The 288358-nt window shown below is 42.9% G+C and overlaps 1 protein-coding gene across 1 annotated transcript; it reads right to left on the reverse strand.

Annotated features, from left to right (window-relative positions):
* Positions 1 to 681: 681 nt before the first annotated feature.
* On the reverse strand, positions 682 to 174419 carry LOC126269276 (uronyl 2-sulfotransferase-like). The gene is made up of 5 exons (XM_049973985.1): positions 173958 to 174419; positions 27438 to 27595; positions 22734 to 22928; positions 16025 to 16191; positions 682 to 1618 (listed from the first exon to the last, which is right to left on the reverse strand). Exons 1-5 carry the CDS (start codon positions 174351 to 174353, stop codon positions 1482 to 1484), a joined length of 1053 nt encoding a protein of 350 aa, XP_049829942.1. The 5' UTR covers positions 174354 to 174419; the 3' UTR covers positions 682 to 1481.
* Positions 174420 to 288358: the final 113939 nt, after the last annotated feature.

A 288358-nucleotide genomic window follows, 5' to 3' on the forward strand; every position in this document is an offset into this window, starting at 1 on the left:
CTTTGATATACCCAGTTTCAGCCCCTGTATCCTCCATGAGAGTCTGCATACCCACTTTGATACCACTAACAGTCTTTATGCATGACCAGAATTTCTTCAGGATTTGAGAGAGATCCTTAAGTAATATTCTGCTATGGTAGTTATTGAAGGATTCATGAGTTGTCCTTTTTGACAGCCAAATATGCCCAATGCACTCTCTCTCTATGTATAGCCATATGCTTTGTTATACACTTATTATGCAGTAGTCTCTTTATAGTCACTGTATATTATGGATGGTTCTTCCAGTCGTTACTGTTCTGCTTGTTACCTGTCCATCCAGTGTACGGTCAACTGTTTTTTTAACCTTGAACCACAGTTCTTCTTCATGCTCCATTCCACCAGTACTATTATGATTTTACTCAGTGCCAACTACTCTGATGAGTGCTGGTGGGAACTGTTTATGTCTGTCCCCTGCTGTCACAGTCTCCATGGGCTAAATCTTCATTAGGATTCATCCTCCTCCAACTGCCTCTCACGTACTGATCTACAGACTACAGTATCCAAATGAAACATTGAGTTTCACTTTATGCATGCTGGTTCTAGGATATTAAACGTTTACATCTGATAGTTTATGCTTTGGCATGAAAATTACATTCCCACTATATTCCTAAGAATTCATAGTTAAATGACATACAAGTGAAGTCTTTTGTTCTATGGTAATGAATCTATATTTTGCATATAGTGATACATCCATTAACCACCATATGAGGTGTGTTATTGGTCTAATCCCTTTAAAAATGCTCTTCAAATAAATATCATTTCAAATATGATGAATGGTTTGGTAACTTTTCGAAGACATTGCACACTCATTTATTACTGGGCATGCATGGCTGACAAAACTATAAATGATTTGCTATTCATACTGGGAAGTTACAATTGTAATGCAAGTACAATATCATTGCCCTGACATACAACAATTATGTTACATATTTACAACTATTCTTCTCATTGAATAACGTGTAACCAAATAATATGTAAACATTTGACAATCTGTGGGTAGAAATTAGCATTTCTATTTTTAATATATATGGTATCAGAGGGACTTAAAACATGGTAACTCAGACATCTTTAATATTAAAACTAACTATTTGCAAATTATGAAAAATTTTCTTCATAGATAATTTACACATAATATGTTCTATGAAGGACACCTGATAACAGTAACACACAGGAAACAACCAGTCCATCTAATATCTGGCAAGAGGTGTACACTAGCTACAAGCATAATGCATCACACTGCATTAAAAAATACACTACAAAGAGATGAAAATATACATAAATAAATTTGTACTTATTATTCAGAAAGTAGAATCATAAATAAAATAGCTGATTCAGCAATAAAATACAGAGATTGCACACCACATTTGGTATAAAATTTCAGTTCAGGTCACATTTATATGAAATTGATGCTGCAATCTGCAATTTGACAGTTTATCATTATATCACTGTATTTGAGTCAGTAATCTTGCTCGTAGCCAATAATAAAATTCATATTCAAGCTCCAGTTGTGAATGTAGCCACTTTCGAGTTTTGTGAGCAACCTCTGGTGGTTTCTTTCGATTCCTATTTTTGTGTGGTTCTGTAAAAAAAAAAAAAAAAAAAAAAATGTATCATGAGTAGTAGAGCTATATAATGAGTTTTACATAATTTTTGATAGCTGAGATCCAGATGTAAAAAAGCTAATACACAAAATACATACAATACTTTTTTAAATTATGGAATGATTGTGAGATGATGGATCATTCTTTTTAGATTGAATGCAAAAAATGTATAATTATTATGAAACATCTATAAATTTGTACATGATAGGTGATTTTCTGTGAACTGGGCCACCCCAAGAAACAATTAGGTAATATTTTTTTATGTTTTATATATTTAGTCTGTGGAAGATTAGAAGATATTAAAAATCTCATGACACACCCATCTGTCATGACATAGTGGTTGAGAAACATTGGTGTACAAGGAACCTCTTGAGTGCGAAGTCACAAGTTGGTCTTTATTAAGGCTCATTTGAAAGTGTTGTGTTAACAATTATGACTGGAAAAATATTAGCTGCTAGTGACTCACCATATGCATCAGGAAGGCGACAGAAAATGAGTGTTTGGGAGATGCAGAGACCAACCTTTTACAGGATGTGTGTATTACACTTCATAAAATGAATGCATTGAGCTGGCCAGAGTGGCTGAGCGGTTCTAGGTGCTTCAGTCTGGAACTGCGCGACCGCTATGGTCGCAGGTTCGAATCCTGCCTCAGGCATGGATGTATGTGATGTTCTTAGATTGGTTAGGTTTAAGTAGTTCTAAGTTCTAGCAGACTGATGACCTCCGATGTTAAGTCCCACAGTGCTCAGAGCCATTTGAACCATTTTGGATGCATTGACATTCAAGTAATGTTCAAAACAAACTGTTTAACTTTGACCACAAACATTGTATGAAAAATGGTGTGCCAAGTGACCACAAGGGTTTGCACAATTAAGATCGGAGTTGAACTTTTTGGGAGTTAGAAACAGTGCAGGGCATTCAGTTAAGTATCCACCCTTATAGAAATGTATACAGAATCATATTGGTGGAATGGGGTGATGAGAACTGATGAAAAGTGATGGCGTGTAACCGAATGCAAAACAGTCTATCATGGAGCTTATCATGGAAGTGGCTATCCTTTAAGGCAGGGGCAGGCAAATGTTGCACACAGCTCATGAGCACACAGCGCTGCACGTGTGCTGCTCGCGTGCAATTGTCAACGGGGCAGTGGTGACAGCCGGCATGTTGCGGTAGTGTAGTACCAGTCTAAGCTGCGAACGTTGATGTGAAGCGACCACTACGTAGTGAACGTTGTATTTCAAGAACCGGAAAATGCAAAGTGAATCAAGGAAATGGAGAAGTGGAGATTTGCTGTCTTTTAAAAAGGAATGGGAGGATCATTTTTTTTTGAAATGTTTAAGATGTGGCAGTATTCTCACTGGTCAGCGGAAGTTTAGTGCTGAATGACATTATAAAAAATTTCCCAAGGATGAGAACAATTTATTCTCGGATTCTGAGTGGATGGGGAAATTGACTGAGCTTAAGAAGAGTGATGTGACAATACTAGATGACTCTGACGTAAGTTGCTATTGTCACTAGAGATCTGTGACTTTCTTTTGTCACGTCTCTCATCTAACTGATTTAACATTTTATGGAGCACTGTTTTCAATTTTTCAGGACGACAACAATGATAGCCCAGTGGTACGTGCAAGTTATAAGATTGTGCTTAATGTAGCGATAGCTGGAAAACCATTTGCTAAAGGTGACTTTATAAACGAGTGCATCAATGATGCTGCTGATTTACTTTGCCCACTGAATTCAAATCAGTTTTGAACTGTCAGTCTTTCTTGGCAGACTGTAAGTTGTCGAATAAATGCCATGGCAGGTGACATTTGCCATTAATTAAGGAGTGCAGTGCAGGAGTTTATTGCATTTTCCATCACACTTGATGGGTCCACAGATATTTCAGACACCACGCAATTGGTGATTTATGTCCGTGGTGTGGACACTGCTCTGCACATAACAGAGGATTTTTTTTAGATATGATATCTTTAAAAAGCACAACCATCGCTGCAGACATCCTAATAGCCTTTGAAGAAGCTGTTGATTCAGGTGGCTTAGACTGGGAATGTTTGGTGTCAGTGACAACAGACGGAGCACCTGCAATGAAAGGGGAACAAATGGGATTTGTTGGATTACTAAGAAAAAAGCTACAGCATACAGAAGAATCATTGCACAGCATCCACTGCATTTTGCACCAAGGAGTACTCTGTGCAAAAGCAGCAAAACTGGGGAACGTCATGCAAGTGGTTATTCAGGCAGTTAATTATTTGAATCCCATGGATCACACATAGACATTTTCAAATATATTTAACTGAAGTTGGGGAAGAGTACGGTGGCATATCATACCACAGTTAAGGCCACTGGCTTAGCTATGGTAATGTACTTAAAAGATTTTTTGAGCTGAGAATACCAATAAATCAGTTTTTAAAGGACAAAGGAAGGTATGATCCAAACTTAGAAGATCCAGAGTGGGTTATCGACCTTGCATTTTTAGTGGACAGTACCGGACACATGACTGCATTGAACACAAGTTTTCAAGAAGAAAATAGCTAATTTGTGAAATGGCTGAAAAAGTGCAAGCTTTCACTAGCAAGTTTGAGCTGTGGGAACGACATCTCTCATCAGGGAATGCAGTGCATTTCCCTACTCTGTCTATTGTGCAAGAACAGAATTGAAAAGAATATGTTTCTGTACTTAGTGCAATAAAAGAGAAATTTCTCATGTGATCTGGGGATATATCATATCTATCCCAAGCTTCTGAAAGGTTCTCGAGACCATTTGCTGTTTCTGTAGATGATACTCATCCCAATTTGCAAATGGAATCAATAGATCTACGGTGTAATTCTCATCTGAGAGACAAGTTCCTTTTGGCAAGAAGACTAATACACTTTTATCATGACTTTCCACTGCAATAGTTTCCTCCTCTCCATCATGAAGCCGTGAAGATAATGTCAATGTTTGGCTTGACGTACCTTTGTGAGAGATTTTTTTCTGTTATGAAAATTAACAAGTCTCAGTTAAAAGCAAACACCAGGGATGAAAATTTGCATAACTAGTTGCATTTGTCTGTATGTAGAAATTTTGTTCCAGACATTAAACGTATTGTAAGCCCCCCCCCCCCCCCTTGTGATAATTAAATAAAACATATCGTAGGTAATAAGTACTCTTTCAAACCATGATTTCTTTCAAGCACTCCTACTAATCTTATTCCTCCATCCAATAAAGCAAGCTAGGAAACAAAATGCATTACAGAGAAAGGAGCAGAGGGATGGTGTGGTGGGGAGGGGAGAGAAGTGGGTGGTCAGCTTGCCCCTGTGTGCACGAAGAATATCTGTTAACTGTGCACAAGCAAGTGCACTGCACACATGCAGGATTCCTGCTCGCCCCTGCTTTAAGGCATAACAGCAGTTAGTGCAATAATGTTTTATAAATATGGATCAAAGAAAGATTCACAGACTGAATTGGTCCATTGTTTCCAGGTGGTATGAACTGCAATGTCATACATTTTCCAGGAGGGATAGTTTGCTCTAAAGGAGGATGGTTTTTATAAACAGACCATGAATCAGGCAAATTATTTTGACCAGCTATTGTCCAAAAGCAGTGCTCATACCATAGTTGTACTTCTGTTATGCCCATTTTCCCACTCTTGCTTGCTGTGACAAATATTCCCTACTGCCCTTGCAAGATCATACATATGAGAATTACTTGTAGGCGGCACAGCACCTCCAACTTCGGGTGGCACATAAATAACTTTCCAGCCAATTTACCATCCATAAATGATAGCATAAGTTAGTTTATCTTGTCTAGAAATTTTCAGGCCAATTCTTCAGTTTGCTGTGCATCATCAAGTTAATGTATTGTTTGAAGTTTTGTTACCTTACATTTTCCAATTCTGTAGCACTGTTTGAAGTCTTGCAACCACCCCATGCTTCCCTTGAGATCATTGTAATCTATGTCATGTACAATTTGATGTGCATAACATAGCAGGTCAATATCAAGCACATCTTGTAAATTTTATTGAGCGTACTTGAAGTGCACAAACACCAGTTTCTGTAACAAGTGTGCCTTGTGCTCCCTTAAATATCTGTAATTTTTATTATGCACTACAAGAGCATATTGTTGTGGATTTATTCGAAACCTGTTCTTTTTTACCTTTTTTTTTTTTAACAATGCTGCAGGTGATCTTCCATGTACGTAATGATGTTTAATACCCACTCCTTGGACAATGATTGTCCTTTATTACATTTGACTGGAGATAGGATTTGTGGCTCCCTATGTGGCAAGGATGATGAACTGTATGGATCAACATCTGTTTCAATATCAGTATTATGTGTTAAGCATGGATCACAATCATTATATGCCTCATGTACATTGTCCGCACAGTTGAGCTTATACGACACCACACATTTCACTTATTCATCTTACAGCTTATACGACATCACACATTTCACTGATTCATCTTACAGAAATGCTAATTTTTCATCTGCCACTTCTTTCTCACTCTGTGAAATTCCTTGGCTCCCTTACTGATGAAATGTCAACTTTGGCAGCTGTTGTTGTAGATAAAATGCAATGTTTGCTTCGTTTATCGTTGTCATTGCTCTACTTTGTATCAACACCTCTAGCACAATTGTGAGTTACTCATTGACTAAGCACCTCAACTATGCTCCAAGCCTCAGGCTGTGCTTACCATTGGACGGCCAAGTACAGCTCCCTGTTGCCATTAGCAGCCAATATTGTGGTTGCATGATAGACAATGTGTGGGTTATCAAATGCCGTAAACATCATTGGCCTTTTACGACCTCACACTCAAGGAGTTCCTTGTTAGATTTTTTCTTCCATCATCATCCATCACTTGGTATCAGTTGAATTCTATGATTCACATCATATTGAACTTCTTATGAGGCTTATTGTGGTATCAATCGTCTTTTAATGCTGAATACAAATGACAGTATATTATTTTTTATTTTGTTATGGGTTAATGTATTAACTGTCAAATGAGTGATCAGGAAAGGCTTAACTAGTACATTGGCTTTCACAATGAGAAGAATTTGGCATAGAATGTGCAGTGTGGACCTTTATTTGCTGTAATACTTGCTGTATTTTAGTTAATATAAATATTTTCTCCTTGCAGTCTTGCAAACTTTGTGAGAAGGATCAGAGAAATAAGCACTGTATCATTTGAGAGATACAGAGTTGAGTGAGTGTGCGAGGACTGACCCCAGTTTATTGCTACTAGCGTCATGTCATCATAATGCACCTGTGCATAGCATGCAAAGTATTGTGCCATAATCTAAGAGTGAACTTAAAAATTGAAGTAGCTTTTGCAAACTTTGTCACTGTATGCTTCAGTATATTAATGTTAAAATTATTAAATCTCAGAAGGATAACTTGAATATGTTTTGCTAAATATATTGTTTCAGGAAAAAATAAATGGCACTAAACAATAAAGCCAGAAAGTCAAAAATTGGTCAGAATGTGCAAATGCGTGTCACAATAAAAAATTACAAGTCTCAACTTGATGAGAGCAATATTCTGGCCAAAGTGGGTGTTTTTAGGAAAATTTGAAGGCACTAATTACTATATTTGGAACTTCATATGTAGACTCAGTTTGATATAAAAACAATAACGATGTGACGGCACTAAGCTACCTCTAACAGTTTTTAAAATTATTTACTAAAAACCAAATTTGGAACAAAAAGTCCCTATTTATATTAGATTAAGTGTCATTTGCAGTTGTTATACAAGGTTTCAAAATTTTAAACATGGCTGAAGCAGCGACTGCTGAAAATCTTTGTGGTAAATGATAACAGCCAAACAGTTGCAGGATAAAGATTTATTGCAATCCTTGACCATGGTTTTGGTACATCTAAATATACCTTCAGCAGAAGCAAAAATACACTAAAATTACATCCTGCAGTGGAGATTGATAAAACAGGAATAAGAACAGACTGAATTAACATGGCGGCTCAGACAAACGACCTGAGTCCCAAAGATTATTGTTGTTATGGTCGATACGACCTATCAATGTTACATTATGATTATGAACTTTATTCTTTTTGTTGTGTCTAAACAGTTTTTGCTGGTTTGTACCTGGTGTGATTTGCATTCATGGGTTGGTCCTCACATCATAAGCCCAGGCCCTGATACAAGAGATGAGCTTTTAGTGATGGCCCACCTACAAATTTAATGTTTGTTCCTGTGCACAAACTGATGAGCTAAGGACATCAGCTGTGCAAATCATGCATCAGATAGGCGTACTGATCATTTTTTATAAATTTTTTAAAATAATGTTTAGTAGTTGGCCTGATTGTGTTACAAAAATTCATACCCAAAATTTTTCATTGCTTCACTGGAACATGCATACCATATATTGCTTGCTACCTTTTCCTTTTATTTCCCTCACTCTATAGCAGTGATGAGTGTTGTGCACTGAAACACTTATGGTACTGCACTATATTTACACAGCCTCACAGAGTACGATTTACTACTAGCCAAGTGCTACCATCACTTCTGAAATATTTAGGTGGTGTGCCACCTACCAGCAGGGTTAGAAACTGCCAGGTCCCACATGATAAAAACTCATGGAAGACAAAATATAAATTTGAAGATGCTTGTTTTCAACTTGGTCATCCTACTTTCCTTTGTGCTGAATGGAATTTTCTTTATTTACCTAATAATATATTTGGGACATATTATCTTTAGTTTGGTGGTTATCTGTTGGAAATGTGTGAGAGAATTGCACAGTGAAAGTAAAATCTGTAACTTGAACACAACTATGGTCCATGTTCCAGTGAGGACAATTGTTGTGTTCCATGTTATTGCCTGATGAGAAGTTCTCTCACCACGTAATTAAAAGTATAAAAATGAATTAGAGATACAACAGTATTTTTAAGACATCAAAACAAAAGAGACTATCCTCCCACAAGGCTGCAGTAGTCCACGGAACTGCACATTACATATCTTAAAATGAAAGCTGTATGGGGAAATAATTTGGCACAACCTGGACAAAGCTGTGCATTTACTTTGCACAGCATGCTGTCAAAATGAGTGAGTTCAGATTCTTCATTTCCACCCTTGACCTTTGCTGCATTGTAAAATTGTACCCAGGTTCGTGTGGCCATGAATAATTTAAATTCACCAACAAGTTTCCTGAAAAATGTTGGGCTGAGTCAATTGTTCAGCAACACCATGACCAATAATCACAATGACTTTCAAATAACATTAAGAGGAATAGAGCTGCTGTGAACATAGATATCATAAATGTTTACTTTGAGAACATTGTGAAGCAACTGGAAGTCATTGCTCCTGAAAATATTCATGGTGGCTATAAGACAAACCTGGTTATTGACCTGGGCAAGAAAAGGGTCTTAACTAAACAGGGATATAAAAATCACAATGAATTCCAGTAAAACTTTGGTCTCTGCCATGATGTGTGGGTATGTGGCTGACATCTTACACCATGTATCAGTTATACGTAAGAGGAAATGCGGCATACTTGGATGGAAGACAGCCCTCTATCAGCCAGATATAGCCCATGAAAAGTGGCTGATTTGACTGAACCAGTTTTGAAGACTGGTTCATGGCTTTACTCTTACCTGAGCTGAAGAAGAAAGATGTAAGGTTATTACAGAGGACAATATAAGCAGGCATATTAGTCCAAGGATTATTAAGTTGTGTGAATCCAATGATATTTCATTCAATGCCTTTGCTTCATATGCAACACACCTGACCGAACCTCCGCACCTGTCTTATTTTCATCCTATGAAAATCTGGTGGTATCTCAAAAGATTTTTTTCCATCACTGTTACAGAAGTTGATGGACAGATTGGCTGACAATGGACCTTCTAATTTAAAAGTAGGTTTCAGAAAATCAAGGCTCTACACTAAACAGAAATGAAATGATAAGCAGGTTACCAAATAATGAACTAGGTTCCTCACACCATCATAGAGTGCTTCCTTCATAGATAATCTCAAATCAATGAGGCACGAGAACTCTTACGAACTCTGGTAGTAGTATCAAGAGGGGGAATAAGTCCATGTTGAGCCAGAGAACAGTGTACATGCCACAATATAGCTGATCATTCAATCAGCAGTCCAAGGAAGATGAACCTGGACCTTGAAGAACTTCAGGAAAGAAACAGAGATGTACAGTATTGTATATAATTGATTGATTGAATTGATTGGGAGGGGTTATGGGACCTAATGGTGAGGTCATCAGTCCTGAAATTCCGAAATGAGTCACAGCAGAAAAAGGGTCTGCTAAAAATGGATGGATCCGGTCAAGGGAGTCAAATTATAAAATAATGAATATGAAACACACACAATAAATGCATAAAAGGTGAGACCAAATCTAAAAACTGGAAGAAGAAGGGGGGTCAGTCATGGGGTCACAGATTGAGAAGACTGTAAAAGAAGTCCCAACCATGACCAACCTGTCCCTGCTCCAAGACTAAAGTAGAACCTTATATCTGGAAATGAAAACCACTTTCATGGAAGAAACTGAAGACCAGTTCAACCATTTGTGGATCATTTGCTAACATTAAATTTAAGGAATCAGTAAGACTATACTTAACTCAAAAGGCTGTAAGAAGGGGCAGTCCACCAATACGTGAAATATTGTCAGTCTGACTCCACAACCACACTCTGGGGTGGGTTGTTATGTAGGAAAAGCAATGGGTGAGCTGGGTATGACCAATGCATAAACAGCATAAAACAGTGGACTCCTACCGAGAGGAGCAGAAGGAAGAGTGCCAAACTGCTGTAGACTCCTTGATTGTGTGGAGTTATTGCAATGAGCAGTAGCACTCCAGATGACATTCCACTTTTGGCCAAAGAGAAATTTGATGTTGATCCGAATATCAGCAGCTGGAATCATGAAAGGAAATGGGGGGGGGGGGGGGTACATATCTGCTTCTCTAGCCAAATGATCAGCCAGTTCATTCCCTGGGGTGCCCACATGACTTGCTTGGGACCCAGAGGAAGATGATTGAACAGGTGGCTTATACAAGGGCAAAGAGAAGGTCATGGATAGCAGAGCCCAAAGGGTGCCAAGAGTAGCCTCAGTCGATAGCCTGCAGGCTGCTCATAGAGTCTGAACAAACTAAAGCACTATGGAGGGAGGCCTGAGAAACAAAAAGGAGGACCCTGTGAATGGCTAGAAGCTCTGCTGTGAACACACTATATGATCCCAGCAATAAATGGTGTTCGAAGCCAGTAGAAGACGTGAAAGCATAACCCACCTTATCAGTTGTCTTAGAACCATCAGGGTGAAAGATGGTGGCACAATGGAACTCTGCAGGGATGAAAAATACAAGATGCTGGAAAATCATAGGAGCAATAGAGACCTTAGGACCCTGGGATAGATTGGTCCTAATCTGTGGTCTAGGCACCATCCAAGGTGGGTGGGGGGAGTGGGGAGGATGAAAGACAGGGGGTGCAGTCCAGTGAGTGGAGATGTAGATCCAACAGAGGGAAGTGAGATGCATGCCAACCGACAATCCCTCTTGTGGACAGGAGTTAAGAGGGGGTGGAACACAGGGTACACAGAACAGTCAGGATGGCGAATGGTGATTGCATTAGAAACAAGGAGTTGGTTGGTTGTTTGGGGAAGGAGACCAGACAGCATGGTCATTGGTCCCATCGGATTAGGGAAGGATGGGGAAGGAAGTTGGCCGTGCCCTTTCAAAGGAACCATCCCGGCATTTGCCTGGAGTGATTTAGGGAAATCACGGAAAACCTAAATCAGGATGGCCGGACGCGGGATTGAATTGTGGTCCTCCTGAATGCGAGTCCAATGTCTAACCACTGCGCCACCTCGCTCGGTAAACAAGGAGTTGGCTCCATTGGAGGCATAGAGGGGGAATCCCCACTTCTGTGGGGAGACTATCAACAGGACTAGTGTGAAAGGCACCAATAGCCAAAAGCACCCCACAATGACGGACAGGATCATGGAGTTTCAAAGTGGAAGGAGCTGCTGAGCCATAAACCTGACTACCATAATCTAGTCTGGACAAGGCCAGAGCATGGTAAATATGGAGAAGAATGGAATGGTCTGCACCCCAAGACATGTGGGCCATGAGATGTAGAGCATTACACTTCCGCATACATGTAGTCTTTAGGTGGTGAATGTGAGGCAGCCATGTCAGCTTGTTATTAAACAGAAAGCCCAAGAAATGGGACTGTGCTAAAACATTGAGAAGCTGGTTGCCTAAATAAAGTTCTAGATTAAGGTGTAGTGTGGGTTCATGACAAAAATGCATAACCCACATTTTGGAGGAGAAAACAGGAAGCCATGGGTGGTGGCACATGCAGAGGCCCATCGAATGGCACCTTGAAGCTGATGCTCAGCAGATGATACCAAGTGGGAGCTGCACCAGAAGAAAATATCATCAACGTACTATGCCGGGGTAACCAGAGTCCCAACAGAGGTCACAAGCCTGTTTATGGCAATGAGGATGAGTGTGACACTTAGCACAGAACCCTGTGGGATACCATTCTCCTGAATCTGAGGGGTGCTGAGTGAAATGCCATCTCGAAACCAGAAAAGCCGGTGAGATAAAAACTCGTGGATAGAAATTGGAATGGGCCCATGAAAGTCCCAGTCATGGGGATCTGGTTGTGTGTGGAATCTTGGCCTGAGGCAGTGTCTCATGAAGAGCTAAGAGCCTGCACTAATTCCCTTTTAGTGCATTGTAGGGCTCACCGTGGTGTGGGATGAAACAGAGGGGGGGGGGGGGGGTCTGCTCAACTCTTCATTTCTGCTGGAGAAAGGTAGTAGGGTAGGAAGAGGATGATGATGTTGTCACAAAGTGTGTTGCGAGGTGTTCTGCAAGGACCAATGGATCAGCACGCAGATCACCTTGGAGGTTCAGACCCTGGACAGTTGACTGTCACTGGCAGCCCAGAGGGCTATGAAGCTTGGACCAAACCTGTGATGAAGAAGCATATGTCCCCAAGGAAAAAACATAGTGCTCCTAGCATTCCTTTTTACTCTGCCTAATATGGTAATGAGTCTTGGCATGGAGTTGCTTAAAAGTGAGAGGGTTGGTCTGTGAAGGGTGTCACTTAAATCACTGCAGTGCTTGTTGGCGGTCCTGGACAGCGACTGTGATTTCCTTGGGCCACCACAGTACCAGTTGACTATGAGGAGACCTGTGGGTAGGGGGACAGCAGTACCTTCAGCATGGAGAATAGTGGCAGAGATGTCTTGCACGACTACATCAGTGGGCTTTGAGATGGAGGTGTCAAAGTTCACAGCAGACATAAAGGCCAATTGGCCCTGTGGAATGCACAGTTTTGGGGCCTGACTGCCTGGCAGCAGCAGGGGAATGATAGAATCGCCAAAAATGGTCACTGTCACAAAGATCATCATGGGATGACCAGTGGAGGGAAGCCACAAGGGCAGGGGAGGAGTTCATCAGATTTATAGCAGAGAAGGTGCCATGAGCAGCACTGAAGTTGGTAGGGGAACCATCATTGAGGAGACACATATTGAGGTCCGTGATAAGTTGGTCAATTAGGATACCCATACCTATTGAAGTGACACTCCCCCACAGTGGATGGAGGGCATTGAAATCCCTCAGGAGAGAAGGGGGGTGGGAGTTGTTGGATTAAGATAAACAGTGCAATGTAAGGATGTTGCCTACCTGGAGGGATGTAGACATTGCAAATGGTGACTGCTGGAGTCGTGTGCACTCTAATTGCTATCACTTCCAAGTTGGTATGTAGGGGGATCAAATTACTAATGACAACAGAGCAAACTGAAGTGCAGACCCCACCAGATGCTGTCCTGTGGCCAGCACAGCTCTGACAGAGCTCCTGATAACTGCAAAATTTAGGAGAGTGCTCATCATGGAAATGTGTTTCTTAAAGAACAAGACAGAATGCAGAATAGGAGGAGATGTTGCATTTCTGGTAGGTGATAATAGTATCCATTGCAATTCCACTGGATGATCATGTGGTGAAAGTCCAAGATCAACATGAAGAAGCCGAGGAGGATGGGGTGACATCTATAAATAAGATGACTCAGGTTGCAAAGAGGGAGATGGCACATCCAGGGGCACCAGGGGTGCGTTATCTTGGGATATATGTTTCTTCTTCTCTTTCTGAGGTAGAGGAGGGCAGGGCACAGAGGGAGTACAGGCTTCTGCAAGATCTGGAACTGAAAGGAGCGGACGACCTTGGGGCGTACAGATGGTGTGCCTTGTGGCTGAGTGGTGGTAAGAATCTTCTGGCCTGAGAGATGCCACAGAAAGAAGTCATGGGAGGGAGCCTGATCACTGGCAGATGCTAAAGGAAGGAGGCACTTCCTTGGCCAAGGAGGGGGAGTAGCCCCATGATGGGGGTCATGGGAACTTCAGGGGAGGGGTAGGGGAGAGAGGGATGTGGCTGGGGCAAGGACAAGGTGGGAGGAGGAGGAAATGAAGTAACAGAGGGAAAGGTTGAAGATAGTGTCACTGGATGGAATCTCTCATACTTTTGGTGAGTCTCAGCATAAGACAGGCAATCTAGGGACTTGTATTCTTGGATCTTCTTTTCTCTCTTGTCAGGTGGGCAATCTGGCAAGCGAGGAGAGAGGCAGTCAGCACAATTGACACACACAGTCACCACACAAAAAGTCTGCTATACAGTGGGAAGACATATGCCCAAAGCACCACATAGGTAGAAGGATGTACAGGTTGATGCCATATTTGTAGCACATATTGACCTTCTGTGGCAGGGTATCCCCCTCAAAAGCCAGAATGAAGGCGCCAGTATTGGTGCAGTTGTCTTTGTGACCCATCTGCACATGTTGAACAAAATGAATGCTATGCTGCACCAGATTAACCTGGATTACCTAATCAGTTTGCAGGGTGAGGTCCCTATGAAAAATATCTCCTTGGACCATATTCAGAGACTGGTGAGGAGTTATAGACACTCGGACATTGCCATGACAATCACTGACATGAAGAGCTATGGATTGGGTGGCAGAGTCAGCTTTGATCAGTAGGGAGCCTGACCACATCTCACAAAGAGACTCAACTTCACCAAACTTTTCCTTGATATTTTCCATGAAAAACAATGGCTTGGTGGTGGTGAATGTGTTCCCATCCATCCTAGTACAGATGAAGTAATGGGGAAAGGATTTCATCCCAAAACAGTGAGCTTGCCCTCCACCCCATGGTGTAGCCAGGGAAGGGAAGGTTGCCAGGTCATAGAAAGCAGTATTCAATGATCCTTCACCATTCGAAGAGACAGCAGTTTGAGAACAGCCAGATTTTTGGAGCTTGATATGCTTCATGTGCCAAGCATCCACCCTGATATCACTCGCTCCTACCAGGGGCTCTCCCCATGGGCGCCACCCAGCTACAGCAAGGGATGACTGGCACGGTGGCTGTTGCTGGGAGTTCTGATGCTCCAAGAAGATAAACTACCACTCTTTGGCATACATGGGGAGGGAACAGCTGAGGTGTCAGTAGTGTGATTCCTGTGTTGGCTGGTGACCTAGTAGGATGGAAGGGTGCTATGGTGGGGAAGGGAGAAGGAAAGGAAGAGAGGAAAGGAGTCCACACTGAAAATGCTAGGGAGAGAGTTCTTCCCAATATGGCTCACACTAAAAGCTAATGTTTTGACTGTATGCAGTACACAATTGATGATAAATGCCTATTGCTGAGACATTTTGCACTGAAAGAAATATTACTACTGCTCACAGTTCATGAAATTTTTTATTACAGCTCTAATATAGTCCCGTTATAATAAACGAACCCACAAAAGAATGAGATTCATACTTTCAGAGTCAGCCTGAATCAGAGAAGATGCCAAAATGACAGTGGCAGCACTCCACACACAAATACTAGCACCATGCTCAAATGGTGGTTACTTTCTGTACCATTCTTGTACTAAAGAACCGAGAAGTATGTCTGACTTCTCATGCTACAGCCCTTACTTTGCTTATAGCACACAACTCACTACAGTTCAGTTACTAATATCAGTATCTTGCTATCTTTCTGGCACTGTATGGCAACAGTAGCTTGACACTAGTTGTCATTTATGTTGCCTTATCCTTTACATTTCATTCTCATTTCTTTCTCAAAATGAATTACTAATTCTATTATGATGTTATCTAATTTCACTCACATTGTGATACTACATAATGTAACATTCCTCAGTTAACAGTAATGTTTAGTTGGTATTTTTGTTGACTTTTTTAATTTTCATACATCTGAAAAACTTGTTTTACACTGAGGTTTAAATATCTCTGTGATATGTCATATCATTGAATGAATAGAATTCCTGAGAACTTCATAAGTTTTAACTATTTAAATGACACTTCCTTACTATAGAAATCAGCATTGCCTATATACTCTTCCACTCTAATGAATGTAGTTACGTGAAACTGCAGCTGCTCTCATATTACTTACGTAGCAGTTCTTCAAAATACATTTTTTGAACGCCCTTAAAGAAATATGGAAGATTGCTCTCCAAGGAAGCTAAAGTAGCATTCAGTTCTTCCAGGACACCAACAACAGGAAAGAAGTGTTCCACATTTTCTTTGGCTTTCTCTAGTGCCATTCGATTGTTCAGCTGCCTGCAATAAATGATACATAAAAATGATTTACTATAGTGTTATCTTTCCCTAATTAATTTCACATCAATTGCAGTACAGATGTATGTGAAGAAGTCTCAATATGAATCTAATGGTAAAATATGATACAGAGAAGTCCTGTGTGGAAAAAAACATAATAGAAAGATTACATAGTGCTAGATGAAGCATTGATCAGTTAGAGAGAGAGAGAGAGAGAGAGAGAGAGAGAGAGAGAGAGAGGTTGTTAGGGATAGAGATAGACATAGACATTGTCAGAGATAACTACATTGTCCTGGTGATGCAGGAGCAACTGTAACTAATTAGTTCACTCTGCAAAGATAAAATTGCACAATACCACTACCATATTTCTACAGCCAACATTGTTGTTAATTTCGTCATTCATGTTGCGAAATAAGAGAGGTACAAATTGCCTCCTACCTTCTGTCCCTCTTCTACCTTTCAGAATGTAAGCATCTCTTATATTTGCTTGTAGTTTATTTGAAATAACAACTGGAATTTCTGATATAGTTTATATCTGATTTACCAGAATGATGTGACTACCTTTCCTTTTGATTTGTGCATTGTCTGCACACTGTTATATGCAGATTTGCAGGATACAGATGTAATGAAACCTTGCAGTCTAAATTTGTTTAATGAAGTCTCATTTATGTTTTCTAGTGTTTGCTGCATTATATTCCACACAAACATGGTCCACTGTCACCAAACTCAGATGCTTGCCATTGAAGATTCCGAGCCTTACAGTTATCAACACATGTAACCAAAAAATTAGCTTAAGTTGCCCATCCACAGTAGAGGTAATTCAACATTGATATTATTACTTTTAATTATGCTTACCATATTCTGTTCCTGCACTGGCCATTGTGACGTGTCCAACTTTGGAACAATTAGACTTTGGAAGCAAATAGAAGAAGAAGAAAAAAAAAAAAACATCCTATCTGATTGGGACACATTACACAACATAGCTTATAGCTTTGTGTGTGTGTGTGTGTGTGTGTGTGTGTGTGTGTGTGTGTGTGTGTGTGTGTGTGTCTCAAGTCTGTTTGTAACAGCAGGTGATGTGGGGCAGGCTTGGCCATTCTGTGCCTAACCTGAGGGAAAAGGGTGCACTCAAAACAAACCTGTACTGGTTTAAAAAAGGAAAACCATTACTCTTTGTAAACTGGATATGTTGGTTTCTGTAACCTTCTCTAGTATTGTTAATATCAGAGACTTGTGTGTTGGCTAAGGTTGATTGCCATGTTTGTGGCCTATAGGTGTCTAGCTGGAATTCTATAACAATTGACAAGGTTTATTTTGTCATGAATTGTGAATTGTTATTGGCTATTTTGAGAATCTCCTATTAAGTTCTAGTTAACAAGGTTCTATGGGCAACCAGTGTTGGTTAAGCTATCTTTGTTCAGAATTAACTTGTTTGTAACATCCTTTTATGATGACAGTTGTTCCCTTAAAATTCATCCCAGTGCCAGATTTTATTGAAAGTTTTTTAAATTATTAAAATGAATGCCTTTATATATTTTTCCTTAAAGTGAGTTTTTTAAAAAATAATTCAAAGTGACTCTTTCTTAATTATTGGAGTGGTGAATACTTTTACAATGATTGAAGCTGTTGTAAAATTCCAGTAGAAATTAGATGCCTCTGTTTCTGGTGAGTAAGAACCAAGGAAAAAAACCTGTCATGAAGGGCATTTGTAATAAATTTTACTTTTGAAAAAATTGATCCAGCACATTTCCTCAATGTAACCATGTTTCCTGGCCTTTATAAACAGAGTAGCCATTTCAAGACTGTAATTGCAAGATCATAGGTTAATGTAAGTGAGATCTAAGCCATTGCAAGTGTGAAATGCTGGTACATCAGTAACTGGTGTAACTGCCAAGATGTTGAATGCAAGTGTTGGATGTTACTTTGTGGGATGGACTTCCATGCCCCATTGCACTTGGCTGGTCATTACGAGGACAGTTAATTCTGTTTATGGATGACACTGGAGTTGTCTGATGATGTCTCATATGTGCTTGATTGCAGACAGATCAGGTGATCAAGCAGGCCAAGGCAACATTCAGCTCCCTGTAGAGCAAGTTTTGTTACAATAGCAGTATGTGGGCAGTAGCTGTCCTCTTGGAAACCACCCCCTGGGATACTGTTCATGAATGTCAGTACAACAGGTTGAATCACCAGACTGACATACAGATTTACAAGACCTCTTTCAAACTCAGTGAGGTGTTGATAATGGCATCTTTGTTGTCTTAAAGGCATTTGTGATCACACCTAGTCTCACAACTGTCACAACACGTACTTAAAGCAAACTTTATCTGCATCCTTATAGTGAGGCTGCTAGTGCCATTTTTATGTGACTGGTGTGAAATTTGAATAGACAACATTTTCAGATGCAGAAACATGCCTGCCAACTTTTATGTTGCACGACTCCGTTTTGGTGTTGCAATTCTTTTCTGTCAGTGTTTACTGAAGTACCATCTTAAAAAAAACTGCTTAAATAACCAGTCAGATTTCAAAGTGGTCCCAAGATTGGCAACTTGCTTTAAATGTACACAGGAACAGAAAGATGGCTAAAGCCAGACATAAATTCTGGTGAAATTTTTTCAGAGGCACAAACTTTGTTCAGAAAGGATTGATTAAATAAAGTAGAAGGTGGTGTGTTTATGTCCATTGGTAGTAGTTTATCTTGTAGGGAAGTCAAAATAGATAGTTCCTGGAAATTACTATGGGTAGAGGTTATACTCAACAGCCATACAAAAATAATAATTAGCTTCTTCTACCGAACCCCTGACTCAGATGATATAATAGCTGAACAGTTCAAAGAAAACTTGAATTTCATAACAAATAAGTACCCCACTCATACAGTTAAAATTGGTGGAGACTTCAATCTACCCTCAATTTGTTGGTGAAAATACCAGTTCAAAGTTGGTGGTAGACAGAAAACATCTTCTGAAATTGTACTAAATGATTTCTCTGAGAATTACTTTGAACAATTAGTTCATGAGCCCACACAAATTGTAAATGGTTGTGAAAACACACTTGACCTCTTAGTCACAAATAATCCTGATCTAATAGAGAGTGTCATTATGGATACAGGGATTAGTGAGCCCAAGGTTATTGTAGTGAATCTCAAAACCATATCAACCAAAACCACTAAAACTAAATGCAAAATATATCAATTTAAAACAGCACATAAAATTCGTTTGATGCCTTCCTAAGAGAATTTCTCCATTCCTTCAAAGCTAATTATGTAAGGGTAGACCAGATATGGCTCAAATTCAAAGATACAGTATCGACAGCAATAGATATATTCATATTGCATAAGTTAAAAAGAGATGGGACTGATCCACCATGGTACACAAAACACATCAGAACACTGTTGCAGAAGCAATGAAAAAAACATGCCAAATTCAGAAGAACGCAAAATCCCCAAGACTGGCTAAGTTTCATGGATGCTCGAAATTTAGTGCAGATGTCAATGTGAGATGCTTTTAATAGTTTCCACAATGAAACATTGTCTCAAAATATGGTAGAAAACCCAAAGAGATTCTGGTCATATGCAAAGTACACCAGTGGCAAAAAACAGTCAGTACTGTCACTGTGCGATAGCAATGGAAATGTTACTGATGATGGTGCCACTAAAGCGGAGTTATTAAATACAGTTTTCCATAATTCCTTCATGAAAGAAGATGAAGTAAATATTCCAGAATTCAAAACAAGAACAGCTGTTAGCATGAGTGACATAAAAGTAGATGTCTTAGGTGTTGTGAACCAACTCAAATCACTTAAGAAAGGCAAGTCTTTCGGTCCAGATGGTATACTAATCAGGTTCCTTTCGGAGTATGCAGACACAATAGCACCTTTCTTAGCAATCATATACAATCGCTCACTTGACAAAAGGTCTGTTTCTAAGGACTGGAAAGTAGCACAGGGCACAACAAAATTCAAGAAAGGGAATAGGATTAACCCATTGAATTACAGACCCATATCACTGACCTCAATTTGCAGTAGGATTTTGGAGCATTTACTGTATTCGAACATTATGAATCACCTTAAAGAAAATGACTTATTGATACATAACTAACATGGATTCAGAAAATATCCTTCTTGTGCAACACAGCTAGCTTTTTATTTCCATGAAGTAATGAGTGCTGTTGACAAGGGATCTCAGATCGATTCTATATTCCTAGCTTTCCAGAAGACTTTTGATACCATTCCTCACAAGTAACTTTTAATCAAATTGCCTGCATATGGAGTATTGTCTCAGTTGTGTGATTGGATTTGTGATTTCCTCTCAAAGAGGTCACAGTTTGTAGTGATAGACGGTAAATCATCGAGTAGAACAGAAGTTATATCTGGCCTTCTGCAAGGTAGTGTCATAGGCCCTCTGCTGTTCCTGATTTACATAAATGATATAGGTGACAATCTGAGCAGCCCTCTTAGATTGTTTTGCAGATAACGCTGTAATTTACCGTCTAGTAAAATCATCAGACAATCAATTCCAATTACAAAATGATCTAGAGATAATTTCTGTATGGTGCGAAAAATGGCAATTGACACTAAACAAAGAAAAAACATGAGGTCATACACATGGGTACTAAAAGAAATCCCATAAACTTTGGGTATACGATAAATCACAAAAATCTAAGGGCTGTCAATTCGACTGAATACCTAGGAATTACAATTACGAGCAATTTAAATTGGAAAGACCACATAGATAATATTGTGGGGAAGGTGAAACAAAGACTGCACTTTACTGGCAGACCACTTAGAAGATGTGACAGACCCACTAAAGAGACAGCCTACACTACACTTGTCCATCCTCTGCTCGAATATTGCTGTGTGGTGTGGGATCCTTACCAGGCAGGATTGATGGAAGAGGACATTGAAAGACTGCGAAGGGGTGAGAGTGTCACTGATATCATATGTGAGCTGGGGTGGCAGTCACTGAAACAAAGGCAGTTTTCTTTGCAGCGAGATCTATTTTACGAAATTTCCATCACCAACTTTCTCTTCTGAGTGCAAAAATATTTTGTTGACACCCACCTACGTAGAGAGAAATGATCATCATAATAAAATAAAAGAAATCAGAGCTTGAACAGATAGATTTAGGTGTTCCTTTTTCCCTCACGCCATTCAAGAGTGGAATGATAGAGAAGTAGTATGAAAATGGTTTGATGAACACTCTGCCAGACACTTAAGTGTGAACTGCAGAGTAGCACTGTACATGTGGATGTAGATGTAAAATTACGCATCTCACAAAACACAGAAAAGCAGAATCCTTTGAATTCACCATCGAAGATTCCCAAAATGAATCATCCAATTCATACAAACACTTGGGTGTAAAAATTTATGTGAATATGAAATGGAATTATCACATGGGTTCAATGATATTTAAACCAGCTGACAGACTTTTGCTCATGGCAGGATACTGGGAAAATGCTGCCAGCCTACAAAGAAGGCTGTTTACAAAACACTAATATGTCCCCTCTTAAAATATTGCTGACACACATGGGACTCATTACAAATAGGACTAACAAGGGCTGTTGAATGTATTTGAAGGATAGCATGAATGGTGACGTGTTTGTTTGATTCTTGAATGAGAATCACAGAAATGCTGAAAAACTTGGGCGAGCAAGACACTTGGAGATAGATGCAAATCATCCCACTGAAGTCTGCTAACAAAATTTGATGATCGAGCATTAAATGAAGAATCTAGAAATATACCTCAAGCCACTTATCACTCCTGTAGGAACTGTGAAGATAAGAGTAGACTGATTACAGCATGCACAGAGGCATTTAGATAGTCATTGTTTCCATGCTCCATACACAATTTGAACAGGAAGACACCCCAACATGTGGTACAATGACAAATACTCTTTACCACTTCACAGGGGTTTGTAGAGTCCAAATGTAGATGTAGAAAGTGATATTACAAAGCGTGCTGCACCAAAATGGTCATTATGACATGTTGATTTAATTGAGAAATAATCTTATTTATATAGTACTAAGTTAGTTATGTACAGTGGAGCAGAATTTCCAGTTTCAGTACGAGTATTCACTCTATGCTGTGTCAGAAAGTTTATAATCTGCATGGAGAGTTCATAAATTAACTCATTATCTATGTTTCATTCAGCATATGAAAGTACACAAAAATGGTTTATTTAAAATATTAAAAAGAACTGTGCAATGTGCATCCATAAGTGATGTCATGTGAATATTTTGTGTGTGTGTGTGTGTATGTGTGTGTGTGTGTGTGTGTGTGTGTGTGTGTGTGTGTGTGTGTGTCAACAGAGTGATGAGAATGTCATGAATATTGTCATACAAAAGCTCTACAACATTTACTAAACAAATATTAATTTTTACATTTCTACTTAATGCAGGTGTAGGATTTCAATACCCATAAAATCATATTTATTACTACAGCAAAACAAAATTATTACTGCTCTGAAATTAGCTATGTTTCATGAAATATTATTATATTGATAGTGAATTAGTAGCATTACAAGCATAACAAAGGTATGAACACTTACATACACCATTCCTCATGTCCACAGAAGTAAGGTATAGTTAGATCATATGGCTGCCCTGTTTCAAACGTACATTCTGGATCTTGAAGTGCAACACATTCATCAAAATTAGAGCTGATGAAATTCTTGTTGAGCCTTGGAGGAGCATAATGCAAATCAGGATTTCTTGGATCTGGTGTTACTCTAGCATAATAAAACCTGAAAATATATGTTAAACATTTGTAAAGACATGATCTGAATAAAAGTAAACAAATGAGACTGAAACTAATTCATCGTGACTGATAATTCACACTCTCATACTTGACTATTTCCCATAATAATATGTACTACCAACAAATATGGTATAATTCATGAAATTATCCACATATACAGCAGCTGTTTCATATGATCAGATCTTTGTTTTTGGTGTTTTTATTACTTTAGAAAAGCAGTTATGTATATGTGAGGGATGTTAAAAATTGATAATCCTTGAATTGCAGACTTAGTACTAGTCCACTCATTGGCTGAGATGAGTTGTGACATTGGCAAAGGAGTAACATTGGCATTCCTCAGACTAAATCTAAAGAAACAATGGAAATCCTAAATTGCAATTGTGTAATATACACTGAAGTGCTTAAAAAACTGGTGTAGGCATGAGTATTCAAATACAGAAATATATAAACAGACAGAATATGGCACTGCAGTCAGCAATGCCTGTATAAGACAATGAGTGTATGGCACAGTTGTTAGTTCAGTTACTGCTGCTACAATGGCAGGTTATCGAGATTTAAGCGAATGTAAACATGGTGTTTTAGTTGGCACATGAGTGATGGATCACAGTGTCACTAAGGTAGCGACAAAGTGTGGATTTTCCTGTATGACCATTTCGTGAGCATAACATGAATATCAGGAGTCCAGTAAAACATCAAATCCCTGACATCACTGTGGCCAGAAAAAGATCCTGCAAGTACGGGACCAACAATGACAGAAAAGAATCATTCAACATGACAGAAGTGCAATCCTTCTGCAGATTGCTGCAGATTTCAATGCTGGGCCATCAACCAGTGTCAGCATGTGAACCATTCAATGAAACATCATCAGTATGGGCTTTCAGAGCCGAAGACCCACTCTTCTACCCTTGATGATTCCATGACAGAAAGCTTTATGCCTTGCCTGGGCCCGTCAACACAGAAATTGGACTGTTGATGACTGGAAACATGTTGTGTGGTCAGACAAGTCTGGTTTCAAATTTTATTGAGCAGATGTACATGTAAAGATATGGAGACAGCCTTATGTATACATGGACCCTGCATGTCAACATGGGACTGTTCAAGTTCAGGGAGGCTCTGCAATGGTGTGGGGCACATGCAGTTGGAGTGATATGGGATTCCTGATTTGTCTAGAAAAGATTGACAGGTGACATGCATGTAATCATTCTGTGCATGCATTTGTTAATGTAGATGGTGCATTCTGATAGACTAGGGAAATTCCAGCAGGACAATGTGACACCCCACACGTCCAGAATTGCTACAGAGTGGCTCCAGGAATACTCTTCTGAGCTTAAACACTTCTGTTTTCCACCAAACTCGCCAGACGTTAACATTATTTAGCATATCTGGAATGCCTTACAGTGCGCTGTTCAGAAGAGATCGCCACCACCTTGTACTCTTAGAATTTATGTACAGCCCTGCAGGATTTATGGCATCAATTCCCTCCAGCACTAATTCAGAGATTTTTCGAGTCTATGCCACATAATGTTGCAGCACTTCTGCATGCTTGTGTAGGCCCTACACGATGTTGGGAATGTGTACCAGTTTCTTTGGCTCTTCATTCACCATATCCTGTGGATTCTGGCATGAAGGATAAACTTTGGAGATGTGTAAAAAGTCAAAGTAAATATTAATAAAGTGGATCATCTGACAGACACTGTACTGACTATCACTGAGCTGCTACAAATTATTTGTGTTTACTCAAACTAAATTTGACACTGGAAAATTGATATGAAGTCTGCTATCTGCTGCTTCCTCAGTTCTATCTGCTTAGTGTATATATGACTGCACTGATATTTGATTTTTTTCATAGGTCCAGTTTTATAATACTGCACAAACTGTACAACTGATATTGGAGAGGTCAAACAAGAGTTGCAGTAATACATAGTAAGCAAATTAAAATTAGGGACATATTCTTACAATTTCATTTTTAAATAAGTTTCTGTTACAGGTTCAGAAATTTTTACAGAACAGAAACAATGCTTTATTAGAAATGGGTTTAGTTATTTGTAAGACAATAGCAGTTATCCGTGTCCCATAATGAACATTGCTTCTTGTCATTCCACTTACAGAAATCTTCAGTCCTGGAGTCTACATAATTAGATAATTTGTGGAAGAAGTATAGCCAGTAATTTTTTAAATGTTTTCTGTATTTGTAGAGTTTACCAATTTCTTGCTTCATCAAGTGGATGAAGATCTACACAATGGAGGAGAGAAACCCATTCTGAAAACTAGGTATAGAGAGGAAATCTGCTTGGAAATTATAAATTGTGTTCCTGTCTGGTATTGTAGTTATTTAAATCCTACACACTTTGACCTGTCAGTGGACATTAATATTGGGAGTGCCTGCCCTATCACTTTGTGATGGCTTGAACTCTGCTGGGGACTCTTTCAATGGGTTTACTGAATGCCTGGAAGAATGGCAGGCCATTCTTCCTCAGGAGCTGAAACCAGACAAGGTGGTGATGTTGGACACTGGGGTTTGGAGGGAAGTTGACTTTTTAAATCACCCCAAAGATGTTCCACTGGGTTCAGGTCTCAACTTTTGACCAGCTGCTGCATTTCAGGAATGTTACTGTTGACAAACAATTGCCTCACATATGCTGCTTTATGAAAGGGTGAATTGTCATGGCGATACAAACAGTTATGGTTGCCAAACTGTTCCTCTCCTGTATGCACTGCACAATGCTGTAAAATATTTTCATATCCTTCCAAATTTAGTGTTTTATTAAGCTAATGAGGTGACCACATCCTAACTTAAAAAAATAATTAAAAAACCCATACTTTAACATCACCTTCTCTATACTTCACTGTTAGCAATGCACATAATGGCAGGTAATGTTCTCTTGACAGTCACCAATAACGTCAAGTTTGATTCATGTAGTGCATCAGTCTGCAGTCCACCACCAGGAGCACCAGCATAGTGCACAGTTAAAATGACTACTTTGACTGGTGCACAGTGGGCTTGCCACGTGTTTTGGATTCATGAAATGAACTCTGCAACAACTGTTTGGTGAAAATTTTGCACCAAATAAGGTAAAGGACTTCCAAGCAGCCCTACAATTTGCTCTTTGCACAAGAATTTTTTGAGACAGATTGTTCACTGTGCCATGATAAATCACCAGGTTGCCCACATTTTGATGATGCTGTCGAACAGGTTAGGAAGAGCTTTGCCTGCAGTACACAAAAACCAATGTGACATGCATCTTGCAAGACTTGCATTCCTCAGTAGACTGTTTGGTGAGTACTGTGTAGACATTTACACTTGAAATGATAAAGATTCACAATGGCACAGCACATTAGTGACGCAGATAAGGTTGCTGGTTGAAGAATTCTGTGTGGAAATGTTGCATTAAGTACAGGATAATGAGACATCCCTAAACACAATAATCTTCAGCAGTGAGTCATCATTTCATATCAGTGGCATGGTGAACACTCACAAATGCAGAAAATGAGACAGCAAAAATCCACACACAGCCATGGAATGTATTCATGACTGCCCCAAAGTTGATGAGTTGTGTGCACTCAACAAACTGAAAATAGAAGGCCCTTTCTTGTGCATGGAGAAAACTCACTGGAATTTTGTATCTGGATATTCTTGAAAACTTTTTAACTCCTCAAATCAATGAAGATGACAGAGATGCAATAGTTTACTACCAGGAAGATTGTGCACCACCTCATTTCCTCACAGAAGTTTGAGGTATGCTCAGTAATTGCTTCCCAGGTCAGTGGATTGGCCTTGAAGAGCCAATCACATGGCCACCTCAGTCCCTAGACTTGACACCACTGAATTTCTTCTTCTGGGATTTCATTAAAAACTGTATGTATGTTCCTCTCCCAGCAAACAATTTAACCAACCTGAAAAATCAAATCAACACTGCCATTTCAGAATTTACTGCAATGAGTGTGGGAAGAAACTTATGGTGGGTGCTATACTTATATCACAGAAAACACCATTTACTTTCACTATGTAATATTTTTATTGGCACAAGATAAATCAAAACACAAAGAAATAGTTTTCGGCAGTCACGATAACAGTCATGACGAATGTCTCACACCAACTAGTCAACAACCAAAGTAAGTAAAACGAAGTACAAAAAAACAAATATATTAATATTTTCTGGCAGTTCTGCCACAAACTTATTACTGATGGGGTGTTTGCCGCATCACAAATGGTAGTCACATTAAGTCAAAATGACGCTTGACACTTCTATGTGAAACTTGAAGTTGTTTGTTGCAAAATGGCATACCTACATATTCTGTAAGTTATCCCAATAAATTTCTACATCACTCCAAAGTTGTAAAGTCATTTTTGACTCGCCCTGTACAATCATAGGAGCATCTACCATTCCTATGTACTAACTGAAATTCTGTGAGTGCCCTGTGTTGCTGGGGGTAATTTCCCGTGTCGGTTCATATAGGACAGAGAAGACAAAATATATGAAAGAATTCTTCATACCTTGATGCTGCTTTGTCCACAGGATCTCTAACTAGGTTTATGTATGTTGGAGACTGCTTATCAAACAGTGTGAAATTTATAAAATACACATGACGATCGAAAGCGACTGGGACAGCTTCATCACGTATGGTCTTCATTATTGTTTCCACAAGACTTTCCTGCAAAGAAAATGATAATATAGAACAAAGTCCTTGAAGTTGCTTTGTTGTTTTGAGAACTTGTCAGTTTCAGAAGGGCATAACAAATACATATTATAAAATATTCTGTTATCAGTTCCCCAGTATCAGCCATTTCATCAAAGTTTTTTGTCAGTGAAAAGCACTACTTTAGGACAAACTTTTATTTGTAAAAGTTTTATGTCTTTCTTGAAATAAACATTGTTTTAATTTGACCACTTCTGAAAAGAATAATAAAATATGTTTTTCAATGTTGAAGAAGCTATACTTGATTTGGTACATCCCTGTTAAGAATTGTAGCAAATATTCATGAAAGTTTCTCACTTCATTGTACCTTATTTGTTAATAATTATTTTTAGGAAAAATCTACTGTTAAAAGAGTAAATTTCTTGATCAGTAAGTCACCTGATGAGAATAACAGTATAAAGTTCTTATTTTTTAAACAACACACAAAATAATTTAGCGGAAGTGTAACCATGTGTATATAAGCTTAATGCTGAATACAGAATTGACTAATCATGCACAGCTCACATTAAATGCCATACAATTTACAACATTTGGAATACTGTTTTAATTGCTTGTATACAAACATCACATAATTTTGAGTGGATTTAAAACTGAACATTGCAGATGAATCCTTTTTCTGTTCAAAAGTTAATTTTATGTCATCTATGAGGCTCAGCTAAGCTCTTTTAAAATGTTATCTATGGTATTGTTTACAGTTAATTATTATTCTTTTAAGTTAGGAGGAGAAACCTCGCCAAGTTAGTCGAGGGCACTAATGCGCTGCTTCCCGGACTCAGATAGGTGCACCGGCCCCAGATTGAATCTGCGCAGTGGATTAACAATGAGGGCCGATGTGTCTGCCAGCCTGGATGTGGTTTTTGGGCAGTTGTCCACATCCCTCTAGGTGAATACTGGGCTGTTCCCTACATTCTGCATCAGTTACATGACTAGCAGACATTTGAAAAACATTCACACTATTTCATGGCTTACGCTAGGTGCAGACAGCTGGGGTACACTGATTTCATACAGGGGGTACAGGGTAGTGGCAGGAAGGGTATCTGACCACCCTTTGCCACTAACATTGCCAAATCCGTGGTCACAAGGCTGAACCTGCACTGCAGTGGGACAGTGGCCCAAAGGAAATGAGGATGAAGTTAGGAGGAGAAAATTCTCATTTTTGTAATGAACAAAGCTGCCTCCCCCCCCTCCCCTTCCTCCAAAATGGTCTTCATGAACTCAACTTGTGACCTGCCCTACAAGATAGACTGTTAGTTCAGTGTCTGAATATAAGCGAAGCATATAATAGACACCAAAGAAGTTGATTGTATTGTTGCAAAAGGTTATCCTAAAAGAACAGTTGTACATGAATATGTTGAAAAAAGAAACACAAACAAAAGTCTCAGAAAGTGACAAAAGATATGGTGGTGTAAATCCACAATCATGACATTTCCATGGAAAGCAAGCTACAACAGTAAGACAGGGGAAGGTAAACTAAGTCAAGGTAAGGACTTGAGACTCTGAGAACCTCCACTGACAGGTCACTTTAGAGCAGCAATTGCACACAGTAATGAGGACATGCTAGGCCTGACATGGGAGGACCTGGAATATCACTTAGCTGTACTGCAGGCTACAGATGGCACACAAATTGAACTCTGTTAAATGGCCACTAAATCTTTATGTGTGTGTAAACATTATGTCATAAATGTCACATTTCTACCTGTCCCAGTTTCTGAAATCTATGTGATTAAAATTTTAAAGATAATTTTGGAACATAATGTATGTCTGTTAGATTTTGCAGTTAACAATAACACCACATCGCAGTTAATTCACTCTTGCCACATGAGAATTATTCTACAATAAAATGAAATGAAGACCTAACACATAATAGTGACAGTATTTTTATCACAAAGATCCATCTACTTTTTCGTCAGCATTTTAACAGAGTTCAGTTTGTGTGCCATCTGTAGCCTGCAGTACAGCTAATGGTGGCAAGATCTGCTAATAATGGGCTACCACCCTTCCAAAATTTGGAACCTTTTTTATTTTTGATTCTGTTGCTAGATATCATCTCCTTCACTGAGAAAATGTTACCATTGTGAAGCATTATGAAGAAACCGCTACAGTCGCAGGTTTGAATCCTGCCTCGGGCATGAATGTGTGTGATGTCCTTAGGTTAGTCAGGTTTAAGTAGTTCTAAGTATAGGGGAATGATGACTTGAGATGTTGAGTCCCATAGTGCTTAGAACCATTTGTTACTCTGACATATGGAGCCAATCTGTCTTCCTTTCTAAACATTTTATGAACATTTACATTTATTGAAAATAAGTTGAAACAGAAATTCTTTAGGCAATCAATGATATGTCAGAACTGTACACACATTGCAAAATAGGACTTCAATGAAAAGAAAATGTTCAAAATCCGTATCAGGAGGATTAGAAACATTGCTGAACAGTGTTTTGGTGTTTTGAGTGTGTCGTCACGGTTCCACGTGTGATACGCAGTGTAGCCAGCCAGGTATCTGAATCCTTCAGTGGAGCTGTCAGTGAAAAAAACCATTGATCTAGGTTGAATGAGAGCAAAAATAATATGCCGAGTCAACATTCACTGAAATATATTTGCAATTCATTTTGGAATCATTTTACTCACTGACATGTTTGACCCATAAACAGTGTTGGCTGCTACCTAAAGTTGATACTGACTGGAAAGGAGTCAATACTGAGTGTCAAAATTCAGTCTCAGCCAATGCTGCTACTCCTGTCAGTCATCTCGCTGAGAGTCTTCTTAGAATACAAGTATGTTCTTGTTGTACTCAAATGACATACTATGAAATAAAACATAGCTTCTTTTGTTTAAACCCCACTTATGGGCCTTCAAAACAGTTCAAGCCAGTTACGAACCCGGAGTTGGGTTAGAGGGCACAGTGATACCTAACCCAGTGCCACACAACACATATAAAGGCAGTAGAGCAAATTTTTGAGAAAGCATAAAACATCTAGAAAATTGGAATAAAAAAATTTACAGCAAGTTTTAAGTGACATCTTCTTTCTGAAAATGTATGAAAATTAAAGTAATGTCACACATGCTATGGGCTATGAGATAGATAAGAAAAGTGTCTATTAATCTTTCAGAAAATACGTCTTACTTTTCTGACGATTTTGCACAAAGGCCTTTTGATGACTGAAGCAAATGTACTTAATGTATAACAAGATGGCGTCTTTGGGGGCCAACCCAGTGATCTGTCACCTATAACTGAACAATCTGCATGTGCATTGTCTGTGTCCAAGAACAATGGCTAAAGAGAATTGACAGAAAAATGAATGGAAACTCTGTTTCAGCAAAGTTGTGCAGAGGTTCGTATCAGCTTAAGAGAAGATCAGCGCAAAAATGCAGCTGTGTTCAAAGATACAACATAATTCCCCATGAACAGTGTGACAAAAAAAGAAATTTAAGCTATGTGGCTGCCAAATCCATAGGACTTGTCACTGTGGTTGTTCACCTTATGCTAAAACTACGTAATCCTGTGTTTTAATGGAATTAGACAATCATTTCTAGAAGAATATGAGAATTTTGCAATGAGTAAAATTCTGTACTTTGCATTAGATAGGAGAAGAGTGCTCCCTCCTTTGCAGATGCCCATGATACGTTTAGTAGTTACTACAATCAAATTCTGATATGTTATAAGTACACTTAAAAATTAATAACATTATACAAGGTGAGCGAAATTTGGTAGAAAATCCGAAGAAATTCTGGCCATATGTAAAGTACACAAGCGGCAAGACGCAGTCAATACCTTCGCTGCGCAGTGCCGATGGTACTGTGCCGCTAAAGCAGAGTTATTGAACGCAGTTTTCCGAAATTCCTTCACCAGGGAAGACGAATGGAATATTCCAGAATTTGAAACACGAACAGCTGCTAGAATGAGTTTCTTAGAAGTAGATACCTTAGGGGTTGCGAAGCAACTCAAATCACTTGATACGGGCAAGTCTTCAGGTCCAGATTGTATACCGATTAGGTTCCTTTCAGATTACGCTGATACAATAGCTCCCTACTTGGCACTCATATACAACCGCTCACTCACCGATAGATCTGTTCCTACAGATTGGAAAATTGCGCAGGTCGCACCAGTGTTTAAGAAGGGTAGTAGGAGTAATCCATCTAACTACAGACCTATATCATTGACGCCGGTTTGCAGTAGGGTTTTGGAGCATATACCGTATTCAAACATTATGAATCACCTCGAAGGGAACGATCTATTGATATGTAATCAGCATGGTTTCAGAAAACATCGCCCTTGTGCAACGCAGCTAGCTCTTTATTAATGGCCTCTATCGACAGGGTATCTCAAGTTGATTCCGTATTTCTAGATTTCCAGAAAGCTTTTGACACCGTTCCTCACAAGGGACTTCTAATCAAGCTCTGGTCCTATGGGGTATCGTCTCAGCTGTACGACTGGATTCGTGATTTCCTGTCAGGAAGGTCGCAGTTCGTAGTAATAGACGGCAAATCATCGAGTAAAACTGAAGTGATATCAGGTGTTCCCCAGGGAAGCGTCCTGGGACCTCTGCTGTTCCTGATCTATATAAATGACCTGGGTGACAATCTGAGCAGTTCTCTTAGACTGTTCGCAGATGATGCTGTAATTTACCGTGTAGTAAGGTCATCCGAAGACCAGTATCAGTTGCAAAGCGATTTAGAAAAGATTGCTGTATGTTGTTGCAGGTGGCAGTTGACGCTAAATAACGAAAAGTGTGAGGTGATCCACATGAGTTCCAAAAGAAATCTCTTGGAATTCGATTACTGGATAAATAGTACAACTCTCAAGGCTGTCAATTCAACTAAGTACCTGGGTGTTAAAATTACCAACAGCTTCACTTGGAATGACCACATAGATAATATTGTGGGGAAGGCGAGCCAAAGAAGATGCAACAAGTCCACTAAAGAGACAGCTTACACTACACTCGTTCGTCCTCTGTTAGAATATTGCTGCGCGGTGTGGGATCCTTACCAGGTGGGATTAACGGAGAACATCGAAAGGGTGCAAAAAAGGGCAGCTCGTTTTGTATTATCACGTAGTAGGGGTGAGAGTGTGGCAGATATGATACGCGAATTGGGATGGAAGTCATTACAGCAAAGACGTTTTTCGTCGCGGCGTGATATTTTTACGAAATTGCAGTCACCAACTTTTTCTTCCGAATGCGAAAGTAATTTGTTGAGCCCAACCTACATAGGTAGGAATTATCATCAAAATAAAATAAGAGAAATTAGAGCTCGAACAGAAAGGTTTAGGTGTTCGTTTTTCCCGCGCGCTGTTAGGGAGTGGAATGGTAGAGATATAGTATGATTGTGGTTCGATGAACCCTCTGCCAAGCACTTAAATGTGAATTGCAGAGTAGTCATGTAGATGTAGATTGCTTCTAAGGATTCCTGTAAGATACAGGGGCTGAAAAAGATATGGAAATGCCAAAAACACAACATACTTCCATGCTTAATGCAGTATAGGAACCGCGTTGGCATTGAAAACAGCTTCCATTTGTTTTGCAATGAACAAATATGAGTCCTGTATGGTTTTCAAGGGAATGTTATACCATTATTCCTGCAAAATAGTGGCAAGTTCAGTGATGATAATGGAGACAGATAATGATGACACCATCCTTCTCTCTAAAGTAGATCACAAAGCCTCAGCTATACTAGCCAGAACCACCTCCTTGTCATTGGATACAGACGTGACCGCGCCAAAGCCAGGACCATAAATATGACCACGTGGGGCACCTGGGCAACTGGACACAAAGTGGGCTCCCTTTCCCCTCCTGCATGACTGCCCCCATGTCAGCCCAAAACTCTTCATCCACACATCGTCTTTCATAGGCTCTTTCCTGTCCTCCTCCAACATGCGCATATGCACCCCAGCCCCCCCCCCCCCCCCCCCTTTACACACACACACACACACACACACTCACACACACACACACACACACACACACACACACACACACACACACACTAAAAGAGAAGAGAAATGTCATGGCGACATATCATTGAAAAACTCATGTGCTTCGTTTTGACGATCTTTGTCACAGACAGTCATTAAAACCAGATATTTAGTTGCGATTAATATTGCTGGTTATCAGAAACAGTGTTACTTCAAGTCTAGTTACAGGCTCCGCCAGCCTCTCGTCCTTGCAAAGCTTACTAACGTGCTGCTCTACAGCTTTAACTCGCTTATTAAATATATTACGCTCAACTGCCAATCATTCAGAGGTGTTAAATGTTTCGTCAAGTAGCTTGTTGTATGATACTTCGTTGAAAACTCTTTCTGATAGAAAACGAGCGACATGTCATGGTAGTAAGACACTGGACTTGCGTTCAGAACGACGGCAACTCAGATTTCTGTCCATCCATGCAAACTGAGGTTCTTCATGATTTCTGCCAAAATCGACCAAGCTGGCGAGGAGGATGCAGCGAGAAAGTGGTGGTGGTGGTGGTGGAGGTTAGTGTTTAACGTCCCGTCGACAACGAGGTTATTAGAGACGGAGCGCAAGCTCAGGTTAGGGAAGGATTGGGAGGGAAATCGGCCGTGCCCTTTCAAAGGAACCATCCCGGCATTTACCTGAAACGATTTAGGGAAATCACGGAAAACCTAAATCAGGATGGCTGGAGACGGGATTGAACCGTCGTCCTCCCGAATGCAGCGAGAAAGGAGGCTGAGAGGGGTATGCGAGGGGGGGGGGGGGGGGGGGGACACAAGTGTGTGACGTCTGAAGGCAGTGCAAACATGCGAACGTATGCTTAGTCAGCAAACTCTAAGATGAATCGATAATTTTTTAGGAGACATAACTGGAGGTGTCATCATCATTGTGTATGGGGGAATGTGCTAATTGTGTTCTTGGGGGTTGGGAGAGGCTAGTTGTTTCGGAGTAGCAACCTGCAGCATGTCACATGCGTGGCGATATATGGGTCAGTTTGTTACAATTTCATTAGAGTTAGTTCTTATAGGGTAACAACCTGCCCCATGTCATGTGTGTGGTACGTCCAGAGATCATGATGCCACACCAAAGTCGGCAGTGCTCATCGATACCACAGACATTCGCGATGTCTTGCTGCAATCCGCAACAACGAATCGGAGAGGCTGAGGAAGCACAGCAGTGCCCTCACACGGAGGTCAATATGGAACATAGCATGGAATACTCAGCGCCAGTTCATGACCTCAGTTGAAGCAGTCATCATCACGTAAGATTACAGAATTATTCAAGTGTCACACGGAAGTGTGCTTTTGTAAACGTTGAACGTGATACTTCAAGAGAAGAGTTTGTTAATACATTAAGTGATGCTTTCACAGTCAATGATAGTTGTAAATTATCAAGCACCCCTGTGGCAAAGGGCCGGCCGCTGTGGCCGAGCGGTTCTAGGCGCTTCAGTCTGAAACCGCGCTGCTGCTACGGTCGCAGGTTGGAATCCTGCCTCGGGCATGGATGTGTGTGGTGTCCTTAGGTTAGTTAGGTGTAAGTAGTTCTAAGTCTAGGCGACTGATGAACTTAGATGTTAGGGGCTAAGTCCCATTGTGCTTAGAGCCATTTGAAATATTTTTTGTGGCAAAGGATTGTATCAACTTAAGTAAATTCTTTTATCATTCATGTAATAAAGTGAACTAATATTTCATATGTTGTTGTCCAGATGAGCCATCTCCCAAAGAGGTCAAAGTAGCCACTGTTATGGCCAGATGATTGTAGTTTTGTCTGTCATAAAATGCATTTCGATATATGGGGACAATTTCTTACAATTTTGTTGGGGCCCCGTGTCACTGAATGTGTTTTCTATTTAGATATCAAAACTACTGTTCAGTATGTTATTTTATACGAGACCCATGTAGTCTCCACCGTGTGACAGCACAAAGCAGTCCTCACACTGTATTTAACCCCCTAAGTTAGATCAGCAGTGGAACATGTGTTTGTACTCTTATAGAACAAATGTGTACGGATTTGGATGAATAATACTGATAATTTTGTTTAAGTCCAAAGATTGAATTTTCGTTTGCGATCTGAGATCTGTGTGAAACCTTGACCATCATTGTTTTTTGACATACACAAACTAAGCAGTGTTTATGATGCTAATACATCGTATTTGATGCAAGTTATACTCGCTTATTATCAAAATATGCAGTTTGGGTGATACAATTCAGAAAAGATCTCGCCAGAACGAACGATAAAGTACGCTTTGCTGTGCTTAAGCGTTGAACAATGTGACACTGGTGGATAAACATGCTACGGATGTTGCTATTATCTGGTAGCTGATTGTGTAGATGTGCTTTGTAGACTCTTTTAGAGAGCCTTTCCATAGGTGCCACAAGCAAATGCCGCATCCTTAATTGAATGTCCGTTTTTTTACACATGTGGAAAATAACCACAGGTAAGTCCAATTTTTATATGGTACATGTTGCATTATCTTCTCCCCTGTAAAATGGTGCTGTATCAAGCAATAAAAGTTCGTTTTTGTACCACCAGTAACATTACTTCATTTAGGCCGAAGAAGAACTTAATTATTACTGCACTGACTGATTAGGATGTAATTTTAGCTAGCGTGAACTTTCTACAATTAAAGAACAATAATACAAACAATTTACAGGTGGAAATATCTAATTTTGAACTTCACTGTGCCTTGCAACAAATGTGGTACAAAAATCGAAGTTTGCCTATTGCCGAGTGCTGCTTGACCTATAAGTTAGATCAGTAGTTTCATTTATCTTTGTAGGAATAAAACAGACGTTTTAGATGTAGAAATACTTTAAGTTACACGAGAATTGTTAGTATCGTTGTATAGTTTTGATAAATGATACGGATGTTTTAGACCTGGAAATAACATTATGAGACTTAACATCAGCATCAAGAGAGTTTGTGTGTAGCAGATGAGGCTTACTTGATTCTGATAAATAATTTTGGTTATTCAGACACTTTGACAGTGATGCTAATATACGCAATATTCATATCTTTCTGATCTTGAGAGCATAGCCAGGATGGCGGCTCTGGGCTACATAGTGATTGACTGCTTCATTTACACAACTCAAATGGCTCAAATGGCTCTGAGCACTATGGGACTTAACATCTGAGGTCATCAGTCCCCTAGAACTTAGAACTTCTTAAACCTAACTAACTTAAGGACATCACACACATCCATGCCCGAGGCAGGATTCGAACCTGCGATCGTAGCGGTCGCACGGTTCCAGACTGAAGCGCCTAGAACCGCTCAGCCATTACACAAGTCAGGTTGTTCAGATATTTCTGAATTGGCCTAGTTCTTATGTATTGTATTGTGATATCAGAAGGGTTGCAAAACGAAACTGGGCTTGTTCCACCATCTAATTTCCTGCTAGTACAAATGGACTATTTCCGCCATCTTGGATAGGTCCACGAGAAAGACAGGCCACGGCGCGTACGTCACGAAGTGAGACCAGAGCTAGCTCGCTTGCTCGCTCGCTTAACTCAGCGGACAAAATGCGTTTCTAAACCTGTTAACTGGCAACTGAGTGTGCACGTATTAACGAGGATTGCATCTTCTACTGGAATCTGCTATTATAAAGTCTTACTAATTACTACTTGCGCAACAAAATTTAAAACCAATTCTCGACATAAATCGTATAACGGCTTGTTTGTAGCATTTAGCCTCTTATGCATTACAGTCCTCATTTCACACAAGATCTGGTGCCTTATGCAGTTGATAAATATTTTGACATCGTTTTAATTTTATTGTACAGGAGTACAGCCGTGACAATTCATTACTAGGCCCATGCACTTTCTATCATTGTAGGACTGATAGCAGTAAAATTCCATAATGGTGGATTCAAGTAGAAGATGCAATTCTCCTTTGTACTTACAAACCCAGTTACCAGTTAATAGCTGTAGCAACGCAGTTTTTGTGCTGAGTTGGGCGAGCGAGCTCGGCCTACCTTCGTGACGTACGCACCGCGGCCTGGCTCTCTCGTGGGCCTCGGTCAAAAGCCCTGTAGCTATACTGTTTGTATGGAATCTGAAAAAGGTAAAATAATGTTTTAAGACCTATAGCAGGGCGTAATAGCACTCTCGCCTGCTCACTCTCTTCCTCGCGTGGTGGGGCGTGAGGGAAGTGCGCGCGCACCGTTTAGTCGCCGACAGTTCGAGTGAAGCGCATACTACCAGAAAAGGGAGGGTCAGCCTTGACAGCGGTGCCGTGTGATAGCAGTAACGACGAGTCGGTCGATTTCCTCGTGTCCACAAACAGGCTGTTACAATAACGACAATATTCGGTTACATGTACGTTTGTGAACGAAGTACTAAGACGTGCCCGAGGAACTGGCTGTTTATCAGTCATAGAAAACAATACGCAGAGTCTGCAATGCACTAGAACAATTACTCCGAAATAGAAGCAATTGTTAAGTGGGAAAAGAGAAAGAGAACCGAGAATCTCACACTTTAATGACTTCATTTTTTGTATAACAGTTGGCTAAGTAAATTAAGAAAAATGTAGTACTACGCGTTAATAACATCTGTGGTAAGTGTACTTTTTCTTTATTTGTTCCATTTGTAGCAGTAATGTATCACATAACGATTTTAATGCACCTGGTGGCGGATTTAATTTACTGAGTGGTGAACAAGCAAAGTTCCCGCCCGCGACTCGACAGTCCTTTCGATTCTCCTCTCTCCGCCCTGTGCCGGTAGCGCCGGTCCCGTGCTCGCCATGCTCCGTGCCTGCTCACAGCCTGTTGCGCGACGTCGTATCTCCTCAACTATGCGCTTTACAGTGATACACGTATTTCTAGGTATCTTCAGCTGCATTTGTGGACAGTGTCTTTTCAGTCTATCCCCGGCACGTTCGATAGGGTTCATGCCTGGAAAACATGCTGGCCATTCTAGTCGAGCGATGTCGTTATCCTGAAGGAAGTCGTTCACAAGATGTGCACGATCGGGACGCGAATTGTCATCCATGAAGACGAATGCCTCTTCAATATGCTGCCGATATGGTTGCACTACCGGTCGGAGGATGGCATTCACGTATCGTACAGCAATTACGGCGCCTTCCATGACCACCAGCGGCGTATGTCGGCCTCACGTAATGCCATCCCAAAACAACAAGGAACCTCCATCTAGCTGCACTTGCTAGACAGTGTGACTAAGGTGTTCAGCCAAACCGGATTGCCTCCAAAGAAGTCTCTGACGATTGTCTGGATGAAGGCATATGCGACACTCAAGGGTGAAGAGAACGTGATGCCAATCCTGAGCGGTCCATTCGGTATGTTGTTGGGCCCATCTGTACTACGTCGCATGGTGTCGTGGTTGCAAAGATGGAACTCGCCATGGACTTCGGGAGGAAAGTTCCGCATCATGCAGCCTATTGCGCACAGTTTAAGTCGTAACACGACGTCCTGTGGCTGCACGAAACGCATTATTCAACACGGTGGCGTTGCTGTCAGGGTTCCTCCGAGCCATAAACCGCAGGCAGCGGTCATACACTGCAGTAGTAAGCCCTTGCGGGACCTGAGCGAGGAATGTCATCGACAGTTCCCGTCTCTCTGTATCTCCTCCATGTCCGAACAACTTCGCTTTGGTTCACTCCGAGACATCTGGACACTTCCCTTGACGAGACCCTTTCTGCCACAAACTAACAATGCTGACGCGATCAAACCGCGGTATTGACCGTCTAAATTTTTCCTCTTTTCCTTACAATTTCAATCTTCTCACATTTTCCCCTGATTTTTTCTTTTTGCCAGTAGCACATTATACTCGGAGGAACTGCCCCAGACGTCCCAGCGTAGTTTGCCGCTGCTGTTATCCTTGGCTGGTTTCCTCAATCGACTCTGAGCACTATGTGACTTAACTTCAGAGGTCATCAGCCCCCTAGAACTTAGAACTTCTTAAACCTAACTAACCTGAGGACATCACACACATCAATGCACGAGGCAGGATTTGAACCTGCGACCGTAGCCGTCGCGCGGTTCCAGACTGTAGCGCCTAGAACCGCTCGGCCACTCTGGCCGCTGGTTTCCTTAATTGAGCAGTGATTATTTTCCATATATCCTCTTAGAGCAAACAACATAGGATGACGTGACGCAGTCATCAACAATAGCCCATTTATGCAGCGGCGTAGTCCGTTGCTTAGCATTAGTTTTGACATGATGATGTCCGTCTGCCGTCACCAAAATCTCAAGAATAGCTTAAGCGATGCGCTTGAAGAGCATGGACCAATGATAGCAGTCAGAAGGTAAGCTTTCAAAAAGCATATGAGCTCTGCTAATCCGTGGAACCCAAACCACAGGCGTGAAACTGATTGCACTTATTTACGATCGCAAAATAAACTCTCTCAAGAATGTACATATTTAATGACCGGTCGGTATGGCCGAGCGGTTCTAGGCGCTTCAGTCTGGAACCGCACGACCGCTACGGTCGCAGGTTCGAATCCTGCCTCGGGCATGGCTGTGTGTGATGTCGTTAGATTAGTTAGGTTTAAGTAGTTCTAAGTTCTAGGGGACTGATGACCTCAGATGTTAAGTCCCATAGTGCTCAGAGCCATTTGAACCATTGTATTTAACGTATGTGAAGATTTTCGATACTTTACTTATATTCAGGGTAATCTGATTTTGCAGAACAATCATTAAGACGGTTCATCAAGCTTTGTGTGAGGCAGATTGGTTTGGAGAAGCGTGAATTTTACAAACATTGTAATTATAGGCAAATCAGAATACAACAAATTAGGTTTTCCTAAGAAACTTCAGTGCCTAGTGATCTTTGTATTCACTCCTATAGACATTTTCAATAATTCGAGCATGACACTGTGGTACCTTGAAACACACATTATCCATTCATACATCACAGGAAATAATACATATTTATAAGAATTTCTAACGGTTATAGACAGATTTCAAAATTAAACTGATTTTTTGTTGGAAAACTAATTTGCATTTTACAAGAAACGCAGTTTGAAGCTGTTGTTTCTGCTTACTTACAATTACATAATGTGAGTCAGTAAAAATTCGGAGCTTTTAGTGGGACATCAGTCCCTGAGAAGCTCCTCTGCAGAAACCAGCACTGAATAGGAAACAGCGGTCATACGGGACACAGCTGGCCCTCTTTGTGCATGACATACAACAGGCTCTAGATACCGGCTCCCAGGTTGATGCCATATTTCTCGACTTCCGAATGGCGTTCGACTCAGTTCCGCACTGTCGCTTGCTGCAAGAAGTGCGCGCTTACGGTCTATCCAATGACATACGCGGTTGGATAGAAAGTTATCTAACAGACAGGGAGCAGTATGTCGTCCTGAACGGGGTAACTTCAACAGAAACAAGAGTAACTTCAGGTGTGGCCCAGGGCAGCGCAATAGGTCCTCTGCTTTTTACGATTTACATAAACGATCTGGTTGGTGGTATTTACAGCGGCCTTAGACTGTTTGCCGGTGATGCTGTAGTCTATAGGAAAGTAGTATCACACGAAAGTTGTGAACAAATCAATGAGGATTTGCAGAAAATAAATGCGTGGTGTAATGACTGACAGTTATCTCTCAATATTAGTAAGTGTAACCTATTGCGTATAACAAGGCGAAAATCCCCATTAATGTATGAGTACAAAATAAATGATCAGTCTTTGGAAGCGGTAACATCCGTCAAGTATCTGGGTGTGACTATTCGAAATGGTCTCAAATGGAATGATCAGATTACACAAGTAACGGGTAAGGCGAACTCTAGATTGCGGTTTATTGGTAGAATCCTGAAGCGATGCAGTCCTTCAACAAAGGAAATAGGTTACAATACGTTAGTTCGTCCAGTCTTGGAGTATTGTTCGTCTATATCGGTCACTTACCAGTTGGGTCTGATTCAAGAGATTGAGAAGGTCCGAAGAAGAGCGGCAAGATTCGTGACTGCTATATTTAGCCATCGAGAGAGCGTTACAGATCTCATAGAAAGTTTGAAGTGGGACACACTTGCAGATAGACGACGCGCTAAGCAGAAGGGGCTGCTCGATAAATTCCGAAATCCAATCTTCACCGAGGATGTAGAGCAAATATTATTACCACCAACTTTCAAATCGCGTAATGATCATCATTCAAAGATAAGGGAAATAACAGCTCGTACTGAGGCGTTCAGACAGTCGTTTTTCCCTCGCGCGATCTGCGAGTGGAACAGAGGGGGGAAATATGACTAAGGCACGAATTGTGCCCTCCGCCACACACCGCTTGGTGGCTAGCGGAGTATATATATATAGATGTAGATATAATTTCATGAAGTTTCGACAGGTTGCAGCACTGTAAGTGACCTTCAAAATGGCATCTGTAACGGGGCTGCGTTCCAAGCAGAGAGCTGTCATTGAGTTTCTTTTGGCGGGAATCCAGAGCATTGTAGATGTTCATGGGCACTTGCAGAGTGTCTACGGACACCTTTCATTGAACAAAAGCAAGCTGAATCGACGAACGAGGCTCCTGTCATAATCACAACAAGGTCGGGCAAACCTGTTCCATGTTCTGCGCGCCTCCCGGCTGCACACAGCTGTGACTCGTGCAGTGTCAGAACCTCATACGAGGTGATCGACGGATCACAATCAAACACCTCGCTGATCAACTGGATATCTGTGTTAGTAGTGCTGACGCACTCGCCCACCAGTTGGGACACAAAAGTGTCTGCCCGCTGGTTGCCTCGCCGCCTAACAGAAGACCATTTAGATCATTGAAGGACCATCTGTGTGGAATTACTTGCGCGTTGCGAGGCTGACTTAATTTTTTGTCGAACATCGTCACAGGCGATAAAACATGGGTTCATCATATCGAACCGGAAACACAATGGCAATTCATGGAGTGGCATCACACCACTTATTCGCAGGAAACTGAAGAAAAGACTTCAGCGTGTCCGTCACCACAAAAATGCAAAGGAAGTTGTCCTTCTCCATGACAATACAAGGACTCACAAAAGTCTGCGCACCCGTCAGGAGCCCACAAACGTTCGTTGGACTGTTCTTCCTCATCCTACAGAACCGGATCTCACGCCTTCCGACTTTAGAAGGACGCACTCCGGTGGAAGCAGTACGTGGATGATGGGGAGGTTATTGATGCAGCAAAACATTGGCTCCGACGTCGACCAGTAGAGTGGCATTTTGCTGGCATAGAGGCCTTCCCAGTAATCTGGCGCTTGTCTGTCGACTAAACAGAGAGTATGTTGAAAAATAGGTTGCTCTAGTCAAAAGACTAGGGAATAATATGGTGTATTGGAATACTGAATAAAACCAACCTTGTCTCAGGAAAGAAGTGTTGCCTTACTTACTGAATTCCTCACGTATTTATATCCTAGTGCAGTGCCACTTCCCCAGTCTCTATGTACTCGCTCAGTCTCTGTGTAATCAGCGACCACTTGTAATCATCACTAACGACAACATTGTAGTCTTAACACAGCCCCGGCTGCGTGCAAATAGAACAGTTATTCATAACTTTACAAAGACAATTGTAATCTGATGTGAACTCTAATTTTGCAGTGACGAAATGTTAACTGTTAATAGTGTCAGAGGCAGTACCAAACATATGTCATCTGTGTGGACACTAGTTGTTACCAAAGTTTTTACTACATCTATATGGATACTCTGCAAGTCACATTCAAGTGCCTGGCAGAGGGTTCATCGAACCACCTTCACAATTCTCTATTATTCCAATCTCGTATAGCGCGCAGAAAGAATGAACACCTATATCTGATTTCCCTTATTTTATCGTGGTGATCGTTTCTCCCTATGTAGGTCGGTGTCAACAAAATACACTCCTGGAAATTGAAATAAGAACACCGTGAATTCATTGTCCCAGGAAGGGGAAACTTTATTGACACATTCCTGGGGTCAGATACATCACATGATCACACTGACAGAACCACAGGCACATAGACACAGGCAACAGAGCATGCACAATGTCGGCACTAGTACAGTGTATATCCACCTTTCGCAGCAATGCAGGCTGCTATTCTCCCATGGAGACGATCGTAGATATGCTGGATGTAGTCCTGTGGAACGGCTTGCCATGCCATTTCCACCTGGCGTCTCAGTTGGACCAGCGTTCGTGCTGGACGTGCAGACCGCGTGAGGCGACGCTTCATCCAGTCCCAAACATGCTCAATGGGGGACAGATCCGGAGATCTTGCTGGCCAGGGTAGTTGACTTACATCTTCTAGAGCACATTGGGTGGCATGGGATACATGCGGACGTGCATTGTCCTGTTGGGACAGCAAGTTCCCTTGCCGGTCTAGGAATGGTAAAACGATGGGTTCGATGACGGTTTGGATGTACCGTGCACTATTCAGTGTCCCCTCGACGATCACCAGAGGTGTACGGCCAGTGTAGGAGATCGCTCCCCACACCATGATGCCGGGTGTTGGCCCTGTGTGCCTCGGTCGTATGCAGTCCTGATTGTGGCGCTGGCCTGCACGGCGCCAAACACGCATACGACCATCATTGGCACCAAGGCAGAAGCGACTCTCATCGCTGAAGACGACATGTCTCCATTCGTCCCTCCATTCACGCCTGTCGCGACACCACTGGAGGCGGGCTGCACGATGTTGGGGTGTGAGCGGAAGACGGCCTAACGGTGTGCGGGACCGTAGCCCAGCTTCATGGAGACGGTTGCGAATGGTCCTCGCCGATACCCCAGGAGCAACAGTGTCCCTAATTTGCTGGGAAGTGGCGGTGCGGTCCCCTACGGCACTGCGTACGATCCTACGGTCTTGGCGTGCATCCGTGCGTCGTTGCTATCCGGTCCCAGGTCGACGGGCACGTGCACCTTCCGCCGACCACTGGCGACAACATCGATGTACTGTGGAGACCTCAAGCCCCACGTGTTGAGCAATTCGGCGGTACGTCCACCCGGCCTCCCGCATGCCCACTATACGCCCTCGCTCAAAGTCCGTCAACTGCACATACGGTTCACGTCCACGCTGTCGCGGCATGTTACCAGTGTTAAAGACTGCGATGGAGCTCCGTATGCCACAGCAAACTGGCTGACACTGACGGCGGCGGTGCACAAATGCTGCGCAGCTAGCGCCATTCGACGGCCAACACCGCGGTTCCTGGTGTGTCCGCTGTGCCGTGCGTGTGATCATTGCTTGTACAGCCCTCTCGCAGTGTCCAGTGCAAGTATGGTGGGTCTGACACACCGGTGTCAATGTGTTCTTTTTTCCCTTTCCAGGAGTGTATTTTCGCATTCGGAGGAGAAAGTTGGCGATAGGAATTTCGTGAGAAGATTCCGTCGCAACGAAAAACGACTTTCTTTTATGATTTCCAGTCCAAATCCTGTAACATTTCTGTGACACTCTCTCCCATATTTCGCGATAATACAAAACGTGCTGCCTTTCTTTGAACTTTTTCGATGTACTTCGTCAGCCCTATATGGTAAGGATCCCACACCGCGGAGCACTATTCTAAAAGAGGACGGACAAGCGTGGTGTAGGCAGTCTCCTTAGTAGATCTGTTACGTTTTCTAAGTGTCCTGCCAATAAAACGCAGTCTTTGGTTAGCCTTCCGCACAACATTTTCTATGTGTTCCTTCCAATTTAAGTTGTTCGTAATTGTAACACACAGGTATTTATTTCAATTTACGGCCTTTAGTTTAGACTGATTTATCATGTAACCGAATTTCAACGAGTTCCTTATAGCACTCATATGGATGACCTCACACTTTTCGTTATTTAGGGTCAACTGCCACTTTTCGCACAATTCAGAGATCTTTCCTAAAACTTTTTGCAGTTTGTTTTGATCTTCTGATGACTTTATTAGTCGATAAACGACAGAGTCATCTGCAAACAACCTAAGACGGCTGCTCACATTTTCTCCAAAATCGTTTATATAGATAAGGAACAGCAAAGGGCCTATAACTCTACCTTGGGGAACGCCAGACATCACTTCTGTTTTACTCCATGACTTTCCGTCAATTACTACGAACTGTGACCTCTCTGACAGGAAATCACAAATCTAGTGACATGACTGAGACGATATTTCATAAGTACGCAATTTCACTGCGAGCCGCTTGTGTGGTACAGTGTCAAAAGCCTTCCGGAAATACAGAAATCTGAAATCCCTTGTCAATAGCGCCCAACACTACACGTGAATAAAGATCTAGTTGTGTTTCACGGGAACAATGTTTTCTAAACCCATTTTGAGTGCCGGCACCTGTGGCCGAGCGGTTGTAGGGGCTTCAGTCCGTAACCGCACTGCTGCTACGGTCGCAGGTTCGAATCCTGCCTCGGGCATGGATGTGTGTGATGTCCTTAGGTTAGTTAGGTTTAAGTAGTTCTAAGTTCTAGGGGACTGATGGCCTCAGATGTTAAGTCCCATAGTGCTCAGAGCCATTTTTTGAACCATGTTGAATGTTGTCAATAGACCGTTTTCTTGGAGGTAATTCATAATGTTCGAACACAATATATGTTCTAAAATCCTGCTGCATATCGACGTTAACGATATGGGCCTGTAATTTAGTGGATTACTCGTACTATCTTCTTGAATATTTGTGTGACCTGTGCAACTTTACTGTCTTTGGGTACGGATCTTACATCAAGCGAACGGTTATATGTGATTGTTAGGTATGGAGCTAATGGATCAGCATACTCCGAAAGGAACTAATTGGTATACAGTCTTGACCAGAAGACTTGCTTTTATTAAGTGATTTAAGTTGCTTTACTACTCTGAGGATACTTACTTCTACGTTACTCATGTTGGCAGCTGTTATCGATTCGAGTTCTGGAATACTTACTTCGTCTTCTTTTGTGAAGGCATTCCGGAAGGCTGTGTTGATTAACTCTGCTTTGGCAGCACTGTCTTCGATAGTATCTCCATTGTTAACGCGCGTAGAAGGCACTGATTGTTTCTTGCAGCTAAACATACTTCACATACGACCAGAATCTCTTTGGATTTACTACCAGGTTTCGAGACAAAGTTTCGTCGTGGAAACCGTTATAGCATCTCACATTTAAGTCCGCGCTAAATTTCGAGCTTCTGTAAAAGATCGTATGAGTCGGCTACGTGTCTTAAATCAAACTCAAGTTTTAATAAATTACTAATAATTTGTGTGAGTGTTGTACAGAGATCAAAAAAGTTTTGCATCACCCCGGTTCCCAGAACTCCTGAGGATAGACGTTGACTTTAGGTATTGTATACAGGCACAGTACTTTTGACTGTTCAGAGATGTCACTAAAACCGCCCAAATATGTAAACAACCATGCGTGAGCAGCGCCTATTAGACGGAGGGGGTCCATAAGCCCATCAGTTCCAGTCATTCCACCAGGAAGGACGTACACGGCTCGTGTTGTCTGTAGTTCAACCATGCCTAGACGGTCAATACCGCTGTTCGATCGCTTCCGCATTGTTACTTTCTGCCAGGAAGGGTCTCACCAAGGAAGTGTTCAGGCGTCTTGTAGTGAACAGAAGCGATGGTGTTCGGACATTGAGAATATACAGAGAGACAGGAACTGTGGATGACATGCCTCACTCAGGCCGCCCAATGGCTACTACTGCAGTGGATGACCGCTACCAACGGATTATGGGTCGAATGAACCCTGACAGAAACGCCACCATGTTGAATAACGCTTTTAATATGTTACGACTCAAACTATGCGCAATAGGCTGCGTGATGCACGACTTCACTCCCGACGATCATGGCGAAGTCCATCTCTGCAACGAAGACACCATGAAGCGCGGTACAGATGGGTCCAACAACATGCCGAATGGACCGCTCAGGATTGGCATCACGTCCTCTTCACCGATGGCTGTCGCATATGCCTTCAACCAAACAATCGTTGGAGACGTGTCTGGAGGCACCGCAGTCATTTTGAACGCCTTAGACACACTGTCCAGAGAGAGCAGCAAGGTCGAGGTTCCCTGATGTTTTGGGGTGGCATTATGTGGGGCCGACGTACGCCGCTGGTGGTCATGGAAGGCGCCGTAACGTCTGTATGACACGTGTATGCCATCCTCCGACCGATAGTGCAACCATATTAGCAGCACAATGGTGAGGCATTTGTCTTCATGGAAGACAAGTCGCGTCCCCCTCGTGCATATATTGTGAATGACTTCCTTCAGGATAACGACATCGCTCGACTAGAGTGGCTAGCATGTTCTCCAGACATAAATCGTATCGAACACGCCTGAGATAGATTGAAAAGACGCTGTCCACAAATGCGGCTGAATATACCTAGAAATACGTCTATCATTGTGCAACACATAGTTCAGATTCGACATTATAAACATTACACTGGATGGAAATGAAGGTGCAGAGCGAAATCCGGTAGAGATAGAAGTGAAATACCTATGTATGTACGAATAAATATGACATAAGTTAGATATACGTGAAATACATTTTACATGTGCGCACGAGGGCAAAGCCTTGGGTAAAAACATCATCCTATAACCCTTGAACGATGCCAATCAGATATGGAACACATATGAATTATGATATGGAAAGAAATTCGTCTTGGGTTGGGAGGGGAGGGAGGGTAAAAACACCAGTGTCCTTTTATGATGAACGTGATGAGGTGGAGAGAGAAGGGGCCAGGAGAAGACAGACAGATAGCTAGGGGAAGGAGAAGACGTACACAGACAGGGCGGGGGGGGGGAGGGGGAGATATAGGAGGTATATATTCCAGTCTAATAGAAGATTGGAATAAATGCATACCTTGGCAACGCCGGGATCTCAGTTGGTATATTATAAAGTCCTTCGTCGCGTATTTCTGTCGGTAGGTGAAATCTTATCTCAGTAGCTAATGCATACATTTTGATATGGTTTTCTCTAATTAGACTACTTCACGAGGAAGGTTTCTGTGTACCTAGTTTATTACTCCTACGGCAGGCAAATCGTCCAGCCATTCAAATGGTTCAAATGGCTCTGAGCGCTATGGGACTTAACTTCTGAGATCATAATCGCTCGGCCACTCCGGCCGGCCCGTCCAGTGCTTTCTTAGCGCTGCTCTTATGAATACAGGGTGGGTCGCTAGTCTCGTCCATTTTCTTCTTCTTCTTCTTTTATGTGAGAGTAATGCGTTCTGAAAGTTTAGCTGTGTATCCTTTTGCTCCGCCCCGTGTGCAAAAAATGTAACAAGAGCTGAACACTTCTTACTGTCAATTTTCCCATTTCCAAGGAAAGCCTATACGGAACTATGTAAGAGTTCTCGGTGGCAGCTGACAGGCCGCAGCTCATCTCGCCAGTGCACGCCAGATATGCTGCACGAGGTTCAGTTCCACATAGGTCCCTAACCAGTTTATGCGGTGGATGTTTTCACCCGTGAATAATTCGTCCGCCAGAGTAGCACGATGCAGAGGGACGTTATGGCCATTTAAAAGAGAGTCTGGATGAGGTGCTTATGTGAAAAGTCACAGTTCAGAGCAGCGTCACACTGGCTCCAAATAATGCAGGTGGCGGCTTCAAGCCCTATACCACTGTCGTGGGATTTAGGTTTAAAGGTGCTGTATGATACCACGAATTGTTGGTGGTTAGCCAAATAGCCAGTTAGGACATTGCAGCTTTTGTCGCTATTGATAGATGTACAACAATGTGCTCTTTACCACTCAGACGTCAAAAATAGAAACGTAACAAAATTTTACCTTAAATGTCGGCAATTGCTTTCGGTTGGTTGTTTGATTACTCATCTCTTTGTAATTCTTTATTTTTACTACTAGCAGATACTTTCAAAGTTGCGACTTGACTTTTCCAAAAGAAAACATTTTCTGATAAAACTTCTAGTTAACACAAACTAATATTCTTACCAGCAATTTCAACTGAGTTGCTTCTAGCGAAATTAATTTCTAGAATATGATAACAAGAAACCAACTTCATATTATAACAAGAACAAAGCTTTAAATAATCAAATCATAGATGCTACCTCACAAAGAGCGAAAGCCAAGCTGTATATTAGAGGGTTGTTCTGAATAAAACTACTAAAATTTACTTCCTATTGTTAACAAAAATAAAAAAAGCACAACCATGAAAAGACTGTAGTAACTGGTGCAGCGCCGTATGGCCAGCCTCGATGCGTTTCAAAGTACATTCAGAAGTTAAAGTAAAGTATTTGGACATACGGCTGCAGTACGTGATTTCTGTACTTCTGAGCGTTAACAGTACTCTTTCAGTCACCAATGAAGATGTGATGCTCCACCCGGCTACCTTGATACCTCCACACATATGAATCTTATGGCAACCAAGTTGGTCTCTTTCCACGATGTTCCTGTGAAGTTACCACTTACCGCTTTCCCCCCCAAGACGAATGCCGACGAGAATAATTCTGCAAACTAAAGAGCAATTTATATGTGAAAAGTATTTTCTTCATTCATTCAAAGTCGAGCATGGTGGAAAAGGGCGTATCCGGAATCCGAAAGTTCGTGGAATCTAATGCCAGTCGGACCACGGAATTTTCAGGCTGCCTTTAATCTAGCCTTCACCTATCGGTGATATGAAGTTTTGCCAGAAATGGAACATGACTCGTCTTCCACGTTAAGCTGTGGGTCCCCTTTACCCTGTAGAATTACCGGGTTAGGTTAGAGACACGCACATCACTTAAGTGGTGTCCTACTGAAAGATTTGTACCAGGATGTTGAGGCATACGGAATTACTATTATTATAATATTATTATTATTAGCGAATGTTCCCACTGAAGGACGATAAGCAGGTGGTTTTCAATCTTTCTTAGGGTTCTTCTTATTTTGCCAAAATTTATTCATTTTCTCCTCGAAGGCCTTCTTTCTTTCTCGGGCCCACTTTGGTCGGTATGGTTTTGGTTCCGTTTCTGGAGTAAACTTACCAATTTTGCATCTGGATGTATACCTGTATGATATGTTTGTTACGTTATTTTTGCTTTTATCAAATCCTTCTTAACTTCAGTTATCCAGAGTACTGATGCTTTAGTGATGTCACATAGTCTACGTCTACACCTACATCTACGTGGATACTCTGCAAATCAAATTTAAGTGCCTGGAAGAGGGTTCATCGAACGATCTTCACAATAATTCTCTATTATACCTATCTCGTACAGCGCGGAAAAAGCGAACACCTATACCTTTCGGCGAGAGCTCTGATTTTCCTTATTTTATCATGGTGATCGTTTCCTTTATGTGGGTCGCCGTCAAACAAATATTTTCGCCTTCGGAGGAGAAAGTTGGTGATTAAAATTTCGTGAGAAGATTCCGCTGCAACGAAAAACGCCTTTGTTCTAATGATCTACATCAACATCTACATCATATTCCGCAAGCCACCTAATGGCGCGTGGCGGAGGGTACTTTCGGTATCACTATCTGATCCCTCCCATCCTGTTCCACTCGCGAATAGTGCGTGAGAAGAATGATGATCGGTAAGCCTCTGTATTGGCTCTTTTTTCTCGAATACATGAGATGTATATGGAGGGAAGTAACATGTTTTCCGACTCCCCCTGAAAAGTTCTGTCCCCAAATTTCAATAGTAAATCCCTCCGTGACATACAACGTCTGTATTGCAACGTCAGTCAGTGGAGTTTGTTTAGAATCTCCGTAGCGCTCTCTCGCCAGCTAAACATTCCTGTGACGAAACGCGCAGCTCTTCGTTGGATCTTCTCTATCTCCTCTATCAGTCTGCTTGATAGGGTTCCCAAATAGATGAGCAATACTCAAGAATCGGGCGAACAAGCGCCTTATAAGCCACTTCTTTCGTGGATGAGTTACATTTCCTTAAGATTTTTTCGTTGAATCTGAGTCTGGCAACTGCCTTTCCCACTATCTGTTTCATGTGACCATTCCACTTAACGTCGCTCTGGATAGTAACGCCTAGATATTTTACTGCAGAAGCTGTCTCCAGCTGTTTGTCATCAACAGTGCAGCTGTACAGTAGTGGATTTCTTTTCCTATGTATGCGCTATATGTTACATTTATATACGTTCAGGGTCAACTGCCAGAGCATGCACCATTCATCAGTTCTCTGCAAGTCGTTCTGCAAATTCTTACTATCTTCTGGCGTTGCTACTTTGGTATAGACAACTGCATCATCTGCGAATAGCCTTAAAGGGCATCCAACGCTTTCTACTAGATCATTTATATACTGTCCTATCACACTTCCCTGTGGTACTCCGGATATTACCTTTACATATGTCGATTTAGATCAGTTAAGAGCGACGTGTTGAGTTCTATCTGAAAGAAAGTCTTGAATACAATCGCAAGTCTGCTCCGATACTCCGGAAGCTCGTATTTGTTTGATTAAACGGCAATGCGGAACGATGTCAAATGTCTTACTGAAATAAAGGAACGCGACATCAGTCTGATGGCCGTTGTCCACTGCGCTGTGGATCTCAAAAAATGGTTCAAATGGCTCTGAGCACTATGAGACTTAACTTCTAAGGTCATCAGTCCCCTAGAATTTAGAACTACTTCAATCTAACTAACCTAAGGACATCACACACATCCATGCCCCAGGCAGGATTCCAACCTGCGACCGTAGCGGTCGCGCGTTTCCAGACTGTAGCGCCTAGAACCGCTCGGCCACCCCAGCCGGCCTGTGGATCTCATGGAGAAACAGAGCGAACTGAGTTTCGCAAGATCTCTGTTTGCGGTATCCATGTTGGTTTTTATAGAGAATATGTTCATTTTCCAAAATGTCATAATTCTTGAGCATAAAACATATTCCATAATGCTACAACAGATTGACGTCAACGATATAGGTCTATAATTGTGTGGATCTGTCTTAAGGCCTTTCTTAAAAAAGGGAATGACCTGCTTTTTTTCTAGTGGTTAAGTACCTTTCGTTGCTCAAGCGATCTACGTTAAATTACTGCTAGAAGGGAGGCAAGTTCTTACACATAATCTCTGCACGAGAATATTATATGTAGCTCATCTGGTCCTGACATCTTTCCACTACTAAGCGATTGCAACTGCTTTTCAATTCCGCGGTCGGTTATCTCAACAACTGCCATTTCGACGTTCGTACTACGATTGAAAGGAGGGAAAGTATTAGGCTCTTCCACAGTGAAACAAATTCGCTATACCGAATTCAGTATTTCGGCCTTCGGTTATCTTCTGTTTCGGTGCCGGTGTGGTCACTGAGAGAATGAATAGGTGATTTTGACCCACTTATTGATTTTACATACGACCAAAATCTCTTAGGGTTTTGCTCATGTCGGTTGACAACGTCTTACTTTCAAAATGACTGAACTCTTCTCTCATTGCTCTCCTACGCTCATTTTCGATCCGTTTTAGTTTTTTTTTGTCATCGAGGTGTTTTATTTTCTTGAGTCTGAGATGAAGTACTCTTTGTATACGAAGCGCTTTCCTAACACGGCTATTAAACCATGGTGGACCTATCCCACCCGTTCAAAACCTTACTCGGAACGTATTTGCTTAGGGAAGATTAATTCACATTCGGAATCCGTGATAACGTCACTAGATTTTATCGATTTTTTTACTGCAATAAACACGCCGCCACCATTGGCGACTAACTTTCCTTATGATAAATATTCCAATCTAAACTTGGGACTTCGTTGTCACTGATGTCTGGTTTCAACCAGCTTTCTGGTCCCAATACTATCTCTGCATTATAGCCTTCAGTAAGCGATACTAATTGGGGGACCTTTCCTTGGATGCTCCTGCAGTTTACTAAAATCGTATTAATCTTTTCTATCTCTGATCCGCGAGGCCCAAGATTCTCTGAGGTCACCCTGGCTGCTTTAACAGGCAAATCGTCTTTGAGCCCAAGGGAGGGTTTATCTTACCTAAAAAAGCCCCATGTGCACGTCACACGTACTCCGCTGCCCTAGCAGCCGCTTACTGCGTGTAGTGCTCGTGTGATCTATTAAGGGGAACCCTACAATTTTGCACTCGCAATCCTGTATCATTTCAGTGACACTCCCTCCTCTATTTCTCGATAATACAAAACGTGCTGCCCTTCTTTGAACTTTCTCGATGTGCTTCGTCAATCCTATTTGGCAAGGATCCCACACTGCTCAGCAGTATTCTAAGAGGGGGCAGACAAGGGTAGTGCAGGCACTGCCTTTAGTAGATCTGTCACATTTTCTAAGTGTTCTGCTAATAAAACGCAGTTTTTTGTTAGCCTTCCCCACAACATTTCCAAGGTATTCCTTCTAATTTAAGTTGTTCCTAATTGTAATTCCTAAGTATATAGTTGAAATTATTGCTCTTAGATTTGACTTGACTTATTTATCGTCTAAACGAAGTTAAATGGATGTCTTACAGCTCTCACGTGGATGACGTTACAATTTTCGTTATTCAGCTCAATTGCCAATTTTCGAACAATACATATATCTTTTCTAAATCGTTTTGCAATTCGTTTTGATCTTCTGATGACTTTACTAGTCGATAAACGACAGCGTCATCTGCAAACAACCTCAGATGGCTGCTCAGATCGTATCCTAACTCGTTTATACAAATGAGGAATAGCAAAGGGCCTATCACACTATCTTTGGGGAACGCCAGAAATCACTTCTGTTTTACTCGATGACTTACCATCAGTTACTATGAACTGTGACCTCTCTGACAGGAAATAACGAATCCAGTCACGTAGCTCAGACGATAGTCCATAAGCACGCAAATTCTCTACAGGTCGCTCTTGCGGTACAGTGTCGAAAGCCTTCCGGAAATCCAGAAATACGGAATCGATCTGATATCCCTTGTCAATAGCACTCAACACTTCGTGTGTGTAAAGAGCTAATTGTATTTCACAAGAACGATGTTTTGTAAATCCGTGTTGACTGTGTGTCAATAGACCGTTTTCGGAGAGGTAATTCATAATGTTCGAACACAATATACACTCCTGAAATTGAAATAAGAACACCGTGAATTCATTGTCCCAGGAAGGGGAAACTTTATTGACACATTCCTGGGGTCAGATACATCACATGATCACACTGATAGAACTACAGGCACATAGACACAGGCAACAGAGCATGCACAATGTCGGCTCTAATACAGTGTATATCCACCTTTCGCAGCAATGCAGGCTGCTATTCTCCCATGGAGACGATCGTAGAGATGCTGGATGTAGTCCTGTGGAACGGCTTGCCATGCCATTTCCACCTGGCGCCTCAGTTGGACCAGCGTTCGTGCTGGACGTGCAGACCGCGTGAGACGACGCTTCATCCAGTCCCAAACATGCTCAATGGGGGACAGATCCGGAGATCTTGCTGGCCAGGGTAGTTGACTTACACCTTCTAGAGCACGTTGGGTGGCACGGGATACATGCGGACGTGCATTGTCCTGTTGGAACAGCAAGTTCCCTTGCCGGTCTAGGAATGGTAGAACGATGGGTTCGATGACGGTTTGGATGTACCGTGCACTATTCAGTGTCCCCTCGACGATCACCAGCTTCATGGAGACGGTTGCGAATGGTCCTCGCCGATTCCCCAGGAGCAACAGTGTCTTATATTTTCTGGGAAGTGGCGGTGCGGTCCCCTACGGCACTGCGTAGGATCCTACGCTATTGGCGTGCATCCGTGCGTCGCTGCGGTCCGGTCCCAGGTCGACGGGCACGTGCACCTTCCGCCGACCACTGGCGACAACATCGATGTACAGTGGAGACCTCACGCCCCACGTGTTGAGCAATTCGGCGGTACGTCCACCCGGCCTCCCGCATGCCCACTATACGCCCTCGCTCAAAGTCCGTCAACTGCACATACGGTTCACGTCCACGCTGTCGCGGCATGCTACCAGTGTTAAAGACTGCGATGAAGCTCCGTATGCCACGGCAAACTGGCTGACAATGAAGGCGGCGGTGCACAAATGCTGCGCAGCTAGCGCCATTCGACGGCCAACACCGCGGTTCCTGGTGTGTCCGCTGTGCCGTGCGTGTGATCATTGCTTGTACAGCCCTCTCGCAGTGTCCGGAGCAAGTATGGTGGGTCTGACACACCGGTGGCAATGTGTTCTTTTGTCCATTTCCAGGAGTGTATGTTCCAAAATCCTGCTGCATATCGACGTTGCGATAAGGGCCTGTAATTAAGTCGATTACTCCTACTATCTTTCTTGGATATTGGTGTGACCTTGCGACTTTCTAGTCTTTGGGTACGGATCTTTCTTCGAGTGAACGGTTGTTTATAATTGTCAAGTATGGAGCTAATGCATCATCATTCTCTGAAAGGAACCTAATTGACATACAGTCTGGACCAGAATACTTGCTTTTATTAAGTGATTTAAGTTGCTTCACTACTCCGAGGATATTTACTTCTACGTTATTCATGTTGACAGCTGTTCTTGATTCGAATTCTGGAATATTTACTTCGTCTTTTTTGTGAAGGCATTTTGGAAGGCTGCTTTGGCAGCAATGTCTTCGATAGTATCTCCATTGCTATCGGGCAGAGAAGCCATTGAGTATTTCTTGCTGCTAACATACTTCACATACGACCAGAATCTCTTTGGATTTTCTGTCAGGTTTCGAGAGAAAGTTTCCTTATGGAAACTGTTATAAGCATCTCGTATTGAAGTTCGCCCTAAATTTCGAGCTTCCGTAAAGTATCGGCAATCTTGGAGATATTGCTTCCGTTTAAATTTGGCGTGTTTTTTCGTTATTTCTGCAACAGTCTTCTGACCCGTTTTGCGTACCAAGGAGGATCAGCTCCGTTGTTTGTTGATTTATTTGATATAAATCTCTCAGGTGCTGCCGAAATACGTTTAGTTAGTCTGTTTCCAGGTAATATGTCAAGGTGTCCATAGAACTTCATTCGTATCCTTCTGATGTCAATTTCAATATTTGATCCTTTTTCTGTTTCTGGATGGTTTGTAATACTTATCCATCTTGTGTGTGTCGTTGTCCCAGAATTTTTCTAATAATCTTTCTCCCTACTTTCATAATTTCTTGTAAATCTAGTTTTCGATTTGGTGAGAGTGTTTCACTTGGATGTGTGACTGTCGGTTTGATTACTGTGTTGTGGTGTCTGATTTTAGTGCCTTTTGACAGGCATTTTTGTTATACAAATCTGAAACAAGTCCGGAATCTTTCTTGATTTTCTGCAATCTGCGTTTTTGTGCTATTTTTTCAAGTCCTTCTGGTTCGGTGATTTCACCGAGGTACTACCTACTATGTAGGTCGGTGACAACAAAATGTTTTCGCATTCGGAGGAGAAAGTTGGCGAATCGAATTTCGTGATAAGATTCCGTCGCAACGAAAAACGCCTTTCTTTTAATGGTATCCAGCCCAAATCCTGTATCATTTCTGTGACACTCTCTCCCATATTTCGCGATAATACAAAACGTGCTGCTCTTCTTTGAACTTTTTCGATATACTCCGTCAGTCCTATCTCTTAAGGATCCCACACTGCGCAGCAGTGTTCTTAAAGAGAACGGAAAAGCGTAGTGCAGGCAGTCTCCTTAGTAGATCTGTTACATTTTGAAAGTGTCCTGCCAATAAAACGCAGTTCTTTGGTTATCCTTCCGCACAACATTTTCTATGTGTTCCTTCCAATTTAAGTTGTTCGTAATTGTAATACCCAGGTATTTATTTCAATTTACGACCTTTAGTTTAGTCTGATTTATCGTGTACCCGAAGTTTAACTAATTCCTTTTAGCACTCAAGTGGATGACCTCACAGTTTTTGTTATTTAGGGTCAACTGCCAATTTTCGCACCATTTAGAAATCTTTTCCAAATCGTTTTGGAAATTGTTTTGACCTTCTGATGATTTTATTAGTCTATAAACGACAGCGTCATTTGAAACAACCTAAGACGGTTGCTTAGATTGTCTCCAAAATCGTTTATATAGATAAGGAACAGCAAAGGGCCTATAACACTTCCTTGACAATTGCTAAGCAATAACTGACACTTGCTACCGAACAAGTGCTAACTGTTGTGGAACAACCGACAACTACTACGGAACACGCGATCAGTGGTGGCAGAAGGAAATGTAGAGGGTGAGACGTATTATCTGCAGTGACGTCTTTGCACGTACACTCTGTATGCATTAGATAGTTCATGCAGTACGGTGTTTGACGAAGGTTGTGGAACCGATTAGTGCGACATTCCGTGACGTACGGCGAAATGACAGCAACATATCATTTCTGTGGTTACGATCGTGGACGAGCAGTTAGACGGCTTGAAGCTGGCCCAAGTGTCACGACTGTGGCCACAGTAGTGGGTCACAGTGTCATCTAGCTATTTAAATAAGCCCACCGAAGGTGGAAATGCTGTGCGAAAGTACACCGGTGGTCCTAGACAAACCATCACACCGCAAGAGGATCGATTCGTAGCCCTAGTGGTGAAAAGGAACAGATATCTCCCTCGTAGGCGGATCGCTGTAGACCTTGCAACTGCTCTGCCAGAACCATTTAGCGATGATTAAACCAGGCTGGTTTATATGCTTGGAGGCCTGTTAAATCTATCACCCTTCATTCACGACATCTTCGAGAAAGTGTTCGTTGGTGTGCGGCTCAAATGGCCCTGAGCACCATGGGACTTAACTTCTGAGGTCATCAGTCCCCTAGAACTTAGAACTGCTTAAACCTACCTAACCTAAGGACATCACACACATCCATGCCCGAGGCAGGATTCGAACCTGCCACCGTAGCGGTCACGCGGTTCCAGATTGTAGCGCCTAGATCCGCTCGGCCACTGCGGCCGGCTCGTTGGTGTAGATAGCATGTTGTTAGGACCAACGATGGTCCAGAGTGACTTTATCCGACGAATCCCACACCAGTTCGTGTGGAGAGAGAGAGGAGAACACGTTAAACATTAGAGAATATTCACCAATATCATCGGTATGGCCTGGCGTTGTAGTGAGGGCAGGCGCCATGTACAATGGCCGAATACCGCTGCATATCTTTGTGCGAGGTACCGGTACAGCACAGCAGAATTGCATGGAGAGTATTCTGGATGATATACGTTAATCTGTACAGCTGTTAAGGGCTGCGGTAGGTCCCGACTTTCTGTTTATGGACAACAGTGTCTGCTCTCATAAGACTGCTGAGGTATCGGACACATTAGAAGGTGAAGATATTTAACGTATGGAATGGCCTGTATACTCCCCACACCTAAATCCTATAGAGCGTGCATGGGATGCTCTTGGTAGATTTAGGGAAATCACGGAAAACCTAAATCAGGATGGCCGGACGCGGGATTGAACCGTCGTCCTCCCGAATGCGAGTCCAGTGTCTAACCACTGCGCTACCTCGCTCGGTTTATTTTTGGGACATCGTCCTTCGTTGAGGGCGTTGTGTCAATTATCCTGCTTTCTAATGAGGTGAAAACTAACGTATTTCGTTATAAATATACCACCGGCTACAGTTCGTCAGCAAGGATTTGTAGTCACTGGTTTCTGGCATCCTTGTTGCAATACCGCTTGTCCGAAATACCCCACAAACCTTTGAATTCCTTGCAGAGGTCTAAGAACTCCGTAACGACGCCTCGTTTAACAGCAACAGTGACCTTTATGATGTACGTATGCAAGACCTCTCCGTGAAGACTAAGGTTCAACTGACGAGCGTTATGATACGGCAGTGCTACAGACGATCTTCCACAAACGCTGCGGCTTTTCCAAGTTCGTGGCATCTTCTGTTGCTTTATTGTCGATAACAATGCACGCTGCTCTGCTTGCATGGTGTTTCTTTCCCATAATTCCTCCTGAATGAGCGCTGCACTGCTGTAACGATAAACATATCGCATATTACAACCCACAATCTCTTTTCTTGCTTTGTCACAGTTTTCTCAAGGCGTTGCACTCGTAACACCAACTGGTGTGCACAATGGAAACTCCGTGAATACGCAGTTTTATCCAGGCGTCAATAACATATGTGAATGTAATACTTTGTAAAATATAAAACACTGAAAACAAAAGGATCATTTATCGTAGCCCTGTATACTGAAACGAGTAAATACGTCGAGGTGAGGTTTCCGCTAAGTTAATAGGGTACTTTGTGATGAATTTTCATATGTACGCAAGTATACAATCAAGTCACATTAATGTGACGTTCTGAGGATTTCCCACATCCGAATAGGTGATTATCGGGCTGGTACCCACGTGCCACACTAGTTACGAAATTTGCATACATTTCGAATAGGTTCTAACACTTTCACATGGCTAACGCTAGACGTAAATAGATGGCGTACACAGTTTCTGCCCGGGGGGGAATGGGGAGGGGGTCTGGAAGCCATCCGGCCATTCTGTACCTCTGCCAAATCCAGATTAACTTGCTGACCCGTAACATACGAGACAAGGCCAGGAAAAAGAAGAGTGTCAATTAAACTTTCGAGGATCTCCACACGAACATTTTTAGTCTGATAGACGAAGATGGCAAGGATCAGAAACAATCAGTATCCGTCAATGCCGGTGCGTCTTCTTTAATTCTACAACTCCAATCATACACGTCGCCGAAAGGCTTTTCGCATCATATGCCAAAGTTTCGAAGACTTTGCTAAGCAGTTCATTGGGTGGAATTTTTCACCTAGCCTATGGGTAATTCATTCGCTACCTGTAAGGAATTAAAATCCATGGAGAAGAAATAAAAAATTTGAGGTTTGCCGATGACACTGTAATTCTGTCAGAGACAGCAAAGGACCTGGAAGAGCAGTTGAACGGAATGGACAGTGTCTTGAAAGGCGGATATAAGATGAACATCAACAAAACCAAAACGAGGATAATGGCATGTAGTCGAATTAAATCAGGCGATGCTAAGGGAATTAGATTAGGAAATGAGACAATTAAAGTAGAAGATGAGTTCTGCTATTTGGGGAGCAAAAGAACTGATGATTGTCGAAGTAGAGAGGATATAAAATATAGACTGGCAATGGCAAGGAAAGCGTTTCTGAAGAAGAGAAATGTGATAACATCGAGTATAGATTTAAGTGTCAGGAACTCTTTTCTAAAAGTATTTGTATGGAGTGCAGCCATGTATGGATGTGAAACATGGACGATTAATAGTTTAGACAAGAAGAGAATAGAAGCTTTCGAAATGTGGTGCTACAGAAGAATGCTGAAGGTTAGATGGATAGACCACGTAACTAATGAGGAGGTACTGAATAAAATCGGGGAGAAGAGGAATTTGTGGCACAACTTAACTAGAAGAAGGAATCGGTTAGTAGGACACGTTCTGCCGCATCAAGGGATCACTAATTTAGTGAAGGAGGGAAGCATGGAGGGTAAAAGTGGTAGAGGGAGAACAAGAGATGAATAAACCAGATTCAAAGGATGTAGGTTGCAGTAGTTACTCGGAAATGAAGAAGCTTGCACGGGATAGAGTAGCATGGAGAGCTGCATCAAAGCAGTCTCTGGACTGAAGACCACAACAGCAACAACAACAAATGGTTCAAATGGCTCTGAGCACTATGGGACTTAACTTCCGAGGCCATCAGTCCCCTATAAATATACCACCGGCTACAGTTTATCAGCAAGGATTTGTAGTCACTGGTTTCTAGCATCCTTGTTGCAATACCGCTTGTCATAAATACCCCACAAACCTTTGAATTCCTTGCAGAGTTCTAAGAACTCCGTAACGACGCCTCGTTTAACAGCAACAGTGACCCTTATGATGTACGTATGCAAGACCTCTCCGTGAAGACTAAGGTTCAACTGAGAGCGTTATGATAGTACTTAAACCTAACTAACCTAAGGACATCACACACATCCATGCCTGAGGCAGGATTCGAACCTGCGATCGTAGCGGTCGCGCGGTTCCAAACTGTGGCGCCTTGAACCTCTCGGCTACTCCGGCCGGCACAACAACAACAACAACAACAACCTGTACCCCGCAGTAGAGTAGAGAGCAGGTTTGTTATGTCAGCTGCACGTATTGTTATAGTACAAGTACTGCTGCCTTAAATTTCGAATATTACTTTGTTCTTTCTGTATTGATGTTAGTATTATTCAGGAGAGACCGTAAGTAAGTAGTTTTCGCTTCAACGGCGCAGTTGACAAGTTTGTTGAGTCAGCGACGACCTTATTTAATGCCACGGCCGCGATTTAGTGTCAAGGTGCTGGCTGAAACCCGTTTGGAGACGCAGGCGGCTACTAATGCACAGTGGTACGGCCGCAGGCTGAACTTTCACCAAATACCTTCCAGACGAAACCGCTACCACTTTCCTAATTACCTGATTTGATGGCTATCGCTGCACACACACACACACACACACACACACACACACACACACTCACTCCCACACACACACACACACACACACACACACACAGTATAGTCTCAGTTTGCGACGAAAGTAGCAAAAGACTATTACAAAATAGGCAACTTGAACCAGTCCAATTCTTAAAACAGGATCACATTTTGGAAAATAATAAACTTTCTTAAAAGAAGTCATTTCGTCAGTAAGCTATTCTTTTATTTCGAAATTTCATTACTATTAGTAGTTATCTAATTTCGCTCCCTCGAGCATTATCACATTACATCCCACCAAAAATGGCTGTGCTTCCAGCAAGCCTGCCTCCGTAGTTGCTATATGGAGGACCCGGGTTGGATTCCTGGTACTGGCAGGAATTTTTCCTTGGTGGGAGGCCTGGTACGAGATCCACTCAGACTTTTGAGGCCAACTGAGGAGCCACTTACTCGATTAGTAGTGGTTCCAAGGGCAAGAAACCGAACAAAGACCGGGAGAGCGGTATGCTGATCACACGCCCCTCCGTACCGGATCCAGTGACGCCTTTGCCAGATGATGACACGGCGGTCGGTCGGACCCGATTGGCACGTCTAAGGCCAAACGCAGAACTACAGGGTGAGTCAGAAAGAACACTTCTTTTCAGTTGGTCATTGTGACTGCGGGTGTGTGCAGAAGTAGTCGGTTACATGCTAGCAGCATTGCGAGGGAGTGGGAAGTTCAGTTGCGATGGTGAATTGGAATGCGCAAGGCCATGTCCAGCTGGTAGAGCTTCACACTGAAACGAAGCCAATAGTAACGACCCAACGAGTTGTTTTCTGCAGATTAAACCAACGATGTAACCTCCCAGATGGCCATACCACACGGCTTTGGATAGCTCAGTGGTGAAGGTGTGGCTAAGTGCGTGATGCCAAATCTCTTGAACAATTGCGAAATGTGAGGACACGGGGAAAACATTGATCTTGTGCGGGCATCAGTTCAGCAGGACCTCGACGATAGCTCCACCGCAGATCGCAGACACTAAACATGAGTTACGGTAGCGTACGACGCACTATACACCTAGATTTGCATCCACGGTCCTACAAGACACAGGTAGTGCAACGCTTAAGGCCCACCAACAAGGTCACATATGCCCGGTTTTGTGATACGTTTCTGGAAATGTGAATTGCTAATGCAGTTATTGTTGACTATCTGACATTGACTGACGAGGGACACTTCAGTTAACAAGCAAAACTGGAGTTTTTGGGGTACTGTGAATCCACAGCAAGTCCATGAAGAGGCGCTACGCAGTCCGAGATTAACGGTTTGATGTGGATTCACTACAGCTGGGATCGCCAGTCCATATTTCTTCCGGGACAACAATGGTGCAACACGTACTGTGCGTTCCGAGTGATATGTGTCCGTGATTCCAAATTTTATTTTCCCTGCGCTACAATAGCAACCCCATCCAATCAGATGATATCAATAGGACGGTGAAACTGCGTACATCACTCGTCTATCAATGGACGGACTTCGTGAACGGTTTCCTTGACGTCTTATCTCCCGATCTCGTGATGTGGCGTGGCCGGCACTTTCATCCTTTCTGGCGGCTCCCATTTTTTTTCGGTCCAGAGCGTTCGAAAATCGTCGTGCAGACCTCCAGGCGCTGGAAACCAACATCCGTAGAGAAGAAGCCGGTATTCTTGTTGCTGTCCTGGAGAACGCTTTGGGTGCAAGGTTCATAGTTCGTGTTCATGAGTGCTCCGATAAAGGCGGAGCTCATCTTAGTGATGTGGTCTTTTCAGATGCAAGTGCTACACATCGCAAGAAACTTCAAGCACTGAATAACACGTCTGTGTTTGTACATCATTAAGACCTGCATTAATAAAGTTTTGCCGGCCGCTGTGACCGAGCGATTCTAGGCCCTTCAGTCCGGAACCGCGCGACTGCTGCGGTCGCAGGTTCGATTCCTGCCTCGGGCATTGATTTGTGCGTTGTCCATAGGTTAGTTAGGTTAAGTGGTTCTAAGTTCTAGGGGACTGATGACCTCAGAAGTTAAGTCCCACAGTGCTCAGCCTTAATAAAGTTATTGTAAAAAGTTGAAAAACGGCGTACCTTCTCAATCACCGTGTGATACTACTACTACTTCTTAACAGATTGTTTCGATACATATAACAGCGTGAGAAAAATCAACGTATGATGGCGCTCCTAACGCGAGTTAAGTGCAACCGCAGTAGGTACTGTCACAACTGTCACAATTTTGAAGGTACAACCGATATGCAGGATTTCTCACCGTAGCAATATACTTGACATATTAAAATACGTAGGTATGACTGCTGAATTGGAAACAGATGGAGTGGTCAAATAATTACATTGTAAAACGATATCGAAAGTTACATCAATGTTACTCTAAAAGGCTCCTACACCTTACTGTAGATGTTTCCTGTGTTAGACCACTGTTAAAATCAACAATACCTTTATATGTTTATCGAATGAGTTAATCTTTCTGAGAATGATGCAATTCTTCACTGACCGTTCATGATAGAAGTATCTGTTAGTCTTTGTAAAACGTAGCGCAGAAGCACATTTTTCATGAATAATTTATACTAGCAACCCCTTCCCCTCTCGCCAGATTCGCATGGGTGGAGGACTTGATTATAATAGGTGGCAATATACATAAACCTTCCTCTAGAATGAGTCTCTTAGTGAAAACCGTATTATAGTCCCTATTGTAGTTCCTGAAATTAGTCTTCGCCTAGAGACAGAGAAACGTGATGGGGAACTCAAATACACTACTGGCCATTAAAATTGCTACACCAAGAAGAATTGCAGATGATAAACGGGTATTCATTGGACAAATATATTATACTAGAACTGACATGTGATTACATTTTCACACAGTTTGGGTGCATATATCCTGAGAAATCAGTACCCAGAACAACCACCTGTGGCCGTACTAACGGTCTTGATACGCCTGGGCATTCAGTCAAGCACAGCTTGGATGCCGTGTACAGGTACAGCTACCCATGCAGCTTCAAACGATACTACAGTCCATCAAGAGTAGGGACTGGCGTATTGTGACGAGCCAGTTGCTCGGCCACCACTGACAAGACATTTCAATTGGTGAGAGATCTGGAGAATGTGCTGGCCAGGGCAGCAGTCGAACATTTTCTGTATCCAGAAAAACGTCCCCATCTGTTGACTCAGGGATCAACCCGTGGCTGCAAGATCCGTTACACCACGCGGATAAGATACCTGTCATCTCGGCTGCTAGTGATACCGTTGGGATCCAGCACGGCGTTCCGTATTACTCTCCTGAACCCAGCGATTCCATATTCTGCTAACAGTCATTGGCTCTCGACCAACGAGAGCAGCAATGTCGCGATACGATAAACCGCAATCGCGATAGGCTACAATCCGACCTTTATCAAAGTCGGAAACGTGACGGTACGCATTTCTCCTCCTTACACGAGGCATGACAACAACGTTCACCAGGCAACGCCGGTTAACTGCTGTTTGTGTATGAGAAATAGGCTGGAAACTTTCCTCATGTCAGCACGTTGTAGGTGTCTCCACCGGCGCCATAGTGTGAATTCTCTGAAAAGCTAATCATTTGCATATCACAGCATTTTCTTCCTGTCGGTTAAATTTCGCGTCTGTAGCACGTCATCAGCGTGGTGTAGCAATTTTAATGGCCAGCAGTATACGTATTCATTACAGATATGTACAGATGCACTCATTCTGATGAAGCTCCGCTGCGCTGTGCAGTTGTGGCGGCTTCTTACTGCTTTTCCTGCCAGACCGCCTCCTCTGTGCTTGATTAGATCGTAGTTCCCATCATTTCCATGAGATCTCAGTCAAAATTTCAATTACATATGGAACAGGTAACAATACAATTAGACTGTCTCATCAAAAAGTATCGGGACACCTGTTCGGGGACATTAATATCGGTCTCAACTCTGATGGGGACACTTTCAGTAGCGTGTCTGAATGTTCGCAGAGGAATGATAGACCATTTTTCTCCAGGAGACCAGATAAGAGACGGTAGTGATCTTGGACGCTGAATTCTGGAGCGAAGTCAACGTTCTAACTCGTCCCGAAACTGCTCCATTGGGTTTAGATCGAGAATGGGGAGGGTGTTCAGAGATGTTGTCTTCCACAACCCACTGCTTCAAAAATGCTGCTTGCTGACAGGGTGCGCTGTCATGTAGATACAAACAGTCATCGCCTCAGAACTGTTCTTCTACTGTACACAGCACACAGTGCGAGCACATATGGGATATCATCGGACGACAACTCTAGCGTCATCCAGAACCAGCATTAACAGTCCCTGTATTGACCGACCACGTGCAACAGGTAGGGAACTCCATTCCACAAACTGACATACGGCACATGTACGACACAATGCATGCACGTTTGCATGGTTTCATACAACGTTCTAGCAGCTACTCCGGTTGTTAAAGTACTAGCATTTCACATTTGCAACAGCTTTTCTCCCGTTTACATAAGCTGTAAATTTGTATCACTTAAATATGTTACCTAGACAAATATAATGCCGAAATTTCATTACTCTACATTAATTATTCCTTGATGTTGGGATTTTATTTTCCGTCTATGTATTGTAGATTCGAATATTTTGATTTCTAATTGTCATAGAACTGTGTGATAACCAACTGCTATCCAGCATTCCTAGACTATGTAATGAACCTTGTGTTCTCCAAATGCTGCCCATGACTAACAGCGTCTGAAGATTTCCAATATTTCCAATGTAGGGAGAAACCTGTTTCGATTGTGTTACAAAATATGATTATGCAAGGAATAATAATAAGTCTTACTATTAATTTTACATTCTACCACTTATGAAACAGTCGTAAAAAGTTTGTTTGGAGCTTTTTTTAGACACTGTAGCTTTCGGAACACAAAAATCGTTCAGTATACACACACATATTATTTTCATGTACGATACACATTACTAGTATTAATATGTAAATAAGCGGGCTGGAGTGGCCGAGCGCTTCTAGGCGCTACAGTCTGGAACCGCGCGATCGCTACGGTCGTAGGTTCGAATCCTGCCTCGGGCATGGGTGTGTGTGATTTCCTTAGGTTAGTTAGGTTTAAGTACTTCTAAGTTCTAGGGGACTGATGACCTCAGCAGTTAAGTCCCATAGTACTCAGAACCATTCTTTTTTGTAAATAACCCTGATCGTATTTATTAAAAATGTTTACGTCGTCTTGTTGCAATCGAAGCTAACGCATGGTTTTATATCCCGTAAGTAATACGACGACCGTCCGGTCTAGGGCGCCTTGCCACGGTTCGCCTGCTGCCTCCGTCGGAGGTTCGAGTCCTCCCTTGGGCATGGGTGTTTGTGTTGTCCTTAGCGTTAGTTTAAGTTAGATTAAGTAGTGTGTAACCCTACGGACCGATGACGTCAGCGGTTTGGTCCCATAGAATTTACCACAAATTTCCAAATACGAAGACATCAGGAAGAGCTAAAACTTCAAAACAACTAGTGAGACCGTGTGACACTGACCCAAGGGTGGAGTTACACTTGGCATTAACAAAGCAGTGTATGTGCTTGTTTAATAAAAGATTGCTGATCTGATTACAACATGGATTATCCCCAGCTTGACTTCAGATTATCAGGTATATTTCGTACTCATTAAAACTTCTCATCTCATTCACTGGCAAATTTTTACAAATCCCAATCACACCTCCTTTGTTCGACGTCAACGTGCAATAACCACTCACAGACGGCAGGTGGCAGCACTATCAGTGGAGGGTATATTAAGCGTGTCGGAGGGGGGCGCGGAAAACAGCGCAGTAGTTGTCGTAATGAGGAAATCAAACGATTCATATGACGTCAAGGAGGTCGCGGTTATTGGTTTTCGTGCCAAGAGTGGAAGCATTTCCGAAACGGCTAAGATTGTAAACTGTACGCGTGCCGTAGTGGTTAAAGTATACCGTGCAAGGCAGAAGGAAACCATCAAACATCGGCGCCGAGGGAACTCTGGTGCACAACGGGCCATGGAGGCAGAGGACAGGGGTGCGGCGTGAGGTAGCCGCGTGGGGTAGCCGCGCGGTCCAGGTCGCCTTGTCACGGTCCGTGCGGCTCCCCCAGTCGGAGGTTCGAGTCCTCCCTCTGGCATGGGTGTGTCTGTTGTCCTTAGCGAAAGTTAGTTTAAGTTAGATTAAGTAGTGCGTAAGCTTAAGGACCAATGACCTCATCAGTTTGGTCCCATAGGACCTTGCCACAAATTTCCGAAAGGACAGGGGTGAACGACTGTTGCGTCGATGTGTACGGTGAATAAGCATGCAATTGCTCACCAACTGACCACCCAGATGAACAAAGGGGCTACCTACTGTGTCTCTCTCAACACGTCCACTGAGTGGCTACAGATGGCCGTTTCAGATGAGTCGCGTTTTATGCTCCTTCTGATAGATGGCCGTTGGCGTTTACAGTGTGGAACATCTGAAAGCAAAAACCTGTAACAGGCACCGGAAGGGTCCAGGCTGAAGGAGTGAGCGTGATGGTTTGGGGAACGTTTTCGTGGCATTCTCTGGGTGATCTCGTCATTATGGAAGGCTCAACGGATCAACGCAAGTATGTATCTATCCTTGCGGGCCATGTCAACCCCTACACCCAGCTTGTTTTTTCCTCGCGTTATAGCGTTTACAAGCAGGACAATGCAACGTGTCACACATCGCGCAGTGTACGTGCTTGGTTGGAGGAGTACCAGGATGCGTTCAGTGTGCTCCCACGCCCAACAAACTCCTCAGACTTAAACCCTATTGAGACTCTGTGGGACCACTTTGATAGGGCTGTTCGCACATGGCCGGCCGGGGTGGCCGAGCGGTTCTGGGCGCTACAGTCTGGAACTGCGCGACCGCTATGGTTGCAGGTTCGAATCCTGCTTCGGGCATGGATGTGTGTGATATCCTTAGGTTAGTTAGGTTTAAGTACTTCTGAGTTCTAGGGGACTGATGACCTCAGAAGTTAAGTCCCATAGTGCTCAGAGCCATTTGAACAATTTTGTGTGCGCATGGATCCTCAACTGAGAAACCTGGCGCAGCTGGGCACGGTACTGGAGTCAACACCACTCCACATCTCTATCGGTACCTTCCAGAACCCCAGAACCTCACTGACTACTTTCCTGCACGTCTTCCCGAATAACAATTTCAGCATATTCCGAGGACTGCAGCGATACAAAAAAAAAAAACCTATTAATTAGCCTCCCACTTGCTACCCGCTTCTTCTTCTACACTAACGTTTAAGAAAATTGCTACATTCGAAATATTTTCTCTCTTAACAAAGGTCTTTTTAAGCGCATTTTCAACTAAACTTATTGATACTTGCCCCATAAATGAAGATTTAAAAACAATGACAATAATCAAGTACTTGAATCCGTTCCGGTAAGTACATACGACTGCTGTGATAATGTCACAGGGCTACTACCTACAGCGTTCTCTCTTTTGGAACGTGGAAGGTCATATTAAGCTAACTTCATTCAGAGAAGAGCGATCAAGTGGTAGTACGCCTCATCTAAGAGCATACTATCGGCATGTGGCTGAGTTCGAATGGGACAGAATATGACGACGTAGGTCTGCGGGAATTTGATATATTATAATCCGACATGAGAGAGAGACAGTGTGTGTGTGTGTGTGTGTGTGTGTGTGTGTGAGAGAGAGAGAGAGAGAGTGAGAGAGAGAGAGAGAGGGAGCGAGACTGAAATGAATGAGACAACAACGGTGGCTAAACGTCATCGAATATGAAATGAATGATAAAAGAGTAGAAAAATTAGTGTTTTTTCTGTATTCGGACGACTCCTGCTTCAGCCGATCCTACATATGGAATGGTTCCAAGGGGACGACAACCCGGCAGCCGGATTGGTGAACGGCAAGGTAGACAAATGAGACGTACGATAGTTTGGCGTGCCATTGGATGTAACTACAAAATTTAAAGCCTACAGGGACAGTAAATGAATTTTGGAATGCGAGATACGCTATATTTCTGCAGAACAATGTTCAGCCACAACCGGCGTGGAATGTTTTTCTTCAAAGAATGGTGTGTACCACTGCTTTTCCGTCTAGCATGTTTGGCGGAAATGTCTAGGATATTATTTATCTGCAATTTGTTTGTAATTATTCTCTAGCGCTCATTGTTGATGCATTGCGACATCTCATATAAACTACGTGGACGGAGATTCTTAAGAACATAGTCGGGTCCCCTTTCTTCCGTGCCACGCTTTGTACTGTGCCCCTACGCTACACATTAACCTTGGGAACAGACTTGCGAAGCAAGTCTCACATAGACTACACGTGCTTTCCACCGCGAAATGTGTTGTGTGCCGCTGTTTTGCCGTGTGGCCTGTCTCGTTTCGGTATTGTAAACGTCGTAACGTATTACGTGAGGCACTGAACCAGCAGAAAAAACATCCGACTCATCAAACTGTACAAATCGTACACGTGTTTGTGAGATCCCAATGAGGAAGCACAGGAGGGAGGCTGTCCGGAAGGAAATGAACATAATCCTTCAGCAGCCAGTCTCAACTTTGAAATACAAAATGATGATTCTGTTGGGGTCATACAGAAGTGAAAGATTTAGAGACAACAAAAGCAGGCTCACTAGATTGGTTAAGTAAATTTTGTTTATTTATGTACACTCATTATTTTATAATGCTCCATAGCATACTTTCATTACAAAACTGTTATAGTAAAAACGCCTTGTTTATAGATAATGACGGCGCATGATTAGCCGATCGGTCTGGGCGCTGCAGTCTGGAACTGTGCGGCTGGTCGCGGCGGAGGTTCGAGTCCTCCCTCGGGCATGGGTGGGTGTGTTTTTCCTTAGGATAATTTAGGTTAAGTAGTGTGTAAGCTTTCGGTCAAGAATTCCATCATAACGACCGGGAGAGCGGTGTGCTGACCCCACGCCCCTCCTATCCACATCCTCTTCTGAGGATGACACGGCGGTCGGATGGTCCCGGTAGGCCACTCGTGGCCTGAAGACGGAATGTCCAGTGTCAGTGTGAAAGCATAGGGACTGATGACCTTAGCAGTCCAATAAGATTTCACACACATTTGAACACATTTATAGATAATGAAAATGCATATCTTTGTGAGGGTGAACGCAGATGCACCAGCCGAGGGTACGACAGAGCATGGTTGTCCCAACCGACGCCCCACAATTTAGCATCCCTCTTCGTAGCAGTTGCAGGAGCAGGGTGGACTTCTGGGAAGGAATCACAGTTTCTTATCTTCTTCCTTCTCCCGCCCTTCCCAACCAAATACGGTTTGCTGTTATCCACACTTTTAATGTAGCACAAATTACTAGGATTTTAATAATAACGATAACATACATAAAATGTTTGAGTATAATGAAAAATGAAATGAAATGTCGTGTGACGAGGGCCTCCCGTGGGGTAGACCGTTCACCTGGTGCAAGTCTTTCGATTTGACGCTACTTCGGCGACTTGCGCGTCGATGGGGCTGAAATGATGATAATTAGGACAACACAACACCCAGTCCCTGAGTGGAGAAAATCTTCGACCCAGCCGGGAATCGAACCCGGGCCCTTTGGATTGACAGTCTGTCGCGCTGACCACTCAGCTATCGGGGCGGACTTTAAGTATAATAACAAACTCTTCAGCTAAAAAAACAAGCAGAAAAAATAGATCACAAAATCTATTTCAAAAAGATAAAAAAATGATAAACATGACAAACCAACCGAAAGATTTAAAAGTGGGAGAAAAAACATAAAAATCGCCAAAGAACTGAAATACCTTGGAGACTGTACCAGATGGAATGTTCTCGAGAAAAAGGTAATGGAATATATAAGAAATAAAGTTGAATTGGTCTTCCAATTCAACAAAAACACACAATATGAAATCCCTCTCATGAAATACAACAAAAGGACAATATGATATCGTAGTCAAACGAGGAGCGCTGTACACTAACCTTGGCCCAATTTAAGGGTTGGAGATCAAAGAAAGAAAAATGCTAGACCCAAAATTCCATAAAAACAAACGGACTCACATCAGAAATGCATCTTTGCCAAATAACCGAAAACTCTCAGATGCAATGATGAAAATAAACAGTTGATTTTTATTGCACATCTTCAGAGTGAATCTTAATGGACTAACAAGAAAAGAAAAAACACGGCTATGAGTACAACAGAAAAATCAAATCTAATTCTACAAGGAAACGCAGAAGGACTTTAAAAAATCCAAATTATAGAACACATGCTCACACCTAAAACTGCAAAACGATATCCAAAGACAAGAAAGAAAGGTTCCATGACAAAATCAGACCACGCACGAAACGAAAGAAAAAGAATAATTTTCATTATTTATAAATGCTTTAGCATAACTTGCAAAAAAATGCAGTTAGGAAAATTCATGAATTTAGAAGCATACGTTCGAAAATTTGCAAATCAAAATTTGTAAAATCATGCAAATGATTTCGGAACTAATACCATCAGGCTCCCACTGCTTTAACAGCGCCAAAATTTACACGATGTAAAACTGAACTGTGCACTCAAAATTATTGGTGTTTCACTTAGTACTTCATACAAATACTTTCAGAAAGGACTTCCTGACACTTAAATCTATACTCGATGTTTATCAAATTTCTCTTATTTAGAAACGCTTTCCTTGCTGCAGCCAGTGAACATTTGATATTCTCTCTACTTCGACCATCATCAGTCATTTTGCTTCCCAAATAGCAAAACACCTACTACTTTAAGTGTCCAATTTCCTTCAGCCTCACCTGATTTAATTCGACTGCATTCCATTACCCTCGTTTTGCTTTTGTTGATTTCCACCTTATATCCTCCTTTCAAGAACTATCCATTCCGTTCAACTGTTCGTCCAAGTCCTTCGCTGTCTCAGACAGAATTACAGTGTCGTCGGAAAGCCTCAAAGTTTTTATTTCTTCTCCATAGACTTTAATTTCTACTCCAAATTTTTCTTTTGTTTCTTTTACTACTTGCTCAATATACAGATTGAATAACATTGGGGATAGGCTACAACCCTGTCTCACTCACTTTTGAATCATTGTTTCCCTTTCGTGCCCCTCGACTCGTAACTGCCATCTGATTTCTGTATAAATTGTAAAGAGCCTTTCGCTCCCTGTATTTTACCCCTGCCACTTTCAGAACTTGAAAGAGAGTATTCCAGTCAACATGGTCAAAAGCTTTCTCTAAGTCTACAATTGCTAGAAACATAGGTTTGCCTTTCCTTAACCTATCTTGTAAGATAAAGCGGTAGGGTCAGCATTGCCTCGCGTGTTCCATTTGTAAGGAATCCAAACTGATCTTCCCCGAGGTCGGCTTCTACCAGTTTTGCATTCGTTTATAACTATAGAGACTGTACACATCTAAACTGCAACATAATCATCGCTGTTTATTACGAGGTACACTGATTATTCCTGCTGCACTCGCTCGCTACTCGTGCTTTAATCATGAAGGCTACAAGAAGACGACGCACCAACAAAAATAAAATGTCCATTACTTCCAGTGTTCGGATGCGGTAGCAATCCGACGCCGCATTTTCAGCGCTTTTCTATGAAGTGCGGTGTCTGAGTTGAAGACTGTTGCCTGCGCGTGCAACCTTACATTCCTCAAAGAACATTAATCCTCTCGCTGTATTTATTCCTTCTCCATCAGTCGTCAGCATCGCTTGAAGTTGGCGAGTGTGCGCTTCGTCTGAATGTCGCAGATTTTTAACTAATACCTTTTACTTGCAGTTTAGCCACACCATTCGTGACGCTGCAGTCTGCTTTAATGTGCTCTGCGCAAAATATCATCCTCACCAGCAATTATTGCGTAACTCAGTTACGTCCTTCGATAATAAAGATTAGAGTTTAGAACATCCAACTACCGGAGAGAAATACTAACTAACGTTGGAGATATTTTTACAGCTTTCTTAGTCGTTAACGATTAGTGGTACAATTGAACAAGACTTTATTCACACACCTTTCTAAAATAAAGAGAGCTAACAACTATAGTTGTTTCACATTTACTGCGAGCCGCCGATAATGCCCACTCATTAACTGGAACGTACAGTCATTTAGTCGCAAGCCGTGGTCACATTCCTCTATAACGTATACATCTCCTTCGCTAGTACATTGCGGTGTCGTGAAGGAAGGAGGGAAGATTATATTTTATCATCCTTTCTACGATGAGGTTATAAGAGATGCAGCATAAGCTCGAGGCAGACAAAAAACATAGATATCCAGAAGCAACTAAGCCACCTAAAGTAGCTCGTGCACCGTCCCGTGCTTTCTGGGGTCCCGCGCCACAATGTGAACTTTTTCGGGAGAAAATTGACCATAAACAGTTTCGAACGAAATGATTGTTCAGTATTTTTGATGCCCTGGAATAATATATCGTTGACATAAAATTGTGTGAATTTTTGAATGCATAAATGATGATGATGATGATGATGATGATGATGATGATGATGACGACGACGACGACGATGATGATTTAGTTGAGGAGGCACTCGACATCATGGTCATCAGCGCCCTGACGAAAAGTCAACATGAAGTCTCATGGGTGGGGAAGTAGTCTGTCCCCACATGCGGAGCAGTTTATAACGTACTAAATTCTGCCGCCCTTCCCTACCAGTTTAAGAATGAGCTCTGACCGTTCACAAAATTTCACCACTCTGTTAATACTGGTATCTGCGAGGAAGGTGGACAAATCTCCAGGGAGACCGAGGGCTGCCCTAATGCATAAATGATGCATTCTGCATAACAATACAGGTTGCTCAGAAAAAGTGTCGAGTACTTTGAGAGGTCAAAGTACTTATCGAAACAAGAAAAGCAAATCCAATAGACAATGACTCAAAGGGCTCTGAGCACTATGGGACTTAACACCTGAGGCCATCAGTCCCCTAGAACTTAGAACTACTTAAACCTAACTAACCTAAGGACATCACACACATCATTGCCCGAGGCAGGATTCGAACCTGCGACCGTAGTGGTCGTGCGGTTCCAGACAGAAGCGCCTAGAACAGCTCGGCCGCACCGGCCGACCCAAATCCAATAGATATGGGTCTGGAAACGCATACATTCCAAGATAAACACATGTTTACAGAAATGGCTACGCGACGCTTGGTTGCGGATATTAGCACAATCGTTGCATTGACGCTCCGTCAAATGTGTCGGCAGGGTATTATGATGTTTTACAGTACTCAATCTACGATTAGGTGGTCTGCAGTCAGTTGCGTGGTTCGAGTCGTGTCGTAGGCTACTTCAGTCTCCGTCGTGTTTGTGAGCCTAATTGTACAGCACTGTCAACCATGGGTAAGCATCAGGGTGTTTTACCTTCTTCCAAACGCGGATTCAGTAATGTGTTTATTGTTATTGCGCTGTCTGTACATACAAATGGTGTAGTACATTTACATTTTCTCTCTTCCACAACTTGTTAGCAATGGAAGCGTACTACACGACAACTGAAATGGCAGATATATTTATTGTTTACCAAATGAACGTAGTCTGGGAGCCCATGCCCACTATGCTGAAAAATATCCTCAGCGCAGAGGTATCCCTGTGCCCACTATGCTGAAAAATATCCACAGAGCAGAGTGCACCCTGATAAGCTGTTCGGCAAACTTTTACAGCATTTGAGGTACACAGGCATCCCCGTGACCACTATACTGAAAAATATCCACAATGCAGAGTGCCCTCTGATAAGATGTTTGACAAGCTTTTACAGCATCTCAGGGACACAGGTATTCCCATGCCCACTATGCTGAAAAATATCGACAGCGCAGAGTGCCCTCTGATAAGCTGTTGGGCAATTTTTTTTACAGTATATGAGGTACACAGGTATCCCCGCGACCGCTATACTGAAAAGTATCCACAGAGCAGAGTGCCCTCTGATAAGCTGTTCAGCAAACTTTTACAGCATCTGAGGGACACAGGTATCCCCATGACCACTATACTGAAAAATATCCACAGTGCAGAGTGCCATCTGATAAGATGTTTGGCATACTTCTACAGCGTCTGGGGGACACAGGTATCCCCATGCCCACTATGCTGAAAAATATCCACAGCGCTGAGTGCTCTCTGATAAGCAGTTCGGCAATTTTTTTTTACAGCTTCTGAGGGACACAGGTATCCTAGCACTGTGGAAGACTGACAGTGGAAGTGGAAGTCTCATGACATGCAGGAGTGTGATCTACTTTCAGTGGAAGAAACCCTTGGTACCAGTGCGCGACGATTAGCAGCAGCATAAGGCATGTCTGACTCGGTTATCTGGGAAGTACTTCATGAACAACTGCTGTAGCAATATCATCTACAGCGCGTCCAGGCCCTAAGGCCACAGGATCGTCATGGCAGACGGCGGTTCTGTCAGTCGCTGTTGCAGAAGTGTGCTGCAGATCCACTGTTCACATCCAAGATTTTATTTAGCGATGAGGCAGGGTTCACAAGAGATGCTGTTGTGAATTTCCACAACCAGTAGGTATGGGCAGATGTAGATCCCGAAGCAATTCAGGAAAGACGGCATCAACACCGATTCTTAATTAACGTATGGGCAAGCACACTTGCTGACAGATTGATAGGGCCATATGCACTACCGCAAAGGTCAACTGGGGCACATTACGTGGACTTTCTCATTAATGCAGTGCCCTCCTCGCTGGTGACTGTACCATTGCAGCAACAAATACGAATGTGGTTCATTCATGAGTTTCTTCACAATGTGTGCGAACATCTGATACAGACATTTCAAGGCTACTGGGTTAGTCAGGGCAGCCCATCACCTCGGCCTTCTCGTTCCGCAAAACTAGATCCCCTAGACTTTCGGTTATGGAGACACTTGAAGGAATTGGGCTACGCCATGCCAATCAACGTTGTGCGTACACTACAGGGACGCGCCCTCAATGTGTGCCAGCAGGTACAACAACAACCGCGTGTACTTCGAAGGGTGCGTTTTCCTTACGCTGGAAAGCAGAGGGGTGCATTGTCATGAATGGACGCCACGTTGACCACCACCTGTAAACACGTGTTTATCACAGAAAGTATGCATGTCTGGACCCCTGTTTATTGGCCTTATTTTTCTTGTTTCGATGAGTACTACCACGCCGGCCACTGTGGCCAAGCGGTTCTAGGCGCTTCAGTACGGAACCGCACGACTGCTATGGACGCAGGTTCGAATCCTGCCTCGGGTATGGATGTGTAATGTCCTTAGGTTAGTTAGGTTTAAGTAGTTCTAAGTTCTAGGTGGCTGATGACCCCAGAAGTTAAGTCCCATAGTGCTCAGAACCACATTTTTATGTATTATTGTGAGCTTACGCCACAGTATCGACTTAGGTTATTTGCACTAGATTGTTAACAAAGATCGCTTATAAGTCGTTTGTTGAAATACTCTCTCATCAAACGTCGTAGGTAAGCGAAATAGGACAACCGAAATACTCGAAAATTCTAATTCAGTTAAATTAAAGTCAAGTCATAGTCTAGTTCCATAAGTGGTGTTCCTGGCATCCTGTTTTAAGTTTCTTTTGCTAAATTTAAATTCTGCCATTATATGCACTCGCAGTAATTTCTTTGTTGTGCCTTGAACTGTGCGTTTTTATTTTAATGTTAGCGCACAACTGGTGACGGCTATTCTGACATGGCTGTATTCATTATGGACATTAAGCAAACAAAGACGTATTATGTTAACAATCCACAGTGTTAGCGTTCCAATGAAACATGGGACTTGCTGGAAAGGAAATGTGTGTAGCTTGAATGGGCGTGACCTGCAGTTCCAGAAAATCGGTGATCGTTGTCAGTTAGTGCTTCTTATTAGTTTGCAGTCAATCAGACTGCAGAAGGCGTTTTGTGTGTTGCACTTTACAAACATTGAGTAATTGTGCTGTATCTGCGGTACCAGAGACAAAACGCAAACGATATTCTTCTGTTTTTATTGGAAAATACACATAGAAAAGAACAATACTGATGCCGACAATGTCATCGAAACAAAACACAATCTAAGCAAGAAACCAAGTGTGGACCCCACTTCGCTTCTTATAACAGAAGAATAACAAAATAAAATGTTTTCCTCACAAGTCTCTAGCTCGATAGAATCCACATAAGATAGTACGGAAACAAAACTACGAGAGAGTTCAAATGGCTCTAAGCACTATGAGACTTAACATATGAAGTCATCAGTCCCCTAGACTTAGAACTACTTAAACCTAACTAACCTAAGCCATCACACACATCTATGCCCGAGGCATAATTCGAACCTGCGATCGTAGCAGCCGCGCGGTTGCTGACCGAAGCGCCTAGAATACGAGAGAGTAGTGCAGAATGACCACAAAACAGTCCAGGGAGGCCAGACCACCGTTACACGGCACTCTTGAGACAGTCCGAAGCAACCACTTCTGACGATCCGTTACTACCAGCAGTCGAGGCGCGTGGATGTTGCGTCCGGGATGGCAGACCCTGCAATTCCGAGAGGCGTGTCAAACTGCCTTCTGGCCGGCGGTGCGTGTGCTTATAAAGCTGGTTGGTGGATGGATCTTCCGGGACTATTTTCGATCACGTGAGTAGCGTAGGAAAATAATTCGCTTGTTGATCGCGACGTCTGGCGCTGCTGTCTATCGGCGGCGCTCGGGTAGCGCGCTCTGGCGGCCTCTGGCTGAGACACGAGGCTGTGTTTTCGTCTCAGGCAGCGGCCCCGTTCGTACCCTACACATCTGCTTCGGATTCATTCGCTGAGATGAAGTCATCCCGCATCTCTCTTCTGTCATGCAGGATGCCGATGTCACAGGCGGACGGAATGGACGCTGCAAATACAGAGGGACCAAAAAAATGTATCCGCTGTTTAAAAGTCCATAACTGGAAAACTAATTGACGGAGTTGTCTCGTCTTCGGTAGTGTAATAGTTTGTAATTCCGGCAATCGCCACACAAGCGTTGTATTGCATTGTTTTGTTTTGTCAGATGACAGTCGCAAGATTGTGTGTTTTGTTCTTAGTTGCACCTCGTTACTCGAGCCAACATGGCTGGCGCAAGGCTTAGATTCGATGAAAGGAAGTCAGTTTTGAAGTTGTATTTTCAGTACGAAAACACTCATGAGTTTCAACGGCAATGGCGAAATGAGTATCAAACAGAGCCACCGACACGTTTAACGATTCGTCGCATTCGAGACAAATTTGAAGCCGAAGGCTGTGTTAAAGATGTACACAACGATCTGGACGACCTGTAACAGTAGCAAGTCCAACTAACTCCCGTCGTGTGTTACAACAATTCACTCGCTCACCACAGAAGTCTGTGAGACAGCGTGCCCGTGAAACTGGAGTGAGTCGCTCAAGTGTTCGGCGAATTTTGAAGACAGCAAAGTGGAAGTGCTACATCGCACGATTGCCACACGCAATGAACGAGGACGACCCAGATTGTAGACTGGAGTACTGCGAGTTGTTTACTAACATGGTGCGCAACCATGAAGAGTTTGCAGAGATGATTGTGTAGTCTGATGAGGCACAGTTCCAACTTAATGGTACAGTAAATCGCCACAGTTTCATCTACTGGGCCGCCGAAAATCCTAACGTCAGTAGTTCGTGCTGCAGTTCGGCGGCATCGTTTGTGTGTGGATGTTAATGGTGACCATTTCGAACACCTACAGTGATGTCTTTAAGCTGGACGTTAAGCTACACTTTCACCAAAAATGAGACAACTCCATCAATTAGTTTGCAAGTTATAGACTTTTAAACAGTGGATACATTTTTTGGACCCTTCTGTAGAGTGCTTTAAGTCAGGATTTCGACGTTGATCCACCTGCACGCAAAAACATTTGTCGTTGGTATCGCCAGTTTGAAGAGAGACGATGGTTGTGCGAAAGTAAAAGTCCAGATCGATCTCGCCCTTCTGATGAGGAATCTCCGTACGAACAGGCTTTGCAAGGCCCAACGGCAACGACCGGCCGCCGTGTCATCCTCAGCCCACAGGCATCACTGGATGCGGATATGGAGGGGCACTTGGTCAGCATACCGCCCGGCCGCATGTCAGTTTACGAGACCGGAGGCGCTGCTTCTTAAACAAGTAGCTCCTCAGTTTGCCTCACAAGGACTGAGTGCACTCCGCTTGGCAACAGCGGTCGGCAGTCTGGATGGTCACCCATCCAAGTGCTAGCCCAGCCCGTCAGCTCTTTGCTTCGGTGATGTGACGGAACAGGTGCTACCACTGTGGCAAGGCCGTTGGCTGATGAGGAAAAAGCAGTGACTGAAATGAGATATTTTCAAATGCTGCAGAACTGGCTTTTTCCACATCATGAGGACTCCGATGACTTCATTTTCCAACAGGATGGAGCCGCACCACACTGGCACAACAATGTAAATTACTTTCTCAATGACACTCTGCCTCAATGCCGTATAGGGCGTATGGAATCCCGAGACACTGCCCTACATTCTTGGCCTCCGAGATCGCCAGACATGCCCTGCGCGAGTTTTTCTTGTGGGGGTCTGTGAACGAACGTGTGTTCACTCCCCTTTACCTCATGACACAAAATAAGGGAAGAACAGAATAACAGCCACCATAACTACTGTAAAAGTAGATACACTGCCTAAAGCTTATGACGATTTAGCTATCGTCTAGACCAGTAGCTCCCAGCCTTTCTCAGACAAGCACCCCTGAGTGCATTTAGTCATTAGCTGTATTCCCGCCCAAGGAAGGAATTCATGGCGAATTGCAACTGCTATCCACAACTTGTTCTCAGATAAGAAACCTAGCTATCCATCGTGAGGGTAGACACTTGCTACAAAACTTGCTTCCCCTGCATTCTCCTCTCCATTGAGGCACTCGCTTGGCCAGCACACTGCAACCTCATTTAAAATCAAACAAGTTAAGATGTGTGCACTATACTTACTGTTTATGAATCACTTGATTACTGGACTCCTTACTTACTTCTGAACTGGCACAAATTGGACAACTTCAGGCGGCTAATGCTTTGTGGCTAACGAGTCTAATAATAATAATGATGATAATACGCGTACAGCCTTATGTAGCTACTGTTGTACCGTGCTGTCAATTAATTCATTTATCTGTTTCGAAGCGAGTAATGAAGCAATTTTTGAACGACTGTAGGTACTATCTGCAACTTGGAGAAGACATTTTCTCGAGATATTTAGCATTTTTTACGTGTATGTCTCACTTTTATCATCAGCAGAATACTTGACAAAGCACAAGTTACATGTGTGCAGTGAGTGGGGAATCTGTAACTACCGGTTAAATCCTACTAACTGAGAAAAAGTAATTATTGATAACTTACATAATCAGTATTAGGGACTCACAAAATTGTGATAGTAGTAACGATCTTTTGAAAATAATTTAGTTTCGTGACTGAAACGTAATCGAATGGTTTAGTTTTTACCACTCAGAAAATTTCATTTTACCCCTTAGGGGTTCTCCAGGTTGGGAACTATCGGTCTAGATGTTGTTCGTGCTGCTGCTGGTGAACAGATAGAGAGTTTGTAATAGCGTAGATAAAACATTAAGATTTTGTGAGTATTTTGCAGTTCGTCCCATGTTTGTAGTATGTTTTTATAAATAAATATGGAGTTTTGAAATCAGGTCGTTCTTTTTGAAACACCCTGTATTTCCAATGTGTGCCAGTGTCAACTGCCTAGGGACAGAACAGCTTGGGTTTCTGGTGTAGAGATGGCAAATATACTTATCTTTGTGAAGTAGTTCACTGGCGACTTGTGCTTTTTGGGACCCAATCAAGTTTATTCGTTCACTGCACCTTTTTTTATCTAATTATGCAATACTTTAAATCTTTGTCAAATACTTGTTTATGGCCAGTAATTAAAAATGAAAATACGTTCTTTTTATTGAAAATTGTAATTCAATATTTGTTAATTAACATTTCTATTTTTAATACATACGAGATTTAAATAAAAGTAAAAAGTAGTTCCTCCTAGTACGATTAGGAGGAGCGGCTTTATGATTACAAAACTACTATGTTACACGCATGGCTGCCAATAACGGCACTCCTAAACCTGAGTCGTTTTGTACTTAATAGAGCTCTGAAATATTCCAGTCTTCAAAGCAGATTTATCGAGTTTTTTGATAATTGCGTCGTACTGCTTTGCAAACTGATATTTGGGCATTGATTTTCAAAACCTGAAGTATGAAGAAAATCGAAGAGGGCCCTTTGTTTGATAAGTATGTTACATGCACCCAATTCTAGTGGGATCAGAAATTTTCGAAATTAGAACTAAAAAAGTTGATGAATTAAGAGAATGAATCAGATGAGAATGAGCACCAGGTAGTCTGAATACTCCTTAATTCCTCCAAAAGATAGCCAGCTGTGCCTCAGACGTAAAGAAGTGAAGAAGTACACTCCTGGAAATTGAAATAAGAACACCGTGAATTCATTGTCCCAGGAAGGGGAAACTTTATTGAGACATTCCTGGGGTCAGATACATCACATGATCACAGTGACTGAACCACAGGCACATAGACACAGGCAACAGAGCATGCACAATGTCGGCACTAGTACAGTGTATATCCACCTTTCGCAGCAATGCAGGCTTCTATTCTCCCATGGAGACGATCGTAGAGATGCTGGATGTAGTCCTGTGGAACGGCTTGCCATGCCATTTCCACCTGGCGCCTCAGTTGGACCAGCGTTCGTGCTGGACGTGCAGACCGCGTGAGACGACGCTTCATGCAGTCCCAAACATGCTCAATGGGGGACAGATCCGGAGATCTTGCTGGCCAGGGTAGTTGACTTACACCTTCTAGAGCACGTTGGGTGGCACGGGATACATGCGGACGTGCTTTGTCCTGTTGGAACAGCAAGTTCCCTTGCCGGTCTAGGAATGGTAGAACGATGGGTTCGATGACGGTTTGGATGTACCGTGCACTATTCAGTGTCCCCTCGACGATCACCAGAGGTGTACGGCCAGTGTAGGAGATCGCTCCCCACACCATGAAGCCGGGTGTTGGCCCTGTGTGCCTCGGTCGTATGCAGTCCTGATTGTGGCGCTCACCTGCACGGCGCCAAACACGCATACGACCATCATTGGCACCAAGGCAGAAGCGACTCTCATCGCTGAAGACGACACGTCTCCATTCGTCCCTCCATTCACGCCTGTCGCGACACCACTGGAGGCGGGCTGCACGATGTTGGGGCGTGAGCGGAAGACGGCCTAACGGTATGCGGGACCGTACCCCAGCTTCATGGAGACGGTTGCGAATGGTCCTCGCCGATACCCCAGGAGCAACAGTGTCCCTAATTTGCTGGGAAGTGGCGGTGCGGTCCCCTACGGCACTGCGTAGGATCCTACGGTCTTGGCGTGCATCCGTGCGTCGCTGCGGTCCGGTCCCAGGTCGACGGACACGTGCACCTTCCGCCGACCACTGGCGACAACATCGATGTACTGTGGAGACCTCACGCCCCACGTGTTGAGCAATTCGGCGGTACGTCCACCCGGCCTCCCGCATGCCCACTATACGCCCTCGCTCAAAGTCCGTCAACTGCACATACGGTTCACGTCCACGCTGTCGCGGCATGCTACCAGTGTTAAAGACTGCGATGGAGCCCCGTATGCCACGGCAAACTGGCTGACACTGACGGCGGCGGTGCACAAATGCTGCGCAGCTAGCGCCATTCGACGGCCAACACCGCGATTCCTTGTGTGTCCGCTGTGCCGTGCGTGTGATCATTGCTTGTAAAGCCCTCTCGCAGTGTCCGGAGCAAGTATGGTGGGTCTGACACACCGGTGTCAATGTGTTCTTTTTTCCATTTCCAGGAGTGTATTATTCGGTAAAACTAAATTGGGATTATGGGCGTTATATTTTCAAAAACACGGACTAACATTCAAAAGCTAGTTCTAATGGATGGAAATTTCGTATGTTGATTTTAACGTACAAAAATTGTAAAGTTGTGAAGTACCAGTCGTGTACGCTGAACGGTGCAGCGAAAGAATTAGAAATCTAAACTTTGAGAACGGTTTGAAATTGGGCAAGAACAAGCGAACGCAGTGAACAAAAAACACTGAAACTGAACGAAGAACTGTGGAGCTGGAGCGAGAAATGAGCAAATCATCCGAAAACCGACCACACCGACTGAACGAGACTGGGGTGAAAATGAGATCGACCTGAAGGGAACGCATAACGACAATTCCTTAGAAATCGTTCTTTGGCCCTGTTCCTACAGACCAGTTCTTGCGAATGACCCACCTCTAGTCTCGTGTGAAACAGACGAAGAGAACGTTCTGGTGACATCGCAAAGTATTATCTGTCTCTTATTGTGTCTAATATCGCACTCACCTTATAATGTGCACACAACACTAGTCAAAGCAAAACTCTTGTCAACTACACACCATCACAGCTTTAAAGTCAACACCCGAACGAAGGTCTGAGACATTCTTGCGACAGAAATGTATTCTGCAGTCTTGATCGTGATATCGAGCTATTTGCGGACGCTCCAGGCCATATGCGAAACTAAAAATATTCTGTTCTTTAGGAGAAAGGCTATCATTATATAGGGAGGAAAGATGCTCTTTTAGCATGAATTCACGCTCAAAAGCGCCAGAAAATGCCAGGAAATAACCTGACAGTCATGATACTGGTGCCATCTTTTTATGTTTCTGCAGTAAGGATTGCAAAGCTTTTATCAATTACAGCAGGCGTTTACCACAGTCTGATTTGGTGCCAGAGTGCTCCAGAGCGCTTTGTACTATTGCGGTAGATAGAAGTCTAGTTGCATACTAACTGATTTAGACAATATAGTGCTTTACTGAAGCATGCTGCTTTCACAACAGCCTGTTACCTTGGTAACTGATAGTGCTTGAGGCTCAGCAGTTTCTGTAGTTATTTACAATGGTGTCACTGTAGTTTGCTTACGACACAGTCTTAATGTAAGGGCAGGCAAACTGTTCACCATCTTTACCGTTTCAGAAATGTTACTATCTATAATCCAAAAAGCGATGTCATCTGTTTGTATAGCTCAGATGAAAGTCTTCTTAGTTCATGATAGCAAAGATGAAACTTCGTGTTGACCGCTAGCCTTGCATTTCTGTTTCACAAATGGACATCATGCCACGTAGCCCTGCGTTATAAAATACATGCTGTATACAAAACACGTAGGAGCTGTTCGAAACACCACTCACGGCCTGATAGCAGTAGTCAACTGTCACAATATAAAATTGCGTTGTGGTTCAAATGGCTCTGACCACTATGGGACTTAACTTCTGAGGCCATCAGTCCCCTAGAACTTAGAACTACTTAAACCTAACCAACTTAAGGACATCACATACATTCATGCCCGAGGCAGGATTCGAACCTGCGACCTTACCGGTCGCCTAGTGCTTAGTGCCTAGAACCGCTCGGCCACACCGGCCGGCAAATTGCGTTGTGGGTCCATGCTGATCCAGGACCGCTCAACAACCGTCAATCTCATGAAAGTCTTCTAAACTGTGTCCACGGCGTGCACCTCTCCCACGAAGAGGTCCAAAATTTGATTAATAAATATAAGGTTAGGTGACCCAATGAGCCACTCAAGCACTCACATGTCCTTGGGCTGGTTCTTATACAGCTGTGACAGTTCTGGAGCGGAGTAGTGATGCACTCTCTTGCTGAAGTTAGACTGGAGCGTAGGTGCTTGTATAGGTCACCAGTGATGGGCCCCATTTTATCCCACGTAAACATTCGCTAAACTAGAATACTTCCACCACCGAATCGTCTCCAGTGGTCCTTCTTTCGACAGTCCAAAATGACGGAGCTGTGCACCCTTGCTACTCTGTCTTAGGGATGGGCTGCACTGGAAAATCATAGATGCTGACTTGGATTTATCATCGACTACTAAACATTGATGTCTGGTAATCGACCTCTGAACATCGATGTTTTCAACATTTACAACTATTATTGGCGTTATATATCCACAACCTTTCGTCTACAAACTGTAAAAATAACATTTCAGAGAGCAGTTTTCCCTTCAGTCTATCTAGTTGTTGACAGAGTACCGATGAAAGTGATTCCGAACTTCTAGGGGATAAATTTGTTTTTTGGGTAAGTTCCGTCTTGAAAAAACAATATTTTCTTTTTTGGCAAGACACTTTTCGCTGAAGTTACAGCATCATCGGTGTTTGATTTTCCTTTCCGTTGCGTAACGGGACAATTGATCTTTACTTCCTGCACATACAGAATTTCAGTTTTTAAGAAAAGTATTCACAGATATAAAAGCAGATCCAATTTTGTTATTTGTACTTTGTTAAAACACGCTGTTGTTTATGTGGCTTTTTGTGTTTGTCATTGTAGCATTCTGCCTTTCACAGTTTGCATTCAGCAACCATGGAGAGCTTAGCGAAGGAAATTATTTTCTTCGAAAACTACGACTGGGAAAGTGTTCAGGTTTCCCCATTATATTTAGTGAAAAACTGCACTTATAAACATGCTCTATGTGAAATATGAAAACCTGATAAACTTAGTAGAAACATATTGCACGACGAACTCAAACACACACACACACACACACACACACACACACACACACACACACACACACACACAGAGAGAGAGAGAGAGAGAGAGAGAGAGAGAGAGAGAGAGAGAGAGAGAGAGAGAGAGAGAGAGAGAGAGAATAAAAAATTCACGTATATTAAAATAATTTGAACGACAACGTTCCTTGTCGTAAATTTCTATGTGAATAACTTCCCACATTAATGTTTCCATAGTTACAGATGAAGAAAAGTGAAAGAAAATCAACTACAAAGCAAAATGCAGCCAGCCCATGAAACCACGGCATGTGTTAACAAGGCGCACATATCAACAACAAAAAAATTGTGTTTCTTTCAAATTTGTTAGATCCTCTTCTTAAAAACTGAAAATCTATATCTACAGATAGAAAAGAGCAATTTTTCTTTTATTTAATAGAAAGAAAATAAAACCGCCGTGACGATGCTGTAACTTCAGAGAAAATGCGTAGGTAAGAAAAAGATGAAAATTGTGTTCGCTCAAGGCGGCATTTACCCAAACACCCAAAAACATTTGTAGGCAAACTTCACCATAAGTGTGAGCTTCAACCTGATGATACAGAAGGCGACCTCTCAAACTGAACGGTGATGGTAGGTCTGTGTCCGTTAGAGTTCGCAAAATATTATTTTATTGTGCTATTTTATGGTGTTCACTCAATAAACAAATCATCATGTTGCTCATCTTTAGTGACAGTTGTTTCAACAGCTGCTAGCAAATCTTTGTAAGTGTAATCCTGTAAGCGTATTTCATTGAATGCAGATCCGGTTAGGCAGCAAGGTACTGCGCTAGCTCACTGTCTGGCAGTCGGCAGTCGGCTTCTACTGCTCGATCTTGCGAGACTTGGCGCGTGCTGTGCTGCTGTCCACCAGCGAGGCCGTGAGGCTCTGTCCAGTGAGTCATTTGCGTTGCAGATGACTGAGCCAGCTACCGGATCCGTGAGCGCGCTTCAAGGATGCGCGGCAGATTCTACACCTGGCTATCCTTCGCATCGCTGCTCTTTACAGCGCTGTTCAGCTATGCATTTTGCACTCAATTTTACGGATTTTGTTAGAAAATTCATGGCAACAAAACATGGATTTAATGTAGAAACGATTAAATCTGAAATAACCATATTAATGACATCACCAACAAGGCGACCGTGACTTTTTCCAAATTTAGTTCAGACGGAAGGGAAACGACCAAATTTTGTCAACTTGAAAGTCTCGTGTTCCTCTTCCTTGAACTAAACTGAACACATAAAATAAATGACTCCGAGAAGAGTCCCCTCTACCACAAAAATTTTAACCCGAGAATAATTTATTAACACTTCACATAACTGCTTGATTGAGATATTCAGCAGTATGAAGTGGCCGGCCGTTGTGGCCGAGTGGTTCTAAGCGCTTCAGCCTGGAACAGCGCGACCGCTATGGTCGCAGGTTAGAATCCTGCCTCAGGCATGGATGTGTGTGATGTTAGGTTTAAGAAGTTCTAGGCTCTAGGGACTGAAAACCTCAGATGTTAAGTCCCATAGTGCTCAGAGCTATTTGAACCAAGTAGGAAGTGCTTTCATTGCTCAGCGGAAAAAGAGGGAGCTTGACGAATATTTCAATGAACCCAAGATCATACTTGTATTTTGTATCTTCCTGTCATGATTCATAAGTGTAAGAGTGACCTCCCTTGTTAGCAGATTACGTGCAGTGAGAACATACAACCTCATTTTCGAAGGCAAACGTCTATCCACAAAAAGAATATGATTATCAGTCACATCGAAAATGGTTTGTAACAGCATGAAGTCTAGAAGTCTCGCTAAGACTGACTTACCTTGCTGAAAAGAAAAGCATGCAACGAATACAAATTACTTCCGCATGGGAGTGCTTTTTTGACTAATAAGTCTACCGAAGGCAGAATATACGTACGCAATGTCTTGTTCTCAGATCAAATACTGTCTCAATTAAAAATATGAGGCCACTTCGAAACAGTTTAAAAATGGTAAAAACTTGATACGAGACGAAAATAAATCGAAATTGCTTTAGAGAAATTCCTGTTTCTTGATAAGTAACTCAAAAAGCAGTGGCAAATAATAAAATTACAAATGTCCTTTGAGGTATAACGTGGTGCATAATTCAACGATACATGAGAATCAAATCAAATGGAAACTCGATACCCTACAGACTACTCTGAACAATTGTAGAATAGTGAGAAGGTAACGAAGGCTAATCTTACGGATAGACAACAAATACCGACAGTGTTAGGCGAGCAGGAAATAAGACCTTTGTCTCTGAACAATGGAAGTAAAGTCTGAACATGGGTGAAGCTACACTATGTGATCAAAAGTATCCGGACACCTCCAAAAACATACGTTTTTCATATTAAGTGCATTGTGCTGTCACCTATTGCCAGGTAGTCCATATCAACGACCTCAAAACTCATTAGACATCGTGAGACAACAGAATGGGACGCTCCATGGAACTGACAGACTTCGAACGTGAGCAGGTGATTGTGTCACCTGTGTCACACGTCTGTACGCGAGAATTCCACACTCCTAAACATCCCTAGGTCCACTGTTTCCGATGTGATAGCGAAGTGGAAACGTGAAGGTACACGTACAGCATAAAAGCGTCTCTTGACTGACAAGATACCGCCGACAGTTGAAGAGGGTCGTAATGTATAATAGGCAGACATCTATCCAGACCATCACACAGGAATTCCAAACTGCATCAGGATCCACTGCAAGTACGAGTACTACGACAGTTGGACGGGAGGTGAGAAAATTGGATTTCATGGTCGAGCAGCTGCTCATAAGTTACACATCACGCCGGTAAATGTCAAACGACGCCTTGCTTGATGTAAGGAGCGTAAACATTGGACGATTGAATCTTGGAAAAACGTTGTGTGGAGTGACGAACCACGGAACACAACGTGGCGATCCGATTGCAAGGCGTTGGTATGGCGAATGCCTGGTGAACGTCGTCTGGCAGCGTGCTTAGTGCCAACAGCAAAATTCGGAGGCGGTGGTGTTAAGGTGTGGTCGTGTTTTTCATATAGGGGGCTTGCACTCCTTGCTGTTTTGCGTGGCAGTCATAGCGCACAGGTCTAAACTGTTGTTTTAAGCGCCTTCTTGCTTCCCACTGTTGAACAGCAATTCGGGGTTGGCGATTGCATCTTTCAACACGATAGAGCACCTGTTCATAATGCACGACCTGTGGCGGAGTGGTTACACGACAATAACATCCCTGTAATAGACAGGCCTGCACAGAGTCCTAACCTGAATCCTACAGAACACCGTTGGGATGTTTTGGAACGCCGAATTCATGCCAGGCCTCACCGACCGACATCGATAGCTCTTCTCAGTGCATCACTCCATGAAGAATTGGCTGCCATTCCGCAAGAAACCTACCAGCACGTGATTGAACGTATGCCTGCGGGAGTGGAATCTGTCATCAAGGCTAAGGGTGGGCCAACACCATATTGATTTCCAGCATTACCGATGGAGGGCTCCACGAACTTGTAAGTAATTTTCAGCCAGGTGTCCTGATACTTTTGATCACATAGTGTACATCTGTAACACGGAAAGCGTTGCAAAGAAAATATTAGGCCCCAGGTTTGCTAGCATAGCCACGACCGCTGGACATTCACACATTTCGGGACTGGCTTGTGGACACTGTGTACTGAGATGAGGATACGTTCCGACGGCCATACCCATGTTGCTGTAAACTACAAGAATTCCGATCTATTAAGTCACATTTATTCCCACTTCTGAGCAATTCTGTTGCGAATTCATCCTCACTATGACACATCCAAAAATTTACTACCACCTAATGGAGAAAATCCAGAAGCTTTGCGTTTTCGATTCATTTCATGTACCAATCATCATTGTAGAGCAGGGGCGCACTGACCTCGGCCCGCGGGTCGCATACGGTCGGTCATCTGATGGCGGCGTGCCCCTCCCTATCCGTTATTGTAAATTTCCTTACTAATCTTTTATTGCTGCATGAAAGGAGAGAGCGGACCCTTAAAAATGTAGAACGTAGATTTTTCAAGCCACCCTAGTCGATAGCTCGCATTGGGCCAGAGGGATCACAGTTCGGAATAATAGTCTATTACGGCACGTTATTTTTGAACTTCTGCGCTACTTGCGCAACGGTGCAGTCGCGACAAGAAGAGCTACGCGTGGGCCTGCAGGGAACGACGTTGTTTAGTTGCCTGTGGTTCGTCTTTCTACAGAGTGGTCAGAAACAGTCTAACTTCAATGCTAATTCATTCGGAAACGGCACAACTTGCCGAAGTTTTTCCCCTAACTGTAACGTTACACACACGCTCAAGGATACTTCAACTCAATACAGACAAGGCAATAACTACTAATCAAACACTAACTCTGGTTTTATTTAACAATTTCATGACAATAGCAAGCTGCTGTTATCCCAGAACAATATACACAATTGACTAGAATTTGAAACATAACTAAACAGACAAAATGTCTATCGTTAAAGCCCACTCCAAACGGTAAACAATTTCAAAACCCTCTTTACATACATTTTAAGAACCATACAAACAAACGTTTTACTGAGAAAACTCCCACAGAAGCAGGACACCTATTAAGATATGACAGCAGAAGCAACTCACAATTTCTCTTTCTGAATAAGATTTTAAAAACTCAGTACGATGAAAGTAATCTTTCAGGTATTACAAAATTTCAGTCACAAGTAATGGCACATCAGAGGTGCGCGGAAACTACAACTCAGATGGAGCCTGAATGAAAGCTGAAAGGAACGCCGAAGTAGGAAAGACGGACGCCTCGGCGTCACCAGGAACAAATAATAAAATATTCAACTTAGATTCACCAAAGAACTGGAGTCTACTGATAAACACAGCGACCCCGCTGTCGATTACAATTCAAACTGGCCGCCACCAAGGCCTCGTCCCCCACTTAAATGAGCAGCCGCAACGGACGACGGGCACCGCTCATTATACCACTGAAATAACCACATAAAACCACACAGCAACTGGGCAGTATCCAGAGTAACACAATCCTTAAAACATTACAAGAATTTCAAAACAGGAATACAATTACTCTTTGCAGCCAAATTAAATCTCTTGCAATCACTGTCTACAACAACAGTTCACACTCCCTTTGCACAGAAATCACGATACATGAAAATTCACTATGAGAACATTGCAGAATGTGTAGAAACCAGAACACATACTCTGTCTTATAACCCTAAATAATAATTACATACAAGAAGAAAAACCGTGTCATGAGTCTCTTAATTTTACCAAAGAATTCCACTATAGGTAGATTACACATAATAGCAAAAGGCAGAAAGAAGTTCCAGAAAATCGAACCTGTGGTTATCTCGGAGCGCACAGACACGCACGTAGATATACACTGCTTGCCAGTGCGCTCAAAACATGCAACCTGTATCACACAGGTAACTACTGTTCAATAAGTTGTTCACCAGCGGTCAACACGAAACAGATAACATTGGCGTCCAAACACCGGGAGACAGCACGAAATTCAGCATAGATATATACAACAGGACTTTAAGAATCTGAATTATTCCCACAGTTTGGCTCTGTAGCGTGTCCGGTTGCAGGTTGATACATTCCAAAGCGACTTTTCACTTGTTCACATCGTTTAGCAACACAGACGAGACCATCGCCCTCTCACTAGATGCAGCACACATTCTCGACCGCACGCACGTCTCCGTCCGCGGCCCTACAGCCCACGTGACAAAGGGGCAGAGCATGCGCAAAGAGCGACCGCCGACGAACAGACTGCACACCGGAGCGCCAACCAACCGACCAAAACCAGCCCTCTCCCCACAGCAGCGTGCGCTTAAATAGCCGAATAGCGACCAAAGAGGAAAACCGCGGCCGCGCGAAACAGAGTCGATCGCTGTTATCTTAAATGAATATAGAGAAGCGACTGGAGCCAAGGGCGCCACATATCATTAACAATTATTTCTCAGCCCAGACTACCCTACAACGCCCGTACAAGCCTTTCGGACTGTTTCTCGCCACCCTACACATTGCCAAACATCTGCTGCACATCTTATAGTCTTTTAATATGTCTGCTCTTTTGCCCTTGAATACATATTTCTTCGTGTACTTTACCTCAATTTTATTTAAAATTCTTGTACGGAGCACCAGTTTTCGTTAACACTGTATCCCACTCCAAAGGAGGAGCTTGAAAGCCATGTTTAAAAGTTGCCTTTCTCGTTATTAATTCCTAACTGAGTTGTGAATTGCTAAGCTATTGCATAAACTTTCTGTACCAGTGTTCTCGACTTCTAAGCATAATACAGTCTTCGGCTGGCGAAGTGAAAGTATATCTGTAGTCGCACATTGAATTAAAAAAAATTGTCTGGCCAAATCAGATGCCAGTGCGGCAGAGTTAGGTCGAAGCGTGTTCCGTTGAACTCTGGAGAACCGTATTCTGCTTTGTGCGTTCTGTTTGCTGCAGAAGCACTTCATGTTGGCGGTCGTGCTGGACCTTCACGCATTTCGGGACTGGCTTGTGGACACTGTGTACTGAGTTGAGGGTACGTTCCGACGGCCATACCCAGTGGTAGCCGGCATGGTAGCTCATCGTGTACGGTCAAAGGTTAGCTGACCTCTGTAATAAAAACCTAAGCGAATGGATCAACGACGAACTTCAACGTCTCTCATGGGACATTAATTCTTACACTTCTGGAAAAGTTCTTACACTTCTGGAAAAGTTCGTTGTTGTGAAAAATACCGAGTTTTACCTTACTTCGGAATCCACGTTAAACGATAGTTCCATCTGTAACTGACTGTGTACCTCATTTCAAAGGTTGGTGGAAGGTAACGGAATACCACCTCCAACAGGACCATGCCTAGTAAAGCACTTTGCGGTTCAGGGGCGATTCTAGAAGTCTGTCAAGGGGAGGAGAGGGTATGCGGCAAGGAGGGGGGAGGGAGCTAATGGGGGGGGGGGGAATTGGGTATGGGGGAATGGAATATCGCTTAACAAAAGGAGAGGTGGGGTCTTCCACCGACAAATAGGTGAATTTGGTGTTTCTTAAAGTATTTTTTGGTAGCTGTTTTGGCGTTCAGGGTAAAAAATGTGTATTATATAAATAAGACGCCCATTTTAAGTTGATATGTACTGGTTTAGACAGTAAGCTATTTGCCGCTCTTATACTTTTGTTAAAATGTGTTTGAAATACATTGTGACCTGTAGTCCTACATAATTATAAAAAAAAAAGACTGAATCTGTTGGAGTAATACAGTAGCTGGTTTCTGAAGTTATTTTATACAGTGTAGTATGATACTACATTGAGTGGGTGCTATAGTCCCATAGCCCTTCCCCCCCTTCCCTCCGCCCCTGGTGACGTTCGAAAGAATGCTTTATTTAATGTATGCTTTATTTAATGAATGCTTTATTTAATGTATTGAAATACACAAAGTTTCAGCTTGTTAGCGCGATGCAGTTTGCTTTCAGAAGCCTTTCATAAGGGCGCGGTAAGCAGAGCACTGTACGGCAGTATCGTCGGTTCAGAGGAAACTCACAGTGTTAACGAAAAACGCAGAGTGACCGACCTTGTCTGATGGAACGGTGAAGAGCGATTAGTCAATCCACGCTCCCTTGTTACCTTTACCTTCTTCTTCTTTTGCTTCCTTAGGACCCTTCAGGATCACGTGTGGCTTGCTTCGTACGTCTTCTATCTTCACAATACCTCTTGAATCTCTCGCTGCTTCTGTTTCTTTCTTCTTCTGTTGAAGACAATCTTGAATTTGGTGTCCGGCCATCTGTGACCATCCACCAACCCTTTTACATTTCTCCCTGTCCTGTTCCACTAGCTGCCGATTCCCTTCTTTTATTCCTACAGCCTTCCAGTTATCTCTGACTTCCTTCACCCAGTTGTTTCCCATATGACATGTTACCTCATGATGTGTTCACCAAATCGTAACCTCCTCTTCTGTATCGCGCTCGATATGGGTTCAATAATTTCATACAGTTCATGCCGTGTTCTGTGTATCCAGATATCCCCATGTTTTTTGGTGTCTCTCAAAATTTTCCGCTGCTCCTCCTCCGACTGTACACAAGCTCTCTTGCCGGGTGTGATCGTTTTTGATGCATACAGAGCAGCATTTCTTACAGTTGCTGCGTAGTATGGCAATTTGGCATTCCCTGACAGATTTTTCTTGCAATGTGTTGTTTTCAACGCATACCGAAGCTTCTGCAAAAGCCGTGCCCTGTCTGCTGCGTCACTGTTGCTCTGTATGCCACTGGTTATCTTTCTCCCCCAAACAACGAAAACTCTTGACTTTCTCAACTACTTGACCAGCTATCTTCCAGTCAGATTCAGTGTTCAGTGTCATGGTCTTCTTATATGCAATCTCCAGTCCGACCTTTTTTTTGCTGTTTCGGCTAGATTTTTTAGTGCTGTCTTTGCCTTTTCTTCTGTTTCATTTGCGAGTGCCATGTCATCTTCGAGTGCCATGCAGTCCACTGTTTGATCTTGTACCCTATTTTGCACGCCCTTCATCTTCATGTTACTATTTAGTTGTCTCCACTGTCTCACTGGGGCAACGGCCTTGCCACAGTGGATACACAGGTTTCCGTGAGATCACCGAAGATAAGAACTGTCGGGCGTGGTAGGCACTTGGATGGGTGACCATCCAGGCCGCCATGCGCTGTTGCCATTTGTCTGGGGTGCACTCAGCCTCGTAATGCCAACTGAGGAGCTACTCGACCGAACAGTTGCGGCTCCGGTCAAGAATGCCATCATAACGACCGGGAGAGCGGAGTGCTGACCCCACGCCCCTCCTATCCGCCTCCTCCACTGAGGATGACACGGCGGTCGGTTGGTCCCGGTAGGCCACTCGTGGCCTGAAGACGGAGAGAGTACTGTCTCACTACTTCGTCTAAAACCAGGTTAAATAAAACTGGTGACAGTCCATCCCGTTGCCGGACTCCTGTTTTTATTTCGAAGCTGCCTGACAGCGTACTGTGGTGCCTGATCCTGCCAGTAGTGTCGCTTAACGTTTCCACAAATGTCACTATTGTCTTTTTTCCTTCCCCTTGTCTGTGTTCTATTATCCTTTTTTATTCCAAATATCTGTTCTGTACAGTTCCTCCTTTTTTTTAAAGCCACACTGGTGCTCTCCTGTTATAGGCTCCAGTTGTTGTTCAACTCTGTTGAGCAAGATTCTCGACAAACCTTGTACGCTTTGTTTAAGAGAGATGCCCCTGTAGTCATCCGGTACTTTCTTGTCCCCTTTCTAGTGTAGTGGTATTATAATGGCTTCTTTCAAGTCTATGTGTATTTTCTTATTTCTCCAGAGATCTATTGTTATATTGTACTTCTTTGTACTTCAGGACCACCCCACTTGACCTCTTCAGCACAGATACCATCATTACCTGATGCCTTGTTATATTTGAGTTTTTTAATTACCTCTGCTACTTGTGCCCCGGTGGGTGCATTGTCTAGACTATCCTGATTTTAGTTCTTAGAGCGTAAGTGTGCCTACTTTACTGTCGTTGCTTCTGCATTCAGCAAATCCCTAAAATACCTAGCCGTTTCCTCGCACACCTATTTCTCGCCTATTTTTATTGTGTCATCTTGTTCTATTACGAAGGTTTCTTTTGCCTCGAAAACTTCAAGTCTTCTCTTCATTTCTCTGAAAAAGAATCGTGATTTGTGTTTCTTGAAGGCTGTGTTTGCTTCTTCAAGTTTCTCATTCAATCTACGCCTCTTGGCATTTCTTATCGTTTTGCTAGCTTTACCTATCTACATATGTTTTCTCTCTTTGGAAGTTGACGTTAAAATCATGTTTGCTGACATCAACTACCACAGAAACGGATGGAGTTTAGATCACAGAGAGCTGCCACAGTGTCACAAAATCGCTAGGAAAAAGTAGGTACTGATCTCGACTTCATATCGGACTACCGTTATCTGATTAATACCAAACAAGAGGATTATTTCATCAAAGCGTGGTGAATTTTCACTTCTTTTCTTGCATTGCTCATCATTATATGTGTTATGGTTTAAAAAAAAAATAGAAGGTTTTGACACTGACTGAATAAACTGCGTATTTTTAGTCATCAAGAAACAGAATCGTTTGAAATTTATCCATCTTCTGTTTTTCGTACACCTTGCTATTAGCGTAGAATTTTAGTTCTAGCAGCACTGCTTAAGAGAACAGTTACATGGGGAAAGTTAGTGCCCACTCACTTTCGTTCTTCTTGAAGATTGCCTAAAATCCTGGCAGAAGAGTCACGGCCTTAGGAAAGGAGGGCGCTTGGCACAGGAGAGTGCGGCAGTTACAGGGGAGCATCGCCTGCCGACAGGACGGGCCGCGTTCGCGACGCACCTTCACTTCCGCGCCGTTTGTTCGATGCCTTCCTTTCGCTGGATGTCTGAAGACTGCGCAATCAGCGACATCTGACAGCCGTGTAATTGGCACGAAAAATACACAGCAGTCTCGTCTCCTCCTTACTCCCTTTCTCTGCAGTGAGCGCAACTGCGTCCTGACGAAATCAGTGGGTTGAATCTCACAAGTCGTTAACCTACTTCAAATATAATAGTGACATGGTGTTTCAAAACATCCCTCTACTCTCAATTTCATAAAATCCCCATCCTTGTATTTTGTACATCTTAGGAGTTTTCTATTATTATTTATTATCGCCTGGAATGTAGATGGGACGTATTACTTCTTAGGAGTTATATACATATTTTCTTTATGACTCAGTGACGTTTCCGGCCCTACACACTGGAGAGAAAGCAAGAAAATGTTTCTCAGAGAAACCATTTGCTCATGAGTCTACTGTAGCGGGAGTGCAATACAGAAATATAACCTATTCCTAGCATCCACATTGTAATAAGATTCATAATTACTTATTTGCAATTGCTTCACTTTGGAAACAAAATCCATACAGCCACTGAGATGGCTCACAACGGTTCTTAACACAACACTCAATAACAGCATCTGTCAGCACTAAAAACGATCAACTCTCAGAAATACTAACACGGAACAACAGACATCAACACCGGGAAACACCCAACAGTGCTCAGCATAAACACTCAAAACTCACCAACAGCACTAAAAAATACGAAAAAAACACAAAACATTGACGAAGAAGCTTGCCAACAACACTCAGCAAAAACACTCATCATGAACACTAAAAATAATCAACAAAAACGCTCAACAACACTCAACGACACCCAAAAAGAACTTTGAACAATTTAACGCACACACAGTCAAACAACCACTCACGGTTTCGTGTGCTTGTGAAGAAGTGCATATTATATCACACTGTATATTTTTGTTGTTGAAGGTTCATTGAAATTTCATTTCTTATGACATCGTCATCAACGGGGTGTTAAAATATAAACTTTCTCACAAATTCACAAAACCAACTTGTAGAATCTCAGAGGAATTATCAGCTTTAACTGGTCTTGCAGTGTCATAACGTACTACATACATAAAAAAACAACGTTTTGCATCACCTCGGTTCAGAGGTGGTGGTCCAGATTGCTGTACACACCGGTACCTCTAACACCCAGTAGCACGTCCTCTTGCATTGATGCTTGCCGGTATCCGTCGTTGTATTCTATCCACAAGTTCATCAAGGCACTGTTAGCGCAGATTGTCCCACTCCTCAACGGCGATTCGGCGTAGATCCCTCAGAGTAGTTGGTAGGTCACGCCGTCCGTATACAGCCCTTTTCAGACTATCCCAGTTATGTTCGATAACGTTCATGTCTGGAGATTATGCTGGCAACTCTAGTCGAGCGATGTCGTTATCCTGAAGAAAGTCATTCACAAGATGTGCACGACAGGGGCGCGAATTGTCGTCCATGAAGACGAATGCCTCGCCAACACGCTGCCAATAAGGTTTCACTGTCGATCGGAGGATGGCATTCACGTATCGTACACCCGTTACGGCGCCTTTCATGACCACCAGCGGCGTACGTCGCCCCCCCCCCCCCCAAATCAGCAGGGAATCTGTACGTTGCTGCACTCACTGGACAGTGTGTCTAAGGCCTGACCGAGTTGTCTCCAAACACGTCTCCTATGATTGTCTGGTTGAAGTCATATGCGACACTCATCGGTAAAGAGAACATCAAGCCAATCCTGAGCGGTTCATTCGGTAAATTGTTGGGCCCATCTTACCGCTCTCCATGGTGTCGTGGTTGCGCAAAGATGGACCTCGCCATGGACGTCGGGAGTGAAGTTACGTATCGTGCAGCCTATTGGGCACAGTTTGAGTTGTAACAAGACGTCCTGTGGCTGCACGAAAATCATTATTCAACATGGTGCCGTTGCTGTCAGGGTTCCTCCCAGCCATGATCCGTAGGTAGCGGTCATCCACTGCAGTAGTAGCCCTTGGGCGACCTGAGCGAGGCATGTCAGCGACAGTTCCTGTCTCTCCTCCATGTCCGAACAACATCGCTTTGACTCACTCTGAGACGTCTGGACACTGCCCTTTATGAGAGCCCTTCCTGGCACAAAGTAACAATGTGGACGCGATCGAACCGTGGTATTGACCGTCTAGGCATGATTGAACTACAGACAATACGAGCCGTGTACCTCCTTCCTGGTGGAATGACTGGAACTGATCGGCTGTCGGACCCCCTCAGTCTAATAGGCGCTGCTCATGCATAGTGGTTTACATCTTTCGGCGGGTTTAGTTACATCTTTGAACAGTCAAAGGGAGTGTATCCGTAATACAGTATCCACAATAAACGTCTATCTTCCCGAGTTCTGGGAACCGGGGTGAGATTCAGACACTTAATAATTACAGAACATTTTATCAGCAACAAAACAGTGTTATATTCAGCAACTTCCTTCAACCAGAATGCACTTCTCATGTCCGCTGTCACAGTTCTTCAGTTTATGTCCTACGTTTGCACTAAAATTTCCCATGACGATATTTTTGTGAAATTTCTGTAGCTAGCCGTTTGAATTCTGACCACAGGGCGTATCTTTATTTTTCGCAGAAACAGCAGAGAAAAATTAGTTAGTGTCATGCAAAAGTCACAAACTGCTTCCGTTTTTTTCATTTTTCCTTTTCTTTGTGAAGTGTCGACCCCCCCCCCCCCCCCTACCTTGTGCATTTATTTCAGTCTGAACACTTGGCTCTTGAGTCACTAGTTCCTTTAATATTATATACAATTACCCAAAACATAGCGCTTGTGGTACAGGAATGAGCTGTTGCACACACATACGAGCATAAACTTGTTCGTGGCTCTTAGTAATTTACCCAGTACCTTGCCCAGTGTCCGTTTTATTTCCAAAAGAACCATAGCGACATTAGTTTTAAGAGATTTAGGGAAACCGCCATAAACATGAGTCAGGATGGCGAGAAGGGGATTGAGTTCACGTACAGGGCGGCTAAATCTGGTACAGGCAACTTCTCTACTTCTCCCCAGAAGCACTAAAGGGGCCGACAATATCGTCATTCTCACCCGAGAATGTCCGTGTACGCTCACGTTATGCAGGATGCGGCCAAATGCAAGGGGGCGGTCAAAAAGTTTCCGTTTGAGAGCGCTGTTGAAGGGTATATGCAACATAGCGTGACGTTGATGCAGGACTATAAGAAATCACATAAAAATATCCTCATGGGAAGTTTTAGTGCAAAAGTGGGACATAAAATGAAGAACTGGGAGAGCGGAAAAGGTACGTTCATAGTAGTTGAAGGAAATTGCCGAATATAGCACTATGTTTGTTCTTTATAAAATGTTCTATAATTATTGAGTGTTTGAATATTATCTTACAATGTATTTAAATTTTGTGCAAGGTACCAGCTTGTTAGCGCAATAGATCTTGCTTTCAGTAGACTTTAATAAGAGATGTAGGCTAGGGATTGGTGTGGTATTTGTGTCTTTCCGACGTGAGTGCGGAAACTGAATTATGCGACGTTGTTACCAAATGTGTCCAACCAGGACCAACGTGCAGTTATTCTTTTTTTGGTTGCCGGAGAACATGCAGCGGTAGTCATCCATGCGAGAATGAAGAATTTTGCGGGGCGCCATGTCCGTCTAAAATCGTCGTTGTGGAATGGTGCGACAAAGAATGCTGCTGATTCATGGTAACGCACGTCCCCAAATAGCAAATACCGTAATGCATAAATTACGCCAACTTAAGTTGGTGACACTCTAGCATCCACTCCATAGTCCTGATCTCTCCTTATGCGATTCTCAATTCTTCGGTTCTTTAAAAAAAGGACCTAAAGAGTCGACTTCGCCCGTCGGACCAAGATGTGCAGCAGGCAGTTAGGGATTTTTTGGTTGGATTTGGGACAAGAGGCTAAACAGCGAGGTCATTGGTTCCATCGGATTAGGGAAGAGTGTGGAAGAAAGTCGGCCGTACCACTTCAAAGGAACCATCCCGGCATTTGACTGAAGAGATTTATGGAAATAATGGAAAATCTAAATCAGGATGGCCGGACGTGGGTTTGAACTGTCGTCCTCGAGGACACGAGTCTAGTGTGCTAACCACTGCGCCATCTTGCTCGGTCTGATTTCTTCACGCAGCAGGACACGGCGTTTTAGCAAACTGATATCTGCAACCTGGTGCTTTGGTGGTTTTGTTGCCTCAGTGCTCAAAGCGATTTTGCCTGTTTGATATACCGATTCTGAACTGCACGCCCTTCGAACGAAATCTTTTTGATTGCCCCATTTGAGAAAAGATATGGGCAACTGTTCAAACAAAGGGCGATGCTGAAACAAGGTTTCTGTCTTCCTTAAGAACTACGTTGCTAACGAGGCACTAAAAAAAGAGAAATTATTTTGATACGGAGCGATCAGTGACTAACAAGTGTTACGACTCGCTCCAGTTACTCGTTCGGCCACTGTCCGCTTGTCGATCGAGCTGCTGCCGTGCTCCGCGAGAAAGCGCCTCACCGTTTTAATTGGATTTTCTCTTCACCGTCGGCCATCAGCTTTCGTATCCGGTCGACTGCAATCATTGGCGCAGTGACCATGTCAGCACTCCGGCAAAAAACTTGTCGCTCCGAGCAGCAACCACGCTTTTACATTTAACACCGCCTCTGGCCTTGACAATGGCTTACTTCGGCGAGGGAGAGTGTCTAGAAGTGTCTTCAGCTACGCTGTATCGAACTATAACCACTCGATGATTATTAATCAAATGGTTCAAATGGCTCTGAGCGTTATGGGACTAAACTTCTGAGGTTATCAGTCCCCTAGAACTTAGAACTACTTAACCATAACTAACCTAAGGACATCACACACATCCATGCCCGAGGCAGGATTCGAACCTGCGACCGTAGCGCTCGCGCGGTTCCAGACTGTAGCGCCTAGAACCGCTCGGATTATTAATCCCGCCGAGTTACCGAACTGCAAGGATATACACTGCTATGCTTCACCTGCTCCCTGAAATATACCAGACATCTCCTAAGAGATAAAGATTTAATGATTTATGGGGCCGGGTAAGTCGAGGAGCAGTGGGGTGACTGACCGTTCCTCGAACCAGGAGCGCATGCGTGCAGTCCTGCGAACGCAGTTGTTATCTTGCAAGGTGGGAGTGTCCACATCATATACATCATGAAGATATAGAAGAAAGAGCAACAGTTGGTCTCCGATAATGTTGAAATAAACATCCTGGTTGACGTACACGGTAACCTAATTGAGTGGGCCCATTTCAAGGCACGAAAAACACCCCCAAAAGACTACAGAGTCATCTCCCACCCTCCATACAATGAGTGTAACGCGTCATAGAGCCACCGGCGCACTCGACACGTTGCATCATTTGAAAAGAGATAAAATCGCTCCTGGCTGGACCACACTATTCGTGTCTTGTCAGCTAGCGTCCGGTTTATGTGTTTCGTCCATTGAAGTCTACAGCTGTCTGCACCGCTGTGTATAACCACATTTTGTGAGATAGACGACTCCATTTATGCACTGCACGCTCTTCCCTTAAAAATGTTTGCTCGCAAACTTGTCGAGATGATCTGCCTTCACTGAGAGCAGTAATCCATGTAATGTCGTGAAACCGAATGTTATTGATAAGTCGCGGCATTGGTCTTCAGTCCCTGACGGTTCCGATCTTGCCGGCCGGTGTGGCCGAGCGGTTCTAGGCGCTTCGTGGATGTGTGTGATATCCTTAGGTTAGTTAGGTTTAAGTAGTTCTAAGTTCTAGGGGACTGATGACCTCAGCTGTTAAGTCCCATAGTGCTCAGTGCCATTTGAGCCATTTTGGTTACGATCTTGATATGTCCACTGATACGAAGCTGCGAGTGGTTCACTACTCTTTGTAGACATTTTGACAGTTCGCATTGACACATCTACGAATGGGCCAACTTCATTCACTATGTGTTAATGCGGATATGCAAACACGACGGTTCCTCAAGTCTTTACGTCGATCCATCTTAACTGCGCTGATTCCATACAACGGACTGCCACATTTACTCACTTCACTGCCACGACGTACGCTAGCGGAGGGAGATCACTTGACTGCCTGATACCAGTTCTACAACATATTTATCGCTCCAAAGCACACAATATGCTTTCTTAAGGATGTACCATATTTTATGCGGCGAGTTTATCTGTGCGCGCACATTACTGTGTGAAGCAATTTACATTTGCTTCTTTACTGGTCCTGGCAAAGGATCTCTTTTACATCTAACCAGGCATTTCACGATGCATCCATTAAGACATACACGGTATGAGAGGCTTCACATCTAGTATGCAATGTAACCCTTCTTAGGAACAGTTACCAAAGACTTCATAAAAAAACTCTTATGCTGTAGCATCAGCATCATAGCTTTTTCTTGTTTGAGAGGAATAGTGTAATGAAGGTAATTTACAGACAAGTATATTCAGACTGTAAGCCATGGGAGCAATGCGCGTGGCAGCAGAGGCAGGAGACTAACGAAAAGAAAAGCGTTGTAGATAGAAGTAATAAAGAGAGAAACAGAGAGAGAAGAAAGGTAATCAGTTGAGATACGAAAAGAGAAGAAGAGAGAATTTGCTTCAGGGGGAATCGGCCATATACAGAGTGTTTCCATATAGCGTGCAAAAATCTAATACGACATACAGAATACGCCACTGAACAATTTGAGGTAGGGAACCTGGGATAGGTTGATTTGGGGGAAGGGAATCAAACAGCGAGGTTATCAGTTCCATCGGATTATGGAAGGAAATCTGCCGTTTCCTTTCAAAAGAACCATTGCGATTTAGGGAAATCTGGGAAAATCTAAATCAGGATAGCCGGACGCGGATTCGAACCGTCGGCCTCCCGAATGCGAGTCCAGTGTGCCAGCCACTGCGACACCTCGCTCGGTCGATAAACCTGGAGTCGAAGAAGCCAACTTAAGGGGATATCGAAGTAAATTTGTCTGCCGCTTTGTCTAGCATTACTGTTTTCCAGCTTCATTACAACTAACGTGCGTACAAGTTTACACGACCTGTGCTGTTTATTTACATGTACATGATTTATTGCCTGCAAGGAAACAAAGACGAGTCTGATCATTAGGAAGTCATGGTGCAGGCTTTGCTTCATTACTTGTCCATAAGGTGGCTCTGTTGTATCGTATTTACATTGTCCCATTGTCTAATAGGCATCATCCGATCGACGAATACGGGAGACGAGTTCATTGGCAAGAAGAAAGGGGGGCCTCGCAACAAGAAGACCACTTGCACACCCGACTTTGAAGAGAGAGTGCTGGAACGTCTTGCAGCGGACCCGATTACGAGTACTCGTCGTATTGCACGCGAAATGGGCGCTGGGCGTACCAGCGTGCAGCGAGTATTCCACGAACAACAGTTACACCCATTTCACCCACAACGAGTCTATGCAGTGCTTGTGATTTACTTTGCACCAAGGATCACACTGTGTCAGAGGTTGCTCCAACAGTGGACTGATCCACCAGATTTAGTCCAAATCGTGCTGTTTACTGACGAGGCCTCATTTGATCGTGATGGTAGTTCGAACAGCAGAAATAGCCATGTGTGGGACGAGGAAAACCCTCACTCTGTAGTAGAGTCACACCATCAAGTACGTTTTGCTGTGAATATCTGCGCTGATAACGTTGTGCCATTTTTCAGCAGGGCAATGCTCGTCCACATATGGCAAGCTTCTCTGCGGACAGTCTGCGTGGTGATGAGGTGCTCCTGTGCCCAGCAAGTTCCCTAGATCTGTACACCAACGAACATATGTGTAACCATCTCGGACATCCACTCCATTCCAGCGCCATTATCCAGTTGCCGGCTTGCCTCAGAAGAGGATACAATGTCTTTATGACATGCTTTCCAACCGAATCAGTTTTTACGTTCAGGCCAGAGAGGGTGCAATGTCATACTTGTAAGTGGACTCATACTGCCAGATTCATTGTGAATATGAGTCGATTTTATAATAATTGAAATAACATTCATTTCATTTTGATCCCTCTTCCCTTTCCGGGTGCTTTTTATCAGGCAGTGTGTAGCTAACAGATAAAGAATGTAAAAGGTAAGTGCGTGGAAGACATAGATTTGTTGGAATGGTTCTGGAAAAGTACATTGAATCTGCGTTTTGGACTACTGGTCCAGTATTTGGAGTCGTTATCAAATATTATTTTATTCATTTTGGTTGTAGCACACCACATATGTTTCCGTAAATTTCATTGCTGGAAAAACTGCAACCAGCCACAAGATTTTCGTAATTTTATTGTACCATTACTAGTTTTGGGCCTGACCCCATCGTCACATGTTAGCGTTGACTTATTTACAAGTTTTACATTTGTCTTCATGAAAAACGTAACCGCCATCTTGCATTTAGTAAAGTTCATTGATCAACATGAATTGTAAAAGAAAAAAACCTTTGGCTTATAAAACGTAAATGAGGAATTTTCATGAAGACTTAAATATAAAACTTGCAAAGAGCCTTTACCTAGGAACAGCTGTGTCACCATCTGACAGTAGTCTCAGGCCCGAAACTAGTAATGATACTATAAAATCAATAAAAAAAAGCTTATGGCTGGTTGCAGTACTGCCTACAGTTTAATTTATCAAGTAGGTATGACAGCAGAGATTGTACAAATTCAGAGACGCTGTACTATGATTGTAACATATGATATAGCCCACACGAATGTGTGTGGGATGGTCAGGGAACGTAAATAAGAATCTTTGGAAGAAAGGCATTTTTCTCGCAAAATCTTGTTTGGTAAGTTTAGAGAACCGGTATTTGTGGATGACTATGAGACAAGTTTGCTGCCGCCATCGTATATCTCGTGTAGAAATCATGGAAATAAGACAAAAGGCTGTAGGGGTCACACAGAGCAGAAGGGCGGTCATTCTTCATTCGTTAACACGAAGATGAGATAGGATAGAAACCTGCTGATTTTGGTACGAAGTATCCTTCGACACGCACTCTATAGTTGTTTGTAGGGTATTTATGTAGATCTAGGAAATTAGTAGATACAAATTTTTTACCGAGTATAGAGAACGGGGGAAGGAGAGAGAGACAATGACGTATTTGATGACTGTAAACAAAAATAATGTGGTAGCTCGGTGAAGTGCAAAATGTGCATGTCCATCATTTATAACGCAAAGCCATCAACAATGGCCTTTGATAAATTTGCATTACTTGCTGTAGGTGCACCAAAGAAAAATACCCGGTTGGAAGCCAGTTGGAAGACGATGTCGCGTGGTCTACAGGCAAAGTGTTGGCTTTCGAGCCGGCTTGCTGTGTCACGTCGGCGAGACGCTAAAAGGATGGCGTAACAACGCCAGGCTTGCGACAGGATATGCAATGTTCCTCACTTCGCAACAGTGAGCGTCAGCTAGCTTTCAGCTCCATTCTGCTAACCATATACTGGGTAAATGTCAACTTAGGTTTCACTGAAGTTTTTCATATTAAGTTATATGTTTTAGGTATCCACGTTGCAGTTATTAAGCGAAATCCACATACGTCTGCCTTGCATAATTATCTGGATCGATAACTCCAATGGATATCCCGTTTGTTAATTTAATTTTTCCAGTTTCTACTTCTTGAACTTCACATCGCGTGGGAACCGTTTACCACGCCTTTTTCACAGAAGTGATTGTGGTGCCATCGTTAACGTGATATATTACAGGAAGGAGAATAGGCAACTCGTGTACAACACTGTCCTACGCAATGGAGGGATTTTCTGCGGATCTTGTGCGAGTTTCCAGACTGCGTGTATGTTGTTGGACCTACTGAAAGAACCGCTAAAAATCATTAGGTCGGTAAGAAAAAATCCTCTTCGGTGCTTACAGTTTATTTTCTCCGGGTTGCGGCTATATCATGCAATTAAAGATCAAGGCATTCCAGAAGTCTTAGACATACATTTCTCACTGTCAGTGATTTCAAGGTCAGATACAGTGCCATTACAATGCACATCGCAAAGACCAGACGCATCAACGCTACATCATATCACGTTATCTGGCCGCTTAACGGCAGTGCATGATGTGTGCAAGTTGCTGTCTGCCCTAGCATGTGTCTTTGTGGCGGTGAGGCAGGAGCGTGTTAGCTGCGTAGCATTGGTTGCCCTTGATTTCATCTAATAGGTTGTCGTCCAACATCTGTCTCACTTAGTATATTAAGACTCATCAGAATAGTAGAGGCAATGAGGAATCGGCGTAACCTATTCTAACTATGTGAGTGAGATCATCATCAGAAATGGCAATGATTCAATATTCACTCTTAGCTGTGCGGTTTGATTGGTGAACAGGACTTATCTCTTAGGTTTGCCAGTCTATATAACAAAGTCACTGTGGTTTTTTTTCATTGCCAAATCTAATAGAGCTCAAAGCAATTACTGCAAAGTGTAAGATCGCTCACATTTGAAGACAATATGGTAAACTGGAGGCGTAAGTCTATTTGAATGTATTTTAAAGGAGAGCAATTTTCGAACGAAACATATATTCTGTACCTGAGGTGGATGTAAGTTGGGTTGCCTATCTTAAGGCGCGTGAAAATTTTCCGGGCCAGGTTTATTTTGCCCATCCCGTATTTACCAGAAAAACGGCTGAATAAAAGCCAAATAAATTAAATCGTACCTAACCTTTTCTTTCTTTCGTCGCATAGCCATTCAAAAACAATATTTTAACCAGCCGTTTTGCCGATACTCTATTGCGTGACTTTAACAACTTACTGCCTGTCTTTGAAAAGAAACACTCGGAGAGCACTGATTTCTCTAGAATTATCAGGTACCCGTTGGCTAGTTTACATACATCGGGCAATGAAGCTTTCAAGTTTTCCCATTATTATAAAGTTTTAGTCTGCAGTGGTGACACAGCTGTTCCTAGGTAAAGGCTCTTTCCATCCTTTTGATTATTCGATACAACACCTATAAAGTAATGATATAAGTAAAAATATAGGCTGAAAAGTATCGAAAAAAAGTATCGGTATCTAGGTGAAAGTACTCGTTACAAAGGAGAATCGAAATTTTTTCTGTGTCTCTAGTAGCTACGACATGTGATCCGCGTGCTTAAACCCTGTGAATTATTACTGTATGCCGCACAGAAAGTTAATTGAAGCTCTATTGTGACACAACGACAATGGCCGATAATTCGCGCGTAACATAGTGAGCCAGTTAAAAGACGAATTATCAGCTGTAGAGTTATAAATGCATATCAACTTTTATAACGACCGCAACAACGTTGCCACACATGTAAATAGCGCCCGTAATGGCAACGTCTTCAGTGATAAGACCCTCTCTTGTCTTAATGGTGGTCTTCAGACTATCCGTGAACAGTGCATGGTTAGCTCCAAAGTGACCACTTCATGTTCGAAACTTTTGACGACCTGATGTCGTTGTGCGAGGCATAATTTTTTATTTTCCTCGAGAACAGTCGTTCATCATCCAGACTGTAGCGCCTAGAACCGCTCGGCCACTCCGGCCGGCAAACATGATTTGTTTCATCACAGATCCGAGTGTTTTTTTTTTCGGACTACTTCGTGCAAACGGTGTTTCATTTGTAAGAAGTGCTGCTTGGCCGTTCGAAATGGTGGGAACTCATGGTGCACTGTACCTTTAAAGTCGAACAGTACGGTGGGCGTAATCTTCACACCTGACCATAGTTGTCGAACTTTTTTCGGTATTCACGATTCAGAATGCTTCCACTGTGACGACTGAACCTTGGTTTCGATGTCATATCTATAAACCTGTTCTCATCGCATGTTGTGACACATCTCCATCGTTGCTGGCTTCATCTCACGATTCCTCAACAATTTGCATTCGCCTCTGTTTTCGTTCGAAATACAACAATTTTGGAACAGATATTGCTGTCGCACGTTTCACAACCAAAACATGCGAAGAAGAGTGCACCTGTACTTATTGATTTTGCCAGTAAAGGGTTAAAAGTTGGCCGGCCGGTGTGACCGAGCGGTTCTAGGCGCTTCAGTCTGGAATCGCGCGGCCGCTACGGCCGCAGGTCCGAATCCTGCCTCGGATATGGATGTGTGTGTGACGTCCTTAGGTTAGTTAGCTTTCAGTTCAAAGGTTTCAAACGGCTCTGAGCACTTAGACCTAAGGACATCACACACATCCATGCCCCAGGCACGATTCGAACCTACTACCGTAGCGGTCACGCGGTTCCAGACTGAAGCGCTTAGAACCGCACGGCCACACCGGCTGGCTAGCTTTCAGTAGTTCGAAGTTCTAGAGGACTGATGACCTCTGATGTTAAGCCCTATAGTGCTCAGAGCCATTTGAGCCATTTTTTTTTTGTTAAACGTTAACAGAAGAGAATTTAGACACTAGCATCGATAGTCCTTAACTTTGTCTCCCACAGCTAGAGATGGGCGTTAGATAGAAAATTGTGCCCAAGAACAGTACCTAACCCACCAAAATCGCAGGTCACCATGGAAGAATCTTTGTTACCAGTGTGTCTCCGGCTGGTTTTCATAAATAGCGTAAAGTGCGGTAATCTGTGCAAACTGCGCACGTCTTCCACTACAAATTAACTTCTTGTCACATTCAAAATGACGGTAGCGTACCGTAAATTCAACAACAGGCAGTTAGAAGTCAGGAACGATGTAGAAGTTTTTGACGAATTCCTAACTATAGGATCTTGGCTAGATCAAATTACAATTTTGCCTTATTGTAGTATAAAGCTTGGAGACAAGAATAGGGATGTAGGATGAAAATACTCCAAGTTTGGCCGGCCACGGTGGTCTAGCGGTTCTAGGCGCTCAGTCCGGAACCGCGCGACTGCTACGGTCGCAGGTTCGAATCCTGCCTCGGGCATGGATGTGTGTGATGTCCTTAGGTTAGTTAGGTTTAAGTAGTTCTAAGTTCTAGGGGACTGATGACCACGGATGTTAAGTCCCATAGTGCTCAGAGCCATTTGAACCATGCTCCAAGTTTGTTCTCCTCTGGCACATGAGGACTTAGCTTTCTATTTTCGACGCGCAGCGCCAACAGTGGGACGCACTTTGGTGGACCATTAACCTTCTCTGGAGAAACTTGACATCGTGATGCTCATTTGCAAATGTGCTGCGTCAATGTAGGAGAGGCCTCGTGTGTTCAAGGTCCCATTAGAACGCGCTGCCGAAGACGAATCTACCCTTTCGGATGCCACTCACTCAATACCACACGCCACACACATTATTTTTGGAAAATAGCAAGCATTACGAACTTATGTCACTTTTAAAAATTATAAATTATTATTCAGGCGCACTTCTGTAATAAAATAAATTACTCATATAATTCTCTCAGTCCTAATCGATAATGTGGCTCGTAGAAAACAAAGATTGCTGAACACAATATTTTTTCCAGGCGATATGATCGGGTTCTTTTAAGTCTGACAATCTGGACACTGTACGATTACACTTCTACAATAGAACTTTTATTTTCTTCATATCATATTTCAGTAAGATGTTACGAATCTGACGTCCATTCTGATACAAACAACTCATTTTAACAGATGAGTTCGTAACAACTTCTCCATAACGACTTCTCACGCCATATCCGTAACAACAAATCTCGCCTGACTTCCTCCAACAACTATTTACACAGACCAACAAGAACAAAGATAGCGCGAAAAGTTGCAGTATATTGAGTTTACACAATTTAGATTTTACATACAAAATGTTAATACACAATTAGTTCTTTTATAGATATTGTCAAATTTTTACTCAGAATGAATTACAGAATGACATTAATACACTACGTGATCAAAAATATTCGGACACCCCCAAAATCATACGTTTTTTATATTAGGTGCGTTGCGCACCTACTGCCAGGTACTCCATCAGCGACCTCAGAAGTCATTCGACATTGCGAGAGAGCAGAATGGGGTGCTCCGCGGAAGTCACGAGCTTCTAACGTGGTCGTGTAATTGGGTGCCACTTGTGTCATACATCTTGGAAGCGAGACTTCCACTCTCCTAAACATCTCTAGGTCCACTGTTTCCTATGTGAAAGTGAAGTGGAAACGTGATGGGACACGAACAGCACAAAATCGTACAGGCCGACCTTGTCTGTTGACTGACAGAGACCGCCAACAGCTGAAGAGGGTCGTAATGTATAATAGGCAGACATCTATCCAGACCATCACACAGGAATTCCAAACTGCATCAGGATCCACTGCAAGTACTATGACAGTTAGATAGGAGGAGAGAAAACTTGGATTGCATGCTCGAGCGACTACTCATAACCCACACATCACGCCGATAAATGCCAAACGACGCCTCGCTTGGTGTAAGGTGCGTAAACATTGGAGGATTGAACAGTGGAAAAACGCTGTGTGGAGTGGCGAATCACGGTACACAATGTGGCGATCCGATTGCAGAGTGTTGGTATGGCGAATGCTCGGCGAACGTCGACTGCCAGCGTGCTTAGTGCCAACAGTTAATTTCGGAGACGGTGGTGTTAAGGTGTGGTCGTGTTTTTCATATAGGGGGCTTGCACTCCTTGCTGTTTTGCGTGGCAATCACAGCACAGGACTACACTGAAGTTTTAAGCACCTTCTTGCTTCCCACAGTTGAAGAGCAATTCGGGGATAGCGATTGCATCTTTCAACACGATCGGGTACCTGTTCATAATGCACGGCCTTTGGAGGAGTGGTTACACGACAGTAACATGCCTGTAATGGACTGGCTTGAACAAAGTCCTGACCTGAATCCTATAGAACTCCTTTGGGATGTTTTGGAATGCCGACTTCGTGCCAAGCCTCACCGACCGACATCGATACCTATCCCCAGTGCAGCACTCCGTGAAGAATGAGCTGCTATTCCCCAAGAAACGTTTCAGCACGTGATTGTACGTATGCCTGAGAGAGTGGATGCTGCCATCAAGGCTAAGGGTGGGCCAACACCATACTGAATTCCAGCATTACCGATGGAGGGCGCTACAAACTTGTAAATCATTTTCAGCTAGGTGCCCGGATACTTTTGATCACATATTGTGATTACACGTCCGAATTAAATTCGAAATACAGTAACAGTTTCCCGAACACTAATTCTTACGTTAATTTGATTAGTTGTTTCTGTTTATAAAAGCTATAATAATAATTTATCACAATCGCAGCAAATACAGCGTTACGATTTTGACTCCTTTGGATCCTGTTGTGAACTAATATGTATCAGATTCTTCTATATGTGACGAAAAAGAGGTGGGGAATTCCATAAGGGAATTACAACAAAAAATATGGGTGTTATTTCTAATAACCATTATAAACTTTGAGGGGCTTGTGCGTACAATTTTTAACCTTGACGATGTCTAAGGGTGAGCGAAGAAGAAATGTACGCCGAACTCGCATCATATTGTACAGTTAACACCTTTTCTTCCATCATATTGTATGGTTCATACCTTTTCTCCCGTTGACCGACCAGGTATTGCTGTATTAATACAGCAGTTAGAAGTACTGGAGTATGTATTTTGATCCACGTTTCGTTTACAGTCACGTAACGGCGCCTGAAATAGCTTGAACCATCATTCAGCTTTTCCAGAGTGATTTTGTGAACCTTCTTAAACGATTACACCTGCTTACCACATCGGAACCCAAACGCGAGAACATGGCTTCCGTGGCAACTCTGTTACTAATACAGTCCGAGCCATGACGCATGGAAGTTCGCCCAAGTCGAAAACGGGCGGTAATGGTCTTATAGCAGGTTCCAAGCGACAGTTGTTGTACTCGCATACACGTGCTTTGCGCCTGATATAATCGTGTGTCCTGCAAATTATGTCTCTCACTTGCTTGTCTAGAAAGTGTCGCTTAACACCATCATTACCCACGACACAACTCGCAACAAATGGAATAAAAATTCACTGAATAACTCGCTACCATCTCGTTTAATGCTCGCACTGGGTGCAACATTGACAGCAGAGCACTCAGAACAGTACTGAACATTCAATGGCTGTCGAAGAATGAGTGACGTGGGCTTGCAGAACGAGCCTAAAGGCGACCGCCATCGTTTGTGATTCCAGCTGTAGCCAAGGAAAACTAATTGCCAATTTCACAGCTGCCATCTGGTGGTAAGTCTCTTTTACCTTCTGGACAAGAGGAGAGCTTGTGGGAATCTGAAAGATAGGAGAGCTACCAGCTGATGGAACCATACTTTCAGGTTGCGAGTCGTATCTGACTATTCCACTCAGTAAGAGCGTTGTAGCGAATGCAACAGCGCGAAATCAAGGAAGATTAGAGTTTAGCGTACCACTGATAATTATTTCATTGGAGTACAGTATCGAATGACAGAAAGATGCTGAGGGAAATTGCTCACGTCCTTTCGAAAAGTATCATCCTTACTTTTCCTTAATTTGATTTAGGGAAACCACGAAATTCTAATCTGAAAGGCCAGGCGGGTTTTCTACCTCTCTCGGTAAGTGATCATGTGCTGTTACGGTACACTGTTTGATTTTGGTACTATTATGTACCCATTTACTCTGTTTAACGGGAAAGTGAAGCTCCCATGACGGAGGAAGGCAATAAAATGAAACATCAAGATTCGAAAGAGTAAGAGATGTTATTTCATTGATTGAAATACTGAGGCAAATTTACAAAATTTGGCGACATGAATGCACAGCAAGAAGTTTCACCGCCCCCCCCCCACGTTGGAATAAATATCCTGAATTGCTGGAGGAAGTGTCATATAATTGTCGTATCCTATCCTGAAGTAATTTGGCCCACAGCTGTTGTATCCGGCCGTTGTTAATCTGGACGGAGTTGCAGTCCGAGGAGGTCCACATAATTTCTATTAGGGACAGACTGGGGGGGGGGGGGGGGAGGGGTGTCTTGCAGGCTATAAGACTACCTCATTATCACGGGGACAGTTTACGTAGACAGTTGCATTGTGTGGACGGGCATTGTGTTGTAGAGAAATGGCACCACGATACAGTCGCATGAGAGGTAACTCATGGGAGCACACAGCATGTCAGCGACGCACCGTTGCACTGTCAGAGTCGGTCAATCACTACCAGCCATGTCCTTAAGGTACATCACGAAGCCAAGAGCAAACCACTGTGCCTCTCCGAAACATTCGAAGAATGAGACTTATTGTCATACTCGACGAAGATGGTCAACGGGGATACCGCAGAACCGCGATTCATCGCTGTATACCATGCGACATTAGCGAACCACGCTCCCCGTTACGGCACCGCTCCAAATGCAGCCGTTTGCGTCGTTATGTCAACGGCAGCCTACGCATGGGGACGGTAATTCCCTAGTTCAGCTGACACAGAATGTTACAGGGAGTCCATTACCCATTCAAAAAGATTTCAGGCTTGCAGTCGGTCGTCGTTAGCTTCCATCCATGATATTTCGACTGGACAACTGCCAGCCATCCTCAGGTGAGCCATCGAAGACTGACGAAGACGCCCTACATTCCGTAATATATAGCGTGCAGCGAGTATTCCGCGCATGCGTCAAAATCATATGGACAGACGAACCACACCGCCTGCCAGCAGCGCCCTCGCTGGTGGAACTGCAGAACTCAGCTGTCTTCGGCGTTGTCAATTGCCGCGGCCATCGGAGTACTCTGACGTCTTCGTCAGGAGCAGATCTTAAGAGATGACGGGGTTCCACGCATTATCTAGCTGGTAGCCATTGTCATGGTTGATAAGTTTGTCTGTAATGCGAATTTCCATTGATTCTTTAATGACGGAGTCCCAAAATGATGTAGCTGTGGCCAAAATTGTTGTCTTGTCATACTCCATTGAGTGTCCAGTGGAAATGCAATGCTCAGCAATTTGCAGACTTGAAATTTCCTGGCAGATTAAAACTGTGTGCCGGACCGAGACTCGAACTTGAGACCTTTGCCTTTCGCGGGCAAGTGCTTTACCAACTGAGCTACCCAAGCACGACTCACGCCCCGTCCTCACAACCTTACTTCTGCCAGTACATCGCATCCTACCTTCCAAACTTAACAGAAGCTCTTCTGCGAACCTTGCAGAACTAGCACTCCTGAAAGAAAGGACATTGAGGAGACATAGCTTAGCCACAGCCTGCGGGATGTTTCCGGAATGAGATTTTCACTGTGCAGTGGAGAGTGCGCTGATATGAAACTTCCTGGCAGATTAAAACTGTGTGCCGGACCGAGACTCGAAGTCGGGACCTTTGCCTTTCTCGGGCAAGTGCTGTACCAGGTGAGGCGAGGTACTGGCAGAAGTAAGGCTGTGAGGACGGGGCGTGAATCGTGCTTGGGTAGCTCAGTTGGTAGAGCACTTGCCCGTGAAAGGCAAAGGTCTCGAGTTCGAGTCTCGATCCGGCGCACAGTTTTAATCTGCCAGGAAGCTTCATATCAGCGCACACTCCGCTGCAGAGTGAAAATCTCATTATGGAATTGGAGACTTGCTAGGTTGCAAAAGGCGAGTACAGCGCTGATGTTCAGTGCAACGTTCTTCTACTGTTCACATTGTTTGTCCTATATATGACATGCCACACTGACAAGGTATTTTATAAATTCCCGCCATCCGCAATACCAGATCGTCTTTCACTGATCCCAGCAGGTCGGAAATCTTCGATGGTGGACGGAAAATTACGTTCAATTCAAAACCGTGGAGGATTCTTCCAATTTGGAAGGAAATGTTGCCAACAAAGGGAAGAAAAGCTAAAGATTTAGTAGAAGTGTTCTCTTCTTTGCGTGGAGCCCCGTCATCTCTAAGATCTCCTCCAGACGAAAACGTCAGAGTACTCCGACGGCCGCGTCAATTGACAACACCGAAGACAGCTGAGTTCTGTACTTCCACCAGCGAGGGCGCTGCTGGCGGGCGGTGTGGTTCGGCTGTCCATATGATTTTGACGCATGCGTGGAATGCCCGCATCTCGTGGTCGTGCGGTAGCGTTCTCGCTTCCCACGCCCGGGTTCCAGGGTTCGATTCCCGGCGGGGTCAGGGATTTTCTCTGCCTCGTGATGGCTGGGTGTTGTGTGATGTCGTTTAGTTAGTTAGGTTTAAGTAGTTCTAAGTTCTAGGGGACTGATGACCATAGATGTTAAGTCCCATAGTGCTCAGAGCCATTTGAACCATGCGCGGAATACTCTCTGCACGCTATATATTACGGAACGGAGGGCGTCTTCGTCAGTCTTCGATGGCTCACCTGAGGATGGCTGGCAGTTGTCCAGTCGAAATATCGTGGATGGAAGCTAACGACGACTGACTGCAAGCCCGAAATCTTTTTGAATATTCAGTTCACCCGGAAAATTTTAAATTTCACAACAGTCCATTACCGGTTTTCCGATGGCAGGTGCAGACGCGAGGGGTCGATGACGTGCTTCGTGCACAATTCGGCGATCCTCTATTGTGGTGATCGGACGTGACTTGATCGATCAAAACATTGACTGTGTACATTATTTGTCTTACCTATTTCTACTCTATGTGTCATACCGATCTCTGCAGACGACTCCCAACAAACAAATCTTTTCTCCGTCTGCTTGGATGTTTAAAACAATATAGTTACAAGAACCAAGGTTATCAACTGCCGGACCGCATAATAATTGTTTTGGTATTTCGTATAAGTTTACCAGACTTATCAGTACTCTCTAAGTGCTCTGAAACGTAGTCAATTTTTCCTTGTTTTCATCTGAAGGCTTCTCTCCGTTGTCTGACGACATCTGTCGAAGTACCTTTGAAGAGGATGGGTGATAACAAATCCCTTAGCTTATTAATCTTCAGTTCACACAAAGGTTTGATCCAGAAAGCAGCGTATCTGGAGTATGGCAGCTGGGGCGCATGCCTTGGAGTCTGTTTTCGTTAGGTCGAAGCACTGCGACAGACGAAAAAAAACACAAGTGCAAAAGAACTAGGGCTAGGGGGAGGGGGCGGGCGTAGCAGATGGGTAAAAAGAAGAGGATGTGGGGAAAAGTTTAGAGAGGGAATGGGGGTGGATATATATAAAACGAAACCATTATGATATTCGGTCTGGATGGGTTTATTAACAGTTCCATAAAACTTATCTCTGCCTGGTACAGACACGTTTCGTTTTTCCGGTTACTAGATGTAGAGCCAATATGGTTATGGAAAATGTGTTAAGATTACGAAACTGTAAGGAGTATATTTTGCGTCAGTTTTTTTTGTATTGATGGGTAATGAAACAATGAAGAAGGAACCGCGTTATATTTGCAAGCAACGACGCTTTCGACTGTATGATGTTCAAGTTTTGAATTATATCATAAAAATTATTGGAATCTGTACCTTTTTCTTCATTGTAAAATCTTTTGGATATTAATAAGCAAATATTAGGCCAAGCAGCGATGACGATTGAACAGGGGAGAGGGGTGAGGGGTGGGGGCAGCACAAAGTCGATAATTGTTCTGTGCATCCACTTGCTCTAGGCAGTCCATTAAGTCGTGTTACTGAAGGCAGGTACGGATCCATGGATAAGGGGAATGTAATGGTGGTCGTGACTCTATCCTCTCAATTTTTTTAGTAAAAGTGCATGAGAATCTTTTCTGAGGTAACAGAAGTAAACATAGATAAGATAAAGTTTTCAGTATTATTATTCCTTTTCTCACAGATATCTCCCACCTCTCTCTCTTGTTAGCGATACATATCCTACTCGGTGAAAGCATAGCTTAATTGAACGAATATCTGAGAATGATAACCAAAAATCACCAGCTGACTATAGGCCGATCGGCATGTTACCCGCAGTATCTATCGACTCCGCGTACATTGTCCACGAATATCTGATGGATTACGTTAGAACTTATACCAGCCATGAAAAATATCAATCAGGCTTTGAAAAACACCATAGAACAGCATCTGCATTAATCAAAGGAAGTTTGGAAGGCAGAAAGAGAAGTAGCCTCCAATACAGGGGAAGAAACAGAAATAATGACTTTCCGAATATGGTGGAAATGACAAACAAATAGCCTACCCCTCTCCCTCCCCTTCCCCCTCCCTCCTCCCACCATTCACAAGCTCACATATCTCCGTAATATCTGCAGTCTGCAGACCTGTGTTCACAGTCGTGGTGCAAAAAGAAGTACTGATAATGGAGAAAGGACATTTCTATTTCATATTGTGTCAATTTTGATGTTGCGAAAGTGTAGAGACAGTATTGCTATTATAGCTCTTAAATCAACTGCATGATTACTTGCAAATTTTCGGACAAATGGTTTTCAGATTTTTTTTCCATTTCTCTAAATTGCTATTTCTTGAAAGTCGGGCTAAAACAATGTACCAAGCATTGATGTACACAACTTATAATTACTCTTGTAAGGTATCAGGCAAATCCAACAGCTTCCATGAAAACCCTGACATGATAGCAAATCCGGCAGTATGTCACATAGCTCCGAATAAATCCTGACATTAAATTAACCAAAGTAATACGATCAACGAGTGAGCAAATGGAATACCACAGACTAACACAAGAATGCCTGAATGCATGTCATACCTTCCCACCGTGAAACAGATGCAGTTCCGAGGGGAGAAACGAGAACAGAAGCCGAGAGCAGAGGCGTGTAAGCTAGAAGGGCCTACAATTAGGGACGGACACCCACAATTCCCGCCGACCGCCAAGACCACCCCCAGCCCATGTTAAAAGATAGAGCACTCCAGATGAACAGTATAGATCTTACGATAACACTAAAAGGGACACAACAGCTGCAAGTGTTAGCGTGAGGCTATAAGCGTCTCTGTACCGTTGCAAACATTAAAAACATTCCAGAATGAGATTTTCACTCTGCAGCGGGGTGTGTGCTGATATGAAACTTCCTGGCTGATTAAAACTGTGTGCCCGACCGAGACTCGAACTCGGGACCTTTACCTTTCGCGGGCAAGTGCTCTACCATCTGAGTTACCAAAGCACGAGTCACGCCTGGTACCCACAGCTTTACTTCTGCACGACTGGAAGGTAGGAGACGAGATACTGGCAGAAGTAAAGCTGTGAGTACCGGGCGTGAGTCGTGCTTCGGTAGCTCAGATAGTAGAGCACTTGTCCGCGAAAGGCAAAGGTCCGAGTTCGAGTCTCGGTCGGGCACACAGTTTTAATCTGCCAGGAAGTTTCATTAAAAACATTACCCCACCATGAAAAGTATAACGTTTCTCAGTGGATAGATAGAATTTTTGTAGGCGGAGCTTAAGGTTATCATTGAGACCCTGATTCGTCAGTTGAAAACACAGCCAGATATCTTTTTCTTAAACCCACTTCGGCAAATTGTAATAAGGAGAGGTTACAGAGAGTTGCTTCCGAGACGGTGAGGTGTGTGGAACTGTGCCGCCCGCCGCCCCCTGACGCTGACTAACCACCGACAAGGTAATGAACGCATGCGATGCCGCATAAGAGCGCATAAGGCTTCACTCGGAACTGCAGAAGTCTCATCTGTTACATCCCCTTTTTGCGTAATAATAATGTCGATCGTCAATTAAAGCTCATGGTATTCGCACTTGCTAATTGAATTTAAAATCTGAAACGCGATGATTTTTCTGTTATATAATTATTGAGAAGCCACTGTAATTGAGGGTCACTGTAGACCATTTTTGATAGTCTTCTCTTTTATGAAACTTAATTTAAACCTAGTTTATAGATGTGATATGGCATAGGTCATCCTTAGATTCATTATCGAACTTGGAAACCCATTCAGGGATTATTTGTTCACATTTTTGTTGAACGCAGTTGGTTTTTATCATCCTGTATTAAAATATTTCCTTTTTTTAATAGTGCAATTTATAACCCATGTTTTGTGAGTAGAATAAAAATTTCAATGGTAAACTTAACTGCTTTCTCGACGTTATTTTACCAGCTAACTAAAAATAGGAAAGCCTTGAACCCCTTCCACTGAATTTAGTTAGTATTAAGATACTATAACAGGGAGTGCAGTGGAGCTGACGCTGAAATAATTAAGTATTTGATTATATCATAGCTAGTCTCATTGAACTCTTCTGAACTCTACATGTCATGTGTGGTCTGGCTCTCCTTACCAGCAACAGGTCCCAGGTTCAAACTAGTCAATTCCCTAAAAAACACGCTCAGAGCGTTTGCCCGAAAGTGGTAGGGAGACACGACTTAGAACAGACACCACGCAGAATGTTAGACTCTCTAAGAGAAAAAAAAAAAAAAAAAAAAAAAAAAAAAAAAAAAAAAAAAAAAAAAAAAAAAAAAAAAAAAACACGCCATGACGGTTCAAATGGGACGGAGTTCGGTGGATGTGAGAAATAAAAATGTACATGTCGTGTGACTAGGGCCTCCCGTCGCGTAGACAGCTCGCCGGGTGCAACTCTTTCGATGGGCATCGATGGGGATAAAATGATGATGATTAGGACGACACAACACAGAGAAAACCTCCTACCCAGCCGGGAATCGAGCCCGGGCCCTTACGATTGACATTCTTTTTCTCTTTTTTCTTTTCTTCATTTTGTTCGTTGTTGATTGTCGTATTTGGACGTTGCGGACGTCGCATGACATCCGGTCAAGTTCGTTTGTTGATCCTTCCACTCAATTTTTTTATTACAGAGGCCAACCAGCTCTCTGGACAAACACGATGAGCTACCGTGCCGGTCCCACTCAGCTACTGCAGGAGGATGGTGGATATGGTGTACATGTACAAACATACAAATGATTAAAATCTCAGAAAATTTGGCGATTTATTCAAGAGAAAATGTTTTATGAGTTGAACCAGTTAGTAACCTCTGGCCCTTATGCAAGGAATTGTTCGGCTTGGCATTGTTTGACAAGAGTTTTTAGATGTCCTCCTGAAGGATATCGTGTCAAATTCTGTCGAATTACAGCGTTAGATAGCCAAAATCACGGGCTGGTTGGAGGACCCTACTCATAATGCTCCTAACGTTTTCAATTGGATAGAGATTCGGCGACCTTGAAGATCCATCCATGTAGGAAAGCACGAAGAAAAGCTGCAGAAATTTTCACAGTGTATGGACGAGCATTATCTTGTTGAAATGTCAGCCCAGAATTGGAGCATTGTCGGCAGGCCCCTCCGATCAGCTAGCGGTTTTGACGATCAAACGCGCCAATTGGACAGAATTTGACACGACATTCCTCAGCGGGACATCTAACAACCCTGTAAATCAATGCGAAGCCGAGCAACTGCTTGCGTAGCACCAGAGGTGGCTCCGAGCACTATGGGACTTAACATCTGCGGTCATCAGTCGCCTAGAACTTAGAACTACTTAAACCTAACTAACCTAAGGACATCACACACACCCATGCCCGAAGTAGGATTCGAACCTGCGACCGCAGCGGTCGCGCGGTTCCATACTGAAGCGCCTACAACCGCTCGGCCACACCGACAGGCGCACCAGAGGTGGACCAACGCATTATTGACTTGTTGGGTCTATGAAGCTCTTTGTCTTGAATAAATCATGCAATTTTTCTGAAACAGTGATCATTAGTTTGATTGTGCATCTACATCAAATCCACCGATTCTTTCGTGGTGCGTCTTTTTTGTGTCAGAATAACATCAAAACATTTTATATATTTTATTGTTATTATTATGACGATCTTATTCATTGGTGGCCCGTTCAAGATGGGGGGAATGGCACATTAGCGTGGGAAGCTGAAGGGAGATTTGTTTTTCAAACTATGAGCCACCTTTCCTCGTCCCTCCCCCCCCCCCCCCCTCATTCCGCACCACCCCTTCCCAATCTGATTTTCACCAAACAGCCCCTGGATGAGGACAAGCCCTCCGCATGTTCCTGTGAAACCATGGAGGTAGAATAAGGGGGGATGGCGCTACAGAGTTACGCTGTACGTTGTTTTGAAGCCAGTGGGTGGGGCCTACCGCTATCTTGGATCACCCAAAACATTAGCAGACGAGTGTTTACAATTGATTCTTGTTCGTTATTTCTGTCTTGTGTACGCGATATTTATTTTACATAGTAAACGTTACACTGTTTTAGTGAACAACACAGCATAAGGAACGCAACTTCAAACGTTTTTCTGGTCTTAAATGCGTATTTGATACAGTAATATGACACGAAAATATGACACTTCTGGCCTCAGTACTGTAATTCCTTTTTGTTTATACACTTCGAATAACCGAGAAGTATGTGCTATGAAGAGCGTCTTTTCGTAATTCATTTCTATTCACTTTCATTGTGTTTGTGTCGATTATTCATAAAGCCAGAACTCCAAAAGCAATGATTGATAGTTCAGAGGCACCGATTTGTATTCGTTGCTTTTTCAAGTCAAATGCGAATTTTAAATGCGAGAAACTTACGTTATTTCCTATGGTGTCCCATAGATGTATGCAGGGATGATATAAACAAGCCAGCTGACATGTCAACAAAGTGAAAGATTCGTTAAATTACGAAGGAAAAGAACGGAATTTGTCAGGCCCATCGTAGTTTACACATCTGCTTTGTTCTTAATTTATACCTACCAAGTGCCATCCAGTGTGCCAAATAACGGCAAGTTACAGGGTAACACGACAAGACAGTGATTAATGTAATGATCTAAATAGCCTGGACTTAGATAGGGAACTTTGCTTTAACAAATATGTAACTCATTTCGTACTTATAATTTGACCACTGCAACAGGTGATCCACACATTGTACTGAAGATTTAATAAACTACATGTAGTTACATTACTTTTATATTAAATTATCGCATTTTAAAACATTAGTCTCCATCTCCAAGATATTTCTTGCCAGGACTTCTCAGTTACTTGGGAATAACCAAACACTGAAAACCAAGAGTATTGCTCACCTCCAGAGAGCTCTTCGCGTTGGATTGATAGGAAATCTAAAGCCAAATCACAGAAATAAAATCATACTGTAAAACTTTACAGTGCATCAGAATTTCAAGTATATATAAGAAAATAGCGCTTAAATAACTTCACTTACGAATGAAATGTGATTTGTTTAAACTTTAGACTACAATCAGAACGATTAGTACATCCGTAAGCGACACAAGCCAGCATTTTTTTTAATCAAAACACTTAACGACTACACGGAATCAAACCACCAGTAGCGAATGTTTTGCGGTACCTACCATGGTGGATCTTCACTTGGGTCGGCTTCAAGTTTGTGACGTCATGACTACTCCTCTTATTTTTACCTCCATGTGTGGAACGCTGTGGCTGAAGTGACATTTATTTGGCGGCAGTTGGGCCCAGGTGTGCCGCCCGGCGAGCCAGCCGGCCAGGACGGAGAGTGGTCCATAGGTCAGGTTCCCAGCCGGGCCGCGCCCGCTTCCCACGCCCTGCGCCCCCCGCGGCCTTCCGGCGGGCTGTTCCTTCCTGCCAGCCTCCCCTCCACCTCGCTCCTTGCCTCGTGGCCCGCTGACACCGAGTCTTCCTCTGGTGTCGCGGCCTTAACCCCCAGCACGCCGCGCGCTGGATGCCTGCCGACTCCGTGCCATTTACGCGTCTGACCGCACTTCCGTGCCGACTTCTTCCGCGACCCTTCTGTCAGCATGCATCAATTACCATAATTTTTTTTCAGTGCTCAGCCAGTAGAACTGTTTGCGGTAACCATTGCCCACAGTGTTCTGTCGTCAGGTACTCTTTTCAGCTCTCTCTCTCTCCGCTGCAACGTTTGCCCTTTGTAGTGCCTGAAACCACTCCAGAGGAGTGATGTGTGTCCCTAAGTATTCTTATCGACGGTTGGTATCGCGACTGAGGCCATAAAACAAGTTATCGTAGAGTGCAGCACAAATATTTAATTGGGTGTCGAGAATCAAGCCGAGGGACGTCGAATGCCTTCAGGGAGGACCGATGATCGCATTAGCTTCGCGATAGGCAGAACGTGTGCAGAAGCGAAAATAAAAGCTCCTAGCATCGCCGGCCTACTTTGGGGAAGCACCCAGTTCTCAGAGAATATATACTTGTTGCTCCAGGAGAAATGGTCAACTTTCAGGCGATACGACAAGAACGATCATTCGAGGCAAAAGAGTCTCGTCAACATGGGCTCTGAAATGAATACCTTAAGAGCTGTGAGCACCTGTTCAATAGGGGAGATGTGCTTAACACTAGCGACGATGAAATAGTGCTCAAGGCTCTTAAATTATGCACTTTGGAGTCCATATTTTGTACGTAGGCTGTTTAGGTTTTTATATTGCTAATGCCACGTAGCGCTCTGTATGAAAATCACTGACTGTGCTGTGTGCAGTCTGTGGCTGGTTGGACTCACTGTTGGAATATTCTCTTGTGTAGTGTTGGGCAGTTGGATGTGAACAGCACGTAGCGTTGGGCTGTTGGGGGTGAGCCATCAGCAGTGGTGGATGTGGAGAGAGAGATGCCACAGTTTTGAGAGGGTACGAGGGTACTATAAGCGGACGATCTGAACGTGTGTCCGCCAGGAAAAGGAAATTTATATAAAAAAAAGTTCAAATGACTCTGAGCACTATGGGACTTAACATCTATGGTCATCAGTCCCCTAGAACTTAGAACTACTTTAACCTAACTAACCTAAGGACATCACACAACACCCAGTCATTACGAGGCAGAGAAAATCCCTGACCCCGCCGAGAAAACTTGTAAAGATGGATGTGATGAATTGATAGATATATGTATGATGACTTTTGAACTTTATTAAGGTAAATACATTGTTTATTCTCTATCAAAATTTTTCATTTGCTAACTATGGCTATCAGTAGGTTATTGTTAGTCAGGGCCATTCGTTTGTACAGATTATTGAAAGTCAGATTGCGTTGCGCTAAAAAAAATATTGCGTGTCAGTTTAGTGATGATCAGAATAAGTAAAGAGAGAACTGTCTGAGTACGTTTAGTTTTACTCAGTTGTCTTTGTATCCAATAACGTAGAAGTTTACCAGCACAGTAATTTAAAATTTTTCTAAGGGGACGTTTCAATTTACTGGACTTTTTTTCCTGTTTTAGTCCATACCTCCATCTCTCAGAATATGGAAAGCAAAGGGCTTGCAGTAGAGAACATTTGTTTCACAGTATAGAAGATGAAGAAGTGCTCATAGCTCTTAATGTATGCATTTTAGAGCCCATATTTACCACAATTTTTTGCTTTGAATGCCATATCATGTTGTCCATTCCCGCTACCAAACCGTCTATAACTTTGACATTAGTTATCATGCCGATCAGACAAATGAAATTGTCCATTCCCGCTACCAAACCGTCTATAACTTTGACATTAGTTATCATGCCGATCAGACAAATGAAATGTTAGTGAAATATCGTTCAAATTCATTCATTCTGTGGAATAAAATCAATGTAGCTGTTTATTATGATTTGACAGTAGTTTGATGTTAACCAATATATGTTTCTGGACAATAGACGAGTTATCGAAAGCCGTTCGTTTTTTTATTAGAACGATATAGAGTAACAATATTACAGTTCCTTACAACGATAACTATGAAAAGAGGAGACGGAATTTGTCATAACTGTAGACAAGGCCACGGCGAGCAAGAAGAAGGTAAAGAAGAAAACATTAAATCTTCATTAATTGAATCACGCCCAATTAAAAGTGAAACGTTGCACTTCTACACCATCGGAAGTTGAATGTGTGACTCCATAAACATCTTGATCGAGCGCTGTCAACGTAAGTCTAGTATTTCCATGCCTATGGGACATGTTGATTACAATTTACCCGACTGAAAACTGTTAATGAAGGTACGAGCGCACGAAAAAGGCTCCCAGATATGCGAGTGTTCGAAGACTTCTTAAATATAGAGCCCTTTATGATGTTCTCGATTGCGAGTGTTCATCAGAGGCATAGGTATACTCAGGAGTGCCCAAAGGGAGTGTGATAGAACCGCTGTTATTTTGTACACACATAAATGATCTCACGGACGGATTGAATAGCAATCTGCCGCTATTTGCTTCTGATGCTGTATTTTACGGGAAGGTATTGTCGTTTAGCGAATGTAGGTGAATACAAGATGACTTTGACAAAGTTTCTAATTGGTTAGATGTATGTCAGATAGCTCTTAATGTAGAAAGATGTAAGTTAATTCGGATGAGTAGGAAAAACGAACCCATAATGTTCGGATGCAACATTAGTTGTGTCCTGCCTGACGAGGTTACGTCGTTTAAATATCTGGGCGTAAGCGATATGAAATGGAACGAGCGTGTGAGGATTGTGGCAGGAAAGGCGAATGGCCGAATTCGGTTTATTGTAAGAATTTTAGGAAAGTGTGGTTTATTTGTAAAGGAGACCTCATAGAGGACACTATTGCGACCTGTTCTTGAGTACTGCTCGAGCGTTTGGGATCCGCACTAGGTCGGATTCGGGGAACAGCGAAGCATTTGAGAGGCGGGCTGCTAGATTTGTTACCGGTATGTTTGAACAACAAATAGGAAGGAAGGCGGCTAACATTCCGAAGCAACGTTGTTGAGAAAGTTTAGAGAACTGGCCTCTGATGCTGACTGCAGAACGATTCTACTACCAGCAAACGTAGATTTCGCTTAAGGACCACGAAGATAAGAGAAATTAGGACTCATACGGAAGAATAGAGGCATTCGTTTGCTGTTTGCTTGTGGAACAGGAAGGGAAACGACTAGTATTGGTACAGGATACCCATTTCCACGCGCTTACTGCAGCTTGCGGAGTGTGTTTATAAATGTAGATGTAGATGTAGGATCTGATCCGAGCTTACATCAGTACATTCAAAACAGCAAAAGTTATTCCTAGAAATGGCGAATGGCTTGAATACATAATGGCTGTTGTGTGTGTCTAACGTTACCGGCAATTTTCGCTTTGTGATTGCAACACGCCATGGCCAGACTATGAGCGTGTACAGGTTATTGTTACCTTTCGGACTTCGAGGAAGGACGAATGACTGGCATGAGAGACACGGGACCATCATACCAGCAAATCGCACAGACAGTTGGCTGTAGTGCAATGACAGCAGAGCCAATGCTGTTGAGATGTACTCACACAACAGTGTGGCAAGTAGAGTAGGTATGTGTTTTTACAGAAGGACTATGTCATGAGAAGATCACAGGCTTGTCCGACTGTCTGTGACAAATATACATAACGGGAACCGAAACTTGTTATAGTTTAATGTCAAAGTGTCCTTCACGTCAGGCACAGTTCGCTTCGATTATATACGCCACCATTCCTAGTAACAACATTAAGTACTACCAACACTAATACACTCCGGTGACCTGCCCGCATCTCGTGGTCGTGCGGTAGCGTTCTCGCTTCCCACGCCCGGGTTCGATTCCCGGCGGGGTCAGGGATTTTCTCTGCCTCGTGATGGCTGGGTGTTGTGTGATGTCCTTAGGTTAGTTAGGTTTAAGTAGTTCTAAGTTATAGGGGTCTGATGACCATAGATGTTAAGTCCCATAGTGCTCAGAGCCATTTGAACCATTTGAACACTCCGGTGACCGATCTACCTGGAAGATAGAACTGCAGCTCTAATGATTTACGTACGTGCCGGTGGCGTGTGTCTGTGCGAAATTAATTTAACATCCACTATATCTTCTAGGTGTTGTACTTCTTTGCCAGAAAGTGCACTCTGATCAGCCAGAATATTATGATCACCTACCCAACATACGGTATGTCCGCCTTTGGCACGGATCACAGCGACGACGCGTCGTGGCGTGGAATCAATGAGACCTTCGTAGGTTACTGGAGGAAGCTGGAACCACATCTGCATACACGAGTCGCATACACGAGTCACCTAATTCCCGTAAACTCCGTGGAAGGGAGTGAAGAGCGCTAACGCCACGTTCAATCACATCCCAGATGTGTTCGATCGGATTCAGATCTGGCGAGTTAGAGGGCCAGAACATCAATCGGAACTCGCCACTCTGCTCCTCGCACCACTCCGTCACACTTCTGGCCTTGTGACATGGCGCATTATGTTGTTGAAGAACATCACTTCCGCCAGGAAACATGATCTGCAGCCAGTGTACGATACATTTTAGCCATCATGGTGTCTTGCAAGAGCCCCAGTGGCCCCATGGATGCCCACGTGGATGTTCCCATATCATAATGGAGTCGCTGCCAGCTTATCTCTACCCCGCGGTACAGGAGTCAATGAGCAGTTTCCCTGGAAGACGACTGATTGGTGCCCTCAGGCCATGCAACGTTCTGTCACTGTGCCAAGTCCATTGCCGATGGTTACGTGCCCATTTCAGTCGTCGTTGCGGATGTCGTGGAGTTTCGCACATGCATGGTCGTCGGCTCCGGTGACTCATCGTCATGAATGTTTGTTGCACTGTGTGTTCAGAAACACTTGTACTCCACTCAGCATTAAAGTGTGATATTAGTTCCGCCACACTTTGCCGCCTGTCCTGTTTTGCCAGTCTGTCCATCCTACGACGTTCGTGTAGACGTGGTTCACCTTGGTTTCGCCATGTTCTGAAGACACTCACCACAGAACTCCTCGAACGCCCGACAAGTCGTGCAGTTTCCGAAATGCTCGTACTGAGCCTTCGGGCCATCACAATTTCTCCTCGGTCAAACTGAGATAGAGCACAAGCTTTCCCCATTCTATACACAGACAGCGTGCTGATTGATACTACATGCACGATGCATGTGCCTGGCTAGCAGTTATCCCGTGCCACGTGCTCATGGACTAATTTATATCGACAGAAGGTCGGTCGTCATAATTTTGTGGCCGATCCGTGTATATTACGAGCAGATCGCTGTCACACTCCGCTGACGTATGTTGAAAACTACCTTTGCTTCTAATGATACCTTCCCACTAAGAAACCCATGATAAGTTCAGCTTGCTAAGAAGTCTTCAGCCAAATTCCGTTTGTGTTCGAGTATTCTGTACGGCAGTACTTTGCTTACTAGACAAGGGCGTGGTACTGCATCAAAGACAATTTGGAAGTAGAGGAAGTAATGTACCACTATGTGAGGATCTTAGTAAACAAGGTATCGGAAGACAGCGACAGGTGGAAAAAACGATGTCACTTATTTATTTACTGGGCTCGATAAATTTACTCAACAAAATCCAGTGGAAGTGATAAATCAAAATTCTTTATTAATTATAAAGAGTAAAAATCTCAACATTCCCATTCAGAGAGGAACTGAGGAACTACATATCAAATGCGACTACGAAGTCCTCCGCGACAGAAATCTTGGATAAAAAGTTTTCGGTTAACTTGCAGCGCCAAATTCGAATTATTAACAAAGCTTTCAACGATTGCCCTCATCATCATTAGCTTAGGATTTAATGGAATATAACGCGGGAAGTTAATCTCAGATACAATTAGAATAAAATTAGAAGATATAGGCCATATGCGGAAGAATAGAAGGAGTCGCTTTTTCAGCGCATCAGTCTTCTAAAGTAAAGGCATGAAGAAGCTTGATAGAAATAAAATATTCGGACGTTCCTTCACGACATCGATTTCAGCTTGTGAAGTATAAATTAAGGATTAGCTGATTTAATGCGACGAATTTATTTAATTGTGAACGGTTTTTTTTTCAGTTGTCTGTACGTACCAGCAAACTGAGAGTATGGAGGATTCAGTCTGCTCTGCCTACTTATGACAGCTGAGGCCTGTTTGGGTCCGAAGCTGGATTGGCGTCAGGGCCGGTAACGCGCATGCAGGCAGAGCAGCGTCGTCACAGTTGCCACTGCGCGGAATGGGAACGGTGTGGTCCAGCCTTGAACCTCTGGAGGAGAAACTCTCCTTCTGGTTTTCCTCTGCGCAACAAACTGCGTCACTCTGAGATTTTCCCAGAGCCAGTTACAACGGGGATATGAGTCGCGACCTCTGTATCAGGGGTCGCTGATCTCACCGGCTGCGTCGCTCTCTCCTGTATGCAGTTGTGTAAGTAGCTAGCATAGTGGGGAAGAAGAAAAAAAGAGCAATATTTTAGTTTCGCTTCTAAGCTGGTGTAATTCATCACTTGACGTCGGATGGCAGGCTTTTTTTAGCTTTCAGATATAGTTTCCATGAAAATTAGCCACATTATTGACGTTCCGGACATATATAATGGTGTCTGAAACCAGTGTTTTGCTTCACAGTATGATATAGTCGACAGCCACGACGAAACTTATGCAGATATAGTATCTGACGAAAATCGAAGTTCCCATAAGTTGAGGAGGAAACTCAATGAAACTTCTTGTGTTCAGAGGGTATGTGATGTCACTGTAGTGATTAAAATATAGAGTCAAATTTACAAAGGACGTAACAATATGAGCCCACTTATCAGTAAGACGTTGAATCGCCTCTAGTGATTCGGTTGGGAGAACATCTCAAAGTCGTTGTGCCTGGTGATCAAAAAGTCAGTATAAATTTGAAAACTGATTAAATCAAGGAATAATGTAGATAGAGAGGTACAAATTGACACACATGCTTGGAATGACATGAGGTTTTATTAGAACCAAAAAAATACAAACGTTCAAAAGATGTCCGACAGATGGCGCTTCATTTGATCAGAATAGCAATAATTAGCATAACAAAGTAAGACAAAGCAAAGATGATGTTATTTACGGGAAATACTCAATATGTCCACCATCATTCATCAACAATAGCTGTAGTCGAGGAATAATGTTGTGAAGAGCACTGTAAAACTTGTCTGGAGTTATGGTGAGGCATTGGCGTCGGATGTTGTCTTATAGCATCCCTAGAGATGTCGGTCGAACACGATACACTTACGCCTTCAGGTAACCCCAAAGCCAATAATTGCACGGACTGAGGTCTGGTGACCTGGGAGGCTAAGCATGACGAAAGTGGCGGCTGAGCACACAATCATCATCAAACGACGCGCGCAAGAGATCTTTTACGCGTCTAGCAATATGGGGTGTTTTTTTTTTTGCTCTATTAAAACCCCATGTCATTCTAAGCATGTGTGTCAATTTTTACCTCTCTATGTACATTATTCCGTGGTTTATTAAGTTTTCAAATTTATACCGACTTTTTGATCACCCGGTATATTCTCCAGAGGCAAGTTGGCCCACAACTGTTGGTACCACGGACACCGGCACTGGGACGGATCTGATGTCCAAGCTGGTCTCACAAGGGTTCTGTCAAGGACAGATATGCGAGTCTAGCTGGCCATGGGATTACGTCATCTTCAGGCAGCTCGTAGAGACACGCGCCATGCGTTGACTAGCATAACCTTGTGAAAAAGGGCACCACGATGCTGTCGCATGGGAGGTAAACGTGAGGACGCAGGGTGTCCGTGATGTATCGTTGTGCCAGCACATTTCCGTCATACACTACTTCCGTCATTCATCGTAAGTCACACGTGATGGCCGTCCGGAGTGGCCGTACGGTTCTAGGCGCTACAGTCTGGAACCAAGCGGCCGCTACGGTCGCAGGTTCGAATCCTGCCTCGGGCATGAATGTGTGTGATGTCCTTAGGTTAGTTAGGTTTAATTAGTTCTAAGTTCTAGGCGACTGATGACCTCAGAAGTTAAGTCGCATAGTGCTCAGAGTCATTTGAACCATTTCACACGTGATGGCTCGCCACACCACCTCCATACCATTGCAAGACTGAAACCTCGTCAGAGGTTGGTGCCATACCCTCCGACGTTGGTCATCTGACGTAGTGCAGAACCACAATTCGTGGTTAAACTCGATGATTCATCAACAGACCATGATTCCTGATTATGACATCATTCCACATGCAGCCTAATGTGTTGTTTTAGTAACGGAGGCCTACTCATGGGACGGTAATTTCTTAGTCCAGATGACGCTAGTCAGATGGCAGAGAATGTTTCAGGAGTCCATTACTTGTTCTCGAATGGCAGGTGCAGATGTGGAGGGGCTACTATGTGCTTGATGCGGAGTACGGCGATCCTCTAATGTGGAGGTCAAACACCGTCGACCGGAACTTTGACGAAGAGTGTGCTTGCCTTCACGTTGCTACGCTGTCCAACATCGTACCACTGTCACATCCGAATGATCGTCAGATCTGGATACTGCCTGATTCTATCAGCCTGCCAAAAGGAGACCCAAAATGAGGTCCCTTTCAAACTCTGTCAGATGCTGATAACGCTTCTCACACGAGTGTGCGGCATCTCCGATCCTTCATGGTGATGCTCAACATTTGACGCTGTTCACTCCCATTATACCCAGTATCAAGCCTGGAAACAGAAATAAAGCCGTCTGGTGGCTGTGCTATGTACCTCTTGATGTGTGCGTCTGTACGAAGTCACATTAACATCAGATCACGTGTTATGGATACGTACTTTTTTGTCCGACAGTGTAGAAGAGCTTTAAAGACAGCTGTGGAGTACTACGAAATCAAAAACAGCCCTGATCATCCGATAATCTCGTATACCAGGATCTCATACGTCTTAACCTCCCACAATGGCAGGCATACAGAACACTAAACTTAGATGCAAAGGAGTTTTGGAAGGAGATATGGGACAGAAGCAAACCTCGAAACCATGACCTTGTAACATCGCTTGAAAACAATGAATGATGTTGAATCTAGTGAGAGCGGGAATGGACAGATGAAGGAAGATGATGGGAGTGTGAGGTCTACAAGACGATCCCAGTGTGATTGTGCATTGATGCAATCAATGGAATACTTATTGAAATGTGACATACAGGGGGAGGGGGGAGGGGGGATGGCAAAATTTTGGAAACACCAAAAACACAACACATTACCACGAATAATACGGTAGGGAACCCTTGGCATTCAAAACAGCTTGCAGTTGTCTCGAAATTAATAAAAACAGGTCCTGAATTGTTCTCTAGGGCGTTTTATCCCATTCTGACTGCAAAAGAGTGCCATGTTCCGGTAACGGTGATACTGGTAGATAACGGTCACACACCCTTCTCTCCAATTTAGACCACAAAGGCTACTGATATTGAGGTCTACAGATTATGTTCGCCAGGGGAGATACGACAGTTCATGCTGGGCGATGCAAGTGAACAGCGGCTCCATCGACTTGGAACACAGCATCAAAGTAAGGATACAAACGCTTGACTCTGAGATGAACCCTATCAGCCAAAATAATAAGGCGAACTTGGAGAGTAACCACAGCGCCCATGCAATCCGGCGATATGGATGCCCCCGGCATGTTTCACTCTTGCGACGTAAACTCGGCCGGAAGTTAGAAAGAATGTGGGAGAAGACCCATCCGACCAATTTACTTTCTTCCACAGCTTTTATGGCTTTGGCCCCTTGTTTCCTCTTACCAGCACATGCATCAGAGGTAATTCGTTTTGAAATTCCACCTCGACCTGAATTCTGTGTTTATGAAGCTTCCTTCGTGTTGTTTTGATGCTGACAGGGTTCGATATGCGACATTAAATTCTGCAGTGACTTTTGCAGTTGACGAGCTCTTATTTTTCGTCACACTCCTCTTCAATCACCGTCTGACACAGCCATTAAACACCAATTTTTGTCCGCGTTTTGACTTATCAGATGATGTTTCTCCACTTTCCCTGTACGCGGCATAAATCTTCGTTACGGTGCCAATTCGACGTACAAAGTGCTGGAACACTTGGGTCTCCTGCATTATCCATTGTCACGTCCAGAAAGGGCAGGAGATATTTCCTCGAGGATCTGAAGAAATATAAATTTGGAATAAACGAGATGATGATGAGCTCTGATGATCTCTCTTCGTTTGCTCAAGTTCGACTGTAAAACTCTCTGAAACACTCTGTTTCCGTTTTCTCCCAGGTCATCACCAAGCTGTTTCGCGCATTTCTTATCACGAGCTACTTCATGTGAAACGGGTCGCCATGAGTAATCTGCTTAGTCTGGTGGATGCCAAATTCTTCATGGAGCATTTCGGAAGACAGGAACTGGATTTGGCAAACGTACTTCGGAAACACCTTCCTTGTGTGGAGCCATTGTGAGGAACGGCTTTTTGACTTCCTAAGACGTCTGAAAAGTCTCCTTACCTGCATTAAGTTTACTATGAACGGATCAACAGTTACTCTTTCTGGACGTGCTGGTTTCGAGGAATGGTGGGAACCTGGACTGCAGTGTGTATCACTAACGCAACACCTCGGAAGCTAGATGGAGTGCGTTCTGAGGAACAATGGGTACTTCACCACAGGCGTTACAAGTGTCGCGAAACCTAACACACTGTGAAGTGAGACAAACTAAAAAGATATATTTTATATATATGAAGCGGCGAGTGAAAATTTGTACCAAGGCGGGGAATCGAACCCGGGTCTCCATCTTACTAGGCAGGTGCGATAGCCCCTAAGCCGCCTTGACGCGGCGGACCACTCAAATGCACAGATTACAAATTTTCGGTCACCACTTCGCTCCATATAAATAAAATTATATCTGAATGAGACCAGTAAAGTCTCTGAAATTTTGTCGTTTCATTTCTATAAATACCTGCACATGGGTTTCAGGCTGGATCCCCCATTCACGTTCGATGCGGAGGTGCTATTCGAAAACATGGAGAGCCTTCCCTTAGTCGGAATTTAAAGTAGATAGGGGTGACAGGGAGAATCTGGGTTGAGGAGGAAGGCGTGCTAGGTAAAATATGTCCAGTTGTGCGAACCACTGTGCCAAGGTGGCTTAGTAGCTAGCGCAACTGCTTAGCAAGCAAGAGACCCGATTTTGATTCCCGGTGTTGATACAAATTTTCAGTCCACACTTCTGTCTATACACATAAATGTATATCTGTATGAGACCAGTAACCTCTTTGAAATTGTGTCATTTCATTTGTAGAAAGACATACGTCGATCGCGGGCTTTCTGCCGTACATCCCCAGAGTGACAGAGTGGCCGTATATTGCGCTGACACGGCTGGCTTAAAGGCTCTGTGCAAATCGAATGAGAATATTCAGAGTTTCTCAGATCGGCAAAGGAGAGTTGGGACTCAATCGCAGTGTCGTAAGTATGTGGCATACCTTGTACATGTGGAAAAATCTATGATGTAAAGACAGGACAACCCATCAGTAACATGATTGCCAAAAGTAAACGGCTTTGCAGGATGAGAGAGGTGGAGGAATTGGAAGGCCACACACTGTTTGAGACGGATCATATAATGAAATTAGGCTACACGCAGGTTCTCGCGGGGTGGAAGAGCTACTGCACCTCTTTACTCATAAAAGCCATCGGAAACCTCAAGTAGGACAACAGTTGCATGAAAAGCTGCTGTCCTACTTGAGATTTTCGATGGCTTTTATGAGTAAAGAGGTGTGGTAGAAAGAGCGAAATCTTAAACAGACTCAGGATTCCGTCGCTATAGCGAACAACCGTTGACGATAACACAGGGATAACCACAGCGCTGAGGACCAGGTTGGTTGGTTGGTTGATTTGGGGGAGGGGGACCGGACAGCGAGGTCATCGGTCCCATCGGATTAGGGAACAATGGGGAAGGCAGTTGTCCGTGCCCTTTCAGAGGAACCATCCCGGCATTTGCCTGAAAAGGTTTAGGGAAATCACGGAAAACCCAAATATGGATGGCCGGGCGCTGGTTTGAGCAGTCATCCTCCCAAAGACGAGTCCAGTGTGCTAACCACTGCGTCACCTCGCTCTGCAAATGGCCAGGTAGAGGTCCCAGACGGTGGAACGTCAAATACATATAACCTCCGCTCATATTCTCGACTCCAGTCTGCTGCACGTAATGGACGGTGAATTTTTTTGACAGTGTTAGCTACTCGAGCTGGAGAAGCGTCAGAAGTAAACGACCGTCAGCCGAAGATCCCCAGACTAGCACTAACTGGCAACACGGCGCATGGAAGATTCTGCCATTGATATGGAAAGAGCTAAATGGTTTTTCATAGATCGTTATTCAACAGGTGTGTAGCTTATCTCTGGCGTTTCATCTGGAGCTGCGGGGAGCGTCTTCCCAAGCCTAACGCTCCTTCGACAATTGTCACAAATATAGCAAAATGGCTCTGAGCACTATGGGACTTAGCATCTATGGTCAACAGTCCCCTAGAACTTAGAACTACTTAAACCTAACTAACCTAAGGACATCACACAACACCCAGCCATCACGAGGCAGAGAAAATCCCTGACCCCGCCGGGAATCGAACTCGGACAAATACAGCACTGCTAAGTGTGTTTAACAATCCTGTTGTATTCCACTCACGGTCACAACTTATACGCTGTTGTTAACTGCTCCCATCATATCCCCCCGACAGCGTCTCAGTTTAAAAAAGAAAAATTATTTAATGCTGGATATTAGCTTTGTCGTGGTGCTAATCATACAGGTTTCTCTGAATCGTGTGTGCTTCCGACAGCGTGCTCTGCTCTGACAGATTCAGCCAACTGTAGTTTCTGCAGTCACTTAACTATGTGTCGATTCTTTCCTTAGTGGCTTCATTACGCATCTGACCGCATTTGCACGGAATTTTGTTAGTGGGATTTGGAAGGTAACGTAGACTGATGTACAGCAATTAAGTGTGCAATAGCCGACCACGCTCTCTGTAAGAACCACAGTGTTTTATTCGAAGAAACGTCTGTGGTCAGCACCACGAGAGGGATTACCATTAGTACTCTCAAAGCAATTAAGTTTTATAAATGCAAATATAATTTCAGTAATAAAGAAAAGTTGCGAAAAATACTTAACAACTGGATTGCAGCTACACATTTATTGTAGGCAGCGACGTGACGAAGTGACACCCTCCTCCGCCAAGTCACGTCACGTGATGTGATCCCGTGGTCTCTGCAGCGGGATAAAGCTGTCTGCACACACTCAACAAGCCAATGTCGCATTTAGTCCAAACGCCTTCTCAGGACCATTACAATTACAACTCACTTTCACGGAAGAATTGGCAGCAACGAACCACATTAGACTCAACGTGAAAAAACCAGAACGATCATGTTCATTCGCCGAAGTCCCGACCTGCCTGGAGACTTGTTTTCCGCAGCCGATAAGTCGCTTGGACCGATGAAGTTAAGTATCCGGGGGTATCATTGGACGGCATATTTCTTTTCAAACTTCACATCCAGTCTAAAATTCTGCAATTATTACATCTCCTGCAGCAGTTACGTTCCACTACTGGTCAGAGTGCAAATGAACGTAGAGACAAAGCTCAGATTATATAAGTAATGTCCTACTCACATTATTCAAGGTCGGGGATGACTAGCACCATGAATTTGAAGCCACAACATGTCAACCAGAACAGGTGTTTAAGACTCGTCCTTGGTGCGCTGGAATGAGCCCGAGTTAGCGAGCTACACAAGAACTCCACTTCCCACCGTTCTGCGACCAATTCAGAATTAAAAGCAAACCCTACTGGAAAAAATCAACACGTTTCGGCCCACCAGCAGATGTCTGGACTACACAGGCTCAGTCGCCACAGAACACTGGCACCGTGTAAAAGTGCGTCGCACATTGGTGAAGGTGCTCCAATAAAACTACAAACTAACTGCAGAAACCACCAGTACACGAGGGCCCCGAGTCACGAGATTAGCCCCTGCTCACGCCTAAATAAAGCCAAAATTGAATCTCTAACTTCGCTCACCCTAGTCCAATGTCAATTTCAATGGAAAGAAGCACCTTGGATCCACATACAAACACAAAAAGGCTGCCTTGTTGTTAACAAACTAAGCTGCAAGCTTGTACTTTTCATAGCAGTTTGACAGACTTGGGCTTTTTTCAAGGACTTGCAGTGTCTCGCATTGTCCATTCTTTCCTTAACTGCAGCCAGCCAAAAGCTTGTATTGTACACCGAGCTCTCAACCTGCACCGAACTTGTAACTAGTTTTTTACTTTCAAATAAAGGGAAAGGAAGCGGTGTTCCAGTAACACTGACTAATAAAGAAACCATACAATCCAAGACACAACCAGGAATCGAAAGGGAGGTCTTACAAGCTATGAATATTCTGGGATTATAAGAGCTTTATAAGAGAAAGGTTGAACACATTCAACAGTCTCATATAATGAGCGAGTGTGAGGGAACACTAGGATTGTGAATAAACCCGGCGCAGCTCCGGGTGTAAGGTAATCATTGATGAGATGCAGTCCTATGTGACCATAATCCATCAGCCATGTAAGCCTCACCACATAACGCTGTCGCGTTGCTTGGAAACATTGGATACATCAAGAATTGGTGCAAATACGCAGAAACGGGCCAAGACCTGAAGACATCGACGCTAAGGTAATATTCAGTGATTGATTTATGACCGCCGTTCGTTTTGTAATAAGACGATACATCATAATAATGTCGGAAGCCTAGAAAAGAGCTACATTTTTATGAAACAGAAGTTTATGCTTTCATTTATAAACGATGTGCTCTGTAAGCCTAGTTAACTTTCTGGGAGCAGTTAAGATCAGGAGCGCTGACATTTCCCAACGTCAACTTCAGGGAAGCTAATTAGTGCTTGCCAAATGCAGACAACATCTCTGGCGGCAGATGACACACTTCGTGAGAATCATTAACGGCAGTTTTCTACTCGCCTTGGCAATACAGAACCGCGAACAACCGCAAGCGCCAACCACTACTCGTGAAAAGCATATTGCATAGGAGTCACTTTGCTGTTGCTGACGGCATTGACACCTTTATGCAACGCTGTAATTCCCGTAGCAGTCCTTGCAGGTACTCTTCAGAGCTCACTTTCTAGAAACTAAAGTGCATCAGTGAACGCTTTTAGTCCGGTGATGTGACCTGTGTTACTAATCGTCATTTTACTGCGTCGTGTTATGAATACTTATAATTTGGTTTTAAAATGTGCCATACATAAAAACAACTATTATTTATACGAATCGTGCTTAATCTTCTTCATCATTTTCATCATGTAGCATTAAACCTTGAGATAGAACATACCAAATATTGAAAAACATACCAAATATTGAAAAACATACCAAATATTGAAAAACATACCAAATATTGAAAATACTAGTTCACTTAAGTCAACAAAATAAAATAAGTTATGTTACTGCACAGGAAATCAACAAATGTATACCTTATCGAAGAGCAGCATTTTGTTTCCTCTTTGATGATTTGCTGTTTTACTCGGTATTTTACGTACTATTATCGAAGACCTCAAAATAGCAAGCAGATACTGTTAGTAGTGCACTGTTCAAACAAAATTCGGTTGTTGAATTCCTTGCATAATGGCCAAAGATACAGCCTATATGCTCTCAAGAGAAGCTCTTTAACCTCTTTCTTTGTCTTTTAATGTTTTATATGATACCAGTAAACCTCAGATTCCTTAAAAAATCGAATTATATTAGCTTCAAACGTGTAATTACTTTTCAAATGAGTTAATGTGCTAAGTTTTTGACGTTCAGCATGTAAGACAGAAAATAAATTTAAATAAGATTTGAAATTATGCCTGAAGTTACGTGGAAGACACTAAGTACTTTCATTGTAAACATTCGATACATATTATCTGGGTAATTTGCGCTCAGTTTTAGGCCAAAGTGAGATTTTCACGCATCTAAATGTTAATGGTGTGATATCTCCCGAATATCGTACAATGGTATAATTATACGGGTACATTCAGTGATATATGTACGAGAGGCGTTTGAAAAGTCCGCGCAGAAATAAAAACTACTGACTTGCTTGGGGTAAACCTTTTTTTTTATTTTTCAACATAGTCTCCTTTTAGACTTATACACTTCGTCCGACGCTGTTCTAATTTGTTGATCCCTACCGAATAATAAGAATTGTTCAAGTCTGCAAAATAGCTATTAGTTGCAGCAATCACCTCATCGTTTGCATAAAATCTTTGTCCCGCCAGCCATTTCTTCAAATTAGGGAACAAATAGTAGTCCGAGTTAGCCAAGTCTAGAGAATATGAGGGATGTGAAACGAGTTGGAATCCTATTTCTATTAATTTTACGACCACAACTGCTGAGGTGTGTGCTGACACATTGTCATGATGGAAAAGGACTTTTTTGCGGTCCAATCGCTGGCCTTTTTCTTGCAGCTCGGTTTTCAAACGGCCCAATAACGATGAATAATATGCACCTGTAATAGTTTTACCCTGTTCCAGATAGTAGATGAGGATTACCCCTTGCGAATCCCAAAAGACAGTCGCCATAAACTTTCCGGCCGAAGGAATGGTCTTCGCCTTTTTCGGAGCAGATTATCCCTTGGTAACTCATTGTTTAGATTGTTCTTTAGCCTCAGGAGTATAGTAATGTATCCGTGTTTCAACCTCAGTGACGAAACGACGCTTAAAGTCCTGCGGATTCTTCTTCAACAGCTTCAAACCATCCTTGCAACACTTCACACGATTCCGTTTTTGTTCAAGCGTAAACAATCGCGGAACCCATCTTGGGAATAGCTTTCTCATGTCCAAATGTTTATGCAAAATATTATGTACCAGTTCATTCGAGATGCCCACAGCATCAGCAATCTCACGCACCTTAACTCTTCTGTCAGCCATCACCATATCATGGATTTTATCAATGATTTCTGAAGTCTACATCTCCACAGGGCGTCCAGAACGTTCAGAATCATTTGTGCCCATATGACCACTCCGAAAATTTTGAAACCACTTATAAAATGTTCTAATTGGAGGTACAGAGTCAGCGTAATGATTATCAACCTTCTCTTTAGTCTCTAAGGGCGTTCTTCCTTTCATAAAGTAATAATTAATCACCACACGAAATTCTTTTTCGTCCATTTCTTGACAATCACTCGGCTTCCTTGATTCACACGAATGCTAAACACAAAGAAATAGACCAATACGGCTGAAACTTGGTGTGTATTCTTGCCAAAATTCTTGCCAAAGATACTACTAACTCAACATGACCTCGATATGCGCCGGTGGTGCCACCTATCTGACTTTGAACGGACTTCTCAAACTCCGCTCGTAGATATTGTACGTAAAGTGTGTTCTGAATCGAGTTAATAGTAAAGGAGTAATAAATTAAAATGTCATACATGATGCCGAAATTACACTGCTCGCTATTTTGAGCAAAAGCTTTTCACGCATCTAAATGACTATGAGGTTGTGCACACATCAAAAACGTTTTGCATCACCTCGGTTCCGAGAGTTCCGCAACCCGTACGGCGAATTGAAATAGAGATCAACATAAACATCATTTTCGCCCTTTATATTGCTCATGAAAACCACACATTGCATGTTGTACCACCATACGGCGAGACCTTCAGAGGTGGTGGTCCAGACTGTTGTACGCACCTGTACCTCTAATACCCAGTACCACGTCCTCTTAGATTGATGCATGACTGTATTCGTCGTCGCATACTACCCACAAGGTCATGAAGGCACTGTTGGTCCAGATTGTACCACTCCTCAACGGCGATTCGACGTAAAAACCTCAGATTATTTGGTGGGTCACGTCACCCATAAACAGCCCTTTTCAATCTGCCCCAGGCATGTTCGATAGGGTTCATGTATGAAAAACATGTTGGCCACTCTAGTCGAACGATGTTGTTATCCTTAAGGAAGTAATACACAAGTTGTGCACGATGGGAGCGCGAATTTTCTTCCATGAAGACGGACGCCTCGCCAACATACTGCCGATATGGTTGCACTGTCGATCGGAGGATGGCATTCACGTATCGTACAGCCATTACGGCGCCTTCCATGACCACCACCGGCGTACTTCTGTTCCACATAATGCCACCCGAAAACAGCAGGGTACCTCCACCGTGCTGCACTCGCTGGACAGTGTGTCTATGCGTTTAGCCTGACCGTGTTGCCTCGAAATACGTCTCCGACGATTGTCTGGTTGAGGGCATATGTGACACTCATCGGTGAAGAGAACGTGATGCCAATCCTGAACGGTCCATTCGACATGTTGTTGGGCCGTTCTGTACTGCGCCGCAAGATGTCGTGGTTGCAAAGATGGACCTCGCCATGGACGTCGGAAGTTAATTTGCGCATCATGTAGCCTACTACGCACAGTTTGAGTCGTAACACGATGTCCTGTGGCCGCACGACAACATTTTTCAACATTGTTGGGGTGTTGTCAGCGTTTCTCCGAACCTTAATCCGCAGGTATCGGTCATCCACTGCAGTACTGGCCCTTGGGCGGCCTGAGCGAGGCATCTCATCGACAGTTACTGTCTCTCTGTATCTCCTCCATGTTCGAACAACATCGCTTTGGTTCACTCCGAGACGCCTAGTCAGTTCCCTTGTTTAGAGCCCTTCCTGGCACAAAGTAACTATGCGGACGCTATCGAACCGCATTATTGACTGTCGAGGCATGGTTGAACTACGGACAACACGAGCCGTGTACCTCCATCCTGGTGGAATGACTGGAACTGAATAGCTGTCGGACCCCCTGCGTCTAATAGGCGCTGCCCGTGCATGGTTGTTTACATCTTTTGGCGGGTTTAGTGACATCTCTGAACAGTCAAAGGGACTATGTCTATGATACAATATCCACAGTCAACTTTTGTGTGTGTATTTTCTGAACTATGTGTCGTACAATGATATAATTTCACAGGTACATTCAGTGGTATACGAGGAATTCTTATGCTAACTACGTTGCGAATAGAGTCTGTACTAAAGAAGCAATAGACTGAAACGTCAAGTTTGATACTGAAGTCCTACTGCTTAAACAGTGAAAATGTAATAAACGATTAACTTTTTTCCTTTCCCTATTTTGTGGGTTTTGTCAGTGAGGAAAGATTTTGTAAAACGTTTGTTGGAAGTCACTAAGCGCTCTTGTTCTCAAATATCAGATGAATGAAGTCCGGGTATTTGCGCGCGGTGAGTTACTCTAGCTCAATGCAAACACACAGTTTCTAACTGTAATATTTCTCTTATTGTGTTAAACCTTTAACGTAGGATCATACCTCGTAATGAGTAGATTATGACAACATTTTAAATTTTAAAATTCGGTCAAAAATTACGCGAGATCTTGAAAATAAAATTTTTGTTGCTCTGGGAAGCCGTTAGATAGGCAAACCGCAAGAAGCACTGGGTTCCGGTTAGTCGCATAGTGATATAGACAGGTAAACGAGACTGTAAGAACGGAATTGCCAAAATTACAGTTTTGTAGTAGGAACAACGGTGTAACATTGATTTCATTTTCGAAGTGGCGTTTCGCGTGGGATGTTTTGTAGTGGTTACGTATAGAAATCAGCGAGAAAACCAGAGATGTTCAGCTTTATGACTCAGTGGCGACTTTCAGCAGGACCCATGAAGTGGGTGGGCCCAGGGTTGATTCCTCCGGTCTGTGAGTCACGCTCACGTGAGGCAACCTGTCGCATTAGCATGTATCGCCTCGTTGCCAGACAAGCGCGTCGCGGCTCAAGCTGTCAGCTGTTCTTTCACGCAAATGCAGTCTCGCCACAGAAGGAGCACGGTGCGCTACAGATAAGTTCCAATGAGAAGAAACTCGAGTAATTAATACCACTCTGTTAAGCGGTGAGAGTTGAGAGATAACTTTTAGTCTCAATGCAGAAATAATTTTGGCTATATACATGGTAATTTCTTCCAGCACTATTACTAAACATTTTTTAAGACCACTAACTTTCTAGACTTTTGTTTTCTTTCTCAGTTGTTCAACATTGATATATGTTTTCGTTGTCGCTCTTTCACGGCGTCATTAGTCAAGGTGTAAATAAGACGGGACCTGGTTTGCAAAACTACGAAACGAGGGTTCGAGTCGTTTGCAGCAGAAGTGTATTACATTACTCACCGTGGAATGATAACCAGGTTTGTCGAATGTAACTGATTTGGTAGCTTAGATAAAATTTAACTTTCGGAACTGTACAACATTCTGTAAATCATATAATATAAAAAAAAAAGTCGTAACTCCTAAAATTATAGGTCAAATTTAATGAAATGTAGCGAAAGCCCATAACATAAAAAAGCAAAATTAATATACACACATCGAAAGACGTTTTGCATTACCTCTGTGCCGAGAGTTCCGGAACCTGTACAGAAAATTGGAGTAGAGATCAACATAAACATCATTTCCGCCATTTTTATTACTCATGAAAACCACACATTGCATGTTTTACTACCAATATACTGCCGATATGGTTGCACTATCGGTCGGAGGATGGGATTCATGTATCGTACAGCCGTCAGGCGCCTGCATGACCACAAGCGGCGTTCGTTAGTTCCATGTAATGCACCCCAAAACAGCAGGGAACCTCCACCTTGCTGCACTCGCTGGACAGTGTGTCTAAGGCGTTCAGTTTGACCAGGTTGCCTCCCAACACGTCTCCAATGATTGTCTGGTTGAAGGCATATGCGACACTCATCGATGAAGAGAACATGATACTATTCCTGAGAGGTTCATTTGCCATGTTGTTGGGCCCATCTGCATGTTGTCGTGGTTGCGAAGATGGACCTCCCGATGGACGTCGGGAATGAACTTGCGCATCATGCAGCCTATTGCGCGCAGTTTGAGTCGTAACACGACGTTCTGTGACTGCATGAAAAGCATTATTCAACATGGTGGCGTTGCAGTAAGGGTTCCCCTGAGCCATGATCCATAGGTAGCGGTCATCCACTGCAGTAGTAGCCCTTGGGCGACCTGAGCGAGGCATATAATCGACGGTTCCTGTCTCTCTGTATTTCCGTCATGTCCGAACAACATCGCTTTGGTTCACTCCGAGAAGCCTGGATACTTCCCTTGCTGAAAGCCCTTCCTGGCACCAAGTAACAATGCGGACGCCATCGGACCGCGATATTGACCTTCTAGGCACGGTTGAACTACAGACATCAACAGCTGTGTACCTCCTTCCTCGTGGAATGACTGGAACTGATGTGCTGTCGGACCCCTCCGTCTAATAGGCGCTGCTCATGCATGCTTGTTTACATATTTGGGTGGGTTTAGTGACACCTGTGAACAATCAGATCGACTGTGTCTGTGATACTATATCCACATTCAACATCTGTCTTCAGGAGTTCTGCGAACCGGACTGATGCAAAAGTTCATTTTGATGTGTGTATGAAAGCCTAGCTCCGAGTGGGAATGTACGTAGTAAATGATGTACCTGTACAAATGAGAGCTACAGCATTTACTACGATGTGTCATGCTTTTAATTACTTTGTTTGCGAGGTCTTCTTGAAAACTTGTTCTTGTCACAGCAATGGCCGGATCAAGAGAACCAACAACAGTAGCAAAATGTCTTTCAATAGCATCCTAGTCCGTGTTCCTGCATCGGACGAAGGCCAGAGGTTCCAATTGGCCACTCCGTTCTCTTAACTGTCTCTTGTTCACGCTATTGGCGCCCCAGAACATTCCTTTGTTGTCGAATGAAATTGCCTTGTAGAAGTAAATCATCTGTTTTCATCTGAGAAGATAAGGACGTCTTTGCTGCCTGATACAGTTTACAGCGCACAAATTAGCACTGGCCTGTGTCTGTATAAATCTGTTGTCACTTTGTGAACTGCACCGTTGTTTACCTCTGAAGAAACGGTCCGTTCTGACTTGCTTTCCAGCTTACGTGTTCACTCGCGCACTAAGACGCTTCCTCTTATGACGAGTTGTATGCTTCACGTAGCTTGTCGCCTCGAGTGCATTATGACCTTCATGAAGCCTTCTGCACGTTTACTCGATGATATCACTCTTTCGGCAGCTGCAGCAAGGAGAGGCCTCGGTAGTAATCGGTCCTATTCCTTCGAGTGCATGACAGCAGACATCAGTCATCAGCATGCGTCATGGCTCTTGTACTAATTTCCAAATAGCAAACCGGAGGCACGAGATTGCTACAACAGGTGAGTCAGTATTCAGATGTCCGGCTACCTTCGCGTTTCACGTGCCTACAATCTGCCACTGGCCCTGCAATGTAGTTTGTTCAGTTTACGGGTCTCTGAACGTCACTCAAACAGATGGTTTTCTCACCCATATTTTCTCACTCTGAAGCCACAAATGCATTTTCCTGTCGATGATACAATCTTTACTATAGCTGATATATTCGTCCCGAGAGAATCAGCAATTGTATTCTTATGCTCATTTATTGTTCAATCTCAGTTGTATGACCGGCCGGTGTGGCCGTGCGGTTCTAGGCGCCTCAGTCTGGAGCCGCGTGACCGCTACGGTCGCAGGTTCGAATCCTGCCTCGGGTATGGTTGTGTGTGCTGTCCTTAGGTTAGTTAGGTTTAAGTAGTTCTAAGTTCTAGGGGACTGATGACAACAGATGTTAAGTCCCATAGTGCTCAGAGCCATTTTTGAAGTTGTATGCTTTTTGTGCAAAAGAAAAGTGCAACTGAGACTGAGGAATAGAAGTTGACTGCTGTGTTCTGATGACTGTGAGAATGTCTGCATCACTGATACATCTGGTAGTTTTATATTTTTCCCGTTTATATTGGTGACGTTATAATTTTTACTAAAATTACTGCAAACCAATTCGTAGCTGTTACACATACGCATCCACGAGTGCACAGGTGTATAATTTACACGAGAATCATTATAAAATGCAGTCTTTCACGGCTGATATTTAATTTCTTGGAGATTTCTATTGTATGGGGACAAGGCCAAAGTCAAATGTATTTTTTTGTACCTTCCTCTCTTAACGCTGAAGGCATTCTTCAGAAAGCTCAGCAGCCCGTGATAATGTTCATCATACCTGGTAAGTCACCTGAGAAGAGGTCCTACAGTATTATAATTTGTTTATGAAGCTTTACATGACAATATTCGTCTTGGATCCAACGTATACCTCTTTGTTGCCATTATACACATTGCGCAATGAATTACAAATCTATCGAACATCATTAGGTAGACGATTATGAGATTAAACCTTTGTTCATTCTCCATGGTGAACCGTAAATGAGTAGCGTCATTAAGTAATTTTAAAATTAAGTCTGACTGATATTTAATGCTAAACGGACAGTTTCACCGGGTTGCACCAGATGATGAAAGCAAAGGCTTAAAAATAATGTGCATTATAAGTAGACAAAATAAAGTTAGAGCATTTTATGCTAAACTCTAGCACCAGCAACAGATTTTTTATTTTGTCTCGGGACATTTTGTTGCCAGTCCAGCTGTTTTCTTTTCCACATGATCCTGGGGACCCGGCAGTAAGTCAATGGAAGCTGGCAGTACTGAGTAAGGTTCCCAACACGCAAAAGGAACGATAGCGGGAAGGGACGTTGCACACCCTGGTGGTGACGGAGTGCTGGATGTGATGAGGAATCTGACATATATGCTCGTTGTAAGAATCAATACGGATTGGTAAAGGAGTAGTTGAGGGGTTTATCAGGAATCGGAGATACCTTTTTTATAGAAATCAATCCGGAATCACCTGCACTAATTTAGGGAAATCGCCGAAATTCAAAATCAGAACAACAGGGCGGGGAGTTGAAACCTCCCCCCCCCCCTCCTCCCGAAAGCGAGTCCCTCAGGGTCATAACGACTGCGGACGCATACAGTAAATACGGATATCGACCTTAAGTCTTGATCCGAGTGAGTGTATTTAAGCTTGCTGAGCTAAAATTGCGCCGTGCGTGTATAAGATACGATCAAAAAGTTTCTGTTTGCTGATGTTGCTGTAACATGCAATCCTGCGCGTCTCCAATGCTAGGTACAGGTATATAACCACCGACATATAGGCTAGGAATTGGTGTGGTCTTCGAACGGAAACTTCTTGATCGCCGCTTATGAAAGCAACTGTTAGTGTCTGAGAGTGTTACTTCCCACAAAGATGCAAAATTGCCGCTAATATTAATGGATCGTGAGCTTACGAACTGGCCGTTTATTACTGCGTATCGTTACTACAAACATTTACGGGAGGCTTTACATCCCGCGATTTACGTAGGTATATTTTCGGATCACTCGGAAGGCTATCACCACCAACATAAATTAGTGCAATAACCAAGGACCGCACTACAATCATCGTGTTTAAAAAATATATTCAGTCGAGTTATTTCTTAATAATGAAGACCAGTTTAATTTCAGAAATTGTAGTGTTCTTAAGGATACTTTCCGTCTTTGCGTTTAATGATAGAAAGATGAATACATAAAGGTAACGACAAACAGATAGCGTTTTTGTACCTAGATTTAAGCCTCTGACTGTTTATAGTAGTATAAAAAAATCAGGAGATGAGCAGGAGTGAACAAAAGAGGTCTCTACTATAATACGAATAAAAAAGTGAGGGGAATTTTTAGCAGCAATGTTCTTCAACTTTTGTGTAAAATAAGCAACGAACAAAGTGTAAGGAGATTACAAGTGGCATTAAACGTTTGTGATGAATGCGTACTATTGGCTAAGTTCGCAGACAGCACAGCTCATCTGGCCAAAAGCAAGGGAAGTTGGAACTGTTAAAGGGAATGGGTTAGATAGCTAACATTTTTACAGACTTAGTTGACGAGGAATAGTAAGAATTAGAATAACGACTTGCTTAACATCAAAATTTGGAAAAATTACTAAAAAAGCAGAATATTTTCGCAATAAAGGTAGTTTTTTTTAAAAAAGAGAGTCCCGTGTTCTTGCAGGAGACAGAACTGGTCAAAATTAGGAAAGATGTACAAACATACGCCAAGAAACAAATGTTTTTTGAGTTTTAGGCCATTTTGACCTATGCCAGTCATCTGTCTGTTGACAGTGTAGAAGTTGCTCAGTGAGTTCTTATGTATCCTTCAGCCTTTCTTAACATAGCATTACGAACTCGTGTGAACACACCTGGCTGCCTTAGGGTTTGATCACATGCGTGGGACAGACTCCTGTGACCAATATACGTTGTCAGTGAGTAGGGAATACGCTAATACTTTTAAATATGTTCATAACATACCTAAGGGATGCTGCTGCAGAACTGACCACGCAACAGCGTTTTTTACGTCTTTTTCAACTTCAGGACTTCGCGCACTTGTCTGAGAACATCTTCTACCCGTCGCAGAACTCGCTCCTCCCTCCTACATGAACCGGCATGAGAATTGTAAGAGGTCCAACGGGATCCTTTGTTCCTGTTGCGAAAGATCCCGTGTCTGGAAGTAGCTGACCTGTTAACGCCGGTTTTTTACTGGTGGAATGCTGCATCAAGGATGTAATTAGGAATAGAGCGTACTGTTGTATCGTGAGAATTACCTAGAAACATATGGTATTTTCTGGTCTGTGTTTCAAACTAGGGATTGATTTTGGAATCACATGAAAGATGCGCGCTAGAGACCGTAAGATGCAATTTCTGGCATTTTTTGTTTTTGTTGTTGTTGTTATGATACCTGAGGCAATACATTTTGCAGTGCTTGTAAATATTATGAATTCTATATGTGGAAGTCCTGTATAATAAAGGGCTACTATAAATGATTCATTCGTTTTCCAAGCCCTACATTTTCCGTAGTATTACTGGTACAAATACATTGATTCGTAAACAGAGCCAGAAACTCGCCAAGTTTGTGTTCTGTACTTTACAGATGTTCTATGAGCTCTCTTCTGGTTACGTAACACACGTCCGAACAGTAGTCAAGTTCGTCCCACTCCTTATGTAGCAATGTCATCGTAGCAGCACTTGTGCGTTCTCTAAGCTGTTTCGGTGTTCTTGGCAGTTGGGGTACGTACACATAATCCTTAATATACGCGATAAGGAAAATGTCACAGGGCGTTAAGTCGGGCGACTTGAGGAGCAAAGGGGACAAAACCATATCCTCACCACTTCGCCCAATGCCGTGATACGGAGCGACGATCATGGGTAGTCCAATGAAGGGGTTGAAATTCTGGGACCAGCAGTCACTTGGGGAAACAACCATAACTCCAACATATCGAGGTAAGGGGTGCCAGTCACAGTGTTCTCGCAGAAGATAAATGGTCAATACAGCTTAGATTGCGACACTACACAAAAAACATTAATCTTCGGAGAATCTCGTTCATGCGCCACAGTTTCATAAGGATTTTCAGTGGCTTACACTCTCACATTATGGCGATTAGCCTTTCCAGATAAATAGAAGGTTGTTTCGTCGCTGAAAATCATAAATAGAAGGTTGTTTCGTCGCTGAAAATCAGCTTGGAGGAGAAATGGTCGTCCTCAAATGCGTCCTGCATTGTGATGCTAAATCTAAGGCATAGCGCCTACTTGCGGGCACAATGCAAACTTGGTGAGTATATGGTCCTATTGATGCATCAGTCATATTTGTACACGCAATACTTCGTAAAAAAATAGAATTCTGAAAACGACGACGGTCAGCCATACTTCGTTGGTCTGTATCATCTTGAAACGGAAGATCTTATACCGTAGAACACGCAACATGTGCGAGTTTCTTTACAGTCTTTCCAAGTTTACCTACATTGAAAATGGAAATTTGTGTTATTCTCCAATAGCTTATATTTCATGACAAATTCTGCAAATAATTGATAACACTTCCACTTAATTTGGTCTCACATACTGATTAATGTTATGTAAGAGAGTAATAATGCAACAGCTAGACTATTAAATATAGCATTGACAGAATTTTCATGACTAACATTTTTCAAGTTTGATAGAATATTTAATCACAGCCACATGACCATGTTATAGCTTGGAACATTTTTTCGCATTTGGAAAAATCTTTCTTTTCTGAAATAAATTTTTCTATTTCGTAATAAACACAGTAGCGCACAAAAGTCAATGCTTTTATTCAAAAGTGCAGTAAGAAAACGTATTACACTTCTGTTGTATTACAGGGCTGGCAAGAGACGAAATTCTGAGAAGTGTTCCGAGCTACAGCACTTGCCCTAAATGACATGCGCCTCTCCGTTAGGCCCGTAACTAAACCTTACCAAAATAACATACTTGCCATTTCCCGCGTTTATAATTGGATTTAATTTCATTGTATACAATGTTCACACTCCTCGGGATCAGTAGCTTGGCCAGATCCCACCATAATATCAGAATAGGACGTACGAAGTGACTGATGTGGGAGACAGTTTTAAATCCTATATCTGATAACAGTTTGACAGTAGGACACAGAAACAAACACAACGAATAAGAAATGAGCAACGGATGTCAACAACATTTCTTCCTTACATATATTGTATTACTAATTTTGATCAGCGCAGACTAAGAATGCTCTCTGCAACAATACAGCCGGCCGCGGTGGTCTCGCGGTTCTAGGCGCGCAGTCCGGAACCGTGAGACTGCTACGGTCGCAGGTTCGAATGCTGCCTAGGGCATGGATGTGTGTGATGTCCTTTGGTTAGTTAGGTTTAAGTAGTTCTAAGTTCTAGGGGACTGATAACCACAGCAGTTGAGTCCCATAGTGCTCAGAGCCATTTGAACCATTTTTGCAACAATACAGAGACGTCCCTAGTGGAGGTGGCTAACAATTGTCTTCTTCTACAGGTATTTCTAATAGGAGAAGACTTCAAAATGTATGACAAACAATATTTAAAGTGACACAGGTACTTGACACTATATTTCAACGTAACTCACCAAGTCCCAGCAAACAACGGCCGGACCGTTCTACCAATCGCTCAGTTCACTGTCGACATAAAACCGCTCCTCAGTCATTGTGCCATTCGAACGGCTGTGTGGAAATACCTCTCGTTGGAAATCTCTTTCTCTCCAGACGTACATTCAACTCGCGGAAAAGACAGAAACCTTGTGATGCACGATCTGGACTTCTCGATCAGTATCACCTACGTCTGTGCGGCCTTGGTAAACAATGTTGGCACCATTATACTACGGCTCTGTGTGCAGTTTAGATTCCTTACCCACAAGCATGATTCCTGGATCTGCCGCTGTTACACAGTCGCACACTGCAATTGCGCAACGGTCTTAGCGTGAATCGACATTTGTAACTTACTTTATGAAGTTCTTACGTATCTACCCATTCATTGTGTGTGTGTGTGTGTGTGTGTGTGTGTGTGTGTGTGTGTGTGTGTGTGTGTGTGCGTGTGACTGCAGTGACTAGAACGTGGAGGTGACCTAGTAAATTACCAATTAGACAGTTTGAGGTTGTCCTCCGTATAAAGCAAATGAATCACAATCGCTTGTTTTATATCACTGCTACGCGACACACGCCTAGAAGTTCAAAATGTGACCCTTGGCCGGCCGGAGTGGCCGAGCGGTTCTAGGCGCTACAGTCTGAAACCGCGCGACCGCTACGGTCGCAGGTTCTAATCTTGCCTCGGGCATGAGTCTGTGTGATGTCCTTAGATTAGTTAGGTTTAAGTAGTTCTAAGTTCTAGGGGACTGATGACCACAGCAGTTAAGTCCCATAGGGCTCAGAGCCATTTTTTGGTGACCCTTGACACTGATGAACACACTTTCGTTTTGCGACAAACTCCGACGAAATAAATATCTTCGCCCGCAAAGACTGGAACCGACTATATTTTGAAGGAGTGTTTCCATGCTCAAGCGCTTTATCGACTTAGATCACAGACAGCAATAACGAACGCTGTCCACATTGAGGTCAGATATTATACATGGTGTCAAAACCTTTTGCGTCAAAATGAAACAGATGTCAATGCGTCCACAACCAATTATATGCAGATAGGGAACCAGTGGTCTGAAATGCATGTCTATTGTGTTACGAACATACACACCGTACACCACTTAGCAGCGATATAGCTCATACTAATTGTTCAAAATGGGAACCACCAGTCTCAATACATCATGGCAACGGCTCATGAATTTCTGCTGCAGTCTCTCAATGTTCACTGGTGTCTCTTGTACCAGGAGATAAGCAGCTTGGACCCTAGCATGCAGTTCTCCATCCGTTTCTACAGGGGTGTTATGCCTCAACACCTTGACGTAATCATAGAGGGAAAAGTCCAGAGGTGTGAGATCAGACAATCGCGCTGGCCATGGGACAGGACCTCCACTTCTAATCCAGGGATGGGGGTAAGTGTTCCTTAGGTCCTCGCGAGCATTAACACCGAAGTGGGTTGGTGCACCGTCGCGTTAAACCACATCCTTTCGTGGGCAACAATTGGCACTGTCTCCAAGAACTGTGATAGCATATCTGGCAAGAACACCAGTCAACGTGGATGAGTGAAAGTAGGCAGTATGCCGGTACGATGCATGCGGTCGCCATATAAGGTGCATGATATGAGCTCAGTGGTGTACAGTACGTCTGTTTGGTGGCAGTCAGAGGTGTACGCTCCTTATCAGCCTCTGCCTGCTCCAGTGTACAACACACACCCGGGATCTTGGCAACAGCTCGACAGAACGGCATGCGCCCCTGTACGCTGTGTATGTCCAGACGACAGCGAATATGCGTTTCCGACCAGTTGGTTCCCTATTCGAATATAATCGGTTGTGGACCCACTATCACCTGTTTCAAATTGATCCAAAAGGCTTAAGACATCCTATGAATGAGCGCTGTATATATTAAGCTGTTCCCACTTTGCAAATTTACGATCCGTGCTTTTCCATGTACGGCTTTTTTACGAATACCTCTTTGTTCTGCAACGAAAGTTCCTACTCTAGTAGTCAGGTACACTAGGAAACAGCAAGTCACTCTCTCCAGAAATAGCTCTTCAATTGCTCAGACGGCAAGCAGCAAAGAAAAAGAGAACGAAAGAGCCATGTCTCAGCGTGCTGCGATTGTTGATGCGTCCGTTAAGTCACCACCCAGGCCTTCAGAGTACGCCAAGGTCAGGCGTTCACAGCCAAGAAGTGTCCAGCTCTCGGGCGGAAAGAGTACCTTTCGTAAGCTTCATCTACAAATTGCTTACTGAATGTTTAGTAATCAAGAAATGTCACATACTCCAAGCAAAACTAAGATAACTTTCGTAAACAGCAAGTGAGACTCTTTCTATGTTGTTTATCCAACTGCTGTTTTAATCTACTTACCCATGGTATAGCTACCGGCTTCCGTAACTGAAGTCACAATTGAACGTTAGTGTGGTGACACCGACTTATACCTACAAAGTCAAATATCCTAAAGATATCTTCAGCCTGCATGTTTTGTCAATAAAGGGTGGAATACTCCTGATCGACAGACTGCTATAATGATGCTGGTAAAATCCCAAATGTAATCGAATTGCCCTATAAAGCTAATTTCAGTGAATGCTCACAAAAGTGACTGAAATATATCTATATAGAGAGGAAAGTAATGTGCTCACTGATTCAGCCAGTAACGTTGCAAATATGAACGTCTTCGAATTGCCTCACAGACTACGATAACGTCGCGTTATTGTTGGTAATCTGTCCGCTGAATGGGACTTCAGCTCATGTGTTATTTGAGAGCAGTAAGTTACGTGATGTCATCGGATTTCACCTCCTCCTTCTTTTCTGTTGTATATCCCTGTACGTACTTTTGAGCTCTCTGAGCCTATTGCAGATGACGCAATTGTGTACAGAGAGATCATATCTTTCGAAATTTATTATGAAATCCAGGAAGACTTGATAAACGCTTTATGGAAAGACTGGTTACTGACACACAACATAAATAACTGCATGTGGCGAAAAGGCGCAGTACATTATATTATTCGATCGACAACCGATCAGTGAAGTCTGTCCCAACCATGGGGCATACAGGAACATCTGTTCACAGCGACTGAAAGTGAAACGAGATAACTTTAGCCACTGGGAAAGAAAATGCCAGACTACAATTTGACGGAATAATCCTAACGGTGACGTGCCGCTCTACGAGTTTTGTTGCCGTCACTTCATGCTGTTTCATGTTGAGAGCAGTTTTATCAAGTGAATCACAAAATAGGTTCTGCCATATTTCGGCAATGTACCACGTAAAGTAGAACCGGTAAGAAGCAAGAACGCTCTCTACGTCACAAGCCGAGACGCCGTATTGAAATTGTCGTATCCAGCTGAATACCATCTTTGGTGGGTTTTATGTTATGACTTACACCCTACGAATAAATGCTGTTTACAAACACCAGCACGTTGAATTCCTGGAGACGCGTCGTTATTGGTATGATTTGCTGTAATGAAATGACAGGGAAAGTCAAATTGGTGGTTAAAAATACGCCGTTTTAAAGCAAAACAAGGGCATTTACACCCGGTGGGAAGAAGACGCCGCAACTCCCCCTCCAAGCTCTCAAGGAAAAGAAAAAGTTTAGTGTCATCAGATGCTTATCATTCAAGAAAATGAGGCTTTTGAAAGGGGTCGACGTAGAACATTTTATGCGTATTTTAAGCCGCCATTCATCTTCCAAAATATTAAAAATACTCCATACCCTAGGGTTTGGCCCCCTTCCCCGATTATAAACTATATATGCGGTCTTGACGTAAAGGAACATTAAAGATTCATTAAAAACGTGTCTTTGGTCTCTCTTGTTAGGATTTGTAAGTAATAAAAGTCAATAAATAATATATCAGCGACTAGAGCCTTCAAGAAACGGTAACGAAAAATACAATTTCGTTTGTTGCAAAAAGTCAACGTAGCGGTAGGGAACAGTGTGTAGGTAGTTCGTGTCCCTTTCCAGCCAGTTTTTTTTTTCCACCTTCGTGTTTTCTAAAGGGTTGTGAAACATTTTTGTTGAATTAATAGAAATAACTTCTATAATGTTCGATATTATGTAAATATCAGTGCACTCTCTGTCAGGAGAGAATTTGTTCAATTTTGTGAACTTTAATAAGCTGATGTTCTTACTGACTGATATGTAACTTTTTCTTTTGTCTTATTACATTTTCATGGCCACTGGAATTTTTATTTATGTAGACAAAAGATAACAACGTGACTAGCATATAAGGGAGAAAATGAGCGTTTTACTTAATCTAAAGTAGAATGGCGTCCGTTTTCGTAAACAAACTTTTTGGTGTAGGAGCCAGATCCAAATGGCAACTGACGCTGGAGAGTTCCGAGAGAGACCCGTGTGTCGACAGCGCTGTGTCTCGTGACAATGCATTTCCTGTCCACGTCCGCAGTTTAAGGCTGTGTAATTCATCCGCGAAAGGACTCGTTTACAAACCCTCGCTAGTCTAATATTCTTTAATATTGTGCATCAGTCGTGGGAAGGAAGGAAAATTAAAATTCAACATCCCGTCGACAACGATGTCACTAGAGGCGTGTTAGGGAAGGATGGGAAAGGAAATCGGTCATGCGCTGCCTGTATCGATTTGGGGAAATCACAGGTAACCTAAATTTGGATGAGTGTATGCAAGCTGGACCGTCGTCTTTTTAAATATGGGTCCAGTATGACATCCACTGCACCTCCGCGCTCGGTCATATCAAGTTGGATTAACTGATAGAATAGGAATGACTCAAAGAATAACTGTGCGATTCATCATGGGACTGTTTAGGTAGCTAGAGAGTGCCATAAAAATGCTCAAGACATTGCACTAGGAGACGCCACAAAAAAGGCGTTGTGTTACACGGAGACCTTACAAAATTCTACGCGCCCACTTTCCAGAACTAATTATGAAAAATACTACTTGCTCCATCTCGCGTGAATGTGTCAAGAGTAGAAATTCTTACCACTTACAAGTTGACATCTGGACACCTATTAGTGGATGATATTGTGGGGTGAGACCACTCTTCGCCTTTATGACGGGTGGGACTTTGCTGGAGACACTTTCAATGAAGTGTCTGTGCATGGAGAACTGGTTCAAAATGGGTCTGTGCACTATGGGACTTAACTTCTGAGGCCATCAGTCCCCTGGAACTTAGAACTACTTAAACCTAACTTACCTAAGGACATCACACACATCCATGCCTGCGGCAGGATTCGAACCTGCGACCGTAGCGGTCACGCGGTTCCAGACTGTAGCGCCTAGAACCGCATGGCCACTCCGGCCGGCTGGAGGACTGGTAGCCCAGTCTTCTTCAAGAGCCGAAGCCAGAGAAGACAGTGATACTGACGCTGGGATCTGGAGCGAAGTGAATGTTATAACTCACCCGAAAGGTGTTCCGCTGGGTTCACGCTGAACTCTGGGCCGGCAGTCCATTTCAGGTATGTTACTGGCGCCAAAGCATTACCTGACAGGTGGTACCTTACGACGGGGTGCATTTCCACGCTGATACAGCCATCGTCCCCAGACTTTTCCTCTACCGTATGCAGCAGACAATGTTGTAAACTGTGATCATATCCTTCAGCGTTTGGCATTTTCTTAAGCGCAATAATGGGAAGAGCAGAGAACCGCCAAACTGCAGCACCACCTCGTCCGTACTTCACTGATGGAACTACACACGATGGCAGGTAAAGCTGTCCACTGCCAACTCTTCAACCTGACTCCCACAGGGTATGCCGGCCGTGGTGGCCGAGCTGTTCTAGGCGCTTCAGTCCGGAACCGCGCGACTGCTACGGTCGCAGTTTCTAATCCTGCCTGTTGCATGGATGTGCGTGTTGTTCTTAGGTTAGTTGGGTTTAAGTAGTTCTAAGGTCTAGGGGACTGAGGACCTCAGATGTTAAGATCCATAGTGCTCGGAGCAATTTGAACCATTTTGAGCCACACGATATAGCGTGGTTCATCACTCCACATTACTAGTTTCAAGTTCACCAATATCCAGTAGCGTCACTCTTTGCACCATCTCAACCGCCGTTTATCACTGACTACATTAGTCGGCGAGTCATATTCCATACGCACAGTCATTGTGTAATCTGGACTATGGTAGCTTTTTGGAACTAATAAATAATTCCTTCGGGTGATTTCATGTGATTTTTTACAACGACCTTCTTCAATGCTCGATGGTTCCTGCCCGTCAGTACATCGGAACTGGTTGGTCATGTTTTAGCTGTGGTTGTTCCTTCGCGTTTCTGCTTCATAAATCACATCACCAACAGCCTACTTGAGTAGCATTAGAGGGGCTGAAATGTTCGTGAAGGATTTGTCAGCACCTTTAGAGGGGTTGAGATGTTCCCGAAGGATATGTTACTCAGGTGACATCCAGCGACTGGTCCACGTTCGAAGATACTGAATTCTCCTGACCGATCTATTCTGCTATTATTACTTTCCGTCTCTTTTTATACTTATGGGTTCACCACTCACGACATCTAGTGGTCTTTCCGCATTAGACAGGAGTGTCTGGATACTTTTATCAGATAGTGTATATCACTCTGCATGTCCGCATATTTAACAAAGAAGGAAAATAAGTTTTGCAAGCCATGTTTCCCATACTACATACAGTACGTTGATTTGCCGAGTACATTCCTAGATATAGTATCGAAAAACTGTATACTACACTTTAATACAATATGTCTCAGCCATCCTTCTGTTAATAAAACACGATTCACATTGTACTATGGGAAAGGAAAGCATTTCTTCTTCAGTATTTCAGTATTTCCTACCCATGCCTCCCAATCATGGAACGTTATGTTAATGCTATATGGAAATATGTGGTAAGTTCCTATAGGACCAAACTGCTGAAGTCATCGGTCCCTAGGCTTACACACTACTTAATCGAACTTAAACTAACTTACGATAAGGACAACACACACACCCATGCCCGAGGGAGGACTCGATCCTCCGACGGGGGGAGCCCCGCGAACCGTGGCAAGGCGCCCACAGACCGCGCAGCTATGTTAGTGCTAGCATGACACATTAAATGAGAGCAATTTAGTTACTATAATTCATGCCATGTAGACTACCTTGTCACAAAGGAGCATCCACGCCAACCCCAGACTAACCATAAATTTCAGACACTGTTGAAACAATGATTAATAGATAGTACTATTATTGCGTCGGTGGATGTACCAGTTCACAGATCATCGACTGTGATAAGAGAATGATGCGCCGTACTTTTAATGAACCATATTCGTACTCGCAGTCAGTGACGGATGGAAGCTAGTGAAGACCGGGTCGGACAGTATTTGAATCACAATCCTACCACTCAGAAGTCCCAAGTGTGCAGCAATGGTCGGCTTCTTTCGTTAGACCGCAGGTGTTATATAGACATCTGCTTCTATATTCTACAAGCCACATTTAGGTGTGTGGGCGAGAGTATCCCATTTCGTGTCTCATTCTCGAACAGCGCTCTGGAAGAACGTATGTTGGTTAATCTCAGTTTGGACTCGAATTTCACTAACTTTCCACTAAATATCACTTCACGAAATACATGTGTGAGGAAGTAGTACATTGTTAGTCTCTTCTTGGAATAATGAACAGTAAAAATGCTCCTGATGAACATCGTTTCTTTGTAGCCTCTGCCGTTGATGTTCGATGTGTATCTCTTTGACGCTCCCAAGGTTTCTATACGAAAACATGACAAAATTCGCTGTTTTTCTTTGGATCTTCTGCTTCCCGAATGGCAATACGACACTTCAGCCATTATGGGATTTGGTAACAAAACCTTGTAACACAAAAAACCTTATATAACGTGGACTAAACATACCACTAACAGTTTTGACTCAAACATTTTTCTCTATCAATCTGGAGATACAGGTTGTTAGAAAAAGAGTCAGTGCAAAGAGACACTTGCAAATATTTTGAATGTGAGCTGAATGATAAACAAACACGAAAAGGACTGGTTTATTTCTTTCATTTCTTTAGTGGGAGAGTACTTACGTAACAATATGAAGTTATGAAAAGCACCGCTAAATGATTAATTCATACAAAATAATATCAAACGAGCAGTTGTTAAAGATACATGTAGCAGATAAACAAACATACCGCGGAAATAACGATCAGTTTGCCCAGTCAATGCAGGCTGTGAAATGGATGCGTAATTACGATAAACACACATTTAAAAAAGTTTTGCATCACCCCGGTCCACAGAACTCCTAAGGATAGGCGTTGATAGTGGATATTGTATCACAGACATAGTCCCTTTGACTGTTAAGAGATGTCACTAAACCCGCCCAAAGATTTAAACAACCTTGAATGAGCAGCGCCTATTAGACGTAGAGGGTCCGACAGCCGATCAGTTCCAGTCATTCCACCAGGAAGGAGGTACACGGCTCGTGTTGTCTGTAGTTGAACCTTGCCTCGACGGTCAATAACGCGGTTCGATCGCTTCCGCATTGTTACTTTGTGCCAGGAAGGGCTCTCAACAGGGGAAGTGTCCAGGCGTCCCGGAGTGAACCAAACTGATGGAGGAGATACAGAGAGACAGGAACTGTCGATGACATGCCTCGCTAAGGCCGATCAACAGTTATAAGTGCAGTGAATGACCGCTACCTACGGATTGTGGCTCGGAGGAACCCAGACAGCAACGCCACCATGTTGAATAAAACTTTTCGTGCAGCCACAGGACGAAGTGTTACGACTTAAACTGTACGCATAGGTGGTATGATGCGCGACTTCACTCCCGACATCCATGGCGAGGTCCATCTTTGCAACCACGACACCATGCAGCGCGGTACAGGTGGGCCCAACAACATGCCGATAGACCGCTCAGCATCGGCCCCTCGTTCTCTTCACCGATGAGTGTCGCATATGCTTTCAAGCAGACAATCGTCGGAGACGTGTTTGGAGGCAACTTTGTCAGACTGAACGCCTTAGACACACTGTCCAGCGAGTGCAGCAAGGTGGAGGTTCCCTGCTGTTTTGGGGTAGACGTACGCCTCTAGTGGTCATGGAAGCCGCCGTAATGGCTATACGATACGTGAATGTCATCCTTCGTCCGACAGTGCAACCATATCGGCAGCATATTGGCGAAGCATTCATCTTCATGGACGTCAATTCGCGCGCTCATCCCGACTTAATTCAGGATAACGATGTCCTTCGACTGGAGTAGCCAGCATGTTCTCTAGACATGAACCCTATCGAACAGGCCTGGGATAGATTGAAAAGTGCTTTTTACGGATGACGTGACCCAACAACCACTATGAGGTATCTACACCGAATCGCCGTTGAGGAGTAGGATAATCTGGACCGACAGTGCCTTGATGAACTTGTGGATAGCATGCCACGACGAATACAGGCATGCATCAATGCAAGAGGATGTGCTACCGGGTATTAGAGCTACCGGTGTGTACAGCAGTCTGGACCACCACTTCTGTATGATGGTACAACACGCAATGTGAGATTTTCATGACCAATAAAAAGGGCCGAAATGATGTTTGTGTTGATCTCTATCCAATTTTTTTGCACAAGTTCCGGAACTCTTGGAACCAAGGTGATGAAAACTTTTTTTGGTGGTGGTAATGATAATTGTTTTTGTGGTATCGTTTAGAGATAGCGGTACCACACAAAAGTCAGCAACGCGAATCTATACCACAGAAGTTAGCGGGAGCTCACTGCATTCCGCAACAACCAATGGGAGACATTCTATAAGACATCTCCTCCCGCTCGGTGTAGCAGCGCACTCGTACTGAGGTCAATATAGTGTCGAACATGCAAGGGCTCTGTTCAGTTTCTGACCTTAGCTGAAGCCGGGTCAACGAGGTGTCGATGTTCCAGATGAACTTGTACAGCTGTAAATGTCGAAAATTGTACTTCAAGACAATAGTTTGCCACTTAGTGCATCCAGTGATGCTTTCATAGTCAATGGCAGTTGTTGATTATCCAGTGCTCCTGTGACAAAGAAGTGTGTCAAAGGTAAGCAAATCTTCTATTTATTTATGTAATAAAGTGAACTAATATTTCATCTACTCTAGTTTGATGCGCCCTCTCCCAGAACAATCAAAGAGCTCACAGTTCTGGCTGGACGAAAGTAGTTTTGTCTGGTCACAACAGTTTTTGCTATACGAAATTCTGTGGTCATCAGTCCTATAGGCAATTCATTAATGACACGTTTTCGCAATAAGTTCTGAGAAATGTTGGGTGCTGCAAGGATATCTTTCGAAACGTCCTAATAGAGGTTTCTTTCTTTCGAAGTACCAATGACCTTAATTACGAGAGAAACAGTGATTCGCAGGTGCTTAGTATGACCAATTCTACTCTGCAGCGTAGTGTGACTGGGTGATTACAGCTTGATGGCTTAACAAGCTCCTATCCACGATACGTCCTCTGCCACTAGTTAAAATTGCGACAATCGCCAGCATTTGAAGTGAAAATGTCAGTTTTTTTAATGGATGCTTCAGCGAACGAACAGTCAGTCGTTTTTAGGAAGGAAGAAAAATAGAAGTGAGTCGTGTAACAAAATACAGCGTGTCGAAAATGTTTCTCCGATGCTTGAAAGGTAGAAGGAAAGGAATCGGAACGAGTAATTATTAGCTTTGCGATTAATGTCAACTGCATCGTCTTGTGGCGCTTAGCTATGCGGGTTATTTACCTAGTTCTACTCTGAAACTTCAAGGAATGGTGTCAACGTCTCTCAGTTGTTCTAACTGAATGAGCTCTTGAGATACTGGTTTCGAACGTCTGTGATGAGCTGTGGTAACACACATATTGCATTAACCTCTTCTCTGCAAATCTTGTGCACGCGAGGTACCTTAAGCTGCCGTGCATATTTTAATCTTTTGTCTGTTTCTACATTTCCTCCCCTCTAATGCTTCTTTTAATGCCAAATTGATTTTATCTCTATGCCTTAGCGGATATACTTCTAGTTTTATCCTTATCTTGCTTAGCATTGTTGATAGATTTCTGTAATCTCTCGTTCTTAATTCTTAAAGCAGCACTATATATTACATTTTGCCGGTTTCCGTGCAATAAACATACAGTTTTCATGCGTATTACACATTAGCGGAAATTTAAAGGTAAACACCTTCAATAACAGTCTCGTTTTAACTAGCTTTTCACTTATTAGAAACTCAGTGAACTGTGTGTAACCATAATGAGAGACCATACTCCTACCTACAGATTTAAGTAATATAAAAATGGAACGTCACGGTCGTATTTTCAGAGTATTTATTATTCAGACGACTAGTTTCAACGCAATAGTTGCGTCATCTTCAGTTCCTACCGTTAACCAAATGTGTACTTCGAGCCATTGGCTCTTGTATCATAGAATCCATGCAATAACTGGATGCTGTAGACGGCTGTTCACCAGGAGTGTATATTCTGAAGGTGCAGTCACCACGGTCGCTGAGTTGACTGAAGCTGAAATTTCTGAACCAGCCTAAAGAGGCAATTTAGCTGTGACGTCACTAGAAGTACTTACGGAGGATTTGCAACAAATACAGAGGCAGAGGTACGTTGGCTCTCACAACAGTCCGCTCATGTAATTCAGATGAAAACAGCTTGGATTTTTTATATATATAACCCACCTAGTAGTAAGTTGTCTCAGGCACAAAGGAAGGAGCTGCGGGATATCAACGGAGATAAAAACATTTTTGTTCTTACGGCAAACAACGGTGATACCACTGTCTTCAAAGGAAGTGAGGAGTATCATGAAAAGATGAACAATATTTTTGATCACACCAATTATAAAAAAAACTTCAGGAGGATCTGACTACGAAATTCTATGGATTACCGAAGGTGCACAAATCACAGGTTCCTTTGAGGCCTATTGTGAGTGCTATAGGGTCTCCCAGCCACGAGTTTTCTAGACACCTTGCCTCATTGCTGCAACCTTATATTGGTGGGACTGACCGTCGTATTAAAAATTCGAATAATTTCACTGACAAATTAAAAGAAATGTACGTGGGCCCAGATGATAATCTTGTTAGTTTTAATTTTTGTAGTCATTTATCATGATTCCAGTGAACGAAGCTATCTCATGCATAGCTGATATTTTTTCCTGTAGATGTAGTGGAGTTATTCAGACACTGCCTCACCACAACCTATTTTCAATACACTAATAATTTTTATGAAGATATTGACGGGGTGGCTATGGGCATTGGTACTTTGTGGCCAGTTTATTTATGGACACCTTTTAACAACGAACGTTGCAGACTGCCAGTAAAAGACCAGCAAGATGATGCCGCTGTGTCGATGATACTTTCAAGGTATAGACGCACGGTGCAGATGAGTTGCACGCCTTCCTGATACATCTCAGCAGTATCAGTCCGAAAATCCAATTTACTAGGGAGACGGAGAGTAAGGGTCAACTGAATTTTTTGGATGTGTCTGATATCAAGCGAGGGGACGGGACTTTTCGCCATAGGGTATATAGAAAAGCCAAGCATACTCATCGTTACCTTCACAAAGATTTTAACCACCACCTCAGACAAAGAGAGATGTGATTAAAATCTTAGTAGACAGGACGTACAAAATTTGTGAACCGACTTATTTAAAAGATGAGGTTGAACACCTACTGTCAACATTCAAGAAGAATTGTTATTCTAAGAAGAAGGCAGATCGAGCACTTCGCCCTAGGAAGAGAATCAGGATCAACGAAGAAAAACGGTCACCAAGGGAAGAAAGGTTTCTTTCCGTTCTTAAGATTACAGATCATATTGGGAAGTATCGAGCAAGTATGGTGCTGAAACGATCTTCACACCCACCAGCAACGTAAAACAATATTTAAGATCAGCAAAAGATAAGCAACATTCTTTGGCTACACCGTGTGTACACTAATCAGCCAGAACATTATGAGCCGGCCGCGGTGGCCGAGCGGTTCTAGGCGCTTCAGTCCGACACCGCGCTTCTGCTACGGTAGCAGGTTCGAATCGTGCCTCGGGAATGGATGTGTGTGATGTACTTAGGTTAGTTAGGTTTAAGTAGTTCTACGTTCTAGGGGACTGATGACCTCAGATGTTAAGTCCCATAGTACTCAGAGCCATTTTTGAACCAGATCATTATGACCACCTACATAATAGCCGGTGTGTCCACTTTTGGCACGGATAACAGCGTCGACGAGTTGTGGCATGGAAGCAATGGCGCCTTGGTAGGTTGCTGGAGGGAGTTGGCACTACATCTGCCTACACAAGTCATCTAATTCCCGTAAATTCCGGGGAGGATGGTGATGAGCGCTGACGCCACGTTCAAACACGTCCCAGTTGCGATCGATCGGGTCCATATCGGGCGAGTTTTGGGGAGGCAGAACGTCAATTGGAACTCGAACCACTCAATAACACTCCTGGCCTTGTGACATGGCGCATTAACTTGTTGAAAAATGCCACTGCCATGGGGAAGCACGATAGGCATGAAGGGGTGTACGTTGTCTGCAACCAGTGCATGACGCTCCTTGGCCGTCACGGTGAATTGCATGAGCTCCACTGACCCAATGTATGCCCACATGAATGTTCCCCAGATCGTAATGGAGCCGCCAACAGCTTGTCTCAGTCCCGCAGTACAAGTGTCAAGGAGCTGTCTCCCTGGAACACGAAGGGTTCGCGCCTTCCTATCGGCATGATGAGGAAGGTATCGGGATTCATCAGACCATGCGACGCTCTGCCACTGCGACAGCGTCCAGCGCCGGTGTTCGCGTGCCTACTTCAGTTGTAGTTGCCGACGTCGTGTTGTTAACATTGGCAGATGCAAGGGTCGTCGGCTGCGGAGACCCATCGTTAGGTGTTTTCGGTGCTCTGTGTGTTCAGATACACTTGTACTCTGTCCAACATTGAAATCTGATAATGTAATTTGCGCCCCCACCCCCCTCCCCACCCGCTCCCCGACGTTTCGACGTCATTTCACCTTGGTTTCGCTCCGTGTTGAAGACACTCACCACAGCACTCCTCGAACACCCGACACGCCACGCAGATTCCGAAATGATGGTGCCGAGCCTCCGGGCCATCATTATCAGCCCTCGGTCAAACTCAGATAAATCGCGCGCCTTCCCCATTCTACACATGGGCAGCACACTCACTCATACTACATGCACCGTGCGTGTGTCTGACCAGCAGACATTCCTCGCCGAATGACGCTGCTATCGCCTGGAGCGGTCTGTATCGATAGCCGGTCGGTGGTGATAAAGTTCTGGCTGATCAGTGTGTATAAAATTTGTAGTTGTGGACTGGTTTATATTGGTACCACGAAAAGAAAGGTTAAACCCGTGAGGATGAACACAAGAGGAATGGCAGCCTGGGATGTACTGATAAATCGTTAGTAGCGGAACAGGTTTACTAAGAGGGTGATCATGAAATAAAGTTAACGGAGACGAGGGTTATATCGAAAACTGCGCATTCTCATGCGTGCATGGTTCAAATGATTCTGAGCACTATGGGACTTAACATCTGAGGTCATCAGTCTCCTGGAACTTAGAACTACTTAAACCTAACTAACCTAAGGACATGACACACATGCATGCCCGAGGCAGGATTCGAACCTGCAACCGTCGCGGTGGCGGGATTATAGACTGAAGCGTCTAGAACCGCTCGGCCACGGCGGCCGACCATACGCGCATGTATAGTGGGTATAGAGATTTGTAACATCGTATAATTTTAACGGCAAAGAAGAAGGTGTTAAAATAGGATAAAATGTGGAACGTCATATGATAGACTGTTGTGTGCTCAACATTGCATATATATATATATATATATATATATATATATATATATATATATATATATATATTCGGCGCTCCCTCTAGTTTTCGTTGCAGTTAGCCACTCTACCTCTGCAGGTGTTTCCCGCAGTCGGAGATGAAACGTTAGAGGAAAGTGTTATGCATCGAGAACGGCCTGTCACACCGAAAATTTTAAGTGACATAGTGGCGTACAGCGTCTGACTATCAGGCGGTCGAATTACGGCTTGTGAAGCAGTTTATCTTGATTCTTGTGTCGGAAGGGGACTATTTTTCAGCAGCTCGTTGCTGCTAATTGTGAGGAATGGATATTTATGTTTGCCAGCTCTGAGTTTCACTCTTTGATATCCTTTCACTCGTTAGTCCTTGTTAACAGCCCAACAGTACAGTGAGGGATAATACATCGCAGTCGTCCACTCGATACACATTCCTACTTGATACATCATAGTTAGCAAAGAACAGAAGATGGAGCTTACGTTAGTAATTCCGCAAGTCTCCCAGAAGCCTTATGAGGTTCAGATGGTTCAAATTCCTGTCTGACCAAACTAACTTAGATTTTCCGTGAGTTCCCTAAATAATTTGAAGGCAGACCTTAACCTTGCTTACTAAACTAGACCACTATGAACTGATTTGCAAGGTGTTTATTTGCATATACATTAAACACCATTCTGTTTGTTACTTGTGTAGGTATCGTATTCCCTCAGAATTATTAAGCTCCTTGTTAGGACGAACCAAAACCCTGTGAAAAATGGTAAGTGTGTTTAATTATATTTTGCTGCTGTAAAAGCACATCTCCTTGGCCTTGTGGGAACTGTAACATAATAGGCTTGATGAAGTGTCAATTTCCACTGAGAGGCGAAACTTGAGAAAAGGAACTGCCTTGGTAGCAGCTCATCTGTTAGCAGAAGGTTAATGATGGTTCCAGCTGACAGTGGGGCGCAACATTGCTCCGAAACTGTGTTGCCAACTCCATACGTTCTGGAATAGGTGGTCATCGTAAGCGGTGGTCTAGGTGTGAATCTGAAAGCCACTGCTGCCTGAGAGTAGAGTGAAGAGACAGTACATTTGCTGTAGACCCACGATACACGGCTGAGGAATAAATTCAAGATGTTGAGCAGTTCTTCGGGAGAACCATACAGTCTTCAGCAGAACAACAGTAACCTTACTGAATTGTACTTAATTGCACGAATTGAGAGATGACGTCGTTCTGGCTCACGCACAATGTTGCTAACCCTGTATGACGTCCACAACAGACCACCATTTTGGGAAGTCAGATACATTTGTGGCAACAACGTATTATTATCCGTAATGCCATCGACACTGTTCCCCGCGCCATTAGGCTAATAGCGATGTCTGGTTTCCCCAAATTCACGTTCTCGTGGTACGCCCTAACAGGGTATTACGAGGTAAACTCGATCCACGCTCGACGCTGAAAATGGAGTGTTCGATATATCTGGATCCTAGGTTTTGGCTGCGATCACATGCTCTGGAAGTCCTGCACTGAGTTATCATGTGATGACATCCCGATGGCGTGACACTTCTCACGTCGGACTATTCCAATAGTAGTGGCACCTCTAACGCAACAGCTTGTCGATGTATTTTGATAAAGAATAACCGACCTCGGTGGTCAACCTCTGTCGGTATACAATCAAACCTCCGCCGTCATATCAAAAACGACTTAATTGGTATTGTGGTGAAAGCTGCTATTAAAGTATTCATTCAAACTTTTATATCACGCGAATATATATTGAAAGTATAGTGAAGACACAGTGGACTGATGTATTTCGCTTATCTTGTTGCTTCAGTCGTTTATCCGTATCTGTGGAAACAGTGATATATTGCTATCATCTTCCCGTCACCCTCTCGGTATTACAGTGACATATCAATTAGTCATGCTTTCCTGGAGCAGATCTCCAGTCTGGCCGTAAAATTTGCTTTGGAAATCAACAGGGTACATGGTAATGAAATGAATTCTTATCTCACTTATAATAAAAACACGGCGTCATTTTCGTTTCTTCTGGAAATTGAGTCTAAACCCCGAACGCAACTCTGTCTAGAATTTAGTGGCTTACTATTATCATCTCTTTAAGAACATTTCTAGTTTCTTGCAGTATTTTATACAAAAACGATATTATTATTATCATTACTGTAGGTTCAATGGCTGTAGGTGATTAGTATAGGTTTAAAGAATAATACCAAAATTACAATCAGTTGATATAATTAAGAAAACTGTTGAGAAATCAGTAACAAACGGATTTTAGAAATTGTGTGCAGTGTACCTAAAATGACAGACAAAGGCTGCCTTTTGCACTATTTGACTGAAACGATATGACTTCCTAAAAGTCAACACGGTACAGACACTTCATGAGAATCTTCAGTCATCCATTATGGAAACAATCAGAAAAGGATGCAGACGTAGTAAATTCAGCGGGCTTCCAATGAAAAAATCGTAGCTTTGAGGGGACAAAAGAAGGGGTCCAGTCGTGTTAAAACATACAAATGTCGCTAGTGTGGGCACTAAGGTGGCAACACGAATAAAATTGAATATTTTTAATATCGCACGGGTCGCACTTTTTGTATACCATGGATATGTCTTGTTAGGATATTTATGTCCATGCATGCTGAGAATAGTATTATAATATGGAGAGTCTCAATTGCTGAAGTGGGTACATTTTTCTTTTCTAACCACTTGCTATTGCTTTGTCCCACCGTGACAAATGCTAACACTCCTGAGCATGTCCTTGTAAATATTTCCAGTTCTAAAAGAAAATGCGGTATCAAATTAGTGCGACCTTCTGTGTCTTCTACTTAGCCACTCCAAAACGAAAGAATATTCTGTGCATAAAGATAAGAAATCATTTCGTCAGTGATAGATGAATCACACATCACTTCTTACAATACTTTACGCCTGAACTTGCTGAAATGTTATAGCCTTTCCGTTTTAAGAAAATAACTAGTACAGAATTGTTGCTATACCAAAGACTCTGCACATAACAGCTTATCTTCCCCAAACCTAAGGAAATCTTTTTGTGAACAACCGTAGGCTTTATTTTTTGCTAGAAGCGTGGTGAGAATGTGCAAACACGCGATTCCAGTTTTAAGCTAGATACCAGAACGATTTTACAGAGGCGTTTCGCACCAGCTGGTGATCATCGTGCCGCTTTTCAAATACTGACAAGTTCAAGTTTGTGCCGCACAATGCTTTGTTAACAAATGGATAAACGGAATAACTTAACCGCAGCCCGCATCTCGTGGTCGTGCGGTAGCGTTCTCGCTTCCCACGCCCGGGTTCCCGGGTTCGATTCCCGGCGGGGTCAGCGATTTTCTCTGCCTCGTGATGGCTGGGTGTTGTGTGATGTCCTTAGTTTAGTTAGGTTTAAGTAGTTCTAAGTTCTAGGGGACTGATGACCATAGATGTTAAGTCCCATAGTGCTCAGAGCCATTTGAACCATTTCAACTAAACCGTAGTTCTGCCATTTGGCTCTCATATCACTGGCGCTCCCAGCACACATCTACCGGCTGAAGGCTGAAGGCGGTGTCTCGCAGCTGACACACCCAGTGATTACTTACCGCATTAGCGCCTAGTGTGACACGTTGCAAACGCAATAGCCAATATTAAACGTCATCTACACGTGCATTATCAAACACAAATTAGTAATATAGGTTTCAGTCATCTACGTTACACGCTGGAATACTGTAGAAATAGGACAGTGCTGCAGCACGCATGCGTGAACAATTGTGCCGTGGTGTAAGGTGTTGGTACGTTGCCCCACAATTATATGCAACCTTCATTACTGTGAATATGCACGTCGTCAAGGAGGAAATTGTCGGCGTAGCAGTGAAACACACTTTTTAATTTTTTCCTGAGTTCAAGAAACAGCGTATTTTGGGTGTAGCCTACTTTTGCGTCAAAACAATTTGTCGAAAGTTTTCCATCGTTCATGAGCAATTCAAGAAGGTCATCGGAATACTCATTTGGTACAACTGCTTCACTGGACTCAAAAAGACGCGTAGCCGCAAATTGTTGTTGATGTTTCAAAAATTGACATAATTCCCTTCGAGAAAATCTGCCGTAATTTTTTTAATCACAAAAATTTTTGCGACATTTTTGTTATGTCTTTTCACCTTATAGACCTTCACCTACTTTAGACGAATTTCACCTGAGAATGATCCAGCCACCACAAGAACTTCAGAAGGGCAAGTTGTTCCATTTCATTCATTTGGAAGATACGTGCACAATACGACCTCTTCAAAAGCTCTTATGAAGAATTACGAGTATATTGTGTTATGTTATAAACTGAGTATTCTGAGGACGAAGATACGGAGCACAAACGGATAAAATAAAAAAGCATTTTACTATATGCCTTCGACAACTGTGCCGAGGAAGGTTGAAGACAGTTGCACCCCCCCCCCGCCTCCCTCCCACCATCCTCCCAACCCCGCCTCTTTGTTCAGTAGCCGCGAAAGCAGAATTTCGTCTGAGATTTAAGCGAAGTGAAAGCTTAGCCAGTTGGATACACCTATTCAACAAAAGATAGTAGAGAGATGGGTGAAAACTGAATTCGATCTGCCGAAATTGTTTCTCTGCGGAAGACCACATACGATCAGTGGCAGATATTGAGATAAGCGCTGGGGGAATAGAAAATAGCTAAAGCTGCTCAACAGGGGAAAGGCAAGTGGAGTGGATGAGATGTCGGTTGTGTTGTACAGAGATTATGCGAAAGAACTTGCTTTCCATCCAGGAGGAGTTTATTTTAGGACATTCGAGCAACGAAGGATAGCTAGCGATTTATAAAAAGCGCCGGTCATTCTAGGTTTCAAGAAAGGCTGTCGGACATATGCATGTAGTTATAGTCCTGGATAACTGAACTCAATGTGTTGTAAAAATTTGAAACCTGTTTTAGGGACACGCATTACGACGTTCTTCTAGACGTTCCTTTAGAAAAATCAACACGTATTCCGTAAGCAGAAATTTTGCGAAATTCACCTCACTATAATCGAGGGTGAGATCCAGAGCGCCGTTATTGTCGTGGTCCTTTATTTCTGGAAGGCGCTCCACACAATTCCACAGTGTCGTTTAGAGAATAAAATATGTACTCACCGGGTATCGGATCGGGTTCAATACCTTCTTGCAGGCAGAACTCAACATGTTGCTCGAAACGGAACAAATCGACAAATGTAAAGACAATTTTGGGAACACCTCGCAGGAATGTTACGAAACCGCAACTATTTAAGTTTGTTAATGGACTAGCGGATAGCGTTGGAGGCTCTGTGAGGCTACTCGCGGAGGATTGCTGTTGTCTACAGGAAGGCTGCGACACCCGAAGGCTGTAGTGAAATGCAAGAAGACCTGCTCGGAATCGACAATTGGTGTAGGAAATGGCAGTTGGCATTGGACGTAAATACATTTAACATATTGGTCGCAACTAGGCGAAGAGACCCACCACTATTCTATTACACTAAAGCCGACAAGTCACTGGTAACAGTAAGTACTGTAAAGTGCGTAGGAGTAACCACCCGGAGCTATCAGAAATTGAACGACCACATAAAACAAACACTAGAAAATTAGATACCAGACTTAGATTCATTGGGAGAATCTTGAGGAAATGTAATTCATCCACCAAATAAGTGGTTCAGAAAAACACTCTTACGAACAATTCTTGAGTATTTGTCATCAATACGTGCCCCTATCAAGCAAGATTAATAGAAGTAATTCAAAAGGCCGAACGAACAGCGGCGCATTTCGTCATGGAATGGATCACTCTGCACGAGATGCTCAGCAAACTTCAGTAGCAGACGCTGCAAGAGTAACCTTGAGCATCACGGACAGGCTTACTGCAGAAATTTCGAGCGTTAACGTTCCAAGAAAGGTCGGGCAACGCATTGCTTCCTCCCACACAGGTGTCGTGAAACGATCAGAACGAGAAAGAGAAATAAGATGTCATACAGAGCTAGTGGTATAAGAAGTTTGGTTATTATATAGCTGTTGTAAAGTTACGTTGTATAAATTAATATATTTATAACTGCAGTGATAGAGTACAGAATTTTAAAAAATACCATTATACAGAGAATTTTCAATGTTGCGAATGTATTGTACGACCTATGTTGGACACACAATAGAGCACGTTTCTATATTGCAATAAATAAACAAAAAGAAATGTCCAATGCTGTAACTATCCATTTCATTGCCATGGATTTCATTTCATTTCATTTCTTTGCGATGGATGGGAAACCATTTACGAGTTACACAGAACGTTTTACTGAACACAAGAAGGACAATATTGATAGAAATGGACGAGGCTGTGGGAAACAGAGTGTACGAGAGAAGAGGATGCACTTGTTGCCATTTCCCTCTCCCTCGTCTGGAATGTAGAGTACAGGGCTTTTATTCATCACAGAATTATCATATTCATAGATAATCATCATTTCTCCGGACATGACACATTTTTTGTGTCACATGTAAAATTGTTTTCTTATGACATGGTATGTCTGAGAACTGACCATCTCATTTGTTTTTAAAGATATTTGGTAAGGCTTTACCATAACGTGATTTTTATTATTTATGCAATGAATGAAGAAGTTTAATGTTTCCAATCATTTTTTTGTTTATTTCCACAACGCGGTTTGTTCAGGTGGATTACGTGGTTTAATATGGTATGTAAAGTATGTGTTGCGTTGCAACTTTGGTTGTCACAAAGTTGAAGGTGTATGTGATATAGCCGGCCGGAGTGGCCGAGCGGTTCTGGGCGCTACAGTCTGGAACCGTGTGACTGCTACGGTCGCAGGTTCGAATCCTGCCTCGGGCATGGATGTGTGTGATGTCCTTAGGTTACTTAGGTTTAAGTAGTTCTAAGTTCTAGGGGACTGATGACCTCAGAAGTTAAGTCCCATAGTGCTCAGAGCCCTTTTTATGTGATATATCTTGGCAGAGTAACAAACTTTCGAGCACTGGAGACATTGTCACAAATTACTCCAGAGTCGTAACAGAACATATACATGCCACGTTAATCCGCATAATTCTTCTAATGATGGGGATTTAAAGCTTCGACACGCATTGTAGAATCAGATAAACAGTGACTGGTAACAGTCCACTTTTTGTTTCATTGGCTAACTCATTTACCCTAGTAGTCCGAGGATAAATGTTCAGTATTCAGGAATATGTCAGGGACGATCATGGGAAGCAAAAAAAAAGTGTAGCAAACATGGGCTGTAAATGGCACACCTTGAGAGCTGTGTGCATTTGTTCATCTTCGCTAGTGTGGAACACATTTCTGTCACAGCACAAGTGCTAGTAGTTCTTAAGGCACCCATTTTAGGGTTCATGTTTACTTGATATTTTTTCTTGTTTTGGTCCGTACTACCTCCTCCAGAATATGGAAAGCAAAGAACTTGCAGTAGAATGAATTTGTTTTACAGTATTACGATGATGATGGTGGTGGAGGTTCGTGGGGCGCTAACCATTGTGGTCATCAAAACCCGTAAAAGTTTCCAATCTTTCCATTTCCAGTCTTCGTCATTTCCGAAATAATGATGAAATGATGAGGACAACATAAACACTCAGTCCCCGAGTGGAGCAAAACCGCGACCCACTGTATTAGGATGAAGTGCTCACATCTCTTAAGATATGCATTTTGCAGCCCATGTTTACTGCAAGTTTTTGCTTCCGATGGCTCCGAGCACCATGGGACCTGAGGTCATCAGTACCGTAGAACTTAGAACTATTTAAACCTGACTAACTTAAGGACATCACACACATCCATGCCCGAGGCAGGATTCGAACCTGCGACCGTAGTGGTCGCGCGGCTCCAGACTGAAGCGCCTAGAACCGCTCGGCCACAACGGCTGACAGTTTTTGCTTCGAATGATCGTTCCGTCATATCTACGCTCCTCCTAGGACACCATGCATTAACGAGTTGTTCAATAAAACTGTGGAGTCGCCGCGAGACACCACACGCGCTAGGTGGTAGCCTTTAAATCGTCCGCGGTCCGTTAGTATACGTCGGACCCGCGTGTCGCCACAATCAGTGATTGCAGACCGAGCGCCGCCACACGACAGGTCTATTCCAGAGAGACTCCCTAGCACTCGCCCCAGTTGTACAGCCGACTTTGCTAGCGATGGTTCACTGTCTACATACGCTCTCATTTGCAGAGACCACAGTTTAGCGTAGCCCTCAGCTACGTCATTTGCTAGGACCTAGCAAGGCGCCATATTCCGTTACTATGAATGTATTCTGAACAGATAATATTGTGAATCATGTACCGTCAAGTGCGACGGTGATGATTAATGGATTCAAGTTAAGTATCAAACTAATTACTTCCGCTTTCTGAATGTCATGTTCCAGACCTCAGGTCAGTATAGTTCTACCCTCCTCACGCCAGCCTGCGTGAGCTGAAACGCGTGCATTTCGGCCTCCATTCGTAACACGGTGCTGGCTCTTCTGCTGACAGCTGCAGTCTGGAACCGCGAGACCGCTACGGGCGCAGGTTCGAAACCTGCCTCCGGCATGGATGTTTGTGGTGTCCTTAGGTTAGGTAGGTTTAACTAGTTCTAAGTTCTAGGGGACTGATGACCTCAGAAGTTAAGTCCCATAGTGCTCAGAGCCATTTGAATCATTTCTTCTGGTGACACAAAAGAAACACTAAGTTTACTGTTACCAGTCACTGTTTATTTTTTTCCAAAGATGCGTTTGGAAGCTTTAACCTCCGTCGTCAGGTGGGTGTACGGGCATAACAGTAGCATATCCCTTATTTCTGGCCGTTGCAGATGGGACAACTTGTATTACAATACCGGCGTTAGAGTGTAGCCTCCTCTGACCCGGCTTACCTGCTGTGAGCGGGTCATCCTGCGCGGGCCGGGGCCGAGGCGCACGTGTCGGAAGCCGTTGCGGCCCTGCAGCCACTGCAGCAGCAGCACCAGCATCTCGCCGCCGGCCTTGGGCACGCGGTTGAAGAGCAGCACGTGCGCGGAGGGCGGCATCGCCGCCACCTCCGCCAGCGACTTGGTGGCCGAGCGCGCGGCGGGGCTGGACGCCAGGACACGCGGGTCGGCGGCGGGCGCCAGCGGTGAGGTGCTGCCGGCTGCCGGCTCGGCGTCCGCAGGCGGCTGCGGCTGGCGGGGCGCGCGTGCGTCCGGCCCGGCCGGCAGCAGCGCGAGCAGCGCCAGCGACAGCCAGCCGGCGCAGCCCAGCGCGGCGCACAGCTGCCAGCGCCGCGACCGCATCGCTCACACTGGCGTGGCGCCGCGGCTCTCTCCGCGCGCCGCGGCTGCTTCACTTTCACGCCGCCGCCACTCTCACTCGGCACGCCACGCGACTGCGGCCACACCACACGGCCTCCCGCCCCGCCCCTCCCCCCTGCCGTCGGTAGCAGGAAGTCGCTAAGCGCTTCTCCGCGCTATCTGCTGGCTGCGCAGGCGCTTAATCGGACGCAACCGGAGATAATCATCTGTTACGAGCCATTTAGCTACGCTTGACGCGAAGCCACTACCGGCGGTTGCACTCGGCTGCCGGCTTCCGTAAAGGCGCGCATTCACGAGGCCACTGACCGTCAAACTGCGGCCCGTGCTTTTCAGCCGTATTTTGAAATAATATACAGGGCTTTACAAAAAGTTACGGCCAAACTTTCAGGAAACATTGCTCACAAACAAATAAAGAAAAGATGTTATGTGGACATGTGTCCGGAAACGCTTACTTTCCATGTTAGAGCCCATTTTAGTTTCGTCAGTATGTACTGTACTTCCTCGATTCACCGCCAGTTGGCCCAATTGAAGGAAGGTAATGTTGACTTCGGTGCTTATGTTGACATGCGACTCATTGCTCTACTGTACTAGCATCAAGCACATCAGTACGTAGCATCAACAGGTTAGTCTTCATCACGAACGTGGTTTTGCAGTCAGTGTTGTTGTTGTTGTGGTTGTGGTATTCAGTCCTAAGACTGGTTTGATGCAGCTGTCCATGCTACTCTATCCTGTGCAAGCTTCATCATCTCCCAGTACTTACTGCAACCTACATCCCTCTGAATCTGCTTAGTGTATTCATCTCTTGATCTCTCTCTACGATTTTTACCCTCCACGCTGCCCTCCAATAGTAAATTGGTGATCCCCTGGTGCCTGAGAACATGTCGTACCAACCGATCCCTTATTCTAGTCAAGTTGTGCCACAAACTCCTCTTCTCCCCAATCCTATTCAATACTTCCTCATTAGTTATGTGACCTACCCATCTAATCTTCAGCATTCTTATGTAGCACCACATTTCAAAATCCTCTATTCTCTTCTTGTCCAAAGTATTTATCGTCCATGTTTCACTTCCATACATGGCTACACTCCAAACAAATACTTTCAGAAATGGCTTCCTGGCACTTAAATCTATACTCAACGTTAACAAATTTCTTTTCTTCAGTAACGCTTTCCTTGCCATTGCCAGTTTACATTTTATATCCTCTCTACTTCGACCATCATCAGTTATTTTGCTCCCCAAATAGCAAAATTCCTTTACTGCTTTAAGCATATCATTTCCTAATCTAATTCCCGCAGCATCACACGATTTAATTCGACTACATTCCATTATCCTCGTTTGGCTTTTGTTGATGTTCATCTTATACCCTCCTTTCAAGACACTGTCCATTCCATTCAACAGCTCTTCCAAGTCCGTTGCTGCCTGTGACAGAATTACAATGTCATCGGCGAACATCAAAGTTTTTATTTCTTCTCTGTGGATTTTAATATCTACTGCGAATTTTTGCTGCTGTACAAGGTAACGTTGACCACGTCACTGTATGGAGAGTGCTACGGGAGAAACAGTTCTTTCCGTACCATGCACATCGTGTGTAAGCACTATCAGCAGCTGATTGGCCTCCACGGGTACACTTCTGCGAATGGTTCATCCAACAATTTGTCAATCCTCATTTCAGTGCAAATGTTCTCTTTATGGATGAGGCTTCATTCCAACATGATCAAATTGTAAATTTTCACAATCAACATGTGTGTTCTGACGAGAATCCGCACGCAGTAGTGCAATCACGTCATCAACACAGATTTTCTGTGCACGTTTGGGCAGGCATTGTTGGTGATGTCTTGATTGGGCCCCATGTTCTTCCACCTACGCTCAATGGAGCACGTTATCATGATTTCATACGGGATACTCTACCTGTGCTGCTAGAACATGTGCCCTTACAAGTACGACACAACATGTTCATGCACGATGGAGCTTCTGCACATTTCAGTCGAAGTGTTCGTACGCTTCTCAACAACAGATTCGGTGACCGATGGATTGGTAGAGGCGGGCCAATTCCATGGCCTCCACGCTCTCCTGACCGCAACCCTCTTGACTTTCATTTATGGGGGCATTTGAAAGCTCTTGTCTACGCAACCCCGGTACCAAATGTAGAGACTCTTTGTGCCTGTATTGTGGACGGCTGTGATACAATACGCCATTCTCCAGGGCTGCATCAGCGCATCAGGGATTCCATGCGACGGAGGGTGGATGCATGTATCCTCACTAACGGAGGATATTTTGAACGATTCCTGTAACAAAGAATTTGAAGTCACGCTGGTACGTTCTGTTGCTGCGTGTTTCCATTCCATGATTAATGTGATTTGAAGAGAAGTAATAAAATGAGCTCTAACGTGGAAAGTAAGCGTTTCCGGACACATGTCCACATAACATATTTTCTTTCTTTGTGTGTGAGGAATGTTACCTGAAAGGTTGGCCGTACCTTTTTGTAACACCCTGTACACTTTGCAAATAACAGCTGAATCCAAAAACGTCAGCCAGCGGTGAGAGGTTCTTAAGAGCATAGTTTTCCTACTCATTAAAACAAAGCATTCCGTCGTCAGGCTACGAGTGGCCTACCGGTACCATCCGACCGCCGTGCCGACCTCAGTGGAGGATGCGGATAGGAGGGGCGTGGGGTCAGCACACCGCTCTCCCGGTCGTTGTGATGGTATTCTTGACCGAAGCCGCTACTGTTCGGTCGAGTAGCTCAACGGGCATCACGTGGCTGAGTACACCCCGAAAAATAGCAACAGCGCATGGCGGCCTGGGTGGTCACCCATCCAAGTGCCGGCCACGCTCGACAGCGCTTAACTGCGGTGATCTCACGGGAACCGGTGTATCCACTGTGGCAAAGCCGTTGCCTCTGCTCAGTAACAAGAGAAAGAAAAAAAAATGTTGGTCGCCTACCTCAGGAGCACAGGGGAATGTCGCACACCCACTCGGGGGTTAGAGGATGTGGGAGGCAGGGGGGCGGGAGGGTTTTTATTATCTGTCTACCAGTACTGACACTCAGGGCGTGTGCGACTGGTACCGATCAGCTGCTGTGGTACAAATGTCAAACGAAAGTAACATGGGCTCGTAAATATGCGTTTTAGAAATGGCAATCTTAAAATGCAATTCAACACTTGTAGAAAGTGTAATTAGGCTGTTTAGGTTTTTATCTTGGTAGCGCCACGTAGCGCTCTCTATGAGAATCACTGACTGTGCTGTGTGCAGTCTGTGGCTGGTTGGACTCATTGTTGGAATATTCGCTTGTGTGGTGTTGGGCAGTTGGGTGTGAACAGCACGTAGCGTTGGGCTGTTGGAGGTGGGCTGCCAGCAGTGGTGGATGTGGAGGGATGCCAGAGTTTTGAGAGGACGTGTGTCCGCCAGAAAAAGGAAATTTGTAAAGATAGTTGTCATTAATTGATGGATATATATCATGACTTTTGAACATTATTAAGGTAAATACATTGTTTGTTCTCTATAAAGTGGTTCAAATGGCTCTGAGCACTGTGGGACTCAACATCTGAGGTCATCAGTCCCCTAGAACATAGAACTACTTAAACCTAACTAACGTAAGGACATCACACACATCCATGCCCGAGGCAGGATTCGAACCTGAGACCGTACCAGTCACGCGGTTGCGGACTGAAGTGCCTAGAACCGCACGGCTACCGCGGCCGGCTCTTCTCCAAAACCTTTTATTTGCTAACTATTCCTATCAGTAGTTAGTTCCTTCAGTAGTTAGAATCTTTTATTTAGCTGGCAGTATTGGCGCTCACTGTATTGCAGTAGTTCGAGTAACGAAGATTTTTGTGAGGTAAGTGATTCATGAAAGGTATAGGTTATTGTTAGTCACAGCCATTGTTTTGTAGGGATTATTGAAAGTCAGATTGCGTTGCGGCAAAAATATTGTGTGTCAGTTTAGTGATCATCAGAGTACGTAAAGAGAGAACTGTTTGAGTGCGTTGAGTTTTGCTCAGCTGTTTGAAAATCAAATAACGTAGAAGTTTACCAGCACAGGCAGTGATTTTCATACAGAGCGCTACGTGGCTTTACCAACATAATACAGCCTACTTACAAAAGGAATAAGAAAATAATGCTACTGTGAAACAACGCAATAAGTATAAGAAAAATACCATTCAAAACATTTAGTAAACACCGTCTTTCATATTTAACAATGCATTTAAATACAAGCAAAATTACTGTTTTTTATTTATCATCCACTCACAAAGGCGACACGACTGCACTTCGTCAGGTAACTACAGTGTCACAGTTCTGAGGTCGCTGAGAGCGGCAGCTGTTTTTAACAGACTGTCCCGGGCGATGCCGTCTATTTCTTCGATCAGTACTTTGGAACAAGCAGCCAACTTACCGAGCCCATATTGTAAGTAGCCAATTTGGGGACTCATAACGTAGTAATTTATGTAGGTTATCAATCAATGACATGATCGGGGCATATCCGACCACAGGTGCCGCCCCACAAGCATTTGCTGTTGGGCAAAAAGGTGTGACGACTACTGCACTAAGCCAACGAAGGCCAATGTATGACAGAGACCGGTTCCGATTGATCTCTGGTCGCCAATGAATCCAAGTTCGGTTTCTCGTCCATACCAAACGAAGGGCTTCGGACCAAGGGCTTCGCCCATATGCAATCGCAGTTGTCTTTGATAACTCGCGGGACGTTGCTCCCACTCTATTACAGTAATGAAGTAATGTTTTAATTACAATTTACATCGACCGCTATTACGAAGGAAGAAGAGAATTTAGCAGTCGTTGCACGTGCAGCATTTATTTTACGGCAAGAAATTGATCATCAGGAAAAGATGCAACTACATTTTCCTGGAGACGTATGAGTCTCAACCTTATCTCCGATGAGAATGAAAGATGAAGCAATGAATTACAAGTGGTACAAAAATTAATTAATTGCTTCAGTTTCTATCCTTAACGAAGATGAAGTTGAGGTTCATACATCTCCAGGGAAATATAATTCCATCAGGTCAATAGACCACCTACGCTAGGGATGGGCAAGTTTTAAAAAATGTCGATATATGTTGTATCGATATATATAGAAGACATCGACATAGACGAGACAAAAGTATCAACATTTTGAAATACCGGTATGTGTGCGACATATCTACTCGCCAGAAGTCTCTGTAGTCAAACACTTCCGATATGTGTTCTGCCCATGAAATATTGTATTTACCATAAACGTTTCAGACAACTAGAGTCCGTTTTCCATTAAATACCAATACAGTAATGTGTGTGATCTTTGTGCCGAATCTACGTTACTTTTGTAGTGCATCTGTCTTTTCTTGACCTAGGCACTCAAAGAGTAACGAGGGCGTACATACACTCCTGGAAATGGAAAAAAGAACACATTGACACCGGTGTGTCAGACCCACCATACTTGCTCCGGACACTGCGAGAGGGCTGTACAAGCAATGATCACACGCACGGCACAGCGGACACACCAGGATCTGACCCCAGGAATGTGTCAATAAAGTTTCCCCTTCCTGGGACAATGAATTCACGGTGTTCTTATTTCAATTTCCAGGAGTGTAGTTGAGAGCAGGGAGTGGTAATTTCCACCATTCTCGTACACTGCTGTCACCAAACGTGTTCCTTTTGCACCTTGTGTCTATGATTTACAATGGTAGAAATGGCACTCCGAAGTAACAAAATTTCATTAATATGCAGCACAGATACATTTATGTGCAATTCTGGTGCTCATTTGCGGCACTGAATGAAATTAGATTAAGTCCTTTGTAAGACCTTTACTGCTAGATTTCAAACATTGGTAATAGCTGACGATGACAACTATAGTGCCTATGAGTCAAAATAAGACAGACAATAAAAGATATAACTTTCAATACTCGTATTTTAATATCGATTAATCGATATATCGATTACTTAGAGGGTGCCGACAAATGCCGGTTACTTCATGAAAAGATATCGACATTTTGAAATATCGATATATTTTGCCCATCCATAACATACATCTGGGATTCAGGCAGGATTTTCCCGTTGCGTACAAAGCTGCGGTGCTGCTCCAGTGGTGGAGAGCCTCAGCAATACTGACAATTTAAGACGGGGAAAATGGGTTGAAGGTGTGAACTGGAGTTTGTGTTAGGAAGGGCATTGGAGTGGGGTAGTCCGTGCTGCTGTTGTAGTTACACTGATACGGTTGGTGGTGTTGTGGTTGGCGCATCTGTCTACTTAGCAGGAGACGGATAGTATTCATGATGACAGTGTTGGCACTGTCGGTGGAAACGCCTGAAAACAATTTAAAAGACACGCACTGTGTTTCAAACCAGTCCCAGGAAGTCTATCAGACGAGCTGTACAACAGGTGAGAATCAACTGGAAGACACTATGACTAATTGTTGTTGAAGACCTGCATCTCTTCCCACACAAAATTCAAACCCATCAACTATTAAGCCCCAAGGCCATGAACAACGGTTGTGTTTCGCCAACACCATTGTCCATACTATTGACAAACTGTTCTTTGATGTGAATGCGTTTTGGTTTAGAGATGAATCTGACTTTAATTTGGATGGGTTCGTCAGTAAGCAAAATTAGCGCATTTGGCGCAATGAGAATCCACATTTCGCGATCGAGAATTCTTTTCACCCTCAGCGGGTGACTGTGTGGTGTGCAACGTCCAGTCATGGAATAATCGGTGCGATATCCCTTGATGGCACGGTGATTTACCGAACGGTTCGTGATAGTTTTGGAAGATGATTTCATCCCCATTATCCAAGGTGACCATGATTTCGACAAGATGTGGTTCATACAAGACCGATTCCGACTGAGTGTTTGATGTTTTGGAGGAACACTTTGGGCACCGAACTCTGACTCTGGGGTACCCAGAGGGCGCTGGCATAGGCCTCGATTGGCCGCCATATTCTCTGGAACTGAACACATCCGACTCCTCTTTGTTGGACTGCCGGATGATCAAAAAGTCAGTATAAATTTGAAAACTTAATAAACCACGGAATAATGGAGATAGAGAGGTTAAAATTAACACACATGCTTGGAATGACATGGGGTTTTATTAGAACAAAAAAAAACAAAGTTCACAAAATGTCCGACAGATGGCGCTGGACACAAAACGTCAGTGACTGAGCATGACAATCTTGTTTAAAAGGAGCTGTGATGAGAAAGAGAATCAGATGCGCCAGTAGTCGCAGCATGTTGACGTTACCTGAAAAGGCGCTTTTAGTGAAGCTCTATTATCAGAATGGGGAACGTGCTAGTTCATCGTTACGATCCTATCGCCATAGGAAGTGGATTCGAACGGGTAAAAGTCCGTTGACAAATGCAGCTGTGGCGAGAATAATTTCGAAGTTCGAAGCCACGGGTTGTTTAGACGATTGACCCTGTAGTGGCCGACCGAGCACAAGGCGTAATGCTGCTGAGACAGTTCTGGAAGATATGGAGGCTGTAGCGGGTTCGTCTAGGCACGGGGAAGGCAGCGCTCGTGCAGTCGCACGTCGCATCGGCATTCCATACACTACTGTTTAGTTGGCACTGAGGCTTACACTCCGATGCTATCCGTACAAAATCCATCGGCATCATGAACTGTTACCTGGCGATTTAGTGAAGCGGGGGGCATTTGCGGTATGGGCGTTTCAAAAGATGGCGGAAGATGACGATTGGTTGAGTAACGTGTTGTGGACCGACGAAGCTCATTTCACGCTCCGAGGGTCTGTCAACGCCCACAACTGCAGAATTTGGGCTACCGAAAATTCTAGAACTGTCGTTGAAACTCCATTGCATGATGAGAAAGTCACGGTATGGGTTGGATTTACCACATCTACCGTTATCGGACCTTTTTTCTTCGAGGGAATGCGTTATTCTGGTTTTGTAACTGCTACCGTGACTGGTGAGAGGTACGCTGACATGTTACAGAATCGCATCATCCCCAGCCTGGCTGATAAACACCTGCTGGAACGTACGATGTCTATGCAGGATGGCGCTCCACCCCATATTGCTAGACGCGTGAAAGATCTCTTGCGCGCGTGGTTTGGTGATGATCGTGTGCTCAGCCGCCACATTCGTCATGCTTGGCCTCCCAGGTCCCCAGACCTCAGTCCGTGCGATTATTGGCTTTGGGGTTACCTGAAGTTGCAAGTGTATCGGGATCGACCGACATCTCTAGGGATGCTGAAAGAAACCATCTGATGCCAATGTCTCACCATAACACCAGACATGCTTTACAGTGCTGTTCACGACATTGTTCCTCGACTACAGCTATTGTTGAGGACTGATGGTAGACATATTGCTTATTTCCTGTAAAGAACATCATCTTTGCTTTGTCTTACTTTGTTATACTAATTATTGCTTTTCTGATCAGGTGAAGCGTCATCTGTCGGACATTTTTTGAACTTTTGTATTATTTTGGTTCTAATAAAACCCCACGTCATTCCAAGCATGTGTGTCAATTTGTACCTCTCTATCTACATTGCCGGCCGGAGTGGCCGTGCAGTTCTAGGCGCTACAGTCTGGAACCGAGCAACCGCTACGGTCGCAGGTCGAATCCTGCCTCGGGAATGGATATGTGTGATGTCCTTAGGTTAGTTAGGTTTAAGTCTAGGGGACTGATGACCTCAGATGTTAAGTCCCTTAGTGCTTAGAGCCATTTGAACCATTTTTTGTACCTTGGGCATCTAAGTCCCATCTGCAGTCCGCCCGTTCTCCTGTTATGTCCCTCATAGCACATGTTGGTGATGAAAGTGACGGCGCTGAAGACGCAGCATGCCCAGTGCGGAATGAGCTATGTTCGCAGGATAGGAACTTGTAATATTAGGATTAGGAACTTGTAATATGTCACAAAATCGGGTTACTTTCCAACGCAAACGAAAACGCGGGATCTGTGGCTATTAGATATTAAAAAACACGCACAAACACAATAAAATAAACTATTAAAGCACACATATCATATTACAAATTTCGCTCCTGGGTAGGAACTCGTAAAAGTCACAAAATCGGTTACTTCCTTGATGCTGCGTATGTCTCGGCCGGGTGCTGCAGCCTGACTGGCTGGCTGACTAACGCAAAGTAGTCCACTACCTTACACGAAGGCTCAAACAAGTACGCAAGAGCGCCAAACCGAACAATAATGTGGATTGGTTAGAAAACCGAGCGGAACAGGAATTAGGAAAAGGAATCTAACACTCGCACACCCATTTATACGACAACATACCAACACACTGAAATAAGCATCGCTTTAGTACTATCAAAACAATCACAAAATACTATGACTACTCAGCATCGAGTACCTTGCCTAAAGACGTTATAGAGAACGTGGTCGCAAATGATAAGGTACATACAAAGAAAAGCCCCAGTTATAGCTTCGACAAAATTTACAGAAATATATCAAAGCATACAAACGATGTACGAACGCTCAAGGAGTGACCAGTTGGTGTAAAAGTAATAAAATGTGATCAAGTCCCACGAACAGCGAAAGTACAATGAAGTGCTCAATATTTGAATTGCAAAATAACTTGACTAAGCAAATATATATTTCATACTACAGACTGAAATCAATCTACTGATTGTAAAGATGCAATACGCTCCACTCTGCTCACATTTGGTTGAGAAACTCAAATTTCAATAGTGAAAATCTTTGATTTACAACAGAAAAATTCAGTAGAAATCGGAATGCATTTCATGCAATACTCATGCACTGAAAGCGCACACATTTACTGTACGTTAACGAAGAATGGATTTAGACTCTGTCATCGACAACATGGTAGTGTGGCTGCACAAGGCAACTGACCTGGAAGTTTCGAAAACCTCATCAACGATATAAAATTCAATCTCGTGTCTGTCGTATACACTGAGAATTAATCCGCTGCACTACCGGTATGGCAAAACAAAGTATTTTTGTTGTGCCCTATCCATCGAGCCTATCTCACTTATACACAAAGCGTTCTTAATTAAAAACTCAACAATGCTATTAAATCTTCACATGATAGTATTCCCACGATAACTAGCACGATTACTCCTGACTACCAATGTAACTGAAATAAAAATGATTGAAATTTACACGCTAAAAATTGAAATACCTCTGTCCTTGGGCTGCTCACATATTAGTCAGTACTCACCAGGTTCCAGCAGAGTAGCAACCCCTTCAGCCCCCCTCTCCGCCGCTTCCGCTACCCCTGTGGTGGTGGAAGGGACCAAAGATGCAGACGTCTTAGAAGTCTTACCTGCCAACCTAACTCTTTAGCGTGATATTGTACCAGCTCTGATGATCAAGCTACAGATCTCTGCCTTTCTTCTCCTGAAGTTATTGCCAAAACTGGACGAGCAGACAAAGCTACATTAGTAGATAGCTACTGGATACTCTCACGAAAATTCACATCACTCGTTTCAGTCGCTCACCACAGGTTAAATAATAGGATAAGGATTTGGGGAAGATTCAGATGTCCATGTATTTGTAACTTAAAAAAGAAAAGAAAGAACATATCCATTTAAACGACACAGACCCACAATCAACAGATACATTTACATAGACATCTTTCCGAGAGGTGGCATAAGCCCCCTCTCATATTTCTATCTTACTCTGAGTAATTCGATTTTCCTCTCTAATTGCATGCGGTGAAAGTTGCTATTTCTTCACAAGCGGACTTTCCACGCAGCATCTCTCGTCACCCTGGTGGTCCGGTGACAGGCGCGTTCTGCTGAGCTTGAAAGTGTTATGCCGACGGGTGTGAGATAGTCGAGTGGATGCTTTTCAGACGCCGACATTGTCATAAGTGTGGTAGCGACACGCCCAGCCCCAGATTGGCCGGAAGGGGCGGCTGGGCTAGGGATTCCGTTACTCCGCAGAAACTTAGTGAAAACCGTTTCTGGCTGGCTACCAGCGAGGCGTGGGAATGACTTGTGTTCCCAGGCAGTCTTGGCCGACAAATTCCCCCGTTTTCTGCCAAATCATAACTGTGATTGGCTTGTTCGGGGCATAGCTCAGTGACGTAGCAAAATCGGCGCAGAAGTTGGCGCCAAGAATCTCCATTGGTGGAATGGTAGTGCTTCGGCAATAGAGTGGAACTTTCCGCCGGTTTTCGACTTGCTGATTGGAACGTTTAACCACGACCACTGTCGTAGGGGCGGGAATGTTCTGTGTGCGGCCTGTACGGGTGCTCTTGAGAGAGTCAGCTCTCGCCTTTCGGTCAGAGTAGGTTACAAAACTGAGCTCTCGCTGCTCTGGACAGCCTGCCTTCGGTTGGCTGTCTAATATACTTTTATTTGATTGTAAGTGTTTGACGAAGTTGCTGAAGTTTCGACTTCAACGTAACTTTCCGAGTACAGTTGGCAATTAAGCGTTCTGCGTACAAGCGGCCTATGTTGTCTGTCTTGAGCAGTTTTGGCTAAAGTTGACTGTATCGGAGTTACTGTGTGACTTCGCTTGTTAAAATCAGTCACTGTGCCGTCAGTGATTGTATGGCGGGCCTTCTTCGTCTCCCTCAGAGGCGTATTTGTGTTGGTAGGAATTCTTTAGTCTGGAACAACCAGACCAGGAGAATTTGTTTCGGGCTATACTCACGACATTATCATCACCACGACGGGACGTCGAAGCAACCAGCCATCGCCTCCGGTATGCCAGATAGTGTCCTTGCAGTTAAGAAGACAGCTTGGTAATGTACGTCCGCAGCACCGGCAAAGCAAGAAATTTTGCTAGGTGATAATCAGAGCTCAGTAAAGCGCGCCTGTTCGTCTTTTCTAACTTTGTTCTGTCTTGGGTGTTCATTGTCTGAGTTATCACTACTGTAGCAGCAATTAATGTTGGGTTGGCTGGGTGTTTCTCTTAAGATTTGAGTTGCAAAGAATTGGCTCCACATAACACTTGGTCATAAATGTCACAATCTAGTTTATAGACAACTTCACCTTCACAGTCTTTATTTGAGTATCCAATTTGATGTATTGTAAATGTTTCGTGTGTTTTCTTTATTTTGAGTTTAGTCATAATAAATCAAATTGTTATTTTGGACGGAACTTTCATTCTGTTAATTGGTAGAGCAACCCTTTCATTTCTCACTACGTTAATGAAACTTTCCTTAATTTCTATCCAATTAAATTATTGCAAGTGCCAAACTCTTTTCTACTCCACTTGCAGGGTCGATTACAGTCAGTTTGCGTTTCTTCTTAATCCATGTCCAACAGCAAAAGTAGGAGTTAGAAAAGGGAGGGCTTAGAGCATCATTTCCATAAGAATATTCGAGAAGAATTTAGTGTTAAATGCACTGCTAGTCTTGGCACCTCGCAATATGTGTGTGTGTGTGTGTGTGTGTGTGTGTGTGTGTGTGTGTGTGTATGAGAGGAGTAATTCTTTCAGCATCCTCTTCGTTGAGGTCTGGCAATGGTGAACTCTGTCATATTCGCATATATGACCAAAACATTGACAACGGTAGAGTATCAAGATTACTGTTTTCCCTTTTAAATGCTACAGTGACGCATCCTACATGCTTTCGTGCATTCGCGAGAAATTTAAAGTAAGTAGTCTGAAGATGTGTTGTTCTCTGTTGTTTTACGAATTAGTCCTCTTTTTGACAGTGTCCAACCCCAAACGGATGGAATTCTTTCACTACCCAGCCATTCCAGTAGGTAGGCGATATCGTATCGTGTATCTCTGTTCATGTCTCCACCGTAAAGTTTCACAACGAACTTTTCCCCTGATTTAGAAATTTAGCATGCAGTTGCCTCTGACTGTTTGAAATACCAAGGGCTTTTCTCGTAAATGGTATTGTATTTTTTTCATCTATTGTCCAAAGGGGATTGAAGTCACACCTGCTGGTTACATGAATAGAAAGCATATCCTGCGTACTGAATTTATATGATGTTGGCTATTATAGAGTGGCGGAAGAATTATCCCTCCCTCTCTTCTTAGAATGATAAAAGAAATCAGCAGGTGGCTGTAAAATGAAAACTACCTAAGGGGTCATGATGCCACTCCCTATGGAAGAAGGCGTGTTTATTATAAGAGCGCTGAGGCCCCAGATTCTCCGCTGGAGGGACAGGACGCAAAATCATGTGACAGCAGAGCGAGAACGTGTACGCTTCGGGCGTCCACTGCGCGCAGTGGTGTTGGAAACGGAGATATAGATGCTTCAGAAGAAGGCCAAACAGGAGTGCGGAACGGAAATTCATCGAAGAATAGCCCAAGTGTACGGAAAGCACTGAATGTTTTTCGCAAATCCGACGTCCAATCCCATCTCTGCGGTGACGACGGCCACCGTATCTGTCTTCCCTAATGAGGGCAGGCACCTACCGGTCAACGGTACCGGTTATGTGGTGTCGCGTTCCAAATCGCGAGTCACCGGCGAAGGACGTCCGCTCTTCCTTGAAGCGCCTGTGTCGCTTCTTGACCCCTGTTCTGCGTACACTTCTGCCATTCTCCGATGAACTTCTGGTTCCCACGCTGCTTTCACTGTCAGGGAATAGACTACGTCCTTTGCACATCATTTGAAACCTCCATTTCTCTGTTTTCAGCTTTACTTACAAAGAAAACTTCCCAAATGTCAGTAGAAGATCTTGATGAACTTGGCAATACGTGTCTTGTTGCTTGCTCCCAATTTCAGCTTTACTGGGTAAAACACACTCTGAAAGGTAATTTGAACATTCACTAATATTCTAAATATATATTTTGCTTACAATTGTTTTATGTTCAAACATTTTATTTTACGTTTTATATTCATGTTTTCTTTGTTTTCTAGATTATCTTTTTAAGTAGTGTATTTTGTTAATTTAAAATAATAAATAAGTCGTTACTATAATAGAAAATAATCACAATATAATTAATCTGTAAATAAATGCTTGAAACATAACTTTTTTTCACACCATGCATATCAAATGAACGAAATTTCTTCGCGTAATATACGCAACGAAGAAGACATTGTAAAACAAAATATAGCAGAATTACAAACTACCACGGGTAATCCTCCTGTTTTGTATTAGGTATGTTTCAGTACATTGGAAAGCCTTGGAGAAGAAAAGATTAATTATGTACTAGTGACTGTAGCTTGACTGTATTGTTTTTCAAATGGAGACTGACGTCATAAACATTAGACAGAATTTGATCTGAAAATCATGTCACAAAATTCTTCCAGAGTCGAAAGCCGTATACATTCCATGGCTGTATCTGTGCGATCGAGCCCTTTGGGATCACCAGACGTTTCTTGTACACTGATACGACGCTCAAAACGGTTTCTTTCATATTGACCATCCCACTTTTAGTAGGTTTAAAGGAAACCTTTGGTGACTTTGGACCGAGAATTTGAGACTCTTTTTTTTTTTGAAGCCCCAAATGTCCTTATGACAGCATCGACATCAGGTAAATAAACTCAAAAGATATTTGAAAGACGTTTCCTTTCCAAGTGAGGGAAAAATATCTGTGTGACTGTTAAATTACGAGTATTACTGTGATCAGTGTGAAACAACAGTTTAGAGCATCATACCTGAACGCAAGGAAATCGTCCATTGGTCGCAAAGGGTGGTGATCCCAATGGGCTCGAAAAGGCATAAGATTCTGGGACGTATACGCTGACGTGACAAATGTCGTGGCACACCTCCTAATATCGAGTCGTACCTCCTTTTTCCCGGCGTCGTACAGCAACTCGACGTGGTATGGACTACAGAAGTTGCTGGAAGTCCACTGGAGAAAAACTGACCCATGTTTTCACTATAGCTGTCCATATTTGCGAAAGTGTTGCCTGTGCAGGATTTTGTGCGTTAACTGATTTCTCGATTATATGCCATACATGTTCGATGAGATTTATGTCTTGCGACTGGGGGGCCAAATCATTCACTCGCATTGTACAGCATAAATTAATCGTGAGCATTTAAGCTCCGGTGACATGGCGCACTGTCATCCATAAAAAATTCATCGTTGTTTGGGAACATTAAGTCCATGAATGGCTGTAAACGGTCTCCAAGTAGCCGAACATTTCCTGTAAATGATCGGTTCACTTGGACCAGAGGACCCACTCCATTCCATGTAAATACAGCCCACACCGTCATGGAGCCACAACAAGCTTTCACAGTGCCTTGTTGACTACTTGGGTCCATGGCTTCGTGGGGTTTGCGCCACACTCGAGCTCTACTATCAGTTCTCTCTTTTATTTTTATTTTTGTCCACCAGTCTTCTGATTGGTTTTATGCGGCCCACCACGAATTCCTCTCCTGTGCCAAACTCTGCATCTTACAGTAGCACTTGCAACCTACGTCCTCAATTATTTGCTGGATGTATTCCAACCTCTGTCTTCCTCTACAGTTTTTGACCTCTACAGCTCCCTCTAAAACCATAGAAATCATTCCCTGATGTCTTAATAGATGTCCTATCATCCTGTCCATACTCCTTGTCAGTGTTTTCTGCTTATTCCTTTCCTCTCCGATTCTGCGCAGAACCTCCTCATTCCACTTCTTATCAAAAATGGTTCAAATGGCTCTGAGCACTATTGGACTTAACATCTGAGGTCATCAGTCCCCTATAACTTAGAACTACTTAAACCTAACTAACCTAAAGACATTACACACGACCATGCCCGAGGCAGGATTCGAACCTGCGGCCGTAGCGGGCGCGCGGTTCCAGACTGAAGCGCCTAGAACCGCTTGGGCACAGCGACCGGCCCACATCTTATCAGTAAACCTAATTTTCAACATTCGTCTGTAGCACCACATCTCGAATCCTTCGCTTTTCTTCTGTTTCAGTTTTTTTACAGTCCATATTTCACTGGCAAATAATGCTGTGCCCCAAATGTACGTTTTCAGTAATTTCTTCCTCATATTAAGGTCTATTGTTGATTTTAGTAGACTTCTCTTGGCCAGGAATGCTCTTTTTGCCAGAGCTAGTCCTTGCTCCGTCGTTCATTGGTTATTTTGCTGCCTAGGTAGTAGAATTCCTTAACTTCATCAACATCGTGACCATCAATCCTTATGATAAATTCCTCGCTATTCTCAATTCTACTATTTCTCATCACTTTCGTATTTCTTCGATTTACTCTCAGTCCATATTCTGTACTCGTTAGACTGTTCATTCCACTCAACAGATCACTTTATTCTTCTTTACTTCCACTCAGGATAGCAATTTCATGAGCGAATCGTATCACTGATATCCTTTCACCTTGCATTTTAATTCCACTTCTGGACCTTTCTTTTATTTCTCTCATTGGCTCTTCGATTGGTTCTTCGATGTACAGATTGAACAGCAGGGGCGAAAGACAACATCCCTGTTTTACAGACTTTTTAATCTGAGCACTTCGTTCTTCGCAGTCCACTCTTATTATTCTCGCTTGTCTATTGTACATATTGTATATTACCCGTCTCTCCCTACATCTTACCCCTATTTTTCTCAGCATTCCGAGCATCTTGCACCATTTTCCATTGTCGAGTTCTTTTTTACATTTCGACGAACCCTGTGAACGTTACTTGAATTTCCTTTAGTCTTGCGTCCATCATTATCAATCGCAACGTCCGAATTGCCTCTCTGGCCTTTACCTTTCCTAAAGCCAAATTCATCGTTATCTAACACATCCTCAGTTTTCTTTTCTATTCTTCTGTATATTATCTTTGTCAGCAACATGATGCATGAGCTGTCAAGCTGGTTGAGCGATAGTTCTCGCACTTGTCAGCTCTTGCAGACTTCAGAATTGTACGGCTGATATTTTTCCAAAGTCATATGGTATGTCGCCTGACTCACACATTCTACACACCAACGGTAATAGCCGTTTTGTTGCCACTTTTTCCAATGATTACAGAAATCCTGATGGAATCTTATTTATCACTTCTGCCTTGTTTGATCTTAAATCCTGCAAAGGTCTCTTGAATTCGGACTCTAATATTGGACTTCAATCTCTCCTGAAACGACTCCTGTTTCTTCTTCTATCACATCAGACAAATCTTCACCCTCATAGAGGCCTTCATTGAATTCTTTCCACAACCCACCCTCTCTTCTGCATTTAATAGTAGAAACTTCCTGGCATGTTAATAGTAGAATCCCCATTGTACTTTTAACGTTATCACCCTTGCTTTTGATTTCACCGATGGCAGCTTTGACTTTCCTATAAGTTTAGCCAGGGCTTCCGACAATCATATATTTTTCGATTTCTTCACATTTTTCATGCAGCCATCTCGTCTTAGCTTTCCCGCACTTCCTGTTTGTTTAATTCCTCAGCGACGTGTATTTCAGTATTCCTTAATTTCCCTGAACATTTTTGTAGTTCCTTCTTTCACCGATCGACTGAAGTATTTCTTCTGTTACCCACGGTGTCTTCACACGTACCTTCTTTGTATCCGTGTTTTTGTTCCATCTTCTGTGACACCCCTTTTTAGAGTGCATCTCGTCATTCCTTAGTACTTTCGTGTCCCACTTCTTTGAGTATTAATTCTTCCTGACTAATCTCTTAAATTTCAGCCTACTCTTCATCACTAATATGTTGTGATCTGGGTCTATATCTGCTCTTGGGTACGTCTTACAGTCCAGTGTATGATTTTGGAATCTCTGTCTTTCTTTCTTTCTTTCACTGATGCCATGTCCCGCACTGACGCACGGTCGGCATTGTTAGGAACGGATTTGGCAAGGTTAGCGGAAAGGGGCGGCCGGATGCCCTTCCTACCATCACTCCATAACCCCCCCCCCCCCCCCCCCCCAGGACGGAATTAGTGTACCCCAGCTGTCTGTGTCTAGTGTAATTCATGGAAATAGTGTGAACGTGTTTCAGATGTTGGCGAATCGTGTAACTGAGACGGAAGATGGGGACCAGCCCGGTATTCATCTAGCCTAAAAACCACATCCAGACTGGCTGACACACCAGCCCTCGTCGTTAATCCGCCGGGCAGATTCGATCCGGGGCCGGAGCGCCTACCCGAGTCCAGGAAGCAGCGCGTTAGCGCTCTCGGCTATCCTGGCGGGTCTTGGAATCTCTGGCTGACCAGGATGTAATCAAACTGAAATCTTCCCGTATTACCTAGGCTTTTCCCAGTAAACCTCCTCTTCTTGTGATTCTTGAACGGAATATTCGCTATTACTAGCTGAAATTTGTCACAGAACTCAATTATCCTTTCTCCTCTCTCATTCCTTGTCCCAAGCCCATATTCTCCTGCAATCTTTTCTTCTGATCCTTCCCCTCCAACTGCTTTCTAGTCCAACATGAATTTTAGATTTTCGTCTCCCTTTACGTACTGTATTACCCTTTAAATATCGACATACACTTTCTCTGTCTCTTGATCGTCTACTTGTGACGTTGGCGCGTATACCTAAACTATCGTTGTCGTTGTTGGTTTGCTATCGATTTTGATAAGAAGGACCCTATCACTGAACTGTTCACAGTAACACACTCTGTGCCCTACCTTCGAATTCATAATGAATCCCAGCATCCTATGTACTTTGAGCATTTGCTAGCTTCCCAACAGTTTTCAAGCTTCTGACATTCCACGCCCCGCCTCATAGAACGTTATCCTTTCGTTAGCTATGCAATATTTTTCTCATGGTTCCCTCCCCCTTGGTAGTCCTATCTCGGAGGTCCAAATGGCGGACTATTCCGGAATATTTTGCCCATAGAGAGAACATCATGACACATTTTCAATTACAGGCCACATGTGCTGTGGATACACGTTATGTGTCTTAAGCAGTGGTTTTCATTGCCTTCTGCGTCCTCATGCCGTTGATCATTGCTGATTCTTCTGCCTTTAGAGGCAGTTTCTCGTCCCGTGGGCAAGAGAGTACCCTGGACCTCAGTCCGCACCCCTCCCTCTTTGACAAAGCCGTTGGCGGAATGAGGTTGACTTCCTATGCTGGAATTTTCCCTGGCCAATTCTGATTATTGATCAAAATTTAAGCGGTGGCGGATTACGAACTAATCAAAGTTTGCTACCCCTAGACCACGGGTGCAGTTCTTACCAACTGAAGTCGGGACTCATCTGACCGGTCCACGGTTTTCGAGCCATCTAGAGTCCAACCGATATGGTCACGAGTCCAGGAGAGGTACTGCAGGTAATGTCGTGCTTTAGCAAAGGCACTCGCGTCGGTCGTCTGCTGCCGTAGACCATTAACGCTGAATTTCGCCGCACTGTCCTAACGGATACATTCGTCGTATGTCCCACATTGCTTCTGCCGCTATTTCACGTAGTGTTACTTATCTGTGAGCACTGATGACTCTATGCAAACGCAGCCTCTCTCGGTAATTAAGTGAAAGCAGTCGGCCACTGCGTTGTCCGTGGTGAGAGGTAATACCTGAAACCTGGTATTCTCTGCATACTCTTGGCACTGTGCACCTCCCAATATTGAATTCCCTAACGATTTCCGGAATGGAATGTCCCAAGCTTCTAGCTCCATCTACCATTCCAATTCAAAAGTCTGCTAATTCTCGTCGTGTGGTCATAATGACGTCGGAACCTTTTCACCTGGGTACAAATGACAGCTCCTCCAAACCACCGCTCTTTTATAACTCGTACAGCCGATACTATCACCATCTATTTATGTGCATATCGGTCTCCCATGGCTTTTCTTCAGTGTATTCCTATTTCCTTTACTTGAGCCAGCGATATGACGTTTCTCACAGACCTAATCTCCAGACTTGTGGTGAGCTGGTGCATGTCTGCAAAAAGAATGGCATTTATAGACAGCCTGTAACCTCCCAACAGTTAAAATACGTATAACATTCACATTTAGTGTAACCTCCCAACAGTTTATTATTCCGTAACATCGCAATAAGAACGTGACTAACTTCCCAATAAAAAATGTGACTCATATATAACCTTTCAATAATTAAATGACTGTGAATCTTAATTGGTAAACTTGGACGTCAGCATTGTTGCGTCAAGGCCCTGAAACTTCATACTGAATAAATTGAAAACTTTTACCTCAATAAAGTCGCCGGATAACGCGTATATATCTGCTCCTATGAGAAATTTTTCTGGCACAGCCCAGTGCAATGCTGGTCGATAGATTTGTCATGTATAAAAAGAAACAACTAATGTTTTTTTACGATAATCTGGATGACCATGGATTGGAGAAATTAGTAAATTCTTTAAATTCAGACGAATGATTGTCAAAAGTTAATTTTTATAAGAAAGATTATTATTAAGAGATTTTTTTAAAAAACATTTACATGGTACTTGATATAACAATAGCACATATGCGCGAGGCTATTTTTATTTTTACCTTATACCACATCGCTCAGGCACCGCCATCGCTCCCCACGACCGGCCCAGCTAACTCCATACACCAGACTGTTAGCTACTACTTACTGCTACTGACTCAGCTCCTGCTGGAGCCAACACTGCTCTTTCGTCTGCGATTCTATTATAGCTTACATATCGCAGGCAGCGCGTGAGCAGTCCATTGAAATTACATCTGCACGAATGCGCTAGCAATAAATTCCTTAGCAATGGACCTTTTACAAGCCCCATTAACAAAAGGAAGGAAAATTGGGGTTTAACGTCCGGTGGACATCGATGTCATTAGAGACGGAGCACAGACTCGAAATTTTTTAAGGTTGAAATGCTTTTCGCCCGTACCGTTTAGCCATCCCGGTATTTACCTGAAGTGATTTAAGGAAATCACGAAAGCCAAAGTCTGAAAGCCTGTTTACGAATGTGAACCTTTGTCCTTCCGAATGCGAGTATGCTAACCACAGTGCAACCTCGCTCTGTACCGACTATTAAGATGTACAAGAGGCGCGTTGTTCCTCGGGCAACTCACACTCGGTGTTGATTTTACATGTTCTAAAAGAAAATGGCACATCTATGTAACACCTTTCAGACAAAGTCTGCGGACTAACATACGTTTCTGCAGTTTTATCATATCTTATTTGTGCTGTGTTTCATGTTCTACACTCTGGATATAATTCTTCTGTTTGACATATGAATGTTTTATGTCTTTTCCCTCTGTGTCATCAAAACCGATGTAGATTCTCCAGAGAAATTATATTTGTGACTGCACTTTTAAAGTTCCGAGGACGTCATTGCGTTACTTCGTTAGCAGAGTAATCACCAGCTACGGTGTAAAGGGGACTTTCGTATTTGCATTCGTAATAATTATGATAATTTCCGGACTCAATAGTCTCTTATACATTAAAGTCAAGTTCTGAACGGGAGCGTTGCTCACTAGTGGCGCTGCAAAATTCGAGAAAAATTACGAAAAGGTCGCTTGTGACTTGACATTCTATGATCAACGACTACAGAGTGCCTTTGTCCAGGAATGTCTGCCTGCTAGCCTTGCAGAGAGCCACCCATACAGGTTCCGAGCGCACATGAGGACGTGGCTGTCACGCAGGTGTACAGTGTCATATTAAATTCGTAAATAAACGCATACCTACCACGTTCTCTAGCGACATACGTATTTTATGAAACTATTTACACGTTTTATCTCACACTCCCGGTAATTAAGTTTTACTGCAAGATAAAAGATGAAATTAAATCCGACATTTAAAACGAATGACTCACGATATTGAAAGCGCAGGGATTTGAGTCGTTGCTGTGATGCAGGCGACATGTAGCAATCAACTAAACAATGGATGGAGTAACGATAAAAGTTTTATTTTCAAATATAACTAGCACGAAATATATGAGACCCCATAACAAATGGTCTGACAATGGTGGTCAAACGTCAACAATAAAGAACCCTGTCAGGCAGGTTTAGCTAAAACGCGAAATGGACAGTTTCAGAGTATCACCAGTTCTGACTTTAGTCACGTTATTCAGAGAGAACTTACAGGACGAACGCGGGGAATAAGTGACCCAAGAGCACATAGTAGACGAGAAAAATTAATCCCTTCCTAAAATGATCCTCGCAGCACAATGAAAGTACTGTAGTTCTCCTCTACAACGAGACAGGGACAATTACGTTGGAGTCTGGTAATCCATCGAGGACAGTGGGATAGCAGCCGTACATGAATAACAATAGTTAAAACTAACAACTGTATTGTAATCCGACGTCGTTTATTCGAAACATGCTACCAGTTTCGACGCCAAAGAGCTTCATCTTCAGGTTTATTCAAAACATCCTACCAGTTTCTACGCCAGAAAGCGTCATCTTCAGGCCCCAAGCGTAATCTGCAGTCAGTGTACGAAATGCAAGGACAAAAAATAAATAAATAAAAATAAAAAAATAAAAAAAATGGTTCAAATGGCTCCGAGCACTATGGGACTTAACTTCTGAGGTCATCAGTACCCTAGAACTTAGAACTACTTAAACCTAACCAACCTAAGTACATCACGCACATCCATGCCCGAGGCAGGTTTTGAACCTGCTACCGTAGCGGTCGTGCGGTTTCAGACTGTAGCGCCTAGAACCACTCGGCCAATCCGGCCGGCTGCAATGACAAAGATCAACGGAATCTTCACATGCAAACAGTGTAACTTATTAAGCATGTACGCCAGAATGCGCAACCAACAAAAGCTAGTGCAGCGGGGCCAAGATGAACTGGATTCGGTATCTTCCCAGCAGCAGTAAGCCCACCAATGGTCGATCGTCTGGCCACTGGTGGGTTTGTTGATGTCACGAAGGTATGGAATCCAGTTGACTTTGGCTTCACTGCACTCGACTTCGTTGTTTGCACATGCTGGCGTATATGCTTAATAAGTTCTACTATTCCCAATAAGCCCATCAACGGTCAGACTTCTGATTACTGGTGGGTTTATTACTGCCAGGAACAAACTTGACTTTGTTGGTTGCATATGCTCGCGTACTTGCTTAATAAGTTCTACTGCTTCCATTTGAAGACTTCGTTGGTCTTTGTCGTTGCGGTTCGTAGGTTGATGGCAGATTACGCTTGCACCTTTTTGGCGTTGAAACTGGTAGCATTTTCCGACTAAACAACGTTGCATTGCAATGCAGCTGTTGGTTTTAATTACCGTTATTCAGGTAATTACATTGGAGGCCTAGAAGAAAAGGCTAACATCTTTGAGAAAGTTAAGGAATTCTACTGTCTTGAAAGCCAAATAGTCCATGACGGACGAAGCGAGGATGATATAAAAAGTAGAGGAGTACAGGCAAAGAGGGCATTCCTTCTATCCAACATCTGCCTAAATTTGAGGAATAACTTTCTGAGAATGTACGTCTGGAACACAGCATTCTAAGGCAGCGAATCACTGACAGTGGGAGAAGTGGAACAGAAGAGAAACGAAGTGTTTAAGATGTGGTGTTACTGAATAATATTGAAAATTAGGTGGACTGATAACTTAAGGAAAGTGGAGGTTTCCCGCAGAATCGGCGAAGGGAGGAACGTGTGGGAAACAATGACAAGAACAAGAGACAGGATGATTGGACATATCTCAAGACATCAGGGAATAATTGTAGAAAGTAAAACTATAGAGGAAGACAAATAATTGAGGACATATAGCAAATACTACTCTGAGATGAAGAGGTTGGCGCAGGAGAGGAATTCTCGGCGGTCTGCATCCAACCAACCAGACTGATGACTCAAAAAAAAAAAAAAAAGCCATCTTGAATGAAAATATCTTGTGGCGGACGAAAGAGTTTTGTTTTAATGCAGAGAACTAGCAAGATTAAGCCTTAAAAGAGTACTACAAACAATAATGCAAAATTCTTCAATCTGTCATTGAGAAAGTAATTACCATCCACCGTGCGCTTGAAATACAAAATTACGAGAACATAGCAACCCCGATTTATCCATTCTTAGCCAAGAAACGAATAACTCAAAGGATATGAAAGTCACTTTTGTCAGCATCTGTGAGACATTTGAAGCGCTGACAACTAAACTCAATAAATTATGATTGACAGTAGCAGAAAACACAGGTATAACAAACGGTGCATCAAAAGCAGATTCGCCGGCCGCGGTGGTCTCGCGGTTCTAGGCGCGCAGTCCGGAACCGTGCGACTGCTACCGTCGCAGGTTCGAATCCTGCCTCGGGCATGGATGTGTGTGATGTCCTTAGGTTAGGTAGGTTTAAGTAGTTATAAGTTCTAGGGGACTAATGACCACAGCAGTTGAGTCCCATAGTGCTCAGAGCCATTTTTTCAAAAGCAGATTCATTATGTTTGCTTATACAAGACTTCCATACTCCACTAGCAGACATAAATTTTGCTAAATCATCTGTTACAGAGATTGCAAACATATCACAGAAAAACAGTAACTTGGTTTAATTGTGTTTCAACAGAAGTACTGAGATCTTGTATCGATGTGATAGACGCCCCCTTTGAGTTACCTCTATTTCTCAGTTAGTGAGCCAAGACGAGGTATTTGGTTGGAATATTCGTTTATAAAAATGGAGATCAGCAAGTGACAACTAGTAATGGACCAACTTCTGCAGACAGGAGGGCGCGCGCAACCTCAGAGGCAGCCGTGGAGAAGTATCAGGGTTGAGGGAACAGTTTCGAAGGAAAATGGTGCAAGGTGATAGATGTTTGCAGAGAAAATGGTATCAACTATAAGGAGAAACTGGTTATGTAAGATCACGGGGCAAAATACACTCCTGTTCAGAAAAAAAAACCGTACACCTTGAACGACTAGAGTTAGGGCGTTCACATTTAAAGGACATGTACACTACAATGTTCTGTAGAAATGATTAGCATTTGCACCATGTCGGCCCGCGGGTTCAAGGTCATCATCGATATCGCGGCGGGTAATGTATCACGAAGCAAATACCGTCCGTCCTGGCGGAATGTTACGTGATACCACGTACTTATACTTTGTGACTATTACAGCGCCATCTATCAAAAAGCGAAAAAAGTGGTCCAACTAAAACATTCATATTTCTTTACATACTACTCGAATATGTAATAAAATGAGGGTTCCTGTTAAAAAAAAAAAAACGCAGTTGATATCCGTTTCCCCTGCTGTGGGTTTGCTCTGTTGTGGCCCTTTACTTGTATACATGTCAAGAGTCAGCACTGTCTTTCCGTTGGAAGGACAACACCACTTCTTCAAGACTGCATGGAAATCCACTACTTCCATGTGTCACTTCTTTTACTGCTCAGACTTTGTACTACTGTGATGAATGATCAGGACTCTCTTTATGGACTGTGAGGACAATTCTTGCTTTTGACCAACAGTGTATCAATAAGTGTGTGCTTCTGATATATTTGTTATAGTTAATATAAAAAAATAGAAAATAATTATTGGGAACTGCCCAAAACAATTTGTAAAATTTTTTGTGGGGAGCATGGAACTATCTAAGTAGGCTGTTTAGGTTTCTATGTTGGTAGCGCTCTGTATGAAAATCACTGACTGTGCTGTGTGTAGTCAGTGTCTGGTTGACATTTTTGGAATATTCGCTATTGTAGAGTTGGGCAGTTGGATGTGAACAGTTAGTAGCATTGTGCTGTTGGAGGTGAGCCGCCAGCAGTGGTGGATGTGGAGAAAGAGATGCCAGAGTTTTTAGAAGTTACTATAACCGGACGATCTGGACGTGTGTCCGCCAGAGAAAGGAAATTTCTAAAGATGACTTTTGAACACTGTTAAGGTAAATACATTGTTTGTTCTCTATCAAAATCTTTCATTTGCTAACTATGCTTATCAGTAGTTAATGCCTTCAGTGGTTAGAATCTTTTATTTAGCTGGCAGTATTGGCGCTCGCTGTGTTGCAGTAGTTCGAGTAACGAAGATTTTTGTGAGGTAAGTGATTCATGAAAGGTGTAGGTTATTGTTAGTCATGGCCATTCTTATGTATGGATTATTGAGTCAGATTGCGTTGCGCTAAAAATATTGTGTGTCAGTTTACTGATGATTAGAATAAGTAAAGAGAGAAATGTCTGAGTACGTTCAGTCTTGCTCAGCTGTTTGAAAATCAAATAACGTAAGAGGTTTCCCAGCACTGTCATTTTTAATTTTTTCTAAGGGAACATTTCATAGGGTACAACAACAAATCAAAGTTGGTGCATATCCAGGGCACGGTGAGCAGTGTGACCTACATGAAAGACATTTTGCGACCCATGGCCATACCTTTCTTGCACAACACACCACCTGCCACTTTTCAGCAAGACAATGCACGACCAAATCTTGGTGCCTTATTGATATCAGAGAAAGTCAGTTTTTTTGCCCTGGCCCGCCGGATCATCAGACTTGTCGCCAACAAAAAATGTGTGGGATATAGTGAAACGAAAGGTACTGCGCTGCGACTCAGTGGTTACAGGACAGATGAACTTCGTAACTAGGTGAATGCAACATGGATGACTATACCATACGCGTCTTATACACGTCGATGCCATCACGCATGGAAGAAATTATCAGGGCCCGTGGTGGAACCTGTGCCTACTAGGCAACAGGGCACATGCTGAACCAAGGAGACTGATGGACATGTCCTGTGAATATTAACGTCCTCTATATGGTTGTTCAAGGTGTACTGCTTTTTCTGAACATGAGTGTGTTGGTAATTGTCATAAAAGATCAAACTGGTGGCTGTAGGACAGCTATCAGTCGGTCCCACTGAGTTAAGTCATTTCATTGAAGCGAAGTGTATGTGCCCGTCGGTTATCTGGATTCAGCTCATTGTGATAGTTCGACGTGAAGATCTGACACAATGGCAGATTGGATCTAGAATGTTAGTATATAACCATGACCACATCGCGATTGAAGGTAACCGATTCGTTGTGCATCAACCCAGACTATCAAACACGCCTGCAAAAGATGATGAACCACACGCACCAATGTAACACAGCATAAGAACAGTGGTCATAAAATGATACTAAGCGACAGGGGCTGAAGACGAGAGTCTCTCTTTGTCAGTGACCATCGATTTCAAACGCGACAGGAACTGCTGTGGTCAATGAATACAGATCCGCCTCAAACAGTTTCCGAGCTAACATTGGAAAGGTAGTTGCATGCAGTGGACATTTAGGGTTTGGTACTTGTAATAGGGCATTTCTCACAAGCACATGAAGCTGTATGTTTTCAATGGACCAACGACGGCGAAACTGGACAGAGTTCACACAGTTACAGAACTTCAGTAGTAGTAGTTGTTGTTCTTGTCGTCTTCAGTCCGATGACTTGTTTGATGCAGCTCTTCAAGCTAATTGTATTGAAGTCTCCTCATCTCTGCTTAACTACTGCAACCTACAACCATTTCAGACTACTTGTTATAGTCAAGCTTAGGATACTCCTACAATTTTTAGACCGCTCCCCTCCCCCGATTGCCAAACTATTTATTGATGCCTCAGGATGTGTTTTATCAACCAGTCCCTTCTTTTCTTTTAGTAAAATTGTGCCATGCATGTCCTTTATCTCCAGTTCAGTTCAGTACCTCGTCATTACTTATGCGGTCTACTCATCTAATCTTCGTGCATTTACTGTATTTCGTTTACATTTTACTCATGAACAAGGCTTAAAACTAGCCAGACACTTTCAGAAAAGACTCCCGTAGGACATAGATTTTTGTTAGATCTTAAAACCTTTCTCTTTCTTGAGAAATCGTTTTTCCTCGACTCGTCACTCAGCATTTTATATCCTCTCTGCTTAGAGCATCATCAGTTATTTTGGCACCCAAGTAGCAAAACTCATCTGCTGTTGTTAGCGGCTTATTTCCTAATACAATTTCTTCTCCCGATTTAATTTGTGTACATTACATTTTGAATTTTGTTGATATTCATTCTATAACCTCTTTTTCAAGATTCTGTTGATTCCGTTTCATTTCCTTTACGTCCCTGAAAGAATTACAGTGTAATTGGCAGTCTTAAGAAAGTTAGTTCTACTCATTGAACTTTAATTCAGTTTTAAGTTTATTTCTTTGGTTTCTTTTATTGTCTGATCAGTGTACAGACTGGCTAACACTGGGGATGGGCTTTAATAAAGCGTTATTCCCTTCCCAATTTTTGCGTCTCTTTCATCATCTTCTTCGACTCTGCACTCTGGTTACTGCACAAGATGAAGTCAATCTTTCGCTCCTGGTCTTTTAACCCTGCTTCCTTCAGTTATTATATCTTGTATCCTCGTCAACAATATCAAAAATTGTCATTAAATCTACAAATTCTGTTGAGAGTAATAGTAATCACAGTACATCAGTATATCAAAAATTCAATAATTCGCTTTACTTCTAAAATGAAGAAAAAGAAAAGGCAATTTTATGCAGATGACTTGTGCGTTATCGTGTTACAATATCACTGAAGGATTACAGATGTGTAATCATCGAAGGGATGCATCCAGTTTCTTTATGCTGGCATATATGGCTGCAGACACACAATGTTATGAGAGAATTGAACATATTGTCTTCACGTACTGCATTCTATACTTAATGGGCCTTGTCCTCTCAAGGTCCGCGCACATTTCTTCTACTGCATGGATGGCCAATATTTCGGCTCGTGGGCCACGCTCGGGTCCAAGTGCAATAGCGCTCAGCCTCACTTCACATTTCCTCTGCCGCCACGCCGCGCTGTCTGAGCCCGAGGAGGGGGAAGGCGGGAAGATAACCAACACGCCGCATTTTAAAGGCGGTAAAGACGTACTATATGTGACTTGCTCTTATATTTCGCATTTCTCAACAACACAGGTCACAAACGAAACAAGTTGTCAGTATTAATTAATTACTTTCGGGAGTTGAGGACATAATTTTTAACTGGTAAAAACTGTCGGAATACGAACAGACGAAAACAATTTCACAGTGTTTCACATTGAAGTTGCCATGTAATTGTGACTTGTTTAGTTTCACAATTGAAAGAAAGGTGCTTCTCGCAAATATGTCGACCGAAATATTGTGGGCACTTTTGCAGCCTCGTTAAGGAGACTTGGAAAATCTACACGGCAAACGCAATGAAAGACATCCTCGATAGTTTTAACGTAAAAATATTTGTAATTAAAGCTGGAATTACCTTGGACTTCAGTGAGTTACGTCTGCAAATGCACAGCGGCGCTTTCAACTGAAACGGCAAACAGTCTCTAAAACAGCTCGAAAACAGATGTAATATTGACAGTGTCCTAAAAACCTTTATAAAACTGCAGTTGTATTTCTTGCAAGGCCACAATGAATTCTTCAATGTTCGCGCTTTCCCTAACGTTAGTGAGATTAGAGAACTGGATTGTCTTTCTCAGAAGGTGTGGCGTCTGCAACACAATTTTCTTTTTGAATGCAACCAAATCAAATCAGAAAGCAGTTATATTGCAATGTGTTACTGTGGGCAGTGTGCAGCAAATAGGAATTTTGTGATCCATTGCAGATGTTCTAATTTTCGCTTCTGCGCTCGTTTTCCCTTCATAAATTCAACAGAAGAGAATTTTAACAGGAAAATTCCTCCAGGCACTCCCTTTGACTCAACCAACGCACTTAGCAGTGATATATCTGGTCTCCACACTCTTCGTCAATTTCCATTGAAAACTGCTGCAACTACAAACAGAACATTGGGTGCGACTTCAGAAATTTTACTATTCGTACAGAACAATGAATCCCGTCTGTCGATCGCTACAATTTTTTGCTCTTTCATTGTAAATCCTTTCTGCGTGGTACTATAATGCCGTTTCGTATCAAATAAGCTGTACCTGTCACTTATGCGGATTGAAAATTCTCATCCCTCTCTTGTCATTCCCATTCATTTCAAAGGACTGTAACGACAGATCGCCAGACTGCCTCTTTTTGTGCAACGTCCTTCACATCCTGAACAAGTAGCGAAGCGTAAACAGAACTGATACCACGAATCAGCCGAGCTCAGAGTCGTGTGGACCGCAAAATGCCGCACCGCAATGATAGATGAAATGTTATGCTGCTCCGTGTACTTCCTAGAAGGACCGAGCAAAGGCAACGAACAGATCGGGCTTGGACTGTACGCGACCCACACACGCTGCATGCGTGAAGTTTGGCAGGCCGTGGCCGGTCCAGTTATAATACAATAGCGCTTACTATAGGGCATTATTAATGCATTAACTAGATTGTTAGAAACGTGAAAATTTGCCAGAATGACAGTAAATTACTGTTGATGCTAGGAGACCTCGAGGAGTGGTGCACATAAATTTTTGATGGTTACAAGCAAACACTAGGTTTCCAGAGACACGTTCAAATTTAAGATTGCTCCTACCCGGTCCCAATTAGGAATCGCCTGAGTGTCTAATGAGAGGGGCAATTTAGAAATATACTGTATATTCGAGCGCGATTAGATGCTGATAGGGGAAGGGTGAAGTCAGAAGGTGAAGCCAAAACATTGTGACCACTGCCCACCGCGGCGCTGGATGCCGCCTGTTGGCGCTGCGGTACGTGACGAGGTGACAAAAAGTACGTAAGCGGAGCAGACACGGAGGGGTTATCACACTATGGAGGATATAGGTTGCACATTGGGAAATCCGCTTCGACAAAGGGCAGATTATGACTATGCAAAGCCTACCAACGAGTATCGCGAAAACGGCGAAGCTGGTCGAATGTTCACGTGCTACAGACGTGAGCATCTACGCAAAGAGGTACGACAGTGAAACTATCATTTGGCCCAAACTGTCCGGACATCTACAGTTTTCAACAGAACGTGGGGTTTGCAGGCTTGTATGCTCTGCAAAGTAGGATAGTGATCTGCCCTCTCTCTGTCAAGAGCACAATGCTGAAGCACTAAAATTATTTCGGAGCACACCGTTCATCATACGTTGTTGAACATCGAGCTCCACAGCCAACGGCGCCCACATGTTCACAAGCTGACCCAACGACGTCGGCAATTATGATTGCGGGGGCACGGGACCATCGTGATTTGACCTCCGATCAATGGAAAAGTGTCGGCTTGTCGGGTGAACCGAATATTTGCTACACTAAGTCGCTGGTCGTCTCCACAAACGCTATCATCGAAGTGAACAGCGGCTCGAAACGTACAGCGCGCCACGGAGCAGTATTATGCTGTGGGAGACATTCTCCTGCGCTTGCATAAGACCTGTGGTAGTAATCGGAGACACGCTGACAGCTGCGAAGCACCTGCATCCCATCGTGTTTGATATCTTCCCAAACGACGAAATCATTTTTCAGCAGTTTCATTATCCGTGTCTTGGAGCCAGAGCCGTGCTACAATTATTTGAGGAGCATTATAGTGAACTCACGTTGATGTCTCGGCGACCAGATTCGCCTGAGGTAAATCCTTTGTAACCCATCTGGGTCGCCACCAGGCACCATCACCGCGTAAGCAAATCAGCGAATTACATGACCCGTGTGTAGACATGTAATACTACATACCTCCAAAAACCTATTAACATTGTCGGATCTCTGATATTCAGAATCATGATATATTTAGTTCCAAAGACGGATGAACAACTATTAAGCAGGTGATCATAATGTTTTGGCTCATCAGTACACTGAAACCAAAATGATAGTCACATCTTAACAGGAGAATGTTTCTATACAGCGACCAAAAGACTACTCTGATTAATTCCTTTCATGCACCAAACAACTTGTTTTAACACATCCAGAACTGTTTCGAACGTTATCAGCAATCGTTACGTCTACGTCAACATGGATACTCTGCAAATCACATTTAAGTGCCTGGCAGAGGGTTCAATGAAAAACCTTCAGAATTCCCTTCTATTTCAATCTGATACAGCGCGCGGAAAGAACGGACACCTATATCTTTCCGTATGAGCTCTGATTTCCCTTATTTTATCATGGTGATTGTTTCTCCCTATGAAAGTCGGCGTCAACAAAACATTTTTACATTCGGAGGAGAAAGTTGGTGATTGGAATTTCGTGAGAAGAGTCCTCCGCAACGAAAAAAGTCTTTGCTGTAATGGGTTGCATCCCAGAGCCAGTATCATTTCACTGACACTCTCTCCCCTACTTCGGTATAATACAAAACGTGCTTCCCTTCTTTGAACTTTTCCGATGTATTCCGTCAATCCTATCTGGTAAGGATCCCACGCCGCGCAGCAATATTGTAAAGGAGGACGGACAAGCGTAGTGAAGGCAGTCTCCTTAGTAGATCCGTTTCATTTTCTAGGCGTCATGCCAATAAGACGCAGTCTTTGGTTAGCCCTCCCTACAACATCATGTGTTCCTTCCAATTTAAGTTGTTTGTAATAGTAATTACTAGGTATTTAGTTGAATTTACGGCCATCAGATTTGACTGAGTTATCATGTAACCGAAGTTTAACGGATTCCTTGTAGCACTCATGTGTCTCACACAGAAGGAAAAATGTCTTTGCGCTGTAATTTACAACAGTTTATTTTCTGTCAGATGAGTTGTGTTACAAGGCGCCTTCAATAAGTAATCCAACACTTTTTTGTGAAACAGGTTAGTTTTATTCAGGATTACAGTACCGCTCTTTATTCGCTACTAACTTGGCTAAAAATCCTGTTTTTTAAAGTATCTCCATTCAATATGAGGGTCTTACGCCACATTACTAAGAGGGCCCGTACGAGAGCATGGTACCACACTAGTGGTCGACGTCGGAGCCAATGTTTTTCTGCATCAATAACCTCCCCATCATCCACGTACTACGTCCTGCGGAGTACATCCTTCATTCGAACACCCAAATGGACTTCGGAAGGTGCGATGTCTGGGCTGTAAGGCGGATGAGGAAGAGCAGTCCAATAAAGTTTCGTGAGCTCCTCTCGGGTACGCAGACCTGTGTGAGGCTTTAAGTTATCGAGGAGAATGAGAGTTCGTTCACATTTTTGAGGCAAGGAACACGCTGAAGCAGTTTCTTCAATTTCCTGAGAGTAGCACAATACGCTTCAGGGTAGATCGTTACCCCGTGAGGGAGGTTATCAAACAGAATAACCCCTTCAGAGTCCTAGAAGACCGTCGAAATGACCTTACCTGGCTGAGGGTGCGGCTTTGAACTTTTTCTTCGTAGGAGTGGTTGTGTGGCGCCTCTCGATGGACTGCGGTTTTGTTTCCGGTTCGAAGTGATGGACATGAGTTTCATCGCCTGTCACGATGTTCGACAAAAAGCGGACATATTCACCATCAGTCTCGTAAAACATTAGCACTTCCGCTCAGACGGTCCTCCGTTGTTCTTTATAGTCTTCTTTCAGGCGGTGAGGAATCCAGCGGGCACACACCCGACTGGTGGGCGAGGGTGTCAGCACTATCAACAGTGAAGTCCAACTGAGCAGCGAGGTGTTTGAGTGTGATCTTTCGATATCTCGAATGAGAGTGCGGGAGGCGGTGCGTGGGAGATCGAACAGGTTTGCACGACGTTATTGCGATGATGACAGGCTTCTGGTCACTGCCAGATATCGATAGACATTCTCCAAGCGCCTATTGAATATCTGTGATGCTCTGGTCTTCTGCCAAAACATACTGAATGACAGCTCTCACCTTGTAAGGCAAGACTCCATTTTGAAGTCTACTTGGAGCGCTGAACCTATTGGAACTTCATGAAACTATAGGGGCTGAATCGGGACTATTCCACGATGTCCCAAAACAAATTCCGCGCTTTTTCATCCGAGATTGGCCGAAAAAAGAATGCCTTACATTACTTCTGAACGCCTCCAGCAATAGCTGTACTCCTATTCAGGGCCTTGTCGGAGAATCCTTTGACTATGGGGAAATCGTGATTCAACAGCAGGCCACAATGTAGAAATATGTCTCAAATTAGCTTTTATATAGTTATTATGCGACGAAGAAAAGTTATTTTTAAGTCAGTTTTTTAATATCTTTAATACACGTGTAATTTAATTGAAATATGAAGCCAATTTTTAATATTGTCTTTCTCGTGGCAAAAAACTATTATAGTGGACGAAGTGGTGAGCTCCAGTCATTTAGTTAATGACCAGTTTAAATGATCCTAGATGGCAGGTTAGCCCAAGGCGAGGAAAAGAAGGACCAACGTAACGAACATAGCGTTCTGCAGCTTTCTTCTGAAGCATCCAGGAGTAGGGATACAACTGGAAAGGGAAGCATTGCGGAATTTACGTGATAGAATAACCCTAGGTTAGGTGAGCTGCCCTACGTTTAGAAGAATGCTGTCTGTTTCTCATCATTACAGTAAGCTTGTGATGGAGAGCGACATATTTCTTGGGCCGCCAAAGGCTGCTCCCCCCATAAGTCTCACGGTCCTCTCCTGAGGACGTGTGTGGCGAGCATGGAGCCCCGAGCTATTGCAGCCCTTCGTCTTTCCCGGGCTGCATTTCCTTTTCCTTCCCCTCGTTTCCTGTCCTTGCTCTTTCCCCTCCGCCCTCTCCTCTCCCTCTCTCGGTGTCCTTGCTTATGTTGGCCCCGCTATCCTTCTGCTTACATTGGCTTCGCAATTTGGTTTTGTTGGGTAATTACATCATCCTTTTGACCTCCATTACTAAATTTCTATTCTGTAGTGTGAGCCATTCGGGGAAGACCACCTTACCTATTGTCTCCGGCGTATACTCTCCTAGTTCCTTTCATCTTTTCCTTCACGTCGTTGTCTGATGATAGAGTACATAGCCAGCATGGTAGCCAGCCCCGTGTGGTGGGGTCGCTACGTACCCTTTTGGTTGAGACCCCTGAAAACACAGGGATCACACTTCTGATACCTGAGCTGTGACCTCCTCATGTAAGCATTGGAGTGGTTGCTTGTCATCCTGCAGCATCGGAACTCCTGGCAAAGGCCACCCTGCCAGATGGCCCTTGCTGTGGCTGGATGGTGCCCCTGGGGAGAGACCTTGATCGGAGTGGGTGGTATCAGGGCAGACGCTATGCAAATGAAACGCATATGGGTCCAAAACTCTGACCGTTCTACGGCCGCCGCTTTGAATGGAAATGATTCTTTTAGTGCTGCTACTTCTGCCCCTTTAGCCTTCCCTTCCATGGCTACTCCTTTGGAGGAGGGTCAGGCTCATTGGCTAGGGGCGAAACCTTTCCCCCGGTATCTGGTTTTCACCAGGACTGATGGGGATACTTTCATCACTACCAAACCTTTATTTTTTGTGGAACACATTGAAGACAAGCTTGGCAAAGTGGACTCACTGAGCAAGATGCGGTCGGGTTCGTTGTTGATCAAAGCTGCTTCAGCTACCCAATCTGCGACCCTTCGTGCCTGTGACCATCTTGGCACAATTCCTGTGTCCATTACCTCCCCCCCCCCCCCAACACCAATCTTTGCATATTGTTCAAGGTGTACTTTTTCACAGGGACCTCTTTTTAAACTGGAACTTTGGAACAATCTAGGAGGTGGGGTGTTCACTTTGTTCAGCGTGTTCAGAAGGGCATGAAGGACAATCACATTGATACTGGTGCCTTTATCCTGGTCTTTGATGGGGATACTCTCGCTGAGAAGATCAAGATCATGGTTTATCGATGTGACGTGAAGCCATACATCCCACCACCTATTAGATGTTTTAAGTGTTTGTGTTTTGGACATATGTCTTCGCATTGTTCGTAGACCCCTGTCTGTGGTGACTTTGGACGTCCACTCCATAAGGGGAGTTCCTGGGTTCCCCCTCCTATGTGTGTTGATTGTCATGGCAACCATTCTCCAAGTTCACCAGATTGCCCGGCTTATAAGAAGGAAAAGAAGATACAGGAGGATAAGTCTCTTGATCCTCTACCCTACACTGAGGCTCGTAAGAAGCATGCACATCTTCATCTTGTTTCAATGACTTCTAGCTATGGTTTAGTTACATCTTCACCCCTTCCTCCTCCTTCCTTACCCCAGTTCTGAATCCCTCTCCTCCCCTCTTCCGCTGCAGTTCCCACACCCTCCCCTCCGGGCGCCGCTCCACCTCCCCAGTTGGAGAAGTGTCCCACCACTTCTTTGGCGTCTGCCGGTCAAGGGTGCCCCTCTCGAGACACCCCTTCCCAGTACCTTCCAGGCCAAAGGTCTTCTGCCACATGACGACCATGAGAACCACAGTCTGTGCGCCCCCAGGTCACCTGCTCTCTTTCTGATCCAGATCTTGCTGCAGCTGTCTCCCTTTTGCAGTGCAGCCCTCCTCGATCTCAAACAGAAAAGAAGAAGAAACATAAATCCCTGGGCAAGGAGGCTCTGGTGTCGCCAGAGGTCCCGTTCCCACCTTCGCAGCCTGACTCTGACCTGCTGTTCATGGATGTCGTCCCCTCCTTGTCGGTCACGGACGGTGATCTGGCGGCATGACTGGCTTTAGCATATTCACTCCCCATTTGAATCATCGTACTGTGGTGGAATTGTAATGGATATTACCGTCACCTTCCTGAGTTTAAATCCCTTATTTCGTTTTACTCTGCAGCTTGTGTTGTTCTACAGGAATCTCATTTTACTGATAATCACTCACCAACCCTCTGTGTGTTCCTTGCTTTCTGCTGAAATCGGGTCGGCCCCCTGCGGGCCTCTGCTGGTGTTTGTACATTGGTCCGTACGGATGTTGCTAGCATGTGGGTTCCTCTTCAAACTATATTGGAAGCAGCTGCTGTTATGGTCCACCTGGACACTGCGTTCACAGTTTACAATCTTTGTCTCCCTCCTGACAGGACTGTTGCACCTGCTGCCTTAAATGCCCTTCTTCAGTAACTTCCTCCTCCCTTCCTCCTTCTCGGGGCATTGAATGCACATCATCCCTTGTGGGGCAGCGCATTTCCATCTAGTCAGGGTCTTCTCTTAGAACAGTTTCTTGCTGATCACAACCTGAGCCTTCTTAATGATGGCTCCCCTACACATTGAGTGTCAGTCATGGTACCTTTTCTGCCATTGATCTTTCTCTTTCTTCTTCCTCCCTCATCCCTTCATTACACTGGTCGCCACACGACGACCTTTGCAATAGTGACCATTTCCATTTGATTCTCTCGCTACCTTCCCGCTCCCCGATGGACAGGATACCTCGATGGTCTTTCCTACACGCCGATTGGCCTCAGTATACAGCACAGGTCGTTTTTTCTCCCTCTTTGTCGGATTGTATTGACGACGTCCTACGTGACGTGTCTTATGGGATTGTCTGCGCTGTTAGTCTTGCTATCCCACACTTATCTGGACCATTTCGCTGCCGGCAAGTCCTGTGGTGGAATGCGGCCATTGCCATTGCCATCCGTGATCGCCATCGAGCTTTGCAACACCTTAAGAGCATCCATCCGGTGTCAATCTTATTACCTTTAAATGCTTTCGCGCCAAAGCCTGTTAGTTACTCAAACGGAGCAAACGGGTGTGTTGGCAACGCTTTGATTCTTCCCTCGGTTCTACTGTCCCTCTGTCATGGGTATGGGCTACACTTTGCTCTCTTCAAGGTTGCCATTGGCAGTCTACCCTCCCGGGCCTTGCCCTCCTGGATGGCCTTTGCACTGGCCCGTTCATTCTCGCAGAACGTCTTGGTGCCCATTTTGCAACAGCATCAGCATCAAGCTCCTACCTGGCTGATTTCCTTCACCAAAAACAGCGGGCCGAAGCTTCCACCTTATGTTTTGCCCCTTGTCAGTCAGAATCTTACACCAAACCTTTTACTGAATGGGAACTTCTTTCCACGTTTTCTTCTTCTCATGATAGGCCCCTGGCCCAGACTTCATTCATAACCAATTGCTTCAACATCTCAGTGCTCCACAATGACAACATCTTCTCTGGGTGTTTGACCTGTTTGGCTCCAGGGTGACTTCCCTTCCTAATGGAGGGATAGCATCGTGGTTCCTGTCTTTAAGCCTGGGAAGAGCCCCCTGTTCGTCGAAATCTGTTGGCGAATTAGTCTGATAAACGTTGTTTGCAAGTTACTTGAACGGATGGTAGCCCGTCGACTCAATTGTGTCCTCGAATCTCGGGATCTATTGTCCCCTTACCAGTGTGGCTTCCTAGAGGGATGGTCTCCGATCGATCATTTACTTCACTTGGAATCCTCAGTTCAGCAGGCTCTTTCCTAGGGCCGCCATTTATTTGTAGTATTTTTCGACCTTTGCAAGGCCTATGACACGGCTTGGCGCCATCATATCTTACTTACACTTTATGAGTGGGGTCTTCAGGGCCCATTCCCGACTTTTATCCGCCAGTTCCTGCTCTATCGGTCGTTCAGAGTTCAGGTTGATACTTTTTTTAGTTCATCACAGACCTAGGAGAATGGCATCCCACATGGATTGAGTGTACTTCTTTTCCTCATTGCTATGGATCGACTTGTGGCCTCCATTTGTCCTTTGCTCACCCCTTCTCTGTATGTGGATGATTTCTGCATTTGGGATAGTTCTTCTTTGATGCCTCTGCAGAGCGGCAGCTCCAGGGTGCTATACGGCCTGCCTCTGCATGGAACTTCTCACACAGGTTTCAGTTCCCTCCTTTAAAATTGCGGGTGGTCCACTTCTGTCGCCGTACTACGGTCCACCCCGATCCAGAGCTCTAACTCGATGCACAACGATTACCTGTGGTCCCACAGTTTCGTTTCCTGGGTCTTCTTTTCGATAACACGCTCACTTGCCTTCCTCACATCAGACTTCTGAAGATAGGATGTTTCCATAAACTTGATGTCTTTCGCTTCCTTGCCCATACGTCTTGGGGTGCGGATCGTTCCACTCTTCTCCACCTTTATCGGGCTTTAGTGCTGTCTCGCTTGGACTATGGTTGTGAAGTTAATGGTTTGGCTTATTCTACCACACTACACCTCCTGGATCCAGTCCACCATCATGGTATCCGTTTGGCCACTGGTGCCTTTCCTACTAACCCTCCCCCTTTTTGTTCGGCGGTCCCAGCTTCTGGTTTCTTATGCAATCGCTATCCGTTCCTCTCCCACTCATCCTTCCTATTCCATCCTGTTCCCAGACCAAGGAAGTCGCCCACCTGATTCCTGCCCTCGAGCGTGTTTACCGGTTGGGCACCACCTTGCGTCTCTTCGCCTTGATTTTCAGCTTCCTTCTTTGTCCTGTGTCCCACGTTCCCTCCCCAACACCCCCGCTTGGTTAGTACCTCGGCCCCAGATTCGGATGGATCTCCGCCGAGGTCGGAAAGATTCCATTCCCCACTGGTGTTCTGTTGCTTTTTCGCCGAATTTTATGGGAGTTTCGGGATGCTTTTCTTTTTACACCAGTGGCTTTCAATCAGCTGATCGTGTGGGATATGCCTTCACGTCCTGCGTTGGCATGGAAAATCACCTCCTGCCAACTGCATGTGGGTTGTTTACTGTGGAATTGATGGCAATTTTCAAACCCCTTACCTTTATTAAACATTCCCGACTCAACTGCGTTTTATTGTGTACGGACTCAATGAGTGACTTTGAGGCTAGTGACCGGTGTTTTTCCCGCCATCCTTGGTCTCGGCCATCCATAACCGTCTCTCTGATCTTCACCATGTTGCTTGTTCTGTTGACTTCCTTTGCGTCCCTCGCCATGTGGGTATCCCAGGTAATCAGCTTGCTGATCGTTTGGCTGGGGGAGCAGTCACTTACCCGCCAATCCTTGTAACCCCTCCTGCAGCGGGTTAAGGCTTCATGTCAAATCCCACTCCGCACAATCATGGGCCAACTCTTGGGAGGCTACCTCCCTGTCTAATAAATTTCGTGCACTTAAGGTGACACCTGTCCCATGGCGTTCTTCTTTCCGCCTCTCCTGAAAGGATTCGACCACCCTGTATCACCTCCGCATCGCCCATAACCGGGTGACCCATGGTTTTCTTTTGCGTAATGAGCCAGCCCCACTTTGTGGTTGTGGTACCTTCCAGTCAGTAGCCGACATTTTGGTGGAATGCCCCCTTCTTTTGGCTCTGCATAATAGGTACGGACTTCCCCGGACTTTACCTTTAATTTTGGCAGACGATTCCCGGATGGTGAACTGGTGGTTCTTCGTGAAAGTGGTGTTTATTTTCAATTCTAAGGTTCTTAATCTCTCTCTGGAGTAGGGGCAGGGCGGTGAGGGTTGGGGTGTCTCCCACTGTAAGCTGTGTTTGGAGATTCCTGACTCCTCTCTCTGGCCAAGATCCTCTTTTCTCTCCCTTTTACTCTGTTTTTAACGCTTTTTAGATTTGGTTAGTCTCCTTTTACAATAGACACTTTTACATTCTAGCGGTTCAATGCTTTTAAATAGCAGGTGGTCTTGCCTGTACTGCCTCAGGGGTGGGATATTTTTGCCTCTGGCATAGCCTTAGGGTTGCCCACTTGCTGAAATCTCTCCTTTTGTTTTCACCATTGACAACAAGACTGCACTTTTTGGTTTTTTAGCCTTTTACCTTTTATCATTATGACTCTTGTGAGATGTAAATCCGTCCAAATGTCCCACCTTTAAAACAAGGGACTGATGACCTTGCTGTTTGGTCCCTTCAACCCAGTCAATCAACCGAAGGCTGCTCCTACTAGAAGAAGACTTTGGAAATACAAAAAATGTTCAAAATAAACGTGAGAAAGGACCAAGGAGGCTCTGTGAGCTCCGACCTGGTCAGAGCGAGGGAGAACGAACGTTTGGTTCGCTGCGCCACATCTCCGCTACCTGCCGTCTCAGGTCTTCCGCAGTGAGAAAATGCAGCCAGTCAGTACTAAAGGATGAGAAACTGCTTTTGCGCTCTTTTCCGTAACGATACTTCTTGCCGTAATGTTGTCATGAAATTAACAATGTCTGCGTGGCAGGAACTCACTGTAAGGAATTCTTTATTTTCTAACCAATGCGATGTGAGCTTCAGTTTGGTAACCTTTGTAGCAGTACCTGGCAGTGCTCAGTTCTCCGTGATGGTATCTGATAGGGTACCATACTTAAAGAACCAAACGCTAATGCTTGGCTGTCCGAAGACTAAACTGAGAGCAACGGTACAGCTAACATCGCGCTTCTTCCAGCTATTGCTTGATGCAATACCGGTCATACAGGTACTCAGTGATAACCAGAGTTCGGCAAACGAGCGAGTACATCGGAAAACGGTGTGTGTGTGTGTGTGTGTGTGTGTGTGTGTGTGTGTGTGTGTGTGTGTGAGAGAGAGAGAGAGAGAGAGAGAGAGAGAGAGAGAGAGAGAGACAGAGCCGGAGATGGAATAACAGCGCAATATTTATTAGTCACAACAGATGTATCGATGTATCTTACTCTGTAAAATGGAAGTAGGACAGCAAATAATCGTTCAAGAACTGAATGTCGTCAGACCTGTTAAAATAAATAAGAAAAGCTTGGTGCATTCTAATCTAATCTGATATGTTGGTATAATAAAATAAAACAGGACAACTGCTTAGTGAAAAAATGAGCTTTTTTTTGAACTTCATAGAGGTGCTTGGTAATCACACCTCTCAATGTACATCCTGTTATCACATTTGATCTTTATAACTGTTTTACTTTAGCCCCATGACCTCCTCATTTGATGTATCGCGCACACACAGGGCTTACCCCTAAATTTGTTGATAATGTATATCTCTCCATTCGATATAAATACTGCCAATTTAATCAGTGACTCATGTACGGTATGTAAAGCCCATACTAGCAATCAGTTGCTCTGCAGCCGCTATTGTGTCGTATACAATTTTTATTTTGTGGTAAAATAATTACACGTAATTTAAAATAAAAAAGAGTGATGAAATATATTCGTATTAAATCAAACAATGCCAAGGAATTAGATTATGGAATGAGACACTAAAAGGCCGAAGTAGAGAGAATATATAATGGACACGGGCAATAGGAAGAGAAGTGTTCCTGAAAAAGAGAACAAGAACATGAAACATAAATTTAAGTATTAGGAAGCTTTTTCTGAAAAAAAAAAACAAGAGAAAAGAAGTTTTTGAACTGTAGTGCTACAGGAGAATGTAGAAGATTACATGAGTAGGTAGGATCACTGATAAAAGTGTACCGGTTTTTAAAAGAAACTGGTCGTCAGTTGAAAAAGTGTTGCTTCGAACTGTAACAAATCAAATTACAATAATTCAGCTGCCGTGATTCTCCTGACAGTTTGTCAAGTTTCTATAAATAATTAAGTAGAAGGGAATCTGATTAGAAACAAGAAATTGAGAAACAAGCCAGGTACATCAAAAAAGAACTGTACAAATACCTTTGCATTTCCTGTGACCACCTCTGTAGTATGTCCAGCCTCCTTGGAAATGAGCTCTTCTCACGTTTCGCTTACAGGGAGAGCATGAGCGGTGTGTATGCAGCACGAGAGCTGAGCGATGGCTGCCGGGGAGCCTCGCTGGCATGACGGACACGCCGCTAGAAAGCGTTATCTGGCGGCGCCTGAGCGTAATCGCAGATCACGGCGGGTAGCGCTCACTTTCCGCTTCTGGGTATTGCGCAGACGTTGGTGTTTCCGGAAGAAAATTCTTCATCCAAGAAACCCTACACAGAATCTTACTGTTTCTGCACGCTTATGTCCCACAGGTATAATTAAAGAAAAGAAATTAAAATTTACCACATTACAGTGCCGTTAACTGACGCCAGAAATTGCTTCACGAAACCAGTGTTTTCCCCGATACGACGTATGTTAAAGTGCATACTTGCCAACGTTACAACTATGTTAATGTCTAAGACTAACAACATATGTTTTTGGGTGGGGTTCTGATATAGCAAAACACAACTGTTTTTTGTCCCAGGCATGTTTCACTGCATTTGCAGCAGGGTCAGTTGTTTTTTTATTATTGTGGCTGTTAAACGTAAGGAATATCATTTACTGTTTGAATACAATAAATATTAGTTTCTAAATCGTAACTACAGATTTTTGAATTGTGTATTCATACCTTCTTACCACATGGTGTGGTTTTCCTGCTGCATTACGTTTTTACACCGTGTCTGTTTTTCTTTACAGTTTGTCACCTGCAAGTGTGTGTGTGTGTGTGTGTGTGTGTGTGTGTGTGTGAGAGAGAGAGAGAGAGAGGAGGTTTGAGGATTTATCATTATAATTATGTATTTATATATTTTTAGTTTATGTGTGTGTGTGTGGGGGGGAGTTATATGGGTTGGTATTATCTAATAATTATTTAAGGGCAGAGAACAGAGTTTCACTGCAGAGAGCTGTGTATTAACTTATTACTTGCTTTCCTTCAACTATGGCTTTTTGTATTTGATAATTTTCTTCAATTATTAGGTTTTGTGGGGGGCGGTTGTTGCATTTGAGAATTTTTATATCAGTGTTCATGTCTGTTGGTCTATGTTTATTATCCATAAGGTGTTCAGCAAATGTGGAATGACAGCTGTTACTTTTTAATTCTCTTCTGTGTTCTGTGTATCTGTTGTTAATGTTTCTGCTTGTCTGTCCAATATAAACTGATTTGCAGTCCCGACACGTTAGTTGATAAACACCAGATGTGTTGTTTGTCTGTGCTTGAGCTGGTTGTCCTTAGTTTTCTCTGTGTTGAGTTGTCTGCCCTGCAGGATATTGTTAGCCCTTATTTTTTGAGTATGTTGCCTATTCTGTGGGCTGCTTTTTTGTTGTAGGTGAGAGTGTACTACTTGTTTGTTGTTGCGGGTGTTTCTTGTTCATGTTTGCTCGTTTGTGTGTTCTGTTTGTTTGCAAGTTGGTGAGAAGGCTTTTGGGTGTTGAGTCTCTTTTTTAATTTTTATTTTGTGGTTCAGTTTATCTATAGCGTTTGTGTCATACCCATTCTCTACAGCTGTTTCCCTGATTGTCTGTAATTCATTGTTATAGTTCCTTTCAGTGAGTGGAATTTTGATCAGAATGTGTAGCACATACTGGAAATCGGCTAGTTTGTGTGTAATCGTATGATTGGAATATTTGTCAATTGCTGTGCTGATGGTGGTTACTTTTCTGAATATGGAGAACTGGCGCTGGTTGTTGTCTGTATAGTGTGAGGTCAAGGAAATTTAACATTTTGTTGTTTTGTGTTTCTAAGGTGAATTTTATTTTTGGCTGGACTTTGTTCATATCACTACAGAGTTATTGGATGTGACTGGGTGTTTCATCTGCAAGGCATATGATGTCATCTACATAAGGCTACCAATATATTATCTGGTATTGTTTGGGTCCTACTATTGTTTGAAACATTTTATTTTCAATGTGATTAAGAAAAAAGTTGGTTAGAAGTCCACTGACTGGTGACCCGATTGCAACTCCGTGTTCTTGTCAGCAGAACTGGTTGTCAAATGAAAAATACTTTTGCTCTGTGATTAGTTTTAGAATGCACACACAGACATACACACACATAAAACTAAAATCAATAAATATATTATAATAATACTAATAATAATAAAACGTGGAATCTCTCCCCGCCCCCCTCTTTTTACACACACGCACACACACACACACACACACACACCTCTGAGAAATTCAAAACAACCGCCAGTGACATCTTCAGCTGTTCAACTGCCCGTCGTCTTGTTATTACAGGAACTTGACAATGAAGAAGATGACAAAAAAATAAACTGTAAGTGAAACATAACGTAAATTAACACACACACACAACTTTCACAGAAATTATTAACCTTCGACATAGCCGCAAACAGTTTAGAAATCGAAATTTTGGCGTAAATATTTTGCCTTTGTGAAGTTGTATGTAGGTGACAAACTGTAAAGAAAAACAGACACTGTAAAAACGGAATACAGCAGGAAAATCACAACACGTGGTAAGAAGGCATGAATACACAATTTTATGTGCACTTCAGAAATCTGTAATTACGGTTTAAAAACTAATATTTATATGTATTTAAACAGTAAAGGACATTACTTATGTTTAACAGTCATAATAATAATAAATAAACGCACTGCTGATGCTGAAAATGCAGTGAAACATGTCTGGGACAAAAAACAAAATTGTGTTTTGCTAAATGTGGACTCCACCCAAAAACATGTTATTGGGAAAGCAAATACAGACGAAAGAGCTTCATCCTCAGGAAGAATGCCTAAGTTTATCTCGAAACACAAGAAGTGAGATGTAAATTACAAAGTGATAAACTGCCTTGTTTAATTTTATCTTCAATCGGCATATCGATCGTATATCGTCAGTATTATATCTTCTCGTCCTCGCAATTGAACTCGTTGGATTTTTTATTTTGTATGGGTTTATTCAAAAGCTTTGGTGTAGTTTAGTCTCGTAGGTAGTCAATGAATTCAGGGAACGCATTATGGGTGGTTTTTAATGTAATGGGAATACTTCTGGGATTTTGGGACGTTTACGGGCATCAATGAAATGATGTTTTGAAGCCTGTTTTCACAATAACGGTGGTATTGTGGAACATTGTGGTAACATGAATATCTACGATTTGGAGCCTTGTGTACTCCGTTAAAAGACGTTCACGTACTCAGTCGCAATACGTCGTACCGGAAAAACATATACATAGGATGAACGTTAGTAAAACCGACTAACTGCAGGAACATATTACTGACTGAAAATGGAGGGAAAAAGGCCCTGTGAAAATGTGCTCTGAAATGGACGGTGCACGTGCAACGCAACAAATCGTGCCGGAACACAGTACAGAGCAGCATCGCATCCACATCACAGCAGATGTTCAAGTTGGCCTCCATGGGATGTAATGCACGTGTTCACACGTCGCATTACGTATTTCCGCAGTTCCGGCCTCCTTCATAATAGCAACAGTGGCGTCATGAACGCGCCGTTGAAGAGTCTGCACAACAGCAACTGGTTCAACATACACAACGCTATTCAGGTGCTCGCAGAGATAAAATTTCAGGGGGTTTAAGTCCTGTGATCTAGCAGTAGCAGGCCAAGCTATAGGACCTCCGCGTCCTGTCTAACGTCCTGAGATGATGTTGATATGTCGGGAAACGGTAATGCGGAAGAGGGTTAGTGCTCTTTCATGCAGAAGCCACATAACTTGTCGTATTGCCAAAGGCACATTCCCAGGCAGCCTAGGAAGAGTATTTTGCATATGTCCAGATAAGTTCCCGTGTCGCGGCGTTGTGGAATGATAACCTGTCTTAGTATATGGTTGCCAAGAATTTATGCCCACACATTGAGGCTGAATCGATTCTGACGAGACGCCTCAAACATTTCCCGAGGATTGTCTGTAGCCCACAGATGAGAATTATGCAAATTGGTGATGCCAGTTCTGGAGAAGTTCATTTCGTCGGTAAAGAGGACTGCTGACAGAAATCCCATAACAGTGATGGTCTGGTGCAAAAACTATCGACAAAATCCTTCCCGTAGAGGGCAATCCACTGCTGATAATCCATGCACACATTGTGGGAGATAGAAATAGTAGCGGTTGTCATGCAGGATACTCGTAATCACACTTTGGCTTACACCCTGTTGGCGCGTTACTTACGTGGTGCTTTACTAGGATTCGTCTCAATATCCTGTAGAACCCTGTCCAAATCTGATCTACGAACAGTCCGCCGCCTCCCTGCACGTTCGTCTGTTTCAAAGGACACATAATAACACTAACGCCCAAAATGGGCTTGAAACCTTGTGTGATGGTGTCTGTTAGGGTACTTGTTCTGGTATAACCGTGCTACCTCTCGACTGCTTCCATCTGCTTGGCCACAGACAAGCATCACCTAGGTTCAACATTAAGACCGGACCATTCTGCTGCTTACAGTAAACGGTGTCAGTCACACAGCTTGCAACGCACAAGGAACACAGGACGCGTGGTCAGAGGAACTTTCACTTGTCAGCGCCATCTTCCGTGGCAACGATGCATTTGCGGACACATGGTCATCGGATCTTTTTTACCCCATTTCCATGCAGTAATATGTACTGCTCAATAACAAACAAAATAACTCTTGCAGACAGTTATATTTTATGATGTGCATAACGTTTATTGTCGGCGGTGAATTCGGCTGACACTGACTGCACCTGACATCAAATACCAACCACAAAAAGCGTCAACGTTAGAGGCGTACCTAGGAAGACGCGGGCGAGGGAAACGACGAGAATTGGGGCGCACCACCTCTGAGGCCGGCACCCCCTCCTCCCTAATTTGCCGTCTCCCCGGCTTTGTCATATCAGTGAGTATCATGCAGTGCTCCTGAGTAATTATTGTGTTCTAAGTGTATTTGAACTCATTAACGCTTTCAGGCCCGACGTCCAATGTATTGGACACAGACTTTTTACACATTTTGTAACAGAAAATGATTTCGTTCATCCTTGAGACCTAGTGACCTATTTACTGGATATCGTCGCTTGTAGTTTCATTATTGTTGTTGACCTATGTCACTGGAATGTCGTACTACATCGGAAAACAGTGAAAACGGAGGATCCATTGCGAAGTGCATGAGAGAGGTCATATTTACTTATTAATTACTGCAATGTGCACATTTTCTGGTGCTCAATATATGTCGAGAAAAAGTATCTGTAAAGATTGAGCTTATCGCATCTGTCAACTTCTTATTTCGCATCCTCAACTACCTTCCAGACGCACTATCCAATTTAAGAGATTTTTTTTGAACAAATGATGATAAATTTTGGATTTTCCTCAAATATGCGATAAATAGGTGCATATATACATGAAGAAATGCAAGAATATTTTTTCTATTTTTTAAATAATTCAGGACTGAAGGGGTTAACGTTGTGATTATCTTTATTGGAATGGATAATGTCTACTGTACGATCAAAAATAGTTACTACGAGGAAGATTCCTGAACAAAATAGAATATTCCAAGAAAAATTTGGAAGAAGAATTAGAGTTTATAAGTGAACACAAAAATGTTGCTGTTATTTGCTTAGCATGCCGGGAAACATTTGTGGGAATGAAGAAGTATAATTTATTTGGCCACTACATGGGTAAACATAGCTAATTTATAATGACTGTAAGGTGGTCACGTCATTTTTGATTTGTGTGTTATCATCGATGTGCACATCGGAGAGAGTGTGGTAAATGTTGGACGTATTTAGTAGTGTTGTGTAGACTTGTGACTGTATCTGTTAGATGGGGAAAGGACAGCAAGGATGAATATGATGGGAGGAATATAAATTTGAACAGTGTGATTATTTTTGAAGAGAAGTAGTTTGAAGTAAGACTGCAGCACTGCGCAGAAAGAAATAATTACTGTCAGCAAGTTTACTTACTCAGAGCTGAGCGAAAGTTCACCCCAATTCCCAGAGTCATGGCTTAACATATTAATTGATTAATCTGTTTGATTTTTTATAGAAATTCTCTGTTGACTTTGCACACTTTTTAAATCATTGTTAACTATGTTAAGCATAGTATTGTTGAGACCAATGCTATGTGTGATCACGCTAAGTTTTATTCTGTCTTTTGAATTGAATATATAATTCTAAAATCATTGTCTTGGAACATCATTTCATAGGAATAGTTACTCTGCCCACCCCACTGTCATTACGGATTATCACATGCAACAGTTTGTCTGTAAGAGGAATTGAGCTTAGCCGCTGCCTGCTGGCTGTTTGCTGTTGTGCTTACGAGAAATCTACAACAATGTTGTCAAGACGCGAGGTAAGTGGAAATTTTGATTAGGGCCAGATAACTGTTCTACTTCCGCTTTACATTTAATGCAAAGACAAGTTACATTCAGATCAGTTACAGTTCAGTTCAAATTAGGTTCCGTTTAGTCGAAGGTTATCATCCGAGTGTAAGAACGATAACAGTTTGTGATACATGGTTTTTGGTAATACGTGGGTTTTATAGAATGGGAGGTAAAGTTGGGCTGAATTTCATATTCAAACAAAAATATAGTTCTTTTGGTAATACGTAATCAGATAGTGTTGGACTTCTAGAAAGCAAAAATACCGCTGCACTAATTTTACTGACGTTGTACTTCTTTTTCAGGCAATTCATTCAAAATTCTGTGTCCAATTTGAGAAAATTTTGTGTCGCGTGACGATTATCGATTACTTCTTTACGTAAATCGCTGGCATAATAGTACAGGTTTTATGATGATTTCTTTCATTATTTGCGTGCGTGTTTGGATGTTGCAGCACTTTTGTTTTTCCAAGAAAGTGTCATCATGGTTGGTACACCAAAAAACAGGAAGTTCGTCGCAGCATGAGACAACATTGTGTGTTGCAAAATGAGTCGGTACAGGATGATACAAACTACCTTGAGCAATTACCAAATACCAATAGTTTATATGAGAATAGTTTATATGAGATTGCAGGAAATTGTGCTGATCCACAATTATTATCCAGTTTAGCGAAGACTAATGAAACGAAACAAACGATGTGAAATGAATACGTAAATTCTGAAGTTGAGTCTACCGGCGATAAGTCGCCACAGTCTTGCACCAGAGCCGTGCAGCTGGTAACAGACAGAACAGAAACAGATTTTGTGTCAGTGTCTTTCGAACGAACACGACACGTTAGTGAACGGTTGTATAAATCCACACTGCGCGAATACGACAAACTTTCTTGAATCAATTCGTCAGATGCTTAAGGAAACACAAGATGAAAATAGAAAATCACACGAAGAAAATAGTAAATCGGTTAGGGAAGAAGTTAAAAAAACACACAAAAAGAGGACAGAAAATCACGGGAAGAAACGAAACTGAAAATACGAAATTTATCAATTGAGATTAGGGAAGAAATTAGAAATGAGCTTCAATCAACAATTAACATTTTGCAACTACAATATGACCGTGAGCACGAAAACTTGAAGACAAGTTAGTGTAATGATATGGACGAATTTTGAGCACTGTAGTCCCGAGTGCAAGAGTCACACAGATAAACGAACAGAACGAACATACTAACACAACGATAAAAGAAATTAGCAAACAAGTGGAAATTTTGACACTAAATTCTGAAGAAGAAATAGAACAGTTGAACACCATTAAAGAAAAAGTTGACGATGCAAATGGCAAATTTGTCAACCAATGAAGTCAGTGACTCAAGTTACACAATGCCAGTACAGTCTTCAGACTCAGCAGAATATCAATCATTAATAAATTTTAAAGAAAACAGAAAATTAATCGAGAAAAATATGAATGAAATGATCGTATATCGTTGTTCGCCATGAGGCTCCGTTCGAGTTCGGCCGCCAAATGAAAGTCTTAATTGCAATCGACGCCACATTAGGTGAATTTCGTGTCTATTATGAGGATGAAGTGATGATGAAGACAACCCAACACCTGGTCCACGAGAGGAGAAAATCTCCAACCCGGCCGGGAATCGAACCCGGGACCCCCGGCATGAGGGGGTTCAGCTAAGCAGGTGGAAATTAATCGAGAAAGTAAGCGTTAGAGGAACATTTCTAATGAGGACTCGAGCGTCTTGAAAAGAAAGCTTCATCATGACGCCGAAAAAGTCGAATAATTTGACTGTGTACATTCAAAGTCAGGAAACAGCCGTGACCATACAAATTATAGCATTCAGGTGATGTTTCGCGCGAATACTGTTTCTCTTACAGTCGAAACAGTAAACAGACTTGGCGCCATACCAGCGAAGTGTTGCGACTATAGGAAGCTTACAGTTACGAATATTTACGTTTTCCCGCAGGAAACTTACGAGATTGTTTTCGTATACAAAAATACACTTAACCACAAAACAATGAAAAATCCGCTCGCAATTATACTGAGCATTGGAGCAAAATAATTACGAAAAAAGTGACAATCTGAATTCCTTGCATTTTATTACGTTCAAATGTAGGTAGGGGATCGATTATACTTTTTGGATACATGGCTTGGCGAACGATGACTTCCTGAGCTAGTTGTTAACTATTTTTCAGTTTCTTGGTGCACTCGCCTTCTATTAGTATCCATTTAGTTGATAAGGAAATTTCTTTTACCATTCTAATGTAAATATGTTGAAAGTAATTTTAGTGACGTGAGGGATATGGTTCCGGTACTGACAAACTGAAAACTTGGATTACAAGCATCTCATGAGAGCAACCCAACCGGTTAAAAAATGTTAAAAAGAACAATTATTAGCACTAAATAAATATTTGATCCTGTTAGCAAAAGATACAGAGAAAAACAAGCGGCATTTTCATTGATGTTCGACTGAGGCACATACGTAATAATGCGCAACAGGAACGCACTACAGAACAAAGACTTGCAATTCCGGCAGTACATAAGGAGTCACTCCATACAAAGTATACCGCTGCTACTGCTCTAAACGTTGATCACTTATAGAAATATCTGGTACATCTTACGGATCATAACAGAAATTCACTCTCAGTAAACATTTTCTGATATGAAATATTTTGAAGTGAAACACAAATTAGCGAAAAATTACAAAGCTTTGAACACGATCACTTTTAAGACAGCGGTAGCAGTCATAAGTCATAAAATGAGACATTTAGTACCAGTTCTCATAAGGTATACAGATTAAGGAGATAGATAGTTGTTTTGTCCAGACGGAAAGTGTGTTTTTAAAATAAGTGATACTGATGAATTGCAAGTTATGAAGGATTTTTTACCAGGTCAAGAACAATTACAGATAGTTAAAATTAAAATTGTGTTGTCTGAAGGAAATTATCAGTGTTAAAGATGATACGTATTTTTCTGAGATTTTTTCATGATCAGTTGTGCAGTAATGAAAGTTCTTTTGCTCAATAGTGTTATTTGTGAAGTGTGACTGGACTATTTCACTTGTGAGGATTGGTTACTGAAACAGAGCAAAAAGTATTTACTATTGATTATTTCCAAGGTATGAGGATATTGTGAGATATGAGGTTATTGTAATAATTATACATTAGGGATAAATACTTTGAAGGTCTTAGTCATTATTTATGATCATGATTATGAGGATAATGATGATAATGTAGTAGAAAAAGGCTATGGTTAGGAATTATGTCAGAGGAATGAGTAGGGTATGGTTCGGGCATATGTTAGGGGCTCTGTTTTTGTTGAAGTTGACTTTTCTCTGCACGAATGTATTTCATTAGCATGCATGAAGTAATGTGGTCAGTAGCACAACAGAGATATGAAAAGTAAAAGCAACGCGAGCGTGGTAAAAGGCAACACACTAATTACTAAAGCGGTACCCAGATGAGAGAACTATATTTACCTATTTCTAAAATATTTATTGCGTTATAGCGCCCAGCAACAATTAATGGTAAACAATGCTACTGCACCGCATTCCAAGCGACTCCTTTCGCTCGGCAAGCTGCTTTTGACAAGCATCGGGCGATTATCGTCGAACAACAAACTTCATTTATCGCGCAGCAACTCGAGCGATTTTCTGCCATGACGCGTGTTGTGGTCTTCAGCCCAAAGACTGGTTTGATGCAGCTCTCCATGTTACACTGTCGTATGAAAGCTGCGTATGCTAAACAGACTGCTATGAACTTCTAAATTTCATCTAGAATCTGAATGAGAATAAATAATTTCTAATATAATGAACACCTAATCTAACTTTGGCTCACAAGGGGGTAAATTATGCTGCAACAAAAGTCTTTGGTCACTTACTTAATAGCATCAAAAGTCTGACAGATAGCCATATAGCATTTAAAAGGAAATTAAAATAATTTCTTAATGGCAATTCCTTCTACTCATTAGATGAATTTTTGGATATAGTAAATGGGTAATTTCCCAACCTCCACAAAAAAATTATTGAGTGTCATGTAATATTTTGTCTAATGTAATATCTTGTATAGACACCTTTTATTTACCTGACACGTTCCACATCATTACGAAATGTCGTATTCATGATCTATGGAACAAGTACTAATCTAATCTAATCTCTAATCTACCGACAGTATTTTATGACACCAGTTCTGAGAGGTTACACAGGTTATCAGCAGTGTGTTGTTCACTTCAGAAATATTTTTGGCTGTATACAGTGATGATAATATGGTGACATGTGACATTTTCTACCTCTTTTGATACATACAGATTGTTAAGAAAGGCTATTGTGTTTCCAGAATGAGATTTTCACTCTGCAGCGGAGTGTGCGCTGCTAGGAAGTTTCGGTTATTGTGTTGTCTGGAAAGAAGAGTGATAGGTTTTTTGATGTGTGAAGTTTTTTACGATATATCGTAAGGTAGTGATGCTGTGTTTACTGAACTGTGATATTTAAGATTATAGCTCTGAAGTGTTGTTTATGTGGAAATAAGTGGACGAAAACAGAGCATGGAATCGTTATTTGAAGTGTATATTGAGACGAAGACAGCGAATCTGATTAATGTTGTAATAGGATGAGATAGATAGGTACATAAGAAGACAGATATGAGATTTATAATGCAGACTGTAATAGAATGAGGCAATGATTATGATGACCGAGCGAGGTGGCGCAGTGGCTAGCACACTGGACTCTCATTCGGAAGGACAACGGAATCCCGCGTCCGGCCATCCAGATTTAGGTTTTCCGTGATTTCCCTAAATCGCTCCAGGCAAATACCGGGTTGGTTCCTTTGAAAGGGCACGGCTGACTTCCTTCCCATACCTTCCCTAATCCGATGAGACCGTTGACCTCGCTGTCTGGTCTCCTCCTCCAAACTCAACCAACCGACGATTATGATAATTAATGAAGAGAAAGAGTGCGTGAGTAATGGTTAGTGCATAGGGAACTCGTTTCTTGATACAAACAGTTTTATTCGACGTGGATTCATTTCGTGTTTATAAGCATAAAAGGTAAGTTTTAGAGAAGATGTGGTTGGATGACAACAGTGGATGAAGGTAACGTGACTTACGGCAACAGTTATTTCTTTGATGTGGGGTTTATAATTATCTGATGCAAGTTATTCAACCTTGGTACTAAACATTTACTGTCTTTTTTTTCGTCGGAACAACACAACATGTAACAGTTATACGTTACAATAATTCGAGAAGAGTTTTTTATTTCTCCACTTGTGCACAAAAAATCTTTTTACAAAGATGTGGCTCAGCACTGATTGCTACTCTGAACCGTGACACACTTTTAGTGTATGTTACCCCAATGAATTTTTTATGATTTGTCCTTGTGTTAGTGTCTATTTTCTTGTTTTATCGATGAATGGCATTACTTTCTCTGATTTGTATACAGCTATCTGCACACAAATTTTAACTTCAACTGTATTCTGCAGAACTATTCTGCCTTTTCTTTTGCTAACAGATGAACTTTACTATGTATGAAACGCTGTCATAATAGTCTAGGTGTTTGGGAAATTTTAAATTTTGGAAGTGAAGATGAAATTCATCACTAGCGAGGTGTCACATGGATCGACAATATACAGGAAGTATATAGGATAGTAATGATGTTTCTTACCTTTCCGCTTTCCATGAGCATTTTTTTAATTTTCAGCTTTTTTTCTTTTATACCTATTTTTCTATTAACAGTGTGAGATTGCAAACTATCTTCTTGTATTGACATATCATGTAACATAATAACCCACGTTGCTTTAGCTTAAGGAATTTTGAGATTGTATTTGCCTTTTCACGTATGTCAGTCATGGAGTTTTTTCGTAATGCATATTCCCTGCATAAATTGTTATTATAGGATGTAGTGCCATAATTATAATATTTAAGTATAGTACTATAGGGAGCTCTCGTAACTCATTTAAGTTGTGTAAGTATTCATGAAAAATGTGGAAGGAGGAAACAAAGAAAAGGGCAAGAAACGCAAAAGATGAGAAGTTGCTAGGTAGAACAAAGATAACAAGCAGTTAGGTAGGGCAATAGAGTTAAATAATAAGACGTGATGAGAATTTATGAAACATGGCAAAAAGGAGCAAAGAGTGCAGTAAACAGTGATACTTGTTGACATTACGATAAAATTATGGGCAAAGGGATTGAAAGGTGCACGAACTGAAGGATGAAATATGAGGAGACAGCGTGCTAATTACTGATCACAGTATGTATAATCATAGACTAACGTTTGACAGACTGAACAAAGCATTCTTTGATGTGAACCTTGGTTACTACATACTCCATGTTTTCCTAATTATATTTGTGTTCTTCTTATATTGTGTGTGACTACTATCCTTACGTGGCTTTTTCTACAGTACTACCTACACTTTTGTGTATTTTTACGGATTTTATGCACACTTATTTATTCCACTAGATTCAGAATTTCCGAAGGTCTTATCATGCCTAATACTGTGTAACTGTTAAACCGTGCTGGTATTTCTTAGTTTTTTTTATAGACGTAGAAACTTACTACATGTGCATTCCATGTATAAACTATGTAAAATATTATTACTCCTGTCTCCATATAGGAAATCGTATACTGTAAATGTAAAAAATTGTAACTCAGAGCATTCACCACAAATAATTGAGATTCGCCAGGGCTGAAGAAATATGTCTACTGACTATATTCTGATATATTGTCTGTCACATGTTGACATACTTCACTGATACAAGCTGCAACTGACGTTCATAAGGAACTCTTCGATACTATAAAATGGATTTAAAGTTATGAATGGATCTAAAGTCTGCTTCAAGCAGAACTACGACATTTTACTGTTTGTGCATGCGTGGAGTTTTCAGCTGACTAATGTGTTTAGTCCCATTGAGTCTGCTTCTACATAACGTCTCACAAAAGTGACATTATTGCTACGAGCTAAAGAAAGTTTCGTCGTTTGTGAAAAAGGACATTATTCTACGTACTTTTATGGCTGCCTAATGTCGTGTAGGCCTCCGCGAGCACGCAGGAATGCCCCAAAACGATGTGGCATGGACTCGACTAATGTCTGAAGTAATGCTGGAAGGAACTGACACCATGAATTCTGCAGGGCTGTCCATAAATCCGTAAAAGAGTGCGAGGGGGTAGAGATCTCTTCTGAACAGTACATTGAAAGGCATCCCAGACATACCCAATAATGTTCATGTCTGGGGAGTTTGGTGGCCAGCGGAAATGTTAACACTCAAGAGTGTTCCTAGAGTCACTCTGTAGCAATTCTACACGCGTGTAGGGGGTCGCATCGCGCTTCTGGAATTGCCCAAATCCGTAGGAATGCACAATAGACTTGAATTCATGCAGGTGATCAGACAGGATGGTTGCATACTTGTTACCTAGACGTATCAGGGTCCCATATCACTCCAACTGTACACGCCCCACACCATTGCAGAGCCTCCACCAGCTTGAACAGTCCCCTGTTGTCATGCGGGGTCCTTGGATTCATGAGATTGTCTCCATACCTGTAAAAGTCCATACGCTCGATACAATTTGAAACGAGTCTCGTTCGAGCAGGTAACATGTTTTCAGTCACCAACAGTCCAATGTCGGCGTTGACTGGCCCAGGCGAGGTGTAAAGCTTGGTGTCGTGCCTTCACCAAGGTTACCCGCGTGAGACTTCGGCTCCGAAAGCCCAAATCGATGTTGTTTCGTTGAATGGTTCGCACGCTAGCTCTTGTTGATAACCCAGCGTTGAAATTTGCAGCAATTGGCGGACGAGCTGCTCTTCTGTCACGTTGAGTGACTCTCTTATGGGAAATTCCCCGCTTCATCTCTACCTCGGACATGCTGTGTCCCATCACTTGTGCGCCGACTAAAATACCGCATTCAAACTCACTTCAATCTTGATAATCTGGCATTGTAGCAGCAGTAACCGATCTAATAACTGCGCCAGACTCTTATTGTCCTATATAGGCATTGCCGACCGCAGCGCCGTATTCTGCCAGTTTACTTATCGTTACGTATTTGATTACGAATGCCTATACCAGTTTCTTTGGCGCTTCAGTGTATAACCGTTCAAAATAACTGTGTGCAAATCGTTCTCACAGATGTCACAAAAAATGGTTAAAATGGCTCTGAGCATTATGGGACTTAACATCTAAGTTCATCAGTCCCATAGAACTTAGAACTACTTAAACCTAACTAACCTAAGGACATCACATACATCCATGCCCGAGGCAGGATTCGAACCTGAGACCGTAACAGTCGCGCGGTTCCGGACTGAAGCGCCTAGAACCGCTCGGCCACAAATGGCCGGCTGTCACAAAAATTGAACCTGTGGTGAATTATATCATTTAACCATTCCCATGTTCTTCAATTCGGTATAAAATGTTTAATTATAGTTCTTTTACTCACATCCTTGTAAAACTATTTTTCTCATTGTATTTGTAACTTGTTTTGTATGTTACTATTTATAAAGTTTAGAATTTAGTCCTCGTCCCATTCTTATCTGAAAATGAAATTCCACTGTGGGAGATGGAGGATATGTAACGTGGTCATGTCATTTGAGTTTTGTGTTTCATAGGTGCACACGAGAGAGAGAGAGAGAGAGAGAGAGAGAGAGAGAGAGAGAGAGAGAGCAAGCAAGTTACGAGACATTTAAATGATCTTAAGACTTTGCTTGTCACAGTTTTTGCCTCTGAACAGTCTGATATAGTCTTAGTTGAAGATGTTCTGAGAGGTTACACAGGTTATCAGCAGTGTGTTGCTCACTTCAGAAATATTTTTGGCTGTATACAGTGATGATAATATAGTGACATGTAACATATTCTACCTCTTTTGATACATACCGATTGTTAAGAATGGTTATTGTGTTTCCAGAATGAGATTTTCACTCTGCAGCGAAGTGTGCGCTGCCAGGAAGTTTCGGTTATTGTGTTGTCTGGAAAGAAGAGTGATAGGTTTATTATGAAGTTTTATTATGAAGTTATTATCAAGTTTTTCACGATATATCGTAAGGTAGTGATGCTGTGTTTATGAACTGTAATATTTAAGATTATAGCTCTGAAGTGTTGTTTATGTGGAAATAAGTGGACGAAAACAGAGCAGGGAATCGTTATTTGAAGTGTATATTGAGACGAAGACAGCGAATCTGATTAATGTTGTAATATGATGAGATAGGTACATAAGAAGACAGATATGAGATATACGTATTTAGTAGTATTGTGTGGACTTGTGATTGTACCTGTTAGTATGTTACAATACGGATGTTACAACAAGGATGAATGTGATGTAGACAATGAAATGTGAAAGGAATATAAATTTTCAGTAATGTGATTATTTTTGGAGGGAAGTAGTTTGATGTAAGATGGTAGCACTGCGCAGTTAGGAATGATTGTCAGCTAGTTAACTTACTCAGAGCTGAGAGAAAGACCACACAACTTCCCAGAGTTATGGATTAATATATTATCAGGTTTATCTGTATGATTTTTATAGACATTCTCTGTTAACTTTGTAGCCTTTTTAAATTATTGTTCACGTCGTTAAGACCAATGTTATGTGGAAAGATCACGAGAAATTATATATACAAGCAGAAATCTAGCTAATCTGCAACAGTGTTCCTAAGACGCGAGGTAAGTGGAAATGTTGACCAGAGCCAGATAACTGTTTTACTTCCGTTGTGCATTTAATACAAATAAAAGCAGTATTCAGATGAGTTACAGTTCAGTTCTAATTACACTCTGTTTAGACAAAAGTTAGCATACGACCGTAAGTTGGATAAGAGCTTATGAATACATAGTTTTCAGTAATATGTAGATTTTACACAGTGGGAGGTATAGAGTTGGGCTAAATTTCACAGTGGGAGCTTACATGAGTTTTCCTTCAGATTGATGTGAAAGAAAAGAAAAAATTGCCTACCGGAAATCAACAGCTCTTAGTCAACAGTTCGGCTAAATGTGACTGTCATGCATCATGTTGGTGTTGTGGTCTTCATTTCGAAGACTGGTGTGATGGAGCTCTCCCTGGTGCTCTGTCCTACCTACACCTTTCTGAATCGACTTGCTGTATTCATCTCTTTGTCTCCCTCTGCGACTTTTACCCCCATACTTCCGTCCAATATTAAATTAGTGATCCGTTGGCGTCTCAGAATGTGTCCTATCAACTGATCTCTTATAATCAGGTTGTGTCACAAGTTTCTTTCCCTTAGAGTTCTGTTCAGTATTTCCTCATTAGTTACGTGATCCATCCATCTTCAACATTTTTCTTCAGCACCACATTTCAAAAGGTTGTGTTATCGTCCATGTTTCATTTCCATGCATGACTAGCCTCCAGACGAATACCTTCAAAACGACATCCTAACTCACAAATCTGTTTTCGATGTTAACAAATTTCTGTTTTTCAGATACGCCTTCCTTGGCTTTACTAATTTATGTTTTATATCCTCTGTGCTTCAACCATTTGCTGCCCAAATAGCAAAAAATGTCTACTACTTTATTTCTAGTTTCCCCTTTCTAACAACCCTACCACAACAAAGGTCAAAAATTAATTATGATTTGTACTGTTGCTCAATCTGCTAAATATTGCATTTTCGGGCAACAACAAATTTATATTATGTGGCAGGTGTGATTAGAGCACAGTTAATAAAGTCATTTAATGAAATAAAGGATAAACTAGGCACTCATCTTTTCGTGTTTCCCACGCTGGTCTCGTTGTGAAGTCATGGCGCAATCGCCGAAAATCTAGGTGGTGGTGATTTCATGCTCGGATGCAAAGAGGCCTAGGTATTATTCTGCGATATTCAAAAGTTTTATGGATGTGTTTCACAAACCATTCTTGAAGATTGAACTTTTGCAAGTAGCACAAAGTTGATGTAAAAAAGTAATCAGCACTCCGAATTTAAGCTACAATTCTTTTTTATTACTTTTGTTGCATTATCACGTAACACACAAAACGTCACTTCACGATATAAAACATACTTGAAAATATCTTCCTCACTGTTAAAGTTCACATTTTATAAACTGACTACAATATGCGTCTTTTCAACATGACGTCCAAGACTTGACTTTCTAATAACCGCTAACGCGCCCAAAAATCAGAGTTACAAGTATTTCAAAGATCATAGTGACAAAAGAAAAAATACACATAAGAATAATATCATTGCAATATAAACATATCGATGTATCAAAGTACCTCTACATTAATGAAATCGAATCTGAATGTTGTCTCAGAAATATGTTAACTATTCTACAGAAACACAGTAGAATATTGCTGGTATCGTGAAGTTGAGGTGAGGTGCCGCAATGGTTACGTAATTCAAGTACCTTTACACCTTCTATATCAACTGATGGAATTCGACTACACTCCAGTGTCCTTGTTTTGCGTTTGATGATGTTGATCTTATATCCACCATTCAAGACAGTGTCCATTTCCTTCAGCTGTTCATCCAAGTCTTTCGCTGTCTCTGACAGAAGTACAATGTCATCGGCAAATCTCAATGATTTTTATTTCTCCTCCTTAAACTTTAATTTCTACTTCTGAGTTTCCTTTGGTATCCTTTACTTCTTTCTTAGCGTAGAAATTCAATAGCATTAGAGTAGGCTACAAATCTGTCATACACCCTTCTCAACCACTGTTTCCCTTCATGCCCCTCGACTTTTATAACTGACGTCTGTTGTTTTAAACGTTGTAAGTAGCCCTTGCCTCCCTGTATTTTACCACTGCCACCTTTGGAACACCTGAGAAAGTATTCCACTCAACATTGTCAAAAGCTTTCCCCAAGTCTATAACTGCTTCAAGTGTAAGTTTCCTTTTCCTTAACGTATATTCTAAGTCGTAGGGACAGTACGTGTTTGTAAATTTGTCCAAAATCCAAACTGTTCTTCCCCGCTGTCAGCTTGTACCAGTTTTTCATTCTTACGTAAAGAATTCGTGATAGTATTTCGCAGCTCTACCTTACTAAACTGATAAGTTTGGTAATTTTCATGCCTGTCAACAACTGCTTTCTTCGGAATTGAAATTGTTACATTCTTCTTCAATTCCGATGTTAATTCGTCTCTCTCGTACATCTTACACACTAGATGGAATAGTTTTGTCGTGGCTGGCTCTCCCAAGGCTATCAGAAGTTCTGACGTAAAGTCGTCTACTCCTGGAGCCTTGTTTCAACTTGTATTTCAGTGTTCTGTCAATATCTTCTCGCTGTAACACATCTTCTATCTCATCTATTTCTAAGACTTTTTTCTTTTGTATAGTATTGCCTTCAAGTTCATGTCCCTAGTACAGACACTCCATATACTCCTTCAATCAGCTGTTCTTTCTTTGCTTAGGACTGGTTTCCGTCTAAGCTCTTGATATTCATACAGCTGATTCTCTCTTCTCCAAAGACCTCTTTACTTTTCCTCTAGGCGGTGTATATCTTTCCCCTAGTATATGGTACTTCTAAATACTTAAATTTGTCCTCTAGCTATTCATGCTTAGATATTTTGCACTTCCTGACAGTCTTATTTTGGAGACGTTTGTATTCCCTTCCGCCTCCTTCATCTGCTCTATTTTCATATTTTCTCCTGTCAACAGTTAAATTCAGTAACTTCTGTGTTATGGAAGGATTTCTACCAAGCCTTCTCTTTTTACCTCCTTCTCTGCTGCCTTCACTATTTCATCATTTGAACTACCCAATCATCTTCTACTACATTCCTTTGCCCTGTTCTAGTCAATCGTTGCGTAATGCTCCTTGAGAAACTCTCAACAACCACTGGTTCTTTCAACTTCTACAGACCCCATCTCCTTAATTTCCTACCTTTTTGCACCTTCATCATTTTATAACCAATAAATTGTGACCAGTGTTCACATCTGTCTCTGGAGATGTCTTACAATTTTAAATGTGGTTTCGAAATCTCTGTCTTACAATTATATAATCAATCTCAAACCTTCCAATGTTCTTTTCCACGTCGTATACAACCTTCCTTCATGATTCTTATACCAAGTGTTAGCGACGATTAAATTATGTTCTGTGCAAAATTCTACCAAGCGGCTTCCTCTTTCATTCCGTTCCCCCAGTCCAAATTCACCTACATTTTTTCCTCACTTCCTGTTCCTACTCTCGAATTCTAGTCTCTCATTAGTTACATTTTTGTCTCCCATAACTATACGAATAATTTATTTTATCTCATCATACATTTCATCAATCTCCTCATCTACAGATTTAGTTCTCATATGTGCTAGGTGTGAACTTTGTGTGTGTCTTGGCTACGATAATGCGTTTACTACACTGTTCATAGTTGCTTACCCGCATTCTCATGTTCTTATTCATTATTAATCCCATTTCTGCATTACCCCCACTTGACTTTGTCTTTATAACCCTGTATTCACTTGACCAGAAGTCGTGTTCCTCCTGACACCAAACTTCACTAATTCCTACTATATTTAATTTCAACCTATCCATTTTCCTTATTACATTTTCTAATCTACCTGTCCGATTAAGGAGTGCAACATTCCAGGCTCCGATCCGTAGAGTGCCATTTTTGTCTCTCCCGTTAACGACATCCTCCTGAGTAGTCCTTGCTTGGAGATTCGAATGAGGGACATTTTACCTCTGTAATATTTTACCCAAGAGGACGCCATCATCATTGAACAGTACAGTACAGCTGCATGCCCTCAGGAAAAATTAAGTTTGCAGTTTGTTCTTGCTTTCTTCCAAGGCCGTATCAACCAATGATCCAGATAGTCTCCCCTACAACTACTGAAAAGGCTGCTTGACGAACCACACGTTTGTCTGGCGTCTCGACAGATATCCCTCCATTTTTAGTTGCACCTGCGGTATGGCTATTTTTATCATTGAGACACGCAAACCACCCCACCGACAGGGGGGTCCACGCTCCACGGTTCAGGGGGGACCAGGGGGGGGGTTGAAGCATCATACGAAGTATGTAATATTCTAGCAAAAAATATAAAATCTTTCAGTGATACTGAATCGTTGAAACAACGCAGTATAACCATTTCTCCAACTTTGTTTCAGTGTTTCTCAAGTAGTAAACAAATATGGGCTGAAATAAATAAACTTAAGCTATCGGCATCTACCTGTCGCCACCACATAGAAGATGTTTCCATGGAAGTGGGGGAAGGGGTAATTAATAAATTAAAAACATGGAACATCTGTCATGCACATGATTCCAGTGCAAATATAGTTCCGATTGCATAGTGTCATTATTTGTATTTTACTACTCAAATGACGGGTAATAGAAGACTTATTACCTATTATAACAATGAGACGTCACACAAAAGTTTGTGATTTAATGGCTGCAATTAAAGATTTAATAATAAGGATGGCTTACTTGTAAGTAATTAAATATCAGTGTGTACAGACAGCTGTCCAGCAACGACTAGCATAAACAGTGATTTGATAACACTGATTAAGAAGGAATGTAATTTACCAGATTTACTCTCCATTCACTGGTTACTGCACCAAGAATATTTGGCTTGTCAAATTTAAATAACATATTGAAAGATGTTATGGAAACCGCCACAAGCGTTATAAATTTCTTTCTTGTACATGAACTTAATCAACAAATATTTAAAGAACTCCTGGAGTAATTACAAGATTATTACAGTGATGTCTTGTGTATTGCTGTCAGATTGTTATGCAAAGGAAAAGCGCTAGAACAGTTTTTTAGCTTGAAATCTGAAATTATTTCTTTCTTACAATAAAGCAGCAAACAATATGTGGATCTTGCTAATGATGAATGGTGGACAATTAGAGCTCCTTACCTAATCTTACACAAAAATTTAGCACGCTTAGTTTGGAAATGGAAAGACCAAACAGAATAATTGGGCAAATCACTAATAAAATATTGGCATTTGAGGCAAAATTGTAATGCGTGTAATAGATCTTAAAAAATATTTGTCTAATTGTCTAGCTGTTGCTATGCTCCGATGTTACTCGTCGAAAGTATTTACCAAAACATGTCCTATTTCAAGTAATATTTGGAAAAAAATACAAAAAAAAACAGGTCTGCAGATGTTAGAAAAGTTTGAGGCTGATCCATTCTAGTACAAAACGCTTGGGATGTTGAACATCATCTCAAATTGTTCTGAAAATTTCGTTTTCATAAAAGTCGTTTGATAAATGAAATAATCCAACTTCAACATGACACACAGCTTAAAACTCAATTTATGGAACGTCATGAAAAGCAAGAGTACATTGAATTTTGGAGTTGCGTGCCTAGCAATTGTAAAAATTTACAAGACAGAGCACAGTTTATTTTAAAATAATTCCCTTGAACTGAACTTTGTAAGACTTCTTTTTCAAAAACGGACTACTGGAAAAATAAATATCGTAATTGCTTGTCCGGTCATTTAGAAGACCTAGTAAGCATTGCATATAGTTCAGAAAATGCAAATATAGACGACACAGCTAAAAATAACAACATGGGTCCCATTAATCAAACTTTTTGTTTTTTGCTCAATTCTACTTTGCGTTTAGAATAAATAAAAATCTATATTCAAGAACAACTGTAGCTTTTTTACGTACCCTTAGGATATAAAGGGTCTCGGAAATTAAGGTCATTGGATTTTTGTAATTTTTTAAAGTTCTCGGTTAATGACATTACAATAAAGTTTGTGGTTGATCTTAAATAAAAGTACTTTGAAATAAATGATAAAATTATTAATGAGTGCCTTCCTTTCCTGCTCCCTTCGTATGCACCTGCCAATCAACATGAACATTATAAGACTACGCAGGACACATGAACTATTTTTTCACAGGGATAAGGTCAATTACACTTAAATATTTTATTGAAAATTAATTAGCAGCGCTTCTTGCTATTTTCTACACTCTCAAACTTCTGGCAATCATTCTGTGAAATTCTATCACTGGCGAATTCCATCGTTGGCCCATACCACTACAACTGTTATTCCGGTCAACGCCAACTCTCGACTCCTGCGAATACTTCCCTCGAATAATTGTCGTCATACATGTGAGCGGCAGTTTAAAATTCTTATTTTCACTATATTAGAAGTTGTTACATCACAAACATCAGCGATCGTTGTCAGCGACTATACAGTAATATTATTCGACGAAGGAGTCAGATACAGCTAGACCTCCCATCACTTAAACTGCGGACCCTGGGCAAAGACTTCGAAAGCCCCAGACGTCAGGTCAAGTGGGATTATTTTCCCGCACACATACAGTCTGTCGACTGCAGGTTGCCTGATGGCGAGGCGGCGAGCAGAGATCAGAAATGAGCTCCGTATACGAGTAATCGATTTAAACTCGCCTGGCGCCGTCTCCGAAGTCGCCGTCTCCGTGTGGCCGTAGACTCGGCTCTTGGGTCTCCGCCCCTAGCCCAATCGTCACTTGAGTCTGTTGTCGACTACAAGTGGACTCGATTCACTCGTAAAAGACAACGATCACACGATTCGCAGGTAAAACGGCGGACTCGCAGCATTTCCGCTACATACGCAACAGCTTCGAAATACATTTCCGCAATTACACTGTAAATTATTTTTCATTTGTTTCACAAAATCATGATTCCGTCTTTACAGCCATTCTAAAGTGCAAGCTGAAATGTCACAAAATGTCCGACCTGCCAACATGACCGAAGCGGCCACTGAGTATGACGATTTTTATACAGCACCATAATGACTGGCTGGTTAACAGTGAATATTGTTCTGTTTATACATACACCTATGTAGAGAGAATCTTTTGGAAGACTGCTGTAAATGTATTTTAATATTTAATATCAATTCAGAAAATGTGTAGCACTTTCGAAGCATTACCGCGTTTGTAACGACATTTACAGAGGACATGAGGATGAAGTGCAAGCTGTAAATGGTGATTAATTATTGAAATAATTTACAGAAATGATTGATGAGCTACACAACTCGGTGTCAGTCGATATTAGTCCATAAACGATAGTTTCCATGATCAAATGAATACGTTAAGGGCGCGCTTTTTTGTCACAGGGATATGACAGTGGCGTTGCTCTGGCCTAGTCTTCGTTTGACGCAAGTCGTATGGTTTCTCGCGGTGGAGGTAGCTTTTGTTTGCACCGGACGAAATATGTAGTGGACTGTAGCACAAAAATTATTTTAGATATCCCTCCTTTGCTACTAGAACACATTTACAATTGCGTACTTTGCATCAATTAATCTTCGTATTGTATCTTCCACAGTCTCACAAAACATAGGATCGTTAACCCTAGATTACTAAACCCTCGTAAAATTTACGACTGCACTTGGTTTCTCTTCACGGTTCCCACCTATACGAACACATGAGTGGCACGTTGTCTTGACTACCTTCATGGCAAACATTGTTGTTAACATTGGCTTAATTTTATTTATTGCCTGACTCCAGCTGTTTGCTGACACTGATATTCTTGTCGTTGATATCACGAATGTTTAATATCAACGTACCACTTGTCTAATAGTTGTCATATTTGTTTTATCGCCCAGAATTTATATCGGTGTTTCATCTCTGGTGAAATATGAAGAATTCGCGGTTAGAAGAGTGATAGTTTTTATCACATTACTCTCCTCCTGTGTTTATCTCGTCTTCTGCCACTGAAATCTGCACAGTATGGAAGAGACTGAGTTAGACTTTGACGCTAATATGCTGGGTGATTTGCTCGTAGAAGCTGACAGACACAGATAAAAGATAATTTGGTGAGGAGGAAGATAATTTTGTGTGTTCAGATGACAGTGATGGAGACCCAGACTTTGAGGCAGCAAATGAGGAAAACGTGGAATAAAAGAGGAATCCCTGGATGATTGTGGCAGCAGGCAGAGATAGGTCGCGCTTAGGTTGTAGTAATAGCGTCTAAAGCAGAAGGCTCTCTTCTCTTTTTGTGTGTAAAATACTCTAAACAGAGAACAGTCGATACAAAGTGTTCCGAATGCTGCCGACTTTTAACGATAAGCACATGGGGCCAGCGGAGAACTTGCCGCGCCATTACTATTGATAGTCTTTTGGATCCCCACAACATACTAATTTATGTAGGTCACTAACTGATAATAATGTCCGTACATATGCGGACCGAGGAGCCACTACACAATGCCAAAATATTTGACGATCAGTGGTGTAAACTCTTCCACGTGCATAGTCTTTCTTCACTCGTGCCCAACCAGTCACTCTCAACTCCCGTTTGCTTCCTGTAAAACTTGTCGTTATTCCGTACATAGTAGGAAGTACAATAGAGTTTTAGCAAATCGGTCGGTTTTGCAAGGCCAGTAGTGTGATTTGTGGGGGGATCTTTCAGCCACGTTTACGGATGTGAAAATAAACACGCTGACCGTTTTGTGAAAGACGGAAAGATGAGTGACTGTAGTGTATCTATCACGATTAGGAACGGCCAACATTTTCCAGACTGCTTCAGAACTGCTGCTGTAACGGCCACTTTCATAAAATTTTACCTCATCTTCTAGTTTTTTCAAGGAGAATTCCGCCTGATCACTACCTTATTTATATGTTTGCAAATGTATTTAATAGATATGGCGGAGTTGCAGTACTCGAAGTTAATTTGAGCACTGACAGTACATAAAAGTACTGCGTTGTAAGGTACCGTCCAACGGTTTTCGTTTTTACTGTCACCAGGTAACCTCCTTCAGTACTGCCTTTTGGGTGTCTTTAAGAATTGATCTGAAGTACCTTTTGTTGCAGTTGTTTCCTTTGATGCAAAATGAATTTCGGTTTAATCTACCACATGGTCCATGGATTATATTAGCCTTAACTACATCGTGAAGAATTGGGTCTTGCTCAGGATCGATCATGTTATGGTTCGTTCGGGTCACAACAATATGCGAACGTGTAGTAAGCCATGCTTTTACGACTTCACAGAGAAAATAAAATTTTGCACTGGTCTGAACATATTTCCCTTAGTCAAGAGGTCCAGCATTTTCTTAAACTTAAGATGGAACACTAAGGCTATAATGTCGTGACAGTCCAGTTGGAATTACAGGTGCACGTTGTAAATAAATTAGGACGGCCGTAATGGCGGACATAATTCAAAGCGCCCTAGTACGTTCAAGTAAATAAAGTGGGCCATCAGTAAAACATGATGGCAGTATCATCATCTGACCAAGCTGGGTAGCATCGGCATTCAGTCTCCCAACGGCATCTTTGAGATGCGCAGAGGTATCCACATTCAATTGCGCCTGGGTGTTTCTTATAGAGTTTAAGCTTTCAGTTTCTGATTTAGCGCATATTTCAATTGAATATTGGCTAATAGAGTATATTAGAATAATAGAGTATATTAGGTGGTTGTCTTCTCCTTGCCTAACCATTATACGGTAGGAGTAGAAATTTGCGGCAGAAAAAAATCTTTTGAGGGGCAGTTTGGTCTCATGGTCTAACTGGGGCAAATCTATAGAGTGCCCATCTCTGCCACTACAAAAATTCAACGCAGATTGTAGAGCATCGTACGACAGATCAACTTCGTTGATGCGCTGCAATATATTGCCGTGGCTCTGGAGGAGCTGTCACTGTCGGGTTACAACCAGTTTGCAGTGGGTGGTTTAAAGCGACCAGCTGTTTTTACATGTTTTATGTAGTTGTTAACGCCATGTAATGTATTTTTCAGAGATTTTATTAATGTTAGTTTCACGCCGGAAAAGCTGCTGCATCTCAAACGTACTCGTACTTCTCTTTCGTCCTCACTCATAAAATACGTTCGAAGAAACTGTGCTTCCTGCTTAAGTTCCGGTAACAGACTTCCGGCCAAATGACATACTTGCCCTTGAACCTTCAAGTCAGCATGAAACCGTCTTATTAATCTGCTTGGCTCCAAATGATGTCATTTGGAAATAGCCCCTGTGCTTTCGTATACGATTTATGGAGTGGACATGCTCTGGGTGCCTCTCAGTAAGCAGACTAAAGAGGCTCGGGTGAAGCGTCAAAGGGCGGAAGCTGCACCTTGCCAGCACTGCAGCACATTTAGTGAGCCTGTCCCTTCCACTTAAGGGTTTTACGGTACTTACATGATTATCTCGTACTACCTAAAACCACGTCACTATTGACCTCATAAAATGCTTCCGAATTACTTCTCATGAATGAGTTAGATGTGGCTCCCCATTGGTGACCGCGTTCCTTAGCTTTCCTTCCAGGATTGTTTCGGTCATATCTAACATTCGCTGCCCTATGTTCTTTTGGCTTAATTCCGTGGTACATTATTGCTGCTCCTCTGTTTACTTACGGCTTATTTTCTATATATTTTTTGACGAATCCTTCAATTGCTTCCTCCTTGTAACATCAGTGCATATAACACGACGTTCCCTACAACTATTGCAGTAAGTGTAGTTAGAAGATGATTTCCGTAAATTGGATACAGCTGAGTCAGATGTAGTGTGTGTGAAGCAGTCAGGTTGAATAACGAGTGTTATAATAGAAAATTCATCACTTTGAGGTAAAACATACGCATCAAAATGACCACTAGAAATGTTAATCGTCAAGCGTAGCCTCGCCATAGGGTTACCTTCCGTTCCGAATATCCCACAAAGCTCTTCATTTAGATCACGCTGTGAACGAGTGTTTACGTGTATTAGACAAAAAAAGCAGCCTCTTGCTTCCATGTGGCATCAGTTAACGGTGAACGTACAGTTGTGTTGTGTTTAATAACATTCTGCAGTTTGTGCGTTGGGGTAGTAAGAATACCCGAAAATTGCCAGATGAACAAGTCAGTCTTCCAGATACTCCACACCGAGAAAATCTTATCAGCTATGTTCGGTCTGCATGCAGTTTTAATGATCTACCTATAAACTACATGAAGGTTTTTAACTTTGACTCCAATAAAGACGATGTAAATATTATATAAAAGTGTTGTATTAAGGCAGGAGGAACTTATTTTTAGCAGTTCTCATTGGTCTCCGGAATACGTCCGATATAGATATTGTACAATCGGGATTGCTTGACATGAACAATATTATTCCACAAGTCCTAATAGAAAGAGTAAATGCATTACACAGAATTAAACCATACCGCATTAAACAAATTACATCTTCAAGCATAGTTAATGTGTTATGCGTACGTAAAAGGCAACTGGAAATCGAGCACATCTAACTAAAGAAAAGAAAACATGAGCTTACGGAAAAGACAACTGCTATATAGGAAGAATATAAGCTGAAAATGGAAAAGAAAGAGGCTACTGCGGAGGTGCAGGCCGGGTTTGCATTTGGCTTTAAACACAATGTATGGAGAAATCTTACTACGACTGGCGAGTACAAGGTAGTAGCATTTAGTGTAAAGAGCAGTGGTAAGTGGCCATATGTTGGAGTTCTGGACGAAAACAACGGATTGGAGCATATTTACTATGTTAAAGGACACACGAAAAATCTGTTCATCAAACTCCATTCCTCCTTGGATCCGGCTAAAAAGGATGGATACATTATAATGAAATGTGATGGGCTTGATGTCATACACTAGTAACAGATGGTTCAGATTGCTCTAAGCACTATGGGACTTAACATCTGAGGTCATCAGTCCCCTAGACTTAGAACTACTTAAGCCTAACTAACCTAAGGACATCACACACATTCATGCCCGAGGCAGGATTCGAACCTGAAACCGCAACAGCAGCGCGGTTCCAGACTGAAACGCCTAGAACCTCTCGGCCGCAGTTAGTAACAGAACAAAGCTTAAAACCAACTGAACAACAACCTTTAATATCATTTCGTTTACAAAAGCTGTAAACTTAAATGTTTTAAACCCAAATCCCAGAAAAATGTGCAGCGGAAGATCTGGCAGTCTGCAGCCAGGAAGATGTGGAGTGTAATAACAACATTGTCATACAGGAAATAAGAGGAAAAATTAAAATCCCCGAATGTTTTCATCTAGGAGAAATGCAAAAAATAAGCAGAACTAATTGTTAAAGCAATAAAAGGCGTAGTTTACAGGAAAATTAGAGAATTCTCTGTATTTGTCAGATTACTGGCTGGAGAAAGAAACAAATGATTCAGATGTGGATTTAAGTTATAAGTTTAAAATTTCATTGGACATTATTAAAACTACACCTAACCAACAAAGATTTGGTACTAGAATATTTTACTGTCTTATTCGCTAATCTACCAAAAATCCTAAGACATTTCCTATGTACAATAATCCATGTGCATGTATTTCAGATGGGGAAAGTGGCTAGTTGGGTGACCTTGAAAAGTAGTTGAAACTCAGTAGTTGAATAGTAACCCCTTTTTCGTATCTATATGAAGCGTAGAGTTTGAGTACGTCGGCCACTAGTGGTATTGTGTAATTTTTTCCGAGCAAGATAACACCAGTTGTATGGCATCGTCAATTTTTGAGCTGTACTGCGATTTTAGGCGCCCTCTGTGCAGCGCTATGCATACAGTTGTGTAATTGGGACCGATCTTAATGATTAATTACGTAATTAGGACCGATCTTTACTTGAGGTTTCCAACGAAAATAAGTAAGCAACATTCACCGAACCTTACTCTCCTGCATCGGAACAGTTTCAGTGCGTTAGGGGGTGCACTTGGATTTTATATCCAGAAGGACTGGGGTTCAAGTCCCAGAAAGGGAACCACCATTTTTAATTCCTGGGTGGTTGGTGCGGTGGGGCGTCGTCACAACCCTGGAAGAAAGAAGTTCCCACCAAAATTCGAAATTCCCACCAGAATTCGAAATTCCCATGAAAATTTGAAATTTCTGCCAACAGGGTTGGTGGGGGGGGGGGGGGGGGGAAGGGGGGCGGAGCGGGAAGGACGAGTAGATGAAGGGGACCCATGTCCCTATTGCGGAAACTCATGTCATCTGGGGAAGGGGGTGGGGGTGATTAATTGATAAATTTAAGTAATTTGCGTATCAATTTGGTATCAAAATAGCACCCATGCGGCCATCATCACACACTACTAACGTGTGGTGGGATAGTGAAGTATCAGCTCATTGGCCGGTTTTTCGTAGACAAAACATTTCACAGATGCTAGAAGACGTTCCTCGTCAGACTAGGAAGAACCTATGGTACCAACATGATCCTGTCCAGTCCACAGCGCACGGAGTACTACAGCATGTCTTCACCAGTTGCTTCCAGATCGTTTGATTAGGAGCAGAGGACCTGGAACCTGGCCAGACCGTTTCCATGATTGGCGCCTGTTGACTCTTTTCTTTGAGGAAAGTTGAAAAACGCTTTCTGCAAAGACTTACCAACTACGCTCGATGATACGCAACTATGTATTACTTCAGATTGCTCAGACATCTCCGCTTAAACGCTAGCACGTGTGCAGCAATCGTTCCGTACCAGACTGGGAGCGTGTATTGCCGCTGATGATGGCTATTTTGAACAGAACCATGGATGGTCAGTTGTTTCGTTACTGGTCAGAATCCACATAACAAGGTGCATGGACTTGTGTTGTTTTTTAGTGTGTGCTGCCACAGGTAACGTGCAAGTGTTGGTGTGGCAACTTTTCAAAATACGGTATCACGCAAACGACTCGCACTTGAATGCTGCAACAAATACCATTGACATTCTAATTTATCCTTCCTTTAGCACGTAAAGTGTCAATAGGCATTGTTCCATTTGAGAAAAGCGGTTGTTCGCCCAAAGAAATACACTTACTAATTATTGTTACATCCTGTTGATTGGCTAACAATACGAGCTCCTGACTACCAATCCATTCACGATAATCGCACATCAATAGCATTTTCCATATCCGCGATATCTGCAGTGCGAGTTGTAGGTAATTCATCCTATCTATACAAATTTTGTCACAAGGAAGATGGCGACATGTTGACAGTTTTCATGGTTTCTTATGTACTTGATTAGATACATGCAGTGCTTTATGCTTAACTATGTTCGGTCTCTCTCTCTCTCTCTCTCTCTCTCTCTCTCTCTCCTTCTCTTAAACACACACACACACACACACACACACACACACACACACACACACACACACACAAAACAACCATACTATTACACATTCATAAATTATTCTATGGGGTAGTAGGAGTTGTGAAGCAGATAAGATTTCAGTTTGTGTTGGAAGTTAATTTTAGTATGCATTAAATCTTTTACAGCACTGCGTTGGAGGTCAGAGATTTTTATGTTTGTACTCTGCTGTGCCGCACTAAGGCTGAATGATGGACAGTGTAACTCTTTCTGTTTCAAGTATTATACTTGTGAATGGTACTGCTGTTTAGAAACTGTGACTGAGTGCTGACAACGAAATTGACAAAGGAGTAAATGTACTGTGAAGTGTTTTCAGTACGACCAACTGCAGCCTGCTGTTTGCAAGAGGTTCTACTGCGAACAGCACACTTTATCTCCTTTCTATAGATAAAAGACAATGTCCCGAGTGACTGACTCCCTGACTCATCATTGCCCAGCCAAAACCACTAAGGACAGAAACTTGAAATTTGGAGAGGGTGTGGATATCTTACAATAGGCATCATTTCCGAATTTCCACTGTTAAGAGCATGAAACAATAAATGAGAGGCTTTTTGAAAGTATGTCACTATTAAGACAATTTTGAAACTAGAACTACGAAAAGTAGGTATTTGATTTCTCACTATGGAATAAAAAAAACATTGTGTTTCAGCATTTCTGGAAATTAAACCACTATGGGGATGTAGTGGTGCGTAAATGTGTTTTTGAAAATAAATGATTACTAAAAAACTACTGGAGCATTTTAAAGCTACATCTGCAAAAAGTTCGTATTTTACTTCTCAGCTAAAAATTAATAAAATACGTATTTCAGTGTATTTGGAAAATCAACACCTAAAGGAGTGAAATAGGTGGTGAAAATTTTTAAGAAAAATGTTTCGTTATAATTCAAAATTTAAAGCTAAATATATGAAATTTGTTAGTCCACTTCTCGGTTAGGTATAAAGAAATATTTGTTAGGGTATGAAAGTCTTTGTGAAAATATTTCCAGAAGAACGCAAAAGGCATGATTAACGAAATTTGGAGTCCAGTTATCAGAGTCGCTTGTTGGCCAGAGTACATTTGGAAAAGACCGTGCTTATATGTCCTTAATGAGCGTTAAAAGTTTAGAAGTTGTTGAAAATTGTGAACAACGTAAAAATTAGATTAAATGAAAATCAAAAGATCTATGCAGGCCACACAGTCTTCGCGAAAGAAGCAGCGGGCGCCACGCTAATCCTCATTAAACGCTTCCGTGCAACAAACAATGTTTTCATCAAGGGCGAATTACTTCATAATATGACAGCGTAAGACATTAGTGAACGAAAACAGGGTGAAAGTTCATCTTTTGACATTTTCACATCCAAAATCTGATATCTGTAACGGAAAGGTTGCGTAGCTTAGACGCCTAAGATGATGTGCAAGATGTGACTTCCACTTCCGGTTCTTACCAATATAAACATCTAAAATTTAGAATATTCTAAGGGACTATGACCAGGTGTACGGGGAAACCATGCTACTAGACTGTCTCAACCAATCCATCGGTCATTCAACGTCTTATATAGTCGTACGTTACGTGGAAAATCATGTGGTAGCTCTCATGTATAAATCACATTTGTTGTCTATGTGCAAGGGTAACGTATTCCAATAGCGCGGGAAATGCTTCGGCAGAAATTGCTGATAAACATCACTTGTTAATTTGTCCTGCCTACATGTTGTAACTAAATCGAACGTGATGATTTGCGTCCATGATCAATCGACGATTTTCATCTACCCACACGAGGTAATAATGCTAATATATTATCCCGCCTTGGGTACATTGCCCCTCATTTGCAATTAAAATCTCAGGCCGATCTGTATACTGGAATAAGAGTTTTTTACCCTGGCAGTTTGCACACGCAGTAAGTGATATTGGTTAACACAATCGACAAGAAATGAGCAATGGGTGTTAACAAGTAAATAGCCCGCACCTCTGGATTCTGGCCGTTCTCACACAAGTAAAATGGCCCACATCTCAAGAAGCACTTGTTCCCGAGAGTACGTTTGTTGGACTATTTTGCTAGGTTGACCACTACTCTCTCCTTTAAGAATAAGGGTCCCGTTGTGTTACGTGCGATACACAGTAGTTCGAAGACCGATGTTCTTGCTCAGTAGAAACTGTTATGGAAGCAGGTTAGCCCTAGACGATGATTCGATAGTACGAGTATAGCCATCGATAATGTGGGTTCGGTAGCTTATCAATGAAAAGACAGCTTGTTAATATTCTGTAAATCTACACTTTTGTGTAGCATCCATAGTGTATGTTTTCACTGTAAACTTTATTTTTTACCAAAGACGAAGCAGTTTGTGTGTGCGTGTGTATGTGTGTGGTATAGAACCTGTGAACTCTTAGAAAATTAGTAATCAGACCTTGCGAAAACATGTCCAGTATTCTAGAAACGATTCAAGAAATTAAAAAAAAATCGTGAATGAAACTGACCGGATCGCTTTTCGCACGTAACTCTTCATTTAATGTGAGTGTAACCTGAACCATTGAGAACACTCTTCTTTTTCTTCGCCTTCTTCTTCTTAGCGTTAGCGTTAGTCCCGTTTACTACGAATTATCAGATTTTGCAAATTTATTTTTATTTAACTTTGTGGCCGAATGTCCATACTGCCACCACAGTACTCCGTTACCCAAGAGAGGGCAGTCGTGTGCACCACCTGTCTGTGAAATGAGTAAACTTTGTTCTGTGTATGTTCGTATTTTAACAGTTGCTTTATGAAGTAGAAATTGGGGACCAACCCAGAATTTGCCTAAAAACCATACTCAGGCTTGCTGGTGGCACCAGCCACTGTCGTTAATCGATCGTGCAGGTCAGCCAGTTGTAGTAATAACTTACCTTAACAGACTTTGCTGTTGGCGAACAGTCGTAGTAATTACGTAAGAAAGCCCACATTTCTAGCTAAGTTTATAACTTTTTTTTATTTTTTACGATATCATTTTGTTGGTAACAAGTCCACTTATAGTGTAAACGTTTCAAACATGTTATTACAGTGTTCTGGGGTAGTATGAAGCAAAGAACGTGCAACCAACAAAGAAACTGAGGTGTAATTCGAAGTGTATGGTGGTATTACAGTGTACAGGTAAGGGCTGTACTCAGCCACGTGATGCCAACTGAGGAGCTACTTGCCCGAATAGTAGCGGCTGCACGTCACGAAAACTGAGAGCACTGTGCTGGTCACATGCGCCCCCACACCGCATCCCTATGACAGCACACGATAGAGGACAACAAGGTGACCGGCAGATATCCTTTGGGTCTTCATAGCTTGGCGAAAAGCCTGTTTTATTGCAGTGGGCAACAAAGAATTAAATGCTGATATGAGACATAGATGGTGTATTATCTAATAAATTACTGGTTAGATATACAATTTATCACTGCACACTGTTGACAAAGGATTAATACATTGTAGCTGAACACAGAATTTCTCACTAGAAAGTATTAACAATGGAGCGATGCTCACCTCAAGAAGGAGCGTCAAAGTCGTTTGAGGACATCTCACAGTACTTAAGGATATCGTTTTTAGAACAAGTTTTATAACCAAATAGGTATGGGAGGATGAGGAAGCGAGACTTATCAACCAGGTTTTCCTTTAGTTGTATTACAATTATTCAGAAGTGCAAGGAAGCCGAATTCTTTTGCCCTTTGGGGAGGGGAGGGGAGAGGAGAGGAGAGGAGAGGAGGGGAAGGGAGGGAGGGAGGGAGGGGTTTTGTGTGTGCGTGTGTTTTTTTAATTACTAATATTTCAAGCTTGGAAAATATTTCTTCTTTCTATCTTAAGTACAGTATTTAAGACCCTTACCAGGCAGGACTGACAGAAGAAATAGAGAGAGAAGATCCCATGAAAAGCGGTGTGTTTCGTCACGGCATCATTTAGTCGGTGCGAGAGCGTTACAGGGATGCTAAACAACTCCAGTGACAGATATTACCGCAGAGGCGTTGTGCGTCACAGACAGGTTTATTATTGAAATTTGTAGAGAGTACTTTCAGTGAAGACTTCCTCCCACATACATCTCGCAAAATGACCGCGGCGAGAAATCTCGAGAAATTACTACTAATGCCGAGGCCTACCGACAGTCACTCTTCCAACGCGCCATACACCAGTGGAATTGCGAAGGGGAGGGGTATCAGTCAGTGGTAACAGAAGTACACTTTTCCACAAACCGTCCCGTGACTTCTGAAGTACTGATGTAAAATGTATGAAATATTTGTGGTTGGTTTCTGCTGATTGAGTGCTTAAGGAGATCAGAGCTACGGTCTTATTCTCCTATTACCTATCAACCTAACACCACCAGTGTACCCCCCTCTGTCTGCGTGTACAGTAAATTCTGACGGTAGCTGAGTCAATAAGTAGGCTTGAAAACTTAATGTAAACAGGCAATAATTCTAGAAAATAGTACGTGAAGAATGACAGTAATAAACGACAAAATAATTAGTTCTTATAAACCAGTCTATATGCTGTCAGAGCTCATAAGAAAGATCAGTATAGTAGAATATCTGTACACTACATGAGATTTGAAAATGGTATTTGTTGCAAATATTGACTAGAGATAAGTAAAATATCTCGTAAAGAGAAGTGGAACTAAAATAATAATAGCAGATGTAAGGACTGGGCATAACTACTGGGAAAAGTAGGAATAAGGCAGAGGAAATTATACTTTTGCTGCAAAAGAAAATCTTTATCGTCCATAGTCTTCAACTTGGTCAGTCAGAATAAAACAAAATAAAATGTGTGATCACAAGACTATTCTAATTATAGACATGAAAATGTTAAAGAAATGAGAATGACTTAACAACTAGAAGCATATAGTGTAAGCACAAATTGCAAACCATACAAAAAGGGGCGTTGAGAAATGGCTAGTTGTACCTGTAAAGCATGAAGAAATTATTATGCTGCAACTGTTAATGGAATAGTTAATGCAAACAAAAATAATATCAGCAGGTGCTAAATGTCAGTGTACATATTATATAAAAGTATCATTAGTTCTGAAAAAATGCAGTGTGTCAAGCAGAACATACATGACTGCTCTATCGTTCAGAAGCAAATCTTTTCTTTGTAATACAAGGAGTATTATATTTGTGTACCAAGTAATGTCATGTTCTTCTACAATAGTTAAAAAATAGTATCTGTATCACCATTAACCAGTTATTGTGTTTTCATTAACTTCAAATTATCACAAAACATTTCTCATTATGACAGTGTGACCTCTGTGTCATCACTTCTGTTAGTAGAACGTCATTGTGTCTTCATTATTATCAGTTCGTAGAATATTACCATAATCAAATTGAAAATTACATCTAGCATACACAGAAAAACCCTTAGTACATGTCATTCTTAATATTGCTCCAAAGAATTAATTAGTGAAAGTATATAAATTAATTTGTAGTATATGGATGTTACCTTTAAGTTTATTCTTTGTTGTTTCCTGCGAAACCTGCATGAAACAAATTAGCTATTATATGACGAAGGATGACCTTTGTTACCCTTGTTTCGTTCATTTTGCATTAACATGTTGCAATCCTCGAAGCTTCAAAATGGATATTTGTTTACTTCTTCTTATTTTATTTTAAATGGTACCAGCTTGTTCTGAAACAGTGAATGAACACGATGAGTAAATAGTAATGACAATACACAGTAACCATGCAAAATCTTCTCTCTACCAAGAAAGTGCTATAGTACTGCATAAAATGGTACTAAATTAGAAGACAAATAGCAAATTCATAGTGCATAGTGGAAATAAAATTGCTAAAACTAGAGAAAAATGCAAAAGGAATCATTATATCACGCTGTGATATTGTAGTATCAAATATCGTCTCAATCAAGGAAAAAAATGGTTTCAGTCAATAAAATGTTTTACATTACTGATATGGTAGTTCGCACGTGACATTTTCGTACTCAAAGTTTCTACATGAACAACATTTGGATGCCGCATATGTCTTATTCTGTATGGACTACTCCACAGCAACTCTAACTTGTTGCACCTATTTCTGGCTTTGTTGGAAAGATGACGAATAATGTAATAATACTTTCCGACAAATTTTAAATTCGAGGAGATGACTTACCTGTTTCTGTTGTTTCTTTCTTCATTCAACTACACGATAATATTGTTGATTACAGTGTCGATGACTTCATGGTGACACAGTCATCGTGAAGCAGGAAATGTTATGTTGTTGTTGTGGTCTTCAATCCTGAAACTAGTTTGATGCAGCTCTCCATGCTACTCTATCCTGTGCAAGCTTCTTCATCTCCCAGTACCTACTGCAACCTACATCCTTCTGAATCTGCTTAGTGTAGTCATCTCTTGGTCTCCCTCTACAATTTTTACCCTCCATGCTGCCCTCCAATACTACATTGGTGATCCCTTGATGCCTCAGAACGCGTCCTACCAACCGATCCCTTCTTCTGGTCAAGTTGTGCCACAAACTTCTCTTCTCCCCAATCCGATTCAATACTTCCTCATTAGTTATGTGATCTACCCATCTAATCTTCAGCATTCTTCTGTAGCACCACATTTCGAAAGCTTCTATTCTCTTCTTGTCCAAACTATTTATCGTCCATGATTCACTTCCATACATGGCTACACTCCATACAAATACTTTCATAAATGACTTCCTGACACTTAAATCTATACTCGATGTTAACAAACTTCTCTTCTTCAGAAACGCTTTTCTTGCCATTGCCAGTCTACATTTTATATCCTCTCTACTTCGACCATCATCAGTTATTTTGCTCCCCAAATAGCAAAACTCCTTTACTACTTTAAGTGTCTCACTTCCTAATCTAATTCCCTCAAAATCACCCGACTTAATTCGACTACATTCCACTATCCTCGTTTTTCTTTTGTTGATGTTCACCTTATATCCTCCTTTCAAGACCCTATCCATTCCGTTCAACTGCTCTTCCAAGTCCTTTGCTGTCTCTGACAGAATTAAGATGTCATCGGCGAACCTCAAAGTTTTTTATTTCTTCTCCATGGACTTTAATACCTACTCAGAATTTTTCTTTTGTTTCCTTCACTGCTTGCTCAATATACAGATTGAATAACATCGGGGATAGACTACAGCCCTGTCTCACTCCCTTCCCCACCACTGCTTCCCTTTCATGTCCCTCGACTCTTATAACTGCCATCTGGTTTCTGTACAAATTGTAAATAGCCTTTCGCTCCCTGTATTTTACCCCTGCCACCTTCAGAATTTTAAAGAGAGTATTCCAGTCAACATTGTCAAAAGCTTTCTCTAAGTCTACAAACGCTAGAAACGTAGGTTTGCCCTTCCTTAATGTAGCTTCTAAGATAAGTCGTAGGGTCAGTATTGCCTCACGTGTTCCAACATTTCTACGGAATCCAAACTGATCTTCCCCGAGGTCGGCTTCTACTAGTTTTTCCATTCGTCTGTAAAGAACTCGCGTTAGTATTTTGCAGCTGTGACTTATTAAACTGATAGTTCGGTAATTTTCACATCTGTCAACACCTGCTTTCTTTGGGATTGGAATTATTATATTCTTCTTGAAGTCTGAGGGTATTTCGCCTGTCTCATACATCTTGCTCACCAGATGGTAGAGTTTTGTCAGAACTGGCTCTCCCAAGGCCGTCAGTAGTTGCAATGGAATGTTGTCTACTCCAGGGGCCTTGTTTCGACTCAGTTCTTCCAGTGCTCTGTCAAACTATTCACGCAGTATCGTATCTCCCATTTCATCTTCATCTACATCCTCTTCCATTTCCGTAATATTGTCCTCAAGCACATCGCCCTTGTATAGACCCTCTATATACTCCTTCCACCTTTCTGCTTTCCCTTCTTTGCTTAGAACTGGGTTTCCATCTGAGCTCTTAATATTCATACAAGTGGTCCTCTTTTCTCCAAAGGTCTCTTTAATTTTCCTGTAGGCAGTATCTATCTTACCCCTAGTGAGATAAGCCTCTACATCCTTACATTTGTCCTCTAGCCATCCCTGCTTAGCCATTTTGCACTTCCTGTCGATGTCATTTTTGAGACGTTTGTATTCCTTCTTGCCTGCTTCATTTACTGCATTTTTATATTTTCTCCTTTCATCAATTAAATTCAATATTTCTTCTGTTACCCAAGTATTTCTACTAGCCCTCGTCTTTTTACCTACTTGATCCTCTGTTGCCTTCACTACTTCATCCCTCAAAGCTACCCATTCTTCTTCTATTGTATTTCTTTCCCCCATTCCTGTCAATTGCTCCCTTATGCTCTCCTTGAAACTCCGTACAGCCTCTGGTTCTTTTAGTTTAGCCAGGTCCCATCTCCTTAAATTCCCACCTTTTTGCAGTTTCTTCAGTTTTAATCTACAGGTCATAACCAACAGATTGTGGTCAGAGTCCACATCTGCCCCTGGAAATGTCTTACAATTTAAAACCTGGTTCCTAAATCTCTGTCTTACCATTATATAATGTATCTGATACCTTTTAGTATCTCCAGGGTTCTTCCATGTATACAGCCTTCTTTTATGATTCTTAAACCAAGTGTTACCTATGATTAAGTTGTGCTCTGTGCAAAATTCTACCAGGCGGCTTCCTCTTTCATTTCTTTGCCCCAGTCCACATTCACCTACTACGTTTCCTTCTCTCCCTTTTCCTACTACCGAATTCCAGTCACCCATGACTATTAAACTTTCGTCTTCCTTCACTATCTGATTAATTTCTTTTATTTCATCATGCATTTCTTCAATTTCTTCGTCATCTGCAGAGCTAGTTGGTATATAAACTTGTACTACTGTAGTTGGTGTGGGCTTCGTATCTATCTTGGCCACAATAATGCATTCACTGTGTTGTTTGTAGTAGCTTACCCGCATTCCTATTTTCCTATTCATTATTAAACCTACTCCTGCATTACCTCTATTTGATTTTGTGTTTATAACCCTCTAGTCACCTGACCAGAAGTCTTGTTCCTCCTGCCACCGAACTTCACTAATTCCCACTATATCTAACTTTAACCTATCCATTTCCTTTTTTAAATTTTCTAACCTACCTGCCCGATTAAGGGATCTGACATTCCACGCTCCGACCCGTAGAACGCGTTTTCTTTCTCCTGATAACGACATCCTCCTGAGTAGTCCCCGCCCGGAGATCCGAATGGGGGACTATTTTACCTCAGGAATATTTTACCCAAGCGGATGCCATCATCATTTAATCATACAGTAAAGCTGCATGCCGTCGGGAAAAATTACAGCTGTAGTTTCCCCTTGCTTTCAGCCGTTCGCAGTACCAGCACAGCAAGGCTGTTTTGGTTATTGTTACAAGGCCAGATCAGTCAATCATCCAGACTGTTGCCCCTGCAACTACTGAAAAGGCTGCTGCCCCTCTTCAGGAACCACACGTTTGTCTGGCCTCTCAACAGATACTCCTCCGTTGTGGTTGCACCTACGGTACGGCTATCTGTATCGCTGAGGCACGCAAGCGCCCCCACCAGCGGCAAGGTCCATGGTTCATGGGGGGGAGGGGGGGGGGAATATTATAAATTCTTTAATTTTGCTCGGCGGTTCAACATTCGTTTAAGCCATGTACGGTGACAATAATGTAGAATCATTTGGGATGGAGTTAATAACTTCTTAAATGTGTTGATTATTTATCCCAATCGGTGTGTTTCTTATGACAGTGTAGACGACAAAGATAACCAATTTCTTTCATAATACGTTCAGATAAGTTTGATGAAGCATGCTAACTGGATATTTATACAGGTGTAATTTTCCTAGCTTTCAGAGTACGTGTTCATATAACTGAAGAGAATTGTGGCCCATTATTGGAAATAACTTTTTTTACATGACAAAAGAAATCTTTTGTGAGAACTGCTGAAACAGTTTTGACTGTACCTTTAAGTAACGGTGTGAATGTTACAAATATAGAAGTTAGTTCTACTGCTACGAAACATAAGAACATCTTGTTTCGCTTCTGGGAATTCGTTCATAAATATCCACGGCGTCGATGTGACGTAATTGAATTGGTGTATGTGGTATAATGGAGCGATATAAGAAGTTGTCGATGATTTCGCTTGCTGACGAAGTTTGCATGTTGGTAGTACACGTCGTATACGTTTTTCCACATTCGCAAAGTAACAATTCTGTCTGAGAATGAAGAAACACTTTCGCCACCCATAGTGTGCATAACTTAGGTGCGTGTACCATATTAATTAGCTGACTATATCTTCAGGTATACAAAAGACCCAATTGTCGCTGTATGGATGTGTATGTCGACAGGGTCGTTACGTAATAAGTAGTGAAGTCTGATGGTTGAATTGGTCTTGACATGCCAGAGATGCTTAATCCTGTTCTTTGTAAATGTCTTTAAGAGATGAAGAAATAAAGTTTTGAAGTGCTACTTGCTAAATACTGCAATTAGTTTGGCAAAATGTGTGGCAAAGTCTTGTCTGGCAATAAGAAAACTGGATAAAGCATCAGCTACCACGTTTTGAGAACCGGCAATATAGCTTAAAGTAAAGACAAATTCGTGTAAATATAGCTTCCACCGTCCAAGGCGGTCGTGGGAAAATTTTGCAGAAAGCAGAAATTAAATATCACGGTGGACAGTATAAACAAATGCAATGCTTTTAATAACAATGATGCCATCTTCTTCTATGTCTTGAAAGATGTATACGCCGAGGGCTGTTTTGGAACTGTCAGTCGTGATCGAAAAGTTCTTAGTGAGATCAAGTTGTGATAGTATCGCTGCATTTAAGAGTGTATGTTTAAGGTACAAGAAATCGGAAAGAGCTTGATCATCCCCCGTCCAGATAGTATTTTTGCTTGTTAACTGACATAATCTCGGTGTATCCACTGCAGAATAGTGAATGAAACGACGGACAAAGTTGGTCCTAGGAAGCTACGAAGCTGCTTTTTTGAAGTGGGAATCGTAATATCTCGAAATGCTTGAAGTGTTTCTGGATCGGGCGGTATGCCGTCGGCAGAAACGACGTGGCCTAAAAATTTAATAGAAGCTATACCAAAGTGAGATTTATTCAGATTAACTGTGAGGCCTTTCTGAAGAAATGTCTGAAGTAAGGCTTGAAGAGTATTTTTATGGTCAGACCTAGTGGGTTCCGCAATTAAAATGTCATCAACATACGTGTTTATTCTGTTTTTCAGTTCAGCCGATATTACTGCGTTCATACCTCGTATGAATGCATCAGAAGGTATTATCAGACCAAACAGTAGTTTACAAAATTGATAGCAATTGCCGAAACAGAGAAATGCAGTGTGTTTTGTGCAGTTGGAGTGAAGTTCAATATGCCAAAAACCCGATTTTAGATGTAGTGTTGAATAAACAGATGTACCATGAAATTTCTGTAAAAGTTCGTCTAAAGGCAGTGGTCGATCAGTTTCCATTTCTGTAACGTCGTTGATCTGGCGTGAATCGAGAACAAGGCATAATGTTCCATCCTTTTTAATAACGATGTGTAATGGATTTACGTACTGACTAATAGTTGGTCCTATAATTCCTTGGTCAAGCATGGCTTGAAGTACCTGTTTGACCTGTTCTCTATAAATAAATGGTATGGAATAATGTTTAGATTTAAAAGAGTCGTGATTTTTGGCCTGAAATTTACATAAGAAACCTGTTATAGTACCTGGAATGATATCAAAGACTTGTGAATGCAGTAGTGAAACGTCATGTAATTGTCGCCGTTCGTCATCAGTTGTTGCTTGGCTTTCGCTGACCTTGTTGGTAACTGTTTGCTCAACGTCGTATTCCATATCCTCTGGTACATCAGTGCAATAAAAATAAGTGCCAGTGTAAAAAGATGTACGCCAAATACGTATTTTTTGTAACAGAAATAAGTTCAGTTATATTGACGTTTTGTTCCTCAGATGAAATTGGTGAAATTCCAAAGCAATCTGGTTGTCACTTTCATTTAATATGAGGTACGAGTTTCTGAAATCCAAAATAGATTTATGTTCGATAAAAAAGTCCATACCTAACACTACGTTGGTGGTGAGTAAGGGAACAATCCAAAGTTTAGAATAAAATACGTGAGCCTGTACAGAGAAAGGTCAATGTGTTTGAAGTTTTACGCCGACACCTTTGCTAGATACTGCGCCACGTACTTTCGTTTTGCTCAATGGAGAAGAAGGACAGGAATTTTTGTGGCTACACTTATCAAAAGCCGCTTCACTATCACAGTAAAGGTGAACCTGAATCTATCACAGCGATATATTTATGTGTACCTATTTGTACTTCAATGATGGGGTGTGACGCTTTCTTCTTAGTCTGATTCTGTTCTTTTTTCTTTTATGTGTCGAAAGTGATTACATGTTCAGTTACTGTTCGTGGGGTTCTAATTGCTGGTCGTTGTTGATGGCTAAGGCAACGGGGTGGTCCTCTAGTCATGCAGTACTCGGAATTTGATTACGTGTCGAAGCTTGTTGCGGCATCTCAATAATTTGTACAGTTCTGCTATTGTGGTCATTGGGGGTTCTGAGGTAGCTGTAAAAGTACATGTTTCATTTAGGATACGTGGATGTTGTTGTTGAAATTGTCGTTTGTTGCTGTAATTAGTCTGATACGGAATATTTCGGTTGAAATGCAATGTCTAGTTTCTATAGACGAAATTATTGCCTTGTGGTGTAGTATTATTGCTATGCTATTGCCTGTTCACGAAAGTTTGCGGCGAACCATTGAAGTTGGGTTGACCTCGAGGGGTATTTCCAACTTGCGGCTTTTGTTGTTGAACATTCTGGTTGTTGCTACCAAACTGTTGGTACTATTGTTGGTTTTGTTATACTGATTATTAAAATTTTGACGCGTTTGAAAACTATTCAGAAAGTTATCGTTTCTAAACCTCTTATTACGTCTGTCATTAAAATTTCCCGATGAGTATTGATATCCATCGTGTTATTACCGTCGCTGTTTTGATAAAAAAATTTATTGACAATGGAATAGTCAGAACATTGTACTTCTCAAAGTTGTAAAAGATCGCGAAATGTAGTAGTGCTTTCTTTTTGTTGTCTCGTAAAGAACGCAGTAATTTAGAGACACATAGCTGTATTTATCCTGACTGATTACATGGTTCGGTAAGGTGCTGATTTTGTTAAACCATGTGTTCAAAAAATGGCATAATGTTTGGGAAGTTAGAATTTTCAAAGGATGGTATAATGATTACTTGGTCTTTAATGCCTTGTTGTGTAGTTTCCCACCAATACGCTGACAATAAGTTACTTTGAAATTCTTCTGATGAGGAGCATTGTTCGCAACGGGGCACATCCTGGTGGCGGATTCGGCCTCCAAAAAACTGAAAATTAATTTAATTTTATTGGCAATAGGCCAATTAGATGGTAAAGAGAATGAAAACTGTTGGACCCAGACTAAGGGGTGGAGATCTGTTTTGTTATTGCGGAATACTTTGAATTTACGTGCTGTCGAGAAATGCTTGTAATCGAAACCATCGTGTAGAAAATTTTCTGTCGGTTCATTACTGTTAAAAATGAGTTTTGCGGGCGTTGTTCCGTATCTTATTCTCCCCCACGTCGTAATCTGTCAAGATTGTGCTCTAGTGGTGTAGTGTCAAATTGTTCTGGCTGATTATATTGGAGGTTACTGTGTACTTGATTGTATGATGTTTGATCTTTTAACGTGGCAATTTCAGTGTGCAAACTGTTAACTTTACGATTCAATGTATTGCTATGTGGGTTCAGCCATTAGTAGCACGGTTCATAGATTGAAGTTGTTCAGACTGAATGACAGGAGAAGGCAATGTGTTTTCAGAATTAGTGTCGGTATTACTTTCTAAAATCTATACTCTATTGGAAAGGTCATAAAGTTTTTCTGTAAGTGATGAAATTTGAGAAGTATTGGTGGTGTCATCTTAGTCGATCTGATTCTGCAGTTTCTTTGTACACTTTTTAAATTTGCTTATGTCAGATATGACTACGGTAGAATCATTATCAAGTTCTAATTCTTCAAGTTGTATGCTTCCTTGGTGTTTCTTGTGTTGTTGGCTCAAACGAGTTTCTACTTGTCTTTCATGCTCTGTAAAATTGTTTTGAAACTGTGGGTTCGTGCCTTGTACGATTTTAAGGTCACCGAAAACATTACTGTAGCAATTGTCTGTGTTTTTTTTTCTACATGAGCTACTACATTTTTGATGATTTCATGTTGCTCGATTACAAGGGTTTCGCGTATCTGTTCATTCTTTTCGTTTTGTTTGTTAATGGTCTCGTTTTGCGCGTGGACTACAAAAGTGTCACGCGCCCTTAAAATCGATTAATTGCCTGTGTGTGCTGACTGAGGCGTCATCATTTCTTGTTGCTCTATACTGTGGTCAATTCCTTTTGTTTTTGTGTCTGTTGGTTTATCGCGTCACTAATTTGAATGAAACGTTCGTCTTATTTCTGCTATGACTTTTTATTGCTATCCATGATTTGTTGAAACATTGTCATAAAGGCATTATTCGATAATTGACCATCAGCGTATTTTGCGCAAACTGTTCAATAGTGTCAACATTTGACATGTCAGTTGAGGTTCGGGTACCGTCATTTTGATTGGATTCTAAAGGTAAATTATCAAGAGTACAAATTTTATACATGGGAAGTATGCGCATCAGCGGCTTCCGCATTTGTCTAATGTACCGTCTGATTAATTGCGACATCGGCAGATAAAGCAAAATCCAAGGCAGTTTCACTGTTTGGCATTATAGATGTACTTCTATAGACTGTTGTGTGATGCACTGTCGTCAAGGCAGTACTGTCAGAATTGGTATTCACTGCATCAAAGTTTTTGGGCAGATGAGTATTTTCGGCATTGTTCCTGACTGAGCTACGCGTAGTACTATTACTCGTATTACGCCGCTGGATACAAAAATAAGAAGAACAAATACGTAGACAAGAAATAAAGAGCAATTTGCCGTTGACCTGTTTAGAATAATTGACACAGATTAGAAATGTGCAACGCAGAATTGCTAACTACACTTTCTAAGTAACAAAGAGCAGAACATATGCCTGACTATTATTTCAAAGGATTCCAAAAAGAATTTCGATCTGCACAAAGTTGTCGCCAAGTGAAAGATGTATGTCTGAAATATGACCGAAATTACTTAACAGCAAGTTGCCTACAACACATCTGTAAGAAACGGAATGGCATGCGAATATGTATTTTGTCTCGTCGGTTATGCGCTTTTCACTGTACTGAACTTTTCTGACTGCGAGAATGTAAACTGCCAATAACTTTAAACCACACCAAAATTGCATTAGTTTACGTAACACAAAACTGAATCTGGTGCAACACTAGTGGTTTGAAATTGGCTCTGGCAATAAAACAAAACTTGATCAGTTTAAAAATAATGGTTCTTGTGCTTAATGAGTCTATTCCTCAAATAATAAAATTTCTTACCTTTGAGTGCGCAATGCTAACGCTCTTCGCACTGCTCTCTGTTAGTACTTAAAATTGTATCGTTAGCAGCTATGGTGCAAGGCTGTTGCTTAGGGTATACATTCTGATTAAATCTAATATGACTGAGGCAATAGCTTCTTGAGCAAAATAGTTAATCAAAACGATATGGATCTGGGAACTGGTATTGACTTGTGGTATCAATATGGTATTAGCTTTAAAACTTGTATTTTGACTCTGAAAATTAATAACGCTGACAATTAACACACAATAAACTGATTATACATTAACATTCAGCTTTACAAAATCCTTGGGTTGTGAGTGCTATTTATTTTCTCAATCATCACTTATGAATAAGGGTATTGCATTGGTAACAAAAGAAATTTCTTTACCTTAATTATTTCCAGTAGAGTATCTTACAAATAAGAATTATTACTGCCCAAAACGAGTAAATATATATCCAGCACACATCAGATACAACACGTCTTTACACTTGAGAGTCCTCCATACATCTCTGTATCCACAGTTACTCTTTACATCTTTCTAACTACATTACCCATAACACCTTGACCAGCGATCACTGTTGAGCAGCGACTCTACTACACAATCGATACGACTTTTAACCATCTCTGGCTCAATAAAAAATTTTCATACAATATGTTACCCTGTGTATATATCTTTCAATGTTAGTTGTTAACATGTTCATTCCTATTGTCGCCGTGGTGTAGTAGGTCACTGATTAAACTTTTATTTCGAGGTTGTTCTCTATTCTGATTGGCAGTTGGCACACAAGTAACAGAACAAATATTAAACTTCCTTGCACATTAAAACTGTGTGCCGGACCGAGACTCGAACTCGGGACCTTTGTCTTTCGCGGGCAAATGCTCTACGGACTGAGCGACCCAAGCACGACTCACGCCCCATCCTCACAGCTTTACTTCTGCGAGTACCTCGTCTCCTACCTTCCAAACTTTACAGAAGCTCTCCTGTGAACGTTGCAGAACTAGCACTCCTGAAAGAAAGGATATTGCGCAGACATGGCTTAGCCACAGCCTGGGGGATGTTTCTAGAGTGAAAATTTCATTCTAGAAACAACCGGCACGGTAGCTCAACGTGTTCGGTCAGAGGGTTACGTGCCCTGAGTTAATCGATCACCAACGAACTTAAACGGATATCTTACGACGTCCGTCCCGAGCAGACACAACGAACAAAAGCGAACAAAATGAGATTAAAAAAAAAAGTCGGTAGAGCACTTGCCCGCGAAAGGCAAAGGTCCCGAGTTCGAGTCTCGGTCCGGCACACAGTTTTAATCTGACAAGAAGTTTCATATTAGCGCACACTCAGCTGTAGAGTGAAAATTTCATTCTAGAACAAATATTGTTTGCAGGACTATCGGAAATTATTGGTTGCTTTCTTTTTTCGTTTAGAGAAAACTGTCATTTTGGGCGGTATGCCACAGGTTTGAAAATACATAGTTTTTTGTGGAAATGAGTTGCAAACATGTGGCTAGTACCAAATCCCTATACCATAAATCGGATTGTGTGTGTTTGTGGGGGAATAAATTCCCCGAGGTACCTATAGTGAAAGAGTCGGTCTGGTTTCAGCTGGTTTCAATTTTTCTAGAGATTATTGCTATTCACAATATACATAAATGTCCTTGTGGATGACATCGGAAGTTCACTGAGGCTTTTTGCGGATGATGCTGAGGTATATCGACAGGTTTTAGCAATGGAAAATTGTACTGAAATGCAGGAGAATCTGCAACGAATTGACGCATGGTGCAAGGAATGGCAATTGAATCTCAATGTAGACAAGTGTAATGTGCTGCGAATACGTGGAAAGAAAGATCCTTTATCATTTAGCCACAATATAGCAAGTAAGCAAGTGGAAGCAGTTAATTCCATAAATTATCTGGGAGTTGGCATTAAGAGTGATTTAAAATGGAATGATCATATAAAGTTGATCGTCGGTAAAGCAGATGCCAGACTGAGATTCATTGGAAGAATCCTAAGAAAATGCAATCCGAAAACAAAGGAAGTAGGTTACAGTACACTTGTTTGCCCACTGCTTGAATATTGCTCACCAGTATGGGATCCGTACCAGATAGCGTTGATAGAAGAGAGAGAGAAGACCCAACGGACAGCAGCGCGCCTCGTTACATGATCATTTAGTACCCGCGAAAGCGTTACGGAGATGATAGATAAACGCCAGTGGAAGACTCTGCAGGAGAGACGCTCAGTGGCTCGGTACGGGCTTTTGTTGAAGTTTCGAGAACATACCTTCACCGAGGAGTCAATCAGTATATTTCTCCATCCTACGTATATGTCGCCAAGAGATCATGAGGTTAAAAGTAGAGAGATTAGAGCCCACACAGAGGCTTACCGACAATCCTTCTTTCCATGAACAATAGACTGCAATAGAAGGGAGAACCGATAGAAGTACTCAAAGTACCCTCCGCCACACACCGTCAGGTAGCTTGCGGAGTATGGATGTAGATGTAGATGTAGATACTGGGAAGTTGATAGGCATACTACATTTTTCCATTTCTGTGTTATCATGCAAATGCTTCCAGTTTTTCTAGGACAGTTTGGAGGTGCCTGTTAATTACTCTCCACAGCCGAAGCAAGTCTTACACATACGATGCCAGTGTGCCACATATTTAGCAAGAGGTTCATATATGCCGGCCGCGGTGGTCTCGCGGTTCTAGGCGCGCAGTCCGGAACCGTGCGACTGATACGGTCGCAGGTTCGAATCCTGCCTCGGGCATGGTGTCTGTGATGTCCTTAGATTAGTTAGGTTTAAGTAGTTCTAAGTTCTAGGGGACGGATGAACACAGCTGTTAAGTCCCATAGTGCTCAGAGCCATTTGAACCATTTTTGAGGTTCGTATATATATATATATATATATATATATATATATATATATATATATATATATATATATATATATAAGGAATACTATTTCCAGTTGCACTATGTACACACCTGATCAAACGTATCCGAATACCAAGTAGTGGGTATTAATAACGGATGTGTCCACCTTTCGGCTTTATAAAGGCTTGAACTATGCTAGGTAAGCTTTCATTGTGCTGTCTTCTTCAAGAGCCGAAAAAATAGAAGGTAGTGATCTTAGACACTCGCTTCCATCAAGCGTAGCTCAACATTGATCTTAGAAATGTGATTTATAAGAAGCTGCTCGACCATTGCATAATTTTTAACTCCCTATGCACAGTCTTTATGCCAGCTGGATTGCTGGAAGATCTGTGGAACTCAGGAGTGATTCCTTGTTCTGATTTCATGCGACTTTTACAACTTCCTACAGTGCTCTACAGTCCCTGTCCGTCAGTACACGAGACTTTCCTGGTCTTCCTTTAGGTGTGGGTGTTCCTTCGCAGTTCCACTTCTCAACCATCTTACCATCAGTCGAGCTGGAGAGCTTTAGAAGAGTAGAAATGTCTGGTGAATTCGTTATCCTCGTGACATCCATTGAATCGTCCACGTTTGAAATTACTGATCTTTTCTGGCCGACTCATTCTACTGTTACTGCTTCCCTACTGACAGCACAATAGTCCTCGCCTGCTTTTATGCTGCCGTGCCCGCCTCTCGTGACGTCTAGTGGGCAGTTCCGCATTACAGGATTTTCCGGATACTTTGATCACATAATGTATTTCGAGCAGCGCTAGGAATACTGGGTAAAGCCGAACTAGTCAATCTCCTTACGGACAGTTTGTATTTTTGAAAGAGAAACAACAGTAGCACATCATTGATAACGTTTATTTGCTTGTGTGGATTAATTTTCTGTTTATGTTAGCATATTGATAGCGTACAAAAGCCCTCTTTTATTCGGCTACTGGGAAAGTAACTGTGTGCATCAGATGAAGGTAACTAGGCATTGGTGGTACATTACTCTAACCTTTGCCAGAATTGTAAACTATAGTTAATACTTCGAGACTAATATTATTATCATTCCGTTAGTTTTATGTGCTATAGTTTTCTGCCCCTGCTGCAGCAACTGCAGGATTTAAAATCTATCATGAGAATTCACTTATACACTACTGCCCATTAAAATTGCTACACCACGAAGATGACGTTCTACAGACTCGAAATTTAACCGACAGGAAGAAGATGCTGTGATAGGCAAATGATTAGCTTTTCATAGCATTCACACAAGGCTGGCGCCGATGGCGACACCTACAACGTGCTGACATGAGGAACGTTTCCAACCGATTTCTCATACACAAACAGCAGTTGACCGGCGTTGCCTGGTGAAACGTTGTTGTGATGCCCCGAGTAAGGAGCAGAAATGCGTACTATTACGTTTCTGACTTTGATAAAGGTCGGATTGTAGCCTATCGCGATTGCGGTTTATCGTATCGCGGCACTGCTGCTCGCGTTGATCGAGATCCAATGACTTTTTGCAGAATATGGAATCGGTGGGTTCAGGAGGGTAATACGGAACGCCGTGCTGGACCCCAACGGCCTCGTATCACTAGCAGTCGAGATGACAGGCATCTTAGCCCTATGGCTGTAACGGATCGTGCAGCCACGTCTCGATCCCTGAGTCAACAGATGGGGACGTTTGCAAGACAACAACCATATCCATGAACATTTCGACGACGTTTGCAGCAGCATGGACTACCAGAAAGGAGCGCCTGCGATGGTGTACTCAACGACGAACCTGGGTGCACGAGTGGCAAAACGTCATTTTTTTCGGATGAATCCAGATTCTGTTTATAGCATAATGATGGTCGCATCCGTGTTTGGCGACATCGCGGTGAACGCACATTGGAAGTGTGTATACGTCATCGCCGTACTGGCGTATCACCCAGCGTGGTGATATGGGGTGCCATTGGTTACACGTCTCGGTCACCTCTTGTTCGCATTGACGACACTTTGAACAATGGACGTTACATTTCAGATGTGTTACGACCCGTGGTTCTGCGCTTCATTCGATCCCTGCGAAACCCTACATTTCAGTAGTATAATGCACGAACGCTTCTTGCGGATACAGAAAATGTTCGACTGCTGCCCTGGCCAGCACATTCTCCAGATCGCTCACCAATTGAAAACGTCTGATCAATGGTGGCCGAGTAATTGGTTCGTCACAATACGCCAGTCACTACTCATGATAAACTGTGGTATCGTGTTGAATCTGCGTGGGCAGCTGTACCTGTACACGCCATCGAAGCTCTGTTTGACTAAATGCCCACGCGTATCAAGGCCGTTATTACGGCCAAACGTGGTTGTTCTGGATACTGATTTCTCAGGATCTATACTCTCAAATTGCGTGAAAATGTAATCACTTGTCAGCTCTAGTATAATATATTTGTTCAATGAATACCCATTCATCATCTGCATTTCTTCTTGGTGTAGCAATTTTAATGGCCAGTAGTGTATCATGGTTCATCTTCCGCTTTAGAAGAGAATGCTGATGCACTTGTTACAGACCGAGATTCTCCTATAGCAGTATACAATACATCTGTTTACTAAACATTTCGACATACGATAATTTTTGTTGCGTAATAACATGTTAATGATCATATTCTGGTTCTCAACATACACTTCTGGAAATTGAAATAAGAACATCGTGAATTCATTGTCCCAGGAAGGGAAACTTTATTGACACAGTCCTGGGGTCAGATACATCACATGATCACACTGACAGAACCACAGGCACATAGACACAGGCAACAGAGCATGCACAATGTCGGCACTAGTACGGTGCATATCCACCTTTCGCAGCAATGCAGGCTGCTATTCTCCCATGGAGACGATCGTAGAGATGTTGGATGTAGTCCTGTGGAACGGCTTGCCATGCCATTTCCACCTGGCGCCTCAGTTGGACCAGCGTTCGTGCTGGAAGTGCATTGTCCTGTTGGAACAGCAAGTTCCCTTGCCGGTCTAGGAATGGTAGAACGATGGGTTCGATGACGGTTTGGATGTACCGTGCACTATTCAGTGTCCCCTCGACGATCACCAGAGGTGTACGGCCAGTGTAGGAGATCGCTGTCTACACCATGATGCCGGGTGTTGGCCCTGTGTGCCTCGGTCGTATGCAGTCCTGACTGTGGCGCTCACCTGCATGGCGCCAAACACGCATATGACCATCATTGGCACCAAGGCAGAAGCGACTCCCATCGCTGAAGACGACACGTCTCCATTCGTCCCTCCATTCACGCCTGTCGCGACACCACTAGAGGCGGGCTGCACGATGTTGGGGCGTGAGCGGAAGACGGCCTAACGGTGTGCGGGACCGTAGCCCAGCTTCATGGAGACGGTTGCGGATGGTGCTCGCCGATACCCCAGGAGCAACAGTGTCCCTAATTTGCTGGGAAGTGGCGGTGCGGTCCCCTACGGCACTGCGTAGGATCCTACGGTCTTGGCGTGCATCCGTGCGTCGCTGCGGTCCGGTCCCAGGTCGACGGGCACGTGCACCTTCCGCCGACCGATCATCGATGTACTGTAGAGACCACACGCTCCACGTGTTGAGCAATTCCGCGGTACGTCCACCTGGCCTCCCGCATGCCCACTATACGCCCTCGCTCAAAGTCCGTCAACTGCACATACGGTTCACGTCCACGCTGTCGCGGCATGCTACCAGTGTTAAAGACTGCGATGGAGCTCCGTATGCCACGGCAAACTGGCTGACACTGACGTCGGCGGTGCACAAATTCTGCGCAGCTAGCGCCATTCGACGGCCAACACCGCGCTTCCTGGTGTGTCCGCTGTGCCGTGCGTGTGATCATTGCTTGTACAGCCCTCTCGCAGTGTCCGGAGCAAGTATGGTGGGTCTGACACACCGGTGTCAATGTGTTCTTTTTTCCATTTCCAGGAGTGTATATTAGTCATTGTTTAACAGCTTTCAAAGCAAAATATTATCAACAGTATAATATACATATATGTTTAGAGTTTATAAGCTTACGCAGTTAAGCGTTCAAAATGTATCAGTTATGTCACTGCTACTTTGCTACTAGAGAAACTGTTTTTTGTACAGAATGAGAAACATTAGCATTACATTTGTTCCTGTTCTCTTTAAGGCACCTTACATATTTCAACAGTAATTATTACCAATATTCGTTTTTGGGAGAGTGGTGTAGATTATCCTTGAATTTTACAAAACAGTTCAATTAAAATACATTTTTATTTCCTGCTGATTATGCTGTCATGATTAAATCAATATATACAAATTTCTTCATTATAAATTACATTGTCATTAATCAACATAAACGAAAGGTTTTTCGCAAGTTAGTGAGTTACTAAACGAAGTTGTTACGAGGTAGTTGGAAGTCGTTGCTGTTGTGAAATGTTGGAAGTGAAAATTATTAATAAATGAGGAAAAACTGAAACTTTGATGTCGGAAAGTTATTCGAAATATGCAAACACCTTAATCACATCAATAATATAAAATTGTCCCTAAATTAAGCCAACATCCACAGCTAACAAGAATGCCGCACCATCATGACCAACAACAGAGATCAACCGCAGTTCTTCAAATGTGTACGAAATTAGTGTTTCGTTTCCTGCTCTAAAACTATTAGACTTGCAATAAACCTCACTTATTTATTGATAAGATTGCAATTTGTAACTCAAACTTGCAGTTGTTTTTTGTCTTCGTAGAGAACAGCAGCGTTACACACAAGACGATTAGTAGTAATCATCTTGTTTGATCACGAAAGGTTGTTACTGGACGCTTACTAAGATTCTGGAGTGTAGTGGATTTAAGTAAGTGTTCTGTTTTATCCAAAAGCGTTAATGTCTACATATGTCTCTATGATCTCACATTGGCTTGCTTATTTAACTTATTGAGAGTCTGTCTGGTGCACCATCGTTTTATACACTCCTGGAAATTGAAATAAGAACACCGTGAATTCATTGTCCCAGGAAGTGGAAACTTTATTGACACATTCCTGGGGTCAGATACATCACATGATCACACTGACAGAACCACAGGCACATAGACACAGGCAACAGAGCATGCACAATGTCGGCGCTAGTACAGTGTATATCCACCTTTCGCAGCAATGCAGGCTGCTATTCTCCCATGGAGACGATCGTAGAGACGCTGGATGTAGTCCTGTGGAACGGCTTGCCATGCCATTTCCACCTGGCGCCTCAGTTGGACCAGCGTTCGTGCTGGACGTGCAGACCGCGTGAGACGACGCTTCATCCAGTCCCAAACATGCTCAATCGGGGACAGATCCGGAGATCTTCCTGGCCAGGGTAGTTGACTTACACCTTCTAGAGCACGTTGGGTGGCACGGGATACATGCGAACGTGCATTGTCCTGTTGGAACAGCAAGTTCCCTTGCCGGTCTAGGAATGGTAGGACGATGGGTTCGATGACGCTTTGGATGTACCGTGCACTATTCAGTGTCCCCTCGACGATCACCAGAGGTGTACGGTCAGTGTAGGAGATCGCTCCCCACACCATGATGCTGGGTGTTGGCCCTGTGTGCCTCGGTCGTATGCAGTCCTGATTGTGGCGCTCACCTGCACGGCGCCAAACACGCATACGACCATCATTGGCACCAAGGCAGAAGCGACTCTCATCGCTGAAGACGACACGTCTCCATTCGTCCCTCCATTCACGCCTGTCGCGACACCACTGGAGGCGGGCTGCACGATGTTGGGGCGTGAGCGGAAGACGGCCTAACGGTTTGCGGGACCGTAGCCCAGCTTCATGGAGATGGTTGCGAATGGTGCTCGCCGATACCCCAGGAGCAACAGTGTTCCTAATTTGCTGGGAAGTGGCGGTGCGGTCCCCTACGGCACTGCGTAGGATCCTACGGTCTTGGCGTGCATCCGTGCATCGTTGCGGTCCGGTCCCAGGTCGACGGGCACGTGCATCTTCCGCCGACCACTGGCGACAACATCGATGTACTGTGGAGACCTCAGGCCCCACGTGTTGAGCAATTCGGCGGTACGTCCACCCGGCCTCCCGCATGCCCACTATACGCCCTCGCTCAAAGTCCGTCAACTGCACATACGGTTCACGTTCACGCTGTCGTGGCGTGCTACCAGTGTTAAAGACTGCGATGGAGCTCCGTATGCCACGGCAAACTGGCTGACACTAACGGCGGCGGTGCACAAATGCTGTGCGGCTAGCGCCATTCGACGGGCAACACCGCGGTTCCTGGTGTGTCCGCTGTGCCATGCGTGTGATCATTGCTTGTACAGCCCTCTCGCAGTGTCCGGAGCAAGTATGGTGGGTCTGACACACCGGTGTCAATGTGTTCTTTTTTCCATTTCCAGGAGTGTATTTTACCGCTGCGTACATAGCCGTTCTGTTTTGTCTTCATAGCTGTGCTTCATGTAGCTATACATATGCTGAACTAAATAGAGACTAACTGGTCTGATGCTTTCGGAATGGGTAATGTCGTCTTTGACAATAAAGTCGTATAGTTATTGAAAATATTAAAGTTGTTCAGTATTTAAATACCGGGTGGGTTTATTTAAACTGACACTGTTCCGAGAACTGCTGTGCAAGCTGTATGCATCACAGGCCACTGAAACACGTAGGTATATTCATTAATCGGTCCGCTCTCGAAGTACGCTGAACAAATAATAATATTCCCCTCTGTGCCACCAGATGAAAATATTGCGCTGTGAGCAGTCATAATGTGAAATGTTTCCTCTTTTGACGTCAGTATGCTGCTTGTGACTCGGCGACACGTGTTGATTTCTTTTGTGTAAATACTGTCGGTGTAAAGGGTTGAAAAGGTTGAAGTTTCCCGTACGAAACTCAATAGCTGCTGCGAAGAAAGACCGGGCACTACTGGTAAATCTGTTTTATCAGAACGGCGGCAATAGCAGCGCTGGATTAAGGACAGAAAAAAGTACGAAGAAACTTCGTGTCAACAAATGGACTAAAGAATATGATCAAGCAGTTTGAAGAAACGGGTGAACTGTTTAGGTGATGCAGCAGGGAAAGGGAGGTGGCCCATTCTCATTGCAGTTGCTGATGGAGTTGCTGTAGCTATAGCCGGTTGTGCAGTATATGCCTGAAATTATGCAGCCCGTGCTGGAGCTGTGTCAAGGGGATGCCTCTCCCCCGCTTAGCAGTTCAAAATATTTTACACTGATATCCCTACAATACCAGAATGTCCACCAAATGAAGCCCCAACACAGGATACAACGCCGTGACTATGCCCCTTGTGTTTTCACATGCATAGAAATGGATGACATGTGGCTGGGGAATATTCTTTGGGTGGACGAGACTCATTTCACTCTGCACGGGGCCGTAACTGGACAGAACTGTTGCATATATGCTTCTACTCTGTCACATGTTGTGCAGGAACATCCACTGCACTCATCTTATGAGACTGTGTGGTGTGATTTCACAATTTCATTCTATCTCTGTCCGTTTTTCTTCTAGGAGATGGCATCTTGCACGCCTGTTAGGTGTACAGCGACATCTGTACATTACAGGATCTTCTTGTGCAACATATGATTCTAGCTTTGCAAGAACGCAACTGTATCCACACGCCTCTTTCCATGAAAGATGAGGCGACACCACATGTCGCTTTCCAGGTGAAAGATTCGAGAAACATTTGGTAACGATCGCATTATATCTAGGCAGTTTTAAGATATGTGATCTTCCAACTCCCCCAACTTAAATCCATGTGACTTTTGGCAGTGGGGATATCTGAAAGATAATGTCTATCAGGGGTGTAACCGGACTCTTCCTAGTCTGAAGGATAGCATACGACGACACATCACACTGGTTGCACCGGATATGCTGCGAGCAATTATCAACCACGATGTGTTACGGATGCAGCCTGTTGCTGAGTCGGGAGACCATGTTAAACACATGTTTTAACTTGTGATCGTATACTAACAAACGTACCAGGACCACCATTACCGTATGTTTGATTGTTCCTCCCATTTTCCTGCACCCACAGCACATTATGGCTGCTTACAGCACTATATTTTGGCTGGTGGAAGGTAGTGGATCTATTATTATTTCAGCGTCTTCCAAGAGTGCAACAGTTACTGAAAATGCCTACGACGTTTCAGTGACATGCAATGTATCTATTGCAGCTCTCGGTAAGCGTCTGTTTAATTACAACCACCCAGTACAGAGGGAACAAATCATAAGGATACACTACTGGCCATTAAAATTGCTACACATAGAAGAAATGTAGATGATAAACGGGTATTCATTGGACAAATATATTATGCTAGAACTGACATGTGATTACATTTTCATGGAATTTGGGTGCATAGATCTTGCTAAATGACTACCCAGAACGACCACCTCTCGCCGGTAATAACGGCCTTGATACGCCTGGACATTGAGTCAAACAGAGCTTGGATGGCGTGTACAGGTACAGCTGCCCATGCAGCTTCAATACGGTACCACAGTTCATCAAAAGTAGTGACTGGCGTATTGTGACGAGCCAGTTGCTCGGCCACCATTGACCAGACGTTTTCAATTGGTGACAGATCTGGAGAATGTGCTGACCAGTGCAGCAGTCCAACATTTTCTGTATCCAGAAAGGCCCGTACAGGACCTGCAACATGTGGTGGTGCATTATCCTGCTGAAATGTAGGGTTTCGCAGGGATCGAATGAAGGGTAGAGCCACGGGTCGTAACATATCTGAAATGTAACGTTCACTGTTCAAAGTGCCGTCAATGAGAACAAGATGTTACCGAGACGTGTAACCAATGGCACCTCATATGACACGCCGGGTGATACGCCGGTATGGCGATGACGAATACAGGATACAATGCGCATTCACCGCGATATCGCCAAACACGGATGCGACCATAATGATGCTGTAAACAGAACCTCGATTCATCCGAAAAAATGACGTTTTGCCATTCGTGCACCCAGGTTCGTCGTTGAGTACACCATCGCAGGCGCTCCTGTCTGTGATACAGCGTCAAGGGTAACCGCAGCCATTGTCTCCGAGCTGATAGTCCATGCTGCTGCAAACATCGTCGAACTGTTCGTGTAGATGGTTGTTGTCTTGCAAACGTCCCCATCTGGTGACTCAGGGATCGCGACGTGGCTGCACGATCCGTTACAGCCATGCGGATAAGTTGCCTGTCTTCTCGACTGTTAGTGATACGAGGCCGTTTGAATCCAACACGGCGTTCCGTATTACCCTCCTGAGCCCACCGATTCCATATTCTGCTAAAAGTCATTGGATCTCGACCAACACGAGCAGCAATGTCGCGATACGATAAATCGCAATCGCGATAGGCTACAATCCGATCTTTATCAAAGTCGAAAACGTGATGGTACGCATTTCTCCTCCTCAAACGAGGCATTACAATAACATTTCACGAGGCAACGCCGGTCAACTGCTGTTTGTGTATGAGAAATCGGTTGGAAACTTTCCTCTTGTCAGCACGTTGTAGGTGTCGCCACCGGCGCTAACCTTGTGTGAATGCATTGAAAAGCTAAACATTTGCATATCACAGCATCTTCTTCCTGTCGGTTAAATTTCACGTCTGTAGCATGTCATCTTCGTGGTGTAGCAATTTTAATGGCCAGTAGTGTATTAATACTAAATCTCAAAAATGTACATGTTTGTTTCTTTGTTTATTTGTGTGTGTGTGTGTGTGTGTGTTTGTGTATGTGTGAAGTCCAGTTGGAAGGAAGGGCGACAATAATACACACATCAAAAACGTTTTGCATCACCTCGGTTCCGACAGTTCAGAAACCTGTATAGAAAACTGGAATAGAGATCAACATAAATATCTTTTCCGCCCTTCCTACTGCTCATGAAAACCACACATTGCATCTTGTACAACAATACAGGGCGACCTACAGAGGTGGTGGTCCAGTTTGAAGTACACAGTGGCACCTGTAATACCCAGTAGCACGTCCTCCTGCACTGATGCATGCCTGTACTCGTCGTGGCATGCTATCCAGAAGTTCGTCAAGGCACTATTGGTCCTGAGTGTCCCATTGCTCAACGGCGATGAGGAGTAGGTCCCTCAGTGGTTGGTGGGTCACGTCGTCCATAAACAGCCGTTTTCATCCTATCACAGGCCTGTTCGATAGGGTTCATGTCTGGAGAACATGCTGGCCACTCTAGTCGAGCGATGGCGTTATCCTGAAGGAAGTCATTACGAGACAGGCACGATGGTGGTGCAATTTGTCGTCCATGAAGACGAATGCCTCGCCAGTATGCTGCCGATACGGTTGCACTATAAGTCGGAGGATGGCATTCACGTATCGTACAGACGTTACGCCGCCTTCCATGACCACCAGCGGCGTACGTCGGCCCCACGTAGTGCCACCCCAAATCAGCAGGGAATCTGTACGTTGCTGCACTCACTGGACAGTGTGTCTAAGGCCTGACCGAGTTGCCTCCAAACACGTCTCCTACGATTGTCTGGTTGAAGTCATATGTGGCACTCATCGATGAAGAGAGCGTATGCCAATCCTGAACAGTCCATTCAGCATATTGTTGAGCCCATCTGTACTGCGCTGGATGGTGTCGTGGTTGCAAAGATGAACCTCGCCATGGACGTCGGGAGTGAAGTTGCGCATCATGTAGTCTGCTGCGCACACGACGTCCTGTAGCTACACGAAAAGCATTAATCAACATGGTGGCGTTGCCGTCAGGGACCCTCCGAACCATAATCCGTGGGTAGCGGTCATCCACTGCAGTAGTAGCCCTTGGGCGGCCTGAGCGAGGCATGTCATCGACAGTTCCTGTCTCTCTGTATCTCCTCCATGTCCGAACAACATCGCTTTGGTTCACCCCGAGAAGCCTGGGCACTTCCCTTGTTGAGAGCCCTTCCTGGCACGAAGTAACAATGCGGACGCGATCGAACGGCGGTATTGACCATCTAGAACTACAGGTGTTTCAACTACAGATAACACGAGCTGTGTATCTCCTTCCTGGTGGAATGACAGGAACTGACTGGGTGTCGGACCCCCTCCGTCTAATAGACGCTGCTCATGCATGGTTGTTTACATGTTTAGGCGGGTATAGTAACATCTCTGAACAGTCAATGGGACCGTGTCTGTGATAGAATACCCACAGTCAACGTCTGTCTTCGGGAGTTCTAGGAACATGTGTTGATTCAAATGGCTCTGAGCACTATGGGACTTAACTGCTGTGGTCATCAGTCCCCTAGAACTTAGAAATACTTAAACCTAACTATCCTAAGGACATCACACGCAGCCATTTCCGAGGCAGGATTCGAACCTCGAACGTGCGACCGTAGCGGTCGCTCGATTCCTGACTGTAGCGCCTAGAACCCCTCGGCCACTGAGGCCGGCTAGGAACTGGGGTCATGCAAAACATTTTTTGATTAGTGTTGCAAAGAATTACAGTCAATAGTACTCATAATAAAACTATCTAATAGCCTATGCAAAAGTTTAAAAATAGAGAATCAGAATGGAGCAGACAGCGCGGGACGAATTTGCGAAATGACCTCTACTAAAAAAACAACGCCGTTGCAGCTCATGCAGAAATTTACCGAGTATCACTCTTTCCACATAGTATTTATGAGTTTAACAGGGAAAGAGGGGTAGGTGGGAAATGATAGCGGCTTGCGGAGATGTGCTTTTACGTGGCACCCCAGCTATTTCATTCGTCGTTGTGAAGGAAGCAGTCTCTCTGACGGAGCAGCAATCTTTGATTCAATCGGCTGTGGTCGTATACAGCGGCGTTCAAAATGTCGTTGCATGATGATGATGATGATGATCAGTGTGTGTGTGTGTGTGTGTGTGTGTGTGTGTGTGTGTGTGTGTGTGTGTGTGTGCATCTTTCAAGGTTCAGGCGGTTGCTTAAATCGTAATCAGTGTATTGGAACAAAAGAAACCAGACTTTTCGTATATGTTAAGGAACTTCTTATCTTTGCATATAGGTGAGCGGTTATTCTGACCATGTCCTTACACTGTGCTCAGCCAGAAGGAGAAGATAGTGGAGTTTCTGCTCAGCATTATGGAGAAGGATACGCAGAAATGTTTTAGGGTGTGTTAGCAACGGATGGAGACATACGTGGACACGATTGGTTCTGTATTTTAAACGACCACCAATAAATGAACATACTTGATCATAACACAAATCACTTTCAGATACCTCAGTGAGAGTGTCCCCATCAGAGTTCAAGCTACCATAAGGGCGAAGGGTGGCCACATCCGATATTAATGCCCTCTACAAAGTGTCCAGGTGTTTTTGATCAGATAGTATACATGTAGAGAGAATTCCTTGTAAATGAACTTTTGGTTATATGTACGGTATACTTTTATAGTGTGTGAAGGATCTGTTTCAGTTGTGGACATGAATTAACAGGCACCTCTAAACTGTCATAGAAAAATAGAATCGGGTGCATGAAAGGATAAAACTCAGAAACTTTCGTTTCAGAGTACGTACATGATAGCTTTTATTGTAGTACAGGAACACATCTGTAGTAAGCAAAGTATTCGTCCATTTCCGCTGAACACGCCTATTTTGATCAAACTTCTTGTAGTTTGGAGTTCACACTCGGAAATTAATGAGGAAATGATACGCCAGTGAAAACAGTTCCCTTAGCAAGTTTCTTTCATTGCGCAAAAATGCAGTAATAATGTCAAACACATAGAATTTTAAATAAAATGATTAGGGATAGAAATTTTTGCATTTCAGTTAATATTCGTAACTGTTGCTGTTAGTCTTAACTATATTGTTTACTATTAAAGTGGCCTAAAATGCTACAGAACCTACATTAATGACGAGTGTGCTTCGACAATGTACAGATTTTAGGTAATGAAAAACTGGAATCCTCTGATTACCCATGAACCACATTCTGTTTGTGATAAATGTACTAATATGTCTTTATTTATAGTCATTCAGGTTAGGTCATCTGTGTTCACGACTATTTTAGCTTCGAACTCATCTCGCTACCTCCTCTTAGTCTTCATCTCTTCTGTCCTCTAGTGTGCCCCTTGACATTAAAGTGGCCCTTTTTTAGTCTGGACTTCTCAGGACTTGGACCAGAAACTTACATTTCAGGGGTTTTGTATAACTTAGTGCGTCTTTTACACTTTTCGTTTCTTGGAGGTTAAATGTTTTAATTATCTCTCTTCGGATTACAGTACGCTCTGCCTGATTCTGAGTCTGAGTCTATCTAGCTTTTGTATTAAGGATCCAAGACGGTGCACCACGAACGAGAATGCGAATAAGAGAAAAGAATTTCCTTTTCTAGGTGAATAGGAAGCCAGTCTCTCTTCCAGGCCCTAGGCTACAGAATTTTCGAAGATGCTATTGACCTGGGAGCCAACTCCAGGTTGGAGAGACTACCTCTGCAACAATGGAAAACATTTGTGTGTTCGACAGAACCTCTTTCTCCCGCTTTACCGCTATAAAGAAGCCGGTATTAATTCAATTGTCAATGGGTGATTCTATCAGACTAGACTCAGTAGACTGCTGCTTATGACTGTGAGTTTGTTACTGTGAGATCCGTCATCTGTTGGCGTGGAGGCAGAGACTGGTCACGCGGAGACGACAGTAACCGCATCCGCGTGATTCCGAGAACTGAGGCTGGGTTTTGCTCGAAGCTGCTAGAAAGCTCTGAGGCTGCAGTTCCCGCATGAGTGGGAGCATTCTGGTAACTGTGGCGGTGTTATAAAATAGTGTCTGAACAGAAGTGAGCGAGTAGGCCAAGAGTGTAGTGACACAGTCGCTTTGAGTTGGCAAGCGAAATGATGTTGGCTCTTTGTTACGTTACTAAAGGAGTGTACTACCAGATTTTACCATGCCAAAAGTGTCCAGTGTTCGATTTATTGTTCTGGCTCAGGAGTTACAACAAAATTTCACAGACACTGATGAAACTGTTATGCGATGTACTCTGTGCGATACAGGAATTTTGTTACATGAAAAACACCAGCGAGATCGCATCAAACAACACATTTCTAGTTCTAAGGGCGAAATGAATAAGAATCTTCAAGCAAACAAATCAAAGCAACCTCTATTACGAAATGCGTTTCAACAGAATTCTTCAAAAAGCCAACATTCGAAGGAGTTAAACATTGATTTGTGTGTAGCTCTTACATAAGCAGGTATTCCACTCAGTAAGGCGAACCAACCAGCCTTCAAGAGATTGCCTGAAAAATACAAAAAAATGTCAATGCCCGATGAGAGTACTTTAAGAAAAAACGACATGGAGCTTGTTTATCAAGAAACCATTCAAGGAATCATGGAGAAGGTCACTGAGATGAGGGAATCATTGTGGGTGAAATAATAGACTCAATAGAATGATATGTTTTGATCATTTTTTTCTTAGCGGGGCACAAAGTTAAGCACACTTTGTTAAAAATACATAAGATGCAGAAAGTCGATATCAAAACAGTAATGCAACAAATTATGGACTTCTGCCAAAAACTCTCTCCTGCTGGTATCAAGTTTGAAAAAAATGCTTCCTGTGGTCACAGACAGGACTCCGTATACGGTTTCAGCTGTTAACCAATTGAAATCTTTATTTCCTAAGCTGAAGGATGTGACATACTTGATTCATGCCCTTCATAGGATTTCTGAATCCATAAGGAACGAGTACGACATCACAAATCAATTCATCTCGGCCCTGAAGAAGAGTCTGCTGAAAGCTCCGAGTCATGTTGTTGCCCGCAGGGAAACCACTAGCCAGCCTCTTCCAGGTTTCCTGGTCATTACTCGCTGGAGAACCTGGATCGAGTGTGCTGTTACGTTTCGTGAGGATTCTGACAAAATTAGAGAGTTTGTGCTTTCTTTGGATCCAGCCGACGCCGGCGCAATTTTTCCAAGGCATAGCAACTTCTGTTACCGGAGTAATCACACAATTTTCATAGAATAGTTACATGTACCTGACTTCAGCTATTAAACAATTGGAAGGACAAAGGTTGCAAAAGGAAAAACAGTGGGATATTTAATGTTCTGTGAGGGAGCAGTTAGATGGCTGTGTCAGAGAGAAATCTGAGTCTAGTCTTCGGAAGAATCCAGATGTTGTGTAATCCGACACATCTGTAAAGCTGACATTCCGAGTGAATAAAGGTTTTGCCATTCGTGCAACAAGGTTCATCGTTGAGTACACCATCGCAGGCGCTCCTGTTCGTGATGCAGCGTCAAGGGTAACAGCAGCCACGGTCTCCGAGCTGATAGTCCGTGCTGCTGCAAACATCGTCGAACTGTTCGTGCAGATTGTTGTTGTCTTGCAAACGTCCCCATCTGTTGACTCAGGGATCGAGACGTGGCTGCACGATCCGTTTCAGCCATGCTGATAAGATACCTGTCATCTTGACTGCTAGTGATACGAGGCCGTTGGCATCCAGCACGGCGTTCCGTATTACCCTGCTGAACCCACCGATTCGATATTCTGCTAACAGTCATTGGGTGTCGACCAACGCGAGCAGCAATGTCGCGATACGATAAACCGAAATCGCGATAGACTACAATCCGACCTTTATTAAAGTCGGAAACGTAATGGTACGCAGTTCTCCTCCTTACACGAGGCATCACAACGGCGGTTCATCAGGCAACGCCGGTTAATAGCTGTTTGTGTATGAGAAATCTATTGGAAACTTTCATGTCAATACGTTGTAGGTGTCGCCACCGACGCCAACCTTGTGTGAATGCTCTGAAAAGCTAATCAAGTACATATCACAGCATCTTCTTCCTGTCGGTTAAATTTCGCGTCTGTAGCACATCAACTTCGTGGTGTAGCAATTTTAATGGCCAATGGTGTACAATTCTCGAAATTGGCATGTGTATGAGTGTGTGTGTGTGTGTGTGTGTGTGTGTGTGTGTGTGTGTATGTGTGTGTGTACAGGAGATGGATAAAATATGTGTCTGGCGCAGTTGTTAGATGAGTTACTGCTGCTACAATGCCAGGTTATCAATATTGAAGTGAGTTTGAACAGTCGGAGCATGAGCGATGGGACACAGCATGTCCGAGGTAGTGATGAAGCGGGTATTTTCCCGTTCGGCCATTTCACGAGTGTACTGTGAATATCAGGAAGGCGGTAAAACATCAAATATCCGACATCGCTGCGGCCGGAAAAAGATCCTGCAAGAACGGGAGCAACGACGACTGAAGAGAATCGCTCAATGTGACAGAAGTGTAACCTTTCTGCAAAGTGCTGTAGATTTCAGTGGCAGGTCATCTACAAGTTTCAGTGTGCGAGCCATTCAACGAAACATCGATATGGGCTTTCGGAACCGAAGGGCCAATCGTGTAACCTTGATGATTGCACGACAGAAAGCTTTGCACCTCGCCTCGGCCCGTCAACGACATAGGACTGTTGCTGACTGGAAATATGTTACTTGGTTGGACGAGTCTCGTTTCAAATTGTGTCGAGCGGATGAACGCGTATTGGTATGGAGACAACCTCATTAATCCATGGACCCTGCATGTCAGCAGGGGACTGTTCAAGCTGGTGGGGGCTGTGGGGCGTGTGTAGTTGGAGTGATATGGACCCCTGATACCTCTAGACATGGCTCTGACAAGGGACACGTAAGTAAGCATCCTGTCTGATCACCTGCATCCATTCATGTCCATTGTGCATTCCGACAGAAATGGGTAATTCCTGCAGGTATAATGCGATGCCTCATACGTCCAGAATTGCTACAGAGTGGCTCCAGGAACATTCTTCTGAGTTTAAATACTTCCGCCCAACACCAGACTCGCCAGACATGAACGTTACTGAGCATATCTGGGATGCCTTGTAACGTGCTGTTCAGAAGAGACCTCCACCCCCTCGTACTTTTACGGATTTATGGACAACCCTGCAGGATTCATTGTTTCAGTGCCTTGTAGCACTACTTCAGACATTAGTCGAGTCCATGCCGCGTTATATTGCGACACGTATGCGTGCTCGCGGGAGCCCTACACGGTATTAGACAGGTGTACCAGTTTCTTTGGCTCTTCAGTTTATAACACAAACAGAAGGAAATTTACCTGATTCAGGGACGAATGGTGGATGCACCTTTCTGGGTTATCTATGAGAAGTTAATATTGTGTAACTAGCAAATAAGTGTTCGCGAGTACTTAATATTTTCGGGCAGCGCGCAAATAACTGTGCTAGTTTAGAAAAACGTGTCATTGATCCTGAGAGCGTATGTGGCGATCAGTTTAACTTCACTACAGTCTCTGCTATATCACTGAGACGCAGGATTCTACTTCTTAGTCTTGTTATTTCTACGAGGGTTGTGATACCAAAGCGAGGAAGGGCCTCAATGTAGTTCGGAATGAGGGCATGAAAAATAACTAATTGCGCATCGGAATCTCAGAATCATTCCACGTGGTATGCACAGATACGGAATTTGATAGCTCACTGGCACGAACAGCCGGGATTCGAGTTTAAGTTACTGTACAGCATACAGTTCGTTTGTTACTTTTGTTCGTATCAGCACAAATGTCTTTAAAAAGCAAAACCATGTTATCTCTAAAGAATCTCAATTCAGCTACGAAATTGTTCTCATCCAAGTAAGCGTTACACTCGCGGAGGCAAAACTGTACGGTCATCTGCTTGCTTATTAACAGTACTTTGCAATTAATTGTGTTGCTCTTGCGTTTTTAATGAACGCGTCAGTGTTACACGATCTTCGACTTCCCCCCGACGGAGAGGGTGATCCCAATCTATTCCAGTAATAATGACGAAAACTGTACAGCACTGCATTTATTTCGAAGTGCGAAGAAGGTAGCCGTCCACGGGGACAATGCAGATATTCTCGAGGCAGCGGAGCAAGCAGCAATAAGAAGGGAACGCTTTCAGGCGGGAATTAAACGCGCTGCCCCCAGGCTGAGCTGACAATGGCCGCTGCCCGCGGAAAATCCGCCTCGGGAACAGCTGGCGCCCAGAAGCAATTGCTTGCCGCGGCTTCTCGCAACTTACGATTCCAGACACGAGATGCTACAATAACGAAACATCTTGCAAATCTCTCCCTTAGAAACGTTCCCCCTACACTTTCATTCGGCAAGGAAAATTATAGAAAATTACAACGTTGCAGTTCCATGCCACTAATAAGTGGATGATGTAGAAGAAGCTAGAAGTATAAGGATGGTTTGTCAAACCGTGGTCCATCCCCCCAGCTTTTTCATCTCATCGAAAAAATAGGTTGTGTCAAACACTTCAAAATACTCATTGACTGCAGAAATCACTTTCTGATTTGCCCGCCCCCACGTAGCTTAGTGGACAGCGCAACAGAATGTCAGTCCTAACGGCCAGGGTTCGATTCCCGACTGGGTCGGAGATTTTCTCCGCTCAGGGACTCGGTGTTGTGTTGTCTAATCATCAACATTTCATCCCCATCGACACGCAAGTCGCCGAAGTGGTGTCAAATCGAAAGACTTGCACCCGGCGAACGGTCTACCCGACGGGAGGCCCTAATCACATGACATTTAGTTTTATTTTAATTCCTCATCTGATGAAAATATCTGTCCAGAAAGCCGAAGTTTCAGGTTAGGGAAGAGGAAGAAGTCACTTGGGGTTACGTCTGGTGAGTAGCCAAGTTCATACACTTTCGCCATTGCTGTGGCTCATACGTGAGATGTTGAGTTATCCTAGTGAAAGAACACTTTATGCGTGCCAACCTTAGTCTTTTTTCGGCCAAGGCAAGTTTCGAACGATCCAGCAATGAAGCACAATAGGGATCAGTTGTGGTTGTACCTTTTTCCAAATAATATGGGACGATTATTTCTTTGGAATTCTAAAAAACAGTGAGCATCACCTTATCAGCTGACAAAATCGTCTTTGCTTTCATTGGTGCACTTTCACCAGCCTTTGTTCATTGTTTTAACTGATGTTTTGACTCTGGTGTCTAATGGCAAATCCGTATTTCATCAAAGGTCGTGCTTTTGATCGACTGTGAGTAATGACGGCACCCACCTCGCACAAAGCTTCTTCACAGCTAATCCTCCATGCAGGATATTATGCACTCGATCGGGTGAGATGCCTACAGTCTCAGCAATCTGAGGAATTTTTATTCGGTGGTTTGCATTACCATATAATGACTTTCGTCAATGGTTTCCTTAGTGGTGATCTGAACTGGACGGCTAGAGGGCGCTTCGTCTTCGGTGCTTGTCCGCCCACGTTTAAATTCATTAATCCAAAAGTAAAGATTCTTCAATGATGGTCCAAAGTCAGCGTGAACTGTATCAACCTCTGTTTTGATTTGTGGCGCAATCCAACCCTTCAAATGAAAACGTTTGGTAACAGCACGAAACTCGGTCCTCCATTTTCAGCAGCAGTCGCCACACTGATCAGTTCAGTGAACTGTACGCTGTACAGTGTTGAAATTCTTTGTGCAGTCCTTGGAAAACCAAGTTTACCAACTACGAAGGTGCAACAAAATGTTGCATTCTTTCGCCAGACTTATCCAACCGTCGTACCGTAGCGTTTTGTGGTGTCTCGGAGCTAATAGTAACTCCAGGAGCTTCCATATGGCATGTAGCGATGTTGATTAGCGGCCTCTGGATAGCCAAATGTTGGTGTAAGAGTCATAAAACTTTAATCATCGCCTAAAAAAATAAAATGATCGAATTAATTTACGTTATTTATTTACGGATACATGTTTGGTTCTGGTACACGTTGAAATGCCAGCACTATAGAACTGCAGTACTCCCAGACAAAAGAAAATGGCGTAAACCGCAGAAAAAATGGAGTATCGCACAGTAATTTGTTTCGAGAACTTGATGGGTAACAACACTACAACTTCCCATACTGAGTTGACGTAAGTGCGCGGCAAGAAAACGCCCTAATAACACACAGTGGCTAAGTGGCCCAGACTCTTCTAGGTTGGCCAAACAAGTCCGGATAATGAAGAACGAAGTGGCAGACCATCTTGGTGTTCGAAGACAGGAGTATCAAAATCGAGGCTATAGTGGAAAAAGTGAAAGTCAGTCATGGATCACTTTTCGACATTTTGCACGGCGTTTTTGAAAATACCAACGGTAGCCGTCCGCTGGGACCCGCAAATGCTCACACACGTTTAAAAAGTGCCCCCCGAACCGACACAGCATCGTAAACGATTGAGCCTAATTCCATAGGCGAGTATTGGTTTCTTCACTATGGCACACTTCACTCCAGGGCAGGGCTCGCCATAAGCGGGAAATCCGAGTCCGGCACAAATTTTCACTTGTTGTGAAATATTCTACACCATAATCGCAATTTGCTAGTTCATTTTTATTTGATTACGACTGTTGATTATGAATGAAGTCTCACACATTGCTACGACAGACGTTTTTTGTTTACATTGGCAGCAAAGTAACTGAAGAATGCTGCGAAATCACAGAGGAAGTAGAACGCGGATTGGCTGTAGCAAGAAAAGAATTTGTGAAAAACAGAAATTTGTTTTACCTATAATGTAAATTTAAGTTTTTGGAAGTGTTTTCTGAAGGTATTTGTCTGGAGTGTAGCCTTACAAGGAAGTGAAACGTGAAAGATAAACGGAAACATGAACGATGAAAAGAATAGAAACTTTTGAAATGTGGTGCTACAGAAAAATGCTGAATATTAGATGGATAGACAGCATCACTAATGTGGAATACTAAATCGAACTGAGGAAAAAATAACTTTTTGGCACAACTTGAATAAAATAACGGATCAGTTGACAGGATACATCATGAGGCAGCAACGAAATGTCAAATTGTGTATGCAGGGATGTGTGGCAGTAAAAACTCTACGTGGAGCCCAAGGGATTAATATAGTAAGGAGGTTCAGATAGATGTAGGTTGTGGTAGTTATGCAGAGATGAAGAGAACTGGGCAGGATAGACCAGCTTGCAGAGCTGCATTAAACCGGTCTTCGGACTGAAGATTTCAACAGCCTTCTAGCCAGTTTATGGGAGGCTGTCAAGGCGAAGCTTCGCAGAAAGCTGTCTAAGAGCGTGTTACTGCTCCACGACAACGCGCCAATTCATTCTGCACGGGACGTAATCATTCATTCTCCTTCTTTAGGGTATCAAATTTCACTTCATTCCCGCACCCTACTGAGATGGCCCCAAAGACTTCTTTCCGTTCCTTCAGATGAAGAAATAATTGCGTGACAGGCTTTTTCAGAATGACGACGAGGTGGTTTTCGAGGTGGGATATTTCCTGAACAACCAAGATGCAGCCCTTTATAAGCAAAGCTTCCGCAAAGGCAAGCGTCGTTGGCAAATTTGCCGCATCGAAGGGTGAATCTGAACAGAACGACTGACATGATCACGTTTTACTGTCGCGACTCGATTTTTTTGAGGTAATAGTTAAAGTGTTATAACTTCCCATATTTCACCTCGTTCTGTCTCTGTTCGAGACCCATTCAGCTGAATGCGGAAAATTACTTGTTTGTGTTGCTACATACGCTTCTTAACACGAATGTATCACAACACACACGTCATATTAATACAAATAAATCCACCTGATGCAGGAGATTTAAAGCTTTCAAACGCATTTTGGGAATAAATTAAACAGTGACTGGTAACAGTAAACCTGTTGTTTCATTTGATGACAACAATAGTCACAGTTAAGCTAAATAAAAATGTTCGCATTTGAAGAATCAGATTGATCATTTTTACTGGGACTGCTGTGCCATCTGTCAACATGGCAATCAGATTATCGTAGCAGCTTTCTTTACTCACATTTTATCAGTTTTTCTGGAATGAAATGCTATAAGACAACTAGTAATAAAGAATACCTAATAGGAAGATTGTGACTGACGTGCGATGACACACTTCTCCGACCCCTCCTGCCGGTTAAGGTCCCTTCACGACTACTGTTCTTACACAGTGTCACACTGCTGCGAGTGGTACACCATTCCTTTTAAACGTATTGGAGAGTCTGTGTTGATAAGACAACAAATCGTGAAACTTCAATCGTGGTGTAGTCATGGACATGTCGTTTCCATATAGCCAACTGGCACAGTCCACTGTCATGACGTACGTCGGCGATGGGGTTTCACATTACCGCCCGGTAAACAGTTCTACATCTACACTGGTCTGAAGAGAAAAGTATGTTCTTTGACTGACGACTAATATTATGTCGTTGAGCTCACCATCCCAGTGTTAACGAGTAGCAAACTTCGCCATCAGTGCATACCAAAATGAAAAGCAGTGAAGTGGAGCTGTTGCCTGCAATATTTCCTAAGTTTTCTGTGCCTGTTGCTTAAGGTAAGGGATAACACGGCTAGCACAAGTGCAATGTGGCTAGCCTAACTCAGTGCAGCAAGCAATTACACTGCGCAAAATAATTAAAGGATCACTTCCTCGAAAGCCCGTAACTACCGCCCATTGCTCGCATATGTTTGAAATTTGGCTCAAGGGTGCGTACAAACTTCCTCTCTAATTGTCCGTAAGAGTGGCGCCCTGCGACGTCACCCTCTAGTTCAGCGATGCTTCAGACTGCAAGGTGTGATCAGAAGTTCATGTGACGTGTGAGCTGCAAAAATGAGATGTGTGTGCTGAGGAATGTTTCTGTCTGCAATTTCGACACACATTAAGACTCGTGGCTGCTCTTGCGCCTGATGGCACGGCAACTCCTTCGACACCCCTCAGTAGAAGTTTGTCTGCCTTCAGCAGCCAGAGCAGCGGCAAGGCAGGATCTTTGTCGAAGTTTCAGACATACTACACTCCAGGAAATGAAAAGAAGAACACATTGACACCGGTGTGTCAGACCCACCATACTTGCTCCGGAGACTGAGAGAGGGCTGTACAAGCAATGATCACACGCACGGCACAGCGGACACACCAGGAACCGCGGTGTTGGCCGTCGAATCGCGTTAGCTGCGCAGCATTTGTGCACCGCCGCCGTCAGTGTCAGCCAGTTTGCCGTGGCATACGGAGCTCCATCGCAGTCTTTAACACTGGTAGCATGCCGCGACAGCGTGGACGTGAACCGTATGTGCAGTTGACGGACTTTGAGCGAGGGCGTATAGTGGGCATGTGGGAGGCCGGGTGGACGTACCGCCGAATTGCTCAACACGTGGGGCGTGAGGTCTCCACAGTACATCGATGTTGTCGCCAGTGGTCGGCGGAAGGTGCACGTGCCCGTCGACCTGGGACCGGACCGCAGCGACGCACGGATGCACTCCAAGACCGTAGGATCCTACGCAGTGCCGTAGGGGACCGCACCGCCACTTCCCAGCAAATTAGGGACACTGTTGCTCCTGGGGTATCGGCGAGGACCATTCGCAACCGTCTCCATGAAGCTGGGATACGGTCCCGCACACCGTTAGGCCGTCTTCCGATCACGCCCCAACATCGTGCAGCCCGCCTCCAGTGGTGTCGCGACAGGCGTGAATGGAGGGTCGAATGGAGACGTGTCGTCTTCAGCGATGAGAGTCGCTTCTGCCTTGGTGCCAATGATGGTCGTATGCGTGTTTGGCGCCGTGCAGGTGAGCGCCCCAATCAGGACTGCATACGACCGAGGCACACAGGGCCAACACCCGGCATCATGGTGTGGGGAGCGATCTCCTACACTGGCCGTACACTTGTGGTGATCGTCGAGGGGACACTGAATAGTGCACGATACATCCAAACCGTCATCGAACCCATCGTTCTACCATTCCTGGACCGGCAAGGGAACTTGCTGTTCCAACAGGACAATGCACATCCGCATGTATCCCGTGACACCCAATGTGCTCTAGATGGTGTATGTCAACTACCCTGGCCAGCAAGATTTCCGGATGTGTCCCCCATTGAGCATGTTTTGGACTGGATGAAGCGTCGTCTCACGCGGTCTGCACGTCCAGCACGAACGCTGGTCCAACTGAGGCGCCAGGTGGAAA

The sequence above is a fragment of the Schistocerca gregaria genome, chromosome 1 (genome assembly GCF_023897955.1).
Source record: "Schistocerca gregaria isolate iqSchGreg1 chromosome 1, iqSchGreg1.2, whole genome shotgun sequence".
Lineage (NCBI taxonomy): Eukaryota > Metazoa > Arthropoda > Insecta > Orthoptera > Acrididae > Schistocerca > Schistocerca gregaria.

Bases quoted from the DNA above. Each gene is read 5' to 3' on its own strand.
- LOC126269276 (XM_049973985.1), bottom strand. From the start codon at position 174,353: ATGCGGTCGCGGCGCTGGCAGCTGTGCGCCGCGCTGGGCTGCGCCGGC. The intron at 22,929-27,437 runs GTATGAAGAATT...ATATATTTTCAG, and splicing joins GTGGACAAAGCAGCATCAAG to GTTTTATTATGCTAGAGTAA. The intron at 16,192-22,733 runs GTAAGTGTTCAT...CATTTATTGCAG, and splicing joins GGACATGAGGAATGGTGTAT to GCAGCTGAACAATCGAATGG.